At 43.9% G+C, this 222,835-nt stretch overlaps 1 protein-coding gene across 5 annotated transcripts; it reads left to right on the forward strand.

Moving 5' to 3' along the window:
• The first annotated feature begins 21,580 nt into the window (after window positions 1–21,580).
• On the forward strand, window positions 21,581–136,139 carry KLHL3 (kelch like family member 3). Of its 5 annotated transcripts, none has more exons than XM_045826381.1 (15): window positions 21,581–22,032; window positions 36,970–37,155; window positions 52,727–52,833; window positions 64,251–64,372; window positions 73,437–73,599; window positions 84,845–84,954; window positions 98,823–98,939; window positions 102,905–103,054; window positions 115,505–115,622; window positions 116,034–116,231; window positions 117,779–117,880; window positions 121,084–121,212; window positions 125,400–125,540; window positions 127,731–127,874; window positions 131,549–136,139. In XM_045826381.1, exons 1-15 carry the CDS (start codon window positions 21,977–21,979, stop codon window positions 131,575–131,577), a joined length of 1,872 nt encoding a protein of 623 aa, XP_045682337.1. In that variant the 5' UTR covers window positions 21,581–21,976; the 3' UTR covers window positions 131,578–136,139. The 5 variants fall into 5 exon arrangements, with proteins under 5 accessions (XP_045682337.1, XP_045682356.1, XP_045682374.1 ...); XM_045826400.1 differs by having other exon boundaries at window positions 36,970–37,135; XM_045826390.1 differs by lacking the exon at window positions 21,581–22,032 and adding an exon at window positions 22,519–22,567.
• Window positions 136,140–222,835: the final 86,696 nt, after the last annotated feature.

The following is a 222,835-nucleotide window of genomic DNA, read 5'->3' on the forward strand; positions in this document are numbered from 1 at the left end:
GTGAGAGTAATTTAGAAAGATTAATCTGGTAGCATTGTGTAAAATAGATGGCATTTAAACAAAGTTTTAGGTAGTAAGTCTGCTAAGTTAACTAACAACTGATGTTAGTTAACCAGGTAAGAAAATGAAAGCATGTACAAAGAGATAGCACTAGAAATAGACTGAAAGAGAATTTGAGGGAACTTGTGAAAGTATAATTGGCAAATGATTGGATATGTGGGAAATAAGGAAGAGGGAATAGTCGAATCAAGATTACTCTGTGAGTAGGAGGATGGTGATGCCACTGGGAATGGGAAGAGTTAGAAGGAAGGTTTGGACAGAGTTGAAGGCAGCTTTGCAAAATGGTTACTATGCCAAGTGTTCTCTCTCTCCCTCTCCCTCTCTCTCCCTCTCCCTCTCTCTCCCTTTCCCTCTCTCTCCCTCTCTCCCTCTCTCCCTCTCTCTCCCTCTCCCTCCCTCTCCCTCTCCCTCTCTCTCTCTCTCTCTCTCTCTCTCTCTCTCTCTCTCTCTCTCTCTCTCTCTCTCTCTCTCTCTCTCTCTCTCTCCTTTTTCCTGATCCACTCTCTATCTTTCTGTTCTTTGCTCTGTGTTATAGAACTGCATACTCTCCTCTCTGGCTTCATGTTGGGTTTGGACAGTGGGAGAAACTGGCAGGAGATTTGGAGAGAGAGAAAAGTGACAAAGATATTTGTTCCCTCTCCTCAAATACACACATTCAGCACCAATAGGTTATCAGTGGCCACAGCTCTGCTCCAATTACTCTCTCTTATATGTCTAAGTCTTTTCTAGCTTCTGGCAACTACTCCCTCCTATTGCTACTTTAGGCTGCCTGTTGTGAGTCCCAAGATGGTTCTCTAAACCTTGCTGAGTTTCCTTATTGTGCCCACACTCTTGTAAATAGTTACTTTTATTATTGTAAAACTTCAGTAATCCTGTTTGGATGCACCATAAATTGTCATCTCTTAAGTTAAAAAAATTTTAATCCCCTTCTCATTTTCTAATGACTTGATCTCCCAGGCACCACCATACTTGGAGAAGACATAGCTATTTGCACTAGTTGACTCCTTTCCCCACCTACCGTGAGTTTTTCCACATTATTTGAAATTCAGTGTCTCCCTATTTTCCTGTGATGTGAAGTTAAACTTATGATTCCTCTGCTTGATGATTCAACTGAAACTAGAGCAGTGAACAAGAGACAGAAGTCCCAGCCCCAGACAGACAGCTCAGCTGGTTAGAGCATTATCATGACATGCCAAGGTTGTGGGTTTGATCTCTGGCCAGAGCACAAAGAAGCAGCAACCAATGATGTACAAATAAGTCCAACAACAAATCAATGTCTCTCTCTCTCTCTGAAAATGAATATATTAAAAAGAGACAAAAGTCCCTGCCCTCAATAAAGCTTATATTTTATTTATTTATTATTGAATTTAGAGGGGTGATACTGGCTAATAAAATTATACAGGTTTCAAGTATACAATTCTATAACACATCATCTGTATATTGTGTGTTCACCACTCAAAGTCAAGTCTTTTTCTGTCACCATTTATTTACCCCTACCCTTCTACCTATCCCCAACCCCCTTTTACCTCTGGCAATCACCATACTGTTGTCTGTCTATAATTTTCTTTTTAATCCTTTCACCTTTTTACCCAGTGCCCTAACCCTACCTTCCCACTGACAGCTGTCAGTATGTTCTCTGTATCTATGAATCTGTTTCTGTTTTGTTTGGTTGTTTATTTTGTTCATTAGATTCCCCATATAAGTGAAGTCATATGATATTTGTCTTTCTCCGTCTGACTTATTTCACTTAGCATAATACTTTCCAGGTCTATCCATGCTGTTCCAAAAGGTAAGATTTTCTTTTTTTTTTTATGCCTCAGTAGTATTTTATTGTGTAAATGTACCACAGCTTTTTTATCCACTCATTTACTGAAGGACACTTGGGCTGCTGTAAATAATGCTGCAATGAATATAGGGGTGCATATAGTCTTTCAAATTAGTGTTTTGGGATCATTCGGATATATTCTCAGAAGTGTAATCACTGGATCATATGGCGGTTTCATTTTTAATTTTTTGAGGAAACTCCATACTGTTTTCCATAATGGCTGCACCAGTCTGCATTCCCACCAACAGTGCACAGAGGTTCCCTTTTCTTCAAATGCTCACCAACACTTGTTTGTTGATTTATTGATGTAGCTATTCTTACAGGTGTGAAGTGATATCTTACTGTGGTTTTAATTTGCATTTCCCCGATGATTAGTGATGTTGAGCATTTTTCATGTCTATTGGCTATCTGTATGTCCTCTTTGGAGAAGTGTCTATTCAGGTTCTTTACCCATTTTAAAGTTGGATTGTTTGTTTTTTTGGTGTTGAGGTGTCTGAGTTCTTTTAAATTTTGAATATTAACCCCTTATCAGACATATCATTGGTAAGTATGTTTTCCCATTCAGTGGGTTGTCTTTTCATTTTGTTGATGGTTTCTTTTGCTGTGCAAAACCTTTTTAGTTTGATATAATCCTCTTATTTTTTTTCTTTTGTTTCCCTTGCCCGAGGTGATGAATCAGAAAAAATGAGAAATGTCTGAGATTTTACTGCCTGTGTTTTCTTCTAGGATTTTTATAGTTTTGAACCTTACATTTAATTTTTTAATCCATTTTGAATTTATTCTTGTGTATGTTATAAAAAAGGGTGGTCTAATTTAGTTTTTTTGCATGTCTGTCCAATTTTACCAACACCTTTTATTGAATAGGCTGTCTTTATCCCATTGTATGTTCTTGCCTCGTCTGTCAAATATTAATTGATTATAAAGGTATAGTTTTATTTCTGTGCTCTCTTCTGTTCTATTTACCTGTATTTCTGTTTTTATGCCTGTACCCTGAACCATGCTGTTTTGATTACTGTGGCCTTGTAGTGTAATTTGATACCAGGTAGCATGATTCCTCCAACTTTTTTCTTTCTCAAGATTGCTGTGGCTATTCTGGTCTTTTGTGGTTCCATGTAAATTTTTGGAATATCTGTTCTAGTTTTGTGGAAAAAGGCATTGGCACTTGATAGGAATTGCATTGAATCCATAGATTGGTTTGGGCAGTATGAACATTTTAATGATGTTAATTCTTCTTATCCATGAACATGGTATATGCTTCTACTTGTTTGTATCTTCTTCATTTTTTTCTTCAGTGTCTTACAGTTTTCCAAGTACAGATCTTTTACATTCTTGGTTAAATATATTCCTAGGTATTTTGTGATGCAATTGTAAATGAGATTATTTTCTTAGAATTCCCTTCTGATAGTTCATTATTGGTGTATAAAAATGCCACAGATTTCTGAATATTTATTTTGTATCCTACTACTTTATTGAATTCATTTATCAGTTATAGTAGTTTTTTTGTGGAATCTTTAGGGTTCTCTATTTACAGTATCATGTCATCTGCAAATAATGACAGTTTTACTTCTTCCTTTGTAATTTGAATGCCTTTTATTTCTCCTTCTTGTCTGACTGCTGTGGCTAGGACTTACAGTACTATGTTGAATAAGAGTGGTGAGAGCAGATATCCTGTCTTCTTCCTGGTCTTAAGGGAAATACTTAATAGTTTTTGCCCCTTGAGTATGATGTTGGCTGTGGGGTTGTCACATACGGCCTTTATTATGTTGAGGTATCTTTCCTGTATTTCCACTTTGCTGAGAGTTTTTATCATAAGTGGGTGCGAGATTTTATCAAATGCCTTTTCTGCATCTGTTGATATGATTGTGTGATTTTAATCCTTTATTTTGTTTTATGTTGTATATGACATTATTGATTTGTGAATATTTTACCAATCTTGCATCCCTGGAATAAATCCCATGTAATCACGTTATATAATCTTTCTAATATATTGCTGAATCTGGTATGCTACTATTTTGTTGAGGATATTAGCATCTATGTTTATCAGAAATATTGGTCTATAATGATATTTCTATATAGTATCTTTATCTGGTTTTGGAATTAGGATAATGCTACCTAAAGCATTCATAAAGTGAGTTTGGAGTCTTCCTTTCTTTGAATTTGTTAGAATAGTTGGGAAGATTGTATGTTTCTAGGAATTTATTTATTTTGTCCAGATTTTCCAATTTGTTGGCATATGGTTGTTCATAATATTTTCTTATAATCCTTTGTATTTCTGTGGCATCAGTTATTATTTCTCCTCTTTCATTTTGTATTTTATTTATTTGAGTCCTTTCTATTTACAAAAAATATTGACTTGAGAGAGAAAGAGGAGTGGGATGGTGGGGGGGGGGCAGAAAGAGAGAGAGAGAGAGAAGGAGGCACCAATTTGTTGTTTCACTTATTTATGCATTCATTGGTTGATTCTTGTATGTGTCCCAGACTGAGTATCAAGCCCACAACCTTGGCATATTGGGATGATGTTCTAACCAACTGTGCTACCCAGCCAATGCTTCTTTTTCCCTTAATGAGTCTGGTTAAAAGTTTGTCAGTCTCATTTATCTTTCCTCAGAACCAGCTGTTTGTTTCGTTGATATTTTGTATTATGTTATTTTAGACTCTATTTTGTTTATTTTTGCTCTGTTCTTTAATATTTTCTTCTAGTTACTTGGGGCTTTGTTTGCTGTTCTTTTTCTAGTTCATTTTTTAAATCTTCACCCGAGGACAATTTTTCATTGCTTTTGGAGCAGGGAGAGAGTGAACAAGAGAGAGAGAATCATCAATGTGAGAGAGGTCAAACACGCAATTTAGGTATGTGCCCTGACTGGTAATCGAACCCGCAACTTTTTGGTGTATGGTATGATGCTCCAACCAACTGACCCCTGCCAGCCAGGGCTCTAGTACCTTTATTTGTAAAGTTAGATTGTTTATTTGAGATTTTTCTTGTTTCTTGAGGTGTGTCTGTAGTGCTATGATTTTTTCTCTTAGGAATGCTTTTTCTGTGTCCCACAGCTTTTGGGTTGCTGTGTTTTCATTTTCATTTGTTTCAAGGTATCTTTTGATTTCCTTGATTTCATTGTTAACCCATTCATTGTTTAGTAATATCTTTTTTAGCCTCTATGTCTTTTTGTGTGTTTCTTGTCATTATTTCTAGTTTTATATCATTCTGGTTAGAGAAGATGCTTGAGATGTCAGTTTTCTTAAATTTATTGAGACTTGTCTTGTATCCTAACATGTGGTCTCTCCTAAAAATGTTGTCTGTGCATTCTGCTGCTTTGGGATAAAATTCTCTGAAGACACTAATTAAATCCATCTGATTTAGTGTGTCATTTAAGGTTTCTGTTTCCTTGTTGATTTCTGTCTGGAAGATCTATCCATTGATCTCAATGGGGCATTAAAATCCCCTACTATTACTGTATTACTGTTGATTTCTCCTTTTATGTCCATCAAGATTTGCTTTACATATTTAGGTGGTCCTATGTTGGTTGCATAAATGTTTACAAGGGTTATATCCTCTTGTTGGATCACTCCTTTCATCATTCTGTATTGTCCTCCTTTGTCTCTTATTACAGCCTTTGTTTTAAAGTCTGTTTTGTCAGGTGTAAATATTGATACCCTGGGTTTTTTAAATTTCCATTTGCATAAAATATCTTTTTCTGTCCCTTTACTTTTTGTGTGTACCTTTCATTCTGACCTGGGTCTCTTGTAGACAGCATTTATGTGTGTCTTGTTTTCTTGTCAATTCAGCTACCTTATATCTTTTGATTGACTCATTTAAGACATTTATGCTTGAAGTGACTATTGATAGGTATGAACATTTATTGCTATTTTATTTTTTATAACTATGTTCCTCAGTTTTTTTCCTTCTTTTTCTTATAAACACTTTAAGGTGTTTTGCAATACTGATTTGGTGGTGATGAGCTCCTTTAGCTTTTTCTTGTCTGGGAAGCTCTTTATCTGTCCTTTGATTTTAAATGATAGCCTTGCTGGGGAAAGTAGTCTTGGTTGTAGGTCCTTGCTTTTCATCACTTTGAATATTTCCTGACAATCCCATCTTGGCCTGAATGTTTCTGTGAGAAATCAGTGACAGTCTTATGGGAACTCCTTTGTATGTAAATAGATATCTTTCTCTTGCTGCTTTGAAGATGATCTCTTTGTTTTTAACCTATGTCATTTTGATTGTGATGTGTCTTGGTGTAAGCCTCTTTGGGTTCATCTTGTTTGTGACTCTCTGTGCTTCCTGGACTTGTGTGTCTTTTTACTTTACCAGGTTAGGGAAGTTTCCAGTCATTATTTCTTCAAATATGTTCTTAATTCCTTGCTATCACTTTTCTTATTCTGGTATCTCTGTGACACAGATGTTGTTTTGCTTCAAGTTGTTTCAAAGGTCCCTTAAACTGTCCTCATTTTTAAAACTTTTTTCTTTTTGCTGCTCTGACTGTTTTTTTTTTCTCTACCTTGTCTTTCAAATCACTGATTTGATCCTCTGCTTCATCCAATCCACTGTTTTCTTAATTTCAGATATATCTTTTTTCTGACTGGTTATTTTTTAAGATTTATATGTCCTTTTTTATGTTTGCTATTTCTTTGTTGAAGTTCTCACTAAGTTCCTTCAGCATCCTTTCAACCTTTTTTTTTTTCCTTTTTGAACTCTCTATCTGGTAAATTGCTTACCTATATTTCATTTACTTTTTTTTTCCTGGAGATTTCTCCTGATTTTTCATTTGGGGCATGTTTCTTTGCCTCTCCATTTTGGCTGCCTCTTTGTGTTTGTTTCTATGTATCAGGTACATCTGCTATATCTTTCAGTCTTGGTAGGTTGGCCTTGTAGTAGGTGTCCTGTGGGACTCAGTGGTACACTCTCCTTGATCATCTGAACCGTTTGCTCCAGGGATGTCCCTTGTGTGGGTTATGTGAACTCTCCTGTTGCTGTTGGCTCGTTTATGCATGGGATTGACCCTCAGGCTGGCTGACTGTGAGGTCTGACCCTGATCACAGTATATGAGCTGCTGCACAGGTGCTGACCACACTAAGCAGAATTTGTCTCAGCAGCGTCTGGTGCCTGTCAACATCTCTCTTTGGATTTGCTGCTTATGAGGCTAACTGGATTCTGCTCTGATATTGTCTGAAGCTGGCCACAGCATGTGTTGGTTCTGGGGCCTCCTGGGACTCTGGAGCAGCTTAATGTCAGACACTGCCTGTGACTGGCCCTTGGCAATCTGTTTGGAGCTACATAGTAATCCACTGTTTGTGGCTGCCTCTGCTGGGCCTCAGTATGCATGGGAAGGACCAAGCTGTGCACCAAGGCTGGCTACTGCCAGCACCATGCCTGGAGGGAGGTCACCCAAAGGCCTAATGCACCTAGATATCTTCCTCCAAATGCCTCTGCCTGCTGTCTGTCTGTTAGGCTCAGTCACTGAAAGAGCCTCTGGTGGTTCTTGAGTTGCATGAGGAAGGTTCTCAGTGAGTCACCAGGTACGAGTGTGTGGTGTTCACCAGATTGAAACAGGTTCAAAGTCAGTGCCAGTGCTGAGTCTGAGGGCACTCAGCAAATGTCTCAGGGTACACCAAGCCTGGCTGCTACCTCTCAGATGCCTGTAGACCCTTGTGTTGGATAGCATTTCAGGGAGTCATAAGGGTGAGGCTAGCAGAATTTATCAGGCCCAAACAGACCAAGATTTGGCTTTGTGAAGGGAGGTCAGATATACAAGGAAGAGATGGTCATGTTCTAGAGCCACACAACTCAGAAGAGTTGTCCCAACTTCTCCTGGGAGCCTGCTTTAGCAGGGCAGCCCACCAGGAGTTGGAAGGGTGGGGCTAGTGGATCTCCCATAATGGGAGGATCGGCCTGCATTTTCCCAGGCTGATGCTGTAAGGAGGGAAGTGCTCCACTCAAGAAAGATGGCATCTACAGTATGGGAGAGGGACTCAGCACAGGGATCCTGGCAGCTGACCCTTCAGCTTTCTGCCTAGAGCTACAAACTCCAGTCTCTCCTTACATGACTAATGTGCTCTGCCCTCCCTCCATCTGAGTTCAGGGTGATTTTGTCCCTTTAAAAGGGTGCCTGTGCCTCTGGCAGACTTCTGCCTTTCCCTGGGAGACAGAATCCCCACAGAATCTTACAGCCAGATGTTACGTGGGCACCTCTTCCCGGCTCTGGTGCTCTGGGCTGGGGAGCCCAGTGTGGGTTGAGACCCCTCACTCCTTAGAACTCACTCCTTTGCAGCTGAGATGTCCTTTCAGAATATCAGCCACCCATTGGAGCAGGACCAAACCCTTTTTGCATCTCTGCCCTTTCTACCAGTCTCAATGTGGATTCTTCTGTAAATCCTTGGTTATCAGACTTCTGTTCAGCTAGTGTTCATCTGGTTATTCAGGTTGATTGTTGTATATTTTAGTTGTAATTCCAGTTTGGTCCTGGGAGGAGGTGAGTGTAGCTTCTACCTATTCTGCCGCCATCTTGGATCTCCCTAGAGGTTATATTTTATTTTTTAATTTAAATTATGTTATTGTTGTCTGCATTTGTTCTCCCATCACTCCCCTCCACCTTAGCCAAATCCATCTCCCTCCCTTGCTTTTATCCCCACCTTGGTTTTGTCCATGTGTCCTTTATAGTTGTTTTCTAGAGGTTATATTTTAGTGACATAATGAAACAATGAAACATAATACATTATATGGGATGTTAGGAGATCAGTGGTATGGAGAAATTAGAGTAAGGGGAGTGCTGCAAGGCAGGATGTCTGTGAAGATAGTGCCATTTAAAACAGGGTGGTGTGTGTAGGCCTCTCTGAGACATTGACATTTGAGCAAAGACTTGAAGAAAATGTGGGAGTGAACAATGGAGATATTTAGGGGGAAGAACAAAAGCCCTGAGGTAGGATTATGCCTGGTCTTTTTGAGGAAAAGCAAGTTGGTCAGGTTGGCTGGAACTGAAAGTAAGAGAAGCAAAGGAGTAGCTGATCAGGTCAGAGAGGGGCCAGATCATGTAGGGATTTGTAAGCTGTTGTAAGAATTTTGGCTTTTACTGCATGAATGGTGAGCCATTTCGGGGTTTTGAGCAGAGGCATGGCACTTGGATTAAGGGAGTGTTTCCACTCTTTCCTAACTGATAGGGGTGGTTCACTATGTCTAGATTGCAAGCAGTTCCTTCTGGAGTCTGGAATTTTGATATATGCTAGGCAGTGGGTGCCTATAAAACCTTGAGTACTGTGTTCTCGGGCAGAAACATCACACGAGTGTATTTTGTGTGATTCTCATGGTAGAGAGAGAGCACAGAGAGGCCTGCACATGGATTCCTGCAGACAGCTTGTGTCTTTTTCTCATGTGAGCCAACTAGCCTTACTTTTTGGCTGTAATAAACCTTGGCTATGAATACAATTTATAGCATTGCTAAGTTCTGTGACATCTTCTAGATAATCTCAGTATGGGTTTGGCCTCGGGAACTGGGTTGGTCTTGAAAGCCTCTGACACAGCTAACATTTTTTCTAGTGTAACCAAGTTAAGTGGAAAACATCAGGTTGTGGGTAAAAGGTGCAATTTAAAAAAAAATCTTCACTTGAAGATATGTTTCTTGATGAGAGAGAGAGAGAGAGAGAGAGAGAGAGAGAGAGAATGTGAGAGAAACATCTATCAGTTCCTCCCATAGGTGCTCGAAGCAGTGATTGAACCCACAACCTAGGTATGTACCCTGACTTGGAATCAAACCCGCAGCCTTTTGGTGTACTGGGCGATGCTCCAACCAGCTGAGCCACCCAGTGCTGAGAGGTGCAGTTTTGGAAAACTTTTCACATAGCTCAGCCAGCTCTGTGTATTGTGGAGAGCTGTTTCGAGCATTTCTGCTTTGTTAATTCCTTTCCTTTCTCTAACTCTTTTCATTATTACAGCTTCTAGCAGTTTTGAGCATGGGGAGATGCACTGCCATCATGTAAATCCTTTGTAAACAAGTTTATGAAAAAGACTGCCTTGTACAGGCCTTTAAATGATCTAAGTGAAAGCAACTATTGACACAGGCATCATAAATAATTCCTTAGGGAGAAAGGAAGTGTAACTGCTTCATCTTATAACAGGTGTAGGTATGTCAGTGTGTTAGAAAGATCACATTTTTGTTTGCTTGTAAACTGCAATGGAATATGTAGCAAGCTGGTCTGATTTAACCACTTCATCACTCCCCTGAGAATGAAGTTAATCCTGTCCTGATCTTGTAATAAGATTTTGGTACAGAGAAGATGGGACTTCAGTCACAGAAGGGAGGTTGTGGCCAAAAATGCCCATTTGAAATCTCTTCTGAATTTCTATATTCCTGACATTAGAGTCACAGTCAGTTTCCCTCAACTCTCTGGATCCATATGTCCATGAACTGGAAACTTTTATTTTCAATTGGTGGAACTGTTTGTACTCACCAATTAATTTTAATCACAGTTTGTATTTTTATAACTGAAATTTCAGACAGTAACTTTACTGTCAGGCTGGGAAATATGATAAATGAGGAGGGTAAATATGGATTTATTTAACCAGAACCATTAAAGTGACTCTAGGACTTAAAAAATATATATATATATATTTATTAATTAAATTACTTTATTATTGTTCAATTACAGTTGTCTGCACTTTCCCCCTAACATTCCCCCCAACCGAGCCAAACCCACCTCCTTCCCTTGCTTCCACCCACCCTCCTTGATTTTGTCCATTTGTCCTTTATAGCTGTTCCTGAAAACCCTTCCCCCAATTATCCCCTCCCACCTCCCCTCTGATTACTGTCAGATTGTTCTTAATTTCAATGTCTCTGGTTATATTTTGCTTGCTTTTTTCTTTTGTCAATTAGGTTCCAGTTAGAGGTGAGATCATGTGGTATTTGTCCCTCACCACCTGTCTTATTTCACTTAGTGTAATGTTCTCCAGTTCCATCCATGCTGTTGTAAAGGGTAGGACTTTAATACTAGGGATTTAACCTGAGAAAACAGGTCAATGAAAGGAAAACAGTCTTTGCACAAAGATGGTCATTATAACATTATCTCTAATAAGAGATTGGAAACTATAAATGTCAAACATTAGGGAAATGTTCACTAAATTGTGCTGTGTGAAAAGTGAAATATAAAAATCCCATTTTTCATCAACAGATGGCTGGATAAACAAAATGTGGTATATACATACAACGGAATATTATTCAGCCAAAAAAGGAATGAAATTTTGATACTTGCTACAATATGGATGAACTTTTAAAATATTACGCTAAGTGAAATAAGCCAGACACAAACACAATGACAAATATTGTATGATTTTACTTACATGAGGTATCTAAAATAGGCAAACCAATAGAGGCAGAAAGTAGAATTAGAGGTTACCAGGGACTTAGAGGAGGGGAGAATGGAAAGTGCTATTTAATGGGTACAGGGTTTCTTTGGGGAAGATGAATAAGTTCTGGAGATGGACATGGTGATGGTGCACAACATTGTGAACGAACTTGATGCCACTTCATTGTGCACTTAAAAATAGTTAGAATGGTAAATTTTATGTATATACTACCACAATAAAAATTATGATAATATATGATATACGTATGTTAAAGTAGTGGGTTTAAAAAATTAAGCATTTTAAATTACTTTTTAAAAATTTAAAGTGAATTCATGAGAAATTAAAAGGACCTAGTTGTAACTATTTATAATTATGAATACCCCTTTCAAAGCTTCACAGAATTATTTACCAAATGTGCAACTTTATTTCTATTCCTGTGTCCTACTCCTGTAACTGAAAATGCAGCTTTGGCTGCCTGCTGCAATGAAAGCCAAACTCAACAGATGTTGGTTGCAAAAGCAGAGTTTTTGAGATGCAGCAATCTGGGAGAACAGTGGACTCCCATCTCAAAGACCATCCCCTTCCTGCTCAAGTCTGTGGTTCTTATTGGGATAGGAAGGGGAGGGTTTTTTTTTCTGTCCAATTATCTTGCTAGCTTTTGGCCTGCCAGGGCCCTGTTCATTCATCTTTGTATACTTGGGCCCTCTCCATTTATCTTTCTAGCTTTTGGCATGCTCAGTGTAAGAACCTCCTCCTGTGCCATCTTGGCCAGTGAGGAAGACTCTGGTGCTCCCTGACTGTCTACAGTAGCACTCCCTGCTACTCCAAACTGAAAGTTGTTTTCCTCTATTAAATTTCCATGGTACCTTTTCTGCACTTTTTTAAAAAAAAGATTGTATTCATTGATTTTCAGAGAGAAGGGAAGGGAGGGAGAAAGAAAGGGAGAGAAGCATCAATGTGTTGAGAGACACATCAGTTGCTTGCCTCTTGCACACGCCCAACTAGGTACCGGGCCCATAACCTAGGCATGTGTCCCAACCAGGAACCAAGCCAGTGACCTTTTTTGGTTCACAGGCTGGAGCTCAACCCACTGAGCCACAGCAGCCAGGGTTCTACACTTCTTTTCACTCTCATCCTTTGTTATTATGTTACCACTATGTATGTCCCTCTGTAATTTCTCCAACCAGTTTGTAAGCTCTTTGACATTCTATTCATGTAGGATATATGTTGTAGCTCCCTGGTACAGCCCATTACATAGACTATGGTATTCAGTAAGACTGATTTATAAGCATGCAGTTATATGAAGGTGGAGAGTGACCAGAATGTTTGGGCATACTTGTTCATGGGTTTTACATTAATGACTTGCCTGCCTCAATTCTCTGTACCTGCTATATGTGCAGACCTGATCTCACCCACACATATCATAGTGTTCTTGACCTTGGGGGTCTATCTCATCTATTTTTTACCTCTTCATGTAAAACAGCCCAGTTTTCTTTGTACCCAGAAAGGAAAGAACCAGAGAGGTGAGACAGGGCTAGCAGGTAGAGGACCAATGCAGTCAATTTTAAGTTGCAAGTTCCCATGAAAAAGTTGTAAGTAGGAATTAATGTTCATTCTTGAATAGAATGTTCTGTGAAGGAAGTTGGTTTTCCTCCCCTTTCTAAGCCATTGGTGGATGTAATTAGATTTTGCTTTTGTTATGAAGAGATGTGCATATTTACCAGCAGAGGGCACTAGTTGTGGGCTGAAGATTTGAGAGAGGAAGGGATTCTTACTAAGACCCTGAAAGAGGAGTTTTTGCCATGTATTGGCCTGTGTGATGCACCCTACTTGCTGCTATAGTTGGCCTGGCTTTTCTTTGACTCACTTGGGGTCTAATGATGTGCATCCAGCTTTCTCTAAAAGCAATATGTGGCTAGGCCTGGTTGATAAGGTAAGGTACCAAGGGAAACCAGGGGGAAGGACTTTATAGTATGACAGCCTGTATAAATATCTTTATGTGTTCATACGCTGTTGTTTCCCCTCTACAGGTGAGGTGGGAAGGGCATTAGTCTAGGCATCTGAAGATCTGGTTTCATACCCTGATTGGCCCTCAACTTCACTAGATGACTTGAGCTCCCTCTCTTTCATCCTCATCGGCTTATCTCTAAAATGGAGGTAGTAAGATAGGGGTAGTGCTTGCCATGCATAGTACTTAGTAGTGGGCTCTGAAGTCAGGTGGACTTGGTTTTAAACCCATGGGGCCATGGTGAAATCATTTAACTCAAAGAACCTCAGTTTTCCCACATTCAATTTTGTTCTGATGGAACTTGTATTTATTGGATTACTTTTGAAAAATAATTATTTTTAACCTTTGACTCCTACCATCCATTTTTCCTTTCCCAACCCCCTGCCTCTGGCAACTGCCAATCTGTTCTCTGTATCTGTGTGCTTATATTGTTTTTTAAATTTAAAAGTTTTTTTTAATTTTTAAATTTATTTTTAGAGAGGGGGGAAGTGAGGGACAAGGAGAGGGAGAGAAACATAATGTGCAAGAGATATATCAGTTGTTTGCCTCTCACTCGCCGCCTGCTGGAGACCTGGCCCACAATCCCAGCATGTGCCCTGACTGGGAATCGAATCAGCATCCCTTCGGTTTACAGGCTGGCACTCAATCCACTGAGCCACCCCAGCCAGGGCAAATCATTTTAGTTTTTAGACTCCATAAATAAGAGAGATCATACAGTATTTGCCTTCTCTCTCTGACTTACTTCACTTAGTATAATGCCCTCAAGTTCCATCCATGTTGTTGCAAACAGCAGGATTTCATTCTTTTCTATGGCTGAATAATATTCCACTTCACATGTGTGTGCATCAATTTCTTTCTTCATTCATAGGTGGATACAAGTTGCTTCCATATCTTGGCTATTATACACAATGCTGCAGTGAACATGGGGCTGCATATCAGGTCTGTCCAGAAGGTATCCAGCCATGTAATATGAAAAATAGAGACATTTATTTGAAGAAGATACAAAATACAGGAAACATTGTGTATGGGACAATGATGCCTCAGTCCCCTTCAAGGTAGGCACCTCACACAGTTCCCCCAGTCACCATGAACTGCATCGTATTTTCTTGAATCTCATAGACAGTCTGAAATGTCTTCCTTTCAAAGGTGATTTTAGTTTTTGGAAAAGTCAGAAGTCACAGGGTACCAATTCTGGGCTGTAGAGGGGCTCAGTCACTTGGGTGATTTGATGTTTCATCAAAAAAACAAACAAAACACTGCATGGGATGTGATACATGAGCAGGCACGTGGTCCTGATGAAGCTGCCAATCACCAGTTACCCATAGCTGTGGCTTTCTAAATTAACCAAATAGTTTGTGGAGTAATGTTTAGCTTAATTCAAAATTTGATACAGATTCATTGCTCTACTTGCTCAGTCATTTTGAATGTGACGGCCACATAGTACGCATGCTCACTAGGGTGTCTACTGCCCCCACTGACTACAAGTCATCATTATTCATACATGTGATTCCAGTCCACTCTCCTTGGCTGCCGGGTTACACGGATGGCACGCAAACCACTGTTCTCATTATATTGCTGACTTTTTCTGAATAGACCTCGTATATCTTTTTGAGTTAGTGTTTTCATTTTCAGTTAAATACCCAGAAATGGAATTGTTTGATCATGTGGTAGTTGTTTTTAATATTTTTCCCTGGCTGGTATTGCTCAGTGGATTGAGCTCTGGCCTGCAAACTAAAGGGTTGCTGGTTTGATTCCCAGTCAGGGCACATGACTGGGTTGAGGGTCAGGTCCCCCAGTAGGGGGTGCACGAGAGGCAACCACACATTGATGTTTCTCTCCTTCTCTTTCTCCTTCCCTTCCCTTCTTTCTAAAAATAAATAAAATTAAAAAAAATGTTTCAAGGAACTTCCATACTGTTTCCATAATGGCTACACCAATTTACATACCCAGCAACAATCTATATCCTCATTAACACTTACTATTTCTTGTCTTTTTAATAATAGCCATTCGAACAGGTGGGAGGTGCTATCTCATGGTTTTGATTTGCATTTCCCTGATGATTAATGATGTTGAACATCTTTTTATATACCTGTTGGCCTTTTGAATATGTTTCTTGGAGAAATGTGTATTCAGGTCTTTGCCCATTTCTTTTTAAAAAATCTTTTATTTATTTATTCTTCTAGAGAGAGGGGAAGTGGGGGGAGAAAAAGAGGGAGAGAAACAGTGAGTGATGTGCAAGAGAAATATTGATTGGTTGCCTCTTGCGTGCCTCTCAACCAGAGACCTGGCCCACAACCCAGGCATGTGCCCTGACTAGGAATCCAACTGATGACTTTTCAGTTTGCAGGATGACACCCAATATACTGAACCACACCTGTCAGGGCCTTTGCTCATTTCTTAGTTGCATTATTAGTATTCTCTCTATTGAGTTGTATGAGTTTTTTATGTATTTTGGATATTAGCCCTTCATCAGATATATAATTGGCAGATATTCTTCTCCTCTTCAGTGGGTTGCCTTTTCATTTTGTTGATGTTTTCTCTTTGCTGTGCAGAAGCTTTTTAGTATAGATGTAGTCCCACTTACTTATTTTTGCTTTAGTTGTTTTTGTTGTCAAATTTAAAAAGTCATTTCCAAGACCTATGTTAAAGAGCTTAGCAATTATGTTTTCTTCTAGGAGTTACATAGTTTCAGGTCTAATGTTCAAGTTTTTAATCCATTTTGAGTCGATTTTGTGTGAGGTATATGATAGTGGTCCAGTTTCATTCTTTTGTATATGGTTGTCCAGTTTTCCCAACACCATTTATTGAAGAGACTGTCCTTTCCCTATTGTATATCTTGGCTCTGTCATCATAAATTAACTGACATACATGTGTGGGTTTATTTCTAGACTCTCTGTTCTTTTCCATTGAGCATTGTGTCTGTTTTTATGCCAATACCATAATGTTTTGATTGCTATGGTTTAGTAATACAGTTTGAAATCAAGGAGCATGGTGCCTCCAGCTTTGTTCTTTCTCAAAATTGTCTTGGCTCTTTGATATTTTTTGCTTCATACAAATTTTAAGGTTATCTGCATTATTTCTTTGAAAAATGCCATTGAAATTTTGATAGGGATTGCATTGAATCTGTTAGAGTGCTTTGGGGGGTATGGGCATTTTAATAGTATTGATTCTTTCAATCCATGAGCACGTAATATTTTTCCAATTTTTTCGTATCTTCAGGTTTCCTCCCTAATGTCTTGCTGTTTTCAATATACAGGCCTTTCACTTCCTTTGTTACGTTTATTCCCAAGTGTATTTTTTAGTCTGTGTGTTGCCAAAGTGGGCATGCCTAGGTATTTTTTGTGCAATTGTAAATGGGATAGTTTTCTTTTATTTCTCTTTATGATAGTTTGTTATTAGTGTATAGAAACACAACAGATTTGTGTATCCTGCAACTTTACTGAATTTATTAGTTCTAACAGAGGCAGGAAGTCTTCCAGACTCATTTTATGATGTCGATATTACTCTGACACCAAAACCAGACAAGGACACTACAAGAAAATAAAATTATAGGCTAATATTCCTGATGAACATAGATGCAAAAATACTCAACAAAATACTAGCAAACCAAATTCAGCAGTACATGAAAAAGGTCATTCACCATGATTAATTAGGATTAATTGGGATCCCTTGGATGCAAGAATGATTCAACACATGAAAATCAATCAATGTAATACAACACATTAACAAAATGAAGGATAAAAATCATAGGATCATCTCAATAGATGCAAAAAAAAGCATTTGACAAAATTCAACATTTATTTATGATAAAAACTCATATTAAAGTGAGTATAGAGAGAATGTACCTCAACATAATAAAACCCACATATGTGAAGCCCACAGCTAACATCATACTAAATGGTGAAAAGTTGAAAGCCTCTTCTCTAAGATCAGGAACGAGACAAGGATGCCCACTTCCACCACTTTTATTCAACGTAATATTGGAATTCCTAGCCAGAGCAATTAGGCAAGAAAAATAATTAAAAGGCATCCAAATTGGAAAGGAAGAGATAAAACTACAACTATTTACAGATAACTTGATGATATATATAGAAAACCCTAAAGATTCCATAAAAAAAACCTGTTAGAACTAATAAACAAATTCAGTAAAGTTGAACAATGCAAAATCAATACATAAAAATCTGTTTTGTTTCTCTTTACCTCACATTCAAGACAAGGACAATAGTCCCTTCTATAGTAAGGATTAAGTGAGAGGGGTACATGTAAAGTCTTGGGTCTTTACTGAATCTGGCCCAGAGTAAATAGACAGGGGATGGGAACTCTTATTTCTATTCAGGGGATGTTATCTTAAATCAAAGGAGATGAGGGATGTGAAACACTTTGCAAGCATTAAAGTGCAACACAAATGTGGTGGATGATTATTCTGTTGTACCTATCTACTCAGGGCATGGGTTCTTCTACTCTCAGAGGAAGAGTCCAGAGGGAAGCCAAGCATTACTCTGGATAAGGTGCTTTTCTGTTTACCTTTTGACGTTTTGGGGCTTCAAGGTCATTTTAAGTTTCTGCCTGTCTTCCTGGTCTAGGGACACTCTAAGCAGCTTATAGGTAGAGTCTTCTCATCAAGTGTCCAGGATCTGGGGGAAAGTTTTGGCAATACAGATGTGGGTGGGCCTTAATTTAGCTCTGGTTTTGCCTAATCCTTTGCCTGTTGGTAGTAGTTGTTACTGGAGTTTTTGGAAATGGTTTCAGGAGAGGCCCACAGCTGTGCTTCCTGGCATTAGGTACCCTGGCTAACTTCTTGACCTCAGAACCAAGGACTCAGAGAGGTGTAGTTTGGTAGCACTGGCATAAGCAATGCAAATAATAGCTGTTAATGGTTACTGAGTGCTTATTGTAGGCCAGGCTCTCTGCTAAGTGCTTTATTTACTTTCACATTGAAACCTAACAACCCTGGGAGGTAGGTATCCTTATTATCTCCCTGTTACAGATGAGAAAATTGAGACTTGTAAAGAAACTTGCCTAGGGTTATATTTCTGGTGAATATATTTGGGCTCTGGTCTGACTGATTCTAATGATGTGAGAGATCTTTTCATTGTTCTAAGTGGCCTTTGCATTTAGCTGTGCATTAGAATCACCTATAAAGTTAATTAAAATTCTTGCTCCTTGGGCCCTAACCCTCTCATTGTGAGATAGAGCCTGGCCCTGTAATGTTTTCATTTCCCCAGATTTATTGAGGTATAATTTACATAAAATAAAATTCACCCATTTTAAGTGTCTAGTTTGATGAAATGTAATAGTTGTATACAATTGTGTAAGTATCACCATAGTCAAGATACAAAACATTTCCATAACCCTAAGAGCTTACTGTGCCTTTTGATCCCCTGATTTCTACACTATTTATCAGCTGGGGAGATGTTTCTGCTGCTGCACAGCTGGGTATGAGACCACCGTACTGTGTTATGGTACCTGCAAATGTGGGGAACTGAAGTCCTAGAGGAGGATAAGAGCAGAGAAAAGACACTTAAAAGGAAGAATGAGACCTGGAGAGTATTATGCCAAGTAAAATAGGCCAGTCATAGAAAGTACCATATGATTTCACTTATATGTGGCATCTAATGAACAAAATAAACTAACAAATAAAATAGAAACACACTCGTAGATACAGAGAACAGACTGACAGCTGTCAGAAGACAGGGAGTAGAGGAGCTGGGTGAAAAAGGTAAAGGGATTAGGCAAAAAAAGCCCAAACAGCATGGTAAAAGGGTGTACCAGAGGGAAAAGGGGGTGGGGGAAGGTAGAAGAGGGTAAAGGGGAATAAATGATGAGGGAAGGAGACTTGACTTGGGGTGGTGAACACACAATACAATATACAGATGATGTGTTATAGAATTGTTCCCCTAAAACTTACGTAATTTTATTAACCAATGTCACTGCAATAAATTAAAAAAAAAAAAGAAGAATGAAAATCTATGCTCTACTGGCTACTTGAGGTGAGACAGACTGTGGAGAAGAGAACCTTCTAGACCAAATTCACTTAAATAATCACCAACTTTCTTCTAACATGGTTTCTTCCTGAGCTGCATAGAGATGAAGGATTCTGAACAAAGTTGATGTAGATGGCTGGGTAAATTGCTTTGGGATGGAGAATTGGGGCCTCTGGGCACTATTGATAAGCTGTGAAATGAGCCTTGGGTATAGCAAGGAGGGTTAGGAAGAGGGTAAGACACTACTGCTAGGCTTCAAGGATGGGACCTTTTCTTCCAGGCAGAACACGACTTTGGTTTTTTTGACTTCCCTCTACTGCAAGAATTCAGTAGCAACTCTTCTTAATTTGAAGTCCATTCAGTATGATTACCCTAGAGCCAACAGGTTTAGGTTGTAGCCCAGAGAACATTTGGATAATAAGGTAGAAAATGTAAACTATAGCTCAAACTATAGAGAAAATTTGTTAGGGTGGGAACTTTGTGGCAGCAGTGTGGAGACTTTAATTCTTGGCTCAGTTCTGGCCCTGATTTTACTAGATAGCCTTTTCTCGATAACCTTCCCTGCGTCACCTCTGTTCTGCATACTTCTTGTGGATAGAGTGAGTGGTGGATAATGTAGCGTGCAGGTGGTAGTAGTATGGTTTCAACGTATACATTGTGGTGATGGTTAGCATGGCAAAAGTAGACTGCAAAGAAAATTCTGTAAAGTTTTAAAGAACTTCTCAATAGTTGTATATTAGAACTGAGTATGTTCAGCCCTTGTGTATTTCCTTTCCCGGCATTTTTTTCCTTTATCTCTGGTTTGTTAGATGTGACATTTCCCCCCATTTCCTGTATGGAAATTGTGAATGAGGGTATGAAGTTATAAAAGAGAGACTCATCGTATTTTTATGTCATTTTTATGAATCACCCAGTTGTCTTCCTGGTGGATATCTGCACTTTGGCATGGATTCTGGGATTCAGTTTCCTTATTTGTGATGTTTGGTTACTCCTGGTTCATGTGATTTACCTCGAGAGGAAATATCTGGAGTAGAGCCATGAGACTGATTAGAGGAGGAAGGGGCAGAGAAAGATGCGAGAGGAGTATTGTTAAAGGAGGAAGTGGCGATAACAGGGCTGTGGTGTGCAAATAAGACCACCCAGGCCTCTTCTCATTTGAGAAAGAGTGAATTTGGGTAACAGCCTAATCTAACCCTTTTTCAAGGGCTAATCTATGAGGACACTAAGTTGTCGGGACATCATCTTCAAGAATAACATCCTAGCCGGTTTGAGTTCAACAGGCTGTATGAAGTTCAAGTTGCTCTTAGTTTATATTGCCTCAGTGTCCCTCCTCCCAAAGCCTTGGTTTCAGGGCTTTGTAGCAGTGCAGAAACTTAGCAGGCTAAAATTATAACAATAATAGGTTTCTTGAGCATCTCTCTTACTTTTCCTGAACCCCCCTGCAAAAAATTTGTAGAGTCCAATAAAATTTTCTTCCTAAAACAATGTCACAGATTGCTCTCATAAGAAAAATGGAACATTAAGACATTTTTCAGACTCATGATTTCAGAGCTGAAAAGGACTCTAGAGATTGTCTGGTCTCATCCTCTCTTATGGATGAGGTACTGAGGTACTGAGGTCCACAGTGAAGAAAAGAAAGCCACTCAGGTAGCTGGTGGTAGTATGGATCCTGAGAAGCACAGGGGTGATGCAGAGGGTCCCAGAGTAGAGATGCTCATGTATAATTTACTGGGGCATCAGGGAAGCTTCTAAACCCGTTTTTGTGCCTAATCAGTTATCAATGGTTGGTTGCGTCAATTACCTCTAAGTTTCTTGGTTGTGGCAGGGAGACAGGCTGGCCTCCTGCCTTCCCCAACATTATGTTTTAGAGTTAGCTTAGTCTGATTTGAGTCTCAGCAGGTGGTGATAAGAGGGTGTGAGATACTTAGGCTGGAGATGGGGAGTCAGTGGGAAACTTAGTGGTTAGACCCATAGATTAGTCAAATTTCAATACGACAGACTTTAGGAATATACTTTAGGTTTGTGCCATGAAACTTGGCCTCTTGCAGTAAAATAGGGTTTGTTTCCGTTTCACCTGTTTCTACTGATTTCCTTTTTAAATTTCTCTTTGCATTCTTCTCAGTTCTATTAGGCTCTTTCTTCCAACTACTCTCTATTTGACTCTGAGAGCTACTGTAGCTTTTGGGAGAAGGAACTAGAACATGAGCTGTGACCTAAAAGTCAATTTCTCCAGGTGGATAAACTCCTCTGCAAGCCACAGAGGGAGGGGCCTCCTCATTCCAGCAATCCAGCTAGGCTGACAGACTCCTAGCCTATGGGGGCAGGGGCGGAGGTGGGGGCCAGTATTTCTTGGGCTAGTGAGGAACTGCCTAAGCTTTTGCAGTCTAGGCAGAGGAGAGGGGAGCCTTTGGGGTGGGCAGGTCGCCTGGCCTGGGGATGCCTGGGCAGATGTGGAGGCAGCTGGAAAGGTGGCACAGCACTTGGGTCGCTGGAGCTGCGCTGTTCCTAGGAGACGGAGGAGCAGCAAGCCTGCGGGGGAGGGGGAGCAAGTGGGTTGCTGCTTTTAGCAGCTGAAAGGGCTGCAGGGAGCTCTGGGTAAGACATTTTCTGCGGCTGCTGCTTCTGCGGTACAAGCTGCCGCTAGTAAGTCAGAGGAAGGAGGATCGAGAGGGAGGAGGCTTCATTTGCAGCCATGCTGAATCACTGTTGCTGATCAGATCTCCTGCTGGTTGGCTGCGAGAACTGAGAACAGAGCTAGGATCTCTGGGTGCATGCACAGTTCAGCAGCTGCCATCCCCGCTGGGCCTCGCACAATGGAGGGTGAAAGGTATGTATTTACAAGTGTGTCTCGTGGCGTGTGTGTGTGTGTGTGTGTGTGTGTGTGTGTGTGAAGTGAATGTGAGCTCGTGTGGCAGCCAGCAGCTTTTGTGTGTGTGAGCTAGGCAGGGTTGGAAGACCTGGCCGCTGATGGATCCCAGCGGGAGGCCGAATAGACCAGGGAAGCTCCTTTCTCCAGAGATCTAGCTTAGCAAAGGCAGGTCGGGTTTGTTGGGCAGCAGAGCACCCTGAAAGCCGGGACTTCCTGGCTGGTGTTTGGGAATAGTTTCAGCATGGGCTGACTCAGAATTGCCTTTTTCAAGCTGTTTCAAGGAGGCATTTCCCTTTCCTGGCTACTTTCCCGGGGTGTTTTTTCTTTGGTGGGTGTTTTTTTGATGTCATAGCAGGGCTGGCGTGGCATAGAGTGATTGCGTTTTCACACTGAGGTGCTCAGATCTTCAGCAACCGTGCCATGCTGATGTCTTTCCTGAAAGTGTGTGTGTGCAAGCATGTGCGTGTGTGCCTGCATATGCACACAAGTTCAGGTAAGAAGGAGAGAAGCCTGTCAGATGACACTTGCTCTGATCTGACTTTCATTTGCATTGAAAAGTTTATAAGTGATGTTGGAAGGTGTGTGCTAAAGAGGAACTCTTGCTTCTCCCTCCAGGGGTTTCTTATGACATACGAATCGGCAGAAGGGAATTTAAGTATTTCTTTTGAGCTGTATCTTACTAGCAGGGGTTTATTTCCTGTTAGGCACACACATGTAAATTTTCAACTATTACACGAGGATCTGATTCTTTCATTGTGAAGGTGCTCGGTGCAGTGCAGGGGTGGGTCATTCTTCTGTGTGCTAAACATCTCATGTTGTGCCAGCCTCTTCATTCTGTGGGTCTGCAGCTGGTAGAGAACAAGGCTTGCCATTTCCCTCTAGGTGTGAAGACAGGAGGGAGGGGTCAGACCTTAGAAGTGCACCACTGAAGGGAGGACTGATGTTTTGTGTTGCCAGTGTGATGCAGATGGGAACTGGCTGGTTAAATGATAACAGGTTTAATTAACTAAGTCAACACTCTCTGGAGAGTATCTGAATAAAACACTTTTTTTTGTACAGTTTGTCCCTGCTCTTGCATCTTATGGTGCAGAGTGATATCATTAAACATATCTAGACCTCATCAGAATTGGCATGATTGTTGGGTGTCCTCTTGTCTGAATCACTTGCTGATCACATTTCCTGCCAGTTGGCTGTGAGGACCGAGAACAGTGCTAGGATCTCTGGGTGCATGCACAGTTCAGTAGCTGCCATCCCCACTGGGCCTCGCACAGTGGAGGCCCCAGGGACTGTGTTTCTTGATGTGACTTCTGTAGGAAGAGTCTGGGACTTACTTACTTATTTATTTATCCTCACCTGAGGACATGGTTATTGATATTAGATAGAGGGAAAGGGAGGGGGAGAGGGAGAAAAACAGATAAGATAGAAAAAGGTCAATTGGTTGCCTCTCATATGTACCCCCGCACTGGGGACTGAACCCACAACCTAGGTATGTGCCCTGACCAGTAACTGAACCCCTGACCTTTCGGTTTATGGGATGACACTCCATCCAACTGAGCCACATCAGCCAGGGCAGGAAGAGTCTGGGACTTTTTAGACGGAGTATGCTGCTTGTACAGCCTCTCCCTGGGTGATCTTCTGCAGTGGAAGCTTAGTGTTGGACTCCATGTGACCTGTTTCCTAGACTTGGGGCAGAGGTGGGCAGGGTCCTCAATTTCCTTTTAGCATGGTATCTAGCAGAAGGGTAGGGGTGATGTGAATGGAGGATTATAAATTCTGGACCAGGCCTATTTTCTTGACCCATGATATAATGGGGCTGAAAGGTCCAAGTGAAACTAGCAGCAGCAAATCGAAGTGCTGCTTCCCAAGCATTTTTAGGAACCTAATGTGTTCCCAGTACTGTACTCAGAAATGTAATGAGTCCATGCCCTCAAGGAGCTCTCTTGTTCTTCAATACTCAGGTGCCTTTCAGCTGGTATGACCGATTTCTTTTGCTTTGTAAAGACCATTTTTGCATGTGTGGGTTTTTTTTTTCTTTTCCCTTATTGGAGATAGAGAGTAGGTAAGAAATCCAAACTGAGCAGCTTCAACATTCACCAGGTCACCCAGCTCACTACATTTTGTTTCTACTGCAGGTCCAGCTTACTATGCCAGGCATTCGTCTTCTGAATTCTGGCTCCACGCTCCATTTCTACCGCTCACCCAGACCCCGCCCAGGGATCTGTGGGTCTCTCATGATAGCTCATCCTGTACACCGTTCTGCCCAGCCTCAGATCACTTATCTTCCAGAGTTCCTTTTGCCTGGAATGCCTTTCTCTCCCTTTTTCCTAAAAGGTTTAAAATTCCACTTTATGTGGGAAACCTCAGCTTTTCAAGTCCCAGCTGATGTTTTCTAAATTTCAAGACCTCTGGGTTGTATCTTATAGTTGGCTACTGAATAATAATTCCAACCACCAGACTTTTTCTGCTGTTTTTTTACATATTTTATAAGTCCCCAAACTTGGAGATAGGTCCTCAAGGGCAAGGATGGTGCCTATGCCTCTGGATAGTGCTCACTTACTACTCTGTGACTGTGTGCATAGTAGGTCCTGGATAGTTGTTTGCTGATCAGTTGATAACTCTTGTGGAAAACTCTGATAACTGAAAAGAAAATTGTTTAGAGAGGAGATTGAAACCTTTGGTCAATAGCTTCATCCTTGGATATCGGCCTTATTATCTCAGTATGGATAATTGACCCTATGGAATGCTTTGAGGTGGGGGGGGGAAGTAGTCTTGTTTTACAAGTTCCTTGAGAAACCCAGGGCCAGGGAAGCCCAGTGATTGGTCGAGGATCACATGTCAAACCTCCAGAGACTGGAAGAATCCTGAATCTGGGGCTTGTTCCACACTTAACCTGATGAAGCTTAATTGGGGCTGTTTTTAAGCATTAAACATTTTCAGCCAAGAGATTTTTAATGAACAATTTTCTTTGCCATGAGGGTATGAAAATAACTTCTACCTTTCAAGGCTATTAATTGAAAGCATGGGCTGTGGAGTGAGTCCTTGCAGTAGATCTGTTTCATAAACTGTGTGACCTTGAGAGTGTCACAGTTTTTCAGAAATAATTTTTCTTTTTGGTGCAAAAGGAGTAATAGTATCTATACCTCATGGAGTTGTTGTGAAGATCAAATGAGACAATGTGTATAAAGCGCTTAGTGAAGTTTTTCTGGCACAGAGTAAATGCTGAGGACATGGTGGGTGGTGATATCACTGGTATTTGTTCATTTTTTATACCCTGTGACTCTACTGGGGTACTAACAGCTTATTTTAGGGCCTTCCGATATTAATGATCTGAAGCAGATTATGTGGGACCATTCCCGTGAGAAAATTAGGCAGAGCTTATCAGGCCATCATCTTGCTTCTACCTGAACTATCTCCTCATAGTAAGATACAGGGCTTGGATTTCCTCTTCTCAGTTTCACCAAGAACTATCTCAGTCCTCTTTTTTGTAGACACCTTGAGGCATCTAGAGACCTTAGTGGTTTGGAACCATGAACTGGATTCACCTTTGTTGTGCTTTGCAAGCTCTCCAGCTCTGCGGGACCTTCTGAAGCTGTTCTTCATCTCTCTCTGTGAAGAATCAATGTGACTTGGTCTGTCAGAGGAAGATGAGTCTGTCTTCTGTTTTGCAAAGAAAATGCTCTCAGCTACTAGTGAGAGCAAGATGGCAGTTGCTCTTGCTATTGCGATTTTATTTCAGTTTTGGAAATCAGACTTGTGGATAGATTAAAATAAACTTCTAACTTATATGAGGTTAACCTAGAGTAGTCAAATTCATAGAGACAGAAAGTACAGTGGTGATTGTCAGTGGCTGGGGATAGGGAGGAATGGGCAGTTATGGTTTAATGAGCACAGAGTTGCAGTTGGGGAAAGTGAGAACTGTTCTGGGGACGGATGGTGGTGATGGTTGCACAACGACATAAATGTACTTGATGCTACTGAAATGTACACTTACAGATGATTGAATAGTAAATTTCGAAACTACAAGGAGGCTGGACTTTGGGGAGCTTTGGAACTGGGAGAAGGTTATCTTCTGCCTTTGATCCAGGAACAGATAGATCATTTTCTGAGAAGACATGACTTAGAAAGTTGATGATCTCTAAATGTTGAGTTTTGGAGTGCCAGGGAAAATGCTGGCAAAACCCAGGCAGGAACAAGTATGGAGTACGGTGCTCCAGCCTTTTCTCTCTTTCCACAGCACCTTGCTGAGTCCCTTCCCACCCCATGAGTCATGAATAGAAACTTTTAAAGAAACTTTCAAAGAAATTTTTGGCCGTAGCTGCTGCCTGAAGCAGATGTGCATTTCATCCATGATAATTGAAATCAAATTTTCCATTTTGGAAATGCTTTTAAGAAGAGTAAGTTTTTCAACTGCAAAAACACAAAGTCAGTGAAAGAAACCACTTAATTTCCCCATATCCAGATTTGGGTTTTTAGGATCTTGCTTGCTAGGTTTTAGATTGTTATTTCAGATCCGGACAAGAACATTTTTGGATAAGTTTTCTAAAGGAAGTTTTTTATTTGATGAAATTTGCCATTGTAGAACTGACCTAATTTTTTTCAGTTGCTAGATGAACCCTAAAACTAGGTTAGACTGAAAAGAGCATCAATAAATTATATAAAAAATGACTTGAATGTGCTTTGTTCTCAGATTTTTTTCCTATTAAATAAGTTAAGTGGTTCTCAAGCTAGATACCTGTAACTTTTTATAATTTATAACAATTTTTAGAGGCTTAGCACAATTTTCTTGGACGTCTCTTTTTAACTTATTGAAAGTTTATTGTAGCCTCTATCAAAACCACACACAGAGCATCTCAGTTTTCCTATTCAAACCAAGTACAAGGTTGGCTTCCAAAATACCACATAACAAGGGGTGTGTTTTCTTTTAGTCTTTCTCTTTTCTTGTTTAATTCTGCCTAAATTCTTTTATGTTTTGCACTTTTACACAGCCCACTTTTTTTCCCCTGGGTTTTGAAGGAAGTGGTCTGTGAATTGGACTCATAGGAATGTGATTAGTAACATACCTGTTCTAGATAGAGCTTGTTTATGAAGGAGCACATTACAAGAATGGCAGCAGCTGCTGGTCAGCTTTGATGAATCATGATGGGCTTGTGTGAAAATTCCAGATTCAATACAGCGAGTAATACTGACTCCGGTAAGCGCTGCAGTTTCCCAGGCAGTGGAGGGAAGTAGTGCTGTGTCACAGGTGCTAGAGGGTTCAGTCTTTTCTCGTCTAGCCTGGTCTGGCCACACAATGAAGAACCTCAGAGTAGGACATAAGAAATGAGCCCCTGTGGCCTGATAGGCTGTGTACATTGTCCCAAGTCAGTGGACAATCCTATTAAGAGCAGGGACCCTGGAGTCAGATAGACCTGGATTTGAGTGTCACTTCTATACTTAGTAGTTATATGGGGCTTTTAAGTAAGCTATATCTCAGTGTCTCAGGAGATAATAGCACCTTACTCGTAGGGTTGTTCTAAAGATAAAATGAGATAAAGGAGGTAAAGTGCTTTTTCATGTCATTGGCTTTTGGTTATTATTAACAGTTATTAACTGTTACCTAGGAGCTGTTGCTTCCTGATGCTTGTCTTCCATGCGTTCATGTGGGCCGTTGTAGGGAATCAGCCTGGTGCTATGAACCAAGGGGGCACCACTGAAAGAGTATGAAGAATGTAGGACTTTATAGAAGCCTCTGTGTAGGTGGTATTGCCTGATGACAGGACTGCTGCAAGTCCTGAATCCTGGTGCCTGGACATCTTCGAGTGCCAGGTCCTTCATTAATCCAGAAGGGAAAATATAAATAAGGTCATTGACCTTGAACTTTAGGATTGGGATACATGCTAGATCTGCAGTTTGCCCAGAGTCCTGTAAGTTCCAAAATCCTATCTTGTCAGCATCCTAATGTTGCCCAGACTTGGAGAAGCTGGGTCAAACTGATGACCTCATACCTGAAGTACAACTGTCAGAGTGGCAATTTGTTAATTTGCCGTGAAAACTATTACTGGCAAGATGCTCCTGAGGGCTTGTCACCACTTTCTTGCTTCCTGAAGGAGAACCGTGGGGGAGACTAAATTGATAAAAAAGTTGCATCGTAAAGTAGGGACTGAGTTACTGCAAGTGAGTATTTACAGGCTTCAAGCTTCACAACAGGGATCTGACCTGAGGCTGAACCAAATGACTATGTCTGTTAATTAAATAATTTTTTTTCCTGAATAGTGTGGGATGAGCATGACCAAGGTCCTTTCTCTTTCTGATTCTTGTTTTTTGCTTTCTCTTTCTAAAGGATACTACTTTTTTTTTTAGTATATGTGCTGCCGAAGTGAGCACTAAAGGATACTACTTTTTTTGATGAGGGATTTTTAATGCATTTGGTATAGTTTTATTCCAACTGAGTTGTTTTTTTTCATCTTTGGGTGACTTTGCCCTTTTTCTCTCTCATCTGTAGTTCGAGCATAATGTGCCTGGGCTCTGTGTATCACCTAGTATTGGTGCACCCTGCCCAAACTTTATTTGCATCTCTTGAAGCCTTTTAGAGGCAATGCAGTTCATAGCTCTCAGGAGCATTTCTAAGACTTCCCTTTCCTCTCCTCCTCTTTCTCTCACACCCTGGATACTCGAAGTTCCTCATCTGACAGGCTCTCCCTGCCCGGCCCGCCCCAGACACTTCTGCATGGTCAGCCTGCTCACAGGCTTTTCTGTTTCCTACTTTGCTAACATGCTTTCGAATGCCTTTTCCTTTCCAGTCATTGCCAGAATTTTCCTCAGCGATGGAAAGAGCCTAAGAACTGACACTGTAAGCAGCAATAGCAACCCATCTTGCTGCCTTCCCTCATCTCTGGTTGATGCTGGCTTTCTCTGGCCCCATCCTTCTGATGCAGGGAACTGGACTGGCTCAGAAAGAATTCCCTAAATACTGCATGGGGAAGGCAGGAGGGGAAGCTGAGAGGGACAAAACCATAATTACTTTAATAAGGGGAAGTGAAGATAGATAGAGTAGTTGGTGGTTATTCCTTTACTTACCCATCCATTCGCTTACTCAATAATCATTTATTGAGTGTCTGTCATGTGCCAGAGGCTAAGAATAGAGAGGGAAATAAGACACCGTCCTGTTCCTCATGGAGCTCAAAGTCTAGGGTGGGCAGTGGTGTGCTGGAGACAATAATCACCCACTTACTTGCAAGAGATGTTTATTAAATTTTTAGGAATTTTGTGAGTCAGTTTTTAAATACAGCTCTTATTAAAAATTAAATTATGTAACAATTATTAAAAACAAGTGTAACGAATATTCAAAACTCATCACTTTCTAATTATTCTGTTATGATCTGTGTCTCTTAGATTATGCCTCTTGTGCCTGTGTAGTGGAAATGCTATATGGTGATGTAGTGATGTGCTGCAGCACATTTCTTCCCAACTCCATATAGTCAAGTGACTGCTGTGTTGGTATCTTGAAATATGCTGTGGTGGGAGTATTTACATTGGGGAAATTGGCAAATGTTAAAAATCAGGGCTCCCTTCCTTGGCAAACAACTGTTAAACATTTACCAGCACACACTCTGTGGGGGAGACAGAGAAGTAAGAGGTTAATTGCATTGTTATACAGAGGGAAGCACAGAGTCCTGTGGGAATGCAGGAGAAGGGAAATTAATCTAGTGGGTAACAGAGGGTAAAAAGGAAGACTTACAGCAAGAGGCCTGAAGGGCTAATAGGAATGAGCTAGATGTCTGGGGGAATGGGTGGGGATAAGGCAAAAGATTCTGGTGTATTTAGGCAATTGCAAGTAATTTAGTTCTATAGTAACAAGATGTCTTCAGGGCAGCGACAGGATTATGATGGGCCAGGCTAGGTCTCTGAGATTTATTCTGAATGCAGCGAGGAGCCACATTCCATGCTCACACTGACATTGTGTGAGAATCACTGTGGATTCTGAGAGGTTATTGTAGTAATCCAGGCAGGAGGTCATGATGGCTTAGACTGAGGTTGTTGTGGCAGTGACTATGAGAAGGTAATGGAGTGGAGAGATATTAAAGGAACATAGGTTTGATAGGACTTACAGCTGTATGTGAAGGGAGGGAGAGAGAGAGAGATTGAGAGAGTGAGAGTGAAAGAGAGAGAAAGAGAGAGAGAGAAAGAGAGAGTATATCAAGGATGATATCTGAATTTTTGCTTTGGATAGGTGAGTGGGTGGTTGGTTATGCCTTGGAGACAGAGAATACAGGAAGAAGAGTAGGCTCAAAGGAGGGTGGAGAGCATCAGTTTTGGATATGTGGAGTATGACTTACTGTGAAAATCTAAGTTTGGGGGGTTAAAACATTGAACATGCGGGTCTGGAATTTAGAGCACAGGGGAGGGCAGGAAAAAAGGCTGTGGGAGGTGGTGTGCCATGGGAAGGGCTTCTAATATTTGGCATGTATATATTTTTACTTGTAAACTCTACAATTAATATTTTATGTATATTGATTTGTAGTTTAACTCTGAAGGCCAAATCTACTTTGGTTTTTAAATTTTTTAAATAGTTTATTTTTATTATATTTTTTTCCATTACCTTTTCTTACTCTTTATACCCTCTCTACCTCCACCCACTCCCTCCCCACTTTGGGGGAAATTGCAATCACCACACTATTTTGTTAGGGTTGGAGGCAGTAGTTGGGGCAGACTATCCTACTCTGCTCTAGTACCAATTGTAAGGATAATTGGAAGGTTTTCAGGTCAGAGTTCAATGATGACAAATATGTAATAAGGGCCAACTGTGGGCATAGCCTTATGCTGGGCAGGCCAGGCCATTCAAAGAGTCCTTGGATACATTGTCTTGCTCCCAGGTGTGTCAAACCCAGTATGAGGGAGGTGGGTGGTTAGATGGGTACCGTGAAAAGGTAAACACGGGGCAGTATTTTATGTGCCACTTGAGTTATAAGCCAGAAATACCATTGGAATTTCGGAAAGGCAGAGACCGCTTAGGACTGAAGTATTCAGAGGGCTTCACAGAGGAGGCAAAGCTTAACTGGTTTTAGAAGAATGGGTGTTTAGAGTATGGGAAGGGAGAATCTGTCTGTAGTAGATAGTTCATCTGCTCAGTATGGAAGTACCCAGTAAAAATTTAAATAAGTGAGAGGAAAGGCCAGCATTTATATTCAGTCCAGGCCAAGGAGGGCTTTGGATAATAAGCAAAAATCATGTCTTTATCATGTAGGCTGATGATTTTTTCAGCTTTCTAGCTACAGAGTCCTTTGAAAGGACATCTTACATGGACACCCAGTATGCAGAACAAGTAGAAGCAGAGGGCTGTGACTGAGCCTCCAGCTTATAACCTTTACGGACCCTGAAGAGATGTATGGGCAGTGAGAATCTCAATGATGTGATCAGAGTGACCTTTTAGAAGGATCAGTTTACTAGTGGAAGTATTTGGAGGGAGAGCATCTAGAATGGAGAACAGCAGGTGAGAGGCCAAGGAAAAAGAGAAGCAGAGAGCCCAGGAAGGAAGGGCCAGTCATGTTCATTGTTGTTGTGGCTATGGATCTTGACTATCTCATATGTATGACTTCTTGCATAGCATCAGTGAGAGTCTGAATTATTTCTGAGCCAACTTCCAGTCCCCTTTCTGTAGGCTGTTGTTGGCATTTTTACCTACTGGGCTAGAGGAATTACTACACTGGGTTTACCATGGCACAGTGGTGGTTCATATAAGTATGTTTAATAATAACAGGACAGTGTGTGAAATTAATTAAACTTCTGGGCCAGATATGTGGTAGTTTGACAAAATTGACTAGTTTGATGTGTTTTGATTCTGTGGGGAGAAATTGCTTTGATAATTATTTCTGTATAATTCTATAGGAAAGAATTCTATAAGGATTCTGGCTGGCCCATATGTCTCACCACATCTATTATTTTTGACCCATTTGAATCTTAACTATGGCTCAACTTGAAAGCTGCTGCAACTCTGTGGACAGCTGAGCATGGATGAAGGCTCCATTGTTCAGCAGCCAGAGCTTCAGATATGGTGGAAGGGCCACATATAAGTTAACATTGACTGTGGACAAAACTGATAGGCCTCTTGCCAGATCATGAAACTCTGAAGACTGAATCACCTTAGTCGGGCTGGGTGAGAGTTCTTGAAACCTGGCATGGTTTTAATAGGGGCTAAGGCTGGTGGGTTGAAACTGGAGCCAGTTCTTTAGTCTTGGGAGAAATCAACTGCTTTGTGCTTAGAGTAAGGGCATATACTGATAAATGCTTTTCAGCAGAAAACATCCTGGGGCTTCCCTGATGGGTCTAGCTCAGTTGGTTGGGTGTCCTCCTACAAAGCAAAAGTTGCTGGTTCCATTTCTGGTTGGGCACATGCCTGGGCTGTGGGTTTCATCCCTGGAGAGAGGCAACTGATTGATGTTCCTCTCTTGCATTGACATGTCTCCCTCTCTATTTCCCTCCCTTTTCCTCTCTCTAAAATAAATATAAAATCTTGTGGCTGAGTCTGCCTAGAGGTGTGTGTGATTTTGGCTGGGTGTGGATAGGGTGAAAAGTATGTCTTAGACCTTGAAATTTGGTAAGAGAAGAGAATATACCTCAGTATGGTCTGTGTTTCACAGGTGGGGAGGGGAATATACCAGCCTTGTCTGGTATCAAGAACTGAGTCTGCTGGGGATTGGGTCTTCAGAGAGTGGGACTGGGCTATCTGTTGGGGATTAGCTAGTGAAGATCTGACATGAATGGAAGGAGAAAGGTGTAGGAGAGGGAATGGTGGGATCTAGCAACGCTGTGTCTGAGTGTGTGATCCTAGGCTGAGGCATGTATATGTGTGTGTGTGTGCATATATGTATGTACTATATTGCTGGAGGGTGTAGGCTGTAGTGTAAATAATTTGGGCTGATTCAAGTCAAGGACACCTGAGCTCAGATCCCATCTCTGACATTATCTGTGACCTGGTACAAGATTCTTAACTTCCCTGAGTCCTCAGATCCTCTCTTTTCTTAACTTCCTGCTCCCTGGAAGGCCAGTGGGTTACCAGGAAGCTTGCATCTTTCAGAAATGAGAGACCTCACTCCACATTTCCTGTCTTCACAGCCAAGCAGAGCCAGGGATGACAGAGATCTTGGGCTCCTTCTGATGTCGTCTTTCCTTCGCATCAAGGGTGGAAAGGGCTCTGAATAGAATGGGGAAACCAGATGTCCCTTCCTTACCCAGCCCTGTAGTCATCAAGTTGTTCTTTCAGGGAGGCTTTAGTGTAAATTGCATTTTGAACTTTAATCCTCTGATAATATACAATCTATTTTATGTTTGAGACCATTTGGTAAGCACAACATTATATTAACAGGGATGTATCACATTATTGGGCCATTCTGGAAGGCTGGAAATTATAAAAAACAACAAGGAGGAGCAAGCCATCCCAGCTGCTAGTCACATTGGAGATTGTTGTCAGTGCTTCCAAAATGGCTCTTTTTGGTCTACATCTATTCTATGTATGTGAAATGGAACTGACAATGTTTGTTCACTGGGCTTTTATGAGCACTCATCTTATTAGTTCCCTGTTAAAAACCTTCAGTGGTTCCCTGATTGATACCAAATTATATTGTCTCTTCCTGGCTTTTAAGTCTCTCTACAATTTGAAGACAACATTTATAATGAATATATGAGCAATGTTCTATGGTTTCTAGATTTATCCCAGGGATAAAGCATGGTTTAGTATTAGAAAATGTGTTAGTATTATTTACCACATTAAAAGAATAAGGGGGAAAATCCATATGATCATCTCATTAGATTCATAAAAATATTTGATAAAATTCAGCATAACTTTATGATTAAAAAATATACAAGGGAATTTCCTTAATTTGATTAAGAAAGGGCATCTAGCCCTGGCTGGTGTAGCTCAGTGGATTGAGCGTGGGCTGCGAACCAAAATGTCGCAGGTTCAATTCCCAGTCAGGCCACATACCTGGGTTGCAGGCCACGGCCCCCAGCAACCGCACATTGATGTTTCTCTCTCTCTCTTTCTCCTTACTTTCCCTCTCTAAAAATAAATAAATAAATAAATAAAATCTTTAAAAAAAAGAATGTAATTGATGAAAAAAAAGAGAAAGGGCATCTACAAAAATCATACAGCGAACACATACAATGGGGAAGCATTAGAAACATCTTTAAAATCAGAAGGATGACAAGAATATTCATTAGTATACTTAGCCCGTGTAGAATTTCTTTCAAAAAGAAGTTAGAGCCCAAAGAATTAGAAAAGAAGGAAAACAACTCTTGCATTATATGCAGGTAATATGATTGTTTATATAGAACACCTAATAAAACTTTTGACAAATAGTTAGAAATAATAGGAACATTTGTAGGTGGCTGGATATAAGATCAGTTTGCAATAATCAGTTGCATTTTATAAACCATTATAATCAGACAATATAATTTTAAAGATAATAAAGATACCATTATTAAAAATACCATTAAAGATACCATTATTAAAAATTATTAATAAAGCTATTATTAAATATACCATGTCCATTATAAAATGGCAACAAAAACCATAAAGTACTTAATCATATATGTGTAAGATCCTCATACAGAAAAATATAAAAATTTGAGTCACAATAAAGAGGACCTAAATAAATGGAAAAATATTTTATATTCATGGATAGGAAGACATATTATCAGAAAGGTGTCAGTTCTATTCAAATTGATCTATGCATTCAGTGCAGTTTCTTTCCAGATCCCATCATAGTCTTTCATGGAACTTGACAAGCTGATGCTGAAATTTGTGTGAAAGAGTAAAGAGACTGAAACAGTCAACACATCTGAAAAGTAGTAATAGGACTGGGGACTTGTTCTGTCAGGTATCAGGCCTTATTATGAAGTTGCAGAAAGTGTGTTACTGGTACAGAGACAGATAAACAGACTAATGGAATAGGTTAGAGTGTCCAGAAATAGATTCCTGTATATTTGGAACTTTAATATATGACCTAAGGTGGCATGATAGATGAGTAGGAAAAATAAGAAGTATTCAATAAGTGGAACTTAGGTGAAAAAAATAGATTCCTGTTTCACATCATGACACAAAAATCAACATAAGCTAAAATAAGGGATTAAATATAAAAGATAGTAGTATAAAATAAAAAAATATCTTCCTGGCCTTGGAGTAGGGAAGGACACTAACTATAAAACAAGCTATGCTTGTGGGGTTTCTTATATGAAGTTTTTCATCTTTATTGGGTACTCCCACTTCCTGATCACAGTTTCAATTTTGAGATTTTCTTTATTTCTTTACACACGTAGCTCTAATCATCTGCCTTTGTGCACCTCTTTATAGTTATTGTCTTGTGCTTGGCTAAGTTCTTTGTACTTGGATACACAGTCCCACAGTTCAGACATCCATGGCTTACATTTGCTGCACTGAAGGAAGGAAGCCGAAGGGGTCTGGCATGCATATTTGAATGTCACAAATCCCAGTGTGACATCTATGGAGATTCTCAGGTCTCTGGAACATGCTCTTAATCACAACATCCCCTTTCTCAAGCCAGTTTGCTAAGCTAGGTAGTAAGTAGCATGGACAGAGGCAAAGGGAAAGGCAAAGGAAACTACTCTTACTATCTTAGAGTTGGAGTGAATTGTGGGTCCCCAGATCTACACATGTGGAGAAGGTTTTGTTTTGCTACTAGCAAAGCAAAACTTAACCTTGTCCTAACAGAGGTGATTCCCAGGTTCCAGACTGGACCATGGACCTGAATAGTTTCATCAGTCTGGGGAGAAAGTCCTTTTTTGCTCATTCTTTTGATTCTTTCTCACCCACTTTAGACATGTTGCTTAGGAGTGGTTGGGATCTGAGTGTGGTTTTTTTTTTTTTTTGGTACAAAGGGCTTTGAGATTATAAGTGACTTTCGCTGGTCACCACCTGCTCATTTAGCTCACATAGACCTCCTTTCTTTTCATAACAACTTACAATCCCTTATCTTTGTATGGGATTATGGTTTTCCCCAAAGTATTTACTCTTGTGTCACTGTTCTCTATATCATAGCCAATGTGATCTTTCTGAAGCATAAATGTGTTCATCTGCTTCCTGCCCACTTCTCTGCTTAAAACCCTTCGATGGCTTCTCATGGTTTCAGAATGAAATCCATACTCTTTACCTTATGAGACATAGACTGTTCAGTCTTCTAGCCTTTGCTCTTGACAATCTCCTCTAGTTTTACTGAACTTCAGTACTTTGAACACACTTGTTTCTTTTTCTCCAGGTCTTTGTGCATACTGTTCCCTCTGCCAGGACACTTTCCATCTCCCTTTTTACCTGGTTAATATGTGAAGTTTTCCCTTAACATACCAGCATTCGGATAGTTGCCCATCCTTTGTGCTTGTTTAACTCTTACTGAATCATAATACTTACGATTCAATGGCTAAATGCTTACTTGGCTTTCTTCTCCACTGAATTCGAAGTTTTGTGAAAGCAGAGTCTGTGCCTCATTTATTATTGTGTTTCCCTTAAATTTAAATACAGTGCCTGGTACATAGTAGGCTCCATTAGATGTTGAATGAACAAGCATCCCTGTGAATTGAGTGGTATAGTCTCCCTCGACTCCCTACCCATTTAGGGGATGGAAAGATGGCAGTTAAGGACTCTGACACAGTCACAAAAGTCCTTGGTGGAAGAAGCTGAGCTAGGACCTGGCTTCTACTAGAGGAATGCATTTTACATTGAAAGATCCTGTAGAAATAAATGCCTGACCCAATGCATTACTTCCCTGCTGTGTCTGTGGTTAAGAGAACAGGCAAACAGAGATGTCCCTGGTGGGTGGGCAAATGAATGGCCTTGTGGCAGCCGGGTGAATGTGTTTACCAACATGTGATCCTTTTTTTCCCCTCCCACTTCCTTCCTGTTCACAGCATCAAGCTGAGCTCTCAGCCACCGATACAGGCTGGGGATGATGAGAAGAACCAGAGGACTATCACTGTCAACCCTGCCCACATGGGGAAGGCATTCAAGGTTATGAATGAACTGCGGAGGTACTTTTCCTATTTTGCCCGTGCCCTTTTGGAAGGAACTTGCTGGGTGAGCGTCATCAGGTTCTAGTAAGTAGGGATACCACTTCCTAGTGAATTCTGACTGTTCCCCGCCCGCCTCAGATAGTCACTTGGCTTCCTCTTTCAAAATCTGATTGAGGCAGATGTCTCTCAGAAATCTCACTTTCCTTTGTATTTAACACCTATCATTTTAGTACTTCATCACAGGGGAAAAATCCTTTATGGTTACAGAAGTTCTGTTCATGAGCTTGATTTTCAAATGAACCAGCTGCTGAAAGTCCAATAATAGAATGATTGCAACACCTACACACAATTGCAGATTAAAGATTGTGGATGCCATGCATTTTCTTTTGTCCTCCCTCTCATTCCTTGGTCTGAACTTTGCTTGTTGAGACAGCCACATGAATGGAAGAATACCTAGTTTCTCAAATGCAGCTTAACTCTATAAAGAAAGAAATGAAATACAAATGCACTCATCCTCTCTGAGCTGAATGGTCATGGGTATTAAGGCTACTTATAAGGCCAGTGTGCATGTGTGATGAGCTTATTAGAAGACAGGTTCAGGGCACCGAACATATTTTTCTGTACAAAGCTTATGCACACAATCTCTTCCTTTCTTGAGAGCTCAGAACTTCTTTTGCCCATGCCATTATTTACTGCATACGTCATCCTATTATGAGCTATAATTGTTTATCTCCTTTTTTTCTTTGTAGCTCATGAGTTACCTGAAGGCAGGGGTAACTTCTGAATTATTTTGATCTCTAACACCTACTTCATAGGAATGGAGGCACTGCATAGGCTCTGGGATGGATGAGTGGGGGTAAAAGGTAAAAAATGTAAATAGATCAGCGAAAATTATATGCTGTACTACAAATAGGTATTTTATGAAGGAGGAATGCATCAGATACCTTCTAGGTGGTAGGTGTGCAATGATTATTTGTTCCTTAAAGTGTATCATGGAAGCAAATATGTTAACTGTAACCTTGGAGAATCCTGCCTGAAGGGGATGATGCTTGAGGTAAATTTTGAAGGACAAGAAGAATAAAGAATAAAAAGTGGTTACGAAGAACCATTCCAGGCAGAGAAAATGGCATGAGCAAATGTATGTATAGCTGAAGATATGCTTGTTGAGTAGGAGGTTGAACTATTAAACAAAAGTTCTGTCTCATTCTACATTAGTTTCCTCATTTCTCCTTTTTGAAGGGCCCAGTCTTTGGCATAAAAACCAAGTAAAATTAAATTTATCTTATCCCTACTGTTCAATTTTTAAAAAAATTTTAATTGTCCAAGTACAGTTTTCTGCCTCTTATTCCCATCCCAGCCTACCGCACCAGCCCTCCCCACCTCCCTCCTGTTTCCATCCCCACTCTTGTTTTTGTCCATGTGTCTTTATACTTGTTCCTGCAAACCCTTCCCCTTTTCCTCTGAAATTCCCTCTCCTCTCCCCTTTGGTCTCGGTCGGCCTGTTCTCTATTTCAGCGTCTTTGCTTATGTTTTGCGTGCTTGTTTGTTTTGTTGATTAGGTTCCTGTTAAAGGTGAGATCATATGGTATTTGTCTTTCACCACCCAGCTTATTTCGCTTAGCATAATGCTTTCCAGCTCCATCCAAGCTGTCACAAAGGGTAGGAGCTCCTTTTTTCTTTCTGCTGCATAGAATTCCATTGTGTAAATGTGCCATAGTTTTTTGATGCATTAATTTACTGATGGGCACCTAGGTTGCTTCTACCTACTGCTCAATTTTTAATAAGGCTCCTGCCTGATTTCCTGGAAGCTCTGTACACATTTGTCTTAGTCAGTGGGCAGTGCTGATGTTCATGCCTGTGGGTATGGTTCTCTTGTCACTAAATAATTTTTTTTGAAGTTCTTCATGTAGTTCCCTTGAGTGTGGCTTGTGCCCTTGGTCTGATTTAAGACTCTAAGTTTCCAAATAAACAACCTAACTTTATACCTCATAGAATTAGAAAAAGAAGAAAAATAACTAGGCCTAAACTTAGCAGAAGAAAGGAAATAATAATGATTAAAGCAGATATAAAAGAAAGAGACTAGAAAGACAATAGAAAAAAATCAATAAAACCAAGAGTTGGTTTACAAAAATAATAAAATTGACCAACATTTAGCTAGACTAACTAAGGAAATAGAGAGAGGACTCAAAATTATAAATGAAAGAAGAGACATTACCACTGATACCACAAAAATACTAATGATCATAAGAGGCCATTGTGGATGATTATGTGCCAAGAAATTGTATAACCTAGAAGAAATGGATAAATTCTTGAAACACACAACCTTCCAAAAGGTTGATTAAATCAAAAAGTAGAAAATCTGAGTAGACCAATAATGATTAAGGAGATTGTATCAGTAACCAAAAATCTCCCAACAGAGAAAAGCCCATGACTAGGTGAATTCATTGGTACATTCCAGCAAATATTCTAAGAAGAATAAATGCCAATCTTTCTCAAACTTTTCCAAAAACCTGAAGAGAGGGGAACATTCCAAAATTCATTTTAATAAGGCCAAAGTTATCCTGATACTAAAGCCAAATGAGGACAGTGCAAGGAAACAAAACTACAGGTCAATGGTCTGATGAGCCCTGGCTGGCGTAGCTCAGTGGATTGAGTGAGGGCTGTGAACCAAAGGGTCGCAGGTTCTATTCCCAGTCGGGGCACATGCCTGGGTTGCAGGCCAGGTCCCCAGTGGGGGCCATGTGAGAGGCAATCACACATTGATGTTTCTACACATTGACATTTCTCTCTGTTTCTCTCTCCCTTCCCCTCTGTAAAAATAAATAAATAAATAAATAAATAAATAAATAAATAAACAAACAAATAAATAAAATAAATGTCTCTGATGAATAGTGATGCAGAAATTCTCAACAAAGTACTAGCAAACTGAATTTGACACACATTAAAAAGATCACATACCATGATCAAGTGGGAATTAATTTTGGAATGCAAGGATGGTTTAAGATATGCAAATCAATAAGTGTGATAAACCACATTAATAGAAAAATCAAATGATCCTCTCAATAGATGCAGAAAAAGTGCTTCAGTACCCTTTCATGATAAAACAAACCCCCTACAAACTGGGTATAGAAGAAACATACCTCAATATAATAAAAGCCAGATATGGCAAACCCACAGCTAATATACTCAGTAGTTGAAAGCTTTTCCTTTGAGGTCAGGAACAAGACAAGAGTATCCACTGTCACCATACTATTGAACATAGTATTGGAAGTACAAGCCAGAGCAAGAAAAAGAAATAAAAAGCATCCAGATCATGAAAGTAGAAGTAAAATTGTCCGTGTTTTCAGATGACATGTCCAAATACAGAAAATGCTAAAGATTCCCCTAAAAACGTGTTAGAACTAATACACAAATTTGGTAAAGTTGCACGATACAGAATCAACATAGAAAAGTCAGTTGCATTTCTATACACTAGCAAGAAACTAAGGAAGAAATCAAGAAAAACAATCCCATTTACAATAGCATAAAAACAATAAAATACCTAAGAATAAATTTAACAGAGGAGGTCAATGACATGTGTACTAAAAACTATAAAACAATGATGATAGAGATTGAGGAAGACATACATAAATGGAAAGATATTCTGTGTTTGTGAATTGGAAGAATTAGTATTGTTAAAATGTTAGCACTACCAAAGCCATGTATAGAGTCAGTGTAATTTCTATCAAAATTTTGGTGGCATTTTTCACAGAAATAGAGAAATCAATAAAAAAATATGTATGGAACCACAAAAGACCTTAAATAGCCAAAGCAATCTTGTCAAAGAAGAGCAAAGCTGGAGACATCACATGTCCTGAGTTTAAACTATATCACAGTGCTGTAGTAATCAGAACAGTATGGCAGAGACACATAGACCAATGGAATGGGTTTGAGAACCCAGAAATAAACCCATCTATATATGGTCAACTAATTTTTGGCAAAGGAGCCAAGAATTCTTGATGGGTAAAGGATAGTCTCTTAAAAAAATTACTGTATGTTAGGAAAACTGGACAGCCACATGAAAAAGCCTGAAATTGGACCCCACTCACAAAAGTTAACTCAAAATGGATTGAAGACTTAAATGTTAAGACCTGAAGCCATAAAACTCCTAAAAAAATAGGGAAAAGGCCCCTTGTCATTGGTTTTGGCAATGACTTTTTGGATATGACACCAAAACCACAAGCAACAAAAGGAAAAACAAACAAATGGGAGTACATAAAACTGAAAAGTTTCAGTGTAGTGAAGGTCAACAACAAAATGAAAAGGCAAACTATAGAATAGGAGAAAATACTGGCAAATCATATATTTGATTAATATCCAAGATATACAAGGAACTCATACAACTCAATGGAAAAACTAAATAATCTATTTAAAAACTTGGCAAAGGACCTAAATAGACCTTTTTGCAGAGAAGACATCCAGATGTCCAACAGATATGTGAAGTGGGCCTCACCATCACTAATCATCAGAGAAATGAAAACCATAATAAGACATCACCTTATACTTGTTAGAATGGATATTATCAGAAAGACAAGAGGACATCAATGCTAGCAAGGATGTAGAGAAAGGGTGTCTTTATGCACTGTTGGTGGGAATGTAATTGGTACAGCCATTAATGAAAACAGTATGGAGGTTCCTCAAAAAATTAAACACGTAACTACCATATAATCTATCAATCTACTTCTGGGTATGTATCTGAAGAAAAAAATGGAAGGAAATCCTGCCATTTCCAACAACATGAGTGAACCTTGAGGGCATTATGCTAAGTGAAATAAGTCAGTCAGAAAGACAAATACATTGTGATCTCACTTGTATGTGGAATCTAAAGAAGCTGAACTCATAGAGACAGAGAGTAGATTGGTGGTTGTCAGGGTCTTGGGGATGTGTGGGAAATGAGGAGATGTTGGTCAACAGTACAAACTTCTGGTAATCAGATGAGTAAGTTCTGAGGATCTAATGTAAAATCTGGTGATTTTAGTTAGCGATACTGTATTATATGCTTGAAAGTTGCTTAGAGATCAAAATAGGTGATAACTGTGTGAGGTATAGATGTAACTAACCTAACAGTGGTCATCATTTCACAATACATGTATGTCAACCATTACATTGCATATCTTAAACTTATACAGTGTTACATGTCAATTATATCTCAATAAAACTGAAAAAAAAAAAGATTCCAAATCCCTTACCGACCTTGGAGAGTTGTAGCCAACTTTAGTAACTGCTGGGAGGGAGGTAGAGCTTGGGGAGTTGATATGTATACAGAATCCTTGCCCCTTCCCATTACTAGCATTTTTTCTTTTTCTTAAATAGCTTAAAAAAGAAAGTCATCCTGCTATGTTCTCATTGCTTCTTTTGGAAGTTACTGCATTTTTGCATCTTTCCCCAAAAGCATCTACGTGGATTTAACCTTGTCCAACACTTCTGCTTCTTTACTTTTGTATAAATCTGCATTTGCTAGTATGTTCTGAGAAACATTTCTTTAAGATGTTCTGTGGAGGAAAAAAGAGCTGGGAACCCAGATGAGTTTGAAAAATGATATATAAAACTGCTGTGCCCCACTCTGAGATTCATAATCCCTATAGGCATATTAAAAACTCTGAGAAGTCCTGCAATACACTTGTTTGAGGGTTCCCCGCATGTATTTGACCACAGAACCCTCTTTGGTTGTCATTGTTATGTATAGACTGACTATTTTGTGAAATTTGTTTTGGAGAACACTGGTGCTTTGCTGAAGTTTAGGTGAATAATCTTTATTATTCAAGGTTTTCCAGAAAATCATAGCCAATTATATATAAGGATATTTATTATAGGAATTGGCTCATGTGGTTATAGAGGCTGATACTTCCCACAATCTGCTGTTTGAAAGCTGGAAACCAGGAAAGCCAGTAGTATAATTCAGTCGAGTCCTAAGGTCTGAGAAACAAGAGCCACTGGTGTAAGTCCTGCAGTCTAAAGGCCTGAGCACCAGGAGCTCCCATGTCTGAGGGCAGGAGAGGATGGACAGTTTAGCTTAACAAGAGAGAATTCCTCTCTGTTTGTTCTATTCAAGCTGTCTGTGCTGTCTGCTGTGGGTTGGATGATGCCCACCTGCATTGGTGAAGGCAGTCTTCTTTTCTCAGTCTTCCAATTCAAGTGCTAATCTTCTCTGAAGAAACCTTCACAGACATGGCGAGAAATAATGTCTTACCAACCTTCTGGGTATCCCTTAGTCCAGTTAGGTTGACACATAAAATTATCACAATCTTGTTCTTTCTCTCTTTGTTTTTCAAATGGACCATAATTTATGTATATTTTGGCTGAGAAAATTTGAGATCAAATTTACACATGGATTTCCTTAATTTTTCTGTTAATTTTTTAATTAAACAGTTTTTTTGGTTAAATGAATATATTGATTATAGAAAATTTGGAAAATACAGGTGAGCAAAAAGTCATCTATAGCCCTGGCTGGTATAGCTCAGTGGATTGAGTGTGGGCTGTGAACCAAAGGGTCTTTGGTTCAGTTCCCAGTCAGGGCACCTGCCTGGGTCGTGGGCCAGGTCCGCAGTGTGGGCCATGTGAGAGGCAATCACACATTGATGTTTCTCTTCCTCTATTTCTCCCTCCTTTCCCCTCTCTCTAAAAATAAATTAAAAAATATTTTTTAAAAATTAAAAAAGTCATCTTAATTATAATACAATGGTAACAATTTTTAACACTGGAGAGAATTTTTTTTTCTTTAAAATACTCATGTATCTCAATTAGCTTTTTCCTCTTACCACTATACTGAATAAGTTTTTCTATGTCACTGACTCTTCTACAACATTATTTTAAGTGATGAGTGATATTCTATCTTTGGTTTATTTTTTAAACAGCTTTCATGTCATTGGATGTTTAGATATTCCAGTCCCTCAGAAAAATAACACCTGCAGTGGTTGCGTGTGGAGCCGTATATAGTAGTGGTCACAAGCATGGACTCTGAAGCCAGCCAGCCTGGTTTCAAGTCTTGGTTCCAGTACTGATTGGCTATGTAACCCGGACAAGTTAATTAATTTCCTTCACCTCATTTTTGTCAACCCTAAAATGAGGCTAATAATAGTTCCAGTTTAGCTGGCTTGTTAAGAGGATCAATGAGTAAAGTGCTTAGAGCAGTGATAGCACATACATTATTGTTGTTAAATCTTATGCACGTTCATGATTATTAATGTTGAATTAATTCCTAGAATTGCCAGTTTCAACAGCATGTAGAATAATAATAATAATAATAATAATAATAATAATAATAAATACCTATCCTTGGATATTGTTATAAGGCCTCTGCACAAAGTGAACCTTCTGTAAAGTGTTAGCTCTTATTATGATGATGATTTGCTGAAAGCACTGTGCTTAGTTACAGGAATATGGTAGTAGATATGTGAATTGAGGTCTTGCCCTTATCAAAACTTTCATTCTAGTGGTGTTTAAAGATTATAGCAAATTCTAAGATATTTAAATGGCTCATTTAAAAAATTAGAGTGGAGTGCTCACTTCAGCAGCACATATATTAAAAACTAGAGTGGAATGGGTGAGGCAGTGAGAGAAGGACCTGAAAAAACTTTATTGATCTGTGTGAGTTTAATGGGAACTGGAAAGAGACATACTTTATTTTGATGACAGCCTGGGTAAACCATCTTGCCATACAGGGATTAAGCTAATGAAATGTTACATGATATTCCAGGGACCTAGGGTTATTTCTTGCATTGTTTTCACATTCTCTTCCCCCAATTTTAAGCTATTTTACTTCAAGCACGCATGTTCTTTGCCATTTATGGATCACACAATTCATGAGTTTCCTATTCTTTTTACTTCCATAGTGGAGAATGGGCTGTTGGCATGGTAACCACCCAATATTCCTCCTCCTTCTGCAATTCATGGCTCTGTTGTAGTCAGACAAACAGCTGCTTCTGGGCAGCAGAGCACTAATGGTTCTTTGGCTCCTGACTTTCCAGCCAGCAATAGGGTATATAGTCCTTTCTGCAGGGTAATACACCCTGACCAGGTCTGAAAAGGAGAGAATCTTTCCTAGGTCATCTTGACATTCTAACCTCTCATTTCACCATTGCAAACAGTGATCTGTCCTCATTTTTTGGGTGGGCTGCCACTATGCCTTTAGTACTGTAGTAGCTATATTAGCACATTGATTTTTTTTTCTTTTTTCGGTACCAGCTTTATCAAGATGTACTTCATGTGCCATACAGTTCATATATTTAAAGCATACAGTTTAATGACTTTTAGTATACTCACAGTCGTGCAACCAATAATCAATTTTAGAACATTTTTTTATCACTCCTGAAATCCTGTATACTTTAACAGTAATCCCCCTGTTTTCCCTATCCTCCCTGCCTGCCCTTCAAACCCCCCAGTTTAGGCAATCACTAATCTACTTTCTGTCTCAATAGAGTTGCCTGTTTTGGAATCATATAATATGCAGATTTTTGTGACTGGCTTCTTTCATTTGGCAGCTGCACCTTTTTATATTTCTACCAGCAGTGTATGAAACTTTCAATTTTTCCATATCCTTACCAACATTTGTTTTTTATTATAGTCACCCTAGTGTGTGTTAGGTGGTATCTCCTTGTGGTTTTGATTTGTATTTCTCTGATGACTAATATTGTTGAGCATCTTTTCATTAATCATTGGCATTTCTCTATCTTATTAGGAAAAATGTCTTTTTAGATCAATTGCTTATTTTAAAATTGTATTATACATCTACGTATCTTGAGTTGTAGTGTTCAAATTCTTTATATATTTTATATATAAAGCTCTTATATAAATATACATATAAATATATATATTCAAAAAATATTCTTTCATTCTGTATGTTGTCTTTTCACTTTCTGATGTCCTTTGAAGCAAAAAAGTTATAAATTTTAATATCTACTTTATGGTTTTATTTGTTTGTTTTTGCTTTTGGTGTCATATCTAACAAAGCATGGCCTTATCTAAAGTCAAGAAGATTTACCCCTATGTTTTCTTCTAAGAGTCTTATAGTTTTAGCCCTTATATTTAGATTTTTGATCCATTATGAGCTAATTTTTATATATGATGTGAGGCAGGAGTCCAATTTCATTCTTTTGCATGTGGCTGTCCAGTTGTCTGAGCATCATTTGTTGAAAAGACTATTCTTTCCCAGTTGAATGGCCTTGGCACAATTGTCAAAAATTAGTTGACTATAGGCTTCCAGTCAAGATGGCAGTGTAGGTAATTGCGTAACTCACATCCTTCCACAACCACATCAAAATTACAACTAAACTACAGAACAACCATAATTTAGAACCCCCTGAAATTTAGCTGAACAGAAATCCTACAACTAAGGATATAAAGAAGCAGCCACATTGAGACTGGTAGGAGGGGTGGAGATGTGGAATGGGCTGGTTCCACATCCACATGTGGTAGGTAAAATTGGGAGGAATATCTCAGCTTTAGAGACCCTTATCCTGAGAGGGAGAGGTTCCAGCTCCACACCATACCCTCTAGCCCCTGGAAGAGAAGTCCCCATAATTTCTGGCTGTGAAAACCAGCAAGGATTGTGGCTGAGTGAAATGGAGGGCTTCAGTAGTCCCAGGCAGTTGTCTTAAAGGGCCCCTACATGGTCTTACTCAGACTCACTCCCTCTGAGCTCCAGTGCTGGGGCAGCAGCTTGAAAGTCACCAGAGACATATGGGAGGAACTGAATTGTCTGGCATTAGGGTGAGAACTGGGGGGCAGCTTTCTCTCAGACAGAAGTGCTGGCAGAGGCCATTGTTCCTTTGATGAACTCTTCCCCTACAGACCCAGCAGATGGTTGCTATATCTGAGTCCCCATCAACCTGGCTAACACTGTTCTCCAAGCCCTGGTGATTCTCTAAAACCCTGCCTCAACTAACTTTAGACCCACCCAAGCTGTTTCCAGTGGCTTTTCCATACAAATGGCCTGTCTTGGCTCATGCTTCAGACTTTTGTACAATCTCTCAAACAAGCAGCATCTGGCCTTGGCATGCCCTGTACCTCTTGCTTAGCGGTCCCAGGTCTAGCACTAGTGGCAGCTGGCCTGGCCTTGGTTCATAGCTTGGCCTCTCCTCCAGGAGAGGTATCTCCAGGGTACCTCCAGGGCCAGCACAAGTAGCAGCCATATGCAAATTGCTTTGTAGCTCATGCCAGGTCACACTGGGTAGAACACAGGAGGTGGCTGACCTTGGCCTGCATCTTCTGGGAGGCCCCAGAGCCAGCATACCCAGTCAACAGCTTCAGGACACATTGAAGCACTGCCCAACCACCTCCACAAGTGACACACTTAAGGGGCAGACTCAATGGACACCAGAGCCCCACTGAAGTAAGTCCTGCTCCATGGCATGGGCCCCCTGAACGGTTGATCTTCCATGATGGTTGCAGCCAGTCCTTGCAGTTGATTGGCCTGGGGGTAAATCCCTTCCATCAATGTGCCAATAGCAATCAAGGCTTAACTACAACAGGGAAGTGTACACAGTCCACACATGGGGCACACGTGGCATACCCAGCTTGGGCAAACAGGGAAGCTGTGCCACTGGACTCTACAGAACACCTACCACATTAGGCCACTTGACCAAGCCTGGGAGATATAGCAGCTCTACCTAATACATAGAAACAAACACAGGTGGCTGCCAAAATGAGGAGACAAAGAAACATGTCCCGAATAAAAGAACAGAACAAAATTCCAGGAAAAGAACTAAACAAAACGGAGACAAGCAATCTACTAGATGCACAGTTCAAAACTCCGGTTACAAAAATGCTCAATGAACTTAGAAGAAGAGTAGATGAACTTAGAATTTCAACAGCATAAAAAAGAGTCAATCAGAAATAAAGGATACAATAACTGAAATGAAGAATAATTTACAGGGAATCAATAGTAGAGTAGATAAAGAATCAAATCAGTGACTTGGAGTACAAGGAAGCAAAAAACACCCGATAACAATAGCAAAAAGAAAAAAGAATAAAAAAAATGAGGATAGTGTAAGCAGCCTCTGGGACAACTTTTTAAGTGTACCAACATTTGCATCATGGGAGTGCCTTAGGGAGAGGAGAGAGAAAGGAATTGAAAACCTATTTGAAAAAACAATGACAGAAAACTTCCCTAATCTGGTAAAGGAAGTAAACAGATAAGTCCAGGAAGTGCAGAGAGTCCTAAACAAGGTGAACCCAAAAGGGCCCACACCAAGAAATGTCATAATTAAAATGCAAAAGATTAAAGACAAAGAGAATCTTAGAAATTCAAGAGAAAAGCAGTTAGTTACCTATAAGGGGGCTCCCATAAGACTTTCAGCTCATTTCTCAACAGATACTTTGCAGAGCAGAAGGAATTGGCACAAAATATTCCAAGTGTTGGAAAGCAAGGATCTGCAACCAAGATTACTCTACCCAGAAAAGCTATCATTTAGAATCAAATGACTGTATAAAGAGCTTCCTAGACATGAAAAAAACCCTGATGAAGTTCATCACCACCAAACCAGTATTAAATGAAATGTCTGAGGGTTTTCTTTAAGAAGAAAAAATATGAATGTAAAAAACATGACAATAAATACATACCTATCAAAAACTGAAGCTAAAAAACAATACAAATGAACAAACAAAACAGAAACAAGACTCAGATGCAGAAAATATTTTGACAGTTGCCAGATGGGAGGGGATTTGGGGAGATGGGTAAAAAGTGAAGGGATTAAGAAGTACCATTTGGTAGTTACAGAATAGTCATGGGGATATAAATAAAGTATAGCACAGGGAATATAGTCAATAATATTATAATAAGTATATGTAGTGTCAGGTGGGTATGAGATTTCTTGAGATTACTAAAATCACTTAGTAAGTTATACAATGTCTAATCACTGCATTGTACACTAGGAACTACTATAATATTGCATATCAACTGTAATTGAAAAATAAGTGATTTAAAGTAAAAAAAATCAATTGGTTGTAAACTTGAATGTTTATTTCTGGACTGTCAGTTCTATTGAGATCTATCTATCTATATCCTTATGCTGTTACTACACTATCTTTAGCTGTAGTAAGTTTTGAAATTAGGAAGTGTGTAACCTTCAACTATGTTCTTTTTCTTTTCAAGATTGTTTTGGCCATCCTAGCTCTCTTGCATTTCCATATGAATTTTAGGTTCAGCTTGTTAATTTTTGCAAAGAAGCCAGCCAGGATTTTGATAGAGATTCTGTTGAATCTGTAGAACAATTTGAGGGAGTATTGCCATTGTAACAATATTAAACTTTTCAATTCATAAAAACCAGTGATTTTTCAATTTATTTAGGTCTTCTTTAATTTCTTTCAACTGTGTATTATAGTTTTAGAGCATAGGTATTGTACTTCTTTTGTTAAATTTATTCTTAAGTATTTTATTCTTTTTGATGCTACTGTAAATGGAATTTTTCTTAGTATCATTTCTGGATTGTTCATTGTAAGTGTATAGAAATACAATTGATTTTTTAAATATTGATCTTGTATTCTGCAACCTTCTTGAACGCATTTATTTGTTCCAATAGTTTTTAGTGGATTACTTAGGATTTCCTATATACAAAGTTGTCATCTGCAAATAGAGTTATATTTCTTTCTTTCCAATTTGGATGTCTTTTATTTTCTTGCCTAATTGCCCTATCTGGCCACCCTAATTTTATCTTTCTTATAAGCATTATGTGTTACAGTTGTTCATTTCTCCCTTCTTGAAGTTCTCACTTCACTTGGCTGCTTGGATACCTCACTCTCGGTTTTTCTTCCATCTCACTGGCTGCTGTCTCGTCTTTTTGCTGGTTCTTCCTATCCCCACCCAACCTTACAACCATCCCCTACCTCTGAGCTCCATGCTTATGGATCCACTTGCCTACTTGGTAACCCTGCTTAGATGTCCAACAGGCAGTTCAAACTTAACCTCTAATGGAGTGTTTTGTGGAAAAAGAAGACAAGAAATAAGTTAACATTTACTGAATGTTTACTGTTATCACTGTTCATTATCTTGATTACAACACATCTCAATTCTGATACTCAGGGAACATGAACCCTGGTCAAGTTTGAACTGTAGTGTGTGCTGTGCTCCTTACTAAGAGTTCTACTGTAATTCTTTATAAATCACAAAGTATAGAGCTCTACTTTTCTTTCTTCAAGATTGTCTTTCAGAGTAGAGTGATGACTCCGAAAAAAAGGATCCCATAGGATCTCTGCTAAATGACATTAAAAGGGCGTGTGCGCCATGCAGTGCTTCAGAGCTGCATCTCCCCTTTCTAATGCAGAATGGACACACAGAGGTGGTTCCAGTGTGCAGACAGGCCTTCTCACCCATAGGGAAAGTCTACTTTGAGTTTTTGGCAAGTTTTTCTTGGTCACTTTCCTAGATAAGAGTTTTCCTGGCCTTGAGATATACTTCTCTCTTATTAGAACTGCTCTTATTCATTTGCTTACCTGGATTGTCCATCTTTATTTTTCATTTCTTCTTGTCTCTTTCTTATTCGTTCATGAATTGTCAGCTCCTCTGTGTTCATGAATGATATTTCTCTCTGACATTACTTGTTCAGGACCTGGCACTACAAATTTGTTTGGTATTTCTGATGCATCTTTGTCAACACTTTTCTCATTCAAATACTGGTTATCAAAAAAAAATTACTTGTACTTTTAAATAGCAGTAATAACTTCATTTCCTCCGCAAAATCTTTAATGGGAGTGAAAATGTCTAAAATGAGTCTATTCATAAAGGGAATACATTTTTACAATAAATTTTGTCCAGGTTAAAAACCAGTCTGTTCTCAGGTCTCATCTACAAACTCATGTGGTCCCCGTGATGTATGTCCCAAGGTAGCTGAAAAATGAGAAAACTGTGGTAAGGTCATTTGTCCCTCTTCTCATAGCCAGTTAAGGGCAGAACTAGTTATATTTCCAGTTGAGCTGGCTTATTCTGACAAAGTTTGTGTGTAGGGTCTGCTGGCCACTGTAGGATGAGGTCCCACCCCTAGATTTTGCCTCTTGGCGCTCAGAGGTATCACTCTTCCCAGAAGGCCCTTCACTGATACTTTATTCCATATGTTAGACCTTTCCTTACCACCTTTCCTTATTGGGGTTAACTTATTTTCTGTCTTTTTCCATACAAGTGTTGCTCAATCATGAGGCATTGTGGTACTGTGTGTGGATTAAAGACTTGAGCTTCTGTAGGTTTGGGCCACTTTTCTGAGCTTCATAGACCAGATAACTGCTAAGTTCATTTGCAGCTCCAACCTTTTTGGACTTCACGATTCCATTTCTCTGATGAGTGAACCTGGACTAATGTATTAATAGTTGGCAATGGTTTAGTATGATATATCAGGGATGGCAAACATGTAGCTTCTTTTCCATTTATCAACAACGGAACCCTTTCATGACCTCTGACTTCTCAATCTGCTATAGTGTCCTAAGTAACTGCTTCCAATGAATCTCAGTTAAAATGTATTTGTCCTGCCTGAAGTACTATTAGTGCCTCAGTCTAAAGGTAGGACTAGTGGTGGCAGGATGCCATAGACATGAGGACCATGGTTTTGGGGCTTAGCTGCCTGCATTCAAATCCTGTCTCCACTGCTCTCTATCTGTGTGACCATGGGAAAGTTACTTACCTTCTCTGGGCCTCTGTTTTCTTGTTTGTAATGTGGGGCGTAGCAATAGCCCTACTTCATAGGGTGGTTGAGAGGATTAAATTAAGTAATACATGTAAAAAAGTGCTTAGAATAGTGCCTGGCACATATAACTCAGTGTTAACCATCATGTTAATAATAGGCATGATAAGAAATTGGAAGGCTGGTAGAGGAAAAATTCTTGGGTTGACAGGGCCTTTCAATCTCCAAAGTAGTCAGATATTCATTCAATCTAAGAATGTGGGTTGATCCCATTTCAAAATTTGTTCATTTATTTAGTAAAAATGTAGGGCCTACTATGGGCCATGCATACAGCCAGGTGTCCAGGATATAACAGTAACTAAGACAAATCTCTTTCAGCGTCCACAGGGTAGTGGAAGTGACAAACAAGTAAAAAGGTAGTTATGGTATTCTTAATAATTAACAATGATTAGAGTTTGCTCAGGGTCTTTAGGGAGCATAGTGTGTAGGCAGTCTTCTTGGTGATCACGTTGAATCTGAGTGGGAGGAGAAATACATGAGTGCCCCCCATCTGGCTGATCTTTTACCAGTATTGCATAGGCAGTGGACCTCTTGGGGAATTGTTAATACTTGTTCTTACTGGTGGCACACCTCAATGGCATGCTCATGCCCCTTGGCATTCATTCAGTCACTCGGCTGGCAGCCCCAGGCTTTTCCCACTGCTCCCCAAGCTACCTTACTCCTGCCTCAGTCAGAGCTGATAGAGTGGGGAGCAGAGAAGTGAAGACAAATGAAGGAACTCTGAATTTGCAGCCACAGACTAGTTGGATTGCTCTGTGTTCCTTCGGAAAGCATGAATGTCAGACTTGTGAGGGACTTGGAAAAGTTGATGAGTCCATCCTGCTGCTTAACTCTATGACCACCTTATATGGCATAGTATGGAATCTGGGTGGGAGGAAAAAATACCCTTGTGTGACTGGGGTGGGTGTTGGTGCTGTGACCCATCTTGTCCCCTCGCTGGTGTCTTGCAGTAAGCATCTGTTGTGTGACGTGATGATTGTGGCAGAAGATGTCGAGATAGAAGCCCACCGTGTGGTCCTGGCAGCCTGCAGCCCCTACTTCTGTGCAATGTTCACAGGTATGGTGTGGGGAAACAGTAACCCACAGCTATGAGGCTGTAGCCCTGCCCTGGGAGAAGACTGAGGGAGGTGGCATGAGGGGAGGGAGGAAAGAGAAGGCTGCGACACCCACCCTGAGGAGCTTCTATGTGCTAGGCCAATTGGGCAAGCAGTGCCTTGTCCACCATGAGGCAGAAAGAGGTGGAATCCTATAGTCCATAAGTTCTCAAACTTTGTCGTGCATCATAATTATGTGGGGAGCTTATGAAAAATATAAACTTTTGGGCTGATCTCCAGGCCTTCCGATCTCTCATTTTGCAGATGAGGTACACTGAAGTAGAGAGAAGGGAAGGGACTTGCCCAGGGTACACAGAGAATGAGTGGAACTTGGCTTCCTGATGGCTGCCCACATCTTGTCCCTCTCGAGCCCTTCCTTAGAGGAGGGCAGGGGTTGTGGGCCTCCTGTGGCCTTTGCAGGAGTGTGGGAGACGTGATAGTGGGACCTGGGGTGGGGGAGAATAAGACCTAGAAATATTCACTATTGGTCATTCATTTTCAGCATCTTTGATAACTTTCCAGGGAGTGCCTGTTCCCTGAGCATGCCAGATAGCCTTGCCCAACCATCTCACATGTGTTACTGCTGAAACTAAATTTCTTGAAACCCCTGGCTGAGCTGCCCTCTGTATAACCTCACAGCCCCTCCCCTGAGCTAGGTCCACGCAGTGCTCTAGACATCACTGCTGACTGGAGGCTGCTGGGCAGGGCTGGGTGAGACCATGGGCTGGGTCAGGTGTCCCTTCCATCTGCTTGCCAAGTACCCTGTGCTTCCTCTGAGTATGGTCACTCTCGCTCTGCATTCTTGTCTCTTTCCTGGTGTCTGCAGTGCCCATGCTCTGGCATCTCATAGATCAGGTGCTTCTCGTACTGCCCCTTACAGTTCGAATGTCTCCAATTCCTAGAGGTCTCCTCTGACCATCCTAGCCACAGTTCCCTGTTAAGAGTCTTTTCTGTCCCATAAATTGAGTACCATATTTTTCGGACCATAAGATACACCTAGGTTGTAGAGGAGAAAAATAGGGAAAAAAATTTTGAAGCAAAAAATGTGATAAAATATTTAATAGCATAAATAACATAATATTTCACCAATGTAAATGTAATGCTACATTCGGACTGTAAGATGCACCCCCATTTTTCTCCCAAATTTGGGGGGAGTGTGTCTTATAGTCTGAAAAATACAGTACTTTTTTCTTTTTTTTCTAATGTATTTTATTAATTATGCTATTACAGTTGTCTCATTTCCCCCCTTCATTCCCCTCCACCCTGCACACCCTCTCCCACCCACATTCCCCCCCTTTAGTTCATGTCCATGTGTCATAAGTTCTTTAGCTTCTATATTTCCCATACTATTCTTGCCCTCCCCCTATCTATTTTCTACCTACCATCTATGCTACTTATTCTCTATACCTTTTTCCCCTCTCTCCTCCTCCCACTCCCTTGTTGCTAACCCTCCATGTGATCTCCATTTCTATGGTTCTGTTCCTGTCCTAGTTGTTTGCTAAGTTTCTTTTTGCTTTTGTTTTAGGTGTGGTTGTTAATAATTGTGAGTTTACTGTCATTTTACTATACATGTTTTTTATCTTCTTTTTCTTAGGTAAGTCCCTTTGACATTTCATAAAATAAGGGCTTGGTGATGATGAACTCCTTTAACTTGACCTTATCTGAGAAGCATTTTATCTGCCCTTCCATTCTAAATGGAAGCTTTGCTGGATAGAGCAATCTCGGATGTAGGTCCTTGCCTTTCATGACTTGGAATACTTCTTTCTAGCCCCTTCTTGCCTGTAAGGTCTCTTTTGAGAAATCAGCTGACAGTCTGATGGGAACTCCTTTGTAGGTTACTGTCTCCTTGTCTCTGCTGCTTCTAGGATTCTCTCCTTCATTTTTACCTTGGCTAATGTAATTATGATGTGCCTTGGTGTGTTCCTTCTTGGATCCAACTTCTTTGGGACTCTCTGAGCTTCCTGGACTTCCTGGAAGTCTATTTCCTTTGCCAGAATGGGGAAATTCTCCTTTATTATTTGTTCAAATAAGTTTTCCACTGGTTGCTCTTCCTCTTCTCCTTCTGGTACACCTATAATTCGGACGTTGGAACGTTTCAAGATGTCCTGGAGGTTCCTAAGCCTCTCCTCATTTTTTTGAATTCTTATTTCTTCATTCTTTTCTGTTTGGTTGTTTCTTTCTTCCTTCTGGTCCACACCATTGATTTGATACCAGTTTCCTTCCCATCACTATTGGTTCCCTGTGCATTTTCCTTCATTTCTCTTATCATAGCCTGCATTTGTTCATCTAATTTGCGACCAAAATCAACCAATTCTGTGAGCATCCTGATCACCACTGCTTTGAACTGTGCATCTGATAGGTTGGCTATCTCTCAGTCGCTTAAAAAACTGGCTCTGGAGCTTTTAATTTTGTTTGAGCCATCTTTTTTATTTTATTTTTTCCCTTTGGTCTGGTTGTGCCTATTATGTATGAGGGGTGGAGCCTTAGGTGTTCACCAGGGCGGGGTAGTCCAGTCACTGGGTTGTGACGTTGTATGTGGGTGCAGGGTCCGAGAGGGAACAATGGCGCTTGCTCCGCTCTCTGTGGGACCTAAGTCCCTTCCGCTGCTTCCCCTGAGCAAACTGGGCCCCTCTGGTGTCAGTTCCCATGTAGGTGGGCTTGTGCACATTGTGGGAACCTCCAAGGACCTCTCCTGAGAGGCTGGGAGTCCCTCCCTGCTCCTCGATCCCCACAGGTGTCCTCAATTAGTGCCCCAAGGCTCTATTTCCCAGCGCTGTGATCCTGGGTTGCGTGCAGTGCCTTGCTTCACAATCCCCTCCTCCCTGGGTCTGCTGTTTGCCACCCCTTGGCCAGGGTCTGCCAGCTGCCGCTTGCATGCTCAGGGTCCATCCGCTGTGTCCTGTACACCCCAGATGCCTTATGCACTCGGTCCCAATGCTCTCTGCTCTCTGCGCCGCAACCTGTGCCCGGCTGCCCAACTCGGCCCCTCCTGCCGGTCTCGATGAATGTGTCTATTTTCCTGGTTGTCCGATTTCCATTCAGATCAATTTTCTGTCAGATCTGGTTGTTATCTTGTTTCTAAGTTGTTGCTGATGTTATTCTGGTTGTGTGACGAGGCACAGTGTGTCTACCTATGCCTCCATCTTGGCCGGAAGTCTGAAAAATACAGTATATTTTTCAGTGCCATTGAAAAATCATGTTGGTTGGTTATTTTTATGTTTTCTTACCTGTCTCCCCTCACTAGAATATAAGCACCATGAAGTCAGGGATCTTGTTGGACGTGTTCATTACTATGTCCTGAGTACCTGGTACCCAACAGGACTCATACTTTTTAATTTAATGAATGAAATGTCTCTCACACTTAATTGTGAGCTTTGGGCACTTGGGGACTTTGTCTTGTCACTGTTGAATCCTCAGTGCCCGCTACAGGGCCTCGTATTTATGACATAGTCAATAAGCAGAGGTTGAAAGAGTGAACGTAGGCTTGCTAAGAATGGGTGAATGCAGGCACAGTTTTGCTTGAATAGGCCCTAACCCTTTTCCTAATCCACTACACAGCCTCTGCGGGGCAGGAGTAATTCCTGTTGGGCCAGACTAGGCACTTAGGTTTTCAGAGTTGCTCACATGTGTGTCTCCCTTGGCTCATCATGTGAAGGAGCTGTGTCTCTGCTAAGTGGACCAAGTGACTCTTTCCTCACTTTGACCCCTAGGCTAGGAATTTCACAGTGGAGCCTGTAAAACCAGATAATTTAACTACCTAGAAATTTGGAACTACATTCTCTTTGAAACCCTAGTAGTAATGTTTTAATTTTTTCCCCTCTCCTTCATTCATCTCTTTTTAAAAATATAATTCATTTTGTCTGCAATGAGTATTTAGCCAAAATTTCAATGAATATCTCTCAGACATTCTTCTTTGTGTGTGTTGTTTGGAAAGTCCAGCGCTGTGATAAGAATCTGTTTGGAATTGCAATATGTGTAGTGTTAGCTCCACTTTTGGCTAGTGAACTTGCCTCTCAGGTAGTGGAAGTGCCTAAGCAAAATGAAAATGATATTAGAAATGGAGCAGAAAGATGCTTTTGGGGCAGGTCTTGCATTGTAGTAATTGAAGGGAGGAGAGAATCAAGAGAAGAAAGCAATTTAATGTAATGCCCAGCCAAAGTCTTCTGTTGAATCTGGTGCCATCCATCTGCCTACTCACCAACTAATCATGTATGTTCACTACAGAAAAAAAATTAGAGAATATTAGAAAATATTAAAAATTACAGGTAATATAACATCTAGATAAGATTATAATTTATGTTCTTTGAGATTTATATTTATAACTATATGCATATTTATATGCATGGTATATGCATGGTATTTATAAATATATAGATACCAATTATATTTATAATATTAATGAGTTTATTTTATATACACAGTTGAGTAGCCTTTTTTGATGTGTATACTTAAAAAATTGCTGTTCATCTTCCTGAAATGGTCTTCCTCCCTGCCTGTTTGCCTAATTCCTACTCACCCTTCATTACCACTTACGCATCATTTACCAGGGAGGCCTTGGACAATCCCCTTGGATTTGATTAAATCCCTTTGCTCTTTACTCTCATGGTACCCTATGTTTCTCTTTAGCTTTACTACTTATCTCATTATTTCTTCAATATCTGACTTCCCAGGTCAGTCTTAAACTTTATGAGGGCAAGAACTATACTTTTTTAATTTGACGCTGTGTTCCCACTGTCTAGCATGGTCTTCCATAGAGTAGATGCTCAATGAAAATCTGTATAAGTGAGTTTAACAATGTATTGTGATTATCTTTTCTTGTCATTTAAATCACATCTGCATCATCTCCAAGACTTCCTAATGGCTTCTTAAGATTCCATCATATGTATCCTAATTGAAAAAGCATTCCCTTATTGGTTGGATATTAATAGGCATGTGATGCCTATTAATCTTGACTTACATTACTGAGTATTTCCTTAGAATAGATTCCCAGAACGAGAAATAATTGGTTCAAGGGCGTGTACATTTTGAAGACTTGGAGACATGTGCTGCAACTCCACAGCTCTCGGACAGTTGTACCAGCTTATGCTTCCATCAGCAGCATATGAGATTTGTGTGTTTTTTGAGGCCCCTTGGCTTTGCTTGGTAAACAGATAACATTATTTGAACCTTGGTAAACAGGTAACATTGCAAAATTGTGTTCTAATGATCAAGTTCAGCTTTAAAATGCATAAAATTAGTAATGAAAAGGCCCTGCAGACTCATGCAAGGCCCATTTCTGTGAGCATGTTTAAGGCCAAAAAGAAAACAAAATGCAGGTGACTTTCTTCTAGCTTGACTGATGTGATTATTATCTTTCACTCAGGCTTCAAAGTGGTTTTATTCTTTTGTCCTCTGAGTTTATATTACCCAAATGTCCTGTGGTATCCAAATACCAACTGTACTCCTTGACCATGGCCTGCTCACAATAACTTGGGATAAATGTGAAACTGAGGTCTTAGTGCCCATGGGAGAGTGTCTAGAGGCAGCCAGCCTGTGAGAAAACCCGGGATGGGCAGTCACCCTAATGGTCCTCCACACCTTTAGCTCGGTGTGATTGGAGAGGCCAGCAGTGCTGTGTTCTGCCCACCTTTTTCCTGTGAGTAGGGAATACTGAAGATCCCCCCACCATGGTACCCATACTTTAAAACCAACCCCATTTTATGGTGTTAAAGGAACTGAGTTTAAGGAATATGTGGGCTCAGGGTCTTATGCCCATCAGCATGACTGCAAGAGGTTTGGGCTCCCATCCCAAAAGGAGCCCCTGGAGCAAGCTGTCCGTCCTCCTGGTTCTATATGCAGAGGCTGGTTATAGATTGTTTTTGTTTTCTTAAAGAAGAATTGCTGTCCAGTTTTTATTAGATGTAGGCTGATGTTTAACTGGTGTCTTTAAACATGTAGTGAGTAGAAATAGGGAATTTGTGGGGAATTCAGTTAACCTCTGCAATCCGTTTTTCTTATCTGTGAGATTAGAATAATAACCATAACCAGGGAACAAATGTAGAGAATGGGAATAAAGCACCCAACACAGAATAGGTACTTAAAGTGCACTTGTTATTTGTTAAGCACATCGTAGTTTACAAAGCTCCTGTGGCTGTGAGGGGTGGCTCTGGCATCAGCCATCCTGATAGTGGGTGGGGTTGATCTGAAACGTAGGTGTGGCTACACGGGGATTTTCTTCCTTACGTGATACTCCAGGTGCCACTAGCTGAGCGGTTCGCAGACGGTGGGGTGATACCTTTCACCACAGTTCTGCTGGATCCTGCTGTCCTAATTCACACTCTCATCATCTCCTTTGCTTTTCACACAGCCTGTGGATAAAGGCAGGGCAGGAATATCCTTACTTCCCAGGAGACAGAGGCCAGCCCACTCCCTTTCAGGAGGGTTGGCCGGGACTCAGGGAGGTGGCGGGGTATTTCTTTTTCTCATGTGAGGTTAATGTGTGACATGGGTCTCTGCTCTAGCCAGATGAGTTGGCAGCCAGACATTAGGATTTAGACAGATAAGAATGAGGTGAAAGAAAGTTTAATAACCATTTTTAACACTCATGAAGGATCATTTTGCAAAAGATAAGGAGCTTCTGTTTTCTTTCTACCCAGACCATGAAACTAAATTGCAGCAGTAAGGATTCAAGTTACGAACAGAGAAGAATTCTGTAACATAAGGACTTCTGAATACACTTTTCCTTCCCTTTGACATACTCCGTAGGGTGGTTGGTGGTTTAGCACTGGTTCTTCAGAGACCTGCCAGAGCCACTCCAGTATTCCTTTCTCATTCCTGAGGCTTCTTTTTCCTGAATAATAAGGGTGGGGTTTATACTGATGACTGGGAAGAAGAGCCAGTGATTTTCTAGACTTCCTGAGTCTCCTGTGATAGGGCAAGGTTTTCCCCCTGCTCCCCCAGTTGTATCTCCTCCCTCCTGCTTCTCTTTGACCACCTTCCACCTGAGAAGAGCTCAGCTGTCACCTGGTGTGCTTGCTAGGATTGAGAACTGTGACTTACGTGGGATTGATTGCTTGCTTTCCTGGGCTCTCTCTGGTTCCTGGAGACTTCTAGATGCAAGGTCCTACAGTAGAGTGTGAGGAATTAAATAAGTTCAAGAAAGTACCTTAGTTCACCACTGTCATCTTCCGCCTGATTTACTGAAGCCGCCTTCTAATTGGCCAACCTGCCATCTATTTTGTTCCCTCATGCTCAACCCATTTTCTGTACTGTAGCTACAGTGACCTCTTTCCAAAGTAGAAATCTGATGTATCCCTCACCTGCTTAAAACCTGCCAGAGGTGCCCCATTGCCCTCAGGATGAAGTCTAAACTCCTTAGCACGACCCACAGGGCCCTCAAGTGCTCCAGACTCTGCTTATGTCTCCAGCCTCCTCTCCCACTCCTCCCTTTCTCGCAACACTTGTGCTGAATTCAGCTTCTTATGGTCCCTGAACGAGGCATGTTCTTTCTTGCCTCCAGACCTTTCATACACTATTCTCTCTGCCTGGAATTTTCTCCCCTCACATTCACCTCTCTTCTGAGTAACTATGATCCCTTCTCTAGATCTCATTTTATATCAGTGCTTCTGAACCATCAGGAAGCAACCTGACGCGAACAATGGACCTTCTCTGCAAAAACAAACGTGCGCTCCTGTGCGCTCATCATTTCTCATACAGTTCAGAGTATGGGAATCCCTGTTTAAGAACTTCTAGTGCTGAGCCCCCTTTTCTAGCATTTAACACATTTTGTAACTGTTGGTTTACTCCTCTGTCTCTTTCTTAAACTGAGCTCTATGAGGGCAGGGCCTTGACTTGTTCATCATTGTGTCCTCTGAACCTAGCATATACTTGTCACAGGGGGTCTGTTTGATATATGTTTATTGAATGAATGAATGAATGAGTGAGTGAGTGAATCAATAAATATCTGCCTTTGAGTGGCTCATGTTCTGTTTGAAGGAACAGACATGCATGTTAACAGATGATAAGCAGGAGATGGGAGGGGCTAAAAAGATGTGCAACCAGCAGACATTTTCTGAAAGTTCAGAGTCTAAGGTGGCTGAGCTGGGCCTCTGGGGAAAAGCCAGCCGAGGACACCTCTGGGCTGACTTTGAAAATGGACGTACTCAGCAGGGCTCATGTTCTGTTTTCTAGAAATAGTTTGTTAAAGTAGTAGAGGTGAGTGAAGAAGCAAGGATGACCAAGCCTTTGATGGTTTCTGTTCCGCAGAAATTACTGGAGTCCATGGAATTATGAGATGTCAGGAGAAGCCTCTACTCTTTCTTTCTTGTTCCAACAAATATTTTTTAAGTGCTTGTTATATGTTATACACTTTGTTAGGTGTTGAGGGTATCTTGAAAAATAAACTGACAAGATCCCATTCCTCTTGGTCTGTGCTTGCTAGTGTTAAGTACCTCAGAATTTGTCGTCCGCAGAATTTGGACCAAGGGCTTGTTTGGGAATACTTTCATCAAGGTCATTAGTTAGGGCTAGGTTGAATTATAGAGGGGTTTATTAGGAAAGATGTGAGATCTAGAGTGAGGCCAAGATTCAGATCTCAGCCTCTGACCGGCTGTGTGCAAATACCTCTTGAAATGCCAATGCCATAATTTGTAAAATAGAGGTAATATCATCTATTGCCTGAGGTTGTTATGAAGGTTAAATGAATTAATGTGTATAAACCCTTAGCAGAGGGCCTGGCGCATAGTAGCAACTATTATCACTACCACTTGTAGGGACTGTTTAAGCTGAAGTCTTAGTTTGGTGCAGTAATTTCTGTTGGTCCATTAGAGATAAGGTTAGATTTTATAAGTCTGTGACTTATACAGGTCTCCAGTTTCCCTAAGGGAGATCTTAGAAAATAATATTGTCTTCAAGGCCCTAGTTTTTCTTTTACCTGTTCCCCCTGCTTATTGGTGTTTTAAGTACTTAATGTAGAAAATCAGTAACTTCTGAGTCATGTTAAAGAAGCAGAAAAAGAGTCTCCTAAGTCCCACCATCTAGAAAACTAGGCCTCAACATATTCCAGATATTTGAGGCTGATAGAAATGATTTGTCATCCCCCCAGAAAATTCAGACTTTTGTCTGTTTATATAAATATTTTCATACAATTGCAGGAGTTTCCAACTTGTTTACCCAAAGTTACAAAACCTTAACCTGACTCCCAAGCGCAGATTTCAGAGACAGAAAATAATCAGGCCAGGCTCTGATTTCACACCCACATACGGGCTTCTGAGCCCCTTGGTCCTTGCAGTCAGGCTGCTCTTTTCTTGTTTTTGTTTTTGTTTTTGTTTTTCTAATGCCCAAGTTCTTAAACTAAGGATTGGTTATCTTTGATGATATTTTGCAACATAATTACCAGCCGGATTCTAATTTCCTTGTGGGCATGTTTCTGTTTGCATGTCTTGGAGTAAACTCAAGATTGTGAGAACCTAGCTTATGGGTAGAGGAGAAATCCATCATTTTTTCTGGTTTCCTCCTTGCTTGTTCATCCTGCTTCAGGGCTCGGTGCTGAGGCGTCCTGACTGGCTTCCACGAGCAGTCAGAGGGAAGAGAGAACAAAGTGGAGGGTCTCTGGTCTACCTGATCTGGCAGTGAAGGTAGCAGGCAGGGTCTGGAATGTCCTCCCTTCCCCTTGCTGCGGTCATTCATGTCTAGAACTCTGTCAGGGCGGGAACTGTGGACTGGTGGAGGAATCATGTGCAGTCCATGTGGCTTGGAGGTAGGCATCTGCAGCCCACATGCTGTACTGCACTTATTTTCTTGGCTCCAGTGTGCAAATTCCACAGAGAGAAAACAACCTCTCAGGCTCTCTTTTTGCGCTGACACGAGGGCTTCTGAATCCCTGTTTCGTACAGTCAGGTTGCCTTTATTCCAGACTATGAAGGCACATGTCTTGCCTGTCTTTTCCTCCTGAAACCAGCTATTGTTGCATGAGCCTGGCTCCAGCAGGCACCCATGCTATATAGAGAGGGCAGGCTGACGTGAGCGGCTGCAGGCCTGTGCTGACATGCTGCTGCTGCTGCTGCCTAGTCCACAGGCCCGCATCCTCTCTTTCTAATCCAACTGTTCTCCCCAACTCTGATCCAGCTTCCGCTGTGCATTCCAAATGTCACTCAAAAACACCCATCCGTTGATGTCATTCCCCTCTGTAAAGCCTTCCAGTGGTACTACTCTCAGTGTCAAGTCCAAATTCATTTGCATGGCTTACAGGGTTCTGTAAGTCCTGGCCCCTATCTACCTCTTCAGCTTCCTTCCTCACTATTACCCCAGCTAGCAGCCATACCAGCCTTTTTCTACTGCCAGAATTTATCCTATTGGCAATTTCCTCTCTTTACACTTAATCGTTGATGCATCCAGCTCATCTTTCCTTACCTTTGCGGCCTGTGGAGCACGCTGTTCTCTAATACCTAGCTCAGAAGTGACCTACTAGGGTGCCTTCCTGGATTCCCCAGGGCTCCTTGCTCTATCTTCTGCATTCTTGGGATTTAGTCCTGTGTCTTGGTTACAGGTGTAGGCTCTAGGGTCAGAATCATTGGTTTCAATCCCAGCCTGGCTGGCCCTTTCCTAGATTTGCCTCAATTCTTCATTTATAAAATGGGGGTAATGTTAATAAACTTTATAGGTTGTTTTGAAGATTAAAAAAGGCAACACTTTAACGGGCCTAAGACAGTGCTTGGCCATAATCAGCTAAATGTTACCTTTTATTGTTGTTGTTATCATAGTTACTTTGCATATGCCTCTGCTAGTTCTTACCACCTCTGTTTATTAATATTTTTATAAATCTGCCAGACTAGACCATGTGCTCTTTGAGGATGGGTGCATATTTTTTTCTCTTTTTGGGCCTTCTGTGTAGAGGTTTATAGTAAATGTTGGTTGAATGAGTTATTGCACACAGATTTGCCTTCACCATGGAAATGGGCAGCAGACAGAGTGGGGATTCTTCACATCGGGTTTGTGGATGATTGCAGACCCAAAGTTGATGTGGCCTGTGCCAGCTGAATGCCAGAATGAGTTCCTTCTGGTGACTTCCAGAGCAGGGTCAGTGCTTTTATGTTATCAAGACAAGGCAGGAGGCCATGTGAACGTTAAGCATTCTCTGGGTCAGGGGTGTCAAACTCATTTTAACTGGGGGCCACATCAGCCTTGTGGTTGCCTTGAAAGGGCCGAATGTAATTTTAGGACTGTATAAATGTAACTGTTCCTTAAGATTTAAGCAAGAGCTTGGTGCTATTGCCAGGTAGAAACAAGGTGCTGGGCCGGATAAGACAAGGTGGAGGGCCAGATTTGGCCTGTGGGCCTTGTGTTTGCCACCTGTGCTCTAGGTGCCAAGTTCATGTCCATTTTGTTTTGTTTTGAATTGTAGGTGACATGTCTGAGAGTAAAGCCAAGAAGATTGAAATCAAGGATGTGGATGGGAGGACACTGAGTAAACTGATCGACTACATCTACACGGCTGAAATTGAGGTGACCGAAGAGAATGTCCAGGTAAAGGCAGACCCAGCTAGTAGCTCAGTGCACTGCACACTCAGGGCCCACCATTTTACAACGTCCTTTTATTTAGCCCTCCCAACAGCGAGTTGGTTGCTGGAGAGGAAACTAAAGTTCCAAAGTGGTTAGGTGATTTTCCCTGGGTGGCAAGGTCAGTAGGTGGGTGGATGACCTTCAGACTCATGCCTGCCTGACCGCACCACCCATGCTCTTTGCCACTAGGCCACAAGACCTCAGAATGAGCTTGGGCCTCAGAGCAGAATCCAAGAAAGAGTGCAGGCCCCACACAAACCCTTGGTGAAGGAAGAACTAGAAGCTGGGATGGCTCTATTTCTCCCTGGTCATCATCTCATCTCAAGGATTTTGAGCTTTGGATTGTAAGGATTATTTGGATTGTTAAAAATGTTTTCCTGTTTCAACACTAGTCAACTGAATGCATCCGGGCACAGGGAGGTGCCAAGTAAAAGGCCCAGATCTCAGCAGGGGTGTGTGCCTGTGCAGTGATTGTCTTGTGCTTTTTCTTCTTTTTGCTGCCCTGCCCTCATCCTCAGTCATCTAGAGCCTTGGAAAGTGGAGTCAGTGAAGATGCTGCTTCACCTAAAGGCTCACGTCTTTACTGTGAGGGCGTGAGGCTCAGCAGCAGGCCTCAGGCAGGGAGGTGGTTGAAGGTGTGGCCCCGTCTCTAGCCCTTCGAATCACCAGGCTAAACAGAGACACAGGATACACTATTTTTGGTCATTGAGGATCTTACTCTTTATATAAGTGCTGGCAATTTCAAGTGATATAAAAGTTTTTGGTTTTCTGTTTGTTTTTTAAAGTACAAGTCCTCCTTATTTATTGTGAGGCAGATGCCTCTCACATGGCCAAAATACCTACTACCCTAACCCAGACACACCCCCTTTTCCAGGACTGAGGTATTTGAGAGCCGAATTGGTGAACATTTATTCATTCATTTCAGCCCAAATGTTTGAGTGCCTGCTATACACCATGTGCTTTGTTGGACAGTGCACCTGTAACAGTGAGCAGTGGTGATTCCCCCACCTGCTCTCATACAGTTTGCGGTTTAGGGGTGAAGACAGATGCTCATCAAATAAGCTCACACATAGTGTTCATGCCTGAATTGTGGTGAAGTCTTTTGAAGGAAAAGAACATGGCAAACAATGAGAGAGGACATAAAGGGGACTCAGTTTAGATAGGACTCAGAAGGGCTCTTTCAAGAGATAAGATGTAACCTGAGGCCTGGAAATGAGTGGGAGGTAGTTTGGTGGCAAAGGGTACTCATAAGTGGGGGAGGGGTTAGGGTGCAGGCAAGCAGAGGGGCTGAGGCATGCTGCATTTGGGCCTGCAGAGCCCCGCCCCCACGATAGAGCTGGCCTTTGTCTCTGGGCGCTGGACAGACTCTTGCATTGTACAGTGATCTGGCCTGATTCTCTCCCCACCTTGTTAAAATGAGGTGTATTTTATACACAGCAAAATGCAAAGCTATTCCATTTCGTTTCTTAAAGATTTTATTTATTTATTTTTTAGAGTGGGAAGGGAGGGAGAAAGAGAGAGAGGGAAACATCAATGTGTGGTTGCTGGGGGTCATGGCCTGCAACCCAGGTATGTGGCCTGACTGGGAATCGAACCTGCGACACTTTGGTTCGCAGCCCGCGCTCCATCCACTGAGCTACGCCAGCCGGGGCTCCATTTCGTTTCTGATCTTTATCATTCAGGATGGAGTGGGCAATGCAATGGTTACATCCTAGGTCTAGCAGCAGAATTTAAATAGCTGAATGACTTTTGATTAGTATGTGCAAATAATTTAGTATAAAATGAGTATAGGACAAATATCTAAAATTTTTTAAAATGGATGATGGTCATATCAAATTATCATTACATTTAAACTCATTTAGGTACTTAATATAAATATTGGGATTTACAAAATGCACGAGCTTACATTCTTTGCAACTCTAGTGAGAAATGCTAGTTAGATGACTACCTAAAAATGTTCAAGGGGTAAATAATTTTTGAAACCCTTACATTAGGGTATATTAGTAACTAATTAATCAAATAGCATGGTAAGCAGAAGACGGGCCCCCAAAGATGTCCACGTCCCAACCCCTGGAATCTGTCTGTTAGGTTAAATGTCAAAGAGAATTTAATGTGGCAGATAGAATTAATGCTGCTAGTCAGCAGAACATGCTGTGGGGAGACTACCTTGGAGTATCTAGGTGGGCCCAATGCAATAGCAAGTGCTCTTTAAAGCGGGAGAGGTAGAATAGAAGAACCAGAGAGACGTGACTGGATAAGAACTCAACTAGAGGGGGCGGGTGGGAGGGGGAACTGGATTGGGAGTAAAAAGGAGAAAACTGTATATGAACAATGATTAATAAAAAAAAAAAAAAAGAACTCAACTAGATGTTTCTGGCTTTGAAGATGGCAGGGGCGGCACAAGCCAAGGAATGTAGGGGGGCTCTAGAGGCTTGGAAAGCAAGAAAACATTCTCCGTTAGAGCTTTCAGAAGGAGCAGCCCTGCTGACACCTTGATTTAGCCTAGTGAGGCCCGATTGGGACTTCTGCCTTAAGAGACCTTTAAGAAAATAAATTTGTATTGTTTTAAACCACCAATAAAAAAGATAAAAAGCAAACCCAAATAACAATACTTGCAGGGGAGGTTGTAGAACTGTTATGATTGAAACCAACTTTTCCCCTCCCTTTCCATGATGTATTTATTTAATAACTTCTTTTGGTAAAGTACAAAGTGTTTACAAACTAGCAATTAAAGCTGTTTCACTCTGCATCCTTTTCACTTGGCTAGGTATTTATGTTTGCAACTTTGGTCTAGTCCAGTAGTGGTCTCTGTAACACCGTTATCTTAAGGGAGGTAGCAGCAGACCGACTAGAGGACTTTGGGGGAACTGACTTCACTCTTGCTTTTTAAAAAGCCACTTTGTAGGGATGGGAGCCCAGCGCGGGAGTGAAGATGTGTAGGTTCAGAGGACATACGGGAATAGAGATGAGGCAGGAATTGAGAATGAATGGAGAACTGGGTCTGAGGCTCAGCTTCACCATTCATCCACAGCATACTCTTACTCTAGCCCTTTCCCACTGTAGGGTATTAGTTTCCCATCTGTGCAGTGAGGGTATGAGACTTAGTGACCTCTGGCTGGAGAAGACTCAGCCAGCCCCTGATTTGTTTTTCCTTCCTCCTATCAGAGCCTCTCCGATGTCCATACTGACATCATGCCTTAAGGATCAGTTTTTTCATCTGTAAAAGAGGAATCAAAATAGCACCCATATTACTAGGTGGTCATGAGTGAAACTGTCTGCCTTCAAATCACAACTCTGCCATTCAATCATGACACTGAGCTGTGCCTCAGTGTTTTCATCTGTAATCTGTGCATAATAGGAGCACTTAACCACCTAGGGTTGGTGTGAGAATTAGCTGAATTACTTTAGGTAGGGCACTTAGAGGAGTGCTGCCCCGTGCCAGCAGACAATATGGCCCAGAGAGCACTTGAGCATGGAGGCCCTTTCACCAGGGAGCACATGGTCTGAAGCTGGGGACAGACGGCTGAGCATGGGTGCCCAATAGTGTCGTAGGGGACAGCGTGGAGGTACCCAGGAAGCAGGGAGTGGTCATCACTCCCCGGATGAGGGTGGTCAGAGCGGGCCTCACTGAAGAAGTGTTGTTTGAGCCAGATCTTGAAGGAAGACTGAGGGGTCAGGCCTGCCTCCTCTGCCCACCTGTGTCCTCACTGCTGTGTGTGCCCCCTGATGGACGTGCCGTGTTCACTTCTGTGTGTCAGGTGGGAGGGGCTGGTATGTGCAAAGGCTCTACTAGGAAGCACAATGTGGAACCTTCCGGGAACTGAGCACTGTTTGGAATCATCGAGGTGTACTATTTTCCTTTTTCTTCCTCATTTTAAACTGTGGTTTGGTCAGGGGTGACCTTGGGGGAAAACAAACAAAAAAAGCTTCTTCTTCTTGCTGTTATGTATCTTTTGAGACATAACACAAGCTGTCTATGGCATCAGTATTTGAAGGTTTGGTTCACTGAGAAGGTGAGCATGGCGGCACTGGGGCCCTCCTGAAAGCCTTAGGAAGAAGGGGCAGAGGTTTGGGGCTTGGTCAAATGGCTGGGAGAGCTATGCCCTTAATCTCTTCCTGCCACACAGACCTCGGAGACACTGAGTTGACCTTCTGTGGCGGAGGTAACAATCATCACAACTGACATATCAATACTCACTGTAAGCCAAGCGTGTGTTGATCATTTCACACGCATTATTTCATTTAATTCTCGTAACCATCAATGGAACATCCATCTGTGATCCTTCTTGTACAGCTGAAGAAACTGATGTGCAAAGGTGTTAAATGGGAAGCACCCACAGTCACGTGGGTCGTAAGGGGTAGAGTTGGGATTTCAGTCCAGCTCTTTCCAACTCACTGTACTCTGTTGATGTGGTGAACTTGAGTTTCTTGTTGAATGAATGATCAGAATCTTGATTTCAGTTGATAATTATTAATAATAAAAACCAGTTTAACTGAGCACTCCCTATGAACCAAGTACTGTTAACTGCTTTAAATGTATTATTTTATTTGATTGTTATAACAAGTCTTTAAGGCAGTACCATTATTATCTTCATTTTACTGTTGAGGCAGAGACACAAAGAGGTTAAGTAATTTGCTTTTAGTCACATAGCTGGTACGTGGAGAAGTCAAAATCCAAGCAAGACTGTCAATCACATTGTTATTCTGCTCGCTCTCTTGTTCACCTATACACATCTCCCCTTTCCTTCCCCTAACTCATGCTCCCTCTCACCCCTCCCCTTCCCTTTTCTTCTTTTTCTCAACAGATTATTGATTTAACACTGTTTCTGCGCCAGGTCTCGTGCCTGGTGTTGGCAGAGTCAGACCCACGGTGTGCTGGGGCCAAGGCCTTGGGCAGCCCTGTTTCTGTGCTACCTGGCTTCTGGCTGGTGCCCTCCCTTTGTGCATGGCCCTGCCCCCCTGAAATTCCAGGAGTAGGTGCTTTCTGAGGCAGGGCATTTCCTTTTGTTTTTGTTAAAGGAAATAAACTCTGTGACGGGATATCCTCTGCTGTGTTTTCATATTATCCGAGGAAGAGAAAAAACAAAACGGGGCCTGCACATGAAAAATGGAGGTGAGGCCGTTTGCAAGCTGGAGGGGAGCCTGTAACCTCTCTGCTGAGGGTCATTCCAGGGCCAGTTTTCCCAGAACCATAATACTGAGGTGGAGGGAGGCAAGCTAAAAGCTTTGACTTAAGATCATCTTCCAGCCTTGCCATGATTCCAGCCAAGTGCCCCTTCTCTGGTCTCAGCCTCCCCATCCAGGGACCAGCGCTGCTCTAGTGATTCCATCAGTCTCGCTGCAAGGCTGAGGACTCAGCCTTGGCCTTGTATTCAGAATCTTGTTACTGCTGCCACTTGAGGCCAGATAAGAGAAGAGGAAGTCCTCTGAGACTCGGTGATGCTGATGCAGGAGAGGGAGGTGAGGACAGCCCCTCAGGGACCTGTGCACTCTTTTCTTTTATAGCCTCTGGGGATTTGTGCTTGTGCTCATGTGTAACCCCCAGAACCCCACTGGCCTAGGGCCCAGTTTATCCCTGAGAGTCAGAGTTTAAGCAGTGATATATCTCCCAGCCTCCAAACCTTCCCCCTCAGCATTCTGACGTCCTTTACTTTCCTTCACGCCTTCCTGTATGAAGCAAATAGTGGGAAGAAAAGGGCCTTTGACTCATAGCAGTGTAAGATCAAAGAGAGGGAAGGAGCAATTAGAGAAACCACCAGCCCCATTTATTTTAGGAAGTGAGCTGGGGAACACTTTTGGGCAGGAGAGGACCCAAACAGGATGGGGGGGGGTGGTATGGAAAGGTGGAAAACCTTATAATTTTTGCCTACTAAGTGGGTTTTGTGAATGGTAGGGAAGTTGGAAGCTATCTGGGTAGCTCTATCCAGGGAGATTTTAAAAACTGAAAATTTTACCCTAAGGAATGTGTTCAGGAAATGTTTATTATTTTACTCTCTTGGCTAGTTGTCATAAACTAGGGAATTTAAGCACCAAATTATGCTGCTGCCCTTGCGGTGAAGAAGAGGGCAAGGGTGAAAGGGTGCGTGCCCCTGGGACGATCTCATCTTGGTTTGGCGGGAATACAGCCCGGGTTGGACTGGACTCTCAGAAATCCTCGTCCGTTGGATTAAAGGGCTGCCATCCCATTATTGCCTCTGGTCATGCCTGACCCTTTTGGGGCTTGCCACACCACTGAGTAGGGTTACATTTGATTATTCCTCTCCACCAGGGCTGCTTAGGGTCCCTGGTTAGAAGTTCCTCCTCCCTAGGGTGAAAAACTGACCCTGGGACATAGGACTTTTGGTGTTAAAACTGGTAAAGTCTCAGCAAACCTGGATGGTTGGCCAACCTGTGGCTCTAACTATAGGGTTTGTAGCTACTGCTGGCAGGGGGATGGCATGGAGGTCATTTGGGAGTTTGGAACAGAGCTTTCCGTTCCTGGTATGTATTCAGCAAGAATTGTTAATGGTTTTCCCCTTAACTTGCAGGCAGAGACTAATCTGGTCCTGGAATCTGTTTGGCTAGGCTGAGCAAGCACATAGCTTAATTGAGTTTCTCAGTTTATGACTGCTCAGTGGGGCAGTGGCTGCCTAGTGAGAGTGGAGCTTAAGTGGTCAGATTTGGAGCCTGGCTGTGTTCACTTATGATCTAAAACTCAGGAGCAGGTGATTTTTTGTATCTTTTTCTTTTTCTGGAATGAATCAGGGTTTGGAAAATACCAAGGACACAATGCTAATTTACTGTTGTCCTGCTGGGGACACAGGAGAGTGGAAGGGAGAGGGTGAAGGAAAGGAAGAGGAGCATGTTTTCTAGAACTCAGCCATTATGAAAGGGAAGTTTAATGGGCTTGTAGTTAGAAGAGCTTTTCTCACTGAGAGGAAGCATTTAGCTTGGGAGTAGGCCTACTGGGAGTGGAGGTGCTAGGTGGTTTCTGTATGTGGGCAGGGTGAGACAGGGTGTCCCACGGTCCCAGTGTTAGCGTTGAAAGTCTTGTGTCCTTGGAAACCCCTTGATCCTCAGCAAACCTGGACGACTGGTTACCCTAGTGAAGGGACAAGGCCCAAGAATGGGCAGCGTGGCAGAGTTTTTGGCCTGAGCACGTGCTGGAGAGGTGAGCCAGAGTTGATGCTCAGAACTGTTTTAGGAGAATGGTCAGGGCCCAGAATTTAAATTACTGGGGTAAAAAGAAAACCTTTCAGTGCCCCAAGTCAAGAAAATTAATGCATCTGTAGCCTTGTCCACCTGGGCATGCTCTTGTGGATGGGAACAGCTGGAATTGGGCTGGCCCAGACACTCTGAGAGCCAGGGGGTCAGCCCAGAGCAAGGCCCAGGTCACGGCAGTTGTTTGGGGGTGAAATGGATGCTGTGGACCCTGTGCTAAGCAGCCTCAAACCAAACTATTTATTTATTTATTTTTTCTAAATTTCTGTTTTGAAGGTCACGTTCACACTTTTTGCCTGCTCCATGGGGGTGGGGGGGTGGTAAGGGGAGGCAGAGCTGGGGTCAAGTAGGACTCTGGCCATCTTTCCTCTGCAGTGCAGGAAAGGCCTAGGGAACCTGACAGGGGTTGGCAGTCTCAGCACCCCTCTGGCCTGCGGGAGCCAGTCCTCCCTGGACTCTAGGAAAAACACGTGCAAACACACCTGAGCAGGACATTCTTGTGTCTTCTGGAAAATAAATACTCACGTGTTCTGTGACCTTTTAAAAGGAAACCCAGCTCTCCTTCCTCTGAGATTGCACCTAAAGACGTTCTCTTTATCTGTTGGATGGGAGAGTGAAGTGTGTTTATCTGAGTCCCGAAGGATTTGGGAGTGACTCTTGTTCCAGTAGATTATAAACTCCATTAGAGCAGGGGTCTGGTTTGCCGTGCTTATCACTGAGTCTGAGAGTCTAGATCAGGGCTTGGCCCATAGACATTCAGTAATTAAGTGGTGAACCAGCTAGGGAAGAGTTCAGTGAGTACTTTTCTGTGTGAAGACAGTATGCTAATGGCTGTAGGGCAATGATTCTCAAACTTGGCTGTACATTAGAAGTACCTAGGGAGCTGTAGAAGCATCTCACTGTCCAGGTCACACCCCGTTCCTCTTCAGTTAGAATCTTTGGGGGTTAGACCCAGGCATCAGTATTTTAAAAATTATCTAGGTGATTTTAATGTATAGCCAAGTAGAAGAATCAGTCTATTTTAATCTGTTTGGGATGCCATAACAAAATACCACAGATTGGGTGGTTTAAACAACAGACATTTACTGTATCACAGTGTTGGAAGTTGGAAGTCCAAGATCAAGTTTCCAGCTGGTTCAGTTTCTGGTGAGACCCTTTTCCTGGCTTGCAGAAGATCTCCCTCTTGTGTCCTCCCTTATAGAGGGAGGGAGGGAGGGGGGAAGAGACAGAGAGAGAAAGAGAGAGAGAGAGAGAGAACACACTGGTATCTCTTTTTCTTATAAGGCACCTTGAGGCCCCACTCTTATGATTTCATTAACCATTGTTACTTCTTCACAGGCTCTGTCTCCAGATATAGTCACATTGGGGGTTGGGACCTCAACATACAAATTGTGGGGGGGTGGGGCACAAACATTCAGTTCATAAGGGCCTTGATAATCAAAGTGCAGTTCATGAACTAGCAGCTGTAGCTTCACCTGGGTGCTGGTTAGAAATGCAGGCTCTCAGGTCCCACTCTAGACCTATTGAGTAGTTACCAGTATTTTAATAACAGAGTGCCCAGGGAATTCATATAGACATTGGTGATCAGGAAGCACTGCTGTGGGCTCTACAGAAACAGAGAATAGGCTGGTGCTTAAGAGTCCATGAGGTGGAGAGTAGTGGGAAATACAGCTTGGGCCAGATCAGGAGGTTTGGATTGACTTGGGCAGGCAGTGGAGAGCCATGCAGGGATCTTGAGCATGGGAGTGGTATGATTAGAACAGTGCTTCAGGAAGATGAGGCTCTGTTGGAGGGATCCGGTGTCTCAGAATGTCACCTTCTCCTCCAGGTGCTGCTCCCAGCAGCCAGCTTGCTGCAGCTCATGGATGTTCGGCAGAACTGCTGTGACTTCCTTCAGTCTCAGCTGCATCCCACCAATTGCCTGGGCATTCGGGCATTTGCAGACGTGCACACCTGCACTGACCTTCTGCAGCAGGCCAACGCTTACGCAGGTAATGGGGAGCTGGGCTGCTGCACCTCCTCCAAGCATGGGGATTTCATAACCTCGTCTGCCGTGGACTCCTCAAAGATTGTGAGACAGGCACTCTGCTGTTAAGCAGTTACATCTTAGGGAGCTAAGACACAGGTGGAAAGATCGTTAGCAATAGAAGAGTTCAACTCATTGCCAAGTATAATATGATTAATTGTCACATGGATGATACAGACATTAATTTTCACGAGAGAAGAGGAAGGAGATCTGAGAAAACTTCATGGGGGAAGAGTAATTTGACCTAGTTTTGAAATAAATTTCTATTTTGATCAAAATGTTCTTTAAACAGGATTTTAACCATCAAATTCTACTGCAAGGCTTATAATGATAAGCAGGAGTCCCCTGCTCTGCCTTTCCACACCAAGTCTTGCTCTCTAGAGCCGCTCACTGAACTGTGTAAGAATTAAAATGCAGGCTCTGGTTCAGCTAAAACCTGTTTCATCCATTTATCTCCATTTATCTAAATATTGATGATATGTTTATACCACTGTTTTTAGAATAATTAATTTTAGATATTATATGTTGACTTCTCACAGAAGAACAAGACTTAACTTTTATATTTTATAGACTTTCCCCTCATACATACATCCTTCCCCTCTCTTTATTCCTCTAATATTATTTCTACAACCGAGCTGTTCTATGTTATAATTACAGTTTTTAAACCTGAAAACTTTTGTTTTAAATCAGAAAGGCAGTAGTAATTGCCTTTTTCTTTTGCATAGTGAGTTACTACCACTAATTTTTGTTAGGTAGAATTGAATAGTCCTTCTTAATATGTCAGATAATCTGTTCATTTTATTTTATTTTTCTTAGAGACATTCTCCCTGTTAGAATTTGTCATCCTGTTATTTTAAGATCCTGTTATTTTAAGATCCTGTTATTTTTACTAGGGTTTTGGGAAGGAGTAGAGATGAACATGAATGTTCAGTCCACCATACTTAGGTGGAAAGAAGTCTTCACTGATATTTATTTCAACTTGAAGACAAAGATCATGAGTGGCCAACAAAATGGGTCTAGTCATTTTAATTGATAGGTTCAGTTGTGGACATCTCCTTCCCTTGCAATAAATCATCTCGCTCTTCCCCTGCCTAAACAAACATCATCTGTATTCTCTCTGTGTCCCCTGTACAGCCCATGTCTAGAACTAGCTGAGGGCCTGCTGGCTGTCCACCTGCCAGCTCCCTGTGCTGCGTTAGCCCTTGGCCCACAAGGCAACAATCACTTACTGTGTTTCTTGATGTCCTTTTGTTCTCTGATCAAGCCTCTGACCCCAAGAACCTACACACACTCTCATTTCTCCTCGCAGTCTGTTTCTGCGGCACAAGTGGGGCCAGTTGTTAAGATGATCTTGATGATGATGACTTTTGTGAAGGACATTCCCCAGATGCCCAGTTCTGAATTCTGTGGACTCTTCCTGGCTCTGAACCTTGACTCTCCTATTCCTCTGCTGTTGCTCCTGTGCCCTTCATTCTCGACATATTCCCTCCACTTTTCTGCTTTTCCTCAGGGAGTCTTTTTCTCTCTCTAGAGAGGGCTCCCCAGCCCAGTCTTAGAAGAGGGCACTTTCTTGAGGGATGTGCTCAGGCTTTGCATTAGCAGCAGCCAAGAACTTGGCTAAAGCCCAGGTCAGCACAGGAACATCTGCTGGTGCAGTGACAAAGGAAGAGTACTTAGATGCCAGGAATTCTCTGGCTCCCTTCCTTGTGTCCCTCCCCAGCCCTCTCCTTGTACACAGTGTGTGCATGGATGTGTGTACACACAGCACACATCCATCCCATCCTATTGTAGTTGGCTGACACCATCATCCGAGGGTTGGGAGTGTGCTGAACCCCCACCTCTAACAGAGGCTCCCAGGTGCTTCTGGCCTGGCTTTTGCCCACTTTCAAAATCTGTGTTTTCTCCCTTGGTCCTTTGAGACCCTCCTGCAGGACTATGAGGAGGATGCGCTTGGGAGCACATCGCTGTGGTGGTGCTCCCTGGTCCTGACGCTGTTGCAGTGATCGGGATCTGCCAGCACTGTGGGTGTGTGCACGCACATGTGTGTATGTGGAAATCATGATGAACTGTTTGTACCCAGTATTTACTGAGCCCTCACTTCGGGTCATGTCCTATGCTGAGCATTTTATTTATGCCATCTCATTTAATGCACACAGCAGCTAAGGAAACTAAGGTACAGAGAGGTGAAGTAATTTGTTGGTGTCACACAGCTGGTAAAGACAGAGGTGGGATTCAAACCCAGACAGTGCTGACTCCAGAGACAGTGATTGTCACTGCTACACTCTGTGGCTTCCAGGCCCGATTTGGACTTAAGGCAGCCCTGTGAATCGGTAATTGAGGAGTGTTGGTGGCTAGAGTTGGCACTTTCCATGGGAAGTGTGAGCCTGGAAGCCTGGGCCACCTAGTCAGATGCTAACAACCAGACAGGGTAGACAGACGACCAGCTGTCTCTGCTAGACACAGGCTGTTGAGTCATCTCGGTGTGGGGAAGTGAGGTGTGGATGTCTTCTCTTCCCCGCATATGTGAGCCCTCCTATTTTCCCCGGCTCAGTCAGTGCAACTTCAGGCTGAGAGCCTCTTCCCTGTCATACAGGCCTCTGTGGGGCCTGTGATCATCTTCTGGTCACAGCTTTCTTTGTATCCTGCAGCAGGGAAATCATGGGAATACAGAGGTTGATAAGGCCATGATGAAAAGACATTAGAAGAAGCAGTGTGAAGGTAAATTGTACAGTGTTTAGAGAAGGAAACAGAAAATGATTATCTTTGCTTCTTCCTCCAGTGGTTGGTTTATATCCACCCACTGATGTGGGCCTGCTTTGTTTTTTGGTCTTGCACTTCCTGACTTGAGATGGAATCTGGCACTTTCTGCCATTGCTGCCTCTTGAGACAGAGCTGCTGCCTCATCCCATTTGTAAATGTGGTGGTGTGGGCACCCACTAGGGGCGCATTAAAGAGGCAGTGTCGGCCCCTGTGGTCACAGGCTTTTCTGGCCCCATGACTCACATTAGGGTGTGTTTTAAACCAACCAAGCACAAGGAGATCCTCCAGATCAGAACTAGGAGTCAGACCAGCCAACACTGGAGCTGAGTGACTGGGAGGCTTGTTTTCCCCTCTTTAAGATGGGGGCAATACCTCGTGCCTTATTTCAGGGATGGTTTGGGGATCAGGCAGCACAGAGAGGAGAGCCTCCGTCAGAGTAAGCACCACTCAAGGCCGTGCTCTGGAGCCTCCCTGCCAGGCTCACTATCCATAGTAAGAGAGCCTCCAAGCTGGGTCTTGGTAGAGAGATGGCGCTCCTTGGGTCATCACCACTGCTGTTGCTATGGATAGCATGCACTTTTGGGGAGGAGGCCATTTCCAGAGCTTCTGATTTTGCTTTCTCTGTATCCAGATGCACAGGCAGGTCTATCCTGCTCTCCTACCTTGCTTAGCCTCTGGCTGCCTGGCCTCTGTCTTCACTTGTCTGTGGCCCCCAGCTTTGCCTTTGAATTCTGTTTTTTTTTCCTTCTCCAAGACAAACTTTCTTTTGCTGTAATAATTATTATTGCTATTGTTAGTGCTATCTTAATATAAAATCACCTGTAATTATTACCCCTTGGTGAATAATTTTCCCAATGTTTTTCATTGCATGTTTTCCAGCTTAAAAAAACTAGCAGTATATTCTGAATATCCTTCCATGTTAGCAGATACACTGCTATACTGTTCTTTTAAAACTTTAGAGAACATATTCAACTTAAACCCATGATGCAAAAATTCAAACAGTACATAAAGGTATAAATGCCAAGTCAATCTTCTCTTAGGCTCTCTCTCTGAGGGGAGCAGGGGGACTAACTAGTATATCCTTCATAATGTATATAATGTTCTTTAACTTAGCCAAATAGAAACATTCTGTAATCACTGAACTTTTTCTTGAGTTCTTTCCAGACCCTGTGTATGCCTATATATTATTCTTTTTATCTGTTGTATCATATAGATGAACTATCATTTGTTTAACCCCAGCCCTTGATTAATGGGCATTATTGTTCTCTGTTTTTCCTTTTATAGAAAATGTTGAGGGAGAATCTTTCTACATAATATTCTAAAGTACACTTGTTAGTATGTAAGTAACGTAAGATTGTACCTGTAGGATACCATTTAGTAGCGTAAAGTAGCTCAAAGAGAGCATGCATTAAAAAAATTATTGGTAGATATTGTCAAGTTGTTTTCTGAAAAAAATATAGCTATTTTAAAAATCAGCTCTTGCCTTCTGATAAGTCTTCAGTTCCCTGGTGAAGGCACCGAGAGCTAGAGAGACTCCGAGAGGCTGGAGCACCACCTCTCTCCTCTCAGCTCACCTGTTTGGTTTCCTGTTTAAAGTAGCCCTGTCTTTCCTTGCTGTGGCAGTCCCTCCTGCTTCCTCTGGGTCCAGTTTCCCTTAAGGTTATGCCCCCAGGCTTTTGCCATGATATGTTATATTGGAATGGAGGAAGGTGGATCCCATATTTAGAGGCTGACAACTTAGACCCTTGTCCCCGGCTGATGGTATCAGAGTCCTCCTGGGAAGCTAGTAGCCGGGAAAGGGACCCTGGTGTTTTGTACAGCCTATTTCTTATACCTCATTATTGTTTCTAGGGACAGCTTAATCTTTAACCTCAGAGGCTATGGCAGGTTTATGGAGACTTTGTTTTTTGGTAATTGGACGGTCATGCACTGGGCCATCAGCAGAGCTGGTTGGGAAGGATGTTAATGAGACCCCATTAACAAAATGGCAATTAAAATTCTTTGGACATGTTGTTTACATCAGTCTGCCAAAGCTGAGCAGAAACCCTCCAGCCATGGGATGGAAAAGCCATCGGATTTAACGTGTTTATGGAGAGAAATGGCCTTTTTTGATTGATTGAGTCATTTTAGATCATGGAATGAAGTCATTAAACTAAGGGCAGCAAAAGACTTTGACAAATCATTTTAAAAACACAAACCTCTGATTCAATGAGGGTTGTCTTGTGAAACTGCTGCCTTCAACGTGGCATCGTACAATAGTGATGATGATGATGATGGTCATGGTAGGAGTTTCTGCCGTTTCTGAGCACTGGCTAGGTTCCAGGACTGGTGCTGCACCTTTCATCGGCATCACTTCCTTTTGGCCACATGACTGTGAGAGGCAGTTATTATTTTCCCGATTGATAGATGGAGAAATGGAAACTCCAGAAATGTTTGGTAACTTGCCCAAGATCACCGAGTTTGTAAGTGGCAATGTCAAGATCCACGATGAGGCTGCCCGAGACCAGAGCCCTTCCCGAGCCCACTGCTTATTTTCATGTCTGCCCAGGCCAACACAGCCTCTCTCTATGGTGGTCGCAGCACTCCTGCCTCCCCCTGGTGTTCTGCTTCTAACTTGAAGATGGCAAATGAAGCAGTAGAGCAGATGCAGGTCAGTTTTGTTGTTGGGGTTTTAGGAAGCTTCCTTTATTCCTCCCATTCTCTGGGCTACAGGGAACTCTGGTGTTGAATCAGCGACACTGATAGCTAGACAGTTTTGATACAGCCCTTGGCGCTTTCTCCACGTGGATGTGTGCACGTTAGAGAGAAAGGAGGTGGGGCCACAAATGTATTTCCGGAATTAAGTGAACATGGAAGAGAGAGCATATCTCACTATTCCTGGGGAGGGTGGGGTAGCAATATGTAGAGTCTGAGGGCTGGTGGTCACGATTCCTGTGGGAGGAGGTCAGGGTAGGTCTCTGTTACCTCCCTGTGGGAGCTGAGGCTTCTCCTCAGAGCAGGAAAGCTGTGGACCCTGAAAACCAAATATTGGTTCAAGAAAGCTTACCTCTGCCATGCAAAAACAGGGCATTAGGGGGCAGGAGAGAGATTTAAGGCAATTCTGTTTTATTTTTTACTTTGCTAAAATGTTTTGATTCTACTTGTGTATTCACCTGTGTCAGCCAATCTTCCCTGAAGTGTATAACCAATGGTTTAATTCAGAGCCCTCATACCTGTTCCCTGGGGCCACTGACTCTGGAATTATGGGGTTCATTTCATTTCTGCAGGTCAAAGAAGTCTTAGATGGATTTTCAGTTCCATTTGTTCTGTTCTGGATTTGTAGTTTAGATGAACCTGAGCAAAAGCTTAGGTTTATTTCATCCCATTAGGAGGAGGAAATAGACTTGGGATTAAGTTAGGAGGTTGCCTGAGCCCTAAGCAGTCCTGAAGAATGGAATGAAGCACAGTAAAAATCTTAGAGCTTAATATTGGCAGAAGTGCTGGACACTGAGGGTTCAGGTTCAAACAGGACAGAGCCTGCCCCCTGGGGCTTACAGTCCCAGTGTGAGAGAAAGACCTCAGATGATAAAATAGGTTGATGAGGACTATGGTAAGTTTTATTCCTTGTTTTGGGGGTTTTGAGAACATATAGAACAATATCACTTCATCTAAGCTCATAGACTGGGAGATTAAGGAAATATCTCAATTCAGGGTTATGGCTGAGATTTGAACCTAGGACTAACATCAAGATGTTTTTAGAGCATCACTATTGTAATTTTTTTTAAAGAAAAGTCATTAGATTCATTCTTTTTGTCTCTCAAAGCATCTCTAAGAGGGATTCTTAGAGTGCTCTGATGTCTGTATTGAATTTCCCCGCAATGGCTGGTCTAGAATGAGTTGCTACTGTCATGGGGACCAAGATGCCCATCAGAATGCTTGTTATTGTACTCAGGCAGCCTTGGCTTCAAAACCTGGCTCAGCCACTTACTGCTCTGCGATCATAAGCACACGACTAAATAACTGTTTGAGCTTCCATTTCTCCGTCTGTAAAATAGCGATCATGATATTCACATCCCCAGGGCTTTTGGGAGAAATGACATAATACATGTAAAATGCATAGCGCAATGTTAGCTACTAACAGGAAAAGCCCTCAACTTTTTCCAGGCCTGCTTCCTTGAAAAGACCCAGCTTTGCCCCTAGAGCAATCCTTTCATGGGAGTGTACCATCCAAGTTTTGTCATCTTTTCAACATTGGAAAGATAGTTGTGTTGTCTGGTAAGGAAAGAACTGGAAGTTACCTGGTGCCCCTCTGCTTCTCCATAATTTCTCCTCCAAGTGGACAAGAACAGACACATTGTGTTTCATTAATTAAAACTTGGAACTTAAATGGTGTTTGTTACTTATAGTAAAGGCTGGTTAATTGGGACTCTTAACTAGAACTCTTAATTGATTCCCCCCCCCCACCCCTCAGTTTCCACTTCTCTTTAAGGAGAAAGAAGCAAAAGGACAAGTTAAGAGTGTGTTATTTGGAGAGTTCTTTTTCAAGGGAGTGGCTGATGGTTAGAAGATACTAAGCCCCCCCAGCACACACCACCCAGGCCTCAAGGTCTTGCCTGCCTCTCTGCTGCATCTCCTGGAGCCTGGCACCATTCCCCAAACTTAGTAGGGGCTTAATTAACATTTGTTAGATGAATAAAGACGTTGGCTAGGCTCTAGCTAGAGCCCAGCTAGACCGAACCATTGCTGTTCTCTAGACATGCTCTGAATTTTCTGCTTCCATGTTGTTATTTTGCATTTGGAGTGCCTCTCCCATTCATGGCTCTGTGGACTCTGGGGTGGAATTATTGGTGCCTTGTCTTACCCTTCTTATAAGGTGCTTGTAGGCATCAGCTCTGCTTTTTTTTTTTAAATTTTGAAGAAACTGCATTTGCTATATCATATGCTAACAGTTATTAAGCACTTGCAGCAGTCTCAGTAAATGTGAGTTATGTTATTTGCTCATTCAATGCCCATACACCGATATGAGACAGTTACTATTATTAACTCCATTTAATAGATGAGAAAACTGCAGCCTTAAGAGATTAAATAACTTATATCCCTAGGAAGTTTTCTGAACTCAATGGAATTAAAGTGCGTTTCTAAGGCCTTTGGAGTCTGCAGGCTCATCCACAGGAACTGCAGCCCCACAGGATGTCCCTGACGCGGTGGACAAGCTTCTTTGTCAGAGAGCAGTGCCGCCCACAGAACTGGGCGCTGTGAAGCAGGAACGTGGACTGATGATATTTACCCTTCATTTCTAATGAGTTTCTTAAAGATCTTTGAATGGGCTAATATTATTGTCTTCAAACCTCAGGACAACCTTGCAACTTAGGTCGGTAGTGTGGTCCCATTTTGTGGATGATGAAGACAAGACCGGGAACAAAGTGCCTGTAAGAGGTGGAGCTAGAATGAACCCAGAAGAGCTGACGCAGGCGCAGCTCTTCACTACATTCTCCCATCATACATTAACAACAAAGCCAAGCAATGGAAAATCCCCAAACCAACTAACCAACCAACCAATCAGCCGACAAGTGTTAAAGGGAGAGGCTTTCTTAGGGAGGTGTATCTTCTGGGAAGAGAGTGGGCTCTTTCAGGGAAGCAGCTGGGCAGAGGGCTGACTTAAGTACCAGGTCTTCTGGAGAACCCCCGGCTTCCCAGGAAATGGAGTTGGTCCCCGCATTCTTTTCCTGCACGCCCCCCCCCTCCCCCGCGCCCGTCGTCTTCTTGTTTCTTGAGTGTTGCAAACAGAAAGAGGACTCTAGTCCCCCGACTCTGGGGGCTTAGCCCTGTCTCTTCAGACTGAAGGGAGGAAGGGAAGTTTTCTTCTTTGCTCCCTTTCTTTGTCTCTTCGTGCTCATGCCCTGCGAATTCCCAGGTTTCTCCGTTGCCAGCTCTGAGTGAGGAGACTGCTGCTCACTAACTCCCTTGTTGCCCGCACCCCACTAAACGCTGCTTCCTGTAGGGGTTTCAGTGGGAGGGGCTGGATGGGCGAAGCAGCAGTCCCCTTCAGAAGGAAGGGACCTAGATTCAAATGCTGCCGTGTCCCAGAGGGTGAGCGATGGGAAGGCGTGGGAGGCTGAGTACTTTTTGCTTTGATTTATCTTTGAGAATTTCAAGCCACCTGGAGTGTGCGTCACTGCACTTCCATTTTCTTCCTTTTCAAAATCCAACCCATCTACTTTCAGTTTTATGAACTCTGAGGAAGAATTTTTCACAACCCAGAATTTTACTTTCTCATCTCCTGTTCTCTCCCTTCCTCCAAATGTCAGGTTTTGGGTCAACCAAAGATAAAGGCAGGAAGGCTGGGTGTGGCCCTGGGCGGCAGGGATGTCGGTGCTGGTTCACCTGACTCTCCTGCTGAGCTCAGCCGTGGCTGGTCCACAGAGCCTGGACGTCCTGCACTTTGTGTTGGTGAGCTGACAGCTTTTCCTCCCTATTTCTTGGGTGTTGCCAACAAATGTAGGACTCTGGTCCAAAGACTTCTTGGACCAGAAAGGGCATTTGGGAGAACCTTGTTACTTTCCCAGCCTCCAGGCCAAGCATCATTCCCAAAGAAGATTGTTCACTTGCTTTTATTTTAAAGTCTTTAGGAATGAACGCTTTAAAAATGATATTATCTAGTCTTAAAAATTCCCATAGTCAGGAAGGTCTTTTGCATGTCTCACCTAAAATCTAAGCTTTAAACTTAAGGCTTTTTCCTGTTGACATTAAAAGAGGCAAGACCAGCTTCTTACTTTATGACAGTTGTTTCCCGTCATAAAGGATCTGGCTTTAAATGTTTTGTTATGTGCACACATTCCCGAGCCTCAGGGTGGACAAGCTCTAACCGTGGGCTCAGGGATGTCGGTAGGCTGGTGGCAGAGCAAGTAGGGAGTGCTTTTTGTCCAGTGAAGGATGGAAAGGGTTGTTTATAACCTGATTTTTGAGAATAAAACATTAACATTTAGGGGTTCTGGATGAAGGATATATGGAGATTCTTAGGGTCTGAATTGTTTCAATGTGAAGTTAAGAATGATTTTTGCAAGAAACGATTTAAATCTTCTTCGTTTGATTTTTAAGAGACTGGCAATTGTGAGAGAGGGGCTTAGCGTGCTCTGACTTTCCTTTTCACTATGCAGCTACAGCAGAGATGGCATTTTGGCAGCCTCCCAAGGGTGGAGGGTCTCGGAATCTCACTTGAGGAGCTGGCCAGACCGAGACGGGGCAGCCCTGAGTGGGAGCTGGGAGGTGTAGACTTCCAGAAGCTACCGGCCAGAAAGGGGCTACCGAAGAAGGAAGGGGGCAGGCCTGGAGGGCAAGGGGCACAGATGTTCCTTAAGGCAATGGCTCAGGTTGTGAGAAAACTGAAAAAGGAGCAAGCGCTGGGCCCAATGACAGAGGATCCTGTCGTCTCCAGGACCTGCTGCACCAGAAATTGTCAGCTCTTAGGCCTGTTCACCTTGCCATAGTTTGCAAAACACTTCCACAGTCCCTTTCCCACCAGAGCAGGAGGGAGGCAAGACAAGTGGTTGTATCCCCATTTCACAGGTGAGGATAGTGAGGCTCAGGGGGATGATGCCATTGGCTCAAGGCAACGATTCGCAAATGGCAAGGCCAGGATTTGAATCGAGGTTTCTTCTTCCTGAAATGCATGCTCTATCGCTGACATTTCACTGCCTCTGTGATACAGGGTGGTGGCCTGGGCGAGGGTCAGGGTAGGAGTTGTCCTTAGCATTTCCCTTGCGTGGATCTTAGGCCTGTTGGGTTTGTCTTGTGCTAGCTGTTCCCCAATTTCCCTCCACTTCAATGGCCTCCACAGGCTGGCTGTCGTGGATTTTTCCCAGTGGAGGGGGAGCCAACTATGTTGCCACTACACTGGGACAGATGCTTAGTTGGGCTTCCTTGTGAACCAGAGGCAGAGGTGCACTTGACTTTGGTTAAGACTTGATTTGGGACAGGAAAGGATGACTCCTGCCAGCCTTCTAATGTTGACTTTCTACCAGAACCTCAGAGACTTCCAGCCACACAGCAATTCTGACCCACTTTTGTTTGGCTGAGCTGCAGGGGGCACTGTCTGAAACTCTGCCAGCTTGCGCCTTGAGGGGAAATGAGCTCAATTAAGTAGGCAGGTCCCAGTGCGGCATTTCTGCAACATCATTATTAATTTCAAGGAACATGGGAAAAATATAACCTCATATCTCTCTGCCCCATTTTCATCTGTGTCGATGTTCAGGACAAAGGATCACACAGGGGGATGCCTTTGCTGCTGTCCTTCTCTCTGCTTCTCTGTCTCACCCCCTGCCTCCCGCCTCTCCCCAAAGCCCCCAGGACTCCACTCTGAATCCCGCCCATTGTCATGGCCTTGGTTCATGGAAGAGCAGGAGTGTTTTATAACTTCGTTTTCTGAACTTCTGCTTTCTTTCTTTCTCTCTCTCTTTTTTTTTTTGAAACAGAGCAGCACTTTCCAGAGGTGATGCTGGGGGAAGAATTTCTTAGCCTAAGTCTGGACCAGGTGTGCAGCTTGATATCCAGTGACAAGCTGACTGTTTCCTCAGAAGAGAAGGTATGACGTGGCCCCTCGATGCAAGAGGAGCCTCGTGTGCGAGGTAGTCCTGTGGTGTAGTGAGACCTTCGCTGAGAGCTTATTTTTTATCTCTGTAAATAATAAAAAAAGGCCTTCTGATTCTTGACCACTAACTTTACTTTCTGGACCCTGTAAAGAAGAAATGTGGTGGTGATGATGGCGGCGGCAGAGCTGCTTTCACTTACTGAACGTTTCCAGTTTGCCAGGCACTGTGCCGAGTGCTTCATGTCCTTCAGCTCACTCACCCCTCACCGTGGCCCCGTGCAGCAGGCGTTGCCACTGCCTCCACACTACAGATGAGGAGCAGTGAGACTCAGAGGAGTTAGTTAGCATCCACGGTCACTCATCTGGTCACTGAGAGCTGGGGTCTCCCTGTCACCTGGTCTTAGTCACTGTCCCACATGGCCTCTTGTGAGTGTCACTGAACAGTTATGCCAGAGCAGACCTTTTGGGAACATCTGTTCTAATAGGGGTTTGGAATTCTTACTGATGATGAAACTGAAGCCCAGAGAGGGGATAGGAACTGCTGAAGGTCACACAATCAGTCAGTGCAAGGGCTAGAACCCAGGGCTCTTGACACCCAGTCCCCTAACTCATTGACCATATACTTCTTCTGTGCTGGAAGCTCGACTTCTGCCCGCTGCTCTCGCTGACCTGTGACTGCTCATCCTTCCTTCTGCCAGGCCCTCCCTCTCAGTGACCCTCTGATTGGAGAATCCTCCCCATCCATCTCCACCTGGTTGAATTCCAAGCCAGTTCAGATTCTGCTATTACCAGGGAGAATTTCTTTACTCCAGGAAATGCAGCCTTTTGAACTGAACATAACATAAGCCAGCTGTGTCCAAATCTCATCTCTAGTATTTACAAATTCATTGTGTGACCTTGGGTAAGGCACTTTGCTTCTCTATCTGTTTCCTCATTTATAAAGTGAAGATACTAATAGAATGTGTTCCATAGGGTGGTTGTAGGAATTAAATGGCATAAAATTTGTAAAATGCCTGGTATCATATCTGGTACCTAGTAGGCATTCAGTCAGTGTTAACTGAGTTTATTTTTGATCTTGCATCTGGAATTAAGTCCCTTTTGTTCTGTGTTCCAAGATAGTACCTTGCTCCGCTTTTTATTGCAGTTCTGATCTGCTTTTTCCTCCTTCAGTCAAGTGTGAGTTCCTTGATGGTAGGGTCACATTGTATTCATCTCCGTATCTGCATAGATGCTCAATATATGTTTCTTGAATTGTCCTAGTCCACTCTTAGTATCAAAGCTTGAGGTCCTTTCATGAGGGACTATTCAAGGAAAAGCCCTCGTAAAGAGTTTTACATTGGGGATAAGACCAAGTCCAAAGGCATATGTCCAGAGAATGGGGTGGAATTCACAAGGCCCTGCCTGTTCTCCTGCAGAAGTTTGATCAAGAAGAAAAGCAGTTGTTCATTGGAACTGTGAGCTGCCCTGAGGCTTCAGAGAAATCTCTAGAAGGTGACTAGCACAATAATCTAGACTCTTCCTTAGGCTTAGGGAGGCCTCTGTTCCATCAAATAGTGTGAAACAGCACCTCCAGGGGGAAAGAACGCCTCTGGCCAGGACAAAGGCTCTTGGCTGTGGAGCAGACTCTCTTTCTTCTTGCAAACCTGTTTAATGTCTTCTCCGGATTGTGCTACCAAATTGGCATCGTTTGAAGGAGCGAACTAGTCAGTTGATTGGCTGTGTGAGTGTTGGAGCAGTTGGTCAGTTTGGGCCTGCCTGAACATGTCCACACGTGTAGTTTGAAAAAAATGAAAGTGATAATAAAACAGTAGCATCTATACCACCTTGGAGCTATTGCATTGAGAGGGGGACCCTGCTACCTTGAGTTCATGCTGGCACATCCTGCTCTGAGGTCACAGTAAGCTTATTCAGGGGAGGACTTATCTATGCTTGCTGTGCCAGGGCAGGGGTGAGACAGGGCTGCTGCCAGGGAAAGGCAACTGGGACTCTGGACTCAGGCAGACCTGGTTCCATGCTCTGCTTGATGCTTACTGGCTGCAGTAAGCATCTTGAGAAATCACTGAGAAATTATTGGTCTCTTTGAACCTTAGTTTCCTTACATGTAAAATGGAATACAGCCCATTGTGTCATGAGGATTAGACATAATGGGTATAAAACAGCAAATATAATGTTTGACAAGTGCTCAATAAATGGCATTTGTCATTATGATTGCCGTAATTTTGAGGCACTTACTGATAATGGTAATGGTATCAATTTTGCCATTGACTGTGGTAAAATAAGCCATGGAATTAATTTTATATTTCTAGAAACAAAGAAGCATGACATTAAATCTATACACTTAAAAATTGTTGATAGTGGCTCTTATTTATTCATTTGCTTACATATAAATTGCTTGTTCTGTGTAATCAGAGTTGGAATGTAGGAATTTTTCACATTAATGAAATTGTGTATCATGTTGGTTCTCAGAAGTTCTGTGTAACTTCAGAGATAGGTGCTGCTTTTCAGAAAGTAGCTACTCATGATCTCTGTCTTTTTGGTACCTTTCAAGGTTGGCAGTATAATTTTGAGGCTTATCAAAGTATAGTAGGATTTGGCCTACATTTTCCCTTTGGCAAAACTCATAGTTTTATTTCCCCTTAATTGAATACATGTTGCTGTAAGTTAAATGTCTGGAAGCCTTTGACAATTAGATGTTCATCATTTGGATGCTAGTGTTTTAGACTTGGAAGATTCTGTGATCTGTTCTAGGAGATTTGGTGATTTCTACTCCCTTTAACTATGTCGCATATGATAGGTAATCACTAGCATGCACAATAGCTTTTTCTTTCAATATTGCATTATAGTGAATTTATTGGAGTGTATTTGAAGTAATACCAGGGATCTTAATTTAAGCTAAAATTCAACTGCATTTTATATTAATATTTACAAAGACCCAGCTGAGTCAGTAACCAAATAGCCCATAGTCAGCTAAATCCACATGTGGACAGCAATATCAGTCATATTATGCCTTATGTCTTTGCCTAGCAAGTAGGTTTCTTTAACATATATTATAAAATGCAGCCAGATTTCAGATACTAAAATATGAAAAAACTATGCATCTTAAAATAGAGGAAATGTGGTATTTTAGTGTTAATGATGGTTAGAAATGACCAGGGCTGGGCCCAGGCGGTTTGCTTTTTGGGAGTGTGCAAGTATAGGTTCTGCAGTCAGAGTGCCTGAGTGTGAATCCTGGCTCCACTGCTTTTACAAGCTGGGTGGCCTTGGGCAAGTTATTTATCTCCCAACCAGGATGTATGCACTGAATATAGTCATGGATTTCATCTGTCTTAAGGTCACTAGAATGGTATGGGTTCATGTCGTATACACAAAAAATATTTGTTGATGAATGGATGAAAGCCTCTTTAAATCTCAGTTTTCTCATCTGTAAAAGGGGAGTAATGAGAATATAGTAGGTATCTTACAGAGTTGTTCTGAGGTTGAGATAATACATGAAAAATGCTTAGCACATAGGAAGTGCTATTACTGTAAGACGTGATTGTTACTGCTACGACTGCTAACTGTTGACTGGGGCCTTTCTCAAGGGAAAGCTCTTTGCAGAGCCCATACTGATCTGGGTGGCTATGTGACCTGAGGCTTGGTGCCTAGCAGGGGCAGCGGTCGTGGCCTTTTGGTCTCCAGTGTACCCAGCACCCTCAGCCCTGTTTGGGCTGTTCCCATCGCTCGGATACTGCTCTCCCTTCTATTACTTGCTGTCTCCCATGCCTTATCTCCTCTCCTCTGCTCACACTCCTTGAGGGCTGTGAGGGTACCTTAGCCATCTTCGTGTCACTCATGGTGCCTGACACAGACCCGCTGGAGACGCTGAGCAGATGTTCTCTGAGGGATTGAAGAGACAGATTAGGGCTGGACTCTGCCCTGAGCCAACTGAGGTTATGGGAATAATTTTAACATTTTCCCAGAGAGTAAGGAAAAATGTAGGAACTAGAGGTCAGAGGAGGGCATGGATCTTTGCCCTTTTTTCTCCTGTTTTCCCTTCATGTAGTTTTTGTTTTAAAATTCTTATTATTTGAGAGAGGACTAAAGGATCTGGTAGGAGTCACAAAATCACTAGTTCTTTGGGTGGGACCTTCCTTGCCACCCCATTCCAAGACTGGGGGTGGGGGGTGGGGGACAGAGAAGAAAGCAGCTCCCAGTCACCTGATTCTTCTGCATGGGGTGAGGTGCGGGCGCCGGGTCAGAGCTAAGGCCGTGAACAGATCACCTGTTTCCCCGTATTCCCCTTAAGACTCTCATCAGGAGCAGCCGCAGTGGCCCAGGGGAGGGTAAGCGACCTGCTGGGACAAATGCAGTCTAAGGAGATAACCTCCGAGTTCTAGTGCAGTTCTGCTACTGAAGTGCTGGTAACTGGATTTTTCCGAATCTTTGCTTTCTTCGCTGGTAAATATGTTTTCACTCCTTAAGGGTTCTATGCCTTCTTATAAAGCACTATTGAGGTTTTCAGAGTGAGTACTAATGGGGAAATGGCCCACATTTGAAACACAGGTTGGGAAGAAATTGTTTAAGTTTCTTAAAAAGTTAGATTAGTGTCAAGTGTAGGTCAGTTTCTCTCTGCACCACCACACCTCGCCCTTATCTCCTGAAAGTGTAATCAGGGACCAAATTCTGATATTTTATCTCCTGGGCGGGATTGGGTCCTGTCTCCCAGGATTGTTTATGTTGCATTCCCTCCCGTCTGAATTCCTAGCCTCTGTACCCAGTGGTAGGCAGGAGATGCAGGCTTCAGCTCCTTGGCTAGTTGGCTGGGCTTGAACGCTTGCTGCCTAGGTGGTATCCCGTGACTAGGGGGGCACATCTTAGGCCTAGGCTGAGAGATTGGCAGCCCTGCCTTTCTCTGAGGTCAGTGTTAGGGGTGCCAACTTCTTAGCCTGCAGACAGTGATGTGGCGGGGGTCCCTGCTTCAGCATTACTCTTTTTGCTGTTCTCCTTTGCAGAATGTAATTCAATGAGCACCTAACAATGTAATACTACAACACTATGACCAAAAATCTAACTTGACCACCCACAGTTCTTCAGGTACATTTCACACATTATATAAAAATAAAAAGTGCACAGCTCAGCTTTTTACAAAGTGAAGCACTCACATGACAAGCATCTAGATCAAGAACTAGAACCCCAGAACTCCCTTCTAGTCACTACCCCCACCCCAAGAAGCACAGCAACTATTTTGACTTCTTGTAGTTAGTTTTGCCAGTTTTTGAGCTTTTTAATATAAATGAAATACTGGTATATGTATGTTTTTGTGCTGACTTCTTTTGCCCAGTATACTGTTTCATAGATAATTTCTGATTCTTACTATAGCTCACGAGGCAGAGGTTATTGTCTCCCTTTTGCAGAGGAGGAAAGCTAAGGCATGTTAACAATAGACAGCTCCATGGATTGGAGCTGGCTGTGTCTGCCTCCCAGGCCCCAGCTCTTCATTAATGCACTCCTACCCCAGTGGGGGGACAGAGGTGAGTGGCACTTAGTCATTAAGAGTCTGGTGGGCAGACAGGCCCAAGACAGGCATCCATATATGTATGTGGCTGAGAGAAGTAGTTGCCTGTAATGAAAGTTCCAGGAAAGTACCCTGGAGTATTTTACTCCAGGTTGTTGTGTGGGAAGGACTTATAAAAAAGGGAATATTTGAGCTAAACCTTGGAGAATGAGAGTAGGATTTGGGAAAGCTGTTCAGGTTGAAGGAATTGTAGGAAGTTTAGGTTTTACTTGGGGGAAGTAGACTGAGTGATGAGAATCAAGGGTCTTTGAGCGAGGGGGTGTTGGGAGGTGAGGCTGAGAATGAAGTGGGGTCTGTAGGGACAGTTAGGAGTGAGGACTTTCTTCTCTAGGTCAGTGTTACCCAACTGTGCTATGAAACTGCCTTGCTGTGAGGTGTTGCTATGTGTTTAGGTTAAAAAAAATAAAGTCCTCAAGTCAGATACATTTAGGAGACAGTGGTTAAACAAAGAAACCAGGTTAAGAAACTGCAGGACTTGTCAGAGCTTTTATATGTTAATGAGCTTTGTAATCGCTAAAGAGGATTTGGGGGTCTGTATGTATGTGTATGATGTGTTCCCCAGGCTCCTGTCCTCTGAGGACTCCTTTACGACAGAATGTCTCCCGCCCCTAGAATTCCCAGGAACACATTATAGAGAGTAGTCTTGAGGCCACTTTTTTTTGGTTGCTCAAATATTCTATGATTTATTGTATCTGTTGATTTTTCTTTCTTTTTTTTTAAAGATTTTATTTATTTTTATTTTTAGAGAGGGAAGGGAGGGAGAAAGAGAGAGAGAAACATCAATGTGCGGTTGCTGGGGGCTGTGGCCTGCAACCCAGGCATGTGCCCTGACTGGGAATCAAACCTGTGATAATTTGGTTCGCAGCCTGCGCTCAATCCACTGAGCTACGCCAGCCACGGATGATTTTTCTTTTGACTGGTTTTATTACTGATCTATAATTTTTGATTGTGGGGCCATCTTCAGAGGGTGTAATAACCGTGGGAACCTGGGTTGTGCTGGGCTGTGGAAGTGCCCCTATGGGGCAGGTTTACTGGTTTAGAAACAGTTTTTTAAAATTATTTTTTGTCTTGAGTACCTCCTTTACCACTGGATAATGTCAGTTCAAGCCCCACATCTGTATGTGGCGTGAGCCTGGGATTTTGATTTCGTGAAGATGAAGTTTTTTACTTCTCAGGCCCTAGGAGATGGCAAGCTTCCTTACCCCTTCCCATAGCAGATGGGTGGTGGATGGAGTTCATCCAGTCCCAGTTTTAGGCAACCCCGTCCACAAGGAGCCTGGCAGGATGCTAGTTCTGAACCTGTATCTGAATTGCAGGGGCCTGTGAGCCATCCTGGCCTCAGCTTCCACTCAGTTCCCAGACTTGAATTCCTTTTTATTTAAAGCACTCGGGCGTTTCTCTTTTGCTTTTGAGTGTGGCTCAAATCTTTTTTTTTTTTTTTAATGGGTTTTCATGGGTTTGGAGCTCCGGGGAAGTTTCCTTCCAAGCCAGCACGGTCTGTCATGGAGACCGGAGGGCATTCTCCGTCCCTGTGTCATGCTCCCATCATTTGTAGGCTTGGTGCCACCGACACAGGCATTTCTCTCTCAAACCATTGTGCCTCAGCCCTTTTCCTCACCCTTGGCAGAACCGTAGTGAAAGCCTTCTTACTGGCTGTAGGCAGTAGTGCAAAGCTGAAGAACAATTTCCAGGCAAGGCAACATCACTGTCTATGTTTTGTCATCATTTTTTGTTGTTTATGTGAAATCAGGTATTTGGCCATGTGCTGTTGGAGGAAGAGAACCACACACCCAGTCCTTCCTCGTTTGGTTAACTTGTTCATTCTCTCAACAAATATTTGAGCACTTTCTACGTGGCAGATAGTATGTTAGTCACAGGAGAAACATTGGTAAACAGATGAACACAAGATCCCCGCCTTCGTGGAACTTATAATCACATGGGGGAGACAGATTTTGTCAAATATGCACACAAATAAACAGTATAGCTTGAAACTGGGGAATGCGCTGTGGGGGAAACATGCTGGGCGCTGAAAAAGCGTCGATTGGAAGCCAGTGGCTCTGATTGCTGCCATGGAGCCAGTCAGCTGGGTGATGCGGGCAGACCCCTTTCTTACTCTCTGCCTCACTCTTCCCCTTGGCAGGGGCCTCTGGCTGCTTCACAAGGGCCCCTGTGAGTCTGAAACGAAGCAACCACGAGAAAGACCTTTTAAGTGTCCTTTTAGACCTTTTAGATGATGATAACTGTCAGAAAGATAAGAGCAACTGGGTAGGTTTTCTAGAGTCTTCAGACCAGGAAATCTCCTAACCAGTGCTGTGCTGGGAAATACTTAACAACTGCCTCTCCAGAAAAAATTCTAAAAGCCCCAGTTCGTTTGCTGATTCAGTTGCTAATTTCTGTGTTGTAAATATTTCCACCAAGGCTGATAGCAGAGGACCAGGGTGTTGTTACTAAACGCTGGGTTGGAGAGAGCACACAGGAAGAGCTCCAGCCCCAGCACATCACTGCTCCCAGCTGTCCCCAGTGTTGTGTGTGACAGGGAGGTGGAGTGTAGTTAATGAAACTCTCATTAAGCTTTGATGTAAGAAATAACAACAGAAATCTGACAGAATCATTCTTGTGTCCAAAAGTGCTGTCTTCTTGATTTAAAACTAGGGCAGTGGATTTGGCCAATGCTAATGGCTCAATTCCTGGGAAAGAAAAGGCTACCTAGTGGGGATGTCCTGGAAGGGCGTGGAGGGTGTGATTAGGATTATGGGTTTAGGAATGTAGTTTCCCAACTCAACAGTCTGCCGAGGTTTTTCAACAAATTGTGCTTGAGATGTAATATTGTTTATGGTTAGAACTCGGGTTTTTGGAATTAGAGGTGAGTTCATATCCCAGATTCATTACCGCCTGGCAGTGTGTGACCTTGGACAAGTTACTAACCTCTCTGAGGCTATTTCCTTATCTATAAAATGTGAACAATGATACCTACATCACTGAGTTTTTGGCAGATTAAATAAGATCATGCATGTAAAATGCCTAACACTGTAACCATTAATGATAAAGTTAGTCCTCAAATCTTGAGTAACAGATTAGTCCATGTGTAGGAACCTAGTTTTTTCCCTGATGTCAAAATTAGCTTCTTCCCCTTCCTGTGTTTTGCTGAGAATCACCCTCAACTGGACTTTGCTCAGTCACTCCCCTGTCTATTTTAACTTGAGTCCCCCTTCTTGACTCTCGGAATGCATTTTGAAAGCAGGGCTAAGTGCCCCAGGGCTCCCCACTTTGCTTGCAGGGTGCAGGCATCGTGTGGCCTGGCTGCCTGTATGACTGGAGGCATGGGGTGGAGGACGGGTTCGTCTGCTGCTTTCCGGCCAAGGCTTGTGCGTACAGTGGAGGTAGAGCGGGCAGCGGATGATAAAATCCGGTCTTCTCTGTCTCTTGTAGCACTTAGTAAACTGGTTTTGAATATGAAGCAGTGAGGAAATGATGCTGTTTCTTTGTTTAGAAATGAAGCCCTAAGCACCTTGTGGCAGCTGATTATTTCATCATAGGGCCCCTGGAAAGTGTTCCCAGTGAGTAGACATCATCACCCTGTTCCGTGACCGAAACCAAGGTGTCTCTGCTTAGATTTTTCAGAAATTGATTTAAGAGAGATAGAGGGAAGGAGGGAGGGAGAGAGAAAGAATCAATTTTTCACTTATTTTATGCATTCATTGGTTGATTCTCATATGCCTTGTAAGTGCCCTGAGCTGGGATCGAACCTGCAACCTTAATGTATCAGGAGAATGCTCTAACCAACTGAGCTACCTGGCAAGGGCTTCTGCTTGGACTTTATAGACCAGGGGTTGACATACTTCTCTTATACAGAGCCAGAGAGTAAATATTTTAGGCTTTGTGGACCATAGAGTCTCAATTCAACTCTACTGTTAATAGTGCGAAAGCAGCCACAAACAGTATATGACTTAGTGTGCCTGTGTTTCAATGAAGTTTTGTTTACAAAACAAGTGGCAGGCTAAATGTGGCCTTTTGGCTTTAGTCTGCCAACCACTACCATAGACGTTGGAGAGGCAGCCGAGAATAGTGGGTAAGAGCATGAGCCCTGGACTTGGGTACACGTGGACCTTAGCCTTGCTGCTTTCTGACTCTGGATTTGGTCGAGTCACTTAACAAGGGGCAGGAACATCTGCTCATTGGGCTCTCAGGAGACTCCAGGAACACGGTGTCCCTGAAGAATGGGGTGCAGGGTGTGGCACTTGGTGAGTTTCAGCTGCTGTTACTTGTTGCCCCCTTGCCTTGGCCAGTGCCTTGATAGGAGGAGCAGTTGGGAATGATTTTAGGCCTAACTGAAGGCTAATGCTAGTTGGCATTTTATTTTTCGTGCATGAAGTCAAAATGAAAAAAATTCGTGGCCTTCTCTGGCTGCTGAGAAGGTCATCGGTGTTGCCTAGTGCTGTAGCTTTCATGGCTGAGTAGGTAAACAGTGCAGCTAAGCGGAACCAGTTCAACAAGTCAAGCCAAAAATAAAGATAAGGTTAAATATCGACTTCGTTAGACTCAGCTTGCTTTTCAGCTTTTATAACAAAGACTAAACTAGTTGACGGGGAAGGGTGTGATCATTAAATGTCACCTACTCGAGGACTTATAGTACATTCTTCAAAAAATTTTTTATAAATTTATTTATTGATTTGAGAGGGGAGGAAGAGAGAGAGATGGGGTGGGGGGGGAGGGAGAGAGAGAGAGAGAGAGAGAGAGGAAGAGATCAGTTTCTTGTTTCACTTATTTATTCATTGTTTGATTCTTGGTATGTGCCCTGACCAGGGATTGAACCCACAACCTTGGTGTATTGGGACAATGCTCTAACTGGCACAGCTATCCAGCTAGGGGTACAGTTTACTCTTTAGCAAAGCTTTCAGCCATCTGCTCTGTGCCTGGCAGGGTGCTGGGTGGCAGGAGGTGCAGAGACAGGGAACATACACTTCTTATCCTGCAAAAGCTCACAGTCTAGTAAAGGGGAGTAGAAGGAAGTGAGGATAACCCCGACACAAGGCAGAGTGGTACGTGGCTGCCTACCACCTAACACAGCAATGCTAGGTTTCTCCAGCATCCTTTGCTCTGTGGCCTGACTCTGCCCTCTCCACTGAGATTCTAGTCCCCACCTCCCCAGTCCTGCCCTCTGCTCCAGCCTGGGCAGGTTCTACCTCCTCCTTACATTTGAGCTCATTTGTCCCTTCATTCATTAACAAAATATTTGTGTGTGTATTATGTGCCAGCAAATAAGACAAGGTCCCCGTCCTCAAAGATCTTAAGGGCTAGTTGAAGAAACACAATTATTCATAACATAATGCTGTGGGGGTGAGGGGATATTGCTCTATGGGAGTTAATAATTAAAAAAAATGAACTAGACAAGGATTTCCGTGGTGTATATCTGCATGTGTTTGTGCATATGTAGGCTATTTTATTCAGACCTGGGAGCAAACTGTACATGCATCCTGCTCCCTCTGTTCCATTCTATTCTCTTGCCTCCCTTTCCTTTCCGATGGGTTCCTTGATCAACTCAAGTGTGCCCAGCCTGACTTAAGTATGTATTTGGGAAATAGGTCCAAGCATTTTAAAGGCAAAGCATCATTAACATATCAATATACACAAAAATATGGTCAGGTTAAGAAAAATTAGAGAGAGCCCTCCCTACTGGGGAAATAGAATTTTCATTTCAACTTTATGCCACATTGTAACTTTTGTTGTAGTATTTTTCCTCTTCCCTTAGAATTTCATTTCTTCTTCCCTCCACTTTTTATCTTGGAAAATTTCAAGCCTGTGGTGAAGTTTGAAAGAGTGAACATGCATATGTTCTTTACCTAAATTCACCAGTTGTTAACATTTTGTTTCATTTGCTTTCTTTTTCTTTCTCCACATATTAAATCTTCTGTTTTGCTCTAGCATTTGACAATAAATTGCAGACATCATGACTCTTCGCCCCTACATATTTTACCACGCACCTCCTAAGAACAAGGAAGTTCCCTTTTCTAGTTGTAAAACTGTTACCATACTAAAGAAATTTAACATTGATACTGTAATATTATCTAATATAATGGGTATTCAAAATTCCTAATAGTCTCGAAAAAGTCCTTTGTGACTGTTTCTTTTAAAGCTATGATCCAGTCAAGGATCATGTACTACATTTAGCTCTCCTGTCTCTAAATCCCCTCAGTCCAGAACTGTCCCTGCCCCCCTTCATACTGTCAATGGTTCTGAAGCATCCAGGCCAGCTGTCCCGTAGAATGGTCCAAATATGGAGTTGTTTGATTGTGCCCTGGCTCCGAGTTTCAGGTCAAACATTTTAGGAAGAATACTAGATAGGGGATACCGTGTTCTTCCCGTTAAATCACAATCAGGGATATAATTTGTGTGTCCTACTATGGGCAGGGGTAACGTCGACCTCTTGTTAAGGGTGATGTCTGTCAGATCTCCCCATTTGAGGGCCTCCCCCCATGTAGTTAATAAATAACCGTGGAGGTGATACTCTGAGAGCAGGGGCTGTACGTTGTTCCCCAACAACTTCTCACCCAATTGTTTCAGTATCCATGGATGATCTTTGCTGAATCAGATATTACACTGGTGATTGCAAAATGATGTTTTTCTAATTCTGTCCTTCCCTCTACTTTCATTAGCGAGCGTTTTTCTGTGAAGAAGAGCCCTTCTCACTTTTTAATTTTTATTTTTTTAGTATTCTTATGGACTCTTCAATTTTTTTTTTATTCATCCATTATTGTTGTTTTCTTTTAACTAAGAATATTTAGAAGTTGAAGTATGGTCTGCACACTGAGAAAGGTACAGGTATTAAGGGTGCAGTTTGAGTAGCCTTGACAAGTGCACATGCCCATAACCGCCGCCCTTCAAACTGTAGCACACCGTTTCCTTCAGCCCCTTCCCGGTCGTCGCCCCCACCGCCTGCCTGCCCCAGCAGTGCTGATCTGGTTTCTTCGCTGTGTCTTTGATGTTTAAATTGCCCCAAATGTGGACAATGAGAACCCCATCTATTAGGCTCTGTGTCCATCTGTCACCTCTCCTTAACCTTTGAGCACTTTCCTGCTTTCTGGCACATGCTGTTTTGTTTTATTCTCTTTAAGAGCTGAAAATGTCCCATGGTATGGAACTACTTTAATATTTCTCCACTAGTGGACTTTGAGTTGTTTCCTTTATCTTGTTAAAAAATGTGCAGCAAGCATCTTGGAACACATTCTCGTACCACTTTTGTGAATATTTTTGTAGGCTAGAGCTTTTGAAGCATTATTTTTTGGCCAGAGTATGCACATTTAAATTTTTGATTGATATTGTCAGATTTTCCCCTCCCCTTAAAAAGCCACGTTAATCAAGTTTCCACAAACAGTGCTGGTTTCCCCCCAGCCTTACCCACATTGAATTTTATCTGTCTCTGTGTGCATGGTGGTGCAGAGTTTGCATTTGGACTTATCCTTGAGTAAGGCAAACACCCAAACCATAGATTCTCCTTTTTGGTTCCAAGCCCAGTTTTGATTTGTGTAGAAATGAAACCTCTCCTCACAGGGAGAGGTTAAACCCAAGGGGAAATTTTTGCCATTCTGTGCCAGAAACCCTCTGTCATTCAGTGCCATAGTCACCATGACCACCAACTTTCGGCAGAGGGTGTTCTGTTTTTATTCTGCGTTAGCAGAGCATGGGAGTTAAAGAGGAGAGGGGCTGTGCGTGAGCGGAATGGTGACGTTGCCCCCAGGGCTTCTGGTCCTCCTGAGTGGTCTTTATCAAACTGCTTCGGAGTTGCTGCTCTGCATGTCTACTCTGAAATAACTACTGGAACTGATTTTTTGTATAGGTTTAAATTTTATTTTTATTTTTTATTGATTTAACCTTTATTGTATTTTTTCCATCACCATTTAGCCCTCTTATACCCGCCTCCCAACAATCACCACACTGTTGTCCATGTCCGTGAGTCCTTTTTCCTTTGTGCTCAATCCCCGCCACACGCTAGCTGTCATCCGGCTCTCCATCTATGAGTCTGTCCCCATTTTCCTTGTTTCTGGAACTGATTTTTATTTTGCAATGAACCTTGATGATTCTGCATTTGGGATGGCAGGTTTATCATAACATATGTGTGTGATCACTCACATCAGCTAGTAAGCAAAGACTTTATATTTTTGTTTTATTTTAAATACTGACCTTTAAGTTAAACACGTTTTGGATGACTTTAACTTTTTTTTCCCCTTTTCTTGGGTTGAGGAATTCATTTGAAAGCTGTTTGAAAGCTGTTGTCTCTTGGTAAAGTTATCTATGTTGGTTTTCTTCATAGGTATTTGAAGCTGTGATTTCGTGGATCAATTATGAGAAAGAAACCCGTTTAGAGCATATGGCAAAGCTGATGGAACATGTCCGTCTCCCTCTTCTACCTAGGGATTACCTCGTCCAGGTAAGTCCTGTGTGAAGAGCTGAGCCCTTCCCTGCTTGCCCAGGCCTCCAGTGCGGCCGTGGGCAACCCTGGTTGTACAGAGTGGAGGAGGAGCTTTCTGGGCCTTCTGTGTGGGTGCGGGCATCTGTTGGGCCAAGTGGGAGGTGAGGTAGTGTAAGGCCTGAAAACATTGGTTTGAGAATAAGACACTTAGGTTTCAGTCCATGCTCTACTTTACTAGCTAGATGTTTTTATTTAATCTCTTAAAGTCTCAATTTCTTCTTCCATAGAAGGGAAGTTATCATGGAGCCCAGCAGGGTTGTTGTGGGGACCCGGGGAGCTGTAAACATGTAAGTTAGATGTTTAGCGTGGAGCGGGGTCAGATAAATGTTCAATAAAAATTAGCTGTGTTTATTGTAGGAGACCAAGTAAGAAGGGTCATTTCCATAGTGTTTTGTTCCCTTTTTGCCTTAGTTTTAGGCCACTTGGAGCCCAGTGTGGGATTGTATACAGCAACTCCTCCCAGGTGCCTGGAATGCATGTTGCATCTACCGCCCCTGGAAACATGGCTCCACATGTGTTGTCATTCAGTCCTTGTCATAACCCTGTGAGCAGAGACTATAACCCCCCTTTTACAAATTGGGGCCTCAGGGCTTATGGAGGTTGGGCTTTATCTGGAGTCACCAGCAGGGTCAGGATTTAAATCCAAGCCCGTCTGGCTCTAACGTACACACCTTGCACGAAGCAGGCTGCCACGTTTAGTGCTGTCTGTTCTGTTTATCCATCTCATGGCTTGATGTGTACAGTAAAGGACATTATACACTCTTACAAGCAGGCAGAATTTAAAACTTAAATACACACACAAAACAAAGCACCGAGGCAGTAAGCCAGCCCTCAGCTGTCCCTGACAAATCTCTGGAAGGAATGGAAAGAATGAAGGGAAGACAAGAGGAGCCTCCGCAGCCCAGCAGCCTAGCTCTGTCACTTCCCAGCCATCCAACACTGGACCAGTACTCAACCTTTGTAAACCTGGGTGTTCTCACCTGATAAAAATTGCACCTGGGCTCTGTAGGATTGTTTGGGGGTAGAATGAGATAATCCATGTAAAGCCTGCGATAGTGATCAGTGAGTCTAGCTGAGACAGTGTCCTTACAAGCCCTTGTCAAGCCCCCAGCTCATGACACTGTAGTCTGTAGGCCTAAGGAGGCAGGGAAATGCTCTCTGAACCTCAGCCCTCTTCTCAGGTGCTGAGCCCTGCATTTTTCACTTTGAAGGGTACCACTGCCACCTGGTGGCGGCATATCCTTCCTGTAGAAAAGGCCCCCCTATGCAGAGAGCCTGAACGGGTCAGAGCTCCCAGTGCCCGAGTCAGACCTCAGACCTCCCACTTCCCTGTGGGAAACTCATCAAAGGCAGAAGTGGACGTTAGGCGTCCAGCACAGTCTTGTTTCCACAGGGAGGAAGGGAAGCCTGTGCCCCGGGTGCCAGAGAAATCTAAAGGAGCCTTAGAGACCACTAGTCCCAACCTCTATCAGGCATCCACAACTGAAATTTAGCGAAGACATTAGGAAACAGTTCCTGGGCTATTATGGCAAAGTAGGTTTAGATCTGGAGAAGAAAGGGTCAGGGGCAGTGGACACGAGAACTGTTGTGTAAGACCCTCGTTTTAAAAAAGGGCTTTTTCAGAACACTCTGGATAAAAAGGATATTTCATTAACACTCATTTGACCTTGAAGCTTCAAACTGGTGTAACCCATTGGGGATGGCTGATTGCGAAGGAGGAGGAGGAGGAGGAGGAAGGGAAAGCCTTGGGCAGACCTGCTCTGATACTGTCTGACTCCCCAGAGAGGTGTTTCCTTGTTTGGTTTTGTTCCAGGTAGTTCATAATAAATAGTTAACATTTATTAAGCTTTTATTAAATATTTTAAAATATTATACTAAATATATAACATGCTATATCTCTAAAATGATTTTATTGTGATAAAATATATAACATAAAATTCATCAATTTACCCATTTAAAAAATTATTGATGAGAGAGAAAAACATTGCTTTGTTGTTCTACTTGTTTATGCATTCATTGGTTGATTCTTGTATGTGCCCTGACTGAGTATTGAACATACAACCTTGGTTTATTGGGCCAGTGTTCTACGCAACTCAACTACCCAGCCAGGGCCCATTTTAACCATTTTAAGTGTATAATTTAATGGTATTAATTACATGCACCATGCTGTGCAACCATCACCATATCCACTTCTACTTTTTCATCACCTCAGATTGAAACTCTGTACCCATGAAGCACTAACTCTCTAGGGGAGCTTTTCCTTCATGCTGAATGAGTTCTTTGGATGAAGCAGCTGCTTATGCATTTCTCTTTCCTCCCAAACTTTTTTAGAGATTCACTCTTACCCTTTTAGTTTTTTTAACCGATGCTAAAAGTTTATAATCTGTCCCAACCTGGTTTGGTCCCTTAGTGGTAGGGCAGAAACACCTTTTAAGAAAGCAGAGAGCTCTTGGAAGTATTCTTGGGAATCATCTCTGGGGAAGGAGGTGCCTAGAGGTTACCGATCCTTCCTTCTCTGCCGGCTCCAATGCTGCCCAGCAGGCGATGGCCAGATTTTCATTCTTAGTTACAGGCGGGGACCCAGGAGAGGTTCAGGCACGCCTTGTGCATGATCAGCTTGAGGGCTGAGGTAATTGCCGTACGGAGGACCCTTCTCATTCTCTACATGGACTTGAGCACCTCAGGGTTAGCACCCTTGTCTTGTTCATCATTTTTTTGCTGGGACCCAGCATTGGGCTGCCCAACCAGGAGACATTTAGTCAGTTAGCTGTTGAATGGAATGGACCCTTCCCAACAGATTCCAAACGCTCCTGCAAAGGAAACATGAAGTGGCCCCCAGAGACCATACTAGCCCTTCCAGACATTCCACGTGGCAATCTGACCTGGACCAAATGGTGGAGATTTGACAGAGCACCAGGATGGTTTCATCCTTGGCCTTGCTAAGGAAACATTTAGGCTTACACTTGCTAAACACCTGCTTAAGTCCATAACTCTGAAATAAGAAGCGAAGAAGTTATTGTCCCAGTTTAGATGGGGTCCAAGGTGAGGTCAGTAAGTAAGGATTCTGTGAAGGATATTTTTTCTTCTCTGATATCACTGCTCTGGTACAGGGTGCCTTGCTGGACAGCTTTCTCCTTCAGGATTTCACTTAAGAATATGGATATGAATTCTTTTTAAAAATAGATTTTATTTATTTATTTTTAGAGAGAGGGGAGGGAAGGAAGAAAGAGAAGGAGAGAAACATCAATGTGTGGTTGCCTCTCAGTGCCCCCAACTGGGGACCTGGCCGGCAACCCAGGCAGGTGCCCTAACTGGGAATCAAACTGGCAACCCTTTGGTTTGCAGGCTGGCACTCAGTCCACTGAGCCACACCAGCCAAGGTGAATTCTTCTCCTTGATAGGCACCTTATTGTATTTCATGCCTCCAAAGGTTGGCTGATGGATCCCTCCCTCTCCCTCTTCCTTGCTTTCTTCCTCTCAAATATCTGACCATTTGCCCTAAACATTATGGTGCAGTCAAACCAGGCAGAATGTGGAAAAAGGCTTTCAGGACAAGTATTTGTCTTTGTTTTACATAATCTTATTTAAGCTTCAGAATAAACAAGTGAGGTGAGGTTGTGGGCAACTTTAATGTGCCCACTTTACAGATGAGAAAACTGAGGATCAGAGGAGTTAAGTGGTAGAGCTGGGGTTTGTATCCCTGCCTGTTTGATGTCTGAGTTTCATCACATACTCCTCAGTGCATTTGAAATGCAGGAAGTGACCACCAAGTTGTAACTTTGTGGACCTTTCTCTTGAGGTCTGAAATGATGTGGTGTGAGAATGAATGAGTGTGGGAGTGCAGAATGACTCAGTCTGGGGTGGCAGCATGGCAAATGTGGCCAGGCTCTGCTCCTGGATCATCTGTGGGTTATTACTTTCAGACAGTTGAAGAAGAAGCTTTGATAAAGAATAACAATACCTGTAAGGACTTCCTCATCGAAGCCATGAAATATCATCTGCTCCCTCTGGATCAGAGGCTCTTGATTAAGAACCCAAGGACCAAGCCCAGGACTCCTGTCAGTCTACCCAAGGTAAGCCCCAGCCCGGTCACTGCCAAGAGTCAGGACTATGTGCAGGGAAAGTGGCTTTCGCTCCTGCCTCCACGTCTCTCCTCACCCGTGGCTGCCCTGCATCTTGATTGTGTCATGACCTAAGAGCTGGAGTCTGCTGGTTGCTCTTGAATCTGCTGGCACCTCTCTCTCCTGGGTTCTTCCTTTTTTAAGAGTTTCAAGGTAATTTCCAGTGTCACCACGGAGGAATGAGAGCACCTTAGAGTTCTTCCCTCTACCCTTCTCTTGTTCCACACCATGGTTTGAGCTGTATTGCTTTTGGAAGCAGCAAAATGGCTTTGTGGGATTTGACTTAGTGATGGCCATAATAGTCTTCTTTCTAGGCCATTCCTGAGTCAGAACGATTCTAGTCTGGTTCCTTCCCTCACCACAGAGCCATGAAGGACAATTAGGGCTGCTAGAGGAGTCTGACAGGTAGTGAGGCAGGCGATGGAAATGGGGGGAGGGGAATGAGACCATATGAGGGCGAAGCCAGGGGAAGGGAAGGATGAGCTCAGGAGGGGGCTCCATGATGGACAGTCTGTGCAGGGTACTGGAAGCTCTGGCTCCCTGCAAGTCTCCTCCCCTCTCTGGTCCTCAGGGCCCTCGCCTGCTGAATGAAAGGTGCTGCACTAGATGATCTCTAATGTCCTTTCTGGCTTGGCATTTGAGTAGCCTCCCTAGGATCCTGACATACGGTAGTGTGTGGGAAGGTTCCAGCCGACCCAGGAGGAAGGATGGGAGGAGAGGAGTGAGTCACGTTGGCTCATTGACTGCACTGTAGGCAGCACCAGGGAATTATTTATCCCTTGCTTTGCCCTCCTCTTCTTTCCGGCTGGCTGCCATGCTGCTCACCTGCTGCTTCCAGGAAGGGTTAGAGAAGCATGTTGTCCAGGACCAGATGTTTGGGTTCTCCAAGGTCTGCAGTTCCTCTCTCTGCTTTGTGAGCCTGAATCAGGAAGAATATAGTGACTGTAATGTGAATGAAAGTTACAAATGTCCTGGATAATAACACAAGCACTGGCATCTATTAAGTGCTTATTATGTGCTAAGCAGTGAGCTGAGGGTGTCTCTCTTATTTCATCTTCTCAACAACCCCATAAGGTAAAGGCAGTTGTCCGAGTTCTACAAGGAGGAAAACTGAGGGACAGAGAAGTTAAATGATTTGGCCAAAGTCAACATAGCACAGCTCTCACCCTCCAAACCTGTTTTCTGAAACCATGCTGTCTTGCACCTTGCTTCACCTTGGCAAACCTGAGAGTGTTACCTACCTGTCTACCTCCTGTTGCCTAGTGCTGGTTACAAGGGGCAGCCGCAGGGCAAGGGCCTTGGTCTGACTGGCTGCTTGACTTACTGCATTAAAATAAAATCTTTTGCTTTATTTTGTTGAAATATCACACTGAAACTTCTTCATAATTTTAAAATGAAGATAACTTAGTTTTCTTTAATTATAGGAATATGTGCTCCCTGTAGTTATTAAAAGGATATTGCAATTTCTAAATAAATTTAAAAATCAACTGAGATCCCTCTACCCACTGACAATCATTGCGATCATTTTGGGGAGTTTTATTTTAGACATATCTCTGTGCACATATTCACAAATAGGTAAAAATGTATACTTTTAGATAGATGGAATCTTGTTATGTAGATTAAAATCTTTTATTCTACTACTCAACCATATCCTGTAGGCTCTTTTAAATGTTATTAGTATAGGTAAAATCAGTAGTTAAATTGTAATAGGTACATGGTATTTAATTATATTTATGTACCATTATTTATTTAACTGTCCTTTATTGATGGGCTTGGAGTTACTTTCATTTTTTAATATTATAAACATTTTTTGTGTCAAACATCTTTTAAAAGCTGGCATGTTTTAGTTTGCATTTCTTTAGTTGTGAGATTAATCTTGATTTCATATGAGTATTGGCATTTCTGTTTCTTTTCTTTTCTTTTTAAAAAAATTCTCTGTTCATGTCCTTTGCCCATTTTCCTATTGGACTGTGTATTTTTTTTATCAAGGGATTTTAAGGGCTCTTTTTATGTTAAAGAGATTAACCTTTGTATGTATTTAAAATATTTTTTCTTAGTTTGCAGTTTGCCTCTAAATTTATTTATAACCTTTTTTGAATCCTCTGAAACAGTTTTAAGTAGTCAAATTGATCTAATTTTTGCTTTATAGCTTAGGTTTCACATCATGCTTAGAAATAATTTCCCCACTCTGAGATTTAAAAAACATATTCCTATGTTTTCTTCTGGTACTTTTAGATTTCTGTTTTACATTTGACTCTTTAATGCATTTAGAATTTATCTTGGTTTAGGGAGTGAGGATGGGAATACAGCTTTCTTTGTGTTGCAAATCAATGAGCATGTCGCCCCCAAGTTATTTTATTAAATGAACTCCTTCTCTCTGTCTGTTTGAAGACCACCTTCATTATGATCTAAATTTCCACAAGCTTTGTGTCTTGAGATTATTGATTCTAGGGCACACTATTGTTTTATGTGGAGGAGGCTTTTTCCATCTCGGGTTTTCATCGGGCCTTACTACCTGTCTTTGTGACTTTTTTCTTTGGAAACTGAGGATCTTATACTATGTTGTCAGGGTAATGACACCTTTTCCTAGGGATTGTATTCTGGAGCTAAGGAAATGGTGCAGAGCTGGCCCAGTTTCTTTTTACGGATACCATGCCCAGTGACCTTTCCCTCTCTAGACTCCACATCTAGCTTTTGTCACAATACCCGTGAAAAGGCAGATTTAAAAATCAAAGCCTGGGCCTGGACTAAGAATGCTGAGACCATCACCTCTCTTCCACCCCCACACCCCTAGAGAGAGAGTCTGTAGTTGAGAAGAGTCTGCCCCTTGTTTCAGGAGGCAGGTCGCCTGCACTCCTTAGGAACCATTTGTTTTCAGAGTGAGAACATTTAGATTCCCGGGCACATATAGCCTTCTGCGGGCCGGCAACTAGTACCAGGACATCCTCTGAATCTTCCCAAGGAATTAAAAAAAAAGGCATTTGCTGTTCATCGCCTCATTGTTCCCCTGAATTTAATCCTTGAGTGATTTAAGGTTAGACTGTCTAATCTGCTTCTCAAACATTCCTGTCACCCTTGTTTGGGCACTTAAATTAATGAGGGGGGTCCCCACGGTGTGTTGAAGAATGGGGTGTATGAGGGAAACTATTGCTTTGAGGATTATCAGATTTTACATTGCCATTAAATGATCATAATAGCAGATCAGTACTGCTCAAATCTAGGTTAAGTTACTTGCCCAGTTACATAGCCAGTAAAGCCAAGGTTTGTTCCACTCCAAAAATCTGTATTATCTTTTTTCTTATACCAGACTGCCTTCTAGGGGCATGTTTTCAGGTTTTGGTGGTAGAGGAAAAGGATTTTGTTTTCTTTTTAATTTTCAAAATCTCCTTTAATTAAAACATAATATCTCATTCATCTCATTAATAGATGATTTATAATAAATTTACTTCTTTTCGAAATTAAGGCTTTATGTTTTTTGAGCAGTTTTAGGTTCACAGCAAAATTGAATGAAAGGTACAGAGATTCCTTGTGTCCCTGTGCCCCGGTACGTACATATCTTCCCCTTATTATCAGTATCCCAGATTATTTCCTCTTAAATTCAGATTTATGAGGTATAATAACTTTGTACATGGTAAAATTCATTCTTTTTAAGGATGAAATTTGACAAATTTTGACCAATGCATACAGTCATATAACCACTATTCTAATAAAAATATAGAATATGGCAATTACTCCAAAAAGTCCTTTTGTGCTGTTTGTAGTCAAGCCTCTTCTTCCACTCCCAGCCCATGGCAGCTGTTTCTTTCTTTTTTTTTAAAATTAATTAATTAATTAATTAATTTTTTAGAGAGGGAAGGGAGGGAGATAGAGAGAGAGAGAAACATCAGTGTGCGGTTGCTGGGGGTTATGGCCTGCAACCCAGGAATGTACCCTGGCTGGGAATCGAACCTGGGACATTTGGTTCCCAGCCTGCAGGCAGCTGTTTCTGATTTCTGTTCGTGTACCTTTGTCTTTTCCAGAATGTCGTATAAAGGGACTCATGCCATAAACAGCCTTTGGAGCTCGCCTTCTTTCTCTTAGCATAATACCTTTGAGATTCATTCACGTTGCATGCATCAGGAGCTCATTCCTTTTTATTGCTAAGTAATATTTCACTATATGGAGTACTATAAATTATTTATCCATTCACCAGTTGGTAGACATTGGGGTGTTCAGTTTTTAGTTATTAAAATTAAGCTGCTTTGAACTCATACTTACAGATTCACTTATAGATCTTTGTGTGGACATATGTTTTAATTTCTCTTGGGAAAATACCCAGGAGTAGGATTGCTGGGTTGTATATTAAGTATATGTTTAACTTTATAAGATATCACTAAACTTTTTTTCAAGATGGCTATACTATTATGCATTTCCATCAGCAATGGACGAGAGTTCCAGTTACTTTACAGTCTCTTCACTACTTGTATTATCTATTTTTAAAAGTTTTGGCCATTCTAGTATGTATGTGGTGATATCACTGTGGTTTTAATCTGCATGTCCTTAATGACTAATGATGTTGAGCATCTTTTCACGTGCTTATTTGCCATTTGTATATCTTCTTTGGAAAAGTATCTCTTCAGATCTTTTCTCTATTTAAAAAATTGGGTTATTCTTATTGGATTGTGAGAATTCTTTATATGTTATAAAGACAAGTCTTTTATCAGATATATATTTTACAAATATGTGTTATCTTTTCATTTCCTTAGTATCTTTGAGAGAGCAGAATTTTTTAATTTTATCAATTTCTTTTCTGTTATGAGTTATGTATTTTGTATTCTACCTAAAAAAAATATTTGCCTAATCTAAGATCACAATGATTTTCTCCTATGCTTTCTTTTAGAAATTTTAAAGTTTTAGGTTTTACATCTAGGTCTATGATCCATTTGAGACTTTAAAAAAAAAACATGATATGTGAGGTGGTCAAAGTTCATTTATTTTGCATTTGAATGTTCATTTTTTCCCACAGCTTTTATTGGAAAGATTCTCATTTCTTTATTGAATTATACTGGCACCATTGTAAATAATTGACTATATATGTGTTGGTCTATTTAATGTGCTGTATTCTGTTTCTTGTATCTATTTGTCTATCTTTACACTAATACCATGTTGCCTGGATTACTAACTTTATTGTAAGTCTTGAAATCAGGTAGTGTGAGTCCTCGAATTTTGTTCTTCATTGTTGTTTTGGCTGTTCTAAGTTATTTGCATGTCCATATAAGTTTTAGAATCAGCTTGCCTATTTCTACAGAAAAGCTTCTGGGGACTTATACGTCAACTGGGGGGAGTTGATGTATTAGCAATACTGAATCTTCTGACTCATGAACATAGCATATATATTCACTTATTTTGGTCGTCTTTAATTTCTCTTAGCAATATTTTATAGTTTCAGTGTATGGGTCTTGCATGTCTTTTGTTAGATTTATCCCTAGGTATTTTATAGTTTTTGATGCTATTGTAAATGCTTTCTTTTAAAATTCCAGTTTCTAATAGTTTATCACTAATATGTAGAAATGAAATTGGTGTGAACCTTATTTAATGGAGAAGGAGAGGTCAGGTTGATGATGGCTTCATTTGCTTCTGGAAAACATAGGCAGGAGATTATTGAGGGCCCCCAGCTGACACTTCAGGGAGGTAGTTAGGGTTCTCTTCTGGAGCGTCAGCTCCTCCACTAAACTGGTCCCATGGTCTCAGCATTATCCAGCTGTGTCCTTGGAGACACAATAATAGTAAAATAGTAAACAATAGTAAAAGTTTTCATGAATGGATGAAAGAGATGTAGTTTTAAAGACGAAATAACCTCTTGGAGATTTAGTACTGACCATTGCTATTAACCCTAGTTGTTTTTCCATGCTTTCAGCATTCACATGTGTCACAGTGAGGATTTATGTCCTGCTTTATATCCTTTCTTGATCACTAATGTCGATGGGCCCTAGACAATTTAGTTTAGCCCACAAGTTCAGTATTGAATGAATCCAATTGTCATTCCTTAGGTTGTCAAACACTTAGATTAAAAAAAAACAAAACAAAACACTGGCAATAAACTATAAACTATCATATATACATTAACTCATTAATTTACTGATCACTCATCCAACACACTTTCATTGAATCACTAATTGCCAGGCACTGGGTTAGGTGTTAGAGCCACAAGGACTAATGTGAGCTGGTCCCTTCCCCAAGGAGCTTCTTCTGGGCGGAAGGGAGGTAGATGTAAAGGGGCAGTTGCAGTGGACTATGTTAGTGCCACTTGGAAGTATGGACACAACACTCTGGGAACACAGGGAAGGGACAAGGGGCTAAGGAAAGCTTTCTACAGGAGCTGAGGCCTGAGCTGTCTCCAAGGTCAAATGCAAGTTGTCTATGGGAGTGAACATCCAGAAACTGGCTTGGATGACTGCAGGAGAGAACAGGCTCATACCACCTGATGGCCCTAAGAGTAATTTGTACTGTGCCCTGTTGCTTCCCAGGGTCATTGTCCTCAATACTAAAGGCATTAATGATGATACAAGTAGGATTGTCTAAATGTGGCTTCCTTGTGTTTTCTACAAAACACTTTATTTACATTAGCTTATCTTGGTAACAACTTTGGAAGTTCTGCTGTTGGAGAAAAGTGAGAATCAGTGAGATTGAATGACTTGCCCGGCTAAGTGGCAGCAGGAGAGCTCGGATCCAAGTCTGACCGACTTAAAGCTTATGCTTTTGAGCACGACAAAATACTAACCCCCAATGATGGTAATAGCAGATCTCACTTGCATGTGCCACTTAGCATGTGCCAAGCATTGGGCTAAGTGATTTACATTTATTATTTCACAGGAGTTTCAAACTTGTAATTATCTCTATTTTACACATGAGGAAATTGGATCTTAGATTACGTCACCTACTCATTCTGTATTAGTTACTGGCTTCTGCATTACAGATTAGCCTGACCAATAAATGTCTGTAATCTCAGTTTCTGCGGACAGGAGTCCCAGGGCAGTTTAGCTGGGCTGTCTAGGACAAGAGCCATAAAGTTGCAGCCAGCTGTTGATTAGGGCTGCAGTCGCCTCAGGGCTTGTTTGGAGAGGATCTGATCCTAAGCCCACTTTCGTGGTTGCTTGTAGGTCTTAGTGCCTGGTCCTGTGGCCTCTCAATGAGGTGCTTGAGTGCCCTCATGCTTTGGCCACTGGCTTTCCCTGCAGTAAGTGATTCTCCTGCAGGAAGAGGGTGAGAGCTCACCTAAGACAGCAGCTGTAGTCTTTTTGTAACCTACCCTCAAAGTGATGTTCCATCGCTTCTGCTGTATTTTATGGTGTAGGTACAAGTCAGTAAGTCTAGTCCACACTCAAGGGAAGGGCCATTAAGTTACATGCCTCGAGTGCAGGAGTATTGAAGAATTTGTGATGCATCTTTAAAGCACAGCTAGTAAATAGCCAAGCTGAGGTTTAAGCCAGGGATGACAGACTACGGACCCTGTGTTTTTAAGTGTTCTATACTCCCTCCAAATTTCACAAAAGCATTTTGGCTGGGTACTATGTGGAAAGAAGCTTAATTCCTGCCCTCTGGGGACTTTCATTTTAAGAAGTCCCTCTGAGAAAGTAAGGTAGAAATATATAAGTAACCAAATCAGTGGAGAAAGAGGAGGAGGTAGGAGATTATTGGGCTCGTTGGAGGAGCACCCACAGGAATTCCAAGGACAGGCTAGGTGGGGCCTTCAAGAATTCAGTACAGATAGGCTTGCTGACAGAGCTGGCTTTGAGAAACACGGCGGCAGAGAGATTTGCACTGCTCTTGGCAATTCTCAGCAGTGAACCTGTTTGCCAGCCAAGCTCTCTCCCTGAAAGAAATAGGACTCTGCCTTGACATAGCTGCAGAGGCTAATAAGGGTGTTTTTTTCTGAGGCGTATATGCCCAGCTCATACTGACACATTCTAACTGGAACAGCTAATAGCATCATCTGTGCTCCCACACATTCACCGCCCAGCATTTTCCCTGAGGCCGGGTTGCCATGGACAACCAGAGGCTGGCTCCCAGCTGCACAAAATACTCCTATGTTGCTTGTTCCACAGACTGCAGTAGAGAAATGAGGTTCCAGGAAGTTGCAAATGAATCCTTTGGAGATGTACTGAGCCTGGTACTTTTCGCTATAATTTCAGTTCAGCTGACATCTCTATTCAACTCTTTAAAATGACACCAAGAAGCCATTTGTGCTGAAAGTGGGTGGATTTCTCCTGAGCTGAGCTGTCCTGCTCTCAGTAGATGGTACTGGTAATAAGGCTGTTGGCAGGGTGGGTAGGATGACTTCTCACCTGGGCCAGGCCTCTGGGTTGGCACTGCTCCTCTTCCTTCTTGGCCCTTTAAATGGTCTCAGGCCACACCTGGAAAACACCATGAGGTTTTGAAAAGCCCCATCAGCACCCTTGGAATTAGTGGTGGTGCTCACTCTCCCATTCACAGATCGTGTGTTCTTTTCTACCATTTATTGGGAGTCTGTTTTTTAGCAACTGCTTCAATAGTGATGGTAATAGTAATGATGCTGGTGTGGCTGTAATAACAGAAGCTAACATTTAGTGTGTGCTATTTACTAAGCACTGTACTAAGTCCTTTATAGCATTTAAGCCTCCTGACACCCATAGAAGAAACATTCTGTTATCCTGATATTATGGGTGATGAAAGTGAGGCTCAGCAAGGGTAAGGGCCTTGCCTGTGGTCACACAGCTGTTTAGTGATTGGGCTGATATTTGACTCCAGGTGTGCCTGACTCCAAAGCCCATTTTCCCACTCCTTGTCTCTTCTTTGGGTCTTGTTCTTGCATTGCTGGTTCTCTAACCCCACTGTGTCTGCACCTTGGCTGTCAGTCCTTGCCTGGAGCACCTGTTGCTCAGGAACCTGCTGGGACAAGTCTTCTGCCTCAACCTCGACATGCTTCTTCGGATGAACTTTTGGTGTTAGCCCTGCGGCCCCACGCACCAGGGTAAGAGAGAGTCTCATTTCCTGCCCTGGCCCGAGGGACCGACTGGCTGGGCCTGCCTTCTGCCCAGCTCACCGGTCATGGAAGAGAGTTTGGACACACTACTCTTGCCTGATGAAAAAAGTGTGCAGAGCCTAGCTTGTTACTCTCATCTTTGTGGAGAGTTGAATGACTCACGGGTTTAGGGTTAGGGTCTTGATCCACAGTGCGCCGGAAAGCTCCACTCTGCTTACCTACTGTTCCTTTCCCTGGCTATTCTCTGTGAACAAGAGCATTTTATATTTACTTAAAAACTACTGTGTTATGCTGGGAGTGAAATTTCCTTCCTAAGGAGTCAGGTAGTCTTTTCATGGTCTCACTCATTAATCTCCCTAAAGTAAATGGGCATTTGACTTTTCAGAATGAGCTTGGTTTTCTTGGGAGTTGTCCAATAATCATCCCCCCATGCACAGCCGAGTCTGGCTCACCTGTATTCTGTCAACCAGAACTATATTCACCAGAACTTCTGCAGCTTTCAACATGGTATCAATTGAAACTTGGGGGTAGGACCCTGAGGACTCCTGCAAGACGCCCCAGTACATTGCAGTTCTTGAGCATGATTAAAGCATGTTCAGTCTAGCATAATTGTTAGCCTGGAACTGGTTCTTTAGATTATTGTGATTCACACATGATTACTGGTAGTAACCTTGTTACCTTGGGTTACTTTGAAGGATAAATGTTAAAGTAGTGATCATTAAATAAACAGATTTGATTCAGTAATTTCTATTAAAGGCATTACCAATATCTAGTAAATTGGAATTTAGGGATGTTGAGGCAAGAAAAAAATATGCCTATTGAACTTTTTTGGGCCTGAGTTTTTCTGGAAATGTAAAATGAGGGCTTGCAAGAGATAGTGGTTCAGGTCTCTTCTTGCCCTGATACCCTGTGGTCTTCGTAAGTAGCTAGAGGTTTATAATTTCAGAGATGTAATGCATGTGGACTCATTTTGGTCTGATTGGTTGCTAAGATCAGGTATCTGTGGAAACAGTTATTAATTAGTGTTCAGGATAGAAAATTATTCTTTTTACTCTGCACAATTACATGATGATGAATGTAGTGCTCTTTGTATGATGGCTTCTTGCAAGGGTTGCCATAGAAATTGGATTTCTTATGCCTAGGAGAGAGACAGAAAGATAGTTCTCCCTCTGCCTTGAGCTGCCTCCACATTTCCAGGAACCGATGGTCCTATTTCACACAACCTCATAATTACTCTTCGCAGGTCGTTGCCCAGTTTTGAGGATTAAAAGTCTTCTCTCACCAGTGGTCTTATGAGCTCAAAGGAAAATTTATTTTGAAAACCTTGTCTTGTATTATTTTTGTCTTTCTACTCATGTTTCACTTGAACATTGAAATTTTTGTATTTCTCTAATTCCGTTTCTATGTTACTATGAAAATTCTCAGAGATGAGTGTGGGATTTTCTTCAGTGCGAATGGACCTTCTGGTGCCCGGGTGGAAGATGGTTTCTAGGGATGGTGAGCTTTCCTGAAAGCTTTGCCTCTTTTATTTACAGAAGAAGTCTGGCAGCTTGCATAAAGAATAAAAAACATTTCTTTTGGTAATTGAGTCAAAAGATGGAATGAGCTCTCTCTTTCTTTTTGTATTTTGTCTTTGCTCAACATCCCGAGTTGTAATCTGGTGTCCAATGTCTTAACCCAAGAAAGTACATTCTGGCCTGTGTATTTTTCCCATTTAATTGTGTATTTCTTTCATATAACTCTTTGCATGTGCTATTTACTATTCATTCATTCTTTATTCAAAATAAATATTTGAGTCCTCACTTTTACCTAGCACCACAAGGCCTTAGGGCTATCTTGGTGACTGAGGCAGATAAATTTCCTGCCCTGGCAAGACTCACTGTCTAGGAGGGGAGACAAGGTCACCAGGCAGTTAAAGTACAATGCTGGTCATTTTAATGGAAGAGGACTGGGCAGCTGTGATCCCAGAGAAGGAACATGTAACTCAGATTTTGAGGTCAGAGAGTTGCTCTTGGAGAAAGTGACATGTCAACTGAGACCTGAAAGATAGGTAGGTGTTAGAGCAGAGGGATCGGAAAGGAGGAGGCATATTTTAAGGAGAGGAAACAGCCTGTGTGAGAGTGTTGGGTGCCTGAGGTCACTGCAGAAAGGAAAACTTAACACTGGTTTGATTCTCACTGAGCCCCAACATTTATATTTCAAAGGAAACTTTTGCAATACTTTGACTTTATTTTAGCTTTACTAATTCAAAACCAGGAGGACAATGCAAGTTCTAGGTATGTTTATGAAGGTGGGGCGTTATTGACCCTGGATGACTGGGCATTGTCTGAAGTTTGCCAAGGGGCTGTGTTCTCCCTTGAACTGTTCATGGATGCCTATGTAAGCGAAGAATCAGAGATGGGAAGCAGTGTAGAGTTCAGCTCCCCTCTGAAAAAGGGCTGCCCTTGACACAGAGCAGTGGGCCCTCTGTGCCGAGGCACGGTTGGAGAATGTGTAGTTCCAGAAGCAGCAGCAGCTCTAAGCCTGAACTATGTGCCCTGGGTTCCTTTGGATGTCCCAGAAGTCAGAAGTAAATTCTGAGTTGTTGAACATTGGTCACCCACTTGGCCACATATGGCTGCGGACTAACTCTGATGACCAGAGATGACCCATAGGTGCAAGCGAGTGAGCCTGAATCTGGAATCTTGAGGCTTACATGCCTGATCTTGAATAGTGGTTGTCTGTCTCCTCATATTATAGATAATGTTCACCTGAAGGATGTACTTGTGTGAGCTCACACTGATTTTGATGATCACTTCTTTTCCTAAAAATACATTGTCGGGAAGTAAAGAGCACTACAGTGATTCATAGTGGCAAAATTGTTACTGGCACACCACCAGGAAATCCCTGTGGTTCATGGGCTAGAACAGTGGTTATTAAAGTATGAATAAGTATACCCTGTAGCCTATGCATTCAGAAATATTTTTGAAACAATTTTATCTTAAAAATGCCTTCAAATTCTATACTGTATTTAAACCCCCCCCACAGATTTTGATATATATTTGAGAATATTTTGTTTTGATATAAAATCTAGTCTCTCTGCCCAAAATCATTGAGGGTGTTGAAATCGCAGAAGATGCCATGAGTGTCTGCACGTGTCCTAAACACAGCTCTGGGCAGTGGCATCTGGGAAGCATAGATCTTAATGGTTGTGTTTCTATGGGAAGATGCTCATTAGGCATTTTGTGAATATTCATGCCTGTTGGTGATTAGGGGCAGCATCTCCATGTATGTAGCTCTGTACATTGGCATCTCAGCTCACCTGTGGACCTGGGCAATTAATATACAGAAGTACCAGGCATTGGTCACCCATGAATCAGATGTTAGAGAGACCCCGCTAATGTCCACTTGTCTTTCTGGAGGTCATGATTGTGGTCGGTGGACAGGCACCCAAGGCGATCCGCAGTGTGGAGTGCTATGACTTCGAGGAGGACCGATGGGACCAGATTGCTGAGCTTCCCTCCAGGAGATGCAGAGCAGGTGAGCAGCAGCATCTCCCAGTGTGCAGGCTGCCTTTCCCTGACTTGCCTCTCTCTGCTTGGTGGCAGAAGTCGTGCTCTGCTCCTTATTTCCCCAAACATCTGTGCATAATAGACTCTCTTCCTTTTCCCTCCCCACTTGCCCAGTTTCTAGCTGTACCTTCTGGGGTCGGGTCCTTTGTGCTTAGGGATATCAAGCTAAAATTTGTTTGCTTGAATGAAACAAAATCAGAAAAGCAAATATGAAAAGAAATCCAATGAGCCCAATAATGACTTCCAAATATCTAAAGTTGGAGATCCTCTTCTGTGGTGAATTATTCATATTGCCTGCCTGGCTTCCCCTTTGTTACTCATCAACATGAGTTACCAGGTGCCAGAGACAACCTCATTGCATTGGTTTTCTGTGCCTCAGGTGTGGTGTTCATGGCTGGCCATGTGTATGCTGTGGGCGGGTTTAACGGCTCACTGCGCGTGCGGACAGTGGATGTGTATGACGGCGTGAAGGACCAGTGGACGTCCATTGCCAGCATGCAGGAACGCCGGAGCACACTGGGTGCGGCTGTGCTCAATGACCTGCTCTACGCTGTGGGGGGCTTTGATGGCAGTACTGGTAGGTCCTGGACACAGTCCCCACCTGCCTCAGTCTGGGACACACCCTCCTTGCAACCCTGGTTTGCTCAGCCAGTTCTTGGGCCAATCTCCTGTCCATCCATAGCTACTTCCCCAAGAAGTTACCCATCCTTTCTTCTCTCCCAGCTTGGGTCCCAGAGCCAGGCCTTTCTACACAAAAAATGTAACTGCCCATGTGCTTTCATTTCTAGGGCTTTAGGAAGGACCCCAATTGTCAGGAGAGGGCCTTTTTGCCCTGCCAGTGGCTGGGAACCATTTACTCAGAAGATGAGACTTAGAAAGTAAGCATGCTTAGTTGGAGAGTGTCTCAGGACTGTAGTCTAAACCCTCTGTTGGACAGATGAGGGAGCTAAGATTCAGCCACAGGAAGAGACATAGCTCAGGACACACAGTTTCTGTCCATTGTCCTTTGTACTCCCCACTGAATCTTTGGAAGGCTGTGCCACTGTGGGAACATCCTTTGCTCCTGGTTTTTTATCTAGCTTCAAAGTGAGAATCAGAAACTATTAGTGGGCATGGTCTTGGAGAGATTATCTCATTTCTCTTCATGTCTCCAGGTGGTGTCTCTGTAGACAATAACTCTATGAAACTATTATAAAATGATATCCTTTGGCCCCCCAGGGTTGTGAAAAAATATTTTTTACTTCTCTGAATTTTCATTTGTTTCTTTACAAGTGGGTGACTTTTACCAGCCTTCTCTGGGCCTCACTCATGTAACTCCAGGGTCTTTAGCCCTCTGGGGGCCGCCTCTAGTAATGGAACCTGGGAATGAAGAGAATGAAAGGGAAGTGGGACATTGTTTCTTTTTAGAATTATTTTAGGATTTTCTTTTGGCTGTAATTAGAAAAACTGACTAAACTGTGGTTTAAAAAATTAGAGATTTTGTTTTACTCATGAAACAAGAAGTCTAGAGGTTGGCAGTGCTAACTTGGTCCAGTTGCTCAAAAATATTGGAGCCAGGTTCTTTGAGAGTTTCTTGGCTTTATCCTCATGGTCACAAGATGGCTGTTACAGTTCCAGCCAACATATTTGTGTTCTAGGTACAAAAAGCAGGAAGGGGTGACATCTGTATCATAAACGCAAAGGATATTTCAGAACTCCCCATCAGATTTCTGGGTAGGTCACACTGACTTGTTCACTCCAAGCTGCAAGGGAGTCCGGGAAGGCAAGTTTTCAGCTTTTTAGCTTGTAAGGTAGATGAAGACAGAGGAAAGAGTGTAGTAGGAAAAGGTGCTTAGTGAGGCAACCCGAGGTATTTATTCTATCCTGTAGATGTAACCATTTATGCCTGCAGGGCAGTTCAGTTTTAACCCTGTCCTCTCACAACCCACCCTCTGAGTTAGGCCTTAGTGGTACCCTCTGGGAGATGCAGTGCAGATGAGTTTCAGGCAGTGAGGTAGAGGCGGTGCTGAGCCACACACCCAGGTTTCTAGCCCCCAGGTCTTCAGTCTTCCCCATCCACACTGGTTCTCAGCACAGCAGTGAGGCCTGTTGCCACAGAAATCTCACGAGTCTCTTGTTTCCCAGGCCTAGCATCGGTGGAAGCCTACAGCTACAAGACGAATGAGTGGTTCTTCGTGGCCCCAATGAACACGCGGCGGAGCAGCGTGGGTGTGGGCGTTGTGGAGGGTAAGGAGCAGCGGTGGGCCTCGACCCCAGCCCCGGGCCTTCTCCTGGTCTTCTGGCCCTATTCCTTTCATCACTGCTCTGAGTCAGCTGCTAGTGTCCTAATTTCACAGATGAGGAAAGTTGAGACTCAGAGAGGTGAAGCTGCTGGCCCGAGGTAAATAAGCAAGTGAATTAGGTAGGAGGAGCCTAGAAGGGACGTACCACTTGTCATTTGGCTGATTGTTAATAGCTCTATTAGGGGTTGGGAAGTGGAGAAGAGTGGGGAACTCAGAGTCAGTATGTGACCCGGCATACAATGGAGAGGGGGTGAGAGTTCAGTGCTTAACAAACTTTATCCTCATGTTCGTACGTTGAACATTAGCAGAGCCTGACTGAGGTGGGCACCTCTTCCCAGGTCTGGTTAGTCCTTGCAGAGTGGTTGCTGGTAGAGCCCAGCTGTAGGCAGGAAAGGTGTGAGGGGCGATGCAGGAGGGAGCAGAGGAGTCTGGGGCCTGCTTGGACAGTATGCCATGGTTTGTAAGTGGTAGTGCAGGTCCTCCCTCCTCCAGACCCTTCTGAAGGAGGTGGGCAGGACTAGGATTTTCTCCATTCTCCAGAAGGGCAAACTGAGTCCCAGGGGGGTGAGTGGGGTGTACCTCTTGTTAGTAAACGGCACAGCCACTCCTTGAACCCAGGTCTGACTCCTAACCCAGTGCTCCTAACCCACTGTGCTACACTCCTGCAGACCATTAGAAAAGGCTGATTAGGGAAGAGTTTCACAAACGTGTGAATTTAGTGTATTAAAGCATAGAGCACTATTTGGACAAAAACATTATACTTTGCATAACAACACTGATTCGTTAGCCTGTCCTGAAGTGGGAATTTAGCCGGAATATCTGTGCATCAGACGGGCATTCTCTGTCTCTCTCATGGGTGCGCACAAGAACACACGCCAGTGCTTTGGGGAGAGGGTAATGTGTAGTGAATTAGACATCAGTAGAAAGATTCTCTTTTCTCAGTGCATTTCTCGGTCTGTACCAGTATTCCGTAGTTTAAATTTCCATGTTATTCTAACACCCTGAACAAGTCATCCTGGCAAGTGCAAGGATTTTGTCCTCCTGTGAAAATAAATTATTTCTTTCAGTCTCATCCTCCTGGTGGGACAGAATTGATTTGCCTGTCAAATGTGGGTGCTTTGACTAGCCACTCTCCCATTTCTCCCTGTTCCTTAGCCAAGAATATTGAATGGTAGAGTAGCATATCCTGTTAGTAGACTCAAGGAGAAACCTTGAGTGGGTGTTTTTTCTGGGTTGGAATGGTTGACGGGGGTTAGAGGAAGTACCTTCATCACAGTAGTTTGAAATGCTCCCCTGACAAAGGCCTCAGTGAGCATGTGCCCTTACGTGGAAGAGGCGCTGCCCTGGAGCCTGCCCTGCTGATGTGGACGACAGACAGGAAGTTGTTTCTTTTGTCCACCCTGAGTTTGGATCTCTTGGCTGTGAGTCCTCCTGGGGCAGCAGAGAGTCCAAGAATGGTGAAGGGAGGATCTGAAGTGGACTCTGCTTCACTGTGGCCTTGTAGATACAGCTCTCCACATTGTCCCCACAAGCCTCCCCTTCCTCCTGTCATCTGCTAATCATGGCTGTGCAGTCAGAATGACACTAGAACAAGAAAGAATGGAAATCAGGAGCATTGCTACTGGCTCCCCAGAAGAATCCCTACTTAGGAAAAGGGACAGTGAAGCTTGGAGGCTAGGCAGAGGCTCCTGGCGGAGTGGAGATCGTGTGTTATGGAGAGTAAAGTTTCTTAGCTACTGGGGTTGCCCTCTGGAGCACCTTGTCTCCTGCACACCCCAGCCTTTCTTCTCCCTGAGAGGCCTGGGCTTCGAGGAGTGGTGGGCCGCTGGTGAGCAGGTTGTTGCATCTGAGCCAGCACATTGTGCGAGTGGGCTGCACCCCAGAGGAGCTGCAGAGTCTGAATTTTTCTCTGTTCTAGGTGAGGGCAGAGCTGGGGGGGTGTTTCTTTTTTCTAGAAGGGCCAGTGGAAGGGACTTGGGCAGAAAACAAAACCAGGCTCAAGGATAAAAGAAGAAATAATTGTACATACTTTATTCCCTACAGGGAAGGTTGGTGGTAGAGTCATGATATGCCAATAGTCCTGATGCTCGAACATTGTTTTCAGTCTGAGAATCTCTTGCTAACATAAAATAATCTCAAATTTTCACATACTAGTTGTACCGTTGGTATTTCTCTATTAAGAAAAAGCACACTGACAAAAATACTTTAAGCAACCCTGTTAATTAGATTTGCAGCTGGTGGTGTTTATTTAGTCTATAGCTAATGTTTAAGACTTTTGTTATAACTCCATGGTCCTCACAGGCTTGAGGTCTACAGGTAAGGTAGGTTCCCCAACACACACCCACACAACACCTACCGCATTCCAAGACCACACGTTCAGCCCCAAATGTTTAAATAACTGTTCTGGGAGAACTCAAATAATAATAATAATAATAATAATAATAATAATAATAATAATAAAAATTTCCTTTCCCACCTCACCCCAAAAAGAAGAAGAAACAATGCTCTTAGATAACAGCTTATGGTATTTTTATTTAAAAAATAGGCGATGGTGCTTCAGGGCTCTTGTGCATGGCTCAGAGATCTCAGGGCGTCTGCAGAAACACCCTAGCCGTGTCAGCCCCCAGTGCGCCCAGAGGCCGCCATTCACATGCTCCGCCTGCGAGAGCGGTGGACAGAGTACAAACCATGGCTAAGACAGGGTTTGGATTCCCACTGAAGAATATTTTCCATGTTTGTTCTGCTTGCTATTGTGAGTGTTTAGCCAGAGAATCAGCCTTCCTGCCCATAGGTGGGACCCTCTACTTTTGTATCTCTTGTACCTTGTTCTGGAGAAGATCTAACAGTTCACTAGTAAGAATACACTGAGCTGCAGCAGTGCTGGGCCAATGCTTTGTGCTGAGTATTTGGTGCTTATTTAGAAAGAGGCTCAGTGCTGCTTCAAGGAGCTCAGAACATAAGAGGAAGTAGATGCTTGAGATGTGAAGGATGCTTACCTGGTTGGGGAGTAAGTTGGTGGTCCCCCTGGAAGGAGCAGGCCCTGAGGTCTGAGGGAGGTGGGGGTGCCCAGTGGGTTAGAGATGGCATTTCTGTCACGCGCTAGTTCCACAACAGTCCCCAGCACTACCCTCATCTCCTTTGTTCCAGGAAAGCTATATGCTGTTGGGGGTTACGACGGGGCCTCCCGCCAGTGCCTCAGCACTGTGGAGCAGTACAACCCTGCGACCAATGAGTGGACGTACGTGGCAGACATGAGCACCCGCCGCAGTGGCGCAGGTATGGGGGGAGCCTCAGGGCGCAGGCTCTGTCTGATCTGCTCACAGGTGGGTCTGGAGACAACAACTTAACCTCCTACCTTTTTAACCTCCCTCTTCTTTCCTTTCAGTGTGTGTGATCCTGCCAGCACCGTGTAGCTTGGCACAGGCACTTACAAGTTGACCTTTCCCCGGGGGGTTACTTTGCTAGAAAGTGCCTGAGATAATGCTTCCTTTGTCACCATCCCTTCCACTTCTGTAGAGATGTCTGCATCTTCTGAAAGTGAAGGCTTGATGTGTGCCAGGCCCCATCCTAATAAGGACTTAGTGTGACTCGATTTATTTACCCTCACCACAGCCCTACCAGGTAGATACAGTATTAATTTCACTTAACACTAAAAAAGTAAGTCAGCCAGGGACGGAGTAAATTGCTCAAGGTTATATCCTTAGTAGCTGGCAAAGTCAGGATTCCCACTCAAGTCTGTCTCACCTCAAAGTTAGCTTTTTCGACCTCTAAATTATTAGAATTTCATTCTTAGAAAGTAGTAGTACAAGCACAGCTAGCTATTCCAGTCTTCAGTGGAGAAGCCAGAACTTGCTCGTCTGGTATCTCTGTCTTAGGGGCTGAAAGCCAAGCTATTAGTGCTTGTACTTCGGCATAATCTTGTATCACCCCACTCACTTTCCTCCACTGCAGCCCCCACCCCCCACGGGAAGAGCATGACTTCCCACTTTTACTTCCTGTGGGAAGACTAGGAGCTGTGTGTGTGGTCCTGTGGGATCTTCCGGGAAGTGGAGCAGCATTCCCTTCTTCCTGTTTTGTCTTCCCGCGTCATCTTGGAGGCCCAGAGGAGAGGGTCTGCGAGGCCCTGGAGCTGGAGCTGGGCACTGGCTTCCTCTCCCAGTTCCCGTGGGGAGTGGTGACCGATGACCAACCGGGGCCTGGCGGGAAAGTGGTGTGACTTCTGGGAAGGGAAGCCGCAGTTGGGAGTTCTTCCCTGCATTGTTATTCCTTTCTCTTTTTCGTATTTTTGAAGATTGAGCTGTGATGTCATTTTATGGTACTAAGACATGACCACTTCCTCAGTATTCCTTAACAATTATGCTGTTTTAATATTTCCCAATATTAAAATATTGTGTTCACTGGTTAGAAAAGAAGAGCTGCACGATCCCACTTACGAGGCACTGTGTTGGGAATGCAGCTGGAGGGAGCTTGTCTCCGCTGGTCCCGATGGGCTGGGCGGGTCTGCTCACACTTGTGCCGTGGGCAAGCCTCTTCCCCTTCCTGGCCTCTGGTTCCCGAGGTGTGAAGTGAGTGGGTTGCAGTGGATGTTCCCTTGGGGCTGGTTTGACTCACCAGTCCCGTGGTTTTCGTCCTTCACAGAGCTCTTTCAGTACTTTTGGTTTATAGAGTCTTAGTAGAGTTTTCTTTGTACTTCTTAAAAACCCTCTGTGTGACTTGAGGTGTGAGAGCAGGTGTTTAAAGCCTGAGAATGCAGGGACAGCTCCCCAGGAGTGGGGCAGCACACTCTGGAATGTAGGGCTGCTTTTAGAAACGTCTCAAGTAGAAAGTGTGGAAGTGCAGCCCCGTGTGGAGCCTGGAGCACAGACCTGCCTTAGGAAGTTCAGGCTCATCTTGTGGGGTGGAGCGGCCTTTGGAGGCCACACTGCTCTGTCCCTGCCTGCTGTTGCTGAGTGGGGACCCCTCGAGCAGCTCCACCTCTCACCTGGCTTAGAAGCCCTGGGTGGTTACGGCTCTGCTGTCTGTGCTCCAGGGAAGCACAGTAGCCTTGTTGGAGGCACTGGTCTCTCTCCCGGAGGCGGGCTCTTTCCCCAGGCTCCCAGTCAGCCTTTCATTGGTGCTTCACATTCACAAGGTTTGGGGAAGCCTCACCCTGGGCTGCAGAACCCATATACTCCTGCTGGAGGATGGTCTTTGGTGGCTGAGGATCCAAGGACCCTGATCTCTGGTTGCCTGAGGCCCATTGTGGTGCCAGGAGCCCCGTGGCTGCAAGTCCAGGAGGCCTCTGTGTGAATGTTTGTGGAAGAAGCTGCAAAAAGGCAGCGGTGCCCCTGGGAGGCTGCCTGCTTCCTCAGCAGGGATGGGAAACTGCCAACAGAGGCCATTTCCTGGTCCCAGTGTATGCCAGCTCCTGGAGGGAGGAGGAGGGGAAGGCAAGGTAGCTTCAGATCACTGAATTGTATTACCCTGTGCCCAGTGGAGAGCCATTGTTGGTATAACACCACCATCTGCTGTTGGTTTTGGGCAACTGCAAGGAACCGCCAGCGAACCAGCACAATTGCCGAATGAGATTTTATGTATTTTGTCATTCAAATAGTATTTGTTGAGAACCTACCATCTACCTTCAGGCACAGGGAAACACATGTGATAAGACACGTACGGTCCTTGTCCATATGAAGTTTATATTCTAGAAACCAAGTCCTTGGGCCTAAAACCTGGCTACACACCCTAATTACCTGAGGCACTTTTTCTGACTCACTCACAACCAGTGTCTCTGGGAGTGAAGCCCTGCAATCCAGGCTTTCGAAAAGCTCCCACCTTATTGAGATGCAGCCTCTCCATGGGCAGTGCATGGTGCAGTGGGACTGCTGATCTGGCCTCACCCTCACTTTACAATGGGGAAACCGAGGCCCTCAAAAGGGGAGTTAGAGACCCCGACCAGAACCCACATGTCCCAGCCACCAGGTCAGTTGGTCTTTCTAGGGTACTGTGCCACCTTCCACCTCTGTCTCTTTAAAAAAAATCCTCTCCCAAGGACATACTTATTGATTTTAAAAAGAAGAGAAGGCAGGGAGAGAGAGAGGGAGAGAAACATCAATGTGAGAGACTCGAACCAGTAACCCAGGTACATGCCCTGACCAGGAATCACACCTGCGGCCTCTCGGTTTGTGGGACAGCGCTCCAGCCGAGCCACACTGGCTGGGGCCTGGCTTTTACTTTCTTGACTCGTGTTAAAGGATGCAATTCCAGCACTCAGCGGAGGTCTGTCAACACTGACTGGTGGAGTGCCCCTCTGCCACCTAAGAGGGGAGCAAGGGCTGGTGGGGAGGGAGAGGACAGCTTCTGCTCCGAGGCGGCAGGAGGGTCTCACTGTAGTCACCTCCATCCACCTGCTGTGTGGCTAGTTTCCATCTTTAACTCCTTCTGTGCAACTGATGCTGGACTGAGTAGTAGAAGCACCACAACAGTGAAGGAAAAGCAGACAATGTAGAAAGGCAAAGGGAGAAGAAATACAATTTTGCCACTCAGAAATAACTGCTTTTACTGTTGTGGTGGAGTTCTTTCCATCCTTTTTTTCTTTGTATATGAAGCCTCCATTTATTTACACACATTCTATGTATGAGGAGGGACCCCAAAACCCTGGAATTTATTTATAAACAATTGTGTATTTATTCTTACCTGTTTAAACTTCAGTCACCTTCAAAGTACTCTCCATTTGATGTAGCACACCTATCAAGACATTTTTTCCACCACTCAAAACAGTTTCTGAACTCGTCAATTTTGATGCCTTTTAGTGCTTCTGCCATTCTTTTTGTTTCACCTCTTCCACATTGGGAAAACGTTTCCCTTTGAGGACTTTTTCCACCCAGGAAAACAAAAAAGAAAAGTTGCTCGGGGCGAGATTGGGCGAATGGGGCACAGGGGTCATGCTGTTTTTGGCTAAAATGGCTGAGCACTCTGCACTTGGTTGGGCAGGTGCAGTCATACATCTCCCATCATGAAATGGGCAAATGCATTGAAAGAGTCTTCAAAAAAAATTCACTGAAGCTGAACACAACCTCTCACAACAACACCAGCTGGTACACTGATACAGATGGGCCCTAGAACACTCACCTCGCAGGGGAAGCCTGTGCTACAAGGGGCCCACCCTCCAGAAGATAATTCTGTTTTCGGGGGGGGGTCCCCCCTCATATATGTACATACATAAAATGTATTTTTTTGTTTCTCTAAGTAGAAATGGGGCCATATTCACTTTTTATTTTGATGTTTACAGGTTGACAGTCACATAAGGTGGCAGGGTGTCTATTGTATTTGTTTTACAGATGAGGACACTGAGGTTCAAGAGAACAAAACAGCACTCCCCACGTCACCCTGCTGGTGATGGCTGTCCAGGACTGGACGCCAGGCCTCCTGGTTTCTGGTCACTGGAGTCAGCCTGAGGTGGGACACTGTGCTCTTTCTTTCAGGAGTCGGGGTCCTCAGCGGACAGCTGTACGCCACAGGTGGGCATGATGGGCCCTTGGTGAGGAAGAGTGTTGAGGTGTATGATCCCGGAACAAACAGCTGGAAGCAGGTGGCAGACATGAACATGTGCCGGCGCAATGCAGGTAATGTGACTGCCCTCTCCATCTCCCCTGGGGGGTTGTGGGTCTCTTCTCCCTGCAAACCCTAGCTCTGAAAGAGACTCCCAGGGCCTGGGACTGAGCTCGTACCATGAACATGGAGTGTCCATTTGCTGATAGGCTCTGCGGTAGGGGAGGGAGAGCTTGGAACCCCTAAAGCTAGCCACAGCATCCCCCACTTAGGTGTAGAGGTTCCTTGACTCTCAGTGAAGGGTGCTGACTTTCATTGCGTGGAGTTGAACAGAGACACGGAAAAGCCCCCTGATTGCCATCCATGTCCCTGCCCCTGCCTGATGGCTTTGTGGGATGCAGGGCTATGGAAACATGGCCAGACAATGACACTTGCTTTTATCCTTTCTTTGCTGATACCTGGCTTTGAGAACCTTTCACTTCCCCCCTGAAACCCATCTCCTTCCTTTCAGGGGTACCCATGAAAGGATTTATGATTCCTTCTTCAACTGGACCACTTTCCTTATTCCCTTCTTTGTACTTCCTGTCTTTCCTTCCCTGCCGTTTTCCTTTCTATAGGAATGGTTTATCATAGAGTGTTTAGGTTTTATTCCTGGAACCTGATATCCCCATTAAACTATTTCATTTTAAGAACTTTGCCCTGCGGGTCATGCCCTGTTGTTGGTGTGTGTGCTTTTAGCCTCCTTACTCAGGGGAAGTGTTGGCTTAGCCCAGCTCCTCAGGCCAGAAAGACAAACAGGTGACTTTCGAGAAGGTTTATTTCCTTCACACTCAAACCACCCGTTTGCTAAACTCGTTTGTACTGACTTGTTAAAACTGAAACAGAGGAGGGCTTATTAATTTGCTCATTGTCTGCGCCTGCTGCTGTTCGGCCTCAGGCCACACGAGTGAGGATTGCAGAGGCTTCACGACGGCTAGTCAGTCCAGAATCTGAGGATTAAATTTAGCTGTAAACGTGTGCGTGCACACACACTCACACGTGGGTGTTTCTATGTGTATAACAGAAATGGAATCGCTCTGTAATACTGTTTGATAACTTGCCTTTTAAATTCATTTTATAATCTTTCATGAATACCTCATTATAACACTAAATATATTTACATTGATATGATTTTAAATGCCAATATCATAATTTAAATAACTAATGAACTAGTGGACATTTTAGGTTATTTCCATCTTTTCTATAAGCAATGCTTTGGTTATTATAAATGGCATTAGAGTTAATCAGTGGGTATATCTAAAATTGTCCTTTAGAATAAAAGGCCAGCGGTGGGATTTTTGAGTCAGGGGGCACCTGTGCTTTCCACACCATCCGGGAAGGCAGTGCACTTTGCTCTCACTAGTATTTGACAGTGTCCTCACCAGCACTGGTAACTACTACTTTTTGAGCATCATCAATGCCTTATTCTAATTTTGAAAAAATATACAGTATTTTGGACTATGGCCTTTGAATGACTTGATTAGCAAGAGTTGTATTTTCCTATTTGGAGTTCCCACTGATGAGACCTTGCATCCAGACCAGTTCGCTCTGAGATCAGGATGGGCAGTGCCACATCCTTGGGAACCGGGTGTGGATGTAGACCCCAGTTATGTGAAGGGCCACAGACACAACCATTAGCGCCATGCAGCGTGAACGTAACAGGGTTTATCAGGGAGAAACTTACAAGCAGAGTGGTAGAAGCGGCGTGAAATCCCCTCCGTGTCTCGTTCTGTAGCTCAGGCTGGGCGTGGGAGGTCTGCACGCACCAGCGGCAATGCTCCAGCAGAGAGCGGCCTGTGCCCGTAATGCTCTGCAGGTACACAGAGCCAGGAATGGGGAACAATTGTAAGACTAGGTAGTAGTGAAAGCTCTCTGGCCAGAGAAGTGACCTTTTTAGAAAGGGCGATCCTCAGGGTCCAGTGGCTAATGTCAGTATGTGCTTCTGTGGAGCAAACTCAGACCCGTGGAGCCAGATCTCTGCGGTGCTGCCATGAGCGGGAGACAAAAGCCTGCAGGACAACCCACATTCCGTACACCACAGGCAGCGTTCTTCCTCCTAAAATGTGATTGTGCCCATCACTGCATAGGTCAAACCTCAGCTGTTTCCTCGTTCCTTGATAGATGAAGTCCAGTTTTGTCTCTCGTCTCTTCAAGTGTCTCTTGTCCCCTCTGATCCCCTGGTGTGCCTGCTGTCATATTTCCTATGGCTTCTGTTTGATCCCCAGGGGTCTGTGCGGTGAACGGGCTCCTGTATGTGGTCGGAGGGGATGATGGGTCCTGCAACTTGGCCTCGGTGGAATACTACAATCCCGTCACCGACAAATGGACGCTGCTGCCAACCAATATGAGCACGGGGCGGAGCTATGCAGGTCAGTGTGCTGCACCCCCACCCTCTCCCCACACTAGGGGCACAGGTGAGGTGTGGAGAGGAGGGGGGGAAGCTTGCTTATCTTGGGATTGAGTGCCTCCTCCAGGGATGGCAGATAATTGTCAGGTGTCACCACTCCTTCATCCTGTGCCCAGTACACATACCCATAATTAGCACTTGTTTCCCCAGCAAACCTGAATGTGGCCTCAGAAATCTTAATGCAGTGCTCCCCGGAGGCTCTTCCAGTTGATCTAAGTCGTCATAAGAGGCTTTAGAATTTTATTGCCATTCCTGGTTTGTCTCGTGCCAGTCTTCTAGGTGGAATGAGATCCAGCTCTTGCTTTCTAGAAATTAAATTGGAAAGATAAGACCTGCCCGCACAAAACAGGAAATACAAGGTGATGCACACATAGGTTCTAAATGGAGGGCTCGGTACAGGCTTTAGGACACGACAGGTGCGAGCTGGTAGAGTCAGGGCACACTCCCGAAGGAGATGCAATCAAGAACACTTGATTACACTTGGGCGGCGGGTCACAGTCACCGGAAAAGTGCCCGTTGCTGGCTCCTCCTCCCTGTGCCGCGGGGCAGTGTGTTAGGTACAGCGTAGAATTTGCTCGTGTATTGTAACAACCCCCTCGTCAAATGGGACTGTACCCTTCCATGTTACAAATGATGAAGCTGCGGTTTAGAGGGTTTGAGTAACCTGGCCAAGACCACACAGCTAAAAAATGACAAAGCCAGAATTCAAACCCAGGTGTGGCTCCCAAACCCATGCCTTTCATGCAACCCCAGCTCAGGGTTGGGGGGAAAGCACTTCACACAAGAGGCCAGAGGAAGGAGAAAGCGTGAGGCTTATTCCTGGGGAGAGTGTGTGATGGGTTTGGTGAGATGCGGGGGCAGGATCAGGGTTGGTGCTGCTAAGGTCAGGGGTCTGTAGGGAGATAAGCAAACACGTTTCCATCACATAGTCCAGCTCCTTGTGTCTGGTTCTCCAGAAACTGGATTAATTAGAGCTAACATGTTTTACTGAGCACATATGATGTGCCAGGCATAATCCTAAATGTTTTATGACCACAATCTCATTTGATCTACATAAGGACGACTCTGATGGTATTCTTATTCCTGTTTTGTGTTAGAAAGGTCAATCACTTCTTGTTTGGATTTTGGGGCAAAGGCAGGCTGGGCCTTGCAGGCTCCAAGGGGTTTGTATCACCTCACACATTTTGTCAGCACAAGGCTTTAAGTGTAGTAAACTTATTTCACTTTTTCCACCTTACTTAGGATTTGTATCTACTCAATATAAAAGATTTTAGAGGCATTTTCACCCTAGTGTGATTCTGTTCTCATGGTTAATTATTAAAACCAGCACTGTCGTTATTTTCTTTCTGGAGTCGTAGTGAGATGAGCAGGAAATTTTTCATCAGGAGGCAGGGGTGCCAGTGGGGGACACTTCTTGGCTCCATGCACACCTTGGGAAGGCTGTGGTGTGAGTGGTTAGATTGTTGTATACGTGCTGAATATTTCCTGTCCATCTCTGTACTGTCTGCTCGCTCCAGACCTAGGTGGGAAGGAGACAAGCAAATGTGTCTTCAGACCCACTGACTGAGTGATTCTGTTACCTTAGAATCTAAGGAAATGGCCCCCCACACAGAGAATTATGGACGAAATTATTTTGGAGCATTATTTACAATAGCAAAAAACTAACTACTTAATGTCTGACATGAGGGAAACAGTTAAATCAACTGTGGAATATTTATACAGTGAAAGTATTTTCAATGCCTTGAGAAAATACTTGTGACAGATTGTTAGGTTAAAAAAGGAGATTGCAACATGTATGCACCATGTAAGCTCCGTTGTGTGGTCCCAAATTGTGGGGGGTTGAAGAGCTACTGATTAAGGGTATTGGAGTCAGTCTGAATTTGAATCCCAGCTCTGCCCCTAGCCCTGGGACTCTGGGCAAGGTACTCAACCTGACGGAACCTCTGTTTCCTCATTTGTTAAATAAGAATAAAATTATACCAAGCCTCTTAGGGCTGTTGAGAGAATGAAACATGATTGTAATTGGAAAGTGCTTAGCATAGGCCTGCTTGGCATGTCGCAAGCACTCAGAAAAGTATTGTGATTAGTATTAGAAGCCAGGAAACATGCCAAAAAGTAATGGCGATTCTCTTTGTATGAAGGGACTAAGGTTTTTTTTTTCTTTTGTGTTCTTCTGCATTTTCCATAATGGGGATATTTTTACTTTTATAATAAGAAAACGTTTATAGTGAAAAACAATACAGGAGCCTGCTTTAAAAAAAGAAAGCTACCTGGCGAAAGGGAAGCCCGAGGTGCAGGCAAGATGGTCTCAAGGACAGGCAGTGTATCTGGGTCTGAGGACTCAGGTTCTCTGCCTCTCAGCTTTCATGTCTGAACTGTTACCTAGAAATTAACATGGAATGAATTTCCTAGCAGAATCTCACCACTGGGGCATCCTGGGGTTTCTCTTAGCAATTCTCTTCTAATTTCATCTTCAACCGGAAGATTTTATAGTCATGAATATGTTAAAATAAGGTTCCAGTTACCATCATACCTATAAGATCCTACCTATAAGTTAGGGTTTTGATTAGCAGTAGGTACCAGAAAAATTCACGGATACTTTTATTTACATCCGAAAGGATCATATTTGTCTCAGGCAGAAAGAAGTGAAGGGAGAGTCTGGTGGCTCAGACTGCCATTGAAGAACCAGCCTTCTCCTCTCTTTTCTGTTCTGCCAGCGTTATCAATAGCTTCTGCTGTCCCTTGGGCATTGTAAGCACTCCAAGCAGGACAAGAGCCAAAGTTGTAGCACCAGCAGACTTGCATTTACAATCAAGTTGGCCAGGCCCAGGTCACATGGCACTTCCAGCTGAAAGGCGGTGTGGGAAGCTGGACACTACAGTAGAGGACAGCAGATAAGAGGGAATCAGTGTTGGCTGAATCAACCTACATTGTCTGCCACGGCCTCAGTCCACTACAGAGGGATTTCAGGGTCACATGTGGATTTACAGAGTTCGCTGTGTAGTGTGGTTCAGCTTGGCTAAAACTGCCGCACATACAGACGTGTCTGGAGTGTTTATCCAAGTACGGAGCTCAGCAGTGGAGAGGTCTTCCAGTTAGATGATGTTGGATGATACTGGAACTGAGCCCAAAGAGGTAAAAAGGCTACAGTGAAGCTTGACTGGTGGCAGAGGTGGGGTTGCAGTTCAGTTTTTCTTATTTCATGAAGGCAGTCTGTTCTTTCTAGTTCCTTCCAGTGTCTTAAAAGTTGATGTGAATTACTCATCACTTCTCTTAAGGTGATACAAACTTTGAGCTGTGGAGCTGCCTCTGGGTTTCTAGTGAGGGTGCTGAGCATCGTTAAGCTCAGTGCTGGGGTTGGGAAGGGGCATTGTGACAGTAAGAGAAGAATTTGTGTGATGGTGTGGGTGAGACCACTCACCTGTGGCATCGAGGGACTGTGCTCGTGGGTTCAAATATCTCGTGGCGACTTGGCTGTTAGAATGGGCAACAGCCAGCTGCTGGCAGCCTGAATCCACAGCCCTTCAGCATTTGGATACAAACTCTGTCCTTTTCTCTTGCTGTGGCTTAAGATGTCAGGACTCTGAATAACTTTGGAGAGGCTAAGATGGAAACTTTCTCCCCCTTTCATTTTAGGTGTTGCTGTGATTCACAAGCCCTTGTGACCCCAACTCCCACTGCCAGGAGGTGGGGGATGGGAGAGGCGCTGCCTGGGGCTCAGAATGGAGGGATCACGATTCACCGGGAGAGCGTGCAGTGGAGTGGGAACCGCCCTCCTCCGACTTGGCAGACTGGAGTCCACAGTGAAGACTGAGGACCCACCTCCTGCACCCCTGAGGGGTGTGGGCCTCTGTCCTAAGCAGTGGGTTTTGGCTAGCCTCAGGTGGCATCTTTGGGCTGTTTGGGGGTTTCTACAGGGACAACGTGAGAGAGAGAGAGAGAGAGAGAGAGAGCTCGAGTGAGCGTGCGCAAGTATGTGTGGGTGCGAGTGTGTGTGTACGTGTGTTTAGAACATGGTATCTCACTAAGTTGGGGGCGGGGTGTGACAGTCTACTGGTTTTCTGTACTACTGATCCTTCCGCTGTGCTAAAAATCAAATCACAGAAACCTCTCCTCTGGATTTGCCCCACGGGCACCCTGAGACTACTACAGCTGCTGTCTGCTGGAAGGCCAGCTGGACTGGAATGTGCAGGAGGGACCAGCAAGAGAAGCAGTGCTCTGACCACGCCCACATACTGGCCTTGACTCCTGGCACTGACTGCAGAAGAGCTGGGCGTTCTCAAAGTTGCACTGAGTCCTCTGTGTGCTAGAACCAGGAGCGAGTGGGCGCCCTGGCCCATCAGCCGGGCGCTCTTCCTTGGACTCTCCTACAGGAAGCACCGAGAACTGCTCAGTCTTTGGACCACTGGTCTTTGATGTCATGGATTCCAGGCTTGGGAGATTTTGTGTCTCTTCAGCTGGGAAAACTAGCTCTTCAGAGAAGCCTGAGTATGACACTAGGGAAAAAAGTATACGTGAAAGACAAAAACAAAAGAAACCAAAGTGGAAAGGCTTCAGTCCTTATCCATAATGGTTTCGGAGAGAATCCAACTTCTGGGTTTTTTCAGCATATAGAAGTTCCCATTATACGTATTACCCAAGAGTAATTATTCACAACATCTTATTTACCCTTGAAAGTGTTCTGACTTGGAGATAAGTAGAGGTCACCCTACCTTCCAACCCAAAGATAGGTTTGTCTCTGTGTTGGATGGTGGTTGTGCGTGACTCAGATGGACACGGACGCCTTCTAAGGAGCACGCTGGCTGGGGCTGGTCCTCGCCACTTTGTGATGATGGTCATGTCTGCCTGATGTCCTGTCTTCCTTCCATGTGCTCTCCCCAGCCCAGGGCCCGTGCCCTCTCTCCAAACCTCTGAACACTCCTCTCCACCTTGCTTCCCCTGTGGGGAGGGAGATGGTGGTGGCCCTGGATGTGTGATCTCTCTCAGGGGTTCTTGCATTTTAATGAACTATAGGAACGATCCCTGAAAGCATAGTCTTAGGGGGCACTTGCATTTTAAGAGAGGGGCTAATGAGAACTTTGCTAATTTACAGGTAAAAATTATTAATGACAGAACTTCAAGAATCTGGAGGGAGGCCGGTATTTGAAGGTGTACAGTCATTTACATGAGAAAAAAGAAGAACCTTAAAGCCGTGCTGTTCAGCTGTGCTGTCCCTGAACTAGCAAGTTATTTATGTTGGAATTTCTGGCATAAGGAGTCTTGTCTTGTCTCTGGAGAACAGTCTTACACCTTGGGGGCTGGCGTTTAGCCGTCCATGATGTCACGGTCCACTTAAAGGGAACCCAGGGGCTCTGTGAACCCTGATATTGGGCTTCTGACACATCTACTCTCCTTCCAAGCAGATGCTGTAGGAACTGGCCTTCCTCTGACCTCACCCTCACAGCTACAAACCCAGGATCTTCCCAGCTAGTCGGCCACTTTGTATATTTACAGTACATTTATTGTGCACTAAACACTGAACTCTCTTGAAGATGAAACCTCTGATGTTGAGCAGATGTTATTTCAGTGAGACATTTGGAGAGGACCAAGGCACCCAGAATTTTTAGTAGCCTTGGGAAGAGGCTAAGATATCCAGCTTTGATGGACCTGGAAGAAATCTCCAAAGCAATCAAGGCCCACTTTCAGTCGGCTCCCCACTCTCACCTGGCACCGGGGATGACTGTGGTGGGAGAGCTCTGCCTGGCTCTGGGTGGGAAGCTGACGGAATGAGGTCTTTGTTCCAAATGTTCTTCCTCCCTCTTCGAGGAAGGTTTGGGACTCAGTTTTGGGGTGTGTGCTGGGGATGAGGATGAGGTTAGGGTCTGATGTGTGCTGTTCACACAGCTCTGATGTCAGGTGAAAGGTGAGAGCTCCCCTCCCTTACCACATAGGAGCTGGATTTTCACTCTTGTATGGGAGAGGCTATTGTTTGTGTATCATCTTCCCAGAAGGGTCCCTTCCCTGAAAGCTAGCCAGCCCTGTGCCCTGCTTTTGGATTTTTGCTATTGGTTCCACCTCATGTCTCCCTTCCAAGGAAGCACAGCCCCTCCTGGTAGTGCTGCTGAGGCCACGTTCATTTCATCCTCATGTGTCCTTTCTCACGGGGACTCTAGAACACTGGTATGTCATCACCAAAAAGCCAACTGCTCTAACTGCCCATGGATACCATCAAAAACTGGATGTCTCTGTCACCAGGTACTATTCTCTTTCCACAGAGGGCACAACAGGCTTATTGTCAAGTCTGTGCTGGTCATGTGGTGGATGAACCCCCAATGCCCATTCAGGTGGCCACAACTACTTATGAGTGCAGCTTTGCCAGTGGTGTACCTGAAATCTGATCACAGTGATGAAGTGCAATTGTGGCCCAAGGTTAGAAGCAGCTTAGGTGCTCTTGGATGCTACGCAGAAGTCAGACTCTGAATTCCAAAGTTATTTCTCATAAGTACCCAATGGCATCTCTCCATCTAAAAAGTTGCAGTATTATGCAAATGAAAGTGACCTCATTTTCTGCTATGCAATAAGAATACTTAATTCTATTTCATGACATACCAGTTGCAACATCTCCTAAGATACTTTTTGAGCTGTCTTACTTTGATATCTGTTGTGTAATATTTGTATATTCCTGAGCCAGATCCTTTCAAAGATTGCCTTTTTATATACCTGAAGCTACAGCTTTCAGGCTAAAATTTTAATGTAGATATTTTTATAAGATAATTTTTCAGGATATTTGAATTGCTTTTTATTGTCCATGATAATGAAATGTTATGTTCTATACTACATGTTATTCACTCTTAAACGTAGTCCATGCCTATAAGCTATCCTCCCTGTGTTTCTCATGCTCCCAAAACTGATTTTTCAGTAGCTCTGGGTAGAAAATACAATTACTGGTGTTTCTTGAAACCTTTAGGGACTACATTAAGCCAGACTCAGTACGTACCCATCTGTGTCTGCTTTTTTGGAGTCCACTTTCTGCAGTGGTGAGGCTGGTCGGTCCATCTCCTGGTGATTCTCCCTGCCTGGCGCTGAGCCCGACCCGCTGTGGTGTGGAGAAGCCCCTGATAAGGGCCTGCCCTCTGGCACATGCTCCCTGGAGCGTCCGAGGTCTAGTAGACCAGCCCTCGCTCTCTTCTGTCTCCTTTTTCCTCTGAAGCTTCCAACAGCTTAAGGCCTTTGCTGCCTGCCAGGTGATGGCCGTTTTGGAAGCCTTTTGCCTGTGAACTTTAAAAGAGGGTCACTCTCATGAGCCCCATTAAGAATGTGTCAAATATGTGCTTCACAGATACTCACATTACGCTTACAAAATTACTTGTTTTTTGAGCTGTGTCTACACTCCAGGCTCTCTTTTGTGTACTTATCTGCCATTAGCTTCATTAAAAAACACTTTATTTTTTTTATTATTGGGACAGGTGCCATGTGAATTGCCTCCATGCTCCCCATTGCACCTTGTTGGGTCAAGCTGGGAGGTTGAACAAACTCATTCCAGCTCGCTGGAGTTTTTAAGTGTTTGCCTGGAGAAGCAAGGAGGTTGGAATGTATTTTTTAAAGTGCACTATTCAGAGTCCTACGCCCCTCACGTTCAGCTGTGCTGCGTATCTACTGACCAAGCAGGAGAGCTGGCAACACTTCCGACATTTGGGGATGGAAAAGGCTTCTTCCGTGGTGGATGACCACAGCCTCGTAGCCCCCCATGCAGCCTCTGTCCTGGGGCTCGGTGACGTGTGGATCAGCCACAGCAGAAAAGCATGGGACTGCGGCAGTAGGAGAAACAACTTGCTCTAGTGCTGTGTTCTTGCCTTTGATTTTGAAATTTAGAGTTATTTTCCCTGTTTCAGTGGCAATAAAGGACCCTTGTTGGACTTCTTGTTTAATTTCTATATGATGTGTAAATGCTTTCTTTGAGAGAAAACTCAAGACACTGAATGTGTTTGTCTGTGTGGGTGTGCTTGGGAGGGCAGACTCGATCACGGACGCTGCAGCACAGTACCGGGGTGAGGTCCTTGATCTGGTGTTTTCTGCTTGGGCATCAGGGCCTTCATATCTTGTAAAAGAACATTTGTCACATGCTCAATCAGTGACAGTGCTAGCTGAATCAACAGTTCCTCAAATGTATTATTTTAACAGGAATCATGTTCTAGTTTCCCATACTTTGTTGCTTTAGTTTTAATAAATGCTGAACTGTGAGAACCTTTCTCAGTGTTTCATTTCTGTAGTCCAGCCTCTCTGTATGTCAGACATGAAAAGGACAGACTTATTTCTACATGTCTTCAGATTTAAAATTGTTTCTCTTCAAGATCACCTGGATAGGGTCTGCGTTCCTTTGGTCTCTCTTCTCTTGCCCCAGAACAGCGCCAGACCTACAAAGAGGCCCCAAGGGCCCTCCCTCCAGGAGATGTTTGGTGGTGTGGGCAGTTGCCTACTGAGCGTTTTGAGATGGGCGTGCTGGTCTCAGGCACGGGAACAGGAGACAGAGATTCAGCTGTAAATAAACATTGGTTTTTATTTACTTTTATTTTTATTATTTTTATCCTCATCTGAGGATATTTTATTATTGATTTTAGAGAAAGAGGAAGGGAGAGCGAGAGAAATGTGGATGTGAGAGAGAAACATTGATCGGCTGCCTCCCGTACTCACCCTCTCCGGGGATTGAACCTGCAACCTAGGTATGTGCCGTGACCTGGAATCAAACCCGCAACCTTTTGGTGTACGGGACGATGCTCTAACCAACTAAGCCACCTGGCCAGGGCAATAAACATTGATTTTTAAAAGTTTGTTGTACCTAAAGGTTTTATAAGTATTTTTAATGTTTTATTAAATATATAAATATTGATTATATTTCATTAAATTTATACAAATATTTGTTAACTACATTGATATATAAAATATCAACATATGAAATAATAATAGCTAACACTTATTAAATACTTACTATGTGCCAGGCACTTTTCTAAGTGCTTTGCTTATTATTGATACTTTAATCCTCATCACAGTCTTCTGAGTTACTGTTATCTGCATTTTACAGATGAAGATATGAAAGGTGGAGAGGCTAATCAACTGGTCTAAGGTAGCAATGCTGCAAAATGATGGAGCTGCTCAGAGTCTGTGTCCTTAATCTTCTGTCACTTGGGCCCTGAGGAGGTGAGGGGACAAGGTGCTGAGAGGCACTGAGGAGAGGACGGCACCAGGGGCCCCTGGGAAGTGCAAACATGGTTTAAGAAAAACACTGAAGCCCAACTTCTCAGGCCAGTTGGACCAAAAATGTCCTCCTTTTATTGCTGGTAAATAATTTTTTGCTGTGATGATAGTAGCGGTAACCACTATTGGTGGTGTACTTATTTTGTGCCAGACGCCCTGCTAAATGCTTTATAACTTGGCCTTTTATCCACAATCTCCGAGGGAGGCGGCAGTGCCCCTTTGGAGGCAGATGTTTCCTAGTGGCCGCTCTGCCTTGCCGCTTTCTGGACTCCTCCTCTCGATTACCTGGGGTCGTGGGAGTCAGGTGCAGGCCTCATGGGAGGTGAGCCTCTTGTGAAGGAGGTTCGGCTCAGCTACAGCTTCTCAAATCTTCCCGCTCAGGGTCCTGGGATCCCACTCTGATTAACAAACTGGACAGTTCCAGTCCCCTTCAGGATGTCAGTGGCTCTGCCTGTTCCAGGTGGCAGGTGGACAGCACAGACGGGTCAGGCTCAGCTTTAAGCTGGAGAGACCCAAGGGGTAAAAGGAGCCTCTTGACCAGACCACTCCCCACATTTGGAAAAGTAAAATTTGAGGTCCAGGAAGGCATGTCCTGCTGGACTTACTCTGCCTCCTTGGCCTAGCACTTGGACACTCAGGAAATATTGACAGAAGGCAGAAAGGCGTGTGAGGAGGGATCAGGTGCCTCTCCTCCTCCACGTCTTCCCTGCTCCCCTGGGCTGGCCTCCTGCTGTATGTAGCTTCTGGTCTTTCCTCCCGTGCAGTGAATAGAGAGCGGAGGCCTGGGGCCACTTGCCCTTTGCATCTTGAGCCTTTTCAGGACTCTGAGCCCCATAACATCCCTGCAGGTGGCAGGCAGGTAGGAACTCGTCCCCCAGGGACACAGGAGGCCCAGAGAGGTGAATCCATTTATCTCAGAGTTTGTCATAAGTGAGCAGTGGAGCAGACCCAGATGGAGAATGCTAACTCTTATGACCCACAGTTGAATTTGAGGATCAGCCTGAGAAGAGGGCTCAGGCTGCAATTGTTTTAACAAGCATAGTAGTGGGCATTACTTGTGCATTTGCTGTGTGCCAGACTCTGTGCCAAACACTTCGCTTCCGGCTAATCCACACAGTACCGGAGCAGATGATGCCCCGTTCACAGGATCACAGGGGTTAATCAGCAGGCCCAAGGTCATACAGAGCCTTGAGAAGAGGTGCAGCCCCACCCTCCTATTGAGGCTGCTTTGCTGAGTTGTGTCTTCCTCACATCCCAGAGGGCTGTACCTTATGGGTGCATCCTGGAGTGAGGGCGTTGCCCGTGTCTGGCGCTCTGGGGCAAGCAGGGAGGCAGAGCCCAGAGCCAGGCTGGAGAAGTGCTCTGCCTCCAGCCTGCTGGGGGCTCACCTGCGGAGAGGGCTCTGGTGAGGGGCTGACCAGCTGGTGAGAGCTGTCAGCACACACACCTTCCCTGCCCCACCTTGACCCTGTTGGCTTGGTTTCCCTTTACCCAGGAAGAGTCCCAGAGTGAAATCCTATTTGGTGGTTTTTCTATTAACTTATTTTTCTGCAGTTTACAAATAGGATCTTTTGACTCTAACTTGCTAGTTTGTGTTCATGTAAAGCCTTTTGTTTCTGTCTGCCCATGTGGCTTTCACTGGGCAGTCTGCATTCCCCACTGGCCATCCACTCCTGCCCAGGCAGCCTGTGTCACAATGCTCCATGTCACAGCCCATGGAAAGGGACCCCTTGCCAGGACTTAAGACATCATCCACTCTAGCCCCTGTGTTTGCAGATGTGGAGGCTGGGCCTGGAACTGTAGAAAGGCAGCTGGCTGTTGTTCGTGGGCAATTTCTGAGAGTCCTCTTAGTGCCTGAGCAGAGCCAGGTTCCCCATGAGCCCAGCAGCAGCTCTAGGCCCCTGTCTGCCTGCCTGCCGCACCTGAGGCTGCTCCAGGGCTGGGGAAGGCAGCAACTGCAGGCCTGAGGCCACAGCCTGCTGGGGCAGAAGAGAAAAGACTGGTAGTCCTGCCATGCAGGGTTAGTCTCTCTTAGATGCCTGTCCTGTGGTTACTCCGGCTTTGAAGGCTGCCCCAAGCTCCAGGTGGCTGGAGGCCCGTGCCCCTCCTCAGGGGTTCGAGTCCTCCACTGCCTGGGGTTGAAGGCAGCTGTTCATAGCCGTGTGACCTGCAGGCCAGCACTTTCCTTCTTTGGGACTCAATTCCTTATCTGTAAGCTGAGGACTCCCATGTCCTTATGAGCATTTACTCGACTGGTGAGGTCCTGGTCTTGCTCCCACTTGACTGGTGAGAAGATGAGGCTCAGCGAGGCCACATGACCGTGGGAGCTGGGGTCTGAAACTACATCTTTCCAGGAAGTAGTTTTTGGCAACTGCACCCCACATTTTCACATTTGTGAGCTGTTAGGCCACTGGGCCCTGCCAGTAAACACACATAGATCTGGGGCCCCCAACTCCGAAGCCACGTGCAGCCTGTTAGGAACCGGACCGTGAGTGAAGCTCACCTGAGCTCCACCTCCTGTCTCCCCTTGCCCCTGCCCCCTGCTGCCCTATCCACAGTGGGCGAGCAAGCAGAACTCTGTGCCCCCATCCACAGTGGGCGAGGGAAGCTCACCTGAGCTCTGCCTCCTGTGTAACCTCCACAACCGGTCCCTGGTGCCAAAGAGCTTAGGGACGGCTGGTAGAGATGATTTGATGAATCCTCTAATTGTAAGCTCTATGAGGACTGGAAAAGGTAGCTTTAGACCTTTTTCCTTCCCTTGTTTTCCTTCCCTTTCCATTTCCAGTTTTCAGCTATCTCTAAGAGAGACCCCAGTGTCTTTCCCAGTGTTGGAAATCTTTCATTTTCCCTTCATATAGTATGTTCAACAGTTATTCATTCAACAAAAATACATTCTGCATCTACACTGTACATGGTGCTAGGTACTTGAGATGTCACTGCCAGCAAAGCAGATGGTCCCTGTGGACTTGGAGGTTAGAGGTTTGTAAGGGACAGAGTTGGTAAACAGCAGGTGCAGTATGGTGTGCCAGTGGGGTGAGGGCGAGGGAGGAGAGACAAACATACCTGCCCGGAGAGAGAGAGACAAACTCTCAGAGACCTGGGGAAAATGGTGCATGCTTCATACAAAGAAAGAGACACAAAGACCAAGAGAGAGACTGAGACACTGAGAAACAGAGGGAGACATGAACATAATGAGGAAGATACACATAGACACACATGTGCACACACACCACCAGAAAAGAGATGCCACTCCTGCAGAAATACAGAGGCAGAGACCAGAGAGAGCCAGAGCCAGAACCATTTCCTAAGGTGGCAGAGGACAGGTCAGCCTCGGGCTGCAGATCAGAAGCTTCAGGTCAGAAGACTGGTCCAAGGCTGACCTCTGGTAAGGTGATCGTGTGGCTTGAGCCATTTTTTTCACCTCTCAGTGGCAGTGTCGTCAACTGTACGCTCTGGATGGTCACACCAGTTTTGTGAGCTTGTGGAGAAGGTTCGTGAGAAGGCCCCAAAACATAGAAGGCAGCCACTCTAGCTCCTGGGAGGCTGGGCCAGGCAGAATGAGTGGCCTCTGGAATGAGACCTGGTCTCCTGCAGTGACAGTCAGCTCTGAGGACATCCTGGCTGCATGTAGGTCACTGAGAGCTAGGAGTGTGAGTGCAGGGAAGAGAGACACAAGAACAGAGACAAACTCCCTGTCCCAGCATCTTGTCTGGGCTGGGGACACACCCAGGGTTTAATTTCTGAAGGAGGCCCCTGAGCGGACTGATGTGGAAGAGTGCTGGTTTCACAGGCTGCCACTTGCCTTCTTTCTGTTTGGCACAACTGTGTTCAAATTGCTTTCGTTTTCTCCTGCCCTCTGGATGGGGTGGGGGCATGACAGTACCTTCTGCTCTGGGAGCAGGGTGTCTTCCTGGCTTCAACCCCACTGACTCCAGGGAATGTGGGATTCATAGGCACGTGTGTAACTCGACTACTCAACAGTCTCATTTGATTCTCAAAAATGCCTTAAGGTAGCCAAGGCAGAGATTATTTTGTGCAGTGTGTCTACCTATATTACGTGTGATGGTAACTTTCTCAATATAGTGGGTAGTGCATGCAAAACATTCTATATGGTGCCTGCACATAGTAGGTGATTTATTAGTGGTAGTGAATATTATGCTTATCATCCCTTTATGCAGATGGAGAAACTGAGGCTAGAAACAGGTCAGTAAGAGCCTGGACTTTATTACCCACGATTGTGTTTGCCTTCTTATGACAGTAGTGGCTTAACCAAAGAGTGGGTTACTTTGCCCACATAACCGCCAGTCCAGAGGTAGCCATTTCATGGCTGGCAAAGCAGTTCTAGGATGTCATTGGGATTCCGGGTCCTTCTATATTTCTGCACTTCCATCCTTAGCAGGTTACAAGATAGATATTCCAGGCTATTTTCACATCTGCAAAAAAGGCATGAAAAAGAAAGGAGGGGAAGGTAGAAGAGGCAGGGCCTGTACCAGGAAAGTAAAACCCTTCCAGAAACCATGGTAGAATGCCACTTACATACCTAGACCATCCCTGACTGCACGGGAATTGGGAGAGATGGATACTTTTCACCGGGCACATTGCTGTTCCAAAAGGAGTTGCACCTGGGAGGAGAGAGTGGCCTTTGGGCCGGCAGCCAGTGATGCTGGCAGTCGCCATTCCTGGTAGCCTCCTGACTCTGAGTGCCACGTGGCTCCCTCTTTACCAGTCGACACGGACTTTGCCTTCTTGGATCCGAAGTCCATGTCCTTTTGGTCCATTGTCCAACACATGTCCCTGCAGTTATTTTGGTTGGACTCTGACTGTATGTAGGGCTTCTTGTCCTTGGGGGCTAATGATGCTGCTTGGCATCTGCCGAGGGTACACAGAGTGGGGTCCCCGGGACAGGGCCTCTCAGAGCCTCTCAGAGCCTCGTCCAGCCATGTTGCTTCCAGTGTGGGCGTCAAGGGTGGATGTCCCTCTCCCAGGATGGCTGAGAAATCCTAAGCAATGGAGACTTTTTGGAGCCTGGCTTTGAAGCTTTAGGAGCAGCTCATTTATCAGCCACGGACATTTTCCTGAAGCGCTGATTGAGGAGGCCTGTCAGCTGTAAGATCTATAACCTTTATCTCAAGAATGACCCGTGTGCAGCTCCATAAATCTTTCCGAGCTGCAGACTGGGAGGTGGAGGCAGAAGAGATTTAGCCTTGGCCTTTTGGAGGCAATTTCCCCAACTCCCTTGTCCTCCTGTCCTCCAGGACATCCTCACATTTAATGGCGGCTCACTGAACAGCGTTTGAGCTGTGCTGAGCTGAAGGAGGTCATGAAAATCATATGCACAATCCGGTTGCCAAAGAGCTGTCTTAGGTCTCTTCTCGGCAGGTGAGGCCTCCGACCCCAGCACTGGCTATGAAGGGAAGAATATCTGAGCTGCTAGGTCTGGGCCTTCCTGCATGGGGCGCGGAGATGTGCAGCAGCATGGAGAGGGTCGGGGAAGAACTAACTGGGAGATCTAGTCTCAAAGTATGGTGTGACAATACGGTGTAATGATTAAGAGCCAGGCTCTGAGCTGGACAGTGTGGGTTTAACCCCTGCCCACTGATCACTAGCAGTGTGACCCTGGGGATAAATCCAGGCCCTCCCTCAGCCACCACCCGTGTGGCACTGCAGCAGGGAGGGGAGTTGATCTCCCGGGGAGCTAACAGCCCTCTTGAGGGTTCTGGGCCTGACCTCCACCTTCTGGCCGCAACCCGGATCCGAGGTGAGGGGACCAGCGGGGAAAGGCCAAGGCTACAGGGGACATTCCAAATGTATTTTCCAGCCACAGATTCATCATTTTAATGTAGCCTGACCTCGGTTATATGAGTGATTAAGTAAGGAATGGTCTGCTTTAGTGCCTGTGACTGCTGCAGAACCCTGATAAGGAAGCCCATAAAGCTGTCTCTGGGCAGCCAGGAGAGGCTTTATGCATATCCTAGAGAGGATGGTTTGAATTCTAGCAGCTTCTACCAGAAGTTTTCTGCTTGGGCCCAGGAAACTGCTAGGCACCAAGGTCCTGTGAATGCATGAGTGTTAGCCCCGGTGAGCCCAGGGAGGCCCAGGTGGAGATGGGTGGGATGAGTGAGAGAACTGGGCTGTGTCATGGTGCTGATCACACAGCAAGCGTGCCAAAGTGGGCTCCAGACTCTGGGTGGCATCAGGGGGGCCCTCTCACTGCTGGCCTGGGGGCTCCTGTACACAGTGCCTAGTTAGTCACTGGCTCCCCTGGGCTGCTTCTGTACCTTGTATGTATTCAGTGCATATCAACTCATCCAATACATATTTATTGAGCTTTTTCTGGATGTCAGGCTCTGCATCAGCTCTGGAGATATGGTATAAATGAGAGGGTCCCTGTCCTCATGGGGTTCATGCCGAGTTGTGCAACATAATGAAGGAGTTATAATTCAGCATGGTAACCATAAGCATGGGGAAAGTACAAGGGCCTGTGGATGCACATGGAAGGGCCAGGGAAGGGTCCCGTTGGAAGTGATGATAGGTAACACCCTACTTTCAGCGGATGAGGGATGTGAGCTGGGTAAAGAGGTAGTAGGAGATACTAGGGAAAAAGGAAGAAGGAATAGCAAGTGTAGTGTCCCAGAGGCTAGAGAGGTGGCCTCTTTGAGAAAATCCAGTATGGCTGGGTTGTAGGCTATAAGGGGAATGTACAGAGCTGAGGCTGGAGAGTTGTGCAGAAGCCATGTCACCAAAGGACTTGAAACCATGTGGAGGAGGTTGTTCTCTTTCTTAAGGTCAATGGAAGAACATTGGCAGTGCCTTAGGCTGAATTCCCCATCCCTCATGCCCCAAATACTCTGAAATGCTAAGCTATTCATGTGGAATGTTACTGGTGAGTGCTCCTAGCAATAACAGCCATAAAGGAGAGAGGGAAGCTGAGTGGGGCGCAGGGAGACATTGAACTGTAATTGCAGCAGGGCCTCAGCCAGTCATCTGGGGAGCTCTGGAGCTGGGATGGCTTCTCAGTACTGTCCTGAGTTGACACCAAGGGGCACTACCTTTGGTATCTCTGTAAAAACCAGTCATTGACCACCCCCCCAAAAAGAAAGAAGGGTAAATTGAACTTTATCAACATTAAAAACTTTTGTGCTTCAAATGATACCATCAAGAAAGTGAAAGACAACTCACAGAATGGGAGATAATATTTTCAAATTGTATATCGATAAAGATCTAGCTCCAGAGTATATCAAGCATTCTTACAACTGATCAATAAAAAGATAGAGCCCAGTTTAAAAATGGGCAAAGGGTTTGAATAGATAGTTCTTCAAAAAGTTATGCAAATGGCTAATAAGCACATGAGAAGATGCTCAACAGCATTAGCCATCAGGGAAATGCAAATCAAAACCACAGTGAGCCAACACTTCACACCCACTTGCATGGCTGTGTTAAAATAGATGATAACAGGTACTGGGCAGGATGTGGAGAAGTTGGGACCCTCATGCATTGTTTGTGGAATGTAAAATGGTGCAACCTCTTTGTAAAACAATCTGGTAGTTCTTCAGAAAGTTAAACATAGAGTTACTATATGACCCAACAGTCTCACTCCTTGGTATTTATCCCTTCAAAATGGAAAACATATGTCTGCACAAAAAGGTGTACATGAACATTCATAGCAGCATTATTCCTACTAGCCAAAAAGTAGAAACCTCAATGTTCATTAGCTGATGAATGGGTAAACATCATAAAAAATGAAGTGATGATGCAAGCTACGACATGAACGAACCTTCAAAACATGCTAAGTGAAAGGAGACAGACAAAAAAATGCCACATTATATATGGTTTCATTTATATGAAACTCATTTCTAAGCAATTCCATAGAGACATAAAGCAGATGAGCGGTTGCAAGAGGCTGGGGGAGAGGAGAAAAGGGAGTGACTGCTGAGATGCATGAGGTGTCTGGAGTACGTTTTGGGGGTGATGAAATGTTCTGGAATTAGACAGTGATGATGGTTATACGTCTTTGTGAATATATTAAACCCCACTGAATTGTACTTTAAAAGGTGAGCTTTTATGGAATGTGAATTATAAATGAATACAAAAGGTCATTTCATATGCATGCCCCTACCCCCCACCCATAAGGGTCATATAACCTTGGGTGGAACAGCTCCCTTTAGTAGACAGCAATTTCCGGGGAAGGGGCTCATCTGTGAGCTGTTAGCAGAAGACGCATTAGGGGCTGGGGAGAGAGTGCCTCCGGGGATTGGGGTTATGCACTGAAGGCTCCATTACAGAAGGCTGTAAGGGTGGAAGTGGCACAGGGTTTTTGCCTTCGTGTGTCACTTTCACAACAACCCTGGGAGGCAGGCGTTAGTACCCCCTTTTCAGACGAGTGAACTGAAGCTCAGAGAGGTTACACAACCTGCACAGGGTCTTGGTGTGAGTGGAAATTTGAACAGGAATGTGGACTCATATCTCTCTGAGGCTGATGGCCTTGCTCTTCACTGATTCTATAAAAACAGTGCTGATTGTGAGCACTGTTTTGTGCTCACTCATTCGCAGATTTGCTCCCCTGAAAAATTAGTTGGTTTGAAAGTAGGGACCATGTCTGACTGTATCCTTGGCACCCAGCACATGGTGTGAAGAAGGTGTTCAAAATGCCTGTGAAAGAGTTTTTGTAAGAAGTTCCATTCTAACCACCAAAGGTGCTGTGCCACCACTAACAGTCAGCAGGGGTGTCTCTCCAAGTCACAGGAAAAAATTAATGGAATGAACAGAATGTCCTCATTCTTAAACTTTTTTTTGGATGTAAATTTTTGCTCATACTTTGACAACTTGTTTGTACCAAAATCTAGTATCAGAAAGCATCTTATTTATTTAAAAAATGTAGACTTCCCTTCATCAGTATTTCAGTTGTCAGATGCTCCCACACCTACACACACTCCCTTGAAGACAGGGGGAGAGTTACGGATTTCCAGAAAATGGAAGTCAGAGCTGAGGGAGATGCAATCTGACGGCTGTTTCCCCCAGGCTTCCCCAGAAAGTTGCTTCCTTGAGGCTGGTGGAGGATCAGGGACATTTTCCTCAACATAGAAGCTACCTAGTCCTCTGTCAGGAGTGCTATTCCAGGCCCCAAGTTGCTGCCTCTTGGACACACCCTGGCTGGGGATTTGGGGGGTGTTTTCAGGTGCGCCTGGTTGCCTTTGGTGGATCTGCCTTCCTGTGGGGCGATTGGGAGGAGGTGCACAGGTAGGAGAGGCTCGCTGGGAGACAGAGTAAGTACCTGAAAAGGGATTTTTCTGGCCAGACAGCTGTAGGGAGATTTTCCAGAACCCATGAGGGGCCCACTCATGTCGCCTGCTTACTTTACTCTGAAGTTGCATCCTTAGAGCTCAAAGAGGTTTTGATGTCGTTAAAGCAATGACACCCCTGCCTGTCAAACTTGGCTGCTCAGTAGTTGTTCCTGTCGGAGTGCAAATGCCTAAGCACACTGTGAAAGGAAGGGAAGGGAAGCGAAGGGCACTGGAGACCTCAGTGGAGGCTAAGAGGGCAGGGAGGGGAACACTGGGGGCAGGACAGCATAGTGGTGAGGCATGAGGCCCCGGGGATACACTTCCAGGGCATAGTCCTGGCTCTGCTGCTTTTAGGCTGTGGTGGGACTTCGGGCATAATCTATCTTAGTTTGTTACCTTGTCTTGAAATGAGGGTAATGATGGTCCTCAACCTATAGTGTTGTTGGAAGGAATAAATGAGGTAATACCTTATGGCAAGCATAAATGGAAGTGCATAAAATATGTTCATAAAATATGAACAAAGAAAATGCAGCCTTGGTTTCTGTAAGAGTGCTCTGATTTTACTCCGGAGTCTCCCAGTGGCTGGCTAAAATTGAGGAAAAACCTGAAAATTTAGTCTTATTCAACGATTTAAACAATTCTTTTTGGGAGTTCTTGACCTTTCACATTTGTCTGGTTTCCTTTTCTCCTACTCAGGACAGCATCTAAGGATGTGCAAGGGGTTGGGTCCTTGTGGTAGTGGAGGTGTGGTCCTTGTCTAGTCAGGGTTCAGTTGCAGAGAGAGGGATATATAGCAGGATATTTAATGGCTGGGACTTGAGGCTGCTGTGGCTCTCAAAGCTGTGCTACAGATGAGGCTGCCAAGCATGCTGTCTCCGCCCAGGCAGGAAGCTGCAGAATCAGAACCTGCGTCACAGCTCCTGGCCCGATGCAGGCCACCTCTGCCACCATCTACACCAGGAGCCTGGACCCCCCACCCCCACCCCAGAGCTTTAGAGCCCAGATCCTCTTTTGCTTCGGTGCACCTCATTGGCAGAACCTAAATCACATCCAAAAACCCTAGCTGCATGTAATTTGGGGAAATGGAGTTTTTAGTTTTTAGTGCCTCTGCACTATAGAAGGGAGGTTAAAGTGCTTAATATCAGCCTTCATTGTGTGTGAACTTCCTTCCACTTGTCTACTCAACATCCACATGTGCCCTTTTTTCCGTATGTGCAAACAGCTACAGCAGCAACTTGCTCCTTTTTAACCGAATGAAACTAACCTCTGCTAAAAGTAAAATGTGCTTACCCTCTGTCCCTAAAGGGGAAGCCCCAAGTTTCATCAGCTGCTGCATCTCTAGGTGACATTATTTCTCTTCTAGTCCAGTGGCAATTCTGCCTTCACATCACATAACCTGAAGCCTAAACAGTTAACCTCAATATTTACTAAAGCCTATATAAGTAGTAAAAAGAAGAGAAAAGGGATAATTGGGTGTGTGTGTGTGTGTGTGCTTGTATGTATATATGTTTGTTTGTAGTGTATGTTATGTAACTTGCGTATGTACACACACATACATTAGCTTTTTCTGCAAAACAAGGTACTTCAAAACTTAGTGGCCCAAAACATTCACCATTTATTTTTTTCTGCATTCTGCAGATTGCCTGAGCAGTTCTTCCAGTCTGGTGTGGTTTGGCTGGTCTCTGCAGGCATTGCTCATGCGTCTGTGGTCAGCCGGCCAGTCAGCCAGTGGCTGGGTGAGCTAGGATGACGTCCCCCACATATTTGGTGGTTGGCAGGTTGTTGGGGGGATGTCTCATTTCCCAGCAGGTTACCTCAGGCTTTTCACATGCTAGTCTCAGAGTTTCAGGGACAGTAAGTGGTCAAGCCCCAAGTACAAACACTCCTCAAGTCTTTGCTTATCTCACATTTGCTAATGTCCCATTGGCCAAAGCAAGTCACATGGCCAACCCGAACTTCAAGGGATGGAGAAATAGACTGTACCTTTTTTTGGCCATTTTTGCCATCTATTGCAATACATCTGTACACCCAGACAGACCACATCGGGCCATGCAACGAGTCTCAATAAACTTCAGAGGACTGAAGTCGTGCCAAGTACATCCTCTGACTGTAATGGAAGAAGCTAGAAATCAGTACTAATAGCATCCTTGGGGGAAAGAAGTGTGTGGGAATGAAACTGAGGTCCTTGTCAGGCTTAGAAGAGGCTGACGGGAGCCTGTTCTCACTCTTCTTCATCCCCATCTGGTCTTAATTTTCCACAGTAACAGCAGAGATCTGGCAAATTTGCTCCCTAATGGCCCTTTATGCTCTTGGGTACAACCTGTTGTCTCATTTGCAGATTTTTTTTTCAAATTTTCTAAGGACAACTGTGATCAAAGTGGCTATTTGTTAAGCTATTGTATTAGGATTCTCCAGAGAAACAGAATAAAAAAGAATATATCTATGTTCATGTCTACGTCTATGTCTGTATATACATATACATCTATGTCTACGTCTACATCTACGTCTATCTCTATGTCTGTTTCTATGTCTATATTTACGTGTGTGTGTGTATATATATGTATTTTTTAAATTTACATCTTTTATTTCCAGGTCATTGTATATTTGTCTGTTTCCTTACTTCCAGCTCTAATCATTACAGAGGGCATTTTCTTTCTTTTTTGTTTTTTTAATATAGTGTATTAATTATGCTATTACAGTTCTCCTATTTTCCCCCCTTCACTCCCCTCCACCCTGCACACCCCCTCCCACCCACATTCCCCCCTTTAGTTCACGTCCATGTGTCATGCATATAAGTTCTTTGGCTTCTCTATTTCCCATACTATTCTTACCCTGCCCCTGTCTCTTTTCTACCTACCATCTATGCTACTTATTCTCTGTACCTTTTCCCCCTCTTTCCCCCTCCCACTCCCCTGTTGATAACCCTTCATGTGATTTCCATTTCTGTGGTTCTGTTCCTGTTCTAGTTGTTTGCTTAGTTTGTTTTCGTTTTTGTTTTAGGTGTGGTTGTTAATAACTGTGAGTTTGTTATCATTTTACTGTTCATATTTTTTATTTTCTTTTTCTTAGATAAATCCCTTTAACATTTCATATAATAAGGGCTTGGTGATGATGAACTCCTTTAACCTGACCTTATCTGGGAAGCACTTTATCTGCCCTTCCATTCTAAATGATAGCGTTGCTGGATAGAGCAATCTCTGGTGTAGGTCCTTGCTTTCATGACTTCAGATACTTCTTTCCAGCCCCTTCTTGCCTATAAGGTCTCTTTTGAGAAATCAGCTGACAGTCTGATGGGAACTCCTTTGTAGGTAACTGTCTCCTTTTCTCTTGTTGTTTCTAGGATTCTCTCCTTTATTTTAATCTTGGGTAATATAATTATGATGTGCTTTGGTGTGTTTCTTCTTGGGTCCAACTTCTTAGGGACTCTCTGAGCTTCCTGGACTTCCTGAAAGTCTATTTCCTTTGCCAGATTGGGGAAGTTCTCCTTTATTATTTGTTCAAATAACTTTTCCACTTGCTGTGCTTCCTCTTCTCCTTCTGGTACCCCTATAATTCGGATGTTGGAATATTTAAAGATGTCCTGGAGGTTTCCAAGCCTCTCCTCATGTTTTTTGAATTCTTGTTTCTTCATTCTGTTCTGGTTGGATGTTTCTTTCTTCCTTCTGGTCCAAACTGTTGATGTGAGTGAGTCCCAGTTTCCTTCCTGTCACTGTTGGATCCCTGTACATTTTCCTTTATTTCACTTAGCATAGCCTTCATTTTTTCATCTAATTTGTGACCAAATTCAAGCAATTCTGTGAGCATCTTGATTACCAGTGTTTTGAACTGTGCATCTAATAGGTTGGCTATGTCTTCATCACTTAGTTGTATTTTTTCTGGAGCTTTGATCTGTTCTTTCATTTGGGCCATTTTTTTTTGTCTTGACGCACCTGTTATGTATGAGGGGCGGAGCCTTAGGTGTTCACTAGGGTGGGGCAATCCACGTTGTTGTGTTGTGATGCTGTATGTGGGGAAGGGGCTGGAGAGGGAATAATGGCACCAGCTCTGCTGTCTCCCAGCTTTCAGTCACTGCCCCTACTTCCCACAAGCAAATTGGGCCCTTCTGGTGCTGATTCCTGGGTGGGTAGTTTGTGTACGTTCCAGGACCCTGTGGGTCTCTCCAACGAACTCTCCTGTGAGGCTGGGAGTTTCTCCTGCTGGCATCTCAATCACCACAGGTGTTTTCAATCAGCAGTTTGAGGCTTTATTTCCTCGCACTGGGGTCCTGGGTTGCACAGACCATCCCACTTCCTAGTTGTTTCTCCTCGTTTATCTGTGCTCGAATGTGGGACCTCCTGCTCTACCAGCTGCCGCCCTGCTTGGTCTGCCCTCTGCTACCTTGCCCTCCCCGGTCCTCCAGCTGACTTGCCATGAGTCCTCTCCATCCAGCTGCCTGACTCCACCCCTCCTATCAGTCTGGATGAGTGTGTCTTCTTTAACTCCTTAGTTGTCAGATTTCCTTACAGTTTGATTTTCTGTCAGTTCTGGTTTTTTTTTTTTTAATTATTGTCCTTCTTTTGGTTGTGCGAGGAGGCAGTGTGTCTACCTACGCCTCCATCTTGGCTGGAAGTCTCATATGTATATATTTATCAGTCATAGAAATTGGCTTATGTGCATATGAGCCTGAGAAGTCCCACAATTTGCTGGTGTAATTGAGTCCTAGTCCCTAAGTATGAGAATTGGGAGGGCCTATGGTGTGAACGCCTTTCTGGTTCCAAAAGTGGGAAACCCAGGTACCAAAGTGCAAAGGCAGGAGAAGGATGTCTCAGCTCAAGCAGAGAGCAATGCCCCCACCCCTGCCTTTTTGTTCTATTCAGGCCTTCAGTGAACTGGATGACACCCACTCACCCACACTGGTAAGGGTGATCTTCTTAACTGAGACCACCTATTAAAATGTTAATTTCTTTGGAGACACCCTTGCAGACACACCCAGAAAGAATGTCTTACCAGCTCTCTGGACGTCCCTCAGCCCTGTCGAGTTAACACGTGACATTACCGTCACAGTGGCTTCTCGTTTCCCAGATGGGGCTCTTCCACTTCGCCCTGTACCACACAACTTCCTGCTGGGTGAAAAACCCAGCAGGAAGCAGTGGACTGCCATCTGTCTGAGCAGTGCACCCCTCAGGCTGCCCCCCCTCCCTGCTTTAGCAACCTTTGTGCAGAATCTGGTCATTTTTCTTGGTCTTCTTAAGTAGCTGGAAAATTACAGAATCTAGTGATATCAAAAACATATCATTAGAGCCCTTAGGAATCCTATTCTGAGCCCACGGCTGATGTCACAGTATCTGTGTCACAGTCTCCCTGGCCCTACAGGACGAGGTGCCAGGCAGCCCCTGCTAAGCAGTCTGAGTTGGTACCTGTGATGAACCTGATTTGTCGTCTCATTTTTAAGCACTTGTCCTGTGTTCCTGTGCCTGGGGCAACCCTAATATATTGTTCTGATAATCCAGGTATGGGGTGGGAGACAGAAAACCGTATGTCTTACAAAAACGCTACAGTTGTCAAAAGTGCATGCCAAGAATGAGTCATGGCTCCTCCCCCAACAGTGTGAAATTTGCAATGTTTTCAAGTTGCAAGAATTTTTAAAAGTTCCCATAAGCAGTGTCGTCTGGGGGAGGCAATATTAAAATGTCCATGCCCTCCTCAAAGCTTTTTTTTCCACTTAAAAAGCTATCTTCCTGCCTTATTCCTACAGGTTAGAGAGATGCTAGAAGCTTTCCCTTTGTGTGTGAAGAGGGTTTCAAGGATTTTAAAGACACTTCTGTCCTGTAACTTAAGAAAATGCCTTAGTTGCACACCAGAGGCCCTTTGTTGATTGAGAAACACAAACAGCTTAATGGCTTCCAGCTGTTGAACTTCTAGGCACTGCCCTGAATGATTTACCCACATGAGCCCATTCACAGTAGTCCTGACAGCCTAGTACTTACTAGCCGCCCCATTCTACTGATGATGACATGACACAGAGAGGCCAGGTAATTTGTCCAAAAGTGTGCAGGTAGGAAATGGCAGCATTAGGATTCGAATTCAGGTCCCTCTGACATTAAAGCCTTAACTAACACTTTCCCCGGCCTCTCTCTCAGGGAACATCGTCCTCTGGGATTTGGGGCTTGCAGCTCCCTCTGTCATTCTTCTTGCCTTTCTTCTTTTGCTCAAATGAAGTCAAATGCTTTTCAGTCTCTCTCTCTCTACCTCTCTCCCCTGTTAAGCTGCAAAGGCTGGATATTCCTCAAATAAGGACAATACTTTTCATCCCAGGGACCCAGCCTAAAATGCAGGAGCCCCAGGGCAGAGAACATGGCCTGGGAGCTAAGTGATGGCCTCAGTGCCTTTGGAAGAGTGGGATCTAGAGAGGTTGGAGGAAACTCAGTGGGGCGGGGAGGAATCGGAATGGAGGAGGTGGAGCAGAAAAGCCAAGTTTGCCTCTTTCCATCAACCTCACTGCAGGCCTTAGACGTGGAGGTTCATTCGTGGTCTGTACAGTCCCCAGGTCCTTGCTGGAGTCCTGGTTGTGCACTAGGTCCTGCTGGACTCTGGGCCCAGCCAGATGGCTGAGCCCCGACTCCAGGAAGTGCATTCGTGGTGCACAGGGAGGCCTGCTGCTGTGGGAGGGTGTGCTTCAGGTAGGAAGGGCAGCAGGGCCACAGGAGGAGAGCTCCTGTTGACAGTGGACCATACCGGGGCTCCAGGCCACACTTATTGTCCTTCCGCCTTCTCTCCAGCTAGTGTGGCCAACTGGCCTCCTTGCTGAGGCTCAAGTGAATCATTAAACATCATGAAACAAGTGAATTTCTGGTGTTGTTCACTGCCTGGTGGGAAACTGGGCCATCACCGACCAAACCCTGCAGGTCAGGCAGTCTGTGTTGGAGACGTGGTTTAGGGCCCACACTGACCACTCCTATTTGTTTTCTGGGCCTATAGTGTCTTAATATGTATGTAAACGTTTCACCCCAGGTGTGTGTGGAGATGGTTGTACTTTTGGAGGAGGGGGAGAGAGTGAAAATGTCCTCTTGGTGCCGTCAGAGTGACTAGTGTATGTCCCTGTTCCCGTGTTTCCAAGTAACACTGTCTCACATGTACCTTAAATGTAAGGACAAAGAGCTCCAGCCTTTTTGCTGTTCTACAACAGAAACATAATTTTCTTCCAGGCAGACCTCATTGTTTTGTGCTTTGCTTTATTGTGCTTCACAGATGTTATGTTTTTTTACAAATTGAAGGCAAGACCCTCCACCAGCATGGATTACAACTTGCTTTATTGCTGTGCTCGGGAACTGAACCCACAATCCCAGGTGTGCCTGTATGTGCATGCCTAAAGACATTCTCTGCTCAGAGCAGCCTTGCAAATGGTTTGCTCAAATCCCTGAGTCCAGCAGAATTCGATCCTGGAGGCACACTATGTGCTGCCTCCCCTCTTACCCCACAAGCCCCATCTCCTGCCTTTTCCTGCTTTCAGCCCACAGGGGTCCAAGGATACATAGATCTGCCTCTGGGCCCACTCTGTGTATGGGCCCCAAACCGAATGGAAAGCTTCCACCCACCAAACAGGGCTCGGCTGGAAAGAAAAGGTGGCTGCCATTTCTCGTGTCGCTGGTTGCTCTGAATTCCTAGAGGCCCGACACAGCCCAGTTTTGACTTCTTGGGTGTCGGTCGGTCAGGCTCTCTCTGTTCTCTTGCTGTGGGCCACTCACTGGTGTGTAATAGTGGACCTGCCTCTCCCGTTATCCCGCGGAGAAAGCTGAGGGCAGGATGGGGCGGGGCGGCGTCGGTCTTCCCCACCTGCACCTCCTGTGTAATTTCAGCACAGGCTTTTTTTTTTTTTTTTTTTGAAACACTGTCTTGAAAGGCAGGAGTGAGGAAGAGTGCTCCCAAGGTCTCATCATAATTTAGTTTTATTACAAGGGTTTTCATTTTGATGGCAACATTATTCTTGTCATGGAAGAAATTATCTTCAAATTATTTAATCTTACTCTTTTTTTCTCTGGGGAGACCTTGGGGTGTATTGCTGCAGTCTGTACAGATTGCCGGAGAATAGCGGGCCTGTCTGTCGTTTGAATCATTATCACAGACACACATTTGGAGAGGGAGAAGGAGCTCGTTACCACAGAGACGATTGTTCCCTGAAATAATCCGGAAATATCTGTGCTTTGCCGAGCAGTGGCCCTCAGGTGCTTTTCTCACTCCAAAGGAAAATATTATCAGCCTGCCAAGAGCTGAAGGCTTCTGTCAGGGAAGATTCTGAAGGAGCCAGACTCAGCTGTCTCTCTCAGCATAGCATGTGTCACCATGAACTGCAGATCCTGGGCAGAGCATTCGTTTTACTTAAAAAAAAAGTTGTTCTTTTTTTTAGGGGGGTGGCTGGAATGTAAGCATTAAATGTAGCAGTAGCTATTGTTGATGCCAGAAGACGCTGAGTAAGCTGGCTCAGTGAAGCCTTGGGGGAAGGCCCCTCAGGGGCGGGTATTGTGACTCAGCCTGGCCTCTCCAGCACAGGTGGCACCACGGTCCCCAGGTCCCACCCAGAATTATCCCTGGAGGAAGATATAAGGTGAGGGTTTCACCTGAGACCAAGGCTGCCTGAGCTTTGATGGCTTCCCCAGCCAGTGCCAGGAGCTGAGCACGCCAGGACCGCTGTGGCGCCCTGGAGGACAGCACTTTGTGGGATGCTGTGCTGGCTGGATGGGGAATATGAGGTGGCCTGAGGGGAGAGCCCAGACAGATGCTAGGGAGTTGTAGGAGATCTCACCAGAGTGCCCCCCGCCCCACCACCCCCACAGCAACAGGAAGTGGAAGTAGCCGTGTCAGGCTCAGGCCCTTGAAGCCACTCCTCAGTGCCGGGTCTGGATTGTCCTCCCTAACCTCACTTGTCTACCCGGCTGTGGTGTCTCTCTTCCCAGCAGCCTTTGCTTTCTATCCTCCTCCCCCCAGCAGGGTTGATTGCTACCTCCTCTGTGTCCTTAAGGTTCCATGTGCAGACATTTGGCCAGACACCCTCACCTGGAATTGCAACCATCTGTTTACACTGCACGTTCATCTTTGAGGGTACAGCCTAGCACAGTGTCTGGCTTAGAAATGAATGGTAACACACTCGTTGGCATGCTTCATACAGAAGGATACAAAGGGAGGGTGTGAAGCGATGGAGCATGCAAGTGGATCAAGGTTCAGTTCTTCCCGGAGCAGCGCTCACCGGCTGTGTAGCCTTGAATAAGTCACTTTGCCTCTCTAAGTCTCCGTTTCCACGTGGGATGCATAGGAAGGGTGATTGCAAAGGGCTTTGCTGAGGCTCAAATGTGCTGGAGATTATGCTGATCAGCCGGGGGGCTGGTGCTTAGACACGCTACATCCAGAAAGGTTTTGTGGCAGCACTGACATGGTCAATGGCATTCTCACCAGATGGATGAGCCCTTCCTTCCCCAGCATAGAAGTGTGTGTGCCAGGTGCTACCTGCATTGTTTCATCTAGTTCTGGCAGCAGCCCCGTGCAGTGAATACTGTGATCGTCGCTTCTATTTTGTAAATGGGGAGAGTGTGGCTCAGAAAGGACCAGTGATTTTCTCAAGGTTCCTCAGATTGGAATCCCAGTGGTCTGATTCTGAGGCCTTACTCTTAACCACCATGCTCCACTGTCCCTCTGTGCCTTGGAGGAAACTGAAGGCAGTGGGATGGTGCTAGGTTGGACCTCCCTGCCCAAGGCCCAGAGCGGTAATGGTGTCAGCCCTGGAGATGGGTGGACAGGGGGCAGGGAGAGCCATCAGCCTCAGCCCTGGATTTGGGGTTCCAGGGCCGTTCCTTTCTGAGATGTGAACACCAATGACCTTACATTGCCTAGGGCGCAGGTCCTTGGCTTTTAGCTCCGAGGCTGTCTCCTTATTTCAGCCCAGCAGGAAGCAGGGGCTTGCTGCCTAGCAGATGACAGAGTAAGGACTGCCATTCCCATTCTCACTGCAGAAGAGGATACTGCCAGCCCTTCCTCCATTCCTCTGGACCCTGGCACACTTAGGCAAGAGTTCCTTGAGTGGCAGGCAAGGGGGCCCAGTGGGGGTTTTTATCAAGGTAGTCAAGGGTAGCTCGGAAGTCAAACAGACCTGGTATTTGAGTTCTAGTTGAGTCATTTAGAATCGTTTAAACTTTCTGGTCTCAGGTCCATCATCTATGCAACTGGAATAGCATTACTTATCTGGTGCCCAACAGATGCTCCCTAAATTGTAGCAATTATTGCCAGTAGTAGTTATGATGGAACCAGCAGCCCTGGGCTGGGTGTGGAGTCAGGGAGAACAGGAGCTGCTCTGTGAGCTGTCAGTGGGGATGGGCTTGCAGAGTGCTCGGGGCTGGTCCAAAATCGGGGGGCAACCTGGCCCCCACTGTCGTCTCCACCAGGAATGGCACCTTGCTGGGTGGGGTCACCCCCCTCTACCTTCTTACTGGACGCAGCATTTAATAAAAGCAAATATGGCTGTTGATCCTCCCTAGAAAAGTTGAGATTAAGGGTGGCATTTAGAAATGACTGGGTATGTATTCTAATAGTATCAGGATTTTTCTTAAATGAGGAAGCATTTATTTGGAGTTTGGGCTGAGGTTGGGTTGGGTTTCCTGCCTTTGATATCTTAAGTTTCTCCCTTTGGTGAAGCGTGTTGGCAACACACTCTTTCCCCCTCTGCTTCTTGTCTCTTTTCCTTTCAGGAGTGCCCCCTCCCTTTCCCTTTGCCAGGAGCCTGGGGTAGGGACTGACACGGAGCTCTCACTGGGGATGGGTCCCACATAAGGGAGAAAGCTGGGGAGCAGGTGTGCAGAGATTCCTTGGCTTTCTCCAAATGGGAGAGGATTTTGGAGAGGCTGAGACCTCAGGTACCCCCCGTTCCTAGGACTCACTGTTGGGCCATAGCCCTTGGAGCTATGGGGAGGTATTGGGTTCCAGCTCTCCCCCATATTCTTTGTCCCAATCCCTGCCAAAATGTCACCCAACTCAGTGCACATCTTACCACCACAATCTGCCAGGCTCTCTGGGCCACTCTGCTCTTGCCTAAATGGAAGCATCAGTCTCATAACTAATCTCCCTGCTTCCAGTCTCCCCAAGCCCCTGCCCCTTTTCTGTACAACAGCCAGTGTGGCTTTTCCAGTATGGGAAATTGCTCTTGTCACGTGCCAGCTTAGTGGCTCCCCAGGTACTTGCAAGGTAACAACACTCTGAGCACAGCCCCCAGTGCTCTGTGCGGGGCTCTGCTGGTCTCTCCAGGCCCATCTCTTCTTACTCACTTCATCACAATTTTCTGCATTGGCTTTCCTTCTGCTCCTCAGACTGCAGAGCTTTGCATAGGCTGTTCCCTCATCCTGTAATGCTTTTCCCACCACTGCCCTTTCTTGCTTTGATGAATTTCTGTTTCTTTCATGCTTCGGCTTAAATGTCTTCAGTTAAACCTGCCACAACCTTGTCAAACTAAATTGAATTGTTCTATTTAATATTCTCATAATTCACTTTATGTCTCCTCCATCACAGTTGTTAATTCCTTATCCACTGCAGTTGCTCTGCTCAGGGTCTCTCTCACTGTGGGCTCTGTAAGGACAGACTTGCACATAGTCTGTGCACAGTAGGTTCTCAAAATAGTTTGCTGAGTGAATGAATGGGAATTTCTCCCTTTTCTCTTCATTGGGTTGGCCACATCCATTTTCCGCTCAAGACCATCTCTGGACATGATTCTCTTGTATGTTTTGCAGCTTGTGAATTTTGACTGTACAGTAAATGGACACTCAGGAGAAGAGAAGACCACATAAGAGTAAAAGACCAGGCACCACCGGCCTTGCATCTCTAGTCCCTTCCACTTCTGGTGCGTCCCATGGCTGGTTTCCCAGAGTGGCTGCAGGGCCTCCTGTCGTTTCGTGCACTGGGTTGCTTGTGGCATGTGTGCAGACACGTGGAAGTTTCCTCTCGCAGCTCAGGCACTCTCTCCTTGAAGGACTCCCTGTCCTCCTGCCACATGAACATGCTCACTTCACAGCAGGCACTTGGTGAGCACCAGGCCCCGTGGAAAGTCACGAAGAGTGCAAGCTGCCAGGTCAGAAAGACTGGATATGAGTTCCTAGCACTATGACTTTAACCCTGGATCCTCAGTTTTCTCACCTGTACAACGGGGATAACAGCAGAGCCCATGGCAGCATCGTGGGAAGGACTGAAGACAGTGGGGCTGTGAAAGCTCTTGGGACCGCACAGGGTAAGCACAGGGTAAGGGCATGCCGATGGATGGCCACGGCTGCTTCTGTCACTGATATCAGGAAAGGGAAAGGAACCTTGGGGGGCCAGACACTTCCTTAAATCCCCTCCGCTGTCTGGCTAGGTCTCGAGTGTGGTGGGTTCCTGCTGTGAGGAGTAGAGAGCAGGGGCAGGTGGGCTGCAGGGAGGCCTGCAGAAAGCTTCGGCTCCGTGGAGCTGTGAGGAAGTTTGTTCTGGTGGTGTGTTTGGGGGCCTTCCCCTCAGTGTGTGGGGCTGCCTGGCTGGGAGCCACATTTCTGTGGGAATCTGTGGTCGGGTGGGTCTGGACAGTGTGCTGAGAATTGCAGGGGTATTCTACCCAGAGAGGGACAAAAGAAACTTCAGTTGGGTTTCTTGCTTCCCAGAAGACACCTCTTCCTTTTTGGCTCGGAAGGGCTTCAAATAGTGGGGTTTGGACCCTGCCCACCAAGGAGAGTGCTGGTGGTAATGGTAGCAGAGGTGAGACTGGGAGACAAGACTCAGGTGTTCCCCTTCACTGCATGGTGGAGGCGGCTTCTTTGCTGTTCTTGGAATCACAGGTTCTTAGAGATGGTCAAGTTCAATCCTACAGTTTCTTAGATGAGGAAACTGAAGCCTAAGCAAATCAGACCCAGTTTTCTCATCTATAAAATAGGGGCAGTAATATCTCCTTTGCAGAGCTGGTGTGAGGACTTGCTGTATGCAATGGGCCCAGCATAGCACTTGGCTTTCAAGCTAAGTAGGTGCTCAACAAATTTCATTCCTTCAACTTTATACATGCCCCTCCATGTTCTGAGAGAAACTGTCATTTCTCTTCCTGAATTGAAGTACTAGGGAATTCTGGGAGGGATTACTAATATAATTTGTGTGTGTATGTGTAATAAAGAGCTTTAATACTAGAAACCCCAAAACCTGATTTGGAATCCTTGCCATTACTGTTAGGAAAAACATCCTGAAACATGGGCAAAGCACATAACTTCTGGAGAACTCAGCTGACCTCCTAGGACTGGTACCAAGCTGAAACAGAATCTTGCACACTAATGGGCTTCACACACAGTGTGCAAAATGCCCAGCAAGTGGCAGCACCATCACTCCCTCTTCTCTCTGCTGTCTCTCGTATGCCCTACAGTGGGTTTTTCTGCCAGAGGAACGAATTCTTAGGGAATGAGTGATGAGTGGGAGTTGGAGTTCCGTCTGGTCCTTTGAGTGAATCTCAGAATATGCAAAGGGCATGAACTGGTCTAATTGATTTCTACCTGCAGGTTTTCTCCCTCTTCCTCTTCCTTCTGTCCTGATTTGTGTGAAAACTGGTCCTTCTTTCCTGTATTTTAATTCTGGCAATGATTTATATAACCACAAGTGAGCAGCTTCTGAATTGGCTGTTGATAACTTCAGACTTACTGGATAAGAATCTGATTCTGATTCATAAAAGCCAAGGGTTGAATTCTATCACAGCAGACACAAGGCTCTGGTTTCCTTGCAGGGAAAGGGGGGAAATTCAATCTGATGCATGTGATGAGGTTCTTTTTAAAAACAGCAGTGGTAACTGCATCTTTCTCATGTACAGTTAATCACATCTTTTAATATTTTTCCTGTAACAAATTCTCTTCTTGTATCTTCCAGTCATCCTTTGTAAATTCATCTCTTCTTTCTTATTAACATGTTCGTTAATCCTCAAACACTTATTGTGCTTCATTAATCAGGTTAGAGAATTAACAAAAGTTGGGATTTTAAGCAATTAAAGTTACAGGCAGGTAAACTGTGAAATGTAGAACTTCAGTCTGGTGATGGCATCATTGCTCAGCCTGGGTTTTGAGAATGAGGAAGCTGAGAGTGAAGGGCAGCTTGAGTTCAGTTTCCTTGCTGGCTATTGGAGCTCTGGGCCCAGCCTCTGGGGTACTGGGGGTATAGGAGGTACATCTGTGCTGGCTTCAAAACATGTTTGTTTCAAGAAGCATGTTCCTGACAGTAATCATCTCAGAGTTTCTGTTAGGGCCTAGGATTAAAAAGCAAGTATTTAAAAATCTTGTTATCTTATTAAGTCTTCTTGAGGTTCTAATACTTAGTTTCTTCACATGGAAGATAGAAGTATTATTAATAACATTAGTAATTTTAATGAGAGTGCTCATTTATTCAATAAATATTTACTGTGAGCCAAACTCTGTGTTAGGCATGCCCCATGAATGGCCTCATTTGACCCTCATATGGACTCAAAGAGAGAGAGGTGTGAACCGTGTCCCCGTTCAGCAGATGAGAAAGTTGGGGCACAGAGAAGGCACTGGCTTGCTCATGGACACATGGACAGTGAGTGCCAGGGCCAGAGTGACCACAGTGTGACAGAATAGGCACTGTGTTGGCATCAGAGCCTTGGAATCCAGCCTGGATTACACACCAGTTCCGCAACCTTGGAAGTCATCCAGGCTCTCTGGGTTTCAGGGTTTTATTGTTGTTTGCTTGTAAAGCACAACCTTGGAAACACACAGAGTTCATTTAATTCCTTTCTATCTCTGACATTCTGTAATACTGAGAAATTGAGAATAAAAAGGGCTATCATGTGGATGGAATAAAATTATGTCTCATGCCGAATGCTTCATCTGGCCTTGACTTCTCCCAGTGACCCTTCTATGTTGTGCCTTTGATTACGTTGCAAGGAAGCCCCTACCCAGCTCTGAGCAGTCTCAGCCATCTCACACCCAAGCCCCTTGAACACTGCCCTCAGTTTTCAGTTTCTCCACATGCACCCGGGACCCAGACAGCATGTAAAAACCAGACCAAGAGCAATAATTCCCCTTCTTGGTATTGAGGAGTGTATCAATTTTCTGTAATTCCTTGTAGCAGAGTGAGCATACATTACAGAGTTCAAGTGTTTTGAAAATAAGCTATGGAGAATTATTATCTGCTGAAAGAGCTGGCAGTTTGTCAACTTTCAGTGGCTGAGTGACTGAATGAACTGTGTGCTGTGGGCTGTCAGTGCTGGTCTCAGAGAAGTATGGGCAGGGGAGGAGGGGGACCCAGCGGGGAGTGCCCCTCTACCTCTCAGAGAGAAAAGTAATTTAGTTGTTGGAGATGTGATAGGACTTTCACATGAACTTGAAAGAAGCTATGTAAATTGTGACACATAGGTCTCAATTTAAATCAAGATGTAAAATAAAAACAATGAAAACTTTGGTACAACACTACTCAATCATACCATCTCTACCTATCTGCTATTCTCATCCAGCCCTGAGAACTTATTTACTTGTATCAACACCAGTAAATCTCAGCATCACTTGGTATCCTTGACAAATTTCTTACTTTGCTTCAGTAGTTTTGAAACTCATATTTCAATTATGGCTGTTGACTTCTTGGTAGCTATAATCCTTTGAAATACAAAACAAAATGAAACCTTTGTTTTTTCCCTCTCTCTTCCTCCCTGTTATCCTTCTCCTTTCTTTTCTTCTCTTTTACCACTGCCTTTCCCTCATATTAAAAAAAATTCTTGGAAGAGATTAGTAATTACCAGTGTCCCAGGTTAGGTGAAAAAACCTTGATTTTGGCAAGTAGGATCAGAACCATGGACAGCACCCATCCACACACAAACTTTTTTAGAATCCTCCTTCTCTTAAATTAAAATACGTTTAGACTTCTGGTCAAGATGGAGGCATAGGTAGACACATTTTCCCTCCTTGTACAATCACAGAGAGAATTACAACTATATCTCAAAACAAATAACAACCAGAACTGTCAGAAAAGTGAGATGTATGGAGTCCAACAACCAAGGATTTAAAGAAGCCACATTTATCCAAACAGGTAGGAGAGGTGGAGTCATGGAGATAGGCACAGAGGCACAGAGATGTGGTATGACACGGGGAGGTGGCAGTGGCAGAATGAGTGGTTGCACACACACCTGTGTGGTATATAAACATCAGGAGGGACAACTTGGGAGATCCCAGCCCCAGGACAGACTGCACAACCCAGGGTTCCAGTGCTGGGAAGACAGATCCCAATAAGTTCTGGCTGTAGAAAGCAGTGGGGGATGGGGCAGCAGAATAAGCTGCTGGATTTCAGACGAGTCTGTTTAAAGGGCCTGCACAGACTTAGAACATATGTAAACCTACCCACTCTGGGGTTCACCACGAGGGCAATAGCTGAAAGGGTACCAGGCACAAACAGGAAATGAAAGAAGTAACTGGAAATGGGGTGAGTGCTGGGCAAACCTCCAGATGCCAGGCAGTGGCATTGACTCCTCTCTGAACCCTCCCCTCACACAGAGGCACAAAGTGGTGCAGTGGGTTGCCCTGCCTTGGCAATTACCTAAGGCTCCACCCCACACAATTTACAGGTGCCTTTTCTAAGACAGGGAGTCAAAACAGCTTTACCTAATGCATAGAAACAACACAGGGAAGCTGCTGAATTGAGGAGACAAAGAAATATGACCCAAATGAAAGAATAGAACAAAACCCCAGAAAAAGAACTAAGCAAAATGGAGATAACCAACCTATCAGATGCACAGCTCAAAACACTGGTGATCAGGATGCTCAAAGAATTCACTGAGTATGGCAAAAACATATGGGAAGAAATGAAGGTTACACTAAATGAAATAAAGAAAAATCCACAGGGAATCAGCAGTGGAGAGGATGAAACTGAGAATCAAAGCAATGATTTGGAACACAAGGAAGGAAAAAACAATCAGGCCAGGAGGAAGAAAAAAGAATTTGAAAAAAATGAGGATAGGTTTAGGAACCTCTGGAACAACTTTAAACATACCGACATCTAAATCATAGGAGTGCCAGAAGAAGAACAGTAAGAGCAAGAAACTGAAAACTTATTTGAAAAAATAATGAAAGAAAGCTTCCCTAATTTGGCAAAGAAAATAGACATGCAAGTTCAGGAAACATAGAGAGTCCCAAACAATTTGGACCCGAAGAGGACTACACCAAGGCACATCATAATTACATTAGCCAAGATTAAAGATAAGGAGAATCTTAAAATCAGCAAGAGAAAAGCACAGTTATCTACAAAGGAGTTCCTGTAAGACTGTCAGCTAATTTCTCAAAAGAAACTTTGCAGGCAAGAAGAAACTGGCAAGAAGTATTCAAAGTGATGAAAAGCAAGAACCTACAACCTAGATTACTGTATCCAGCCGAGCTATCATTTAGAATGGAAAGACAGATAAAGTGCTTCCCAGGCAAGATAAAGCTAAAGGAGTTCATCATCACCAAGCTATTATTACATGAAATGTTAAAGGGACTTAATTAAGAAAAAAGAAGATGAAAACTATGAATATTAAAATGGCAACAAATTCACAACTATCAACAACTGAATCTAAAACAAACAAATGAACAAAACAAATAGCCAGAACAAGGAAAGAATCATAGATGTGGAGATCATTTGGAGGGTTGTCAGCGGGGAGGGGGAAAGAGGAGAATGGGGGAAAGGTGCAAGGACTTAGAAGCATAATTGGTAGGCACAAAATAGAAGGGGGATGTCCAGAATAGTATAGGAAATGGAGAATCCAAATAACTTACATGTACAACACATGGACATGAACTAAGAGTGAGATTGCTGGAGGAAAGGGGGGTACCAGGTGGAAGGGAGCAAAGGGGGAAAATTTGGGATGACTGTGATAGCATAATCAATAACATAATTTTTAAAAAATTCTAAAATCCCCCCAAATAAATAAAGTACATTTAACAGTATCATCTTAGGGCGAGATTGAAAGTTGTAGAAAAAAGTTTATATATTCATTTTGAAATTATAGAGATGAAAGTAGACTACCATGTCCTCTGTTATTCAAGGAAGCATTTTTATTTTGGCTCCAGGCAAAATTTGTGGCAGAAAGTTAATTGTTGTTGCCTTTGAGCAGGGCAGGAGGACGCAATGCCTAGTGAGACTGTAAAAGAAGAAGCCAGAGCTGACTTTGACCAGAGGTTATGAGGCTGGAGCCGGGGGTGTGTATTCCTTAGCAGAGAGCAGTGAGTGTTTGTCTGTGGGTCTTGGTCAGCCTGCCTAGAAGGAGATATGTGAGCATTTATAGTTGTAATGGGTAGGAAATCGGTATATGTTTTATTCTCATAGGAACTGAACATCAGATGACATGAAATTGGCTGCCATTCTTTCACTGCCATTAGCGCATGTAGTTTACAGTGTCACAGAGCTAGGGGAGCTATAATCTAAATATCAAGAGCATTATCCAGAGATAAGGGGGATTCCAATGGGGTAGAGAAGCTTTTCCCACTCAGTCAAGATCAGGGGAGGCCCTCTGTTGAGGGGAAAAGGCTGACAGGCTTTCCTGCCCAGAAGAATGTGTCTCAGAACCGATGACTAAGTAGACAGAAGCACAAGGATATTCTGAGGACCATGTAATGTCAGAGATTCAAAAACATTCCGTTAGTAATGATTTTACTTATATTCTGAATAGGTGGCACATGCAGAAGATGTAGGATGTTTTCACTTCATGCAGGATCATTTAATGTTTGGATATTTTAATTTGTCAATCGGATCTTTAATGGCATCTGGGTTATGTTTTTAATAACCTTTGACTTTAAGATTAGAAAAATTATAAAATTCAAATTATAAAATATATATGGCTATATATTTTTTCAAGTCATTTTATTTTTTTTACATTTTGATTAGATTTTACTGTTTTATATTGTTCTTTTTTATTCTAGTTTTTCCATTACTATTTATTCCCTTTAAATCCTCTTCCCCTCCACAATCACCACACTGTTGTCCATGTCCATGAGTCCTTTTTCCTTGTCAAGTTATTTTATAGTTTTATCTTTTTAACTGTTATTAAAATTTCAAGTAAGTCTCTCTCTTCAAGTTGCCTCATTCTTTACAGATTTCAAAGATTTTTAGATGTGATTGTATTCAAGTTTTTGTGAGGTAAGTGGGCAGACACTCCTGTGATACAGATGAGAAAACTAAGTTATCAAGATATATTCTGTGACTTGTCCAGCTTTTATTCTCCCTAGCAGTAGCAGGAATGGGATTTAAATCCAGGTCTTGTTGTTCCAGGGCTAAAGGTCTCCTATTACACACGAAAATTGTGCCAGGCATTTCCCAGAAAGCTTCCTGTCACCTTATTCCAGTAGAGTTGAATTCTTTCAGTTTTCATTTGTCTTTCTTTTACTCAAATCTATGTTAGTACTTTTCTTTCAGTACACTTTACATATAATTAATTTCTTCATCTTCAGGCTTCTATTGTTGCTATTGATAAGTCAGCTATTGATCTAACTCATTACTCTTTGTCACTTCCCTTTGAGTGTCTTTATGGGCTTCGCTTATACCACGTATTAGGTGACACTGTTTTTACTTGTCTTTCTTGGGATTTGTTGGGCTTCTTGACTCCATGGATTGGCATCTCCTATGTGTTCTGCAAAACTCTCTCCACATTTAGCCTCTGACCAATTTTCTCTTCTTTCCTACTTTTGGATCTGATTAAACTTGTTAGATCTTTTCATTCCACCTTTCTTGTCTCTTTGCTCTAGTAACAGCTTTATTGACATATAGTTCACATACTGTAAAATTCACCAATTTAAATTATATAAGTCAGTGATTTCTTGGTGTATCCACAGGATTGTGAGACCATGACTAAATCAATTTTAGAACTTTTAACCACCTCAGAAAGAAAACCCACGCCCTTTAGCTGTATGCCCCAATACTCTGTCCCACTGGTGATGGACTGAATGTGTGTGTTTCCCTACCCCAGTTCCTATGTTGAAATATAATCCTCAATGTGATTGGTATTTGGAGGTGGAACCTTTAATTAAGTAATCATATTATGAGGGTGAAGCCCTTGCAAATATGATTAGTGACCTTATAATAAGAGGCTGAAGAGCTACCTCACCCTTTTTTCAGCTCTATGAGGATACAATGAGAAGTTGGTCATCCGAAACCCACAAAAGGGCCTCATCAGGACCTGACTGTGCTGGCAGCCCAGTCTCAGGCTCCCGGCCTCCAGAACTGTGAGGAGTAAATTTCTGTTGTTTATAAGCTGTCCAGCCTGTGGTACTTTGGTTGTAGAAGACTGAACTTACTGAGACACCACCCAACCATAAGCAACCACTAATCTATTTTCTTTCTCAATGTATTTGCTTATTCTGACATTTTACATAAGTAAAATTACACAATATGTGTTTTTTTGTGAGTGGATCTTTCACTTAGCCTAATGTCCTCAAAGGTCATCTGTGCTATAGCATGTCCATACTTCATTCTTCTTTATGGACAAATAATATTCAGTTGCATAAATAGAACACATTTTGCTTATCCTTTCACCAGTTGATGAACATTTGGGTTGTTTCCACCTTTTGGCTATTATGAATAATTCTGTATTCATGTACATTCATGTACAAGTTTTTGTGTGGACATGTGTTTTCATTTCTTTTGGGTATATACTTAGGAGTAGAATCTGGGTCAAATGATAGGTCTCTGTATAACTTTTTGAGAAACTACTAGACTGTTTTCCAAATTGGCCATTTTACATTCCCATCAGCAATGTATGAGAGTTTCAATGTCACTTTTTCCATATCCTTACCAGCACTGTTACTACCTGACTTTTTTATTACAGCCAACCTGCTGGATGTGAAGTGGTATCTCATGGTTTCAATGTTCATTTCCCTGATACTGCTAATGTTGAGCATCTTTTTAATGTGCCTACTGGCCATTTGTGTATATTCCTTGGAAAAATGTCTATTCAGAATTTCTGACCATTTAAATTAATTAATTTGTTTATTTATTTTTTGACCATTTAAAAATGATCACCTGTCTTTTTGTTTGTTTTTAGATATTTTAGATACAAACTATAATCAGATTCAGTTTGTAACTATGTCCTCTTCATTTTGTGAGCTATCTTACTTTCTTGATTGTGTCTTTTAAAGCAAAAAGGTTTTAAATTTTGATAAAGTCCAATTTATCTACTTTTTGCTGTTGCTTGTGCTTTTGGTGTCTTATCTAAGATTGACTTCTGTATTTTCATTTAAGGATTTTATAGGTCTTTGATTTATTTTGAGATAAGTTTTGCATGTGATGTGAGGTGGGAACCTACCTCCATTCTTTGGCATTGGCTCTCCAGTTGTCCTGAGACCATTTGCTGAAGACTGTTCTCACCTCATTAATGGTTTTATATCTTTGTTGAAAATAAACTGACCATAAATGTGTAGATTTACTTCTTAACTCTCTATGTCTGTCCTTAGGCTAGTACTACCTGGTCTTGGTTACTACAAATTTGAAGTAAGTTTTGTTTAATTTATATCTAAGTAATTTTTTGATGCTGTTGTGAATGGAATTGTATTCTTAACTTTATTTTGAGATGTTTACTGCTAGTGTATAGAAATACAATAGATTTTTTGTATATTGATCTTATATTGTACAACTGTGTTGAATTCATTTATTTGTTTTAGTATAGTTTTTTAGTGGATTCCTTAGGCTTTTCTATAAAAGATCATGCCATCTGTGAAAAGAGGTAGTTTTACTTCTTCCTTTTCAATCTGAATCTCTTTTATTTTATTTTTTTCACTTTCTTGCTTAATTGCTCTGGCTAAAACATCTGGTGCAATGTTTAGTAAAAGTGTAGGCTGGACATCCTTCTGTTATTCTTGATCTTGGGGGAAAGCATCCAGTTTTTGTACCTGGATTAAATACGGTGTTAACTGTGCATGTTTGTAGATGTCCTTTATCATATTGAGGAAGTTCTTTTCTATTCCTAGTTTGTTGTTTGTTGAGGTTTTAATCATGAAAAGGTGTTTGATTTTATCAGATTCTCTGTTTACATCTGTTGAGATAATAATGTGGTTTTTGTTTTTTATTTTATTGGTATGGTATATTTATTGATTTTTAGAAGTTAAATATCCTGTTAGTTTCTCATCTGTATTTTACACCTTACTACAACACTTACATTTTATTATAGTCTGTCTCTCCCCACTAGAATATGAACCTGATGAAGATACAGACTGCATCTAACAATAGATTATTGATTTTCAGGAGGGAGATCTTTGTGGACCCTGAAACATGTGACACCCCCCACCATGGAAAATAGCACTGCAGAAAAAAGGGGAGAAAAACTCAGTTGAACTTAGGTGTGTATTCTGTGTAGTCACTGGGGCCCAATTGCCAGGAAAGTGTCTTTCTCTTACACACTGGTCTTCAAGCAAGTAATTCAAATTTGTGCCTTAGCAAGACAACAAACCATGGACCTTCAGGGTCACTTTTAACTAGTGTATACATTCAATGCTGCATTACCTGAAGCCTAGACCACGGGTGTTCATCCCTACAGTACCTGGCATGTACTGGGAGGACAAAAGAAGGTGTTCATTTTATTACGAATGTGTACCCTGTGCTAAGGCACTAGATTAGAGGCTGAGGTTATAGAAATGTATGGAATAGATCCTTATCTCACAGAGCTCAGAGTCAGTGGAAGTAGACAGACAATTAAAACATAGAGCAAACTGGCCAACATGGAGGTGTAGGTAAATGCACTTTGCCTCCTTGCACAGCCAAAAGGACAACAACAAATTTAAAAACAAACAAACAAAAATAACCAGAACTGCTGGAAAGTTGAACTGCATGAAAGTCTGACAACCAAGGGGTAAAGAAGAAACATTCATCCAGACTGGTAGGAGGGGCAGAGATGGGCAGCTGGGTGGAGAGGACTTGCAGCAAGGCAGTAGCTGAAGGACCAGGTGGGTGAGTAGGCTGCTGGTAGTCCCACATTTGTGTGTGGATAAATCAATAAACCAGGAGGAAAAACTGGGGAGTGAGACAGACCATGCAACCCAGGGTTCCAGTGAGGAGAAATAAAGCCTCAAAACCTCTGACTGAAAACACCTGTGGGGGTTGAGGCAGCAGCAGGAGAAATTCCCAGCCTCACAGGAGAGTTCATTGGAGAGACCCACAGGGTCCTAAGTCATATACAAACCCACCCACCTGGGAATCAGCACCAGAAGGGCCCAATTTGCTTGTGGGTAGAGGAGGAAGTGACTGAAAACCAGCAGAGAGTGGAGCAAGTGCCAGTGTTCCCTCTCGGACCCTTCCCCTATGTATAGCACCACAACACAGCCAGGTTACCCTGCCCTGGCGAATACCTAAGGCTCCGCCTCTCATTATGTAACATGCATGCTAAGACAAAAAATGTGGCCCAAATGAAAGAACAGATCAAAGCTCCAGAAAAAATACAATTAAGTGATGAAGAGATAGCCAACCTATCAGATGCACAGTTCAAAACACTGGTAATCGAGATGCTCACAGAATTGCTTGAATTTGGTCACAAATTAGATGAAAAAATGAAGGCTATGCTAAGCGAAATAAAGGAAAATGTACAGGGATCCAACAGTGACAGGAAGGAAACTGGGACTCACTCACATCAACGGTTTGGACCAGAAGGAAGAAAGAAACATCCAACCAGGACAGAATGAAGAAACAAGAATTCAAAAACATGAGGAGAGGTTGAGGAACTTCTGGGACATCTTTAAATGTTCCAACATCCGAATCATAGGAGTACTAGAAGGAGAAGAGGAGCAGCAAGAAATTGAAAACTTACGTGAAAAAAAAAATGAAGGAAAGCTTCCCTAATATGGCAAAGGAAATAGACTTTCAGGAAGTCCAGGAAGCTCAGAGAGTCCCAAAGAAGGTGGACTCAAGGAGGAACACACCAAGGCACATCATAATTACATTACTCAAGATTAAAGATAAGGAGAGAATCTCAAAAGCAGCAAGAGAAAAGGAGACAGTTACCTACAAAGGAGTTCCCATAAGACTGTCAGCTGATTTCTCAAAAGAAACCTTGCAGGCAAGAAGGGGCTGGAAAGAAGTATCTGAAGTCATGAAAGGCAAGGACCTACACCCGTGATTGCTCTATCCAGCAAAGGTATCATTTAGAATGGAAGGACAGATAAAGTGTTTCCCAGATAAGGTCAAGTTAAAAGAATTCATCATCACCAAGCCCTTATTATGTGAAATGTTAAAGGGACTTACCTAAGAAAAAGAAGATAAAATCTATGAACAGTAAAATGACACCAGACTCACAACTATCAATGACTGAACCAAAAAAAAAACAAAACCCAAACCAAAACCAAATACTAACTAAGCAAACAACTAGAGCAGAAACAGATTCACAGAAATGGAGATCACATGGGGAGTTATTAGTGGGGAGAGGGTAGAATGGGGGAAAAGGTGCAGGAAATAAGAAGCATAAATGGTAGGTACAAAATAGACAGAGAGAGATTAAGAATAGTATGGGAAATGGAGAAGCCAAAGAACTTATATGTATGACCCACAGACATGAACTAGGTGGGGGAATGCTGGTGGGAGGGGGGTGCAGGGCAGAGGGGAATAAAGGGGGAAAAACAAATGTGACAACTGTAATAGCATAATCAATGAAATATATTTAAAAAAATACAGAGTGAAAGTATGAGAAAGCTCATACTTTCTCATACTGGTGGTATGAACATGGGGAAGGAGCGGATGAGGCTTCCTGTGGCAAGTGAGGTCTGCGCTCTCCTCCGTCCACCTCCACTGCCATCTCCTGGTCCAAGTCACCACCACCTCTCGGAATAACGTTGGCATGTCCTAACTGTCCTTTCAGGCCCTACCTTGCTACCTGTACTGTCTGTTCTCAGTACACCATCCAGAGTGACCCTTTAAAAGCTTGAGTGTACTTGTGTTTCCCTTCTGCTCATAGCCCAGACTGCCTATCTTTCCATAATTCAAGGCCGAGCTGCTGTCATGGTTCACAAGCTCCTGCCCGATCTGGCCCTCCACTGTCCCTCTGACCTCCTGATCACGCCGCTGCACACACTCTTATCTGCCTGCTGGTCTTCCAGCACAGCAGCCTCATTTTGCTCCCATTGGGGACCTTTGTGTTTGCTGTTTCCTGTTTCCAGAATGCTCTTCCCAGATCTCACCTCACTGTCTTCAGGCTGCTGCTCCAAGCCTTTGGCAGCTAGACCTTCTCTTACTACATAAACTACATAAAAGGCTCCCTCTTCCCTGCTCCCTTGCCACCTGCACCTGCTTTATTTTCTCTCTACGGCTCACTCATTTATTTGTTTATTGTCCATCTTCCCTGAGTAGAATGTAAGTTCTATAAAGTGAGAGACGTTTTTGCCCATTTTGTTCATTGCTGTTATTCCCATTGCCTAACATGCTTCCTGGCACATAGTAGTTTTCATTAAATTGTTGCTGACCCAATGCACTACCATTCTGGAGGATGAGTAGGAATGACTCAGAATGTAGAAGTAATCTGTGATATGAGTTAAATGGGGTGTTTATTGAATGGAATAACTTAATTTCCCCATATGTGGAGCTTGGGTTTTGTACTAGATGCTTGCTGATGCCCATTTTCATCCAATCATCCCCATCTCTGAAATAACCTAACAACACGGACATTTTGGAGCCCAGAGTGCACCAAGAATCTGTGTGAAGGATTCTGACAGGTTTTAACAATCCGAGGGTGGAGCAGTGCCTGAAAGTTGGTGACACCGAAGCCCATTATGATGATGGTTCCCTGAGACCACAGCTGCCTCATGGATGTGACCCACCACTGTTGTGACAGGCTCCTGATCCTCTTGTCCCAAGAGTAGCCCCTGTGCCAAACCCCAAAGCTCAAGGTTTAAAGAGGCATCCTCATGCTAATATATTATAATTATACACTGTAATTATAATTAATAATGATTGCTTATTGAGTGCTTCCGCTGTGCCATGCTCAGTGCTGGAAGGTCTATAATGTTCTCTTTTACAACCCTCTGAGAAAGGTACTGTTGTCATTTCCATTTCACAGATTAAAATGAACATGTGCTCAAAAAATTCATAACCTGCCTAAGGCCATGTGACCAATAAGTGGCTAAGCTAGTCAATTTTAATTCCAATCTGATGGAGTCTAAAACCCGTGTTTTGGCTACACTGTACATGCTCCAGATCATCCACCTGCAGCAGATAGTTTGCCTCTGAGGGCAAGAACACATCCCTCCAGTTCTCTACTTTCCTGCCGTTGGAAACGAGGCTTGGGGTGTTCCAGAAGCTGCAGGTGTGTGTTTATCCTACAGCTTTGCCGGAACAGGGCAGAAGGACAGTGCAGGCCTGGGTACTGCTCTGCTGGGTTATGATTTAACACACACTGTTGTCAAAACTCCATTAGGAAAGTCATTAGGAGTTCAAAGGACAAGGCGGATTAAGGAAATGTTGCTTAGAATGAATGCATTCTTGCTTAGAAAATGTATTTTCTGTAATAATTTTGGGAGTCCGGGTTTCATGAGCTTTATTGAAAGGAGCCATATATATTTGGGGAAAGAGTTTGGAATAGCACAAGTTCCCTTAGGGAAGGAGCATGAAGGTGTGTGTTGAAGTGTGATTGAATTTCCTGTAATTCTTCTAGAGACACTTAGGGGGCGAGGTCAGAGGATGTGACCTTCAGAAAAAGAAATGCAGACCACAGGTGGCTGCAGGTTTTTCAGAGGGCTTACAGACATTGTTTGAGGGTCGGATAGTACTGAGATTCTTCTTTTGGAGGGCTGGTGGTTCTTTTTATGGGCTGTTGAGTACAGGGGCTCAGGCCCCAAAAACTGTCCTTGGCATTAAGGAACCAGGTATTTTCAGAAGAAGCGCTGGTGCAGCCTTTGGATTACATCATGGGCAATGTTGTGACATCCCTGAATTATGTCAAGGGACAGTGTTATGACAGCCCTAGATTTCATCGTGGTGGTGCTGTGAGAACCCTTGCTTTTTGGCACTCTGTGAAGAATTGTGGAAGGAGTTGTGGCATTTGAAGTTAGAGAAACCGTTCACGAGGGCACCTAGCATGTCTTAGACCCGGCGGAAAGCCCTCTATGTATATTCTCTGTGATAACATCCCCTTCATGGGGTGGTCCTCGGAGTCTTGGCTGAGGATGGAGGGGAGTCCTAGGAGTATTAGGGAAGCTACAACATTGTCTAGCCTTCAAGGAGTTACTTCAAAGCCTCTTGAAGGTAAGAAAGTTGCTCAGGATTGTCATGGGCTAAAGTGAATTTTGTAGTCTATTAAGTCTGTTGTCAACAAGTGCAACAAAGCGGGAGTGTGTGAAGAGAGGCTTGATACTTGGTGTCTCAGATTTTTATTCTTGTCTCTCTCTTGTGCTGGGGCTGTGTCCAGCCAGTCATGCAAATTCCAAGGTGAGTCTGGGTCTTTCCAGCTCAGCTCATTAGATTTATCAGTAACTTGTTTTCTGGGCAAATACGGTGTGTGTGTATGTGGGGGGGTAGGTGTGTGTGTATGTATGTTTAGAAGGTAACTGGGAGGAGTCAAGGCCCATGAGGTTTGGTGAGGCTGCTGTACTGCCTCCACATGGCATGGGTACCCCACAACAGGGGACCTCTGTCTCAGTTCTGAGGTGCTGAACTTAACACCCCCTACCCCACCATACACACCCTAGACCTGTGTGTCCATACTCTATGCTCATTTGTACATTCCTGTGCTTGGATTTGAGTTTGTTTGTTCCATTCAACATCTTAGTTGAGTTCCACTGTGAGTGATGTCCTTACTTCACCAGAATTTGTTAACTCTCACAGAAAGCTTATCTGACATACCATTAGTACTGCTTAATGCTTATGGTGCTTCTAACCAGGTCTTTATGGAAACATGGTCTCACTCCATGGAATAACCGAAAGATGGCTATTGTAGCCACTGGTCAGGCTAATGGGGCCTTGAGAGAATCATCTGGCTGGAGGAGCCATGGGAATAGGAAAGAGAGAAGAGGGAAGTGGGAAGGAGAACAACTCCATTATGTGGGGAGCTGTGGGAGGTGACTGGAGAGAATGCCACTGTGCAGGAGATGTTGGAGTTTGTGTATGTATCACAGCTAATTAGGAGAACAGATTATACTGCTTTGGTGTCAAAATAGCTGTAGGGAAAACAACCTTAATGGCAGGTTGCAGATGAAAGAAAATGAAATGGGAAAGAAATGAGGAGCATTTAAAAGAAAACAATCAGGCTGGAGGTACTGGAGAGAAGAGGATAAAGCAGGGCATATAAAAAATTAAAGAACTTGGCACAGGGTGGCTGGCATATGCAGTTCTGATGGGTGACAAGGTAAGAGAGCCTAGTCCCACATTTCCTCAGCCTCACTGTTCAAAGCACTAAGGTTGCTAGGGGACAGGAGGAAAAAGGAGGTGGTAAACAACTTTTGGGGGGCACCCAGGAGGGGCAGCTTCAGGTGGCCAGGCTGTGCTCTGTCCATGATCAGTCTCAGCTCTGCGACACCCTGTGGTTCTGCCCTCTGTTTCCCTCTGTATTCCTCACAGTGACGTTTCTGGTCCTTCCATCCCTTTTAGAGCTTCTACACCATCCCTTAGCGGATGGCTCTCTAATTTGGGTTTTCACCCCCATGGATCTCCTGAGTTCTCTAGTTGCTACTCACCCCCTCCTGCATTATCTCACCTACCACATCTAAAATTGACTCTCTCCTCTCCCTAGGCTGCCCATACATCCTTCTCCTCAAGACTTACCCCGTCTCAGCACATGGGGTACCACCATTCACCTAGTTACCTGGGCTGGAAAACTGGGAATCTTTCTTGACTCTCCTCTCTCCAGCCTGTCACTGCATTCTGTTTACTCTACCTTCCACACAGGTCTCCAATCAGCTCAGCATTTCTCTTCATCTCACTGGCGCTGCCTTGGTCATCACTTACTACACAGCTGCAGTAGCCCAAGAGTGGCTCCGATCCATTCTCCCCCTTCCCCAGGCCACTCCCACACACGTGCTCCTTCCAGAACAAATCTAATCATGTCACTCTCCTTTCTAAAAATCTTCAGTGATTTTTTTCTGCTCTGGTTATCTATTACTGCATAAAAATACTACTACAAAATTAGTGGATTAAAACAGCTGTTTTATTATACCTTGTAAATTGTAGGTCAGGAATTCCAGCAGGGCTCAGCTGGGTGAGCCTTCTGTTTCATGGGCATCGACAGAGGTATTCAGCTTGGGATGGGCTTGCCTAAAGTCCAAGATGGCTTCACTCACACAATTGGCACTTTGGTGGGGAGGACCAGAAGGCTGAGCTCAGCTGAGATTGTCAGCTGGAGCACCTACACTTTTGGCCCCTCCAGCATGGTGGTCTTAAGGTAGCTGGTCTTCTTACATGGTGGCTCATGGCTCCAAGAGTGAGAATTCCAGTGAACAAGGTGGAAGCTGTATGGTGTTCCATGACTTTGCCTCATTTTCACAGCACTATATTGATGGAATTAGTTCTAGATTTCAAGGATGGGGGACAAAGGCTCTACTTCTCAGTGGGAAGAGTGTATCCATGTCTTCAGACTACCATCAGAGTGAAGAACAGCTTCGGTAGCATGGCGTGTATGACCTTTCGTGGACTGGCCCCTACTGGCCTCCTCTCTGCTAACCATTCCCCAACTAATTGCATTTTATGCTCCAAGGCTCCAGCCATCCTTAGCGACTTATAACTCCTTGAGTAGTCTGAGCTATCTTACCCTGCTGGATTCCTCCCTCTGTTTAGAATGGCCTTTTTCACTCCTTCTTCATCTGGCAAGCTCCTGTTTCCATTCATGTCTTAGCTTCAGTGCTTCCTCCTGCAGGAGGTCTCCTGTGAATGTTAGTCTAGGTTAGATGGCTTCCCATGTGGCCAAATAATAGTCATTACACAGTACTGTAATTGTTTAACAGTCCACATCTCTCACTGAACTGAAAGCCATGAGAGCACAAGACTAGGTCTTGTTCATCTTTATATCTGTGGGATCCAACATAAGACCTGATACATATTAATTGCTCAAAAGATGTTTACTAGATCTCAGTTTCCTCATTTGTAAACTGGGAAGGTTGGTTAACAAATAGGTCTACCCAGTGCACCATGTCTTATTCAATTGCTTCCTCAGCATAGAATTGAAAAGGATTCTGAAGCTACAACCAGGCTCAGCAAGAAAGAGGATTGTGATCCATTAGTGATGTCTGCCATGGGCACAGCATAGGGAAGAGGCAGCTTATATGCTGTGCATTTGATATACCTAGATGAGGTCACCTTAAGGACTTCTTCAACTTTTAACTGTCTGTTCATAGCACTATCCAAAACACAGCTACCTAGAATCCTAGACTGTAAGAGCTAGAAGTTTCCCATGGGATCACTCAGGGTTAGATCTAATGTAATGAATTAATGTGCACTCATACAAGCAGAGCAGGAATCAAGGTATAGTATATTAAATAGTAGATGCTGACCCCAGCTCAGCATTAATTTTGTCCCTTGTCTACTCTGAGGTTTCAGACAATTTGGCAATTGGGTGCAGTCACTTACTAGCTGTGTGTTCTTGAGGAGATTATTTCTAAACTCCAGTTTAATGTCAGTCACATAAGTGGGAGCACTTGCCAGTTGTTTCTGGGTTATAGTGAGGACTCAAATATTAAGTAGTTTTAGTATTAGTATTATTAGTATTAGTATTATGACCACCTCTACTATTATCAAAAACTTCTACCTGACCTACTCCCTGGAGTTAGTACAGAGACCCAGGCAGAGGGGGTTGTGAGGTGCAGGGCACAGGTGACCTGAAGTCTCGGGGGTGACTTGAGGCCACGTTAAGGAAAAGTGAGGAGTCCCATTTTCCCCAGCCAGAAGGCTTTGAAACTGAACCTAGTGACAAATTGTGGCTTGCACCTGGGAAATGTCTCTAGACAACTATGGAAGCAGTGACATTTTAAACCAGGATTTCTGTAAAACAGAGAGGAAAGCTCATCTAACAGGCCAGATGCTTCATCAGATCTAAAAATTTTGTCTTTGGGGAAGAGAAGGAATAAGTTGTAAAAGTCAATAGAAAATAATTGATTTGAGACAAATTTAAGAGATATATATATCTGTCTGGAATAAGCCCAACCATTGTTAATATGAGAATGGTTGGCACAACCTCAATGTAACCTGGCAGCCAAAGAGAGTGGACTGGAGTGTGCATGCATGAACAATGACGACTTCACTGTACTAGTTAGTGGGGGTGGTAAATGCTGTTGAGTGAGCATGTGCACTGTATGGCCATCACATTCAAAATGACTGAGTGAGTGGAGCAACAAATCTGCACCAAATTTTGCATCAAGCTTGAACATTCCTCTACAGAAACTATTAGGATGATTCAGAAGGCTGAAGCTATGGGCAACTGGTGATGGGCAGCTTCATCACGACAACATGCTTGCTCATGCATCAGGTTTTTTAGTGAAACATCAAGTCACCCAGCTGCCTGAGCCCCACTGCAGCCCAGATTTGGTGCCCTGAGACTTCCAGCTTTTCCTAAAACTAAAATCACCTTTGAAAGGGAAGAGGTTTCAGAGCGTTGACAAGATTCAGGAAAATATGATGGGGCCCCTGATGGTGACTGGGAGAACTGTGTGAGGTCCCAAGGTGCCTACTTTGAAGGAGACTGAGGCATCATTGTCCTGTGTAGTGTTTCTTGTATCATCTTCAACAGGGGGCAGAATCAGCATCCACTAGGGTGGAGGACTTTGTCCCTAAATGGTGAATAGTAATGAGTTAAGGTAAGCTGATTATGAAGTTTAAAAAACAAATAATTCAGGAAAAATCAATAGAGGGTCATTATTGCAGAGGCCAGTGCTGCGGTGAGGGCTTGGGGAGGCATAGAAATGGGGAGGTGTTGATCTAATTTCTGGAGGGCTAATGCATGAAGCTCTTCGGGCAACAATGACAAATGTACTTCTAATCAACTCCATTATTAGGTTTAGTATCAAGGAGAGGGCACTTTGCTTTCTTCAATTTCATAGGAATATGATTAACATGGATATGAAAAAAGTTAAAGGGAACACAATTTGATTTGAACTTAATAGTCTATTTCAGAGTGCCAATTAAAATATATTTGTAGGGTTTTGTGGGTATGTTTCCAGGGAGTCTAAATTGTGATTGAACCAATTCCATCTTGTACTTTTCCTCCCTCCCTTTCCCTTCTCCTGGAGGTTTCAGTCTGTTCAGAGTGAAGCAAAAGGAAGAAAGAGATAAACCAGGACAGTGTGAGGAGAATGGCATGCCAGGGGTGGGAAGGAAGACTGCTTTGGTAGCATTGCAGTGTGAAGGATTTCAGGTTGATGTGAACAGGGGAAATGAACTCTTTCCATGCTGGCAACAAACCCTTTGTCAGCAAGAAAGTGGGGCTCCTGGCTGGCGTAGCTCAGTGGATTGAGCGTGGGCTGTGAACCAAAGTGTCACAGGTTTGATTCCCAGTCAGGGCACATGCCTGGGTTGCAGGCCACGGCCCCTAGCAACCGCACATTGATGTTTCTGTCTCTCTCTCTCTTTCTCCTTCCCTTCCCTCTCTAAAAAATAAAAAGAAAATTAAAGAGAGTGGAGCTCTCTGAATTTGCAACGAGAGAGTTGGGACACAACTGAGGAGGATCTTAGAAAAACTATAAATCTGGTGGTTAGCAGTTCACTTTAGTGCTGACATGTAATAGGCCAAAATTTCATGGACAGTCTCCTTATGATTCTGGGAGTTTAAGACAATTCCGAATCCTCTCCTAACTCTGTCCCTGTTCTTTACCTTTTGACTAAAACATTTGGATTCAAAGACTGAGAACTTGAAAATGCCCACCTATGGGAATCTACATCTGGGAAAGTCTTTTCTAAGATTCTCTCCCTCAATTTATTACTATTGGGGAATAGCAAAGAAAAAAGGGGGATACAGCTGGGGGTTCCTCTGGCTTTGACAATGAAGGCACTTGTAGCTTTCTTGTGTTATATCTTGAAAACAGACTGTACTTTGTAGCTCTCACCCTGTGGTGTTTCAGATTTATTTTTTATAACAGAGATACTTGTTTGGGGAATGCATACAAATTTATCTCCTCCTTTATGATCTCCTTGTTTAAAGAAGGGCCATCTTTGAATATGCTTTACCTTTAGTAAGTAATTTAAGAAACACAAACCTTTGGTGTGTCTCAACATTAGAAAACAGTGTAATTAAAGGGATGTGTTTAATTGGGAAATGGACTCAGAGCCCAATTTAGCATCATCATCTCGGCCAGACAGGGCCAAGCTGATGTCAGCAGGAATCTGGCTATCTCAGGAGTTGGGGACAGGGCTAGCTTGATTAAGATGTTTCCTGGGAAATGGAATTAAGCCTAATGATTTCCAGTGGAAGGGACTGCTAATTGGGGAGGCAGCTGCTTAATTGGGACATCTGCAGGTAATTAAAGGCTTTCTCCTGATGGACTTTTCTATACTTATGACTCTGGGAGAATATGGGTGTTCTTAACCCCTGGGCCATGTCTGTTCCAGGCCACTCAACTAGGCCACCTTTCCACAGTAGTTCTTGGCAAACAGCTTCACATGAGGCCTTCAGTGGGCCCTCAGGAGCTTGGGTGAGTCTAGGTGAGTCCGGTAAGCTCCCTGAAAATGGAGAAAAAGGCAATGAAGTAACATGGCAGTGCACCAGAAGTGCCTGTGTTTTGATTTTGACACCCAGACCCCAGAGCCCTCTGTATTATGTAACTCTGACTGAATGGGAGTTAAGATGGCACCTTCTGCAGAGATGGGCAGGCCCAGTCCTATGGGGGAAGGAAACCCTGGTGAAAATACTCTGGAGGAGGAGTAAGATAAATTGCCATCTGGATCCAAATCTGCTGTCAACTGGCACTGTACCACTTATCTCTCCAAAGCCTCAGTTTTCTCAACTATAGAATGGGAATGATTCTACCTGATTATGAAAAGATCCTTTCATTTTAGGTGCTGGGTAAGGGACTGGAGAAGGATGAAATTTTAATGTGTTCCAAGCAACTCAGTCTACCAGAGTAGACACATCTGTAAATCAGCCCTTGTCATCTAGTGTTATAGGTTCTACTGGACAGTGGAGGTGGAGATCAGTTATCAGAGAAGATCAGAGAAGGCCTTAGATGGAGGTAGCCCTTGAGGTAGTGTTTTGAGAGACATTTTATGAATGGATAAGGCAGAGGGGGAAAGCACCCCAGACAGAGAAGTGGCGTAAGCAAAGGCCCAGGAGTGCAAACCCTATGGCACATTCCAGGAGCTGTCACTGGTTGTGTATTTCTGTTCCTTGGGAAGGATGTGCAATGTGGGGAGAGAGAAGGCGGAGGGAATGCAAGATAGTGGAGGCCACAGGAGATGAGTCATGAAAGGCCTTTGGGAAGCTGGTTGAACTTTCTCCAGTAGGCAGTGGATGGTTATTGGAAGTGTTTAGTGTGGTAGTGATGGAGTCACACCTGAGTTTGAGAAAAGTCACTCTGATAGAAGTATGGTACCAATTTGAAAGCTGGATTAGAATCACAAGGCTGAAGGTAGAGAGATTGTCACGGTGGTCTAGAAGACAAGTGTCAAGTCCCTAAATTCAGGCAAAGGCAGTAGGGAGTGAGAAGAGAGAATGATTTAAATTTGTGTCATGGATTTCTTTGTTTGTTGGTGTTTATAATTTTAAGCTTCTCAGAATTCTGGAATCACCAGCCTTATTGCAGCCCTTGCTTCCTTTTGGCCAAAGGCCCCTTGTTAACATGCCTTTACCTGCTTTAACCCCTTGCTCTGCAGAGAAGGCTCCTGGGACTTCCCTTTCCAAAGGAAACTTTGTCAAGGCTTGGGACACCCCATGCAGTGTCCTCACACAAGAAGAGTGAGACAGGACAAGACTTTGGGGCCTCTGGCTCCCCCAGGATGCTTAGGAGGGAGAGCTCTGAGAAGGGGCAGGAGCCCAGTCCAGTGCTTGAGTTTCAGTAGGTTTGGAAAAACGCCTGATGGGGAAGCACAAAGGTTAGCAGAAGCCATTAGTACCTGTAGTTTTCGTTGTGACCATCATCTCATGCATGTTCCCTCCTTTCACACCTGACAGTTTGGGTAATAGGCACAATATTCGTGCCTCAATGGATAAGGTACGTGTCCATTTTCAATTGTCCTGAAATGCAGTTCTTGAGGGTTGGGTCACTTGAAGGGCTCAGTACACACTGTTGGTATGAATGCAGACTCTTGGGTCTAAAACTATTAACTTTGGTGCCCTGTCAAAAAGCATCTTCAGTGTTGAAGTTTTTTGAAGTGCTCAGCTATGATTCTCTATATACAGTACTTCTGTGAATAGCCCACATGCACAGTGTGGGTTAGGGGGGATGAGGTAAGCTGGATGGGGGATCGTCTTGCTTTTTATCTGAACAAGCAGACATCTGCCTCTCCTCCTCTCCACTGTTACAGCTCTGACTCTCTGGACCACCCCTTAGCAGAGAGTTCTTTAGGAGAAACTGAAATGGAATTATGTGTTGTGTCTCTGTGAAAAGTATTGCTTGGCACATTTTTAGACTTCTCATTTACAAAGTGAAGTCCGGTTCCTTTTAACTTGTTTTGTTTTCTTTGGAAGTCTCAAGTTAAAAGAACCCTATTAGAACAAAAATCCAAAAGGGCCTTTTCCTGTTAGGGGAACCTCAGGTGGACCTGCCTTTTCTCTGCAGCTTCTTGAGGTCAAGATCTTGTGTTTTCTCCTGTAGCCTCCCTGTGCCCGGGCAGAGTGAAGCATCCAGCAGTTTCTTAGGACAAACTTGGCCATTGACCACGTGAGACTGATTTCACCCCTGGTGTGAAAGAGTTAGTCTTACTACCTTGGTATATACTGGCTAGATGAATGAATGAATGTACTTTAGTCTAGGAAAGTGTTTCCCATAAGGGAAAAGTAGGGACTGTGGTATAAGGTTTTTCTTTTCCCCCAGACTTCTACCCAAAACCTTAAATAGAGCAGTCCAGCATTAGTAAGTAACTTCCCATTGTGCTTTGGATAAATTCTAGCCCCCTTTCCATGGCCTACCCTGTCTGGTTTAATCCAGCCCCTGTGCACTTCTGTGGGCTCATCTTGCTCTGCTGTCCCCTTTGCTAACTGCCTGTCAGTTGTACTAACCACTGGTCACAGTCCCTCCCTAGGGACAGACTGTTCCTCTGACTCAGGTACTCTGTTCCTTCATGTCCAGCTAATTCTCACCAATCCTTCTGTTGGCATTGGATGGTCTTTATGACCCCAAATCTAAATCAGGCTCCCTCTCCCCTCTCCCACCCACCTTACTCTTCACTTGAAGCATTTATTAAAATTTGTTGGGCTATATCTACATGTGAGATTATTGGCTTAGTTAGTCTGTCTAGACTCTAAACTCCTGAGGGTAGGGAGTACTTTAAATTTTCTACTACATTTTAGTGCCCAGCACAGTGTTTGGCATATAGTAAGTGCTTAACAAATATCTTTTGAGGAAACGAATGACTGATGTTGACTTTTAGTCCAGTATGGCAGCCAAGGTGAGCAGATCTGGGAAGATTTAGCCACAGTGCTAGCCCATCCCAGAAGCAATGATGGCCACAGTGCTTCTAGAACTTCCCTGTGCCTACCCTACAGGGCCAGCAGAGTGGGGTAGAGACTAACGCCAGGGCTTTGATACTTCTGACTTGATAGTACTTCTGCTTTGGTATCTCCCATTCTCTTTGAGTCCTGTAAGTGCCCTTGGTACTCTGTCTATACCTCTAGAGTGGGGTGGTCTGATGGGCTGGGAGCCAGGGAGGGAAGGGAGGAGGGAGGAATTTGGCCAAATTGGAGACTGGCAGAGCAGTTTTCTCAGCAGGATGTCTGTTGATGAAATACCTAGAGCCAGGTGTGAGAGGTTATTAATCTCAATTAAACCTGATTTGCATGTGACTGGATTTGGGTTGAGACTGTCCAAGTCAAGCCTAGCCCACTTGATAGTCTACTCAGTGGCCTGTTTATAACACATGGGCTGGCATCCACACTGGGACAGACAGATAGCCTCTGGTATCCCTGAGAAAGGAGGGTATTGATACCATGAATATTCAGGCACCCCTGCCCTGGGGACTTCACAGATCGTAGGGGCCTGATTGCTGCTGGCGTCTTGGGAAGATATGACATTCACTATGGGGAGATGACTAATTGTCACAATTACAGGAATATTACCTTGAGAAAAGCCACTCTTCTCATTTTCCTAGTGAGACTGTATTGGGAGAGGACTTGGTACTTGGTGTTGAGATGGTGGGAGAAGCCTCCTGGCTCTTGCTGAGGGCCAAGTGGATTCCTGAACAGACGAGTGTTCCCCTGGCCTGGCAGGCTGCTCAGGGCTCCAACTGCTGAAAACCATGGCTCAGGCTCAGCCCCTTGTTATCATAGGGAACAATGAATGGGGTCATTATCATGTGGGCCAGACAGGCTGGGCCAGCCGTGAAACTATTAGTGCTAGCCTGGACTCAACTGCAGAGGCCTTGGGGAGCCATTAGCTCTGAGTAGTTGGAAAATGTTAACTGTCAAATCCCTGCTTTTGTTAGAAAGTCTAGGTGAAAATAAAAATCAAATAGGTAGAAGTTAAACACTAGACTTGCACTTACATGAGTGTCTCTGTCCTCAGACAATTGAAAATAAATCAGCTCTTAAAACCTCTTACCATTTAAACATGATCTTAAATAATATATAATATTTCATTGTGTTATATTAAAAACAAAATTTACTTTTATCAAAGTAATATATGTTTAGCTATGAAATGCTAATAATAATGAAAAGTAGCAAACTTCCCACCCCTCATCCCTTTTCCGTTTTACACTCCAAAGTCAACTGCTTTCAACATCTTTGATATTTCTTTGGGAACTTAATTCCATATTAATAAATAATATGTCAATACTGCCATTTATTGATATACTCACTTTAGACATTATGAATTATTTCATTGGGGTTCAGGTAGATTTAGGATGCTTACACATACTCTCTGCCCACCTTCCACTCCCCACCTCACCGCCACTTCCTTGTTGTCTAGTATTATTATGTAATGTACTCAAGTTAAATTAGAGGCCTAGGGTTACATTATTATGATTATGTAAGTGTAATTTATTGATAAGTCATGTATAGTACTATGGTTGTTTTCTTTTGGGGGAGGAAATTTTATTTTGTTTTTCCTAGAGTTGATGTCTTTTTTCTTTTTTTACTTGTAGAGTTGTCTTTTTATATAACCTTAATTTCTTTTTCATTAGTGATCTTTACACTAGTATCAAAATTTTTTTTCTAAGTACACACATAGATAGTTTATCAGTTCTGTGTTGTAGCATTCCTCCTAGAGTTCTCCTTCCTGGAAACTTCTATCTCCCCGCTTCTGATTTACACTGACTGTTCTCTGGACCTGTGCTACAGCATTGCTCGGGGGTGCTATAGCTTTTCTGCTTCAGAGTCCCTGCTAAAGTTGTGAGTTCTTTCAAGTCTGAAAGTGAATTAGTTTACTTTCATGTGAACGCTAGTTTAGCTGGTTATAAAATCTCAGATTAAAAACTCATTTAAAAGCATTGCTCAGTTATCTTCTGCAGCCCATGTTCAGCAACTCCCTGTCTTTGATTTCTCATTTCATAAAAGAGGAAACTAAGTGAAAAAATCAATTTTGGGGGTATATTCTTTATCTTTGTTTTCCAAGCTTGCCAGTGAATTTCTTATTTGGGCTATCTTATTTTTAAGTTTAAAGTTGTTTCTTCAACTCTGTTCCATTAAAATAGTGAAAGAATCCTATCTTATTTCTTAGATACATCATCTTTTTATTAAAATCTTGACAGTTCCTTTTCTTTATTAGCTCAGTTTTCTTGGCTCTTTCCTTTTTTTCTATTTTATTTTGCCTTGTATCACAAGAATTACTCAAGTGTTAAATGATCTTTGGCTGTTAATATTTAATAAAAGGGTTTTAAGAAGCTTTTTGGCACATGCATGTTGGGGGCGAGAGAGATTGGCCATTTACTAGGTTTCACTGTAGTGATATCAGGCAAATCTAATAACCTGGCCATCTTTTCTTTGGGCACGAATCATCTAGTCTTCTGCCTGGGAGGAGAATGCCTTGTTTCCAGCTTTCTAGGAATGAGGTGGGAGAATGGGATTGACAGATTTTAAGTTAATTTACCTTTATCTGTCATATGCCTGATATTCTTGAGATGACCTGGATTAATTTCTCCAGAGAATAAACCTTTGGGGATGGAGTGTATGGAGTTAGTCAGCTGGCTGCCTGGGGCAGTGGAGGGAATCTTAGGGCATAATGCTTCTGTACTGTGACATTCAGTTAGCCCTCCTGTTTATAGCTTTGTGCCTCATGCTCCCCACCTCTGCCTTTCCTGGCATGTAGAGCCTTAAATCCTGAGCCTTTCTGGGGTTCTGTGTTGGGGTCAGATCAGGGAAGTGATTAGTTTATGTATCATATATATTTCAATTTTGTGGGCACATTATAGTAGCTTTTTTTTGCCTTGCTATGCAAATTATCAATCCTTCATCCTCTTTATGTCTTCCCAAAATTTGTGGAAATTTTTCATTCACTGCTATCTCTCTTCTCATTCTATTTTTTGTGTAGTTATACTTAAAAATTACTATACCATTAATTTAGTGCAGTTTTCATAGAAGAAAGAGATAAATGCTTGCAGTTAATTGGTCATATTGAACTGGAAGTCTCTTTTGTTTATGTTTTTGTTCTTTTTCAAAATTGAACATATAGCTAATTGGCTTACATCCATTGGATACCATCAGGATGAAAGAAGTACGGCATCTGGCTCACCAGATAATTCTCAGCTTTTAAAAATTGTGCAAAGTTTATGGGTTTTATTTTAGTAATAGGCCTTTGGTCCCCACCCATAATCTAGCATTCAAATATTTGTAAAAATGAGGAACTACACGCAAATGTAGTAAAGCTAACAAAATAGAACTGTTGTTTGAGGAGCAAGTCTACTCAGTAATAGCTTGAAGTGTCTGTCCATCAGTTAGGAAAGTTCGATTTGGAGGACGGGGACGGCCTGGAGATAACAACACATAAGGCATGAAACTCACAGACATGCAAGATAAGGGCTGTTGGCAGGTGCAAGAGTTCAGAACTGACGTTGGCACAGTGGTCCTCACCAACCACCTTCACCCCAGTGCGTCTCTGTGTTTCTAGCGACCCCATGAGCTGGGGCTCATTTCATCCTCCAGGACCCAGCCTGGGTAGTTCCTCCACAGGGGACCTTCCCTGGGTCCTGGGCAAGGCCGACTGCTCCTTATATATTTTGCTTATGTTTTCTTTTTCAAACCCTCTTGAGGTTTTTTTTCAAATGCTCTTTGGTGAACTGGACTGGGGATGAGCTGTGATGCAACTTCACTAGTCTTCGGAAAAATTAGGAAAACAAAGAAATGTAAACTACTTACATGTGTGTGTTCTGGGTACACACCTGGTGTGAAGTTCCAACTTTTCTTTTTGGTAAGGAATACCTCTCTTCTGAGGCTGTCCTCAATCTTATTCTTAAATGACATTGAAATATGTCTTTCATTTTATGAAATGATCATGGTAGTAGATGCTAGTCAAGCATGTGTGTACTCGGCAAAATAACAGGTTGGAAGTACCAGAAACTGAGCTCTGAACTAGGGTGCTGACATGTCACATAGGAGCAGCCAGCCCAATAAACTCCATGGTCTTAATGGCATCCCTGTTCCTTCGTGTTTACCTTCCTTACAGCAGATGTCTCTGTCGTGAACTTCCATGTCTGGCCTGTGTATGTGAGGTTCTTAGAAGATACTCAGTATATTCCTGGTAATTAATGGGTGAAAAGGTAGCATTTTCTGGGTGCTGGGTCAGCCTCAAGGGCTTGCCTTCATGGGGTCGGCAGTCCTAGTGTAGCACTCAGGTCTTGATATTAATGCCATTGTTGCCTGTCTGTGCCGAGGCAGTTCCCTGCACCCCCCACCCCACCTGCAGCTTCCATAGGGTGGCAAGGCCGAGCCTGGAGGCATCAGAGGGACCACAGTTTTCCCTGTGCTTTCTCCTCCTTCCTCCTCGGAATAACACACATCTTCCCTTGCCTCTCCCACTGAGATGTGAGTTCCTTAAGGGCCCCCTATTTCATTCATTACCACATCGTTGTTTCTCTTCTGGCAACTGGCCCAGAGCCTGGAACATAGTAGGCACTTAGTCAGTGTTTATAGAATCGCTTATAAGTAATCATGTCTAAAAATTTCATAGGGCATATAACTTGCAAGTGCCTTCATGCTTTCGTCATTTACTGGAAATGAATGTGGGAACCTCACGAATCATAAATTATCAGGAATTTATGGATGGTCTTTTTGAATGTGTGAACCTCTTCATATTGTATGCAAAATCTCATGTATGTTTTCTGTGTGTGTATTTATACAGGGAAGAGTTTTCATAGCTACACTTTTAAAGATTAAGAACCCCCAAAGAAAACGAGGCTTGGAGCTATGCATAAATACATCTAAATGTGCATTTGGAAATGGGAAGTGCAATATAAAGGCAAGGAATTATTATTATTGTCTATGGGAGTCTTCTGCTTTGGAATACTCATCCTTCAGACCTGACTTTTTATTGCCATCCTTTCCTGGCAATTCCATAACGTTGGATCTATGGTTACTGGACATTAATCCTGGAATCTTAGATCCAGGGTCACTGCTTTTGCTGCATGAACCAGGTGACCTGAGATTTTTAGGTAATAACTAACTGGATTGGAAAGAGTATTTTGTTTCACAAACATAAACATAATTTGTTCTTACTTACTTTTAAATTATAAATGATTATTCAGTAGTTTTTCCCCTCCTTCTTAAATAAGCTCTTGAAAACATTGCATTAATGAAAAATAAAGCTTAAAAGCAGCTGTGATATTGGTATGTAATGAGTGGAGTGTAATTAAGAGTCATAAGTATTCCCAACTAGACACTGGAATGCCCAAGCAGAGACTCCAATCAGCTCAACCCAGGGGATTCAGCATCAAGCCTGAGCCAGGGACCAGGCACGGGGTGAGAAGGGGCTGGTGCGAGGACCCTGAGCACCCGGGTTGGGTCGTGGGATGGGACAATCAGGGAGAGATTTCTCATCTGTGGTGGGAGCATAGGAGGAAGGTCCTAGCCTTCCCAGGCTCTAGGAAGAAAGAGAACTCTGACCAGGGAAAGATGTTTCTGAATAATGTTTCCCTGAAGACTTCTGAGTCTTATCTACTTGAGAGCAGACAGCCAGCCTGGAAAAATTCCTTCCCTTGGGAAAATGTAACTCACCTGCGGGCATATCGGGGGCCAGTGTACCCTTCCCGTGGCGTCTTACTTCCCGGCCCCATGACCGGGTGTAAGTGCCAGGCTGCCACCCTCCTCACTCCCATAGTTTTGGGCTGCCTAACACACCCCCACTTTCCCCACAGCCCTTTACCATTCCTATCTCTTTTTCACAGTTAACATGACTAGGGTTCCATGAGCCAGTGGCCCTCATATTAGCTCATGAATGAACCCAAGCTATGACTTGATGCCGAGCAGTGGGTTACTGTCTGAATCATCTGGCTTTTGCGGCTGGTCTTCCTGATGGTATTATTTCCCCTTGAGCCCTCCTCCTGCGATTGGGTGATAATGGTGCCTGGATAAGGGTGGGATTAGGAGGCATATCTGAGAAATGGCCTGCCTGATAGGTCTATAAGTTGGCTGTACAGTTGCCTGTAACAGAGCCATGGCGAGATGTGTCTGAGCAGGTCCCTTACCAGCAGCCCACAGCAGTGGACTCTGATGCTTGGGTTTTATCTACCAGAGTGTGCTAGCACGGGTGCGCTGGGAAGTCTTGAGCAAAGAAGAGAACTGGCCAGAGTTGGGCTTTGTCAGGTGTTCTGTTTGTGGGGGCCAACAGGTGGGAAGAACCTGGAAGCAGGAAGCTGTATGGAGACCACTCCTGCAGTCCAGGGGAATGGTGATGAACTGGGAGCAGGCGGGACGTGGGCCAAGGGAACAGTGGGGTTGAGAGGTGGGGTGTGGAGAGCGTCAGTAGAGGAGACCAGGGGGCTAGCAGGATGGTGTGGGGGAGTGGGGAGAAGGGGGCTGGTCAGCCATGTTGGGGTTGCGTAGTTTGAACTTCGTTAATCAGAAGCAGTTAAGAGACAAGGGAGAGGGGAGACCGAGCAATGAGAGGAGGGAGAGAATGAGTTTGGGATGAGTCATGTTATTAGAGAATATCTATTTGAAAGTGTTCGACCATATTAGGAGTGTGGGAGTTGGGTTGGGCATCCTTGGCAAGACAGCAGAGTGGAAATGTAAGAGGCCTGGGGGCCAAGTCCCTGAGGGATTTGGGCAGGAGAAGAGCATGGGGAAAATAGCCCTGCTGTGAGACCTAATGGTGCTTCTCCGACTTTTGTCCTTAAGGACTGGCAATAGCTGTGTGTGGGATCTGCAGACTCATTGTGGCTGCTGTCCGTCAGGCTGCAATAGGAAGCGCCTGCACAGGTCTGGAGACTCTGACCCTGACAACGGACAGATCTGAGTTCTAATCTCACTTCTGCCACTTCCAGCTGTATAACCTTGGTTAATTCATGTAACCTCTGAATATCAGTTTCCTTATCTGTCAAATGGGATAATGATAGGACCTTTCTTACAGGTTCATGCAACAAATATGTACTGAGCAACCTCTGTGTGCTAAGTACCACAGGTTACAGAGATAAGTTGTGACACTGTCCCTGCTCTCAAGCCACTCAGTGACATGCAGGTGCTGCAAAGGCTGGATCAGGGAACTTTAGCAGCTCCTGAGAGGGTCACCTAGACAGTGTGTGTGTGTGTGTGTGTGTGTGTGTGTGTGTGTGTGTGTGTGTGTGTGTGTTGGTAGGGGGTGGGTGGGGAAGAGGAAGTTTCCTGTTTCCTAGAGGGGCTGTTTTAGATGAACTTGGAAATGGAGTTCCAGTGAGTCCAGTGTCTCTTAGCCCTGGTTGCACATGAGAAACACCAGGGAACCAGGGCTCTACCATGACCACTTAAATCCCAGTCTCAGGGAGTGGGGGGATGGAGGTCCAGGCTTTGGTATATTTTTAAGCCAGCCTGTGTGGTTCTAATATGCAACCAAGGTTGAAACCAACTGGATTAGCAAAAGAAAGGGGGAGCACAGGGGAGAGAAAGGAAATTCCAGAAAAAGTAGCTTGCATGAACTCTCAGAGGGATGAGAGGGAAAGATGATTCTGATGGACCGTGGAAATTGGTTTAGTGCATTGTTTTACAAACTGTACTTCATGATTTGTTAGTGGGTCATGAAACCAATTTAGTGTGTCACAAGCAGCTTTAAAAGCAAACAGAACAAGATGGAATTGAAAATATCAGGGCTCATGGTATATGGCAAGGATCACAGTTTCTCAAAACCTGTGTGTCACTGGCCCACGAGGGTGTGTGCAGGGGGCCTCCTGCAAAATGTGCTTCTTGCTGTGAGCACAGTCACAGGTTTCTGAGCAACACTGGTTCAGGGGAATGACTGCAGGGGTGGACAGTGAGAGGGAGGCTGGTCCAGACTGGGAAAGCAGCTTGAACTCAGTCCCTCTGGCACTGGGAGCCTGTGAAGGGTTGAAGGGCTTTCCACAGAGAGCAGCCAGCTCAAGGCTGCACCCTGTGACCCCTCACCCACAGGGTGGGTCATGCGAGGTGAGTCTGCTGCTGTGCCGATGGTCTGCACGAGAGGTGGTCAGCAGCCTAGGGAAGGGGTAGAGGGGCTGGAATTGAAGAAGGACACTAGGGTCACCCTGATGCACCTTTTCTGTTACTTGCTCCTTCTGAGGCAAGTGCCTGGGCCTCTAGCCAAGGTGTGTGTTAGACTGTCCCCCCAGTCCAGCCACCAGGGCCTGGTTCAGGACCTTAGTCATGTTTTCCTCTCATCTCTCTACCGCCTCAAGGTTTCCGTCTGGGGAGCTCAGCATCACTGTCATGACTCAAGCAGGGGAGAGAGAAGCCTCTGGAACCTTCTTTAAATGGAGGCCCTGTTTGGGTTTCCTGCTCCCCTAGATGCAAAAATAGCAGAACAGATGTAACTGATGCTTTGAGAAAAAAAATTTCTTTTGAACTGGTATCAAACATAAATGTTGGGCCCGGAGGGATGTTCACAGAGTCCTGGGTTGGAAAACATTCCGTTTTCTCTCATTGAAGGGTGAACGCTCCCTGGGCTTCCCATTTTGGGCAGGGTGTGTGGGGCCTCAGCGGTGCTGGGGGCTCAGGGTGGAAGAGGGAGCAGCCAATGTGAGCATCCCCCCCACCTTTCCCTCCACAGCCAGCACAGGGCAGAGAGATGAGTAACGGGTGGTCTGCTCCCGAGCCCACACACGCGGGGACAAGGAGTGGCGACACGGTGTAGTCCCTGCCTCACCCCTCCCTCGCTTCAGCCACACCGGCCTTTCTGCTCTTCCCGGCCAAATGGGCCCGGCCATAGGCCTTTCATGCCTGCTGTTCCCTCTGTGAGGATCGTTCTACGCCAAATCTTTACAAATGTCTCTGCTCAAATGTCACCCTTTCTGCAGGTGACTGTCTACATAGTTTTTTCTTCCAAGACTTTTTCATTCTCTCCCTTTGCTTTACTTCTCCTTATTTGCAGAGAACCCTGCCTGGAATGATTCATTCGTCCGTTTTGGTGGTCTTTTATCTCCACTAGAGGGCAAGCTGTGTGAAGGCAGGGACCATGTTTACGTCTGCCTAGGTCCCCGCTGTATTTCTTGTGCTGGAGCTGTGGCAGGGCATGTGGCATGTGGCATGAGTGCATGAATGGTAGCGGTGGGCCTCACCAAGGGATGGACTCATTCATTCATTCTTTCAACCACCTGCCAGGCATGTCTCCTGCTAGTGAAATGGGTTTTGGAACATTGGTTCACGTCCTGGAACTTTTGAGGGCACGGCCACTTGCAGTGTGACAGGGCATGGTTTTGGACCCCAGTGAAGTCAGAACTTTCTGCTCAGAGGTGCCCTGCTTCCTTGGGGACTTTTGGGTGGCTTCTAGTGGTTCGTCCTGGGAGACTGACAATAGGAGTCCAGGTGCTTACTGAGACGAATATCCAAATGGCCCCCATGGTTCCTGTCCCCCCGGTCCCAGACCTGGGACACACTCAGACCCCATTTCCTGCTGCTAGAGCCTGGTTTGCAGCCTCCTCCCATGTGTTCTTGATCCCCCTCCTCTGCATTGAGGCTGAGAATCTACACATCATTTCTTGTACGTTGTGTCATCCATTCAGCTAGATTTGGGGCCGGGGGGATCTCTGGCCTGGTCACAAACTCAGTAGTGTGTCTCATTTTCAGTAAATCTGAGTCCCCGTCCTACCAGGTTGGTAGAAACTCCACCTCAGTCATTCCTGGGCACTGCCTATCCGCCTGGGACATTTGCTGAGACACCCATCATTCCGGCCACATGGCCCCCAAGTCCGTGCTCCTGCTGTTTCTTTGCTGCGTGCTTGGAGCCCCTGAGTCTTGTGTCTAGAATGCCTGCTGCACCAGGGTGGCCGCTCCCACTGAGCACCTACCACATGTGTATTTGCAAAAAGAAACAGTGGCCCTGTCCTGCCCTGAGGGACCAGGATGTTTAGCTGCCATGCAAGAAGGATAAGTAATAATTCAAGGCAGCAGATTGAGTGTTACAAAGACCACTCCAGCAGATGGGTGAGAAGTGAGAGTAGGGAGGTTTGGAGAGATGGTGGAGGGCTTCCTGGAGGAGACAGCAGAGAACTGTGCACTTGGAAGGGGGGATGACTGAGAGCTCTCTTTGGAGAGAGATCAATCCCCATGCCAGCACCATGCCCAGCTGCCCAAGTCCGCAGTCAATATGAGGTGCATTTACGGGAAGAAAGAGCCAGTGTGAACTCTTGAACTCCGAAGGACTTGAAAAAGTGCACTTGGCTATTTCTGCCTCAGCGTCCTCCCCTGCTGCCAGCCAGGCCTGACAAAGTTGGGTTTGGAGGCTGCAGGCCCTGGATGGAATTGCCTCTTTTTGAACATTGTGTGGCTTTGAAATGTAGTATAACAAGTTCACCTGTCACAGGCCCAAGCAGTTCCTCGGCTGTAGCCGCCAGCTCTGCTCCTGCTGCAAAGGGGCCACATTAGAATCCAACCCTGGAGCGAACGAATCTGGAGTTCACTGAGACGGCAGGTGCTTTTCATCGAGTTTAGTACGTTCTGAGTGGTGCACGGAACTGACAAAACGCCTCTCTAGGCAACGGCTTCTCTGGACACCGTGTTTTGAAAAGGATCCAATTCCATTTAAATGATGGCATTTTGAGTATTTTTCACATTCTGTACCCCCTGTCTTCCTTCTTATTTTCTATAGGAAAAGTGCAAATGTGAATTAAAATTGCCTGGGAAAGTCTAGGCATAAATATTAAAACACTTGGCTGCTGGTTAAAGGGAATTTATGTCTGCATTTTCTCTTTGTTGCAGAAACTTGCTTTCATTTTTGGCTGAGGTTGTTATTCCAGACTTCAGAAGATGTCCTTGTTGGGGTTTTCCCCCTCTTTCTTTAGCTATTCCTCTGCCTCTTCATTCTGCTCCCATCTCTGGGTCCAATGGTCTTAGAAAGAAGCGTCCCTCATCTGCAAAGCAGGGGCGTCAGACTGCAGTGCCTGTGGGGCCCAGCAGGTAAACCAGCGGGTGATGGGGGCTGGGAGGCCGGGTGAACAGGAGGGGATGTGCCTACCTGGATAAACTGTGATGACTATGCAGCTGCTGGTTGCCACAGGAGTCCACTCGTGATGGGCAGGGCCCCTGAGTTTTCCACAGAAGCTGGAATCATGATTTTAAGGTGAAATTTCTTGATTTTAAAAAACAACCCCACTGTGTGCACGGACTAAAACCTACATACCAGATTTAGCCCATAGGATACCCGTTTGCAGCCCCTGCCATAGCTGTGTCACGTTCTCCTGGCCCAGGCAGGGCAAGCCGGGGTCACCTACCTGTGCAAGGGAGTTCTCCCCAGTGCCCCCAGGCCAGCTTGGGTCAGCAACTGTCTCTTGCAGGGAGAGTTTTAGTGTGGAAGAGTGACCTTGTCTCACAGAAGGAAGAACCCCAGTTCGAGAGGCGCGGGGTCTGCACTTCTGTTCACGCTGCAGCTTTGGGGCTGGGTGACCTTGAGCAAGTCACTTGAACCCCATGTGTCTCAGTTCCTCTATTCTTTGAAATAAGGAAAATTACATCTAAATTACTGGCTAGGTTTCTTGTGAGACAACAAACATAACATCAATAACCATGATTTTAAAAGTACAAAAGCCAGTTGCTGTTTTTATTTTGCGTGGCCGGCATGTAGTGTGGAGGAATCATGCATTTGAAAAGTATGGTCTGCTTTATGCCTGTCCAGGTTTAGCCTGGTTCTTAAACCCCAGGGGAGTGAGCTGCAGGCTTTCTGTTGGCACCTGCCAGCAGGGTTCCCCAGACCCCTCCTGGCACAGAGCACAGGGCGCACGGGACACAGAGGCCAGGCCCAGCAGAGCCCTCTCGCCCCACTGTGCTATTGTGGTGCAGCGCATTCTTGAACATTGTGGTTCACTAGTTTGTTTAAATACAGGGCCTGCCACAAATAACACCCTTTTTTTAATTATAAAATCTTTTATTACAAAGTCATAAGCATGCAATTCTGTAACATAACAATATCACACTCAAGTACACCATCTGACATTTTATTTATGTGACATTAGGTGAAATGTTGAAATGAAAACCATAAGTTATCACACCCATATTATTACCCTACCAGCCTCACTGAAGCAGGCCTTACTTCTGCCAGACCCTGTAGATTGTTTAAAGACAGAAACATCCAGGACAGTGTTTCCCAAACTGGTACTCGAAGGCACACTACTCTCCCCAGAATGTCGAAAGGAATGAGAAAGGGATTTTGTACTCAGGTAAATTGGGACATGCTGGACTAAAGTCCAACGAGGTTTTTCCTGCAGGACTCCTCAGGGTTTTAAAAATAATATGATGCTGTGTGTTGTGAGGTGAGTGAACAGTGTTCCGCCAACCTTTGTTTACTGAGTGTGTGTTAACACTTCCTTAGACACAGTGTGGGTAAACGCTGACCTAGGTTCCCCCCACCCACCCCGCCCTGAGTGCTGGGCACAGGAGATGAAGCTTTGCGGAGGGTGGACCTCATCTTGGCTCTGCCCTGGCGGTGCTGACAGTCTTGTGGGGGAAGCCGGCACTAATCCAGTAAGCGCATTCCTGGTGTGAATGTGCAGTGGGAGAAGGTGTGCGTGGGAGAGGAGCCTGTTGCCCTGGTGCGTGGGTGACTCAGAGGACGGAGAGCCGGCTGAGGGAGTTGTGAAGGATGCGGAGGGGCTTCCTAGAGGTGAAGAGAGTTGGTACGGCCAGAGCTCTGAGCAAGAGGCCTTAAGGGAACCTGATGAAGATGATGGGGAGGCATGAAAGCCTCGCTCAGGCCTGACTTGGAGAGGCCACTGTCTGATGTGGCTGGGGGTGCGGCCTGGGGCCCGTGGGGAGTGTCTACACAAGGGGGGCTTCCCTTCCCACCCCCCAGTTGCAGACCTCCGTGGACTGAGCACACAGAATGAGGAATACACTCTGGCTGCCTGGGCAATACTTAATTTCTTGCTGCTGTGTGTGTCTCTTGACCTGTGGGAGCCATCCACTTTCTGAGCAGATGTAATTTTTCCCGGGGAAGGATGCTGCTGCCTGCTGGGAGCCTTGTGACAGGGCCGCTGCGGGTGACTCAGTTTGCTGTAAGGTTCTTCTGGCTTCTCTTTGCTCTGGAATCAAGAATTTGTTGAGTGTGCCTCCCTGGGGACTAATATTCTCCTGAATTTCATGTTCTTTGGAGTGTAAACCCTGCCAGCACAGCATCAATGCCCTTCATGCATTCAAAATGCACTGAGTGAATATTTATTGAGTGTTACACTGGGCACGGGTGGTGGAGGGAGGATCAAGTCAGCTGGGGCCCCTGCTCTCACCAGGCTGTTCTTCTGGGGAAGGGGTGGGGATGGTCAGGCAACCAAGGCAGAGGAGGCTGAGGGCTGTGGGAGCTCCTGGCCTCATTCAGAGGGTCCTGGGGAGGCTCCTGGGGGAAATGCTGACGGGAGACCTGGAGAAGGAGAAAGTGCTAGCAGGGAGAAGCCAGGGGCAAGAGGAGGGGGAAAGGATCCGGTTCTAGAGAGGGTCATATGGCTCTGTCATTAGGCTGTAGCAGGCCCAGGGCTCACAAGGACACTTTATAAAATTTCTACTTTTCCTTATTCTCCCAGAGAAGCTTCCTCTGAATGTGTGGGGGGTCCTGAGCAGCTTGGCCACAGTCTTCTGGTGCAATTCTGTTTTCCTTCTGAGCACACCTACGTTAGGGGATTGTGACATTTGGCAATAAAAGAAACTGCAGTAAATAATCCTTGCAGACTCTTGGAGTGCACTTACCCCTAAGAAGCCTCTGCATGGGCACCCTGAGCCCTGCATTGATGAACTGATGCAACCACAGTTACAAGGGACACCTTTTTTCCTTGAGCAGGAGGGTGTGGTGGTGGGTATAGATTGGCTGCTGTGACCTTTCATGGTAAACGGAGATATGCCAATGTTGAAGCAATTATCTCAAGTGCCCTCGGGTACCAGATTCCTGTTGATAACATGTGGTGCTAATTACCTTGATGGATTCAGGGCAGATGTTGGTGCCTGGAATTAATTGATCGGCAGAAGGGCTGAGCCTGGCTCAGGACCTGAACAAAGCTGGGGCAGTTCCACTTCTGACTTCCCTGTTTCCCGACTGCAGTGTGGCTCCTCTCCTCCTCTGGTTACCATGCTTTACTACACTCTCTAAACCTTCTCGGTGAGCCCAAGCTGAGACTGGCTGACCAGTCACCCCTCTCTCTGTTTATAGCCCTCTAGACCTGCAGGGGAATAGGATGGCCAGTTAATCAAAATACTGTGTGGAAAAGGTCAGCCTGTGGGGCTCCTACTATCTATTTTCCCAGAATGGGGAGTATTAACATTCTGCCTCCGAGTTCCTTGCGGTATTGCCAAGCTGAACCGTGTGGTCAGGAAATTGCATCAATGCTATGGGTCCTTGCTGCCTGCGATTTTAATTAAAGAGACTAATGGTGCCAAGTGTGGTCACGTTTCTCCTGCCTATTGGATGACTGTTATCTGGGAAGCTTGGCCATGACCCTGGGACGTGCTCAGTGCTTTCGCTGCTGTGAGCTCTCCGTCTCTGCTGTCCACATTCTCTTCTTTCACAACTCGTTACAAGGGTAAATGCTTACGGCAGTGTTAATTAACCTTCATCTGCGGCTACATTCTCCTGGGCCCTGTACCAAGCATTTCACACCATCTCATTTAATTCCCCGAACAACCTAAAAGGCTTATTTTTTCTGTTACAGATAGGGATGCTGAAGTCCAGAAGGGTTAACCAACATACCCAGGCCACTGAGCTAGTTAGTGGGACACCAGGACTTGAACTCAGGGAGTCTGACTCCAGAGCCACCTTTGTGGCATTTCCTAACCCCCACCCTCCATCAGACCCTGAGTTCGTGAGGATGGAGACAGCACCTGTCTTGTTTACCTCCGCACCTCAGTTCCTGATGGAAGCCAAGCACATAGGGAGGCCCAGTAAGGGCTAAGGGAGTAAATGAATTTAAACTCCAGAACTTGCTTGCGTGTAAGAGAAAGAAGGGCGTGTTCAAGGCCCAGGGTCAGGGCTGAGGGGATTGCCCTGTGTTTGGTAGCTGTAATCTGGAGGCCTGCAGCCTGTGAGGGGCCAGGCAGAATGGGGGGCGGGGGAGGGCAGGTTGCCACTCTTGTCGAATCAAATGAAAACTGCTTTGTTTAGTCAAGGAAAGCTCACTTTTGCAGAACAAAGGAATATTTCTGTTAAAGGTAGTGAACCCTGTGGGCCATTTGTATTGGTTCTTATTTTCCAAATTGTTTAGCTTTGAAAACTCAGTCCTTAATAGCTAACTAACCAAAAATGGGAGAAAATTCTAGACCTAGTCATTGACCTTTCAAATAGCCTAGGGAATCTCGCTCTCTGAGTCATGTGTGTGAGTATCCCCATTACTGATAGCCCCTGAATTTCTGCAGTGAGTGCCTCTCACTTTCACCATAGAAAGCTGTCTCCTGTTGGAAAAAGGAAATTGTGTAAGCAAAACAGAAAGGTATGAAGGTAAAGTAAAAATCACCTGAATACATACCACCTAGGGCTAATTAGATAATTTGGTGAACATCCTTCCAACATTTGTGTGTATGTAAACTATAATTTTACAGAGAGTAAAAACTATAAGTACTGTTTTACAATCTGATTTCCCCTGTTTAATATACTGTGCAGATCTTTCCATGCCAATGAATGTGGTGCTACATCACTCTTTTTAATGGCTATATAGGACTCTATTGTATGGCTATTTCATGATTAATTTAACCTGTCCCTTATGATATATACTTACTCACATTCATATGGCACTATAATTATCCATTTAATCATCTGTCTCTCCCTGTAGCCTGTGAGCTCGTTGAAAGCGGGGACATTTCGGAATTCACAAGCATCCAGTAGGTATCCAGTACATTTTGGATGGATGGGTGAGTGTGAGGAGAGGAAGAGGTTTGGTTTTGTTATTGCTGTGGGTCAGTTCTGGCTAAACCTGTGTTCTGAGTGACAGCCTGTTAACCCAGGGCTGGTGGGGGCACTTTAGCAATTATGTAACTGGACATTTGCTGTTCTTTCGGTGTCATGGGCTTAAATCCTGGTGCCACAGGAAAGTATTTCTGACACCAATCAGATTAAATTCTGCTCTTCTTGACAAAGTCCTTGGTTTCTTAACCCTGAGGGTTACTTCCCAGTTACATCCTCTCCTCTGCTCATCTCTCCCAAAGCCGCGCTGGCTTCCCAGGGGAGGCACCTCTTGCACATTTAGGGAAGAAGGAATTGATTTTTGCAGGGGAGCCAGGGGCAGTGTCAGGCGTAATGGCTTCCGCTAATTATCTTTTCTTCAAGTTATGAGCTGGGTGCCTTAGCCCCATTCCAGTGGTACAGAATGAACTGGAAAATAAAGATGAAAAACCACAAGCTCCATGGTCACGAAAAATAAAGTTAAAATTCTCAATACTTGCTTCTGGGGTGAGTGAAAGACATTTTTCAGCAGGGCTTCTTACTGGGGGTACGCCAACAGGGGGCATGGGGACGTCTGCGTCCCATCTGCTGGTCTCCTGAAATAGTATATAGGACTTTACATTGTATGCATTTATGCATTATATATAATATATATTAAATTGTATATCATATATACTATATTTGTATTATAATTTTTAAGCATGTGTATATTTCTAGTCTAGGTGTTCATAGCTCTTGTCAGATTCTCACAGGTTTTGAAACCTCAAATAGTTTTAAAACCTCTATTTTGGAGGAAAAGTAGTTTAAGTTCAGGAACCTCATTTTCCTGATCTGTGAAATGGGGCCGTAGCTCCTATCTCACGTGAAGTTGCATGAAGATTGGTAAACAAAGTATGTAAACTGCCTGGCTCGGGTGCACAGGAAAGGGCCACTTGGTCCTGGTGTCCACAGGGCAACAGAGCAGGACCTTTCTCTGCTCATGGGTAACTGTCCACTCCAGTATCACTGTGTTGTGTGTGAGAGCGTGTGGGGGGCTGTGTGCAGAGATGTGCTTTCACAGCCTTGCCTTCCTCTGCTCTGACTGAGTGGTGGTCCCATTGCGGGGAGGGAGGGAGAGAGAGAGAAGAAAGAGGAGGAGGGGAAGGAAGAAGAAAGAAGAAGAAGGAGAAGGGGAAAAGGAGAAGGAGAAATCCGACCAGTCAGGGGCTGTCTCATTGTCCAGGCATGAGGTTGGCAGGGCTGGGGCTGGAGGAAGACGGAAGCAAGCAGGAAAGACTCGTTAGGACTTGTGACTGGGAGTGGAGCCCGAAGATGAGTTAAGAGGACTTCGAAGGTCTGGTGTCTTCTGGGGAGAATGGAAATCTTGCTGACAGACACAGAAAGGGGCCAGTGGCTGGGAGGAAGTCAGGTTTTCAGGAAGGGTTCAGTTTACCTGTACTGAGCCTGGGGAAAGATGGGCCATGTACACGGAAATATCTAGCAGGAAATATAGGTCTTAGAAATACAACACTTTAGACACCTTTCTTTTTTATTTGCATGAATTGTAACTTACGGGGCTTTTTGGTTTTTGGCTGAAAGAAGGGGCCTGCTTCTGGGTGGAGGGAAATCTGGAGCAGAGAGAGAAGGGGGGACAAGGCGGGGAGAGGGAGTGGTCTAGTGTCCTAACCCAGTGCCTTAATTTGATGGTGGGAGGGCTTGGAGATGGAAGTTGAAGGTGCTGTTTTCACACAGGACCCCATGAGCCACGGCGATGCTGGAGGATGCTCTGGTGCTCACATGGCAGAGCCACGCAGGGCCCTGGAGAGGGCACTCTTGCACGTCGGGACGGGAGGCGGTGACTCTGTAAACTTTGGGGTGTCAGGAGAGGGCCCTTTGGGCGTAGATGTTGCCGTGGATTGGCGTGTTCTGATGAGCCTTGTCGGAAGCAGTGGGGGTGAGGCCTTCTTGTTGCAGTGTGAGGGGAGGATTCTGATGAGGCAGAGGAGGGACGTGGTGGGTCCTACACAGTGGCTGCCGATGAGACACGGGCCTAGGAGCCTGTAACAAGGAGAGCTCCTCAGGGACTGTTAGGAGATGGGGAATCTCTAAGCAGGTGGGCAAGAGGAGGGAGTCTGAGTTTTGAGGTCACTGTGTCTTTATCTCCATCTACAGGCTGGAGAGGCCAGGGTTTTTTTTTGGATAATGAAAATAGTCATCTGAATGTTGAATTCCCGGGAACTCAATTCAAGAGTTTGGGGACTCAGCTGATAACTTTATTACTTGTTCTTAGTTTTTTAGTCTTTTGAGAATTGCTCTCTAAGTATCTGTACCTCGGAGCTGTGTCTTGGCAGGAAAAGCCAGAGAGTCACTGTCGATAATGTCCCATCTTTCCATGCCCACTGGCGCAGACCCATTTCTTGGGGCTCCTTAGCACAGTGCTCCCAAGGTATGTTCTCCTGCAATGTGCCTCTGTGGGTAGAAATGTCTGGAACCCCTCTGTTGAGAAGGGGCCATTCATTTCCCAGCCCGCTGTGTGAAGCCCGAGCTTCAAAAGGCCTCCTGGGTGGAAGGGGCCAGACAGCTCTGGAAAGCACTGATTCTGTTTACATTGAGGCCACTTCCCGGCGACTGGGGCTGAATGTGTGGCCTGGGACTGGGTTCTGGGTCTCCTCGTTCACTGTCTTGAAGCACCCACTTTCTGTTGCCCACCCTGCCCCTATGCGGTGGGATAGTCCTCATCTTTCCATTATCTTTAGTAGTCACTTCCCATCTTCCCCGAGGAAGAATAAGAAGAGGGGAAACTGGTTACATGTGGGCAGATTCCTTGGCTGTCAGGTCAGTGATGGGGTGTGGGCTAGCTATAGGGCTCACCTCCTTTTCCCAGTCACACCAGATTTGGTGCATCGTGTCCAGTGGGGCTCTTGCCCATCTCCCAGCCTGTGTTCTGGGCAGTTCCTCCTGCTGCACCCACCCTCCTCACCTTCAAGCTGATGACCCCCCTCACCCACCCTCATTGGCATGGGGCTCTGTGCTTTGCTGGGTGACAACGAGTGCTTGTGTGAACATCTCCGGTTACATCTCTGAGGGTTTCTGCATCCTCCTCAGATCTCTTCACATCGTCATAGGCCACCTCTTGGGGTAACAGGTTCCACATGCCGTGGCCTGATGTCTTTGAGGTATGAATTCCTTTCAGGGACAAAGCCTTTCTACTTCAACTACTTTTTGATGGAAATCTTTAAAAATTGTCTTGTAAATGTTTTTGCCTTTATAATAAGAATGTTGATGTAATTATTAGCCAAATTTCTTTGACAACAACAATGGTTTATTTTGGAGAAACTAGAACTCTCATATATTGCTTGTGAGAATGTAAAATAGTATAACCTCTTTAGAAAGTAGTTTGGCAGTTTCTTTTTTAAAATATTATTTATTTATTTTTAGAGAGAGGAAGGGAGGGAGAAAGAAAGGGAGAGAAACATCAATGTGTGGTTGCCTCTGGAGCACCCCTTACTGGGGACCTGGCCTGCAACCCAGGCCTGTGCCCTAAATGGAAATTGAACTAACAACCCTTTGGTTTGAGGTCCGACACTCAATCCACTGAGCCATACCAGCCAGGGCAGTTGGGCAGTCTCTCAAAAAGCTAAACATGCACCTACACTATGACCTAGCCATTACACTATTAGGTATTTACTCAGAAAAAAGGAAATATATGTCTATGCAAATACTTTTACATGAATGTTAAGAGCAGCTTTATTTATAATAGCCTAAATTTGGAAATAATGCACATCCTATCAACTGGAAAATGAATGAAGCAATGTGATATATTCATACAATGAAATACTACTTAGCAAAAAAGAAATAAAAACTATTTCTACCTGCAACAATATGGGTGAATCTTAAAATCATTATGCTTAACGAAGCTAGCCCCCCAAAAGAGCACATGCTGTATGATTGCATTTATATAAAATTCTAATAAATATAAACTACCATATTTTGCTGTGTACAATGTACACCTATGTTTTTGTGTGCATTCTACATGGGATTATTATACCCATGGTATGCAATCATTATACCCATGTGTAACGTACATCCTTATTTTCCCTCAAAAATTTGGTCAAAAAAGTGCACATTATACGTGGCAAAATATGGTAATCTAGAGTGACAGGAAGCACAGGGCCTAGCCCACAGCTCATGACCAGTGGCTCTGCTCTCTTCTTCCTCTCTCCTCTGGGTGATGGCAGGCCCCAGGCTCACTTGCAGACGTAGAACTGATCCCACAGCAAATATGTTTTGGCTTCGTGATGAGTCCACTCAAAAGGAGGGAGAGAATTATTTAAATGATTGAAACATCTTAACCCATAAGCTCACATAAATATTGTCTTGAACTAACAGTTCTATGTACGTTGGCATCTGTGTTTTATCTTATGGGTGGTTGATGTTTCTTGCTGTCACATACTTTAAACATTCAGGCTTTTGAAATTTTCTTTTGAGTTAAACTTGCAATGGAGTATTGGATTGCTTGGTTCATTTTTAAAAAGCCTTTTGTCGAAATGTTAAACTTGGTTAATTTGCATAAAATATTTCCTCTGCAATTTACTCTCTCTTACTGTTGAAACACAAATTGCCTCTGCTGCAGTGTGGGGCAGCTTTAGCAGCGCACCAGCTATCACAGCTTTTGATTCTAGGGATGAACAAGTCTCCGGTTTGAAGCTCAAGGAAATAAATTGGAATCCTGCCTTCCCTCACTCCCTTGGGTGATCTGAACTCGTCTGAAGAAGAAAAGGAAGGAAAGGAAGCAGGGGTCACAAAGAAAGGGTTCAAAGGCCTGGGTTAAGAATTTAGAAGTCTGCGGTGGAGGGCTGAGTGTGGCGTGGGCTCCCTCCTGTGTGCTGCGGGCAGGGGGAGGGAGGAAGAACGCCTTGGGGTGTCTCCAGGAAGAGGCTCAGTGACAGCAAATCTAACCCGCATACACAACACAGCCAGGCTCTCTGCCTACAACACAGCTCCCACGCCGCCATTGCTCTGCTCCACAGCCTTGGCTGTCTCCCCACAAGGCTGGAATCAAGTCTGCATTCAAACAGGGAATCGGAGTAGCTGCTGGATGTCGATATTGAAGGGAACAAACTAGCTTCAGTGCATCAAGGAGGCTGTTGGGAAGCCAGAGGCGGAGAAGTTTTCCCGGGAGGGTCCTGCCTTTGCCCAGAGAACACCACCTCAAACCTGGGAGTTGATACCCCAGGTTTGCATTCTACCCCATGTAGAATGCATACCCCCTCCCTCCCTTCCCCTCCCCCTTCCCTGCAGTACAGCAGAGTGGAGCATTTCTGTACTTAGTAACAACTTCCCATTAAAGCAAAGCTGTTCAGCCTGAAAACCACGATATTCACAAACAGCAGATGGGCAGGCCAGGCTGCAACTGGGCAGCTGCTGGCTTCTCACACCTGCTATCTTTGGAAGAGGACGACTGACAGAAAAGAGGGAGGATTCCTTGTTGGGGAAAGGTCTTCTCTTTGCACACAAGAAGCTCCTTCCCTGACTCACCCTAGGCCTTTCTCTGAAAGCTCAGAAGGAGCTAATGTTAGAAGGAGCAAATGAATATATTCGGGGAAAGGTGGGATTCATGTTCAAAAAGATGGAATTATATTTAGACCCACCTAATTAAAGATCCATTTGTGGCTGAGCATCCTTAGACAGACAAATATAAAACTCATGAATACCAAATTCTATTTGGGTAACTGGCTGGAAGCACTCACACATGCACACTCCAAGCCCGTCTCCGCTGATTCTAGTAGAAGGAAAAGCCACTGTCAGTCTCCGCTCGGGCTGGATGGATTTTGAGACTCACTACTTAGGGCTGCAATCAAGAACTTTGTATTTTTGGCTCTTTTTGCTCTCTCTGATCTTGAAAATCTGGTTTTCTGCTGCAGCGTGAAACCCGACAATTCTAGACTGAACCGACAAGGGAGAGGCCAACATATCCTGTGAATTTCTTTCCTTTGGGGTTCAAGTAGATGTGATGTTTGAACTTAAAAAAGAAGTCGGTGATTTGCATCTGTGATATAATAAAAACCGTATTTGGTCTTTGCCTCCGGCTCTAATGGAGAGCTCTTAAAACCCTTGGGATTTCCTGAGTGGTAGGAGTGTCCATTTTTCTCCATAACAAGTCCCTTTCAACCGAACCTGACTTTCTGCCGGTGAGGTGACTACTGGTGGGCATCAGGGTGGGGGCTGCTGCCGAAGGAACCAGCCATGTAACTAGGAGGTTGGAACTTGCAACCCAACCCCTGATCCTTGGGTAGGGAAGAGGGGCTGGAGGTTGAGTTCAATTACCAATAGCCAATTATTTAATCAGTCATGCCTACTTAATGAAACCTCCATAAAACTCTGAGCAGCAGGTTGGTGAACACAGTGAGGTGCGCCTTGTCTGGTGAGGGCATAGAGGCTCCATACGCGTTTCACTGTGCCTTGTCCTGTGCATCTCTTCCATTTGACTGTTCCTGCACGGCATCCTTTAACGGTGTGTAAAGCACCTTCCTGGGGTCTGTGAGTTGTTTTAGTGAATGACTCCAACTGAGGAGGGAGTCATGAAAACTCCCAGTTTATATGGGGTTGGTCTAAAGTCAGATGAAAAAAAAAAAAAAAGCCCACAAATTCCCAGCCTTTCAAAAGTCCAGCCAACCTAGAAACTAGAAAAACTTTACATTTTCAATGACTTAGTGGTTTGAGAGAAAAGCCACTGATAGCGGCCTTTCTCCACCCAGTGTCTCATTAGGGAGAGTCCCGTGGAATTGCTGCAGTCATGGTTTTTCCCCTCAAAAGAGGGCATGGCCACATCTTTGGATTTCAAATGTGCTGGAGTTTAAGTGCTGTATCCTTGGCCATAGAATCCAGCAGAGGCTGCCCTCCCTTGTCCGAATGTTGCCGACGTGGGGACTTGTGCCACCCGGTTCTGTCCTCCGTCCTCTGTGGCGCTGCCTGGGAAGGAGAGGGAGAGCAGCCAGGAGAATCATGGTTCCTTGCGGCTTCCTCTGTGGCGCTGCCTGGGAAGGAGAGGGAGAGCAGCCAGGAGAATCATGGTTCCTTGCGGCTGCCATTCCAAACCACAGACGGACTACAAGGGGGAGGAGAAGTGCCGGGGACCATGGGAGCTAGCGGCCAGGCCCTCCGAGAGATTTCTTATTGACGACTTGGATGAAGATAGTGTCTGCTCCTCAGCTGCGGGTGACAGGGATGGGAGGGATAGCCCATCCATCGAGTGACAAATTAGGAGTCGGAGAGATCTTGTTTGCACATATTCCAAGCCTAGAATCTAACGAAGCAAAAAGCTAAGGAGTAAAGGTAAGGCCTAAAATATTGGAAGGAAGGACTTGGCTTATGCGGTTGTAATTTCGGTTTTAGCGGATTGCGAGTGTGCACTGAGCAGCGGGATGTGGGATACAGGTGAGCAAATGCCCTTTGGCAGTGCTGTTGGAGGGCTGGAACCAGGAGCGGATGGGCACCCTCTGTTGCAGCCTGGCCACGTGGAGCATCCTGCTCGGGACACGACCCCGCTGAGAACTACACAGACAAATGGAGGGCGTTGGAGGAGGGTCCAGTGGAGGATCTAGAGATCATACAGCAAGAAGGGGAAAAATAGAGCTTTTTGATCCAAAGAATAGAAGGGTTATTGTATTTATCTTAAAGTCCCTGCAGGAATAACCTATGATAAAAAGAGACCTGTTCTGGGTGGTCTGGTGTAGGGGTTTGCAAACTGAGGTCTGCTGGATGTTTTTGTGAATAGATTTTTATTGGAAGCAGCCACACCTGTTCCATCATGTATTGTCTGTGGCTGCTTCTGTGCTGCAGTGGCAGAGCTGACTAGTTCCCAAAGAGACTGTATCATCCAGAAATGCTGTTTACTATTGGTCCTTTCAAAAAAGGAGTATGCTGACCTCTGATTTACTGTGTGGGGATAAAGTCTGATTTGAAGAATTTGTTGGTGAACCCTTTAAGAAGGCCTATTTTTATACAATAAAAGTAAGAAAAGTTAAATATAAAGTATCAGTGGATGGTAAGAGTTGAGTTACCGTCTTGGTGGGGTTGATTTAGAGGCCATTCAAGCATTAGTGGGTGTTTGGACGTGGGTGGCCCTGACCCCTTTCCAGTCTTAGAAGTGTCTGATACACTGCCTTGTGGCAATACTGAAATCACTTCTGGGTTTATTTCTTGACGCATTTCAAATATGTCTCACCTCTGCCCTTCCCTACGTTATTCCTGCTCTTGTGCTCTGTGGCTTTGCTATGGCTAAGGTACGTTTGCTCGGTCTTTCTCCAAGTGTTTTCATAACGGGAGTTCCAGGAGAGCTTTCTCTTAGGAGAGTTTTACCTACCAGGAAGTCCAAAGGCAGGCATTTCAAGGGCAGTATTGTAATGAAATCTAGGGAGGTGTCATGGGTTAGAAACAGTGAAGACCTTGGAGCCAAACAGCCTTGGGTTTGAATATCAGATCTACTATGATTTTAGAATAGCTTCTCCCTCCCTCCTTCCCTCCATTTCTTCCATGTGCTGAGTAGATGCTATGGGCCAGGCACTATTTAAGGCACTTACCCTGGAGCTTATAATCTTTTGGAAGAGACAAATAATAAACAGTAAACATCATAAATATGGAAATCACATGTTAGAAGGTGAAAAATGCCATGGAAAAATGAAAAGCAGAGCAGGCTTAGGCTGTTTGGGGGCTGGGGCTTGCAGTCTTGAAGATGGTGGTTAAAGCAGGCCCCAGTGAGAAAGTGGAATTTACTCACAGGCTGCAAGGAGGCGACGAAATCGCCAACTAGCCCTCCAGAGGGGGTCATGTCCCTACGGTGGGGGCGTCCTCGGTGTGTTCAGGGAAGGACACAAAGGCCAGTGTGGCTGGAGTGGAGGGGCAGGAGGGGAGCCGTGGGGGAAGGTATCAGGGAAATAACTGGGTGGGAGAGGTGGGGAGCGAACATCCAGGCCTTTCGTGGAGACTTGACTGCACTCTGAGGGATGTGGGAAGCCGCTGTAGGAACTTGCCTCGTGAGCATGGGTGTGACTGGATCTGACTTCGATTTTAAAGGAGGCTCTGGCTGCTGGTAGATTAGACTACAGGGGGATGTATGAGTTTTCTGTGGCTGTCCCTACAAACTATCATGTCCTGGGTGCCTTAAAATGGTCAGAACACATTTTCTCACTATTCTGGGGGCCAGAGTCTGAGGTCAGGGTGTTGACAGGGCAGTGCTTCCTCTGGGGTTCTAGGGGAGCATCTGTTCCCTGTCTCTTCTGGTGGCTCCAGGGGGTCCAGGCGTTCTGTGGCTTTTGGCTACATAACCCCAGTCTCTGCCTCTGCCTTCTCTCTCTCTCTCTCAAATCTCCCTCTGTCTTACTCTTATGAGGACATTTGTCATTGGATTTAGGGCCTACCTAGATAACTCAGGATAATCTCATGTAGAGACCCTTCACTCAGTTACATCTACAAAGATGCCTTCAGCTGCTGCAAACATCCCTGTGCAGTTGTGTGTGTGTGTGTGTGTGTGTGTGTGTGTGAGAGAGAGAGAGAGAGAGAGAGAGAGAGAGAGAGAGAGAACCTAACTTTCCAACTCTTTCGAGTAAATACGTAGTAGCAAAATTGTTGGGTTATTGTAATAAAAGTATGTTTAGTTTTTTAAGAAACTGAAGAAACTGCTGAACTGTCTTCCCAAGTGGCCGTATCATTTTACGTTCCCACCAGCAGTGACTGAGGGTTCCTGTTTCTCTGCATCCTTGTCAGCACTTGTTGTCAGTGTTTCATGTTTTGGACATTATAATAGGTGTGTGGTGATATCTCACTGTTGTTTTAATTTACAATTCCCCAGTGACATAGGATGTGGAGCATCTTTTCATATGGTTAATTGCTATCTCTAGATTATCTCTGGTGAGGTATCTGTTCAGGTCTTTTGTTGTCCATTTTAAAAGTTGAATTGTTTTCTTACTGTTGAGTTTTTAGAGTTCCTTTATTCTTTTGGATTAGAGTCCTTTATCAGATGTGTCTTTTGTAAATGTTTCCTATTTTCCATTGGCATTTAAAATGATTATTCATATAGTTGGATTCATATCTACCACATGTGTAACTGTTTTCTGTTTGTTGCCCTTGCTCTTTATTCCTGTTTCTGCCTTCTACTCTTATTTTCTGACTTCTGTGGTTTCACAGACCATTTTATGTGATTCCATTTTATCTTCTTTTAAACATATCAATTATACTTTTTAAAAACTGTTTTTAGTGGTTACTTTGGAGTTTGCAACATGTTTACAACTAATCCAAGTCCATTTCAAGTAATACTCTGCTGCTTCGTGAGTGGTGCCAGTGCCTTACAGTATCGAAGTATTCCTTTATCTTCTTATCCTCTGTGCATCATTACTGCCATTGCTTTTACTAATATATAAAGTGATAATCATTCAGTACAGTGTTGCTATTTTCATTTTGAACATGCTGTTATCTGTAAGGTCAGTAAAGAACAAGAAAAAAACACATTTTTTTCAGCTCTGCAGCTTAGTGGTTAGGTAATCATATACTTTACATAGTGCTCCCCTCGATATTCCCAGTACCCACCTGGTGCAGTATGCACCAATATTATTGACTCTATTTCCTTATATTTTCTATGCTCACTGCCCCATGACTGTTTTGTAGCTACCAAATTATGCTTCCTAGTTTCTTCACTTCTTTCACTCAGTGCCCAGTACCCTTTCCCTCTGGCAACTACCAGTTCTCTGTATCTATAGCTCTCTTTCAATTTTGTTCATTTTTTTTCATTAGATTCCATGTATAAGTTACATTATATGTAATTGTTCTTTCTCTGACTGACTTACTTCACTGAGCATAATGATAAGATTTCATTCTTTTGTACGGCTAAGTAGAATTCCATTATGTAAGTGTACTTGTTTATTGATGGGCACTTGGGTTGCTTCTATAGCCTGGCTATTGTAAGTAACACTGCAACAAACTGAGGGGTGCATATATTCTTTCAAATTAGTGTTTTGGGCTACTTCCGATAAATCTCCAGAATTAGAATCACTGGGTCATAAGGCAGTTCCATTTTTAATCTTTTGGGGAAACTCCATTCAGTTTTCCACAGTGGCTGCACCAGTCTGCATTCCCACCAATAGTGCACGAGGGTTCCCTTTTCGCCATGTCCTCATCTACACTTGTTGTTTGTGGGTTTATTGATGATGACCACTTTGACAGGTATGAGGTGATATCTCATTGGGGTTTTAATTTTCACTTTTCTGATGATTGGTGATGTTAAGCATCTGCTCATATGTCTATTGGCCACCTGTATGTCCTCTTTGGAGAGGTACCATATTTTGCTCTGTATAATGCACACTTTTTTTGTTCAAATTTTTGAGGGAAAAATAAGGATGCACATTATACTTGGGTAGTACTAATCCTGTATCTATATAAATGTTTTAAATTTGTTTATTTATGCTTATGCATTAAAAGTGTAACTCTAGAAAGCAATAGCAATATCAGATGCAAAATAATATCCTGGAATATGATAATCAGTTTTGTTTCCAAATACAAATCAATAAATAATTTAATTAAAAAATAAAAATGAAAGACTTTTTCCTGAAAGTTTGGGCCAAAAATGTGGGTACACACTATACACAGAAAAATATTTATCTATTCAGATCCTCCACCCATTTTTTAATTGAATTTTTTGTGTATGTGTTGAGTAGTATGGGTTCTTTATAAATTCTGGACATTAACCACTTATCAGATGTATCACTGGTGCATATCTTCTCCCATTTAGTAGGTTGTCTATTCATTTTTTTGATGGTTTCCTTTGTTGTGCAAAAGTTTTTTAGTTTGATGGAGTCCCATTTGTTTTTTTTTTCTTTTTTTCCCTTACCTGAGGAGATATATTAGAAAAAATATTACTATGAGAAATGTTTGAGATTTTATTGCCTATATTTTCTTCTAAAATTTTTATGGTTTTGAGTCTTACATTTAAGCCTGGAATTCACTTAGAATTTATTCTTGTATAAGGTATAAGGAGGAGGTCTAGTTTCATTTTTTTTTGCATGTATTTGTCCAATTTTCCCAGTTCCATTTATTGAATAGACTGTCTTTACCCCATCATATGTTCTTGCTTCCATTGTCAAACATTAATTGACCATAAAGACATGGATTTATTATCTTGGCTCTTTATTCTATTCCATTGATCTCCATGTCTGTTTTTTTGTCAGAACCAATATGTTTTGATTACTATGGCCTTGTAGTATGTATAGTTTTGTATCAGGTAGCTCGATGCCCCCAACTTTGTTCTTCTTTCTCAATATTGCTGAGGCTATTTGTTTTGTATGTGTGTGTGTGGTTCCACATACGTTTTTGGAATATTTGTTCTGTTTTTGCAAAATACACATTTGGTATTTTGACAGGGATTGCACTCAATCTAGAGATTGCTTTGGGTAGTATGGACAGCTTAATGATGTTAATTCTTTCTATTCATGAAAATGTACATGCTTCCACTTATTTATATATACTATTCAGTTTCTTTCTTCAGTATTCTATTGTTTTCCAAATACAGGTTTTTTATCTCCTTAGTTAAATTTATTCCTAGATACTTTATTTTTTATTGCAATTGTAAATGAGATTTTATTTTTTACTTTGCCTTTATGATATTTCATTACTGGTGTATAAAAATACAACCCATTTCTAAATATTAATTTTGTATCTTGAAAATTTGCTGAACTCACTTATGAGTTTTAGTAGTTTTTTGGTGGAATTTTTAGGGTTCTCCATATATAGTTTCATGTCATTTGCAAATAATAACAGTTTTGCTTCTTCTTTACCAATTCGGATGCCTTTTATTTTTATTTTTTTAGTCTGGTTGCTGTGGCTAGGACTTCTAGTACTATGCTGAATAAGAGTGGTGAAAGTGGACGTCTCTGTCTTGTTCCTGATATTAAGGGAAGCACTTTTAATTTTTCCTTATTGAGTAAAACATTAGCTGTGGTTTTGATATATATGGCCTTCATTACATTGAGGTATGCTCCCTCTATTCCCACTGTGTTGAGTTTTTATCAAAGTGGGTGCTGGGTTTTATCGCATCCTTTTTCTGCATGTATTGATATGATCATGTGATTTTTATCCTTCATTTTGTTCATGTGGTGTATCATGTTAATTGATCTACAAATATTGTAAATCATTCCAGGAATAAATCCCACTTGATAACAGTATATAATCTTTTTAATATATTGCTGGAGCTGGTTTGCTAATATTCTATTGGGGACTTTTACATTCATGTTTATCAGGCATACTGGTCTATAATTTTTTTTTCTTTGTAGTGTCTTTATTTGGTTTAGAATTAAAATAATGCTGGCCTTGTAAAATGAGATTGGGAGTCTTTCCTCCTCTTGAATCTTTTGAAATAATATGAGAAGGATTGGTGTTAGTTCTTCTTTCAGTGTTTGGTAAAATTCACCTATGAAGCCATCTGGTCTAGGACTTTTGTTTGTTGGGAGTTGTTTTGATTACTGCTTTAGTTTCATTAATTATAATCAGTCTGCTCAGATTTTCTGATTCTTTCTGCTTCAGTTCTGGAAGATTCTATGTTTGTAAGAATTTATTAGTTTTGTCCAGGTTGTCCAATTTGTTGGCATATAGTTGTAATATTTTCCTACAGTCCTTTGTATTTCTTTGGTGTCAGTTGTTACTTCTCCTCTCTCATTTCTGATTTTATTTATTTGGGTTCTCTTTTTTTTTTTCTTTATGATTCTGATTAGAGTTTTGTCCATCTTATTTATCTTTTCAAAGAAACAGGTCTTGGTTTCATTGATCATTTTTTTTTCAGTCTCGGTGTCATTTATTTCTGCTCTAGTCTTTATTATTTCCTTCCTTGTGCTCACATTGGTCTTTGTTTATTGTTCCTTTACTAGTTTATTCAGGCATAAGATTTGATTGTTTATTTGAGGTTTTTCTTGCTTCTTGAGGTACGTCTTCATTGCTATGAATTTCCCTCTTAGGACTGCTTTTGCTGCGTCTCATAGGTTTTGGTGGTTGTGTGTTCAGTTTTAGTTGTCTCAAGGTAACTTCTGATTTATTCTTTGATATCATTGTTGACCATTCATTGTTTAGTGACATGTTATTAGCCTACATGTGTTTGTGTGTTTTTCAGTTGTTTTTTTTTGTTGTGTGTGTGTGTAATTGATTTCTACTTTCATATCATTATGGTCAGAGAAGATGCTTGATATTATTTTAATCTTCTTAAATTTACAGAGACTTTTTGTGTCCTAACATGTGGTCTAGCCTAGAAAATGTTCTATGTGAACTGAAAAAGAATGTATGTTGTGCTGCTTTGGGATGAAATGCTCTGAATATGTCAATTAAGTCCATCTGATCTAGTGTCTCATTTGAGACTGCTATTTCCCTGTTGATTTTGTTTGGAAGATCTGTTCATTGATGCCAATGGTGTTTTAAAATCCCCTACTATGACTGTATTACTGTCACTGTTGCCCTTTATGTCCATCGAGATTTGCTTTATTCAGTGCACCTAAGTTGGGGGCATAAATATTTATAAATAATAATAATAAATATTTATTATTAAGGGTTCTATTTCTTTTTGGACTGATCCCTTTATCGTTATGTAATGGCCTTCTTTGTCTCTTATTTAGGCTTTGTTTTAAAGTCTATTTTGTCTAATATAAGTATTTCCACCCCAGTTTTTTTTCTTTCCATCTGCATGAAATATTTTTTCATCCCTTTACTTTCAGTCTGTGTGTGTCTTTCATTCTGAGGTGGGTCTCTTGTAGGCAGCATGTCTATGGGTTTTGTTTGCTTATCAGCTACCCTATGTCTTTTGATTGGAGAATTTAATTTATTTACAATACACAATACAATACATTTAAAGTGACCATTGATAGGTTTGCATTTATTGCCATTTTAGTCTTTATAACTATGTTCCTCTTTTTTTCTTTTTATTTGTCTAGGAAGCTCTTTATTTCTTCTTCAATTTTAAATGATAGCCTTTCAAGGTAAAGTAATCTTGGTTGTAGGGTCTTGCTTTTCATCACCTAGAATATTTTGCGTCAGTCACTTCTGGCCTGAAATGTTTCTGTTGAGAAGTCTGCTGACAACCTTGTGGGAGCTCATTTGTAGGTAACCATCTTTCTCTTGATACTTTTAAGATTCTTTCTTTGTCTTTAAGCTTTGCATTTTAATTATGATATGTCTCGGAGTGGGCCTCTTTCAGTCCATCTTGTTTGGGACTCTGTGCTTTCTGGACTTGTATGTCTATTTCCTTCACAGGATTAGGGAAGTTTTTAGTCATTATTTCTTTAAATAAATTCTTAATCCCCTGTTCTATCTCTACTCCTTCTGATATTCCTATGACACAGCTGTTGCTACCCTTGATGTTGTCCTAGAGGGTCCTTAAACTATTCTCATTTAAAAAAAGGTTTTTATTCTTGTTTCTCTGATTGTTTTCTGCTACCTTGTTTTCTAAATCACTTATTCAGTCTTCTGCTTCATCTAATCTGCTCTTGATTCCTTCTATGTATTCTTCATTTCAGATATTGTATTCTTCACCTCTCACTTGTTCTTTTTTATAGTTTTTTTTATGCCTATGCCTACTATCTAAGTTTTCACTAAGTTTCTTGAGCATTCTTAAAACCGTTGTTGAGCTCCATCTGGTAGATAATTTGCTTTCATTTCATTTAGATCTTTTTCTGTGGATTTCTCCTATTCTTTAATTAGGGTCATGTTTCTTTGACTTTCCATTTTGAGTGCCTCTCTATATTTGGCCTAATATATTAGGTGTTTTGTGTAGCTCAGTGACATAGTCTCCCTCACACCCAAACTAGGTGCTGCAAGGTTGTCCCTTATGTGGGTTATATAAGGCCTGATGTTGTAGCTGAGACTTTTTTAAACTATCGATGAGAGAGAGAGAGAGAGAGACAGAGAGACAGAGAGAGAGAGAAAGAGGGAGAAGCATCCACTTGTTTATGCATTTACTGGTTACTTCTTGTATGCACCCTGACCAGTGATTGAACATGTAACCTTCATGCATTAAGGTGACACTCTAACTGAGTCACCTGGCCTGGGCCTTGTAGATGAGTCTTGATTGCTATTGGTCCATCTATGCTATTGACCCTCAGGCTGGCTGGCTATGAGGCTTGACCCCGACTGCAGCATACAGGCTACTGTGTGGGGGCTGATCCCAGGACTTGGAACTCTCCCCAGTAGGGTCTGATGCCTGCCAAGATCTCCCTTTGGTTGTGCTGCTTGTGGAGCTAATTGGGTCATACTCTGATGTGTCCTGAAGTGTACCACCAGGTGTGTTGCTTCTGGGACCTCTTGGGAGGGACTCCAGTAACCAAGCCTGGACAACCTGTTTGGAGCTACAAAGTGATCCATAGTTCGTGGCTGCCTCTGCTGGGTCTGGGTGTGCATGGGAGGGGCCAACCTGTGAACCAAGGCTGCTTTCAACAGCACTGAGCTCAGGGACTGGTCAGCAAAAGGTCCAAGGCACCCCAAGATTCACCTTCACCTGCAGGCTGCCTGTTAGGCTCAGTCTCTGAAATAGCCTCTGGTGGTCTGCAAGTTACTTGAAATAGGTTCTCACTAAGTCACCAGGTAGGGACAAGTGGTGTTCACCAGGTTGATACAGATTCAAAATCAATGCCACTGCTGGGTCTGAGGCCACTCAGCACCAGTCCCAGGGTACACCAAGGCCAGCTGCCACCCGTCGGATGCCTGCAGACCTTTGTGGTGGGGTGGGGTCTCAGGGAGTCATCAGGGTGAGGCAGCAGAGTTCATCAGGCTCAAACAGACCAAGGTCTGGCTGTGTGAAGGGAGGGCGGTGCTGGGAACCGTGCCACTGGTCAGGTGTGCGAGGGAGGAAGGCCCCTGCCCCAGAGCCACACAGCTCATTCTCTCCCAGGCTCTGCTGGACCTCCTGGGGGGCCCTGCTAGGAGACCTGCACCAGGAGCATGGAAACCTGCACCACGGTAAGCTGATGATTCTGCAGGGTGCGAACTTGGCAGGTGGGTGCTACCGGGAGTCCAGAGGGCGAGGCTAATAGATATCCCATGGGGGGATGGTACCTGCCAGGCGAGCTGGGGAGAAAATGGCCCCTGCCTTAGAGCCACACAACAGTCCCTGACACACCCTGAGTCGTGGGCACAGGCGGTGAGCTTGGCAGGGTGGGTGACAAGGAGTCAAGAGATGGGGCTATTGCATTCCTGCAGGCTGATGCCCTATGGAGGGGAGTGCTCCACCCAGGAAGGATGGGGTCTGTGGGCCGTGTGGGGGAGGGACTCAGCACAGGTACCCTGTTGGCTATCCTTCCAGCTGTCTCCCCGGAGCCACAAAACCCAGTCTGTGCTCACACACTCCAGTTGCTCCAAGTCATCCTCCCTCTGTCAAAGCCCAGGGCGAGTGGCTGTGGACAGGATTTTGTGCACTGGCTTTTTAAGAGGGCTCCTGGGTCTCTCCTTGGCAGACCGATCCCTGCTGATTTCCACAGCCAGATGCTACATGAGCCCCTCTTCCTGGCTCTGGTGCTTTGGGCTGGGGGGCCCAGCATGGAGCTTTTGGGGGTCACAGCCCATAAAGAGGAGTGCAAAATGGCTAATCCGTGTACTAGATTTTCACCTGCTGATCAGGCAGTGTTTGGGACTTTGGCTGATTACCGGCACTGTCACTGTGGCCCAGAGTATCACAATTGACTAGGCCTCTGGACAAACTTCACAGAAGATGATCTCAAGCTTTGTTGGCCAAGATGGGGTTCCTTTGCAACCCCAAAGTTGTTTATCTATGTGCTCAATTAGAACAAAGAAAATGCTATACATCCTAGAAACTATGGGAGGCATCTTAAATTTTTTAAAATTAATTAGATGGTACTGCCAAAAATTGATTTGTAAATTCAAATTTGGATTATAAAAGTTCTGTATTCAACTAGCCTAAAATAAATGAGTGCTTATACAAATTGAAAAAATAGTAATGCACTTGCTTTTGAAGTGCATGTGATCTAGGATTAATTTTTAGTAAATAGAAAAGTAGCTTGAAGATGTTGGTTTAATTAAGGACATGCAGTTCCCACTACTCTCTAGCTTTGGAGCTGACAGACCAGAAGGGAAGCCGGGGTAATAAGTTTGGAGACTTGAATGTGTCATTTGACAAGGCCAGAAGGGCACAACATGCGTCAGGTGAAGATCCAGGCATTTGTGATGAAGCCCGATTAGGGTGTCAGGGTGATGGAAAATGATTTCATACAGAGAATAAGATGTGTGTGTGATAAAAGGAGGTATGAGCAATGGAAATGCATTTTTACTGCAGGAAAACAAACTAATCTTGTCCTAAAGTAAATGGTTATTCTGAAATTCAAAAGGAAAAAGGTAAAACAAAAGATGAAATGTTTATGAAAGTTGCAGAAAGTTTGTGTGTGTTGCAGGAGGTTTGTAGAAAGGGAATCTTGAAAAAGAATTCTTACGTGTGGTCAAACTAAAGTTGAAATGCATTTGATTATGCTAAAGCATACTGATACAGAATTGGAATCTGGGTTTCTCTCTCTGTTGAAAGGAAAAAGGTCTTATGCACACGCACTATTGATGTGTTCTTAATAGGACATTATACAGGGATAGTAAGCTGTTCTGTGCACCACCAGGTCTTTAATTGCTTAGGTAAACCAAACCTCAATATTTAAAGAACTAAATTTTACCTCTAGCCATTTAAGTTTGATTGTTTGAGAAGTGTTTTTTTTCCTCCCTTAATCCCCACCCAAGAATATGTCCACCAACTTCAGGGAGAGAGATTGAGAGAGAGAGAGAGAAACATCGATGTGAAAGAGAAACATTGATTGGTTGCCTCCTGTATGTGCCTCCACCAGAGACTGAACCCTCAGCCGAGGCATGTGCCGAGACCTGGAATTGAACCTGCAGCCTTTTGGTTTAACTATGGGACAATATTCCAACCAGCTGAGCCACTTGGCCAGGGCACTTGGGAAGTTTTTCAAGTGAACAATTCAATGCACAACTAAAACAAGGTAATCTTTCTTTACAAAGTGGGGAAATAAAACTAATTAAGCCCACTTGATGTTTTGAAAGTGCATTTCAGTCCAGTTGCCCCCTTTAAGGATAGAAATGTATTAATGATGATCCATATATATTTTCATGGTGTAGAAGCATTTCCACATCGAGGAGCTACAGCCATAGCAGTTACTAAAGTACTTGTGGGGAGGGTTTTTCCTGCTTGGACACCCCCCGCAGAGTCCCACAGGGACCAGGGGACTCATCTCACTAGACAGACTCTGCAGCCGGAGTCAGAGCCTGGATGACGCACCAAGTCTTCCTCGTGCTCGTCCTCCCCAGTCCTCTGGTTTCGTCGAGCACGCTGGCCAGACAGGGGAAACTCAGTTGGTAAATCTTGCCTTGAATCTCTGAATTTGCCTTGGCCGAAAGCCTTTCCCTTGGTATTGCTTAACTTAAGATCAGTTCCTTTTGGTATACATGGATTGTCTTCTTCTAAAATTGTTACCAGAAGGCCTGCCTGTGAGGCTAGATCAGATCAGGGATGGTGGGAACCTGCCTTCCTAATGAGACCTTCTAACTCACTACAAGGAATTTACAAAGGCCCTTGAACTTTGCAAACTTGTAGAGCAGTCTCTTCACAGCATGTGCCCGGGGGACGAAGACACCCAACATCGTGGCCTATGACCCGGATACTCGGTCCATCAGAAAAGCATCTCCAGCCTCACTGGAGCAGACAAGACCGATTTTGTTAACTAATCCCTGAGTTGCAAGGTTAATAGGTACTGATCCATGAATTTATGATTTTCACTTTGAAAGGCTCTCCACCTTTCTCCTTATTCACTTGATTGAACACCCAAGTCTGTAGGAGACCTCGAATTAGAGTTCTCCAGAGCTTGGTTTTTGCCTCTACAGTTTTACATTCCATGTTGTACCTTTGAGTCTGCGTTTACTTTGCTGAAATTAGATCATTATGCTAAGAAAATATTCTATTCTACTAGTATTATTTCTTAAGTAACTTTTAATTACATTTTTATAAATAGATATAATTAACTCATAGACTGAGAGCTTTTGTTGAAATTCTCTCTTCTCCTTCCTGAGCTTATTCTGATCTCTGACTGGAACTTGTGGACATCCGTCTAGAACTGATGAAATGACCTTGTTTGGTCCCAGTCGGCTCAGCCACAGAGACGGTCATGCTTAGAACCGAGTGTCACAGATGTAAGGTAAAAGTTAAATAACTGAAGTGTCGTAGAGGGAAAACCTCACAGGCAAATCCCTCTAAAGACACCTTTATGCAAAGTCGAGACTGTAGGAGAGAAATAGTAAAGGAAAATAATGACTAGAATAATAACTTATGCATGTGATTAAAACACTCATGTGCTGAAGTAGGGAGCTTTCCTCGAGGATGAGTCTGACTGTAACCTGCCAGAGGCTCCCCCTGAGTGTCCTGTCTACTCTTTCTGTGCTGCCATACAGGGCAGACTTGGACCCAACATGTCGCCTCACCCTCTGTACCTCCACAGAAGTCCTTTCACCCAGAGGTTCCCACGTGTTTTCACACATGGAAATTCACCAGCCGCATCATCACTTCCCTCCCCAGAGATGGTTCATTTCGGTAGCACAGACATTTACCTACACAGCTACTCCAGGTCCCCTGAGGTCCTTTGTGGAACCTGGAAGTGGGTGTTCCAAGTGTAAAAGCACCTTGCAGCCTCACTGCAGATCCCAGCTCCTTGCGTCCTGAGCAAGTACCGCTGGTGGGAGGGACGAATCATCTTCAGTGATTTGACAGCGAGGCTCCTTCCCGTTGGCCTTTCCTAAGGCTCACCCAGAGCCCACGTGCCTGGAGACTCAGACTAGGAACTTTTAAAGATTCTTTATGAATCAGTCTGATTGAATAAATCGTTGGTTATATTTTTTATTTGTTCCCAAACTCTTCTGTTGACAATCCAGTGACCAAATATTAAACACTTAGTGTGTTGCTACTCACTGTGCTGGACACAGGGACCACTCTCCCTGCACAGGAAGGACGGACAGTGACAGGAATCAGGTGCCCTGCGGTCAGGGCTGTGAAGATGACAAACGTGATGGGCTGGGGAAGGCGGTAGGAGCAGTGGGTCAGGGAAGCCCTCTCCAAGCAGGTGGTATTTGAACTGGGATCTGGAGCGAGAGAATAAGTCAGATTTTTCATTTTTATTTATTTATTTTTTTGCATCCTAAATATTTTCACTTCTAATAAACATCAATCTTTAATATCTCACATTAAAAAACCTTTTTGGGGATCCTTTTATTTTTTTTCTACAGAGGAAAACTGTCATGAGATTAAAAAAAGTGAGGAAGCCACTCTAGTTTGTCCCCAGCTGGGATTGGTCCACTTCCTGCTCTGACCTCACAAGGCCCCACTGTGCCCTCACAGAGCGGGCACTGAGCGCTCCCATATAAGCTCCTGGCTGGCAGAGGTCTCTGTCCGTTAGAGCCCAGGAAACTGTTTAAGGTGACCTGTTGGACTTGGACTCATTCGCTCGTTTCCTTGTTTATTCTGAAATTTAAACAAATTTTTATTTTGTTTTTTGTTATTTCAGTTTTTTTATTTTTTCACATTTTTATTTTTATTTTGTTATTTTTATTTTTATTTTATTTTCCTCAAATTTTATTTTATTTTATTTATTTTATTTTAATTTATTTTTTTGTTTGTTTTTATTTTGAAGTCGCCATGTCTAGTGACTCTGAATCCCTCTCTGCCAGCGAAGAGTGCTGTGTTGCTGGTTATGTCCTGCTGAGCCCCATCGGCAGGGGGGCTTTCTCGAAGGTTGTTTTGGCCCGGCACCTTATGACAGGCACTGAGGTGGCTGTGAAAATCATCAATAAGTGTGGCTTCGCTAAAGTTTCCCAAGAAGCTACTGTTCTCAAGAGTTTAAATCATCCCAACATTATCACGTTGTTTCAGGTGATTGACACCCAGGACCAAACTTTTCTTTTCCTGGAACACTTGAGCAGGGGCCATCTGTTTGGCTATCTCCGGAACAACGGCCCCTTGGCGGAGGAGGACGCCCGTGCCAAGTTCAGGCAGATGACCTCGGCGGTGCAGTACTGCCACCACAAAGGAGTCGCCCATCGGGACCTGAAGCTGGGGAACATCCTCCTGGACAGTGAGAACAACATTAAACTGGCAGACTTTGGCTTAAGCACATTTTCAGATGATAAACTCCCAGTCATCGGGGGGAACCGTGTCCTACATGGCCCCAGAAGTTTTGCGGTTGGAACCCTGTGACGGCCGGAAGGCTGATGCCTGGAGCCTGGGTGTCATCCTTTATAGGATGGTGATGGGCAAACTGCCCTTTGAGAGGACCAACTTTGAGGAGCGGAAGCAAAGATACTGAGTGGGCATTTCCACATCCCAGACACGGTATCTGTGGAATGTCAAGAACTGTTGAAAAAATTACTGACTGTTGACCCGAGCCACAGGATAACTGTGGAAGGGATCATGGATGACCAGTGGGTGAATATTGGCTATGAGGAGGCCCTAAGGCCATATAATGAGCCACCCGGGGTGACATTGACCCCTGGGTGATAGAAAGAATGGAAAATCTGGGATACAAGAAGGAAGACATAGAGGACTCAGTGTCCCAAAGAAAATACGACGACATCATGGGCACATACATGATCTTAAAGAAGAGACAAAATAAAATGGTGGGCCGCACCATCAGGGTAAGGCCCTGCCCCAACCCTATCTCCAACATCAGTCTTCATGCAACGCAGGAGGCTCTGGCATTCGGGCAGAAATCGGAGAAATGCTCCAGTCTCCCATGCTACATGCAAGCAAGGGTGCCCAGTCCCCAAGGCAGGCTGCACAGAAGCTTGGACACCCCCCCAGCCTGTCTGGACGCAAGGACCACCTCTTCCCTACCCAGCCCAGCTCTCCAGCGTGGCCCTGGGGGCTCCCACCTACCAGCTTCAGAGACCGATGCTGGGAGCTCAGGCTCTCCTTCTGGCCGCAGACATGGCCGGCAGGGAGTGGCAAAGAGGATCCTTAGGTTCTTTTTAAAATGCATTTGCTGTAGGCCATCCACTGAAAAGCAACATCATAAAAAAATAAGAGCGAAGCCGATATAATTTCTAGAAGTTGTGGATGGCCTACAGCAGATACATTTTAAGAAGAACCTGAGGACCCTGGGGCCCAACCAGGGGCCTGGCCACCCATGTGCTCTGACTAGGAATCCAACTGGGACCCTGTCGGCTTACAAGACGACACCCAACCCACTGAACCACACCAGGAGGGCTACACTCCCTGCATTTGAAATGCTGAACCTGCAGGCGCTGAGCTCCAGGGAGGCTGGTCACTGGTGCGGGAGACGAGCCAGAGGCGGCACACAGACAGCTGCGGGTGAGAGTGCTGCCAGACGCACACGCTGTGTGTGCAGGTGAGAGGATTCGGTTCGGTGGAGGATGGACGTGTGCAAACCGCCGCAGCGTTCCTGCACGGGATTCACGTCAGGAGGGTATCGGCATCTCCGTGGCCTTCAGAAGCATCTTATCCAGAATATTTGCTGAGCTGAGAGGATGGCCTGGAGGCCCTGGGGGTCAGAAAGAGAGGCTGCCCTCACTGCGGGTCCACCCCTCATTCCCCACCTGATGAAGCTTCAGAGACTGGACTGTTTTTCCCCTGGCCCCTCGCCCCTCCCCTGCTCTCCTTTGCTCCCATGTTTGTGGGGGTTCTTATTAAAGTACTTGGTTTTTCCAAAGTTTGTAATAGATTTGATGCTCCTGAAAGATGTATTGGACACTGTTTTTATCCTCTGTGCACAGAATTGGGGAGGGGCATCCTGTAGTCTGAGAAGCGTGTAGTGGTGCAGTACTTGGGCTTTATTGAGGGAGTTCCCCACAGGAACAGATGTGGTTTTTGTGGGGAAAAG

This window comes from Phyllostomus hastatus, unplaced genomic scaffold, assembly GCF_019186645.2.
Source record: "Phyllostomus hastatus isolate PE091 unplaced genomic scaffold, TTU_PhHast_1.1 phas_contig_150, whole genome shotgun sequence".
Taxonomy (NCBI): Eukaryota; Metazoa; Chordata; class Mammalia; order Chiroptera; family Phyllostomidae; genus Phyllostomus; species Phyllostomus hastatus.

What these genes read in the sequence shown, in the direction of transcription:
- KLHL3 (XM_045826381.1), top strand. Translation starts at nt 21,977, where the DNA reads ATGCACAGTTCAGCAGCTGCCATCCCCGCTGGGCCTCGCACAATGGAG. An exon ending in CGCACAATGGAGGGTGAAAG is followed by an intron (nt 22,033 to 36,969) that starts GTATGTATTTAC and finishes TCCTGTTCACAG; the next exon opens with CATCAAGCTGAGCTCTCAGC. An exon ending in CATGTGCCGGCGCAATGCAG is followed by an intron (nt 125,541 to 127,730) that starts GTAATGTGACTG and finishes TTTGATCCCCAG; the next exon opens with GGGTCTGTGCGGTGAACGGG.